The sequence below is a fragment of the Meriones unguiculatus genome, chromosome 3 (assembly GCF_030254825.1).
Source record: "Meriones unguiculatus strain TT.TT164.6M chromosome 3, Bangor_MerUng_6.1, whole genome shotgun sequence".
Taxonomy (NCBI): Eukaryota; Metazoa; Chordata; class Mammalia; order Rodentia; family Muridae; genus Meriones; species Meriones unguiculatus.
Window position 1 is genome coordinate 28,891,987 of NC_083351.1, and position 288,358 is coordinate 29,180,344.

Here is a 288,358-nt window from a genome sequence, read left to right on the forward strand (position 1 = left end):
GGTGTACATGCAGACAGAACATTATATACATAATAAATGAATAAATCTTTAAAAACCCAAAACAACAAAAGCAAAACAAAACAAGAGTGTGTCACCATGCCTGGCTCACAGATTTCTGATTTGGGAAGAAGGTGTGGCCTTCCATTTTTTAAAATTTACTTTATTCTAGTGTGTGTGTGTGTGTGTGTGTGTGTGTGTGTGTATGTATGTGTGTGTGCGCGTGTGCGCGCCCGCCCCTTAGTTCTTTCCTTCCACTCTGGGTTTTGAGGATTAAATTCAGGTCATCTTGAGTAGAAATAGCTTTTACTCCTGCTGAGCTATCTCACTGACTCCACCTTGCTATTTTTGTGTTTATATGTTAAATACTTTGACATAAAAATATTTAAGGCAGTGCTGGAGAGGTGGCTCAGAGGTTAAGAGCCCTGGCTGCTCTTCTAAAGGTGCAATCCCCAGCAACCACGTGAGGGCTCATAACCATTTATGATAAGATCTGGTGCCCTCTTCTGGGCTGCAGGTACACATGCAGGCAGAATACTATATAAATAATAAATCTTTTTAAATAGATGTAACATGATTAAAAAAAAATTTAAGGCAATAGAATATGAAATAAAAGCCACAATGAAAACAAAGAAGAATCAAGTGAAAACAAAGGGAAGGAAATGACATTGAAAACGTCTCCATGCAGCCTGGAGGCAGAAGCCCATTGAGAGCTTCTGTGGGCTGAGAGACCGCTCAGTGGGGAATGCTTGCCACGGGAGCATGGGGACCTGAGTTCAGTCCCCAGCACCCTTGTAAGATGCCACACGTGGTGGCTTGTACTCATAACCCCAGCTCCGAGGAGGCAGAGCCTGGAGGATCCCTGGGCCTTGCTGACCAGCCAGTCTAGCCACTGTGGTGAGCTCCTGGCCAGAGAAGGGCCCTGCCTCAAAGAAGGGGGATGTTGTTCCCGAGCAGCATCAAAGGCTGCTCCCTGGCTGCCACATGCACTTGCACACATGTGAGCACACATTTGCTTTGAAAAGTAAAGAATGCTATATTTGAAAAAGAGGTATGAGACGCCTCTGGGTCCCTTAATAAAAGAAACAGACATCGGTAAAACAAAATTTCAATAATTTTGCCAGTTTGCACAAATTACTGAACTGCTTAAGAAAGCAAAAAACCACTTCAGAAGGGTGCTGACGACAAGCCAGATAATGAGTTCAGTCAAAGGAGGATTCAGGCTTAGTCATTGTGCAAGGACACTGGAGATGTCCTGAAAGAAACTTAGAGGTTTCCCCAGGAGCAGCAGCACCTCTAAGCGTTTCACAGCATGACGAGAGTGTGCTGTGAAGATGGAAGAAACTGCTGGGAATTAACCAAGAGTTGTCTCTTCTGTCCTCAGAAATAAAAAAAATTGCAAAATTGTCAATGAAGAGACAACCAGTGGCAACAGAGTGGAGTAAAAAAAAAATGTAAGATTCACAGAGGCAAATCAGACATCAATAGAATATAATGCATTTTCCAGAGTCTGCCAATGATTGTCACGCTCCTGGCCAACTGTTAAACTGTGCTTTATCGGTGTGATTGATTCCCTCATCGCCAGGAGGTCTTCACGTCAATCCCTGCATTTGTCAGCCATTGCGCAATACTGCTGTGTAACATACCGCCCCAGGGCCCGGGGGCTCCTAATCCCTAAGGGCAGTGAAGTATTTGCATAGATCTGCAGACCCAGCACACTTTGCAGCTCCTCTGTGTGACACCCCGCTCCAGGGTGCAGAGACTAACCCCTAACCACAGGCAGGGTTTGCATATTGCGGCAGATCCACTCCCAGTAGCTGCGGGCTGGGTTATCTGGGCCAGGCCACTGGATGGCTCTTCTGCAAGAGTTATTCAGTGTCCTGAATGAACCAGTGTGCTCGGTATGTAGAGGATAAGAGCTAGACACAAGCTTTCCTTTCTGCCCAATTCCATTGCCCAGAGTAAGTCAACAGCCCAGAATCAAGAAGGTGGACCTGAACACTTGACCCTTTAGTGGCCGGAACTGCTATATCCACCGCAAAAAGATACAGGACAGTGAATGCCTTGAAGGGAGGAAGAGGAGGAGGAGGGAAGAAGGAGGAGAAGAGAAAAAGGAGGAGGAGAGGAGGAGAAGGATGATGATGAAGAGGAGGAGGGGAGGAAGAGAAGGCTCTTGTTATTTTGAAGCCCCCTCTTTCCCTTTCTTTCCTCCTCCTCTCCCTCCCCCTTTTTTCTTCCTTTACACAATACAACATGACCGATAGTATGTTATGAAGCTAGAAAAACCTTTCCAAAAATTACCCAGAAGAAAAATATTTTGAATAAACTGTGCTGTAAGAAAGACACAGTTTCTCTCTCCAGAAACATAAAATTCATTCCTCTCACCCACTCTCCCTTCTTTTATTCCTTCCTTTCATTGTGTTTCTGAAACAAGGTCTTGCTATGAAGCTAAGCTGCCTTTTAGCTTACAATCCTTCTGCCTTAGTTTTATGGGTGCTGGAATTATAGGCACAGACCATCACTCTCACTCTGCATTTTTTTTTCTCAAAGCACCCCTCAAAATTATATAAACCCCAGGCTTCCATACAACTTGGGTCTTCGCCTGGCAGCTCTGTTCTTTTAATGGATGGTATTTGAGGTAGATGAAGGCTGACTTCTCTAACAATGGACTTTTCTCAAATACACGCTTTATTTATTAATATTTTGAAATACTTAATGAACAAATTTCTATTGAAGTTAATGTCCACTTATACTGTTTCAAGCAATTTCGTTCATTTATGGTGCTGCTGGAGTCTTTGAGAAAAACCTCAATTGTCCTAATTGCTTAAATGGTTGCAAAAAAAAATGATGATAGCCATTTGTAGGCTAAATTACTTTTTAAAGTAAATTTGATGAAGAATTGTGTGCAACCATTTCAGATACAAAATCTGATCTAAAAAGCACGTGGTCACAGGCACGCATGATTCTATCATCACAAAACCTGTTTTATGGTGCACTGTCCATATTGGTTCCTTTAGTTTACAGTTGTAGTCGTTTATGGTAATACACCACCTAAAACCAAAGCTAGAACTTTGACCATAACCATACCGTGCAGGTAATGACTACAAATTCCTGCACCCTGTGTCCTGATTCCCATCCCCAAAAAGCACATTTTGATTTCGTTTCCTTTCTCTCCATTCCCTTCCCTCCATTCCCTCCCTCCCTTCCTTCCTTTCTTTTTTTCTTTTCTGTGTATGGTTACTTGCCTGCAAGTATATCTGTGTATCATATGCACGCAGTGCCTATAGAGGCCAGAAGGGGGCCTCAGCTGCGCTGGGACTGGTACAGACAGTGTGACCTACCTACCATGTGGGTACTGGGAATCAAGCAGATCAAGCAGTAGTCTTCTGCAAGATTATACAGCCAGTGCTCTTGGACGACAAAACCATCTCTCTAGCTCTACACATGAATTTTACGAATACCGGACACTTCACCTTTGTAGGCCTTTTCTGCCAAATATTTCTACAAAAATATTTGCCTGTGTGTACATCCGTTTATATCACAGTACTTACTCAGTGGTATACAAGATATGTGTTTATAGGTTAAAACATCTCCTTTAACCTAACAGTTTACTCTTTTCTTCTTATTTTAAAGAAACGAAAATAGCTCTGTGGGCCCTTTAAAGTACGGGGGCCCCAGAGTGGTGACTCCTGCGCCCTGAGCGAGGGCCACTGTTCTGGAGAGCATGGTCATCACTCTTGTTCTTCTCTTCCCATCATAGCTATTTAAGCTTTGTGTGTTCCTCAGAAGGGTATGTCCAACGTGAGTAAACCTCATAAAAGGGCACCCTAGAACCTGCTGCATATATTCTTCTGGGGCCTTCTTCCTCAATCGCTATTAGACTGGCTAGATAAATTCATGTCTTTCTAATTCTTTGACAAATTTGCATGTGTATGTAATGTATCTTGGTGATTTGCAGCCCAGTTATCTTTCTCAACCCCTATCACTCTCACCCAACACCTTGTCTTACCAACAAGTCCCCTCCTTTTTTATTTTTTTGAGACAGGATTTCTCAGTGTAACAAAACCCTAGATCCTCTGCCACCATGTCTGGTGTCCCCTCCTATTTTCACGTCTTTGTCTGTTTGTTTGTTTGTTTGCTTGTGTGTGGGTGTGGGTGTTGATAAATCTCTATCTGATGCATGTCTCTACGGTTGGTACAGCTGACTGATGTCTAATGCGCTGAGCACATGTGCACATCACAGCCTGTTCACCAAGCTCCTATTAAAGATATTTTTCATTCTTTTCTATCTGGACAAATAACCTCACCATCTTAATAGCTTAAAGCACCAAATATGTTTGTCCGGTTCTTTTTCAGATTATATGTCTGTCTCTGCATTGTCTGCAGAGGCCATAGAGGGCATCAAATCCCATAGAACTAGAGTTACAGATGGTAGTGAGCCGCTGTGTGGGTGCTGGGAACCAAACCCAGAACCTCCGTAAGAGCATGTGTTTTCAGCAACTGAGCCATCCCTCCAGCCTTATGCCTTTTAATTATTTAATCTCCAGAGAAAATGAATCTGACTAAAGATCCCTGGGCAGCAACGCTCCTGGAGTGCTGGGATCACATTCATGTGGCTGCTCCTCCTGATCAGGCACTGTTTCACGCTGAGGTATTCCTTACAGGCTTTCCACAGATGTTGATGCTCTTGTTGCTATTCTCTCCTCTCTCTCTGTCTCTCTCTTTTCTTCCTTCCTTCTTTCTTTTCTTTCAGTTTTTCAAGATCGGTTTCTCTGTGTAGCCCTGTAGCCCTGGCTGTCCTGGAACTCAATCTGTAGACCAGGCTGGCCTGAAATTCAGAAATCCACCTGCCTTTGCCTCCAGCGTACTGGGATTAAAGGTGTGTACCACCAAAAAAAAAAAAAAAAAAAAGGTGTGTACCACCATGGCCTGGCTCCTCTCTCTCTTCCTATCATTTCACTTTTTTTTTGTCTTTAACATAAATTCTTGTGTGGGGGCATGTGAGTGTGGGGAGATGTGTACACTCTTATGAGTACTGAAAAGTGTCTGTGTGAGAAAGTCTGAAAATGATGCTGGTTGTCCAGCTCTCTCCCTTATTTCCACCTCTCACTGAGCCTGGATCCAGGCGGTGGCTAGCGAGACCCAGCAGGACCCCTGTGTCCGCTTCCTACAACACTGGGGTTAAGCATAAGCATGGCCATGCCTGGCTTTTCTTATGTGGGTGCCGGGGATTTGAATTCGGATCCCATGATCATGCAACTGTTCTGTATAATCCAGAGAATGATCTATGATAGTCATGCTTCCCATTTGAGCCCGTAGCTTTACTAACTACATTGCAAGCAAAAATAGAAGAATAAATAGTGAGTAGCAGACAGAGAGAAGTGACACATAAATAGCAAAACATCCAGCAGATATTCGTGGGGTGGGCCCGTAGAGAACACAAACAAAAGAAACATCAAATCTGGGTCTTATAATCAATCACCCAGCAGAAATGTCTAGGGAAACTGTGGGGGTCAGCTGAAGTTCCTAGCTGGGCCAGAGGGTCCTCTTTGTCCTATCCACAGATGAGCTTTCTGCTTCCTGTTCCCATGTCTGCGTTTTTATATTATGGGATAAACAATAATGGTAAGCCATGGCTTACCATCTAGCTGTTCTCAAAGACACATATTGCTTTAATATCCTTATCTGTTTGTCATTGTCCTTTCTTCTGTGACAGAGTCCAGCTTGTCCCTGAACAGGAAGTGTTGGAGGAGACAAAAGAGGGCCCCTTGTTCCCAGAATCTACTTTTGACAAGCTTAAACAGCACAGCAAACACCTTCTCCCCAGGCCCGAAGCATAAATTCAGTCCAGTTTGTCATTCTTATGTTTGACAGTAAATGACTTTTAAGCTTTGTTCAAGAAATATTTCCTTATCTCTACACCTAAAAGACTTTTTTTTTTTTTAATTTTTCATTCTGCTATGGTTTTCAAAGGTTTTTTTCTTTGGCCAGGCAGTGATGTTACACATCTTTCATCCCAGCACTCACGAGACAGAGACAATTGGATCTCTGAGTTTGAGGCCAACCTGGTCTACAGAGCTAGTTCTAGGACAGCCAGGTTTTTGTTGTTGTTGTTTGTTTGTTTGTTTTAAATGTAAGTCTTTGCTGTCAGGTGTATATCACGTTCTTGTAATGCTAGTGCTTGGGAGTTGGAGGCAGGAGGATTGGGGGTTCAAGGTCATTCTTGGCTAAATCACTAGTGTGAGGCCACCACAGGTTACATGAAACCTGTGGAAAGCAAGTTAAGTCCTCCACCATCTAAAGTGGATCTTTGAATATGTTCTCAGTTTCCTCATGCTTGCCCTTTCCTTTGCTGTAGTATACCACTCTACTGATATAGCCATACCTCTATGTATGTGGCTCTGATTCCGGTCTCTGTTCCTTCTCAGAGGCCAACCTTTGAGGTGTTCCTTTGAGGATACCACTCTATCTTACTGGGCCTTCATAGCAGCTCAAAGGTGCCCAGAATGCAGCAAGGCCCCCTCAGCCACAGCAAGGCTGTGGCTCTCCCACAAACACCTGTAGGGAAGCAGGAAGGGGAGGGATTGGAGATCCTTACTGCAGGCCAGCTCTGCCCCTTCCGAATGGGTGGCTTCAGACAGCAGTTTCCTCTGGCATCTTGGCTGTTGTCTATACGTCAGGAGGAATGACGCAACCTGGTGAGAGCCTTTTGAGGTTCAAGTGAATCAGTAAGAGACAAACCTATCTTTTGAATCTGTGTTCCTGGAATGGAACCCAGGGGAAGTTTGGCCACAAGCTCAAGGTCACCCACCCTTTGCTGCTGGCATTCGGAGAATTTCTAGATGTTAGCCTTCTCAGTGTTTCTGTTTCCTGAGGTTCTTTTTGCTTTGAATTTCTCCAATCCAGTCACAACAGGAGGAGTCAGACAAGGGTCTCTCCAGCGCTACTGGAGATGTAGTCAGGTTTTTTTTGTTTTGTTTTGTTTTTCAATTCATTTTCTTTTGGCTCTGTTACTCCTGGTCTCAGCCAAATCATAGCTCAAGCCAAAAGCTACTGGGTCTGAACAAGGATTCCAGGAGAGCCGCTGGGGAATTAATTGTTCCTGGAACTTGGGATTCATGGAATTCACAATAGCCTTGAGAGTTACTTCCTAAAATCAGCATGTGAGGCTGGGGCACAGCTGTGATTTTGGATCCCAAGTGGCTCTGAGTCAGGGCGGGTTCTCAGTAAAGAGTTACTGAATGATTGAATGAACATGGCCGGAGAGATGCAGTTCACCTTGAGACATTCTGACCTCACCCTAAAGGCATTGACAGGAGACTGGAGCAATGGCCCAGCAGGTAAGAGGAAGCACTGTGCAGCTGTGAGCTCCTGAGTTAGGATCCCAGCACTCAAATGGAGAAAATGAAAGCACAGGGTGGCTGTGTGCTCCTGAACCCCAGCAATGGCGGGGTGGGGGTGGGGCACAGGCAAGAGGATTGCTGAGGCCTGCAAGCCATCAGTCTAGCTCCAAGCTGAGTGAGAGACCCTGCCTCAAGGAAGAGGGCAGAGTGAGAGCAGGGACCTAAGGCCATCCTCTGACCTCTGCCTACAGGACACACAGGCTCAAACGCTTGCACACACAAACACACACTGAAATATACATTAACACAGGCAGAGGAAGGCTGTGCTGCCTCTGCACCAGACAATCCAGGGAGAAAAGTCTGGAAAAGAGGCTAAAAAGGAAAAACAGAGGAAGGGAGCTGACTGCCAGCATTTCTGTCTCTCTTCTTCCCACGTGACCGGCTACCTCCTGTTCCGACTGCTTTGCCATTCTTGCCATGATAGACCAAACTCCCTCACACCGTGAAGCAAAAGAAACTTTCCCTTCAGTTGCTTCTGTCTGGTATTTTGTCATAACAAGGAAAAAAACCAACCAATACATATGGGAAACTTTACAGAAGGTGAAAATACATTTTACCCAGATGGTAGTTGAAAGACTCCCAGGAGCCTATCTAGACGGGGAGACCCCGCTTCCCAAGGAACAGTGAGACCAGCCTTCGGATGCAAGCCGCAAGAGGTTTATTTTGATACACGGGTACCCGGGGCGACCAAGCCTATCGGAGGACTTGCGCGCCTCTCGGTTAGGGTGACGGGTTTTTATAGGGCTCGGGAGCAGGAGGCGCGGTTACAGAAGCGAGAAGCAGTTACAGGGTTCTGATTGGGTGGTTTGAACAAAGCCGTAGTTAAGTTATGTACCCAGAACAGGGAAGGCAGGAAGGCAGATTGTGAGCCAAGTCACGTACCCCCTGGAACCGGAAGGCAGGAAAGAATGCAGAGAGGTAGCTCTTGCTATACCACGCCTACTCTACATAGTGTTAACGATCGCTGCTATCTTTTGGTCTTTCAGTAGTAATGGCAGAAAAAAGTTCAAATGTAATATTTCCTTCCTTCCTTCCTTTTCTTTCATTTCTTCTTTCCTTCCTTCTTTTATTCTTTCCTTTCCATTCCTTCCTTCCCGCCATTACCAATTCATTCTTTCCTTCTTCCCTCTCTTCTTCCCTCCCTCTTTCCTTCCTTTCTTGCTTTTCTCTTCCTCTTCCAGTTCCTTCCCTTCCTTCTTTTCCTCAGTACTGGGGATTGAGTCTAGGAACTCAAGCTTGTTAAGCAAGCACTCCACCACTGAACTATATCCCCAACCATCTTTTTACTTAAAAAAAAAAAAATTTAATTTAGTCAGGTATGGTGGTGCACACCTTTAATTCCAGCTCTCAGGAGGCAACGGCAGGTAGATCTCTGTGAGTTTGAGGCTATCTACAGAGCAAGCTTCAGGACAGCCAGGGCTACACAATGAGACCCTGTCTCGAAACATTGTTTTTTATTTATGTGTGTGTGCATGAAGTTATGTGCACTACATGTGTGAAGGTCCCTGCAGTGGCCAGAAGTGGGTGTCAGATGCCCTAGTGCTGGAGTTACAGGTACTTATGAGCCTCTGGATGCAGGTGCTAGAAACTGAACCAGATCCTCTGCAACAGCAGTACACACTCTTAGCCACAGATCCATCTCTCCAGCCCTCCTTATTTACTTTTTTTGTTTGTTTTTTTTTTTTTTTGAGAGAGAGAGGATCTCACTAATTTGCTTAGGCAAGCTACTTAGCTGGGATTGCAAATGTGTACACCCAGAGTCAGCAAATATTTTTCAAGTGTTAAATTTGAAAACTAAACAAACCAACATTAGGATGTCCAATGTCTCTGCACTGCTGGCGTAGGTGTAAAGAGGTGCACTATTTTTAGAGAAAGAATCATAAATGTCTATGAGAACTTAATGCTTATAGCCCTTTGATCAAATCAGTGCCATCTCTAGGGATTTATTTTATGAAAATTCTAGCAAAAGTGAGCAAAGAGAAATACAGATGAATTCTCTGCAGCATTGTTGATAATAATGGAAGACTGAAGGCTCATGGGAGTCTGAGGAGGACTGAGGAGTTTGTGCTCCAGTGTGTCCATGTGGTAGGAGTGACAGAAAGAACAACAGACATTAGTCTGTCCACACATATGCAGTGCAGGAAGAAGTCCATGACTCAGTGTCCCAAACTGAAAAGAAAGCAAGCTGAGTAACACGCAGTATGTGTGCACTGTAATAAAGATAGCATGTTATAACTTCAAGCACAGCTTATATTTTAATATTTCACCATATTTAAACTTCCGTTTGATCTTTTGCTTTCCATGTAATTATTCATAAACACATATATGTATCCATTTGTTCATGCACATATACACACATACATACACACACAGACACATACATATAGACACAAACAACCTCCAGTAAAACTAGCTTATGAAAGCACACATAGACTAAGGGAACTTTCCCATCAGGCTGATGGAAAGGCCTGGCTATGAAATTGATGCAATTAGGACAGAAAGCTGGCAAGCAATAATTAGTGGAAGAAGGGAAGGAGAAAGGGCAGATTCAGCACATCAGCTTACCAGATGGTCTCTTTTAATTAATTCATTCTATGTGTGTGATTTGTAGGTATTTATTTACTTCTGATTGAAATGGGTTTCTCTGTGTAGCCCTGGCTATTCTGGAGCTCGCTCTGTAAACCAGGCTGGCCTCGAACTCAGAGATCCGGCTGCCTTTGCCTTCCTGAGTGCTAGGATTAGTGCACTTCCACTGCCCAGCTTTTATGTATGGGTGTTTTGTTTGCACGTATGTCTACCGTGTACCATGTGTGTGCCTGGTGCCTGTGTAGGCTGGAAGAAGACATTGGATCCCCTTAGGCTGGAGGTAAAGATAGCGTGAGACACCATGTGAGGGTTGGCACTTCAAACCCAGTCTTTTGGAAGAACAGCCAGTGTTCTTAACCACTAAGCCGATTCCCATCCTCAAGATAACCCTTACCAGATGGTTTCTTTAAGGAAGAGGGGGTGAAGGGGCCAGAGTCTTCCATCTTAGGAAGAGAGGACTAAGAGGGGAGTGGAGAAGGGAGAGAGATGGTGTGCGCAGGACTCCATGTTTCCATATTCCATCCTGCTGACATCTGCTGGAATTTGCTTCACAGTGGAGATAACAAGAGACAGATATCATAGGGAGAGGGACTCACGTGCTCTTCTGTCCCTAGCACCATAGGACTGGCACAGAGTAGCAGCTCAGGGAATATTTGAGAAAGAAAGAAGCAAGAAGGCAGAGAGAGGAAAGGGAGGAGATAGGGATGATGGCCCAGGGACCATGGCGTCAGAATGCTTTGAGGGAGGCCTTGGGGGTGCTGTTTCTACTATCTCGCCTTTCTTCAGGTTTCCACTGTCCTGTGTGTACAGCAGGTGGGGGAGGGGGCACAGAGAAGGTTGCACCAGTTCAGTGGTTCTGACCTGGACTCCTAGACCCCTAGGGAATTCTCAAGATAGAACTGTGTACCAGGAGCTATTTCAGTATTTCTAAATGCATGGAATGAACCTCGCATTTGCTCAGGGGATGGTAGGCTATGTGTCTTTGGGACTAGAATTCCATTACTCCCGGGACGCACGCGGTTCATGTTTGTTGGCAGGGAGGACTAGCTTGGGGTAGACACCATCCAGAGATGTGTTTTTTGGGAAATGGGCTTGGTGAAGGTTTCTTCAATAAAATGAGGGCCATCAGAGCACCCCATTTATGGTGGTCACTGGAACAGCTCGTCCACATGGAGGGCTTGGCAGAAAGCCTGGCAGGCTGGAGCAGCTGGCAGTTAGTATCATTATTAATTCAGAATAGGAAGTCTGGACATCTCGTGCTAATCAAAAACTCTGATTGGAGCCCCGTAGGTATTGATTAATAAGCAGTGGAAGTGAATGAATTATTAACTACGGGAAGCTTGTTTGGAAGACAGCTTTCAGAGCCGGAGAGCTGCCTAGAGAGAAGCCCAGAGCTGGCGCGAGGAAGGCTAAGCCTTTGGTTAGGCCCCTGGAGGGGGTGTTTGCCAGGATTTGATATCTCTCTTTCCATCTTTGAACGATGTCTTCTAACCATGGAAGACCCATCTCTTGCCTCTCTGCTGGCTCCTAGGGCACTAGGAAGTTTTGCCTGACCTTTGTTCGGCTCCATGCACTCATAAGAATTCCTGATGCTGCTGGTTCCAGAAACACTTTGAAAACCACTGGCAGCTGTCAGTTTCCTGTGTTCTTATTGCACCCACCTCCCTGGCCCTAAGAACTCCATGCCTCAGTGATTATTACATATAAAAAGAAACCCAGCTGAGCCAATGCAAATCATCTGTACGAAGATTGCCCAAGGGCTTGTGTGCTGAGTTCCTGTTGACCACCTTTCCCTCTCCTGGCACCTGGGAAGGGCACTCTTTACTTTTTTTTAGAGCTGTGAGAGCCCAAGAAGATGCCTGGTTTGTTCAGGGATCCTGGGAGGCACAGTAAATTTAGCCCTAAAGGTCTCCGGTATTTGTGACCAGCTAGAAGCGGGAGTCTGAGAGTGCCAGGGAGGTACCTGTGTCCTAGGCTATAGCGCCCTCTGGTGCCAAGAGCTCAGCTGAGCACTCGGCACTAGTAAGGTGAGTGAGGGTTAGTAAGGGAGCCCCTAGATGACCCCCCAGACCCATACTCTTTCTCGTCTTGACCTCACCAATGTTACCACCCAGCCTTGACCACACTCCAATGCTCTTCCCTTAGCTTAAGCCCTACTAGTTGCTATCCACTGCCTCTGAGACAAAGCGCATCTGTCAATGTCATCAGCTGGGGACACTCCTGTTCTCTGCCTCAGTGACACAAAAGGACCTTTTTGAAGAGTCTGTGCCCTCCCTTAGGCATGCGATTTTTGGAGGTCCTGACTCAACTTGAGTGTCTATGTGCGTGGCTTACAGAATCTAAAAAGGCTGTTTATCCTCTGCGAAACAAAAGTAAAGCCAAAAACTAAAACCTGCCGTGCTCTGCCTTAGTCCTCTTTCAAAGTAGAAAACCACTGTTCAGTACCCCGGACCTGACAGAGTCTCCAATACCATTCATTAATTAATGCAATCAGCAAAAATACTCATGGCAGACGCTAACTCCAGCACAGGGTGGCTAGGGGAGGGTAAAGGAGACAAAGGTCAGCCCTGAGTGCCTGCTCTGGTGGACGGGAGGGTCATAAGCAGAATACATTAAATTCTGGTCATCAGTGCTAAGTCAGGCAAGAACAGAGGCCAGTGAATGAGTCTGTCCCAGACAGTGCTCTTAAGGGACTCCTCACTGGTGAGGCGATATTTGTGTGAAGATCTGAACAAAGATGGAACTTATCCCATGCATCTGGGGACATCAGCTTAACCTACTCACGGGAACAGCAGGAGGGCTGAGGGAAATGGAGAGGCCTACGAAGTGAGGAGTCTTTGTGGGGAATCTAAAGTGAGTGCTCCTTTAGGGATGGTAGTGGGAGCTTTGGGGAAGGCAGGTAAACTGCTGAGGGTTGTGTTGCTCGGGCTGACCCCTCAGGGCAGCTTGGGAATTTAAGTTCTCACAGGGTTTGTCTCCTTCAGGGCAGGGTTAGGGGACTCACTAATTCCTCTTCATCTGCCCCTGGTGTGGGGTTATCCCAGGGACTCAAAATCCCTTCGCAGTGTGTGTGGGCTGGGCGGGTTCCAGGACTCATGGCTCCCTCAAGAGCCGCTGGCACTGGGCATGGGCAGAAAAGGCAAGTGAAGCTGGGACACACAGACCAAGGGAAAGGGAGGTGGGCGGTGGGCACTATGCTTCTGGTTAACATACTCGCTCTAGTCAGCGAGGTGAGAGGGAATCAAAGGGAGACTCACCACAGGAGGGAAGGTCAGAGGTCTCTGAGGCAGCTCAGGCGCCAAGGTCTGACATCTCTCAAAGAGGCAACTGGCTCCTAGGGGATGTCTCCTTCCTGACAGAGGCATTGTCCCCTCCTCCTTGCTGTTCCTTTCTTGCCTGGAATATGAGCCAGGGAGCTGGACAGAACGCAGCAGCCATCTTGTAACCAGGAAGCCACGAGGAGGTGAATGTGAAAATAGAAGCTTTGTGTTAAACCTGGCAAATCAGAGAGACAGAGGGCCTGAGACCCTCGTGGACTTCCGTGGCAGGAACAACTCTGGCCGCCTCCTCTTTCTCTTCAAGATGATGATTTTTATTTATTCACTTTACATTCCACTAGCAGCCCCCGCCCTCCTTTCCTCCCAATACCACCATTTTCCCCTTTTCCCCATTCCCTTCTCCTCAGAAAAGGGGAGCCTAGCCCCACTTCTTTTGTGGAAAAATAATAACCTCCTGTTTGATGAAGGTATTGGGCATGGGGTATACTACATGAGGTAATACATCTACGGACCTCCCACCTGAAATGATGACCTACTCATATCTGAGCCACTGAATGTTATGTCTTCCTCCAGTTTGCCAATCCTTTGTGTGACAAGGCCTATCTTGCTTTATTGTGCAATTATTTAGTTATGAGTGTCATCGAGCATTTCATTTGATTGTGACAGGGAATCTTATGTAGATCAGGTTGGCCTCACACTCACTCATTGTGTAGAGCCAAGGAGAGCCTTGAACTTCTGGTGGTCCTGTCTCTATCTTTCCAGTTTGGGGAAGTCTGCATCACCACGCCCACCCACCTGCCCAGTTTACATGATGCTGGGGGTCACATCTGGAGCTTTGGGTTTTGGGTGCATGTTGAACATTCATTCTACCAACGGAGCTACATTATCAGCCTCCCACTGAATTTTATTCATGCATTAATTCAAGAAAGCTGGTGGGGCTTTGGGTGTGGTGGCACACAACTTTAATCCTAGCACAAGCAGAGGCAGGTGGGACCTTTGTGAGTTCTACAAAGTGAGCTCTAAGCCAACAAGAACTACACGGGGAGATCTCGTTTCAACACTATGTAAGTAAGTAACTAAAGATAGCACCATGCTAAATTTGAAGTCAGTATGCAGCCCAGACTGGCTTCATAGCTGTGACTCTCCTGCTTCAGCCTCCGGAGTACTGGAGTAAGATGTGTTCATCTCTAACCCTGGCTCCTTGAACATTTGAATGATTGCTGTATATCTGTTTATGTGAACTGTGTGTTTCTGAGATCTGCCCATTGATATGTGGCATTGGCCTCTCTCACAGGCTGTGGACATTCCTGCAGAATGGAACCTGCCGTTTAACGTAGCATGGATTCTTCAGTTATTTGACAACAGTACAGGATTTGTTCTGGAATCCCTATTTTCATTTCCATTAATTAGGACACAGCTTTCCACTGAGAGGGCCATGACTGGGCCAGAGGCATGCTGGCCTGCTTAACTACTGGAGATTACCACAGCTGAGAATATATTTAAGTACTATGGAATGGCTCCTTCTAAAAACTTCCTGAGTCCGGTAACAATTACCATAGCAGCTTGGTTTCACTCAAAACCTGCTGCTGGGAAGCTTTTGTCATGGTCCTGAGCACACTGCTACACCTCTGTCACACAGAAGACAGGCCAGGTGGTTGGCTGATCATCTGGTCGCCTGCAACAGTTTGTAAGTTAATGTAAGATGCTGGCCTTCCAAGCCAGGCATGCTGGCTCGCACGGAACTCCAGGCCAGCCAGGGCAGCCAAGGGAAACCCTGTCTCATAATATCAACAGCAACAAAAAGTTTAGCTTTCAGAGATATTACCAGTGCTGGGTTTAATCTTTCATGTTTAATTTTTTTTTTTTTTTTTTTTTTAATTTGAGCTGGGCGTGGCACATGTCTGTAATCCTCCGACTCAGGGAGGCAGAAGCAGGTAGATTACTGTGAGATCGAGGCCAGCCTGGTCTACAAAGTAAGTCTAAGACAGCCAAGACTACAAAGAGAAATCCTGACTCAAAAAAACACACACACACAAAACCCAAAAACAAACAAAAAAGAACATTTATTTGATTTTTGTGGTTATTCTAGAAATATATGATTTAATTAATTGCAGAAATCTTTTTTGTTACTTAAGTCTGTAATAGTACACCTGCCTACCTTTTGTTACTTTGCTGAAATATTGACAAGTTAGAAAGACTTTCCTTAAGCAAAACAAAGCAAAGCCCTGCCTATCACTGGCAGAGTGAAGAGACCAGTTGCCCCTCCACCATTTCATCCCGTAAGGGCCTGGCTATCCAAAGAACAGTTTTGTGAAATGTTTGTAAGCTTAAAAACATAAATAAATAAAATAAAAGTTGTAAATTAGGAATCACTCTCACTTCACAGTTTTCTGAAAGTTCAGAATCTGACTTAGAACATGTCTGAATCACTGATCAAAAACTCCTAGAACTGTGTGAGCAGATGTACTGAGTGAAAGTGAACTGGGGGGCCAGGGTGCACTTGAGCCTTTGCCTCTTCCAGATGGCCTAGCCCTTGACCAACTGGAACAAAATCCTGGTGCCTGTGGGCTCTTCTGAAGGTCGAGGTTCTTTCCTGTGCCTGAGGCATTGAACAGCTCGGCATCACTGACATGTCACTGACGCCTGTGGGTGGTGCTGGGTTGGGGACCTACTGACCTAAATTCCTATGTGACAACACTTGGTTAAACACCCTGGACGGTGAGGCTAGGGGTGCTCCCCTGGTTTGTGACATTTCATGTTCTTGTTGGGAGAATTCAGTGGTTCCATTGGAGGACAATGGAAAGTTATGCCTGGTGCCCCCTGGACCAGTGTTTCTCAACCTTCCTAACGCTGCAACCCTTTAATACAGTTCCTCATATTGTGGTGATCCCAACCATAAAATTATTTTTGTCTCTGCTTCATAATTGTAATTTTCTGCTCTTATGAATTGTAACGTAAATGCCTGATATGCAGGCTCTCTGATACTCGCCCCTTGTCAAAGGGTCCTTTGACACCCTCCAAAGAAGTCACAATCTCCAGAATGAGAACCCCTGCCCTAGACTTATCCAGGCATTTCTCCTTTTCTGACTTTACTCTGTATCCATTCTCCACAGTACCTGTACCCTCAGGTGTTACAGCTGCCCTGAACTCGGGGCACTCAGCCAACCACTGGGTCCAGAGGTGTCTTGGGACCACTCACGCTCCATGCACACACACACAATAATAATGTGTGCTGGCAACAGCTACAGGTTCAAAGAAAAGATGCTTTTACACATGTTTATCTGTGAATCAGCTGGAATTATCTGAAACCCAGGGAAAAATTATTGCAGCTACAGAGAGCTGTGTCTGTGTATGAAGAAAATTTCAGCAAGGCTTGGAGACAATGAACCAGAGTGCCATTGTGTTCTGAGGCCTTTTGTATTATTTCCAGCAATACAGCATTGCATGTTGTCATGAAAGAAGAAGCAAGGCTGTTAGATCAGAAAACAATTGCACCAGGAAGGAACGCTCCGAAGGAGCCTAATTCTATTAGGAGAAAGAAAGCCGTTTCTGACAATGGCGGGACATGATGGATGTTGCTGTCATTTGTGGCCTCCACATGTGCAGTTTTTTGGTTAATGCTCAAAAAGACCAGGAATTTGAGGAAAGGCAAATTAGAACAACATACACAAGGATTTTGTAGCCATCTCAAGCATAAAATCTAATCTAGAAGACATATTTGGAGAAGAAAGATGATGCCTCATTAAAAACAAACAAACAAACAAACAAAAAAAAACGCTGAAAATATATTACTTGGACATTGTATACCAGTTAAATATGTACTGCCTTCTGAAATACTTTGTGTTTTGTTTCTTTTTATGTGCACTGTAAAGAAAATGTGACCAGGAAAATTCTTTACAGACTATGACAATTTCAGAGTTTCTTTAACTTGTCATAAAATACTTTCATGTTCCACGTGTCCCACTGTGACATGGGAAACACTGAGGACTGCCCAGTTAAAATACTTGTCCTGCTGTAAAAAGATTCAAAATAATGATGGCTTCAAATACAGATTTGAATTTCCCTCTCCATTGACAACTATCCCAGGATAAGAGGATTCCTCAGGACAGAATTCAGCTGATTCCCGCCAGCGGGGAGGCAGAAGAGCCTCTGTGTAGTTTTCCTTATTGCATCCCACACACATTGTTATTTCCTCTGTGCTTCCGAAAAGAGCAGCACCCTTAGAGCCAAACAAACACATATTTGGTCCCCATCTCTGTTGATTAAAACTGTGGATCTGGCAAGTTGCTTATCCTTTCTAACACCAGGTTTTCACGTCTGTGAAATGGGGAGAAGAGAGCCAGCAACCTACCAGGCATCTGTGGGGAACCAAATGAGGAGCTCAGTTGTGAGCTGAAGGGAGGAAGCTCAGGCTTTTCCTCATTGTCTAGGGAAGTGTCTGTCCGGGGAGGGGAGACATCTCTTCAGTGGAGAAGAACTGCAAGGAATGGGATGTTAGTCTCTGGCCCACTGGTCTCTAGCCACAGCAGGCTCTAGTAAACAGCACACACACACATACACACAGCACAAAACAAAACAAACAACAACAAAAAACAGATGAGCGGCTAGGATACTGATTTGGACAGAGTCATTTGCCCTGGAGGGCTAATGACCTGGACAGGAAACTCCTAGAGCCCGCCACACTTGCTAATGTTATTTTTTCACATCATTAGTGAAAAATCTCTGTGTGGTTCCTACAGGAGCCTGAGGTGTGTAAGGAAGCGGGTTGGAAAGGGCACACAGCGAGGAATACTTACTTCTAGGCCTGAAGTGGTATCCAGGCTGCTGTGAGTTTCCATAGTCTGTAAAAATAGTTTATCTGGGGCTTGACTGCCCAGCCAAGAACTATATTTCCCAGTCTCCCCTGAAGCTGAGTCTATGATAGGGGTCTGCATTCGGTCAAAGAAACCAGCCCCAAGTTGCGGTAGCTTAAGCAATACAGAATTTCTTTCTTTCTGACCTCTTGTCCAAGCAAGACGGTGCAGGTCTGGTGTGTCTGACTGGAAGAGGAGCAGGGGACAGGGAGGCAATTGCTGCTAATGTGTGCTGGTTCCAACTTGTCCTTTTTCTGCCATACAAGTAACTCTTCTCTCCACATTCTGGCACTGCCGGCCACAGAGGTCCCAACTGGGCCCACCTCCCACAGGCTGCCACCATGCAGGCTTCCCTACCCGTGCCCTTCCCTGAGGCTGGCTGCACCAGCTGGTCAGGATTCCCCACCAGCTCCCTCTGCCTTCTGGACTGCTCCTCGGAAGGACTGTAGCCATCCCTAGCCAGCCGGTTCTTCTCTTCCCCAGCTCTCCCTCCACTGTGTGGGGCCTCATTTTTACATCACCCTGCAGGCATCCATGCAAAGCAAATGGATCTCATTTCCCCTCATTAGTCCCTTGGCTTTTTGTTTGCTTGTTTTGTTTTGTATTAAGACAAATCTACTCAGTGTTCCATCTAATTTGTTGCTTCTTGAAATTTTCTCTTACAGATTCTCCTGTTGTCCCTGCCTGTGTGGGTTTCACTATACTGATAATGAGGGTTCCATGTGGAGAAAAATCCCGTGTTTGTTCAGTCTATTATCTTAACTCAGTGTTCTCTACACTGTTCTCATTCAGGTGCGATAAGAGTTCTGTTCCCTACATGCCCTGGGCTCCTGCCTCTGAGCTGGAGCACATAGGCCACCTCCCTCCATCACATCCCTCATTCCCCCCTGCTCGGTCTCACCTGACTTCCTTCCTGGGATGACCTTTGTACATCCTTAGAGACTCTGATCTGGGAAAGTTGGGTAGGCGATGTGCATTCCTGTGGATTCCAAGGCATCTCACTACTTCCGGGACTTCTGGATCCCAAACTGTCTTTGTAACTATGGCGACTTAGGAAGTGCCAGGCACATAGAAGACATCAATAAATGCATGGTCAATGAAAAAATAAAACAGACACCTATATAGAGATTTTAATCCAGCAATGTGGCAACTCTGACTGGAATGCAGATATACCTTTAGCACACACCTTTAATCACTCTGGTTGAGATACAGATATGCCTTTAATCCCAAACAATGAAGGTAAAGTTAGTTGGTAGAATAAAGCAGCTACGTTGGAGTTTGTTTGTGAGTTCAGTGTAGGTCAGCAGAGGCAGTTGAAGCCAGAGAGCAGTACAGAGAGAAAAAAAGAGGAGGCAGTTTTACCAGAAGAGTGTTACAGAGACAGGTTGAAGAGAGAACAAAGCTAGACACAGGTGAAGACAGAATGAGGCAGAGAATGGGAAGGAGACAGAAGGATAGAATAGATTCTAGAGTTAGTTTGAGGCCAAGCAGAACAATTCAGTCAGAAGCTAAACAAAGCCAGTTTGAACCAGTCAGCTTGGAGAGGAGTTTGATCCAGAACGGCTGGGATGAACCAGCCAGCCAGAGTTCAGAAAGAACTAGAAAGGGTGAGCTTATTCATCAGTAAGTGTCAGAGGCTGAAGGACTCCGAAGCCTCGATGGGATCGTATAGAGGCCAGAAGCTTCCAGGACTAGGCCAGGGTTACCAGACTGAGACAACTATTACATCAGTCGAATAAAAGTATTTTTACAGACACCCATTCTACTGACTTTCCTTTGAATTGTTTGCATAGTGAGTGACCCTCAAAGGAAGATGACTTGTTTCTTGAAAAGGAAGAGAAAGCTGGGCCTGGTGGTGCATTCTTGTAATCTCAGTACTTGGGAGGCAGAGGCAAGAGGTCAGCCTTGGCTACCTAGCAAGTTAAAGGCCAGCCTAAAAAAACAAACCTAAGTAAAAAAAATAGTAAGTGAAAGAGAGAGGGAGAGAGTAAGAGCATGGGGGCCTGAGAACGAGCACACAGGCACGACTTACAGGAGCTCAGCAAAATGTGGACATCACCATGCTTAGAAAAGCCTCCTCAGAGCCTTGATAACAACACGATTCTAAGTTCAGCTTTAAAAAAAGGCCTGAGGAGCACGCTGCCTCCCATGTGCACCGGAATCCACAGGAGCTCCCACCCATTCCCGCACCTTCTCCCTACACACAAGAGAGCCCTGAGAAACCAAGCCAGCGCTATTAGAGGTCAAGGGGTGGTCATGCTAGAGTGACAACTCGAGGGGACCGAGGGAGCCTCCAGCCTTCCGTTAGTGGTGTTTCTTGGTCTGGTTGTTCTAGTTACATAGGCCAGACAACTATGGAGAATTTATCAAGTTGTGTACTTACGATTTTTATACCTTTTTAAAAACTTCAAAACAAATACTTTAAAAACTATAACATTTGAACGTATAATAGATTTTAATCTTTTGACACATATTTATTTATTAGTTGTGTGTGGGGGCTTACTCATGCCATGGTATGCTTTTCTTTTACCTGCTGAGCCATCTCACCAGCCCTCCAAATATGATATATTAAACTTCATACCATTAAATAAAAAAAAAACCTCCTAGCTCTAAACTTCTTCCTTCAGATTCTTTAGTCTTCAAAGTAATTCGAACTACAGATGGGAGCTTTTCTGTGTCTCTTTGAGCTCAGATCAGTTAAACACATGTTGAATGCAGTTATTTTAAAAGGTTGAATCATTTAAAAACTGTCACATGCGATAGGAATTCAAGTGCTTATTATGGAAACGTGAGGGTTGTTGGGGGCCCTGTTTTCCACCAGGTTTCAAATATGCCTTTCATTGTGCTAATGACAGGAGGTGCACTGTTGCTCATGAAGACAGAATCCATCTCATGGATAGATCTTGGGTACAGATGTCTGGAGCCTGGCCCAGATTTTGAAATTACAACTATTGAGTTTTATACACATTTAATAGCTCCAGTGAGTGCTTGGTGGATGCAAAATCTCTTGATTGTTTCTCCACTTTACGTCATTAGGTTAGGTCACTGGACTTTGTGGCAGCTGGGAGAATGCTGGGTGTGCAGTGGGTACCCAGAGCATAGCGACATACTGACCCATGACAATCCCCAGGCCACAAACCACCCTTGGGAAACATTGCCTGGCAATGCTCAAGACCCTCAAATTATTGGCTGGAGCTGATGTAAAGATGGTTTTTGTGGTGTTTTCTGACCAACTGAAATACAATAATTGGTTTGCTTTCAAGAATGCTTATTTGTCTTGGTCAGATAGATGGATAAAAGCCAGACCACAAAGAAGTTTCCGGTCACGAGGTAATTTCAGAGTTTTAATTTGGTTGATAATTGAGGGGTTGATATGTGCCGAGCTCTGTGCTGGGAATGGTGGACAGAATTCTGGATGGTAGCTTAGTTGGTAGAGTACTTGCCTAGCAAGCAGGAAATCCTAAGGTGTGATCCACACCACACTCTTGTAATCTCAGCACTTGGAGGTGGAGGCAGGAGGATCGGAAGTTCAAGGTCATCCTTGGCTACATAGATGTTAGAGGCAAGCCTAGGCCATGAGAAACCCTAACTTAAACAAGCAAACAAATGGTTGGAGAGATGGCTGAGCAGGTAAGAGCACTCTCTTGCAGAGGATCCAGGTTCGGTTCCCAACACCCACACGGTGGCGCACAACCACCTGAACTCTAGTTCAGGGAATCCAACATTTCCTCCAGCTCTTTGTGGGTACCAAGTACACATGCAGTGTACATACATACATGTAGGCAAAACATTCAAACACATAAAATTAAATAAATACAGCTAAAAATTATTAAAACAAACAAAATAGCCCCAAATAAAAGCAAAAAAAGAAAAAAAAGAATGTTGTTTCTAGACCTGCCATATTGGAAAGGGGGTACCATTTGGTTGGGGACCACTCTTAGGCTGGTGGAGGGTGGTAGAAGGCTCTTTTTCAGGTCTGTCATAATGAATATAGTTTTATGTAGACTGCATTCTTGGGGTGGTTCTGGAGGACTTATGAAAGTTGTGGTGTGGCTTTACCTACTCCTTCTGCAGCTACAGAGCCAAGCATTTCTTTCACTTGGTCTAGAAAGCAGAAATCCATATATAATCTCTTGTGCTGGGACAGAGGACTCAAGAAAGGTTCTGTCGGTAGAGGAGGGCTACCTGCTGCTACCAGTACCTGCCGACAGGGTGAGAGATGACAGGGATGAACTCACAGATGTAACTAGGTAGCCTAGGCTCTGGGTCTTCCTCGGCAGGGATGGCCCTTTTTCTGTTATCCCAGTCAGAACGTATTATGTAAAACACTCATGTTTGTATTTGCCATTTCTTTTGTCTGTATTTGTAGTTGTGAGTCTAGCCGTTAAAGGCTTTGCCATCTCTCCAGCCCTCTTTTGTCTGTTTGTTTTTGTTTTTGTTCTGAGACAGGGTGTCCCTGTGTAGCCCTGGCTGTCCTGGAACTTGCTCGGTAGACCAGGCTGGCCTCAAGCTCAGAGATCCACCTGCCCCTGCCTTCTGAGGGCTGGGATTAAAAGATGTGTGCCACCACCACCTGGCGAGATTTTTTTTTTTTGCGTGTCTAATCCCACCCATGCTGTGACTTTGTCATGTATCCAAGGATGATCTCAAACTTCTAAACCTTCTGCCTCTACCTCCTGAGTGTAGGGATTACAGGTGTGTGCCACCACTCAGCTTTATGTTAGGGGTTGAAGTACGGCTTCATGCATGGTAGGTAAGAACTCTACCAACAGAGCCACATCCCGGCCTCAAGGACTTGCTTTTATAAAGTGGCTCTTTCCCTTTTACTACATTTTCCCTTCAGTGTGGTGGACCGTGAGTAACTGATTACACTGTACAGTCACACTCGATAAGGGTACGTTATTATAGGCCCCACACAGGACACATATCTCTGTCAGACTATTCTCATGTCTCAGGGCTCCCTGCAAAGGGCATCAATTAACCTGAGATGGTTATAAAGTTCACCCACCTGCCGAACTGCTGGCTGCAGGCCTTCTGCATTTAACTTGAATACGGAACAGCTCCCTCCACGCACCTCTCAGCATTCACACTGGGTCCACTGCTCCTCAATAACCCAGCATCCAGGAAGAAGCTTCATAGAGGAATAGCAGTGAATACGTTCTGCCTGCCCCGAGCAAGCCAGCATCTCAGCGTGTGCCCTTCACTGTGGGAGGTTGTTGGCTGGTCACTTGGTGGCATTGCCATCAGCTTTTATCCCCAGTCTTTATGAGGACTAGGCCAGTGACTCTTTCCTGTGTGTCATCTCCATGAAAACTAGAGGCAGAAATTCATTTTTGGGGTCGATGGCAGGAATTACGGTATTTTACTTATTCAATAACCATTTCCTGAGTGTCTGTTGCATACAGACACTACGAGGTGCTGTGGATAGACTCACAAATACAGTAGTGAAAACACAACTCAACTTACCAGTTACCTCATCAGCTATTAAAATTTTGATAATTCTTACTAGAAAAAAATTGGAGGGACTTAAGGATACAAGAAAGGGAACCCAAGAGCCAATGAGGGGTCAAGGGGTGGCAGGTGTGCCGTTTCTCCTGAGCAATTACCATGTTTTTTGCTCATTCCCACTGGTTCTCTTTACTTGGCTTCTAGAAAGCTTAAGAAGTTGAAAAGTTAAGAAGTTGAGCTTGTAACTCATACCTGAAAAAGTCTGTGAGCTAATTTCCTTCATTTGTGGAACAACTATTTACTAAAAGCCTACTGTGTGCTGGGACCAGGGAGACACTGAGCAAAGGAAAGGGATAAAATAAACATAGAGTGAGAGACCAAGGGGAGATGAAGAAGTGATGATCACATGCTGTATTCAGGGTGTCGGGGCAGCATCACGGACCATAGCACTGCCAGCACTAAGCTGGGAAGAAGCTCCTTGGTGCCGTCTCCAGGAACAGCCCCACTGCTCTGTTATTCTGCTCAGCTTCTACCTTAGCATCAAGGAAATTTAGGCATAAGATGTGCTCAGAGTAATTAAAGAGAATTTTTTTTTAGCCATGTGTGTATATGTGTATGCATACACGTTTGTGCATGCACATGTACGTGCTGAGGTCAGAGGACAGAGGGTGTCTTCCTCAGAAATGCTGTTCATGTCCTTTAATGCACAGTCTCTCTTTGGCCTAGACTTTATCAATTAGAGTAGACTGGCTGGCCAGTGAGCTCAGGGTCTTTTTGCCTCGTCTCTGCAGTGTTGGGGTTACGAATTCAGATAGCTACCACACTGGGAATTTTCACAGGGATTCTGGGGATTGAACTTGGGTCCTCATGTTTGCAAGGTAGGCATTCTTACCAACTGAGCTATGTTCTCCCCAGCCCGTGTGTGTGTGTGTGTGTGTGTGTGTGTGTGTGTGTGTATGTGTGTGTGTTTAATTTTGTCTTGAAGGGAATGACATTGAAAAGTAAAGTTCTTTGGAAGGCAGAGGCAGGTGAATCTCTGATTTTGAGGCTACCCAGCAAGTTCCAGAACTATATAATAGATTCCCCCCCCCTCTCTCATACACACACACATATACACACAGAGCACTTGAAATTTTTTTGTGATCAAAGAGATTATAAATCATGAATTCACTAAATAAGATAATTAAAAATGTGAACTCAAGTGAGGAGACCCAATTTGACAGTCATATTATGACAACATGTAGCCAATAAGAAAGGCTATATATATGTACACACATGCTATTCCTTTTATTTATTTTATTTTTTTAGGGTTTCTCTGAGTAGCCTTAGCTGTCCTGGACTTGCTTTGTAGACCAGGCTGGCCTTGAACTCACAGAGATCTGCCTGCCTCTGCCTCCCAGAGTGCTGGGATTACAGGCATGTGACACCATGCCCAGCCACACAGGGCATTCCTTTCTGGATAAAGAACTGGGAATAGCGGTTGTCTTTGAGCAGAAACTGAGAACTGGGACATAGGTGTGGTTACACACCTTCTTTTTTGTCTCCTGAAATTTGTGTCATACATATGCTTTAAAAAAACCCTCAACTATAATTTTAGAATATTCTCAATCTATGAAAACTGACAACACATTTGTTAATAGTTGTTGTCTCTCTCTCACTCCTTCTCTCACTGAGGTAGTCTATGAGATTGTCAGACAGAATGACAACACAGTGATGTGAAGTCAAGGTAAAGGTTTTATGCTGGGTAGAATGAGGGAGACAGCACAGAAGGATGATTGAGAGGGAACTTCATACTTGTCTTGGGAGGCCATTTGCATTCACTGCAGTCTGGTCTTCATTGTCTAGAACAGTTGTTCTCAACCTTCCTGACACTGTGACCCTTTAATACAGTTATTCACGTTGTGGTGACCCCAACAACAAAATTATTTTCATTGCTACTTCATAACTGAAATTTTGCTCCTGTTATGAATCATAATGTAAATATCTGTGTGTTCTGATGTTTTTAGGTGACCCCTGTGAAAGTGTCATTTAATCCAAAGGGGTCGAGACCTACAGGGTGAGAACTTCTGATCTATAAGATAGTGATAGCGGGGGTGTTTTCATTAGAGGGTACTCTTGAGAAAGATGTTAGATTCTGCTTATTAAAAGGTGAACAAGATTGTACCTGATAAAGAAATGGAGGTAGAGAAAGATTGAGTAACCTCAAAGAGATCCCAATCTGGGAAAGAAGAGACAGACGGGTAAATAAGCAATGCCAGCACGCTGTGACAGACATCTCAGGCAGCATCCAGTAAAGCTGACGACCTGTGCATGTATGGAGGGGTGCTGTCTTAGAAGTCCCCTGGGAACACGGCCTGGGGTGGGGCTCATGTGCCAATGGATGACTGAAGAGTGCTGGAGGGCTCAGCTCCCTTAAAGCCTGACTCAAGACCTCAGATGGCGTGAGCACTGTGCAAAAACTTTCTGAGTACACAACCACCCAAAAGAATTCAAAATCACCCAAGTGTGGTGGCGCATGCCTTTAATCCTAGCACTTGAGAGGCAGAGGCAGGTGGATCGCTCTGAGTTAGAGGCCAGCCTGGTCTACAAAGGGAGAGCAGGACAGCCAAGGCTACACAGAGGAACCTTGTCTGGAAACAAACAAAAAAATTCAAAATCAAATGTGTGATGAATCTCAGATGGCTTTTGGCAGTGCTCACCTGTTTTGTATCATGTGATTTTTTTTTTTAACCATAGCCTTGGTTCTAGACATACGACATATGTTTTCTGTTGCCTAAAACACCTGTGTTCAGATTTAAGGCTGTCCGTGCTATGGACTACAGAAGACACTTATAGGATCCTAGTAGCTAGATTACAGGAAACAAAGAGTTTTAATATTTTCCTGCCATCATTCCTTAGAGCATGTAAGTACCAAATTTGTACATATTTGGGTTGTATTGTGTTAGAGTGCACCTGAGTTGGTAGGGTGCGTGTCCTGGGTTCAGCACACAGTATCAGGCTAAATACATAAATAAACAATAAAGCTGGGTGGTCCATGTCTGTAATTCTTGTGCTTTGGAAGCAGAGGTAGAAGGTTCAGAAATTCAAGTTTGTCTTTGTATTAAAAATAAAGGAAAATAATGTTTGAATAAAAAATTTCTGTTTGGGTTGCTGACTTGATCTTAATTTTTTAAAGAATCACTAAATGAATTTTGGCTTGGGATTAGGGCAGAATTTCCAGCAACTTCTGAAGTAGGTATAAGCATAGTTCTGACATTTTGTACTGATGATTGATTATAAAATAAAATTCATCAACTCCGGAAAACCTGTAAGACACCCTATGTCCTGCATTATCACGTATTTATTTAACCAAGATTCAGTGTGCACGTGTGTTATCATTTTTATGGGCACATGTGAGGCTAAGAGACCAGAGGTTGACATTAGAATGTCTTCCTCAAATATTTCTCCAGCTCAATTTTTGAGACAGGATCTCTCAGTGAATTTGGAGCTGGCCTTTTTGGTCACACTTGCTGGCCTGATCAATAAGCCTTTGAGATCTACCTGATTCTGCCTCGAGGTGCTGGGGTCATTGGTGTGAGCTGTCTTGCCCATCTTTTCATGTGGGTCCTGGAAATGCAAACTCAGGTTGGTCCTCATGTCATGCTTGTGCAGAAAGTGCTTTGCTTACTGAATCATCTTCCCAGCAATTTCTTTATGTAAAAATAAACAAGCTCATCTATTTCAGTAGTATACAAAATGCTTTCATCTTTAATGTCATATACACATATATAACAAAGAATTATCTTAAATTTATGATCTACTATCAGCAAATGTTTGATTTATATACCTATATATCCAGGGTTACTTCTTGGGTGAAAAAGGGGTTACAGGTAGAAAATGTTTCCTGCTCAGGCAAAGAAGCTAGGCAATAGATACGTTTCATTTAGGGACTGGCATGCTTTGGCCTTCATACAATTCTGCACTTCTGTGAGTTCTATTGAAACACAGTTTTCTTGGGATGAGCCATACTTCACTACGTTTCTACTTCTGTGCTGTAAAGTCAGAGCTCAGTTCTCTGTGCCACATCAAGTACGGGCTACCTGCCTTTTATAGAAACCTCACCTTGACCTCATTCTCTGAGGAGCTGTCAACCAGGAAGGGCATCACAGAGAGCCAGGTGTAGTTGAAGCCCAAGATGCCTAGCTGACTAAGGACTGCACTGGAGGGGAATTTCTCATAAAGTTCAAAACAAGTCCAGGCTGGGAAGATAAACCCCAGAGCTGTCATTCTGAGCATGATTATTTAGAAGATGATTTTAGATGGAGGCTTTTAGAATGGGCCCCATGGCAGAACAGTATTTACAGGTCAAGAAGAGAACCTAGGGAGATCCACAAGGCGATGCCTATACAATTAGAAGAAAATGATAACTGTGACTTCCTGGAAGCCATGAGAAGACCATTTTAGGGAGAGAATGAATAGCTGGGACATAAGATGCTACAGATGTCAGTTTAGGGAACTGGTTTTGGGACATACTATGGATGCACACAGAAGCATCCAAGTTTAAGGTTAGGAAGACAGGCAGTCCAAGCATGTGTATGCACACACACATGCACTCACACCATAGACATACTGTCTTCCTTTGGGGCCTGAGAACAGATATGAGATTAAAATGTGCATCGATGTTCAGAGAAGGGTATGGAAACATGAACTTGATTTTTGACCAAAACATTTTTGTTGAAATTACAGAACACGAACTGGGCTGGACAGGCTTTACCGTCTGACAACTAAAGAAAACATTAAGAGTTCAGTTCACAGAACATGAACAATGGCTGACTAGAACTTGGAACAAGGAGAGAGGGCAAACCAAACCAAACCAAACCAAAAACCAGGGATAGCCAGTGCCAACATTTTTCATGTTTCCCTGAAGAGTGACAACAATGGGAGGTGAACGGGAGACATAGGTAGACTCTCCAATAGGGACCCTGGGGTAGTGGAAAGAAAACCGGTAATGGAGGAGGGGAGACGTTCCAGAATTGGTTAGTTGACAAGCTTATATGGCACCTGAAGCAGTGGGGGAGAACCTGACCTCTCCATTGCAGTAACTTGTTCCAAGTACAGGGAGGAAAGACCATGCTGCCGGCACACGTCAAAGCAGGTTGACAGACATTCTCTTGTTGGTTTCTGTTTCCTTGTCGAAATGGGAAACAAGACCCTCAATGGAGAGAATATGGGAAGGAGACTGGAGGGGAGTGAAGGGGTCCCCTAGAAGAGTGGCAGGGTGGGGGGTTCACTTTTATCCCTCTTGTAGAGGCTTTTTGGAGCTGAGCAGTTTGGGTATGCTGGCAGATTCAGAACGTAGTGTTGGTTCAGCTTTGGAAGAGTCCAGAAGTCTCTGAGAGTCGTCTCCTAACTGGTTTTTTGGGATTCCAGCTGTTTGAGTCATTTTCCTGAAAAACCAGTATGCTCATGGTGGACATACCTTTTCTTTAACTCTTTCAGGGAAGACAGAAAAAAAAAAAAAGTGGTAAATTGCTTCTAAGGAAGGAAGCAGGACTACCGGAGTTCAGGGTTCAGTGTTGAACCCTTGTGTAGTTGTTGTGGGTGGAGGGTGTTCAAATTCACTCACATGGATTTATGCGCTACTCAAAAGACAAAATCCCCTCCTTAGAAGCTTTCCACTTGCCGCAGGGGAACGAAAACCTTTTGTCCACAATGCTCTGCATGGGGCTGCCCTTCCAAGCTCTCCAGCCTGCCCTGTCCACTCTGCTTGGCTCTTCTGGGCCTCGCCTGGAGTGTGCACACAGGCTTTTTCTTCTGCCTCATTTTCTATTCTTACCTCCCTTCTCTGTTCTTGCCAAAACCGTCTCTGCTTAAGCCCCCTTTCTGACCCAGTCCCACGCTCGTGTTCACATCCCACTGGACATTAACTTCTCCCAGTCCCAAGCACTGGTGAAAATCCCGATTGCCAGGAGCGGGCCAGTTTGCCTGTCTACACTTAGTACCGGATGGAACCAGTCTCGCGACCGTTATTCTAAAGCAGCCGCCGACAGGCTGGCTAGTCGCTGAGAGGGAGATGAGTGAGCATCAGGAGGAGGCCGCTCGGGGCGAGATCTTGAGATGGTTTGGCACGTACCCAGAGGGAAGGCGGACAGGAGAGGGTCCACCGGCCATTGCGGGAGAAGGCGACGGCCCTCAGTGTTCCGGGCAGACGTGAGTCACATGGCGGCCTCCACACAGCGGGCGAGGACGCCCGTGGAACCCACCACTGCCGGGGCCCACCCGCAGCGGCCACCCAGCACGCCGCGAGGGGGCGCCCCGCGCATGCGCGCCCTCGCCCCGCCTCCCGGGCCCGCCCCGCCCCGCCCTCTGCGTGCGCACCGCCTAGAGCCCGCCTCTCAGAAAGACGGCTGGCGCATGCGGCCCGGCGGAGCACTGGCTGTCTGAGGCTCACCCCTAGCGCGTCGGCCTTGCAGTGCCTGACGCGACACTCTGAAGCCGGCCTCAGGTAGGCTGACTTCAGGGGTCCCCGGAGGACCGGCGCCCGGGTGCAGGAGCCTGTGGCGCTGACAGAGCCCGGCGAAGACGGCCACGCCGCCGGGGTGATAAACGCCTCTTCTCACCAATCAGGGGAGAGGTGGCCCGGCGTCCTGCCCAATGGGCTGTATGTCTAACGGGAGCGGGGCGGGCCGTCCCGGGACGCGAGCTGCCGGCTCCCGCGCGCGGGCCGCGTGGCCCGGCTGCGGAGAGGGGCCGAGGCGGGCGGCGCGGGCCGCCGGGCATGGGGTGGTAGAGAGCGCCGAGGGCCGCCGCGGAGGGGCCTCCTTGAGCCCCAGCCCGTGGTGGGGCCCGGCTGACGGCCTAGTGATCTTCCCGGCCCTCCCCGCGGGAGGAAGGGGCTTGTAGGTTCGCTGGGCCTCACGGCCCAGGCTGCCCAGCCGCTGTCGCCCCTTCCAGTCCGGTTCGCTACGTCAGCGTGGCCCCCCTTACGTCCACACTCACTATTGAAATCCTCAGCAGCCCGGTGACGCGGGCACTTGCTGTGGTTCTCGTCCCACTTTTTTTTTTTTTTTACGGCGATGCGAACCCAGGCGTCCGGCGCCTCGGGGAGGTGGATTTAGATCCCCTGCGCGTGGGCGGTGGATTCTGAGCTTGGTTTTACAACTTCAGGGTTTTTTTTTTTTTGAAACAAGCTTTCAAGTTTTTCATCCTTGGATTTCTCTGGTGCGTCTTGATCTGTATTGCTCCTGTACTTGAAAACCTTTTGTGTCTTGTTAGCTCCAGGAAAAAGTTCAGCGTGGACATTCAACTTTGCCCATGAATTGACCCCTTGCCCTCCTTCCCCCACCCCCCTTTGCCCTCATCCTCTTTTCTTGGTGCACCCCTGTGCTCACCTGCTGGCTCAACGCTTTGCCATTCTTTAGCTCGTTTTCATTAAGTCATTTAAGGCCCGATGCAAGGCGGGTTTTCAAGACAAAAGCACCTGGATCCTACCTTGGTCTTGGTACTGAAAGATGGCCTTTCTTATTTCCCCATTACAGCCTTGGTGTATGCTCTGCTTTCTTCTATGAAACCCCGCTACTCATTTATTTTTAAATATCCTAACTGGACTGCCAGCAGCTTGAAGTGTGGACCCAAATCTGACTTATTTTTGTGGTGCCCCCAGCTTGTGAGTGGCTCTCCCGTGGGAGGCAGTCAGTAAATGTTAAGGACTGGGTCCTCTCCAACTATGTCTTTGTGACTGTTGGAATATTTTTTTGCCAGTCACTGTGTGAGACTGCCCGAATCTTCTCTAGAGAAAGATCTACCATCTTTGAGTAAAGCTGGGACAAGAGGTGATTCTTGGAGTAGCAGCATATTCTGAATTCACAGTGGCGTAGGCATCTGTAGGAACATCAGCAAATCGACTCAGTGTCTAGGCTATAGTCTTAGTAAGGTGTGCCAGGTTAGGATACATCTAAAATATAGCCAAGTTTGATATACATGCGTTAACAAGGAACTATTCAATTATGAGGTGACTGCATTTCTCTCAAGTAATCGGCACTTAGTGTGAGGAAACTTCATATTGTCTACTTTTTTGGGTTTCACAATATGCATTAACATACTGAACACTCCTGGAGGTCTTGGGTTAAAGATAAGTCAGCATTTCTTTTGATCTTTCTTCCTTTCTTTACGGGCATGGGTAGGTACCACACCTATTCAAACCTTTCTGGAAAATGCAGTTGACTTTTGCAGAAATATACTTTTGAAACAACTGCATCAGGATAGAGAAAGCAGGATAGCATTCCTTGCTGTTTGAGGGGAAAGGTATTTCAAGCATTATGATTTCCTTGCCAAGTGTGTTCATTCTCTTTCCTGGGAGGAGTGGAGCTGGGAAATGCTTCCAGCAGAACTCCCCTTTCCTTGTTCCGTAGCTTATTTTTGTTTTAATTTGGCTTCGCACAGAGGGTTTCTAGAGGAGGAAAGTGTCTTCTCCATATTAAAGCAAGCATTTCCTGCCACTTGGTGACTGCATTTTCTCTTTTTGATCACATTTGGGGACTGGTGCTGCTCTTTTGATGTGTCACTGTTTCATTGCTTGTTGATGCTGCTTTTACTTGACACTTGACTGAAGTGGATTTCTTTGAAGAGTCAGTTATGCGATGCTTTGCTGGAAGCTGTCATGGGAGAGGGAATCACCTGGGCTGTTTGCTTTGTGAAGACATTCATGTTGCAGGTGATAGGAGATTTTCCCTGGTCAGATCTAATCTTTATTAAGTTTGTTGGTAACCACATTTTGTCATTCCTTGTAGTTACATAAGCATAACCATGTCCCCATCTCAAAGCTATTGCAGGTTTCCATTCTGTTGTCAACATATCCTTATAGTGTATTTGTTGACCTGGTTCTTCAGTTTTTTTTCTATAACCCGGTGTCTCTCAGCTGCTGTTGTTTCTTTTTCACCAATATTAAGAAAGTTTAAAGCACTGTTTAGTCTGTTCCTAGGGTTTTGTTTTTTCTCTTTTTCTTTAATAAGCATCTCTTTTAAGGTATGATTGGCTCTTTCTACAACTGCTTGTCCTGTAGGATTATGAGGTGTACCTATAATATGCTTTATATTGTAATATACAAAGAATTGTTTCATCTTATTGAATACATATGCAATAGCATTGTCAGTCTTAATTTGTGCAGGTCGCTCATAACTTGACTCTGCTGGTCCCAAATCCACCTTACTTTCTCAGGTGTTTCTTTTATTCTCTACCACTACATTAGTACTCTTTGGGTTTAATGTGATCTTCTCTGTTCTACTCCTTTCATTGTGTGCTTTGCACTGGGTTATTTCACAAGTTCCATTGCCTTTAGCCTGTATCATCCCTTCAGGGCATACCTAGGAGAGATTGCTGCCAGCAAGCAACTGTATTAAAGTACAGATGAGAACTACATGTAATTGAAGGAACTAGAGGTTTTGTATGACTTTTTCTTAAATGCTTCACAGTTCTTTCCTGTTGATCAGTCTTAAAAAACTTAGAGGAGATTTGTGCTGTCCATGTGTACGCTGTAGTTTAGACAAAGCCATTCTTTCTTTCAAGGAGAATTGGAATGCTTGCTCATTTAAAATTGTGATTCCTCCCCACCCACCCCAGATATCAGGCAAGTGTCTCAGTATCGTCTCACAATCTTGACTGAGCTATGAAGTTTTATTTGTAAGATATGTGTGTATATGCCAGGCATGATGGCGCATGCCTGTAATTCCAGCATTCAGGGAGGCAGAAGCAGAGGCAGGAGGATCTCTGTGAGTTGGAGGCCAGCCTGGTCTACAAAGTGAGTCCAGGACAGCCAAGGCTACACAGAGAAACCTTGTATAAAAACAAAACAGAAAACAAACAAACAAAAAAAACCCAAACATATATGTGTATAAATATGTATATTTATGTGTAAATTTTCCTTTTAGGTTAAAAAGGAAAATGAAGTACATTCTAGTTACTGGTGGTGTTATATCAGGAATTGGAAAAGGAGTCATTGCCAGCAGTGTGGGCACAATACTCAAGTCATGTGGCTTACATGTAACATCAATTAAAATTGATCCCTATATTAACATTGATGCAGGAACATTCTCTCCTTACGAACATGGTAAGAAAACTGCATTTTTTTCTCTCTTATTTAAATAGTAATTGTGACTGTGGGAGAGCATGCTAGCTTTTGGAGATTAGGTGTATATCTTGCATAACTTGCACTTCTTGTTTTCCAGAATGATCTTTAGTGTGTCAGAATGATACTTTTTCTCCCTTGGATTAAGTAAGAGGAAGCAGCTATCTTAATTGTAACTTAATTGTTTAGAATCCTAGGGTTTCTATAATAGATGTGAAATAAGGGTTTGAGATAAGGGTAGTGGCAGCTGAACAAAAGTTTATCATTTTATTTGAAAAATGGAGCATATTTGAGAAGATGGAATATGCTGTTTTGTGGCCCCAGTCTTTAGAAATTGCATGGGTAAATAGATTTTGGCCCTGTCACGACAAGTGTCTTTCAAACAGAGAGGGCTGTTTTGGAGGGATCAAACAACAGATAGATGCCAGACTTTAAGGATGGGTAAGCTTGGGATTCTGTGTTGTTGTTTTTTTTGTTTTTGTTTTTGTTTTTTTTCCTACTGGAGTTTGAATAATATTTATAATGAGGATCTTTTGAAGTGAATGAAAGTTGAAACTGTGAAGAAGGTTAGAAGATAGCATTTTACTTCTTTGTTGCTGAATTCTTTTTTTGTTTTGTTTTGTTTTTCTAGACAGGATTTCTTTGTGTAGCCTTGGCTGTCCTAGAACTAGCTCTGTAGATGAGGCTGGCCTTGAGCTCACAGTAATCTGCCCCCCTCTGCAAGTGCTGGGACTAAAGGTGTGCACCATCTCTGCCCAGCTCTGAATTCTTATTTATGGTGTGATAAATGAGTGGCATATCCAGCATTCTTTGTAATTTGAGAAGCATTGTTAAAACATACCTTAAAGCTGGGTCTGGTTTTGAGTAATAATCTTAGCACTTAGGAGGCTGAGACAGGAGGATGGCAAGTTTTCGGCCGGCCTGAACTATTAGTGAGCTCAAGGCCAACTTTGGCTATACAGTGAATTTAAGACCAGCTTGGGCTACACAGTTCAAGGCTAGCTAGTGTTTCATAGCAAGACCCTGTCATAAAAACATAATTCTAAGCCTTTGGGCTTTCAAGTTTTAAAAGTTTCTAAATATTCACTTTCTGGTGTTGAAGGAAAAATGTGTAAGGATATATACTGCCATTAGTAATAAGTAGTGTCAGAAGGTCAATATACTAAATGGATTTTTTTGTTGTTACTCAATTAGTTCTAGGGGATTGAACCCAGGGCTTTGTGCATGCTAGCACTTGCACTCCCACCTTTGGAGGAACCTTAATAGAAAGTTCTTAGCAGAAGATGGGTTCTCTCTCTGAAGGGGGATATAAGACAGTTTTCCTTTCCATTTTGATGGTAGGAATGAATCATTCTAGGCAGCATTTCCACCATGAAATTGCAAAGAATAAATGTATAACAAAGGAATGGAGCAACCTGAGCTGCTGAATAACTACTTAGAATGAAAGTGTAGCTCAGAAGCTGGCATTTAAACGCAGTAGCACTTTTCTGTGTGTATGTCATAGGGATTTCAAATCATCCTGCTTCTGTTCTTGAACATTTTCTGCTCGAGTAGGTCTATTGCTCAAGATGCTTTTATTACTGTAAAGTTTCTTCACCTACTGCCTTCATGGTTGGGCTTTTTCCTCCCTTCCATGCTGTTTAACTGTCCTGATAAAGAATGAATTCAGGCTGGAAGCATTCTCTTTAGGAGAATAATTGGTAATTTTTTTGTGACATTTAATATTCTAGAAATGATGTTCTTGTTTTGTAATCAGGTTATGCTTACTTTGTTCCATCTGAATGTTTATATTTTGAGATTGAAATTGCACCATGGCAAATGAGTTTTTCATTTCCTTCATCGTTCTCATGTTTACTCTTCACTGCAGGAGAAGTCTTTGTGCTGGATGATGGTGGAGAAGTAGACCTTGACTTGGGAAATTATGAGCGGTTCCTTGATATCCGTCTTACCAAGGACAATAATCTGACCACAGGGAAGATATATCAGTATGTCATTAATAAGGAGCGCAAAGGAGATTACTTGGGAAAAACTGTCCAGGGTAAGATCAACCTTTAAGGAATAAATTATTAGTCACTTTAATTTCTTTTGAGTATCAAAATTTATTTTTATGTGATTTCAGTATTTTGTCAAAAGTATTAATACCAAAATATCCTTTCAGGTGAAAATTTAGAAGTGCATGAATAATCAGTATGATTGTTTATTAATCTCAATAAACAATTGGAGAAAGCTGCTGTTGTTCTAGTAATAGCATTCGTTTTGTCAGTCCAGCATGACAGCATGGTTAAAGTCCAGTGAGCTGTTGCTTTTACATGCTGAGCAGTGAAGGCAGTCTGATTGGGGCATTATAGGAGGTGGCTTGTGTAAGTGATGAGGAAATAAGCTTCCATTGCATATGTTGGTTTTCAGGTGTTTTATCTGTGTCATGTGGGCTAGTGGGAGTCTGAGAAGTGGGCTTCTGGGCCCTCTTGAGCTTCTACCAGCTCAGCTGACATCTGTTGACTCTTCTGGGATTTTCTGTAGTCATTTGGGGAAAGTGTTCTGCTTTGAAAAGGTGACATTGGGACACCATTGGTCTAATGGAATGATAGTATGCTAGTTTGGGCCATTGCTTTCCTGTTAGTTATAAGGGCAAATTTGCATTTTGCCTTTGCCTTTGCTGCACTGAGAGCTAAGGTTCAGCCTTACACCTGGCTCTGACATGGGGCTGCCCTGGCCAGATTCTAGCTTAATCATTTCATAATTTGGGGCTTAGCTCTGTTACTTACTAGCCCTCTGAACACCTTTTCTGTAAAATGGAGGTGGTAAAGCCTTCGGCTTCTTGAGTTGTTAAGGGTTAAAGGACTGCATCAGTATGCTGCTGCTACACCTTACTGACACATAGAGGGGTCTGTTGTGAATTAAGGTTACATCAGTTGTGCAGTTTGTTGTTCTGGTGCACTTGTTCTTGTTCTTCTGTTCATCATCATAAAATGTTCATTGAATACTCATGTGGTCAGACCCTTACTGGTGCTCAGCATATATGGTGAAGAGATCATTGAGGTCACTGTCCTCATGTTAGTTGGCTATAGGACAGACAGAAAACAAATTAAATGAGATGTCTGATAGGAGGTGTGTAGGAAATAAAGAGCAAGGCCAGAAAACATGACTGGGAAAGCCATTCCGGATAGGTGGTTGGACCTCCAAGAGACAGCTTGAGCTTAGGAGCCAGTCAGGAGTGAAGGAGGCCATAGGTACAAAGGCCCCAGACCACAGGGATCTGTGGGCAAGAACTAGAGGGGAGACTGCCGTGGCTGATACTCTACAGTCTGGAGCAACAGAGCAGTCATCCAGTGGCTCTTGTGTCAGCCTTTCACTGAGTACTAAAGAGTTTAAACTTGAGTGGTGAATTCTGATTATTGTAGATCACTTGGCTGCTCCATGTGACCCAGATAATGGCTGTCTGTGCAAGAGCACTGCTGCTTAATCCTAGATCATTTCAAACACACACCTTTGTCCTTTAGGAACTTGCAGTCTTGAGTCCAACAACTGATTCTCAAGTGTCCCACAGTAGCTGGTTGTTCCTGAGTCCTGGATGCACAGCTCTCTTATAGGATCCTTAGAAGTAGGGGTAGCCTCTACTCAATAGATGAAGACGCAAAGTGTAAAAAGAAAGAGGTAGTTTCTGCCTCTGTCTCTCTTTTTCTTTCTTCCTTTCTTTGTTTTTGTTTGTTTGTTTGCTTTTTGAAACAGGGTTTCTCTGTGTGGCCCTGGCTGTCCTGGACTTGCTTTGTAGACCAAGCCTCAAACTCACAGAGATCTACTCACCTCTGCCTCCTGAGTGCTGGGATTAAAGGCGTGCACCATTGCACCCAGCAAGAAGGAATTTTTTTTTAAGATTTATTTATTTATTATGTATACAGTGTTCTACCTGCATGTACACCTGCACCCCAGAAGAGGGCACTAGATTCATAGATAGTTGTGAGCCACCATGTGGTTGCTGGGAATTGAACTCAGGACCTTTGGAACAGCAGACGGTGCTCTTAACCTCTGAGCCATCTCTCCAGCCCAATTTTTTATTTTTATATCCTATTAAATCAGTGAGCCACAGTTAGTGGGTGGTGAACTGGGGCATGACCCTATATGCTGTGCTTCTCATCACTCTGCTGTGTTGTTAGGTGTCTGGTGGTGAATTATCTATACTTTGATAAACTAGAAACAAATGGCACAGGGTTCTAGCAGTTCATTGGCTCCTATAAAGCACTCAGGTATGTTGTACCCACTGCAGCCTCAGCTGGGAACAACAGGGTGGTCACATGATCACCTTGTGTCTATGTGTGGCATAGCACAGCTGTTCTGAGGTGCTTACGGAGCCACTCTTGGCTTTGTTCTTTTCACTGGCTTCTAGCAACAGCCTAGAAATCTGGAAAGAAGGTCGAGGGAAGTGTGAGCCCAAAGATTTATTGAGTCATTTAAAGGCACTTCCTTCAAAAGTATTTTTATGACACTGTTACTTATTTAGGCCAAAAAGTATACCTTATTGTTTGTTTATCTAGGCAAAAAAGTTTATCGGTTTGTTTTAGCAGTTAATGTATTAAATGCTGATTGACAGACAAAGTTTAAGTTATAGGTTTCTTTTCTCTTTCTCAGTTGTCCCTCACATCACAGATGCAATCCAGGAGTGGGTGATGAGACAGGCGTTAATACCTGTAGACGAAGATGGCTTAGAACCTCAAGTGTGTGTTATTGAGGTTTGTATGATTCTTGCCTGTAAGAACAGTTCAGTCATTCCTCTCCTTAGCTACCAGTAGGACCATACCTAGTGAAAACCTATCCTTCCATTCCTGTCCATGCAGTGTTCAGCAGTAGGTGGAATGGTTCTTAGGGGAAGCAGCTTTCTCCAACGATGCCCTCTTCAGTGTGTGCTGGACCATTTAACACTGACTCAGAGTGGCAGGATACATTTTTGTCCCTTTCCTGATGCTGGCAGCCCTTTGCTTACCTCTGGCAGAGTTCATCCCCCTAGCTTCCTTTTTGTTTCTGTTCTGCTGTCTCTTCATTCCAGAGTTGGAGCTCAGAAGTCCCAGCAGTTTGTTATAATTGGTGGGTTTTACTAGAAAAGTTATTTATACTTAACTAAGGAAACACATCTAGATTTCACTCTTGTCTGTCACTCCCCCACTTCTTTCCATCCATCCATCCATCTATCCTATGTGACTCTAAAGTGAAACTCTAAAGTGAATTAAAAGAATTATGGTCTTGTTCTTGGGATTTTTGTTTTTGTTTTTTGAGACAGGTTTTCTGTGTGTATAGCCTTGGCTGTTCTAGAATTAGCTCTATAGACCAGGCTGGTCTCAAACTCATAGAGATCCATCTGCCTCAGCCTTCTAAATGCAGGGATTAAGAGTGGGCAAATGCTTCCCTTTCTGCCCCCGCCCCTGGCTCCTGGTACTTTTTCTTTTTTTTTTTTTTTCTTTCCCCTTTTTGGTTTTTGGAAACCCGGTTTCTCTGTGTAACAGCTCTGGCTGGCCTGGACTTGCTTTGTAGACCAGGCTAGCCTTGAACTATCACAGAGCCTCTGTCTCCTGAGTGCTGAGCATAAAAGTATGCGTCACCACTCCCAGCTTCTGGTACCTTTCAAACACCAACATTTTCCTAAAATGCTGTGACAATATCTGCAGTATTCTAGGAGTAATCAGGAGATTTTTTAACAGCATCAACTTTGAGCACACAGCAGTGTCCAAAGACTGATGTCCTCTTCTGCAAGGCAAGGAGTTTGCAGGCACACTGTAACTGGGTACTGAATTGAGGGATAGCACATAATAGAGATTCAGTGTTAACCTCTGAGACTGTGTGTCCTTTCAGCTTGGTGGCACAGTGGGAGACATTGAAAGCATGCCCTTCATTGAGGCCTTCCGTCAGTTCCAGTTCAAGGTCAAGAGGGAGAACTTTTGTAATATCCATGTCAGTCTTGTTCCTCAGGTAAGGCATGCAGTTTGGCTTTAATAGCTTTCAATATGGAGGTCCAGGAAATAGGAAATAAAGAACTTCTGTGAGTTTGTTACAATCACATGTTTTACATTTATTTATTTGGTCTGTTTGTGTCAGGGGAGGTGGAAAGCATACATATTCATACCTGCTGAGCCTTCTTGCCAGTCCATGATATGAAAGATTAAATGGAAAACATTTAAAAAATGAATCAGGACAGTTGTAATTAAAGCTGGTAGATTGAACATGTATGTTTATCTTTACTCTCTGTCAAAATCAGTGAAATAATTTTCTAGAAGAGAAATTCAAAAAAGATAAGTAGCATGGAGAAGAGTTGGTGGTAATAAAAACAAAGCACACTCAAAAAGCACACTGACACATAGAAACCAAAGGAGCAGCCAAGAGTGCTCTAGGCCAGAGCAGCAGGGGAAGCTGTGAAGTCTTTTTTTGTCCTGTGAACCCTCCAGAGGCTCAGAGTGGGCAGTGGGAAGATCTCAGGCTCTTCTGGGAGTAGGATAAAGATAAGGGCTCACTATAACTGCTGCTTTAGAAGAGATGAACTTTTTACCTGTTTGCTTATGTGTGCAGTCAGGCATCTGTCTCTTTCTTGCTATAAGATATAGCCCTGGAGGCGGGGGGTGGCCAGAGGTTAAGAGCACTGGCTGCTCTTGTAGAAGTCCTGAGTTCAATTCCCAGCAATCACATGGTGGCTCACAACCATCTGTAATAAAGTCTGGTGCCCTCTTCTGGTGTGCAAGTACACATGCAGTCAGAACATTGTAAATAATAAATAAATCTTAAATAAAACAAGCCATCTTCAAAAAAAAAGCTCGATAGCCCTGGAGAGGTTTTCTTGACAAGCAGACACTATGGAGGTTGAGAGCAGTGAAACTGGCATGCTATGTGGCCAAGATGGCTTGCTGTTTTCTACCTGTTGGTTTCCAGAGTCTTCAGAGGCAGGCTTGACTCCTCCATGTGGGAAGTCTGAGACTTATGTTTCGCCTAGAAGACACTGCCCTAAGGCTCCCCAAATGCTGTCTTTCATAGGGAACTACTAGTTTGCTTTTAGAAGCAGCCCGCCAGTGACTGCATGTGCTCAGCAGGAACTGGACAGTGTAATATAGGAACATAACTGAATTGACAGGCAAGAATTGAAGTTAAGAATTGGATAAACAGATGAAAGTAAGAAGGAGAGAAGCTGAGAAAATACCCAGGAAGTAAGGCAGAGACAGAAAATAGGAGAGAAGAGGTAAGAAAGTTAGAGAATTGGTCCAGATGTGTTATATAGCACAGGATATCTTGAAAATTAGAACAAAGAAATGAGGCCTGAAGAACAGGTTTTCAGGTTGTAGCTGAGGCCAAGGGGTACTTATTGGCTATTTTTAAAAATAGGCTTGTCTGATGGAAATAAAGCTATATTCCTTGGTTGATGTGTCATCTAGGGCTGCTTTTATACTGAAACAACAAAGTTGAATATATATGACAAAACATATGGTCCATAAAGTTCAAAATAATAAAAATCAGAAATAATAATAGGGGCTTTTGAGGTAGACAACATGTCATAATGTAGCAGATTGGCCTGCATTCACTGTGTAGTCTGCGCTGTTGGCCTTGAACTTTTATCAGTCTTCCTGCCTCAGTTTCCTATTGTGCATGAGCCATGATGTAAGGCTGAAACCTAAGATAGTTATTATGGGCCTTCTTTGCAGAGTTTTCTGAATTCTTATCTAAACAAGGAAACTTAAAGACACAGTTTCCAGATTGAAAGAGCCCATTGAGGGTTTACTATGTTGGATATAAAATGGCCAGCACTGAGGTTCATAACTCAGAGTACAGAATAATGGAGCAGAAGGTCTCAAGGCCCTAAGTAGGCGGGCGGGGGGCGGGGTGGGGGGGGTGGGGGTGGGGAATCAAAGGTCAGTATGGCAAAACTAGGAGCCAGAGGAAAGGGAAGCCATGGCATTAAACATTCTGAGGCAGTGGTTCTCAACTTCCCAATGCTGCAACCCTTTAATAAAGTTCCTCATGTATTGTGGTGACCCTCAACCATAAAATTATTTTCATTGCTACTTCAAACCGTAATTTTGTTACTGTTATGAATCGTAATGTAAATATCTGTTTTCTGATGGTCTTAGGTGAAACCTGTGATTAGGTTGCAACCCACAGGTTGAGAACCACTAAAGGAAGAGTCTAAACTCTAAACCCAGCAGATTTCTCTTAAGTGTGGGAAGGCGATAAAGATAATTTACTTTAGACAAAAGTACGGCACATGGCTTATCTAATCAGGTCTTTAGATACTCGAAAGTGTGCACAGCTGAATGGGATGGTGTCATGGCTCAGGAAGGAGAGAACTTAGCAGAGCCCGCCTTAGATGAATGCTGAGAAGTAGCAGTGAAGAGCGGCAGAAGACCTGAGTTAGCATGGATTGGAGTCATCTCAGTGGTAGCTTTTGTCCTTAGTGTGGGCTGAGCCCTGGTTCAGTTGTGCCTCAAATATAGCTATAAACAAAGCCATTATCTGTAGGGTTCGGAGAAATGGAGGACATGTAATACTGTCTGTTAAGCCAAACCCCATAGAACCAGTAGACTCTAAAATATGTGCATGTGTGCCTTCACTACAAATCAAGGCTGACCTGTACAGCCAAATTCTCCATTCAGAGGTGTAGGGAGAAGTCATAGAGAATTGAGCCACTTCATTTTTTTTTTTTTAAACAGCCCAGTTCAACAGGGGAACAGAAGACAAAACCTACCCAGAACAGTGTTCGGGAGCTTAGAGGACTCGGGCTTTCTCCAGACTTGGTAAGATTTCCTAAGTGTCTGTTTTGGTGTCATCTCTCACCTCTGATTAAAATCTGGCCTCTCTGGCAGGATGGAATTTGTCAGCTTGTGTTTGATGGTGGAACAAATAGTGTTTTGAATGGGTCTGGAGTTTGTGATTTTCTTGCTGGCATATGTGAAGCCTTGTACTTCCCATGTCTTGCTTCTTACAGTCCTAAATTCCTTTCAAGAACATTAAAGAGGAGGAAAACCAATTAGTTAGCTCTTGTAGTTTACTTATTTCCCCTTTGTTGTCTCTCATAATCTCCTTGGGATGTAGGAATTTTGGTGTAAAAACAGATAGTGTTATAGATAGGATCGTGTGCACTGTGCTTAGAGCCGACATTTTCATTTGGGAGATAGAAAATGACTGTGGGCCACAACTGGATTAACTACGCAAGAGCTGAGTAATCCATTTCAAACCATACAAGGTGATAAGTACTTAAGTAGTCCAAGAAAATTATCATCTGAGGCTGAGAGAGAATTGGCTCTGATAGAAAAGAAACTACAAGACTCACGTGTGGATTGCTTGGATCCAAAGCTGGATTGTATTATTTTGTCTTCTACTTATTCTCCCATGGGAATTCTTATACAAAGAAAAGATAATATCTTTGAATGGGTATTTTTAAGCACATAAACAGTAAAAAATTAAAGACCTATGTAGAAAAGATTCTGAACTGATTCTGAAAGGAAAAATGAGACTTTGCTAACCAGCAGGAATAAGCCCAACAGAAACTGTTGTACCTTTTACTAATGCTGAAATTGTCTCATTATGGACAGAAAATGAACACTGGCAAAGAGCCTGCAGTAATTTTTTGGGAGAGATTACCAACAAATATCCTAAAAGAAGAGACTTCAATTTATAAAAAGAATTACTTGGATTCTCCTTCATATAGTAAAAAGGACACCAATTTCTGGAGCACCTACATATTTACCAAATAAATCAGGAAAGGCACGTTTATAAGTCAGGAAATTTACGTAAAGTGGTTTAGACCCCACTTTATGATTCAGTTCAAAAATCAGAATTGTATGCCATTCATATAGTATTATGTGATTTTCATGACTGTTAACATTGACTAACTCGCAATATGCAGAAAGAGTTGTTTTACATATTGAAACTGCTGGGTTTATTCCAGATGATTCAGAACTAACTTCACTATCTAGTCAACTACAGCAAGTAATAAGAAATAGAAATAATCCATTGTATATAACACATATCAAATCTCACACAGGTCTACTAGGCCCTCCAGCACAAAGTAATGATGAAATTATCAGCTGTTACTAGGAAATGTGCTAGAAGCCTCAGAATTTCATAAACACCATGTTAACAACAAAGGTTTGAAGAAAGATTTTTCTATCACTTGGCAACAAGGCAATGTCCTACTTGTTCTCTGCATACTCAAACTCCATTACCTGCAGGAAGTAACACAAAGGGTACCCAAAGAATTGAAGTTTGGCAAATGGATGTGTTTTGTTTTGCATAGTTTGGAAAATTAAAGTATGTGTATCATATCATAGCTACATAATCAGGATTTCAATGGGCAACTGCTTAAAGTTCTTAAAAGGCTGATTCTATGATTACACAATTATTAGAAGTTATGGCTATTATGGGAATACCTGTACAGATTAAGACTGACAATTCTCCAGCATGTTTCTAGTAAAATGAAACAGGTTTTTTTTTTTTTTTTGCATATTATAACATAAAGCATATTATAGGTATATCACATAATCCTGCAGGGTAAGCAATTACAGAAAGATCTACTCAACACTTTAAGATATGCTTAATAAACAGAAAGGGGTAATAAAGACCCCGAGAGATAGATTACACAGTACTTTATTAACTTTAAATTTTTAAGTGCTTATGAAAAAGGAACAACAGCTGCTGAGAGAACAAGCTATACATAGGTGAAAGCAGAATGAGCCAGAAAATAAGGAGCCAGGAAATGAGAGCAGATTGCTGGAGTTAGTTTGAGGCCAAGCAGACCAATTCAGAGGCCGAGAGAAAAGGCAGGCTGAATAAGTCAGCTGGGAGAGAAGTTTGAGTCAGAATAGCAGAGTTACACCAGTGAGCACACAGCAAGAACAAGGAAGGGTGAGCTTATTAAGCACTAAGTTTCAGAGGCTGAAAACATTCTAGGCCTAGGTTAGATTGGAGGCTAGAAGTTTCTAGGACTAGGCCTAGATTAACAGATGGAGGCAGTGAGCCTCTGTATCAGGCAAATAAAAGTTCCTTTTACAGGGCAGCCAAGTCTACACTGAGGAAACCTGTGTCGAAACAAAACCACCAAAAAACAAACAAACAAACAAAGCCCAAAACGGAAACAACAACAACAAAAAAACCCTGACATTTTCATCTCTTATTTTAATTCCAGTTGTGGAGAAGCCCTGCTTTGACATTTCCTTCTGCTCAGAGTCCCTTGTTTTCTTAATTGTTAGGTGGTGTGCAGGTGCTCAAATCCTCTTGATACGTCTGTGAAAGAGAAAATATCAATGTTCTGCCATGTGGAACCTGAACAAGTAAGTAAAATTTCAGCTCTGGAAATGGCTTTTTACTTCTAATTGCCTAAAGCCTGGACTAGGATCCACTTTCCAAGACTTGTTATGTCATAATTAAGAGACAGAAGACTTTCCTTTAGATCTTAACACAACTTTTCCTCTTTTCTCCCATCTCTTGTTCTTATGCTGTCTGGGGTCAGTGTCTATGTCTCTAGGGTCCTACTGTATTTCTGGTATCCCAAGACCTTGTCAAGTTCTTTGACCATTGAGCTATCTCCAACTGGGTTGTTTTTCCCCCCTTAGTTTTGGAAGCAAAGTCTTACTTCGTAGTTGATTCGGTCTTTCAAAGTGCTGGGATTGCAGGTGTGTCCTCCCATCCTAGCTATTGCTTTGGTTCTGCTCTTGGTAGTTCCTGTTTAGCAGACAGAGGAACCTGTTTCTGTTGGCCCAGCATCTCTTGTTCTTTTTATCATTAAGGGTTTAGCTAGGACACAGTGTTACCAACAGTGTTCGGGTCTGGGCTAGGTTTTTGGCTTCTTATCCACAGAATTGAAAAAATATCTCAGAATAAACCAAGCTAACTTCAGAGCAAAGTGTTTAAAGACCGACTGTGAGTCATATGAGTCAGAGTACTCAGGGACCCAGTTACTGTTCAGAACTTCCTTGTATAGAGTTCAAGATAAGGAGAAGTTAGACCTAAAGGGTATAATTTGGATTGATAGATTAGGTCATATGTTTTTTTTTTGTTTGTTTGTTTGTTTTTTAGTGTACATGTCTTTTCCCACAATGCATCTGATTTTAAATATATGCATATCCAATTACACCGAGTCATAAGATGGTAAATAGATTCTCCTAAAAAGATTGATGGAGAATACAGTTTTGCCTCACTTGAGCATGTACACCCAAAACCAGTTTAGTCCAGATCAGCTTTTATTTCTCATACCTTGATAATTGGAAATTATTATTTTTTTTTTTACTACAAACTGTCTCAATATGATTGTTTCACTTCACTGGCAGAGACATTTCTTAGATGATACTACATGTAGCTTGGTACAGGTTGGGGGTTGGGGGAATCTGAGGTTGGAAGGTGCAATGTTTGAAGATGCATAATATATGCAAGTGAAGGAACAAGGTTGCTGAGCATGGCATTAAAGGCAAAATCTCAGGGGCTGTTGTACATAACCCCAAAGCAAATGTGGGGCCTTGTGTTTGCTTGCCTAAGTACTTATGCAGAGCTTTTACCACACCCTTCTTAATCCTCAGGGCCAATCACTTCTGTCTCTGGGCTGCTTGCATCTCTCAGATATGCTGGTTGTGAGCCTGTCTTGTGCACCTTGATGTGTACACATGCATGTGCAATCCATTTTATGTTTCTGTAACCTAGTATCAGGATGCTGCGGCTCCCACATGCATTTTAGTCTGTTACTGTGTTAACAGATCCTGTGATATCTAAGTATGGTGCTTATTTATGGAAACACTAGTGGACATAAATATGGCATTGGCCAGTGTTTTTTTTGTTTTTTGTTTTTTTTTTAATTTATGGCCAGGTGGTGATGGCACATGCCTTTAATCCCAGTACTTTGGAGGCAGAGACAGGCAGTTGTCTGAATTTGAGGTCAGCTTGGTCTACATAGTGAGTTCCAGGATGATTAAGGTTACACAGAGAAACTCTGTCTTGAACCCCCCCCCCCAAAAAAAAAGATTATGTGTATGAGTGTTTGACCTGCATGTATATCTGTGCATAAGGTGGCTGTGAGTGTTGGGACTTGAAGCTAGGTCCCCTGGGAGAACAGCCAGTGTTTTGTTTTGTTTTTTTTTTTTTTTTAGATTTTATTTATTTATTTTATGCATATTAGTGTTCTATCTGCATGTGCACCTGCAGGCCAGAAGAGGGCAGTAGAGGGTATAGATGGTTGTGAGCCACCATGTGGTTGCTGGGAATTGAACTCAGGACCCTGGAAGAGCAGACAGTGCTCTTAACTGCTGAGCCATTTCTCCAGCCCCAGCTAGTGTTCTTAACAGTTGAGCCATGTCTTTAGCCCCAGCTTTTCATTCTTACAAGCAAAATCCCGAGGCAACTAATTAATAAAGAAAGGTTTATTATAGTTTGGAGACTGAAAGTCTTAAGTAGCATAGTACAGATTCTGGGAAGGTCCCATGGTGGTAGGTGGTGTGTGGGGGGTGGAAAGATGAATTTTCCAGCCTGGCTGCAGAGAGATGGAGGGACTAGGTTTCTTTTGGGAATTCCAAGGGTTATAGGAAGAGTGTCTTAATTCTTTCTAAGGGCAGGATTCCAAATGTCTCAAGGACCTCCTACGTTTGCTCTTAAGAGTTCCCCAGCACCTTCCAGTTATGCCAGTGTAGGCCTGACCCTTCAGGCACATTGGTGCTTGAGGGGCTCCAAACCATGTGGAAACCATAGCACAAAGAATTGCCTGAAGGAGAGCAGAAGAAAGATGTAGGCAAGGAGTTTGCAGATGCGAGTATGTAGAGTTTTACTGCTCCATGACTGAGGGTCAGGAGAGGTGGGAACAGCAAGACAGGAACCTTAAAGTGAGAGCAGCCCACTTAATGAAACTGGGAGGAGACTTCGGTAAAGGGGGCAGTTCAGATCATTGGCCTGGCATTGGCATGCATGGTGCTACAGGAAATTTCCTTGATCTTTACAGAGGACTTCTCCATGAGGACTCAGGCCTTGGGGTAAAGGCTGGGGTCAGGCTCCTTGCGTGATTCCTAAGCCGGGGTTCTCCTTCCATACTCAACCCATGGAACACAGAATGATTTTCATTTTTTCACAGGGGCCCTTTATCATGTACTTTATTTCAGGTATTTCTGTCTCCACAAGTGAAGGGGGGGATTCCTTTTTTATTTATTTTTTTTTTAGTTTTGCAGAATTGACTTTCATAAGAATTATTCTCATTCTGGGCTATGATGGTGCATGCCTTTAATCCCAGCACTCAAGGGGCAGAGGCAGGAGGATCTCTCTGAGTTTGAGGCCAGTCTGGTATACAGAGTGAGTTCCAGGACAGCCAAGGCTACACAGAGAAACCTTGTCTTGAAAAACCAAGCCAAACCAAATAAATCTCTGGGTGTGGTGGTATATGCCTTTAATCCTAGCATTTGGGATGCAGAAGCAGATACATCTCTCTGAGTTGAGACCAGCCTGGTCTACATAGCTAATTCTAGAACAGCCAAAATGAAACAAAAACAAAAAACAAAAAATGTGGAAAAACAAAAACAAAAAAACAAAACAAAACCAAGAGCTATGAAAACTCCTCACTGTTAAATGCTGTGATAAGTATTCCCATGTTTATAACAGATGTGGATTTCAGATCTTTTACCTATTTTAAACATTAGATTGTTTTTCAAATTCTAAGAGGTTAGTCTGAATGTAGTCTTTTTGTCAGGTATGTGATTTGCGGTTTTTTTTCTCAGCCTCTGTCATCTTTTTATGCTCTTAAAGGATCACAAAAGATTTTAAATGTTCAGTGTTTTCTTTTGTGGGTTGTGCTGCTTTTTGGTTATTTAAGAACTCTGATTAATCATTATCATAAAGATTTTTCTCAATTTTCTGGAAAGGTTTATATCATACCAGATCCATCTTGAGTTGGTGTTTGTGTAGTGTTAGATAAGATATGAAAAACCATCTTTTTGTGTATGTATATCCAGGTATGTAGCCCTGTTTGTTGAAAGGGCTATCATGATAATCATTTTTTGCATTGTATATAAGATTTGCTTCATAAACTTTAGATTTATGTATGACCTCATAACTTTTGTTACTATAGTGAATATTTTCAGAAATTGTATTTTTGATTAGAAATGGTCCACATGTAAGGCACCCTGATTATTTCTTTTGATCTGTAGTCTAGCATTCTACTAAAATTGTTAGATACAGTTATCTGTAATTCTCTTGTCTTTTATGGGCGCACATGGGCAGTAGTGACACATGGATATAGTACAAGTTGCTTTTTTTTTCTTCAGTGTATGAGAGCTCTATCTGCATGTACACCTGCATGCCAGAAGAGGGCATCAGATCCCAGTATAGATGGTTGTGAGCCACCATGTGGTTGCTGAGTATTGAACTTAAGACCTCTAGAAGAGCAGACAATGAGTGCTCTTAACCGCTGAGCCATCTCTCCAGCCCCCGCTTTTGGGTTTTAAAATCATATTGTGTTCTTTGTCTGACCCCCCATAATGGGTGACAGTTCCTGCACCTGAATTGTGACAGGGTTCCTCCTTCTGGTTCTTTTTTAGTTCCCTAGACTTTTAATGATAAGCAGGAGTATTAAGTGTCAGACTATGGTTGTTTTATATTTTCAGAGTTTCCTTAGTCTTAATTTACCTAAATTTTTTATTATGAACAGGTTCTGAATTTCAATAGTCTGTATCCATAGAGATGATCTTATTTTTCTCCTTTTTAATGTGCTCATGTGACATGTTCCATTGTTACTCTTATTATTGGCACATCCCATTATACAGAAGGATGGGTTTCTTTATAACATTTCCGTAAGTGTATATCATGAACTTTGAATTAATTAATGTTTTTTGAGATAGGGTTTCTCTGTGTAGCCCTGGCTGTCCTGGAACTCACTCTGTAAATCAGGCTGCCCTCAAACTCAAAGATCCTCCATCTGCCTCCTAAGTATAAGGATTAAAGGCATGTGCTACTACTGCCTAGCCTGAATTCCCCTCCTTTTTTTAACTTTCTTGTTTCCCCACTTCCTGTGGTCTTCGACCTTTCCCTACTAGGTGAGCCCCTTCTACTTTCATGTGCCGTATCTACTTTTATTTTTTATTTCTGTATCTGTTTTAAAATCCGGATTCCTCATGGGAGAATAGCCAAATTCTACCTAAAGATGGCAGTGGATTTCAAATTTGGCTGCACACTGAAATGAGTGGGGAGCCTCCCACCTCCAGAGATTCGGACCTAAGTGGCTGTAGATACAGCATAGATTAGGAATTTTTACAAACTCCCTCAGAGATTGTCCTGTACAGTTGGGTTTGAGAATTGTTGATTTAAGCTATCTATAGATCCAGGAACAGGTCCTCTGTGAGCATATTTTTGCTGTTTTAAGATAAGTATTATGAGATAGCCTAAGCTGGCCTCTAACTTATGCTTCCCGTCTTAGCCTCCTGAGTGCAGGAATTATAAGTATGTACCACCACATCTACCTCTTTTCAAAAGGATCTTTAAAAAAAAAAAAACCTTTAAAAGGATTTTTGCATGTATTTAGCTTAGCCACTTATTTTCTGTTCTTGAGTCAGTTGTGGAGGTTTATCTTTTTCTAGAAATCATCTCCCCCCTCCCCAAATTGAAGGCATATAGCTGTAACCCCAGTTATTTGTTCTTATTAAATCACTGTTGTTTAACAGGTGATCTGTGTCCATGATGTTTCTTCCATCTACCGGGTACCCTTGTTGTTGGAAGAGCAAGGGGTTGTAGACTACTTTCTGCGGAGACTTGATCTTCCTATTGAGAGACAGTCACGGAAAATGCTGATGAAGTGGAAGGAGATGGCGGACAGGTTTGCCTCCTCATATGTAGCTGGGCATGCATGCCTTAATCTTTTGTAGGGCCACCACCATGTTGTAATGCTGTGTTAGTGCTGCTGGTAGAAAAGGTGCTCATGGGAAGAGATGTTTAGAAGGTTAACAAATACGGGTTTATAACCATCATGCGGTCACAGTACAGAGGAGGAGGCCTGGCCAGGCTGGGCCTCTTCCCAGACCTCTGGGCAGTAAGTTCAGATTACAGCATTGTGCTGTACTATGTCATCAGCTCAACAGCACAGAGCGGGGTACACACATTCCCAGAGCCCACACGAATGCTGGCCTTGACTGCATTGTTTCTGTCCTGTCCCTGATATCTGAGATGTGTTTGGGAACATTCCATTCACTCAGCCAGAAAGGGCTGAGCAGGGGTGGACTATTGCCAACTTGTCCTGAAGCTCTGAGGTTGTCTCATTTCTAAGATACTTACTTATGCCCTAGAGCAGGGTGACCCAACTATAGTTGGAAAGTCACTGTGATGTAAGTGCACACAGAGGGCGCAGAGCGCTCATTCTGTTGTCTTTGATAACTGCTTTTACTCTTGACAGTTTCCTTTTTGGGTTTTGGCCATTATGTAGATATCTTTTGTGTCCATTAACATGTAGCTATAAAAATGGCCTGTAGTTTTTAATGGTTGTTTTTATAAAACATGAAACATTGTCAGTCTGTTATTATGCCTTAAAATGGAAATTCTTAATGAGTATGGACATTTTTTCCATGACTATACCATAATTTGACTTATCACATTAACTCTTATGAATTATTTGTTTAGTTGATTAATTTTTTATGACATTTATTTTATGTTTGTGTGCTTGAGTGTGTGTATGGCTACAGTGTATATGTGGAGGTCAGAGGACAACTTGTGGGGATCTGGTTTTCCTTTCTACCGTGGGTTCAGGCTTTTGTAGAAGGTGCTTTTACCCACTAAGCCATCATTAGCTTCAAATCCCACTCTCTCTGCAGAGCCTGCCCTGTTATCTAAGGCTCCTGTTTATTGTTCTGTGTATAGTATTGAGGTGATAGTCTCTGATTATCGTCTCTGCAGGCATGTTTCCTCCTGCAGAAATTATTTCAGTCTCATGATGGTGTAGACATTACAAGTAACTGTCTTAACTCTTATTTGCTAGATATGATCGCTTGCTGGAGACCTGCTCTATTGCTCTTGTAGGCAAATACACCAAATTCTCAGACTCGTACGCCTCTGTCATTAAAGCTCTAGAGCATTCTGCACTGGCTATTAACCATAAGTTGGAGATCAAGGTAAGGAAGGGTGGTATAGGTATAACCAAGGAATAAATGGAGACTGCTTGTGTGTGTATGTGTTTTAAACATTTAAAAATTTTTATTTGGTGTAGGTATATGTGGGTCCATGTGTGTGTGCCATGCACACATGTGGAAAAGACAACTTGTGGAAATAAGTTTTTTTCTTCTTTAATGTGGATTCTAGGAATTAAAATAGGTTGTCAGGCTTGACAAATGCCTTTACCCACCGAGTCATCTCAAACACTCAAGCCTTGTGATCTGGTAGATGCTCCATGCTTACTTGCCTTATGGCTTTTGGACCTCAGCATTCATTTTTAGGGATAAGAAAGATTTATACTGGCTCTTCACTCCAAGGAGACACTAGAATATTTTCCAGAAATAATGAAAGGGCCTTTGTGTGTGGATCTGATTGTCAGTTCCTGTGGAATGGGAGGGCCTGGTGGACATAGGTATAGCATAGCTGATGGCTTTGCTTAAGACCCCTTTCCCAATAGCTGCTCTGGTATGTCAGTACGTGTTCTTGTCAAGTGTCATGGTTAAGGGCACAGACTACAGAGTAGGTGGCCAGGCCTCAGGTACTGGCTTTGTTGCCCAAGTGCTCTGTAATCTTGTATATCTTAACCTCATGCCTCAGTTTCCTTTAAAAAGTTGATTGTGATAGCCTTTCCTCCTGTAGTTCAGAACTAAATGGTGTATTAGGAACTGCTCAGAGTGAGTCTGCCATTTAGTAACTGCTGGGTGAAGTCACTGCCTTTGGAAGTTAGCTGAGCTTTTGCTCCTATTGCACTGCCTGGAACTTTTCAGGAGATAGAGGAGAGGATAGTGGGAGGTTGGTGCCCAGGGGCCCATGTAGCTGTCCTCACAGTCAGTGATATGGGTTGCCTCCTGCTTCTCTACACAATTCTGTGATAACTGAGTTACTGTGTGCTGGCAGATAGGTAACCTGGTGTATGTGTTAAGAAATGGAGGAGCCCATTTTACTACCTTGACTCATTGTTTTGTTTTGTTTTGTTTTCCTAGTTCTTTCCATCATTGATTTATTTATTTGAAGTTAGCATGTGGCCACCTTGTGTTCAGTGGTGGAGGTTGAGGGAAGAATATACTGGGGCCCTCAGACAGAGAACCCCTAAGAAAGAGCTCCACTGGCCTTAGCAGATACATGATAGAGGGAAACTTCTCAGGGAAGGCCCTGGGGGAAGGAAGGGTATCCACAGGCCTGGGGATAAAAAAACGGCTGGGAATTCAGTGTCAACTGCAAAGGGTCTGTATAGAGTGCTGAGGACATGAACTGGGTCAACTTAGATTTTACCTTGAGGTTTGGAGAAGTAACTGCAAGGTATTAGACTGGGGAGATTAGGAACAGCAGCAGAAAGAACCTTATTTTAAAAATAGGCAAAGGATTTGAAGAGAGGATTCTACAAGGAATAAACCAAATATAATCTGAGCGGTTTTTAGGTCAAGCAATTTGGGATCAAGGCAGGATCAAAACTTCAAGGTCATTTTCAACTCCATTGTATTAGAATCTAATACTGCTAAAATGCTCACATTTTACTGTTTATAAGTCATACTTTGATAGGCGTTTAAATCCAGCCTAAGATATATGAGACCTGTCTCTAAAAGAAAGGGGGTCAGGAAGGAAGGAAATGTGAAATAAGATGCTTGTGAAGAGATGTGTGGCACTATCACAGAAATAACTGCAAACAAATCCCAGTAGACTGGCAGCATATCCCCAGAAGGTGGCTGAGAGGACAGGTACCTCGTGCTTTGCTGCCAGGAAAGCATGTTAATAGTGCACTGCTTTAGAAAGCCGTTTGACAGTTTCATATAAAATAATGGCATGGCTTTATGCTTTCACACTCAGTTATTTATTCAAGAGAAGGAGAAATGTTTTGGGCTGAGGAGGTAGCTCAGTTGGTAAGAGTACTTACCTAGAATTCAGTGAAACTCTGACTTCAGTTCCAAGCACTTCATAAAAGTGGGCATGGTGCTGCATGCCTGTAATTTCAGCACTTGGGAAGTAGAGGCAGGAGGGTTAGAAGTTCATTGTTATTCTCAGCCTCCAGTAAGAGAGGTGGAGGCTAGCCTAGGTTATATGTTTAAAAAAACGGAAGCAAAACAAGCCAAACCTAAAATAAAACAAACAACCAAAAAAACAACAGAAAATTATTTTTAACAAATGGATATAGACATACCACCTCATTTGGAAACAACCCAAATGTCTATAGTAGGTCCGTGTGATATATTTATGTGGTGGAAATTGATTCAGAAACAAGCATCTTATAATGCAGAAGCATGGATGGTCGGACAGTCTGAGCAAAAGAAGCCAGGCTCAAGACTGTAGGTGTGTGGCTCATGTACACGGAGTTCTAGAAGAGGCAAGGCCAGTCTGTGATGGCAGAATCAGCCCTGTGGTTGTCTAGAATTGAAGCAGGAAGCAGCTGTCCATAGGGAGAAAGGGTTTTTTGGAACAATGGTACTGTGTCTTTGGGTGGTATACATCTTCATGGGGTGCCTTCTGTCTTCAGGGTGCATTCTGTCTTCATGGGGTGCATCTGTCTCATGGGTTATGTCTTAGTCAGGGTCACTGCTGCTGTGAAGACAACATGATCAAAACAACTTGGGGAGGAAAGAGTTTATTCAGGAAAGAGTTTATTCACTGTCACATCACAGTTCATCATCAAAGGAATTCAAGACAGGAACTCAAGTAGGGAAGGAACCTGGAAGCAGGAATTGATGTTGAGGCCATGGAGGGATGTTGCTTACTGGCTTGTCCATCCTGGTTTTTTATATAGAACCCAGGACCACCAGCCCAGGGGTAGTACCACCCATAATGGGCTGGGCCTTCCCCCATTAATCACTAATCATGGAAATGCCTCACAGGCTTGCCTACAGCCTGATTTTTTTTTTTAAATAATTTTATTTAATTTTATTTTATGTGCATTAGTGTGAAGGTGTCAGATCCCTTAGAATTGTCATTACAGACAGTTGTGAGCTGCCATGTGGGTGCTGGGAACTGAACCTGGGTCCTTTGGAAGAGCAGACAGTGCTCTTAACCACTGAGCCATCTCTCCAGCCCCCAGCCTGATTTTTTTCCTTTTTTTTTCTTTTTATTATTATTGTTTTCTTTTTATACTTTGTTCACTTTGTATCCCCCCCATAAACCTCTCCCTTCTCCTCTCCTGATCTCATCCTCCCTCCCCCTTCTTCATGCATGCCCCTCTCCAAATCCACTGATAGCAGCCTGATTTTAAGAAGACATTTTTCTCAAATGAGGCTTCCTCCTCTCTGATGACTCTAGTTTGTGCCAAGTTGATATAAAACTAGCCAGTATAGGGTACATTGGACAACTAATCCTAGAATGTTTGTATCTTGTTTATAAGTCATATTCTGATTCAGATGGACAAAAAAGGGAAAACTTACATGGAGGTGGCCTGGGAGAGTGTCATTCGAACAGAAAATAGAGTTTCCTCCAGTGGCTTACTTGTAAGAAGATCTAAACACTCTGGATGGAGTGGGTAGAACTGGACTTGAAGATTAGGTAATTGTAAAGGGGATTCTTAGTTAAAATATTTAATTTTATTAAATAATATTAAGTTATTGAATTTAATTATGTTGTCACTTTAAAACTGAAATGAAGAGAGATGGAACACTGATAATGTTGTTTGAAAGTTGAGAGTATGGTTGGATTCATAAGCTGCCGTTTGTCTCTCTGCCTTCGTGCACCAGTACATCGATTCCACAGATCTGGAGCCCAGCACCCTGCAGGAGGAGCCTGTGCGCTACCATGAGGCATGGCAGAAGCTCTGCAGTGCTCAGTAAGTAGCCTTCTCTGCCACAGTGCTTGTGCCAATGAACATGGGCCTGTGCTTTCAGTGCTGAGGTCATTTGCCTGTTAGTGTCTCTTGATGATTAGATTGCATAGTAAAGGGTGTAAGTTTTTAAAGAAAAAAAGTACGGCTCACCATTATAGTTGGGTCTGAAGAAAACATTCTCATTTCATTGATTCTTGTTATGTATCTCATCATGAGGCTTAAATATTTTCATCCAGATCACTCGAGTAGCCATCAGTTGGATGTCATACGTTGTTTTCGTAGCTGCTGCTAATGCCACTACTACCATTTTGAGATGTTGAGGATCAAATCTAAGGCCAGGGGCTAGCAAGTGCTCTACCGCTAAACCACATCCTCAGATCTTTTTTTTTTTTCTTTTTCTTTTGTTTTTTGAGGCATGGTTTCTCTGGCCTCAAACTCAAGAGATCCATCTGCTTCTGCCTACCAAGTGCTGGGATGTGTTACCAAGCCCAGTTAGATTTTTCTTAAAATAGTAAAAGCTAACAAGCTGTTTCTGCTGAGATCCGCGGTCAGTGTGGCACACTGCTGAGGAGAAAGAACCCTCACAAAAACTGAGAGGAGCCCTGGAATCAGGAGGAAACTGATTCCACCTGGAACACATCCAGAGTCTGGTCCTTTGGAGGCTCAGGCAGGAGGATTGTGAGTTTGAAGCCGGCTTGGGCTCTCCTGGAAGATCCGCCTCAGAAGAAAGTATGCATAGGGAACTCGGGGCAAGGGTAGTGTAACTGTGTCATGATAGACTGCTGTTTGTCCCTGTGACAGGGCCCATGTCCTTGTTGGCATTAAATTCATTGTATTCCCAAGCACAGAAAGTGCACCCTCAGTTTTTCAGTTCCAGTCCCAGTCCCTTGGGACTGAGCGAGAATGGAAACGAGCTTATGGCCTCAGTGTCATGGCCATGACTTCTTTGGTATGACTGAGAACTGGATTAGTGGAAAAGGGAAGTTGTTTCATGGTCTCTCTCCAGTGGAGTGCTGGTTCCAGGAGGATTTGGTGTTCGGGGAACAGAAGGAAAAATTCAAGCAATTGCCTGGGCTCGGAAACAGAAGAAGCCTTTTTTGGGTAAGGAGTTCTGCTCTGCCCTCTTCTCTCCGAACAAAGAATGAAGAAAGTAACAGTGAATCAAGACATGCACAGGAAAGGAATTTTCTGGGAGAAACTCAATTACATTTATTTATGTATATGTGTGTAGGTGCATACCATGGCATACATGTAGAGTCAGAGGGCAACTTGCCTAGGATGTGTCCTCTCCTACCATTTGTGTCCCAGGAATTGAACTTAGGTTATTCAGGCTTCGTGGCAAGCACCTTTACCTACTGAGCCATCTGACTGGCCCTTAGATTCACAATACAGAAAGTTTATGAGCTGCATATAAATGACAAGGAATTTTGAGAAAGTGGACTGTCAGGTAGGAAATACTGTTTGCATATAAGGCTGGGCTTTGTGTTCTCTTCACTTGGCAAACCAGCCAGCAACTGGCCAAGTCATTTTGGATGCTGCAGTTTTCAACTTGATCAATTTGTAAATGAGACTTAATGAGAGAAGATTGGGAACTTGGATTTTAAGGTACCAAGTATTGTTTCTTTAACTAACTAGCTTTGCAGAACCCTAAATCTTCATGTATGCATAGGTCCAGATTTTAATTCATTACAGGTAACATTTTTGGGTGTTTCTGACATTGTATGAGTTCCACTTAGGACACAAAGACACTGGCAGGCTGGGGAAGTGTGGGAGTTGACCTCTCATTGGAGACTGATGTTTTTTTTCCTTCTCTTGGAAGGTGTGTGCTTAGGAATGCAGCTAGCAGTGGTGGAATTTTCAAGAAATGTGCTGGGATGGCAAGGTAAGTGTAAATTTAGCAACTGACACCTGGAGGCCCTGACAGCCACTGTATGCTGGTGGTTGTGAGCATGATGCCTGCTTTCTCAGCACCTCTCAGTGTTCAGTGAAGTAGGCGCCTTGTTAATAGTGGTGCATGAACCACTTTACATGTCTGAGGGAGCACCTGAGCAAGCAGGCCTTCAGCTACTGCTCCTGCCTTTCTTGTCTCAAGATCCTCACTTTGAACACGGTAATCACCACCATGTGAGTGTTAGGAACCAAACCTGGGTCATCTGTAAGAGCAGCCGAGTGCTTTAACTACTTGGCCATTCTTCCCAGCCCATAATCATTGACTTCAAACTGAGAGAGAGCTCATGATTCTAATGCTTAGCATAAAACTAGTAACAGGTTTTGTTTATACCTTTTTTTGCTGTTGTTTTGTTTATTTGTTGAGACAGCTTTGGCTGTCCTAGAACTCACCCTGTAGACCAGGCTGGCCTATAACTCACAGAGATCCTCCTACCTCTGCCTCCTGAGTGCTGGGATTAAAGGTGTGCGCCAACACTGCCCAGTGTTTATAGCTGTTTTCATAACTCAATTATTTTAACTTTTCAGATGCCAATTCTACAGAGTTTGACCCTAAGACTAGTCATCCTGTGGTGAGTCAAGCGTTTGAACCTCTAAGGGGCTTAAAGGGCTGGAAGCACATATGTGAAGCAGGGGATGGTAATAGGCAGTGAGCCATTGCATCCCACAGACCCTTCAGGCTTCATGACAAGGACTTCCTGAGTTTTTACCTAGTTCCTCACCAGTCTTTCCAGGTTACCATAGGAAGTATTTAAAAGACAGGTGTGGTCCCTGCCAGAAAGAGGAGGTTCCTGAGTGAAATAGCTCTCCATCCCCTCAGCTCCTGGTAGGAGTTGTGTGTGGAGGCTTGCTATATGGTAGCCACTATTCTCAGAGCTCTATATTTAACAGTTCATGTTCTTCCCAGTGTCAGTCCTAGAAGATAGACAGGGTCAGGGTTGATGAGCTAAGGAAGGGGTGGTGATTTCTTTAGTGCTAAGCATAGCTTTTCACAATCCTCCTGTTGTTGATTACCTGGAGGCATGTGGCCTGAGGTGCTACTAAGGGTCACTTGGGAGGGCTGTGTCTTTGTTTTTGAATCCCTAGCCCATGAGTGACATGCATGCATAGGCATTTGTTTTTCCAGTATTCTATATCTGATGAGCATTGGTTGTGTGTGAGGGACTGTTTTGTCACTGAGGACACTATGACAAGGTGGACAAGGTTTTTTATTTCATTGACTTAGCATCTGCATATTTCTTCTGAAGTTGAAGTTTTGTTAATGTAAGAACAATGATGGGATGAGGGAGTGGAGCACAGAGAGGTCAGGAGGGTTTTATAAGGTGCTCAGGCATGTTGGGCCAATAGGTGAGCTCTACCACCCCTTTCTGGGTACAGTCTCCCTGTTTACAGACTTGCTAGTGGCTCTTGGTCTTGTATCCTTTTCTCAGACCCAGGGCATAGCTGTGTCATGACTAGTCTTGTGTCCATGTTGCTATGCCGTAGCACAGTACTTGGCATCTCAGGTACTAGGGCAGGGGACAGCATCATGAGACAGTCTGAGCTCCTCCCCTGGAGGGCTACACTTGGGGAAAGAGGTCAGGTTTTAACAGAAGCAGTTTGGTGGTCAGACTTGTTTTCTGAACATCTCTAGGTTATAGACATGCCAGAACATAACCCTGGGCAGATGGGTGGAACCATGAGGCTGGGCAAGAGGAGAACCCTGTTCCAGACCAAGAATTCAGTCATGAGTAAGTTGTTTCCCATGAGTCTTGGCTTTTATCCTTGTCTATGCAGGACATGTGTGCTAGGTGGTGCTACAGCTCCAAAGGGCCAGGCCAGCCTTTTCTTGGTTTTGTTCCTACTTTTGCATTTTTTTCCTTCTCATCTCATATGCTTGTTTAGGATGTACTATGTTAGCCAGGTGTTCTCTGATAATGCACCTGGGTCCTTGGGTGTGAGGACCTCAATAAGACAGGCCATTAGGTTAAATCCATTGCAATCTGTGGTAACTTTCTTATACTAGTAAATAGAACTGTGGAAACAATTTTACATAGTTTAAATACATTTTATTCTAACAAAAAAATGATTGTGGTTAAAAACTTAGGGGAATTGAGGAGAAGAATGACTTAAGAAAATGAACCTATTAGACTCTTTGCCTAATGGGGATACTGCTCTTTTAACCATTGGTAAAGGTACCCATGTTTGGGGATTCCAGTCAGACTAGTTTGACATGAATGAGTACCATTTTCAAGTTCTTCCAACTGTGGTCTTCTGTGGGTTTGGGGTCTCAGTAGGCAGTGAGGAGTGAGTCAGTAAGCACCCCATTTGCATACACTGTCCCTGTTCATCCAGTTACGAGGTACCAACCAGCTTTTCATTTCCCTTTCCCACACTGTTCTTAGGGACCTGGCTTTCTGGGAGGGCCTGTTGTGTCCCTGTGATGGTTCCCAGCAGCACAGTGCTTTTCATTTAGTAATGGTGTGTTCAAGGGAGGTGGTTAAAGTTTGTTCCTGCTATGGTTCTTGATTTGCGCAGAGGAGCCAGAGCCCCAGGAATTATTCATTGGAATTATATCAAGAGCAGGAGAACGTGACTAGCAAATTTGGTAACCTACATGAAAGAGTGGACTGGAAATAGTTAGTAGTTTGCATAGACTCTTTGTGCAGACAGAAGTCATAGAAACTGCTTGGTTTTCTGCAGGGAAACTCTATGGAGACGTAGACTACTTGGAAGAGAGGCACCGTCACCGATTTGAGGTGAGGCTAAAAGCCTGCTGCTTCTGTTACTCTACAAAATAATGGAGAAGCAAAACAATGAGATCTTCTGTCCCACCAGGTGAATCCAGTCTTGAAAAAGTGCTTGGAAGAGCAAGGCTTAAAGTTTGTTGGCCAAGATGTTGAAGGCGAGAGGATGGAGATTGTGGAATTGGAAGGTGACTGTCTGGGTAGTGATAAAATGGAGAAAGTACAGTGAAGTTTCCTTGTGTGGGAAAATGGAAAAATGTGTCACCCAGGTGTGGGAAAATAGAAAAATGTGCCACCCAGGTGTGGTGGTGTCACACTCCTGCAGTCCCAGGAGAGCTGAGGGGGAGGATCATGAGTTCTAGGTCAACCAGGGCTGCAGAGCCAGACTGTCTCAATAAAAAGGAAAGTGTGCTGCTTTTGCTCCTGACTTGGTATTGAGAAGGCAGCAGTGTCTGGGGAGGAGCTTCTGACAAGGTTCCCAAGAAGGGATGTGTATCCCTATGCCTGGCTTCCACAGCAGCCATGGTACTTCCCTCAGCATGAAGAGCTGGCTCAATTTTTATGTGAACAGCGTGGCTCAGCCTGTGCAAGTCACAGGATAATCTGGGGTTCCCTTTACCTACACTTGAGTAATATATATATATTTTTGTCTCATCTTTTCACTTGATGCACAGAGTACTAATTGTTCCTTCTGAATGTTACAGATCATCCATTCTTTGTTGGGGTGCAATATCACCCTGAGTTCCTGTCCAGGCCCATCAAGCCCTCCCCTCCCTACTTTGGCCTTCTTCTGGCCTCTGTGGGGAGGCTCCCACATTACCTTCAGAAAGGTTGCCGACTCTCACCCAGGTGGGCACACTAACTCATCACAGTGAGGCTTTACACAGTACTAAGAAAAAGCCATAGGTGCCAGGGCCTGGGCCTTGTGTAGGTGATTGCGCACTACTCAATATACTGTGAAGGTTCCTGTTCTTTCCCTGGGGTTTTGTTAGGCGGCTCCTGCCATTAGGCCAGGCCTCATCTTTGTAGTTTCTGGGTTCTGTTATTGCTGCTGAGCAGATCCTGTCTGCTTAGGACACAACCAGGTGGGCTTATGCTCTATAACTTATGTCTGAAACTGGTTGCTCTGAGTTGGTAGTTAACATATAAATGGTGAAATATTGGGGAGGGGGGTGTATCTCTTGGAGCTAGAGGAAAGAAATTCCTCTGTAGCCTCATATATGTAGTTACCATGTGTGGACACGTACCACTGTATAACACTGGTTATGAAGATGGGGAAGTAAAGTGAGTGTTTAATGAGAAATGAGTAAACCTTTTGAATTCCATAGGGATACTTATAGTGACAGAAGTGGGAGCAGTTCCCCTGACTCTGAAATCACTGAACTGAAGTTTCCATCAATAAATCAGGACTGATCCGGTAAGTGACATTTTTAAGGTTTAGTTAAAAAAAAGGTAGCACAGATCCCTAAGAGCTCATTGGCCCACTAGCCTAGTTGTACCAGTGAGCTGCAGAGTCTTTGTGAAATTGTTTCATAAAGCAAGCTGGAGATTGACAAGAAGATGCCTGTCAACCTCTGTCCTCTACACATTAGCGTACGTACATGTGTATATGCCCACATTCCTCCATTTGCCACTCATTGGGAGTTGCCTACCCATCAGCAGTCTTGAAACAGGCTAGTGCTGTGGACAGAGTACTTGTATGTGACTGAGGCACAGAGGTTGCTGCAAGGCGTTGAAGGTGTGATTCTGTGGAATTGTATTCTGTGGAATTGCTTCTGTCATTCTCCCACAGGAACAGGCCTTATTCCTTGTGTGGGCTGGCAGCTAAGTTCTGACACTTCTCTAAAAAATATCATGTAATTCTAGCTTTTTTTTTTTTTAAACAGGATGATTCTTCAAGAAAGCCTTCAACTTTTGATAGTTTACAGCTATGATTTTACACTCTGCTTTTGACACTTCTTTTAAATTATGTTTTTATTAAGATTATTTTATTATGGGGGAAAAGGTATTTGGAAAACTTTTGTCACTTGCATGTCCCATCATTTATACTGGATCCTGCAATATGTGTATTTATGGGACAATTCCTTCGAGGTTTGTTTCTGAGATTGGGAAGCAGGACTCTGGATGGGACCTGATAGTGGCCAGCGGCTGGTTAAAGGCCACCAACCACCTTGTTTATCTTTCCAGCCACTTGAATCACTGTCGTTTGAGTGAGTTGCTGTTTTTTCCCTGGGTGCCAGGGCTTCCAGTGCTAGACTGCTAACTGTGGGTGTTGTTGGAATCTCAGTGCTGCTGAGTTGTAGGGGACTTGATGCCAGCTGTGATTGACCTTCACCATCCAGAGGGATGTTTGGTTCTTCGGTACATCACACAAGGTCTGTCTATAAAGTGTCACATAAAAACTCTGGGTCTCTGGCTACACTTTGTATTCCTGGGGCTGAGTATACTCCTTGTATCAAGGGGTCAAGAAACAAGGAATCTTAGGGTAACTGGTTCTGAAGCCCTCTCTTGTGTATGCAGCATTTGATTTGAGGGTATTTTTTTCTTCCAGAATGGTGTTATACAGTTGAAATGCAATTTGAAGTTATTTTCTTATTGTGACATAGTGGGCATGGCCATGTGCCTACAGTGTGGTGGGCTGGCTCCATGTATACTCCTAACTCAATAAATAATGCAGAACCACCGGTGTACTTTCTTCTTCTCTCACTGCCTGGGGTGCTTTTCCATGGGCACTGGGCTTCAATGCCAGGGCTTCTTTTGGGCCAGCCTCAGTGAGCAGTCTGAGTGAGTGTCAAACTACGATGTAAGCCTTAGTAGCTATTAGGATTTTTCAGCAAGGTTTCAATTAGGTTGTCATGACATATCATGTGCCAAGGGATTAAAAGTCAATTGGTGCTGTGTGCTACGAGAAGGAAGCATGGCTGCCTGCAAGATCCTTTGCCCACTACAGACAGGACACTTCATACATGGAACCAGCCAGGTGACCATGGGCTGTCTTAAACAGCTGGTCTGCTTTCTCTCCCATTCTGTACTCATTCTTGACCTCTAGAGTTCAGGCCCAGAAGTTCAAGGTCATAGGGGTAGGGGTCTTTCTAAAGTCAATTTGTAGGGTGTTGGCATCCACTCACTTGGGCTACAGGCCTTGCTACAAGTTGAGACATGGAGGCTTGGGAAGGAAAATGTGTCTTACCTGTTTGCCTAACTCCTACTTCAGACTCCTCTCTCATTCCCTGGTCTAATGCCACAGTCACCTTTGAGACCCAGAGCCCTATCCTTCTAATTCCTATCAAAAGCATCCTGTCTTTGCTTTCATGTCTATGAGCTCAGGTTTACTTCTATATGGATTCTGTCTGGCTTGTGGATGATTCTACTTCTCTCTTCCCACCCAGTAGTCCCATCACTTCCCACACTGAAGCAGTGTTTCCCAGAGGGACAAACCACTCTTGCCACAGTAATGAGGGCTTGGCTGGGTGTGGAGTGGTTTGGAAGAGGCATCCCTATGTTTTTCTCCTGACAAAGATAGCCTTGCTATTGACCAATTGCTACATGCTAGCTACCTGTAAAACCTGTCAGCAAAAGGGAATCCCACATGGCTTTCCAGAGTTTGTCATGCTGACAAGAATGATGCTTGCTGGTGCTAGAAGGCAGTGTTCTATGCCCAGTGACTACCAGTGCTCAGAAGCTTTACCCTTGTGTCCTTGGTGTGCTGACCTCAGACTTAGGGGACAAGGGCAGGTGGCAGCAGTGTTCTCTGTGCCCACCTGTATTTGCAAAAACCGGCTTCCAGAGAAAGTACTTCTGAGGATGGTGCTACCTGGACCAGAGTCTAGCATGGTACTTAGCACATGGGTGGGTGGTACCCACAAACATTCTCCTCTGGCTTCTTGAGAAATGACTTTACTTAATCATTCTTTTACTTTCTTGGGGCTAGATCCCATGACTTTACTCATGCTAGTTAGTGAAGTGCTCTATTACTGAGCCACAGCCTCAGAAGTACATTCTTCATGTAGCCCTGGGGACACCAGTGTGTGAGTAAAGGGAATTTGGTGAGCTGTCATGAACATTTATGATCATGTCTGGTTCCTGGAAGTATTGTGAATGTTGGTAGGGGTTCTATCCTGTTTGATACATGGGAAAGTTGGGTCTTGAGCAGTAAGGGGTCTAGGGGTCGTCTAGTATCTGTTGAGTGGGGCATGGGAACTGGATTTTCAAAACTAGTTTGTGTCTGCACATGTATCAAAGAGGAAACAATGCCTGATAGCACTCGCGATCCTTTTCTTAGGTGTCTACTCCCAGTGTAGCCAGCAAGCTCACGGAAAAGAGGGCTGATAACTAAACACTTTCATGGAGGCCCTTGTCTTGTACAATGCTGTGTCAGTACTCTGATTATCTGGTAGGTCAGAGCCCAAATTTAAGAGTTCTCTTATCTCATTAGGGAATTATTAGGCACCTACCACATTGCCTGTGTGTGTTCTGAGCACAGACTAAACCTGACAGCAGCCTGACCTAGTGGGAGAAACTATGACATTGCTATGGAAAAGGAAAAAAAAAAAGAAGTTGGGCATAGTTGCTCCTGCCTGTAATCCAAGCACCTTGGTGCCACAAGCGGTGGTAAGTAGGGTGGTGGGGGTGGGGGTTATTGAAGCCTGGAGTGCCACAAATTCAAGGGCAGCCTAGAGGGGAAGCTAAGTGCTACATCTCTGAAGGAAGAAGGCTTTAGGCAGAGGAGCATTCAGTATAGAGGTGAGGTGGGTTGGTTGCTGTGGCACAAATGGCTGGTGTAAGGGGCAGCAGGAGCAGCTAGAACAGGTGGCTTTCTTGTGGTAAAATGGATGTGGACAGGGCAGGTGGGGCAGGATCCAGCTCTGGCTTTTGTGCTAGTTAATGAGGAGGCAGTAGTTTGGCTATGCCCCTCATGCCACAGCCAGCAGATAACAGTATATAATGTGACAAAAATGCCCCTTGCCCACTGAGGCAGACGTAGGCACTGTTGCCCCACGTGCTTGGTGTTAGGGCAGAGCTGCAGTGGGTGCTGGGTGGCTTGCTGAGCTGTGGTATCTGAGTGGGCTCTGGCTCCTAAGCAGATGAGGGCTGGCCATGAGACTTGTGAAGCAACAGCCTCTGGCTGGCTGACCAGTGTCTTAGAAATAACCAGGCATTCCAGTACATAAGGAGTGATGACAAGCAAATTCTAGTAAGTTGGGTGAGAGCTGCAGGGTAGCCTGTGCCCTCTAACTCAGTAGGTCTTGGTGGCTGCAAGTGGCCTTTCCAGGTTGACAGAATTCCTAGCCTACTGGAATTGGCTTAGGCAAAAGGTGCATTTAGTTGGAATATGAGTTACAGTCCCTTAGAGCTCAGCTGTAGAATGCCTAGCCATGTTTTCTCAAAGCAAGGTCCCTTGGGGATGTGCCAAGAGCTGTTTATTAGCTATGTTACTGTGCCTGCTCTGAGGCGAAGCCACATGGCTCCTGTGCATGCAGTGCTAAGGAAGAGGGGTGGCTGAGGTATGTTGTAATCCAGGCCTTAGCCCACATCTTCCTCACAGCCTCACAGGACACAACAGCTGCAGGTCATGAGCCGGCGGCGCTGCCTCAGTTGCTGCTGAAGCTGCTCCTTTTCCACCGTTAGCACCTTCACTTTCTCTTCCAGCTTGCCCAGCTCCATTGTCCATTTCTGAGAGGACAGAGTGGCAGTAGATAATCAGGCTACTGTCTGATTATCTACTCAGGCCATCCTCCTGGGGCCACAGCATGGGGCCCCTGGCCACACTGCTGTCTTTGACCAAGAGTCTTGAAGTTGCCTATATACCATTCACTGGGATGGGGCACCATTGGCAGTCTCCCAAGGGCTGGCACTAGGGCCTGATTACCACCAGACCATGTCTTCAGTGTCAGCTTCCTAACCCCTCTGCTTTTCTACTACTTGGTGGTTCCCTCATATAAAGGCTTTTTCTTGCGACTCAGTCCAACCCTCCTGAAGTGCTGAAGCAGGGCGGGTGGGGAATAGATTTCTTAAATGACTACTGGGAATTCCCCTTTGGCAGTGAGGAGGAGGCAGATTCATTTCATCCAAGCCCTCCCTTCTTCAGGCTTGCCCAGCACTTTGGGCTGGTAGGATCTGAGTCAGCTTGACCCCAGCCCACCTTGGCCAGAGCCTCCTCACCTGCCTGCACCATTCCTGGATGGCACCAACTGACAGCGGGCCCTGGATGCTCCCATCACGCCTTAGAAAGACCTCCCCATGGTCTGTCTCGTACAGCTGTGGCTCACACTGTGCCTTGGGGGCATGCACAGTCAGGCGGAGTACCTTAGCAGAGGCAATGGAAGCTCAGCGTGCGCCGCATCTGATGGTGGCAGCCCCAGTTCTATTGGGTAGCCCCACACCCCACACTTTAGCTCTCAGAGGCAGCCTGGGGACTCTTCCTGAAGCTCCTGTTGCTGCTCCCCACCCGTGCTGCTCGGCAGTGTCACACAGGGCAGTGTCACTGTCCTGGTGACAGTGGTAGCTCACCTTGAGAGGCGTGCTGGCTGTGGTGCTTATGACAGGGATGAAGGTGAGGGTGTAGGCATCCGGAAAGACCTGGGGTTTGAAGCCCTGCAGGATGGAGTCTACCAGCAGGCGTGTGCGGTCCTCGTCACGGTGGCTGCAGTGGATGCCCTGCACCAGGCCACTGTCCTCCACGCCTACCAGCAGGCTGCCACCCTCACTGTTGAGAAAGGCACACACGTAGCGCCGCACGTGGTGCTTGAAGGCCACGCTCAGGTACTCACCGCCGCCTCGCTTAAACTCCATGTTCCGTGTCTCACTGCCAAGGAAGGCACCCTGGAATAGCTGCTCCTGGCCCAGGATCTCCTGGTGCACAATGGCACTGTCAGAGCGCACGCCACTGGGTCGGTTCTGAGAGGTCTGCCGATGCCCAGCCCAGCAGCAGTTAGGGGAAGGGTCTGCCAGTTTGGGCAGCGGTGGGCACCTGAAGCCTGGGCTGGTGCCAGGGCTGGTGCCTGGGCTGGTGCCAGGGCTGTGGCTTGGGCTTGGACCGCTGTCCTCCTGCTGGGGTGGGGGTCAAGAGTGGGCATATAGGCAAAGGCAGAGTGTAGGAGCCCCTAACTCTAAGAGACCCCAGTCACACTCCTGCTTGTGGTCCTCTCCCAGGCTGATGGCCCAATTCTGTATGTGTGCAAAAGCCAGTGCTGGCTCAAGAGCTCAAGCCAGCACTTGGGTTAGACTCTTCTTTGGCACCTGCCGTAGGAGGCCTGGGAGAGTAAAGAGATTGTCCCTTTGGAGTTGGGAGCAAACACACCATGGGCCAATCTTTCCCCCACTGAGTGTCTAATAGGCCCCAGGCCCAGCTGTTCTTAGGAGGCATTTTGGTAACCCTCCAGTCCTCTGGGCAGAGAAGCAGCCCCCTGAACTGAGGGATCTGATACTACCATCTTTGTTGTCCCTGGAATGTCTGCCAGCTACTTCCTAGCTAATGAAAAGTCCTCCTGAATCTTAGATTTTTCTGCTTTTCCCGAGTCCCTCTGTGGCTTCTGTCTCCAGGGCTCTGGGCAGTTTGTTTCTGCATGGTCACTTCTGTTGGCTCTCAACAGCCCATCAGCTTCTTGTTCCCATCGTCTCAGTAGCTCTGAGACTGGCGTGCAATGGCCACTCCCTATTTCCCAGCTACCTGGTGTCTTCACCTCTGTAGTGCTAGACACTCAGCTGGGCTAGTGCATGGAGATGAAGGGCAAGAAAGACCCTAGTAGCCTAGTGGCTCCCTTCCTGATGAACTTAGCCTCAGAAATATGATAGGTGCATATGCATCACAAAAAGTATCACAGAGCTGTTTAGTTCCACAGTTCAAGCCCCATGGGTTTGCACTTTGAGCAGAAGACCAAGGACATTGGTAGTATAACCTTTCACCTCCAACAAAACTGACCCGGACCCTGCTTTGCCATCATTACAGCTGCTGTGATCTGGGCCCACCCTCTGACCCAGCTTCCTTCCTCAGCTGCCTCTGTAGCCTCCAGCATCAGCTCCAGAGATACCAGCCTGTCCTGTGTCACTATTTGAACATCTTTTCTCTGATGTTTCTCTTTCTGCCTTCTGTGATCCATAAGCCTGGATTTCCTGCGGGCAGTGAGGGTTTGCCTGTTCTCATACAGCCACCTCACCTTTTTTTTTTTTCTTTTGAGACAGGGTCCTGAACTCACTTTGTAGACCAGGCTGGCCTTGAACTCAGAGATCCCCTTGCCTTTGCCTCTCAATTGCTGGGGTTAAATGCATGTGCCACCATGCCCTGCTGCACCTCAACTTTGGGACTGGCAGAGTTGGTTCTGCTCTTGGAGAGTTTGACAGGGACAGGCATAGGTTGCTTGCCTCTGCCTTGCTTCTTCTGGTACAGTACAGGTATTGATGTTTGTCAATGGAACAAATGAGGTAGGCCAAAGGGAAAATCAGGACTTGGTATGCTCTGGGTCTCCCAAACCTGACTGGAATGCAAAAGCCTCCCTAAGAGTTAGTCTTCCTCTTAGCAGAGAAGCTGGTCATTTGAGTCACATCCCCTGGGTGTGTAAGCCATTCACACTCATGTCTCATCCTCAGCATGTTTTTCAGGGCACACTTGGGCAAACCACACTTACCTCCCTGCGGTTCAGAGATTCCAAGCCCTCACTAAACACCAGCTCCTTGCCACGGGCTGTGAGCTCTTTGATGATTAACTGCTCTTCCAAGGCCATCTGCAGGCGCCAGGGGAGGGAGGCCAGGGCAGCCTTGGGGGCAGCCACCTGTACCAGTGCGTAAGTGTTCCGTGCCCGTTTTACTACCTCAATGTGTTCACGGGCCACTGGCAGCTCCAGCCGCTCTAGGGTATCTCTCAGTAAGCAGGCAAGCACGGGCACAGAGAACTGGGGATTCAGGTGGCCCACATAGAGAGTATGTGTGGTGGGAACTGCCTTGAGGCCAGAGTCCTTGGGCGGGGACTCTTTTAGAGTCGGTTCTGGCAGGGACTGCTTGCCCTGGGACTCCACGGGGAACTCCCATGTCTGTGTATGTGCTGACCTCTTCCTAAGGGTCATGGTGGTCAATAGTCCTCACTGTTGACTGCTCCTCCTGGGCCCTGCTCTCGGGGCCGGGCTTCCTTCCCAGTGCACTCGCAGGTGCTAAGGCTTCTGGAGTCTTGTAGACGGGCAGAGACTAGCAGGGTCAGACAAAAAGGAGGGCAGAGGGCAAGTAACCCCCTTGGTGCCTAGGAAAGAACCAGATGGGGCTGAGCCAGGCCTCTGGGCAGATAAGGGATCTTTGGGGTCTTCTCTATACCCTCTAAGTGCCTTATCTTAACTCCCCAATCTGTATCTAGGATCTCCTAGCTATCTCTGGGGTTTCTGTACTTCCAGAAGGTTCTTAAAAATCTCCATGCCCTAGGGAGATGGTTAAATTGGGCCTTGGAGAAGAGGCCATAATCCCAAAATCTGAGGGCTGGCCAGTGGCCCCATCACTGCCTCTCCCACCTATTCTAAAACCTGCTGACAGGCTAGTATGGGTCACTGAAACTTCAGGATTGGGTTGGCAGGTTCTTGGGGTTTTGGCACACTGACGACAGCAATGGCTCCTCCCCATAAAAAGGGCCTTTGCATCTTGAGGTGGCTCAGAACTAGAACCTCACCTTAGGCTTGGGAACTCACTTCCAGGCTGTGCCATAGGCACACAAATACAAGTCCTCCACTCACCCCCACACCTCCAGCCTCCAACTTGGGTGGCAGGCACCACCAGCCCGCATCTTTCCAGGTTGGGTCTTTGAGGTAGTCAGAGTCCAAGAGCCACCACAGCTGCAGTGGGGGCATTCAGGGCAAGTAGGAAGAGGAGGAAAGAGGCCTATAATCTTCATGTCCTGCTTGCTCCTGCAGGGGCGTGGGAGGTGCCCAGCCCTGAGCTCCCACAGCTCCCTGACCCAGGACATTTAGAACTTGGCATGGAGGCAGAGAGAACCAGGGTCTAGGAAGTGGGCGGGGCCTGTGCAACAGCCTCTGTGATCTCATGAAGACCAATAATGCCTTCTGCTTCAGCCACAGACAACAAGCAATGATGTTGAGCAAGGGATGCTGAGCAAAGGACGGTCCTTAACTGCTAGACACTAAACAGAGACAGCTGCTCATCCACCATGCAGTTTGGCCATGGGGGGTCTTTGGAGCAGATTCTAGAACTTAGAACCTGAGGCACCACTTCCCTCTCCACCACCTATCTAGCCCTCAGTGCTCACACAACCCACAGTTACCATCTCTTTTGACTCTGCTGTCTAAAGTCTTACTTCTTTCCTTGGTCTGCAACCCCAAGCTCTGCTGAACACTGAAGGACCTAGATGCTCCCAGGATGAACCAAAATGTACAGGGTACAGTCCAGGGCTCCCCTGATACATGATCCCTCTTTATGCAAACACAGACATTTCTTGTTATTGCTATCTAAAAGGGCCTGAAAAATCAGCTAGTCAACTCAAGGGATACAGCTATCTGCTCCTTGGGTGACAAACAGCCTCTGGCAATTTGGCTGCCAATCCCTTAAAGTCAGGGCTTAGCTTAGGTAAGGACTTTTTATGTTTATTAAAAGGCTGATTTATTACTGTATGATGTGGGGGAAGGGACTGCATGTGTCATGTACATGACGTGTGGAGGTCAGGGGACAACTCTGGAGTTGGTTCTCTCCTTCAAGTTTTGGGGATCAAACACAGGTCCCCAAGCTTGCACAGCAAACACCTTTACTGACAGAGTCATCTTGTCAGCTCCCAGTTAAAGACTACATTACACACTCTGCTCTCTCTACCTATGATAATCCTTATTACTGGGAGCACAAGGGAGACCACAGCAACTGCTTCAATCAAGCAGCTCTTTGGCTTTCCTGTGGGCAGCCATTTTGAAGGCATGCCTGGACTTTTGTTGCATGTAGGACTGGAGGCAGAAGCTTGGGCAGAACTTGAGGGAAATAAAAGGCAATGGTGTACAGGAAGGAAGAGGCTCAGCCCCACCGGATGGCCAAATGAGTCTCTGTGAAGAACTGGTAGCTACTAAATGGCTCACCCCTGTAGCCATGCCTGCTCCAGCAGTCTCACAGCCAACAGTGAAACTTGGTATGCTCCCTGGCTGTTATTTCAGGTTGTCTTGTCCTCGCTCCCACTGTAAGCCAACAGGCTGTATGACACCGGGCTGGGGTGTCAGGCCCTGGTCAGAGCAATGGGTATGATGCAGGTCTGTATTGCCTCTTTTCTCACCTCAGGAAGAGGAGGATGAAGCAGCCTAAGGCTTTTGGGAGTAGCTAGTCCTTGGATTGCTTGTTGGCTTGGTACTAACACCTGTCTACCTGACAGAGGGAAGCAACCAGGCAGAGCCTGGGGCCTGCAAGGTGCTGGGTGCTGTGGCCCCTTGGACAATAGCCTGTTCTTGTGGACTGTAAGTTAAGAAGAGTTCCTAGGGATAATCTGGCACAGATCCCTTGTTTTACATGAGTGAAAACCAAGACTAGGTGAAGGGGTAACCTGTTTGCTGAGTGATTTGGAAGTCAACCGGTTAAAAAGACACGGGCATTTGTACTGGTTTTTATTTATAAACAAACTGACATAAAATAGTTAAGATGGCAGTGGGGGCAGCAGTGCTGCTGACTTGCTTAGGAGGAAGCACAGGAGCTGGCAGAAGGCAAACCCCCTCCAGCCTTGAGGTCCTCCCTCCCACCATCGGGGCCCCGTGGCCTAAAGGCATTAGGCCCCATCTTTTGCAGCAATTCTGACCAGGGCAGGGAGCTGTGATGGGAGCAGGAGAGGGAGAAAGCTCCATCAGAGATGGAGATTGGGACTACAAAGGGCCCAGTGTGGGAAGAGGGACCCTCACTTTTCATGCTCAGTGAGCCATATAGTTCTGTCCATTCCAGAGAGAAAGTGCCCTAGGGGTGTGTCCTCTGAAATAGGGCCACACTTCTCTGGAGAGGGCCTTTCTGGACCACAGAGGGTGGTCTCCCTCTTCCTAAAAATGTCTGGTGCAAGAAAAGCTAAGTCCAAGTGCCAGAAGCAATAAATTAGCAGTAAGAAAGGAATTTTTTTTTTTTTTTTTTTTTTTTAAAAAGGTCTGCACCATAAGTTCAGAGTCTGGGGATCTGGTGAGAAGGCATGAACTGGGTACCATGGGACACTATACCAAGCTCAGAAGATAGTAAGGGGCCTGGGTGCCAGGGCCTTTCAAAGCCTTAGGGTTGGCTTCTTCCTCCATCTCTTACAAGGTGCTCAGCCTAAACTTCTGGCGAGACACTGGCTAGCCTTGAGAAATAAATAGAAGGGGCCTGGAGCCACAGCAGGCTAGGGAAAGAGCAGCACCAGCCCTGGGCCCACATTCTTCCCTCCTCAGTCCTTCATGGAAGGACACACCATGGCAGGAGGGGTAGCAGTGTGGTTCTGCAGCCTCCTAGAATCCTGAGGTCACCCAGAGCCCTACTAAGGTGCCTGGGCGCTGACTGGTGGCTTCGAGGAGAATGTCTCCTGTTCAGAACTTGCCCTGCTTCAGCCGGTCAATGTGAAAGGAGAGCTTGAGGGCAGGCCCCAGCTTCAGGCCCATGTACTTCATCATCATGTCACTGCGCAGAAGGAGCAAGGCCTTGCCATCGATCTCCTGGGGGTGGGGAGGAGCCACTATCAGATGTCTGGTTGGTCTGACACCTCAGGTGCCAATCAAAGACCACCCAGAACAGTGTTAGACACACAGTACAGTCAGGTTGCTGGGATCCTGAAGATTGCCTGTTCCCCTCCCTGGCACTCAGCATTTCTCCCCAGGAAGGTACTAAAGAACAGGCTCCTTCCACCTTGGCTCTTCTGTGCTGTTTTCCTGCCCTAAGCATCTGAGAAGCCTTGCAGTCAGTAGACCTGTACAGGCTGTGTAGACACTGACCCTCGAAATGCACTGAGCCCAGAGTCTCTTGGGGGAGGGGGGTGTGTGGTAACCTTTAGGCCTGCTCTGGAGCCCTTGCAAACCCACCTACCTAAAAGATTTCCATGGTCAGTGACGGGACAAATTTTATCTCTGTGACCACTGGAAGAATGTCATCAAGCAGCAGCAATGTTAGGAAAATGGGTTTGAGCCCTACAGTTGGGATGTAGTCAGAGGTGGAAGGCAAGGGCAATGCCTGGCCATACAACCAAATGGTGTCCTGAAGGGGGCACTAGGCTCTCAGGTCAGCAGCGGAAGAGGACCAGTGAAGGCGGCAGGGGCCACTTACATAGATTGTTTAACTTGGTCTGCAATCCCTGAGTCTCACACCAAGACAGACAGGGTAAAGCACCCTTGGGATCTGAGCCCCAGGCCACAAAGCCAGTAGGAATGTGGCCCAGTGAGAGCCTATGCTAAGAATAATGTAAACAGTGCCCAGTGGGGTCTACTTAAGATGGCATCACTTACATTATATTCAATGGACACAGATCAGACAGTCATGCCTTCTAGGATCTCTAGGTTGCAGCACACACAGGAGGTCAGACAAAGATACCTACATGTTTTCGGAAGAGGTCAGCATGGGATCCGAGCTGAGGATCGGCTTCCCGGATAAACTGCATCACATCCTCCACTGTCCATGAGGAGGGGTCCCGGCCACTCAGGCGAGGGGGATCTCGGCTTTCCAGATATCGATCCGACCCTGAAGGATAGGAGGGCACCTACCATAATGCACAAAATGACTGCTGGTCCCTCCCCACTGATCTGATACACTCCATGGCCTCAGAAGTGATGCCCATAGCAACATTCAAGTGATAGGAGATGACTAGAAGTTGCCCGGGAAGAATTTTTCCATAAAGAGAAGTCACAACTTCATTCATTGAGCTTTTGGAGGTTTCACAGAGGGGCAGTGATTCACACTGAACCCGAGTCAGGTATCAGTGTAAGGAGACTACTTGGGTTTGGCTGGGCAGGAGGGAGTAGATGTTTACTTTTGCCTTGACTTGGAGCTAGAGAAATAATGGTATTTGAGTGAAACTAAGCTTCTCCACAGTCTCATATGCTAGAGAGAGAGAGAGAGAGAGAGAGAGAAAGAGAGAGAGAGAGAGAGAGAGAAAGAGGGGGGGAAGGGAGAGGTTCTCAGTGTTAAGGCCCTGTTTACAGCTTTTATCTCAATTGTGGTTGAAACACAGCTCTTCTACTTTCCCTATGTGATTTGGGATCTGATTATTTTGGTCATCCACTGTTGCAGATTTTCTTGCTCATATATTCCCTTTGCCTGGGTGTCTTCTTCCTTCAGTCTCTGTCTCTTCAGGCAAACTTCAGCTTATTTAAGGAGGTCTTGGTCCCAGAACCAGACCTGTTTCAATGCTGAAAGAAATGGACCCTCAAAGCATCTCCTGTACTAGTTACAACCTGTTCTGCATACAGTTGCTCCATCCCATGACTGCAGTGATCTGTGCTCTCTAAAGTGACTGAGAACCTTTACAAAGCAGTAATGGGATCTCATCGATTCCTTCTGACTCACTGCCATACCTCCCACTGTCCAGGAAATGGCATCTGAGTCCTCACAGCGTTGATGGAGTGGAGTGAGGAGGTTCTCAGTCGTCCTGCCCAGCTTCATGTCACACTCCATTCTGGTTTCCTGCCCTTACTTACCCGCTCTGGAACACCTCAAGCTCTTAACTTCTGACTTGTCTAGAATGTTCTTTTCTAATCTGACTCTTCCACATTTGTATCTTTCTCAGTTGTCAACCTTCTCTGATGTCATCACTCAGTTTATTTACCCTGGGCACATATCATACCACTATACTTTCATGCACTCATTTATCTGGTGTGTGTTACCTATGTCCCCCATTATTGAATGTAAGTGGTACCATGGTTCTTGTCCCGTTCCTGACACATGAAGGAGTAACTGGTCTGCCTCAGTGATGCCTGACAATGAGTTCAGTGAATTAATGATCATGCCATCACATGTGTATTTTTCTGTTTCCCCTACCAGACCATGGCTTTGTTGTCGGCAGGGGCTTTACCTTGCACACCTGTGTAATCTTCAGCACCTACAGATACCCTGTCACATATCTACCTGGTAGTAGAGCTAAGGCATATAAGCAAAAAATGGTATTCTTTACCTATCTTCTGTAGAGGCTAGAATCTCCTCCTGCTTCCCTTCATTCTGGGCCTTGGGGCTGAAAGCATGCTAGCTTGACCCGTCTGACCTTTCTTTTTTGTTTAAGATTAGCAGAGCTTCAGCAAATCTTTCCAGCTCTTGGTCAGGTACTGAGCAGACAAGGGCAAAAGTGCTAAGCAAGCAGATGATTAGAGGCACAGACACCCTGAGGGGTTTTAGGTGCTAAGAAGGAAGACAGGGCTTTGTGAGCTACTCATTTCCCCCTAACTAAAAGTCCTTGGTGATGCCAAAGTGAAACCAGCTGCAGATACTCTGGAGAAAGATGTGGCTGGTGTGTGTGTCTCATTGTATATGTGTTAGTGTGCCCTTTTGGACCATCTAGCTAATGCCTTTAATGAGGAGCTAGGACGTGTGTGTGTGTATTCACACATAAATACACATGTTTATACACATATACATATGCCAGGAACACACATACAAAGTCAACTGCATTGTGTTCCCCCAAATTCTTATGTTGACATTCCTAACCCTCAAAAAGAGACGGTATTAGGAGTTTGGGCAGAGCCCAAGTTTAATAAAAAGATCAGTGCTCTTTTTATAAAGGAGGTCTGAATGGGGAACCCCCACCCCAGTCTTTAGGTTAAGTAAGGCTGGATGGTCCTCATCAAACAGATATGCCAACACCTTGATCTTGGCTTTCCAGCTTTTAGGACTAGGAGAAATAAGTTTCTGTTGTTTGTAAGCAATCTACATTATAGTATTTTGTTGTAGCAGTGAAAATGGGCTAACAATTCACATAGTGAATACTATTATGGATTTATAAACTCAACAAGGGCAGGCGGCAGAAGCTTTAATTTATGCGATGGTCAGAGAGACATTCATGAAATGACATCTCAGCAAAGACCTGAAGCAGCAGAACAGTTTAAGGTTAGCAGGAAGGGAAGGGAATGAGGGAGGACAGTGTGAGATGATACCTGAGGCACATCTGCTTGCAGAGGGGAAGTGGGCAGGGTGGTGAAGATAATAGAGAACCTTGTGTATCACTGACAACTACTGACTTTTCTTAGGTAGGTCTGTCTGAGCAGATGAGTGATGCACTAATCTAGAAGTTGCATTTACACAGTCTGGTGAGAATAGGGCATGGAGAGTCTTGGTAATAGTGTAGGCAACAGACAAACACAAAATGCACTGCAGAGGTAATCAGGAAGGCAACTGGGTCTAAGCACAGTAGCCTAGAAGTTAGAAAACCTACCATTCTCAGTTCCTGTGACCTCAGAAATAGCCCTTGAAGGCCATCTTCAGCATAGAAAGGAGGAAACAGGCCTAGGAGGTGAAGAATTGACTAGGTAAGACTACCCAGCTAGGAAAGAGACGAGCTGGTGCCTTATTGACTTCTCCTGTTCCTTTTTCTGTACAGAGCAGACCTCAGAGCCGTCACTCCCACACTCAGGGAAGGCAGACTATATCACTCTGACTGTAGAGAGCATCTACAACGGGCCAGGCTTGCATACTTGGATCTGATATTCTAGGTTAACAAAGTAAGAAAGGGGATAGACTCAAATTCTTATCTCTCTCTCTCTCTCTCTCTCTCTCTCTCTCTCTCTCTCTGTTGAAACAAGCAGTCTAGAGCTCATCAGATAGAATCCTCTAGCCTTAGAGGTTCTTCATTGACAAAAGAGTTTTGAGTATGACTGACACAAAGACTCATGATGTGCTTAAAGAGGGGAGCTCTGCTACCACAGTGCCATCTGGGTTAAGTAGAAGAGGCAGCCTATCACAGTGTATCCCTTCCAGAACCAGACCTTGCTATGATGGAGATGAACATCACAGGAACTCTCCACATACCTGGGGAATGACTTAGTTTCCAAAATGATTCCATATCCCTTCTTTCATTTGTTCCTTTGAATACTCCTGTGGAAAGAACCAGGTTGATATGAGAATTTCCGTTCTTCATGAGGAACACTTTACATACAGGAGACCTAGTCTAAAGGCAAGGGAATTAAGGGAGCCATGTCTCAGCTACCATCTCTACCTGACCATTCTTTCTACTTTGTTTGCCCCCTCATAGTGCTGAGGTCTAACACAGGATTCTTCCTCTGTCTCAGTCTTCTCAAACGCTCTCTTACAAAGTCATCTTGCACTTCTTGTTGCTAGAATCTTTTTATTCTATAGACTTCACATACCCTGGGCTGCAGAGGCTAGGGTTTGAGGACAGTATTCTCCCAGCTTCCTGATGGTGTTTCTAGATCATCCTCCTATGAACCTCACATAGAGGCTAAGCCTATATCCAGCCACCTGCTCTTTCTGACCGCAATTACTTACCAGTAGATCTCTGTGTTGTGTTCACTTATTAAAATGAAGACTCCTTTTGGTTCTTAGATCACTCTGTTATAGTTCTTGCTGTTACCAGTGTCAAACTTCCAGTGACTTTCACCTCTTCTCTAGTCCAGATGGTGACTGCTAAGGCCACTGTCTGGTACTTATCAGCATTTGGAACAAGCTGCTTCAGAATTTTAAGTATGCCCTTCTCTGTGCTTATCTTTCCAGCTGTCTTGAAACTTATCCCCTAGAGCTATTCTGTTAAAATGCTCAGCTGCCAATGACCCTCACTGCTCTTCCCTCCCAGCTCCACTGATTGCTTTCTGTGCTGTCCTCCCTCCTGGTTCTTGTTTTACCAGTCCACCACAAAGCCTTGATTCCCAAACCATCTTGTCTCACATTATAAAGAAGACTCTAAGAAACAAAAAGAAAACCATAGCTCTTGCAAACTAGTCTCCACCCACAGCTGCCCCCTGAGGTTTCTTGCAGACATTCTTTTCTTGATCCATTAGCTTCTGTATGACTGGTCTAACCTTTCACCACTCCTAAGGTCTTTCCTACTCAGTCCTTTCTCTGTTCACCGACGGCAGTCTTCTTCCCAGGCCAGAGAAGGTGTATCTGCTCATTTGTCTGCCTGTGCTCTGGGACTCCTACTACTTCTCATTATTCCTTTCTTCTCTGCTATATTCTTAACTTCTCAGAAGTTCAAGTTGTCTTTTGACAATCATGCCCAAGTGCTCCACTTGATAAGAACTTCTTTTGACTCACAGACTCTATTATAATTTGCCTTTATTTTGATCAAATTCTCACCTTAACATTTCCTCAACCCATGGGAATCTACCCTTCCTATGTTTGTTGATAAGATCACCAACTACATACCAATTATGGAGTCCTGCAGGTATTCCTCAGGCAAGGTGCCACTTAAACACTCTTGGGAGTGTCCAGCCACCATCCAACTAACTTCTCTTTCTCCTCACTCTTGAGTGCCCTCCTTCTGTGTACGCCTCTGTTCCTGCTCCCACCTTTGAAGCTCTTTCTACCAGGCATCCATTTTTGGTAAGCTGCTCTTTTGACCCCACCTTTATTTCTGGCAACTCATTCACTATAAAGTTTCAGCTCTGCACTTTTCCTGTGAATGTGACGTGCAGTAGCTGCTGTCTGTTGTGTATCTATCTCCAATGTGATTCACAGCATTTCCTCCCTTCCATTTCTGGGTCTTTCGTAGTGAATGGCATACTATTCAACCAGCTGCATTTAGGTATCTAAACCTGGAAGAGTCTCCACTTCCTCACTATCTTCAATTTTTTCTAAGTTAACCTAGTGAGAACTTTCATATCTAACACTGTCCTAATTTTCAGGCCTTTCTCACTTCTGGTGTGGCCCATTCTTTCTAGTCTTGTCACTCAAGTTAGTTCAATCCAGCACTCTGTGGTACTCAAACAGAGTTCTGTTTATGCCTTGCTTCTGTTGGATACCACTGGTAGCCTAACTCTGCTGGGCATGATCAGCTCCAGACTCTTTAGTTTCGAAGTTTTCAATAATATAAGCCCTGACCTTTTACATTATGTTTCTGCAATAATGAAATACATACAGTCCTGGTTCTATACATTCTACTCTCTATCTTTACCCCATCCTTTTTTCCTCTTCCTCAGCTGGAACACAGCCATTCATCTTGTTTCAGACAAGGAAGACAGCCTTGAAGGCATAGCTTGGATTAGGTGCCCCTTCCTGCAATTTTATACTACCAATTATGCATCGTTATTGCTTTATAATTACTTTTAAAAGTGTATCTCCTGCATAAGGCATTTAAAAAAAGTAGTTTGCAAACTATACAAATACAGATGGGATTCAAATAAATGGTTAAAGGCTAGAAGAACACCCCTTCCCCATCCCTTTTATGTTTTTGTTTTCTCCAAACCATGCCCAGAATACGAATTACATCCCAGATGGTTGGACAAGGCAGAGTAGCGAGCACAGCCCCAGTCCCATCACCATGTAGCAGGGCAGCAACACTAGTTTCCTGATATTCTTTTTGAGCCCAGGAGCAAGGGACGGAGAAAGGGCAAGGAGTCCTGACCAGCTTACCCCTGGAGCAGAGCCTACGCACAGCGGAGGCAGTGCTCAATGGGAGGCCACAGGAGGGAAGCAAGGGTCGATACCCAGGAGTTCGAAGATTCTGGGAGGTGCTGACAATGTTGGCAGGCTTCAAGGCAGAGTCCATCAAGTCTGAGTGTGTCTCCAAGGACCGGGCCAGGCTATTCCCCAGGACAAAGGCTTCACCTGGAAAATAATAAAACTAGGGCTAAAGTAAGGACTGGCTTGGAAGGACTGGCAGAGTGCTGGCTCCAGGTATCTTCCTGAGCGGAACAAGAGGCAGCAAGACATAAAGCTCTACAAGGACAGAATGCCTGTGTATCAACCATGGCTCCTGGCTCCACTAGGAGCTCGGGACTTGGATTCCTCTCTGGATTCTGGTTTCTCTAGATTGTTACTCTTGGCCTGGCATATTTTGAAGGTCTTTTCTGGATAAGGACAACTTAAACAAGCAAACAAAAACTAGAGCTACTTTAGGTGGGAGACAATTCCTTAGTCATAAGGTGCTAGAAAGAGGGTGAGGGTCGTGGGAAAGGATTTGCATGCTCAGAGGACTCTGTATGTGTGTGCCCATGTACATGCATGTGGAGGCCAGAGGATACTGGGCATCTTCCTCTGCCATTTCCTGCCTAATTCCCTTGAGGCAGGGTCTGTCACTGAGCCTGAAGTTCCACTGTTTTGTCTAGGCTGGATGGCTAGTGAGATCCCATAATCTGCCTGTCTCTGACCCCCAGTATGGAGTTACAGGCACAGACAGTCATGCCTAGTTTTTATGTGGGTCCCAAGGATTCAAAGAAAGTCCTCACAATTTCAGAGTTAGTGCTTTTAATTCCTGAGTCATCTCCCAGGCCTCACATGAGGATTCTTTAGAAGCAGATGCTGGTCTATCAGCAGGACATCTCAGAAATACTCCACGACACCTGGTTATAGGCCTGTCTGCAGAGGACCTGTTTCTTCAATGTCTCTAGTCACCTGTGTTGACCTTGTTCTACAGAAACATTCCAAGGAGGCTGGGGGAAGCTCAGGCACTGGGACTAGGATCAGGGGAAGAACTTGACTCTGTCACTCAGCAGAATGCTTCTCACTACATCGTAGGAAACCCTGAAGAAATCTACCCATACCCCAGGAAGCCTGCCAAAGGGGCTGTGAACACCTGAAAGCTTTTAGGAAGGGAATCTCATGCTAGTTTGTCTCTATGGCCAGTATCCGGTAGCAGAACCCAGTCACCATGTCATGTAATCTAAAGCTGAGACCTAACCTAAGGCATTGGATGGTGTATTGGCTAGTCTTATGCCAACCTGACACAAGCTAGAATTATCTGAAAGGATGGAACCTCACTTGAGAAAATGCCTCCTTGAGATCTGGCTGTAAGGCATTTCCTTAATTGATGGGAGAGGGCCCAGATCAGTGTGAGTGAGGGGTCATGCAGAAAATTGAGGCTTGACACTAGGAAGAGAGTCTAGGAGAGGATATTGGTGAAAGCACAGCCCACTTGCAGCAGAAGACCACAGCATTTTGGAGATTCTAGTACCACAGGATGACCCCCAAGAACAGCAAGCTAGAGTTTGCTGAGAAGAGGGAATCTCAATTGAAAATACCTCCATAAGATCCAGTTGTAAAGTGGTTTCCTAGTGACTAATGAGGGTGGGCCTGGCCCATTGTGGGTGGTGCCATCCCTGGGCTGGTGGTCTTGGGTTCTATAAGAAAGCAGGCTGAGCAAGCCATGTTGAGTACAATGTTCTCTAGGTTTGGTGTTTGTCTGACCTCTGTTTGATAAAGACCCCAATGATGGTTGTTTTCTTGAGGGATTTTTGGCAATCATGTTATTGTTGAGAGTTAAAATTCTCATTTTTTTTTTTTTAAGTTAAAATTTGTCTTCTTCCAAATCCTTCCCCATGTTCTATTCTCTGTACTCTAAGAACAACTCTTGAGACCGTCCTGCCTTCCAGGCTTCCCTGGGAGTATTTGTTACCTGTGGCTTTTCGCCATATGCCTTTCCTCCTTCCTCACTTCCTTGCTGGCTACCCTCCTCAGAGAATACTAGTAGGGCAACTTTTTGCAGTAAGATCTGGAGAAGAGCTGCCTCTTATTGATGGTATGTGCACAGAGGAAGGGCCTCACCTCTGCCCACTGACATCCAGTAGAGCAGCAGCACACCCTAATTTCTCTAGAGTCACAACAGAAAAGTTAATTTACATTGATGCTGGATGGTTGGAAACTTTCCAGCTCTATCTGGATAGATAATCGAGTTGACTCCCAGAAAGGGCATGGTGGTGGATGAATAATCATGCCGGGAAAGAACTCAAGTCCTTGAGTCTTGGAACAAAGGCAGTGCTTCCACTGGCAGGAACAGCCAGACAATCTCAAAACAGCACATCTAGAGGTTAATGCCAGACAGATTTCAAAATAGCAAATGTTAATATCCATAGCAACTAGCTGAATTAAAAGATTTCCTTCCTCATAGTACCAATTTTTAGGGGGTCCAAAGGAGTTCCTTACTTTAGCTTCCACAAGGCTGACTCAAAGACAAGAAGTTCTGGAGGAGGGCCTCAGCTGCCTAGCCCAGGAGTCTGCTTAGCCACTTGCTTTCACTTTCTTCTTTGCTTATCGTAAGTGGCTGGGCTAGGGCACCTCTGCTCTATGCACTTAACCACGTGCCTCTTCCCTCTTAACGTCTAGACTGCAGGGGTTCAGTCTGTCTTAACCATCTCCTAAAATCCAGCATAGAATCTGGCAAAGAGTGAGGGTTTAATAAATGTTTGATGACCTAAAGCAAAAACACTTGGAGTGGGTTTTGTAAAATACCAATGTAGTCAGAGAAGACAGAAAGAGAAGTCCTGTAGATAAAGGAAGCGTAAGAGATAGGACAGTGAAAGACACCAAATGATCTCTTACTGGATCCTAAATTAGAGAAAAACAAAACAAAAATCAGCTACAAAAGACATTATTGAAACAAATGGGGAAATTCTGATCTGGATGGTATATTAGCCCAGAAGTGTTTTATTTACATTAAGTTTCTTGAACATAAAAATAATGTCCTTCCTTTTGCCCTTCCACCCTTCTTGTCTCTCATTCTCTTTTCTTCATCTTCCCTCTTCATCTGACATAGGGTTTCACTGTGTAGCCCAGGCTACCCTTTAACTTGTGAACCTCTTGCCTAAAATTCTTGAGGTCTGGGATTACAGGTATGTATCTATGTTCTGTGCTCTTTAAAAGAGATATATAAAAAAATATTTCACCTGTTAGCTGGGCCTTGGTGGCACTTGGAAGGCATGGGTAGGAAGATCTCTGCAAGTTCGAGGCCAGCTTGGTCTATAGAGCTAGTTATAAGACGGCGAGGGCTACACAAAGAAACATCCTGTCTGGAAAAACCAAACCAAACAAAAATTTCACTTGCGGTTAACTCTTGTGTTAATAAACAAAAGCCATACACATATACATATTAAATATTTAGATACAAATATATGTGTGAATAGAGAGACTGAACAAATACTGAAAAAAGTTAAAAGTGACTCTTAGTGAAAGACTCATTTTACTTTTGTTGTTATTGTTGCAATTTTTCTGTAGGTTTGAAAGTTTCCAAAATAGAGCAGTGAAAAAAATTACGTCTTAAGTTAGGTAAGGAAGTTTAAAAGGATATGCACTTTTTTTTTTTTTTTTGAGACAGGGTTTCTCTGTGTAGCCATGGCTGTCCTGTAACTCCCTCTATAGATCAGACTGGCCTTGAACTCACAGAGATCCACCTACCTCAGCCTCCAAGTGCTGGGATTAACAGCGTGCGCCACCACAGCCTGGCTCTGGATATGAACTTTTGATGGCTGTGTTGCATTGTAAGTACATGGTCAGCTAAGACAAGTCCATAGCAATAGGGCAATGGGGTGGCAAGGCAGGATGGGGGAGAGGGGAAAGGGCTCCAGTAAACAATCCAGGCAACACAGATGGGACCCATGGTTGCCACATCAGTAGAAATGTGTCACTAGGCAGATGGACAGGAATGGCAAAAAACAGATTCAAAGGAAAATCAAAAGAAAGCTATGGGTACTGATGGAGCTCTCTGTAGAAGGTGGATAAGAAATCCGAAAAATAAAGGTGCTGCTGAGGTATCAGAGGCAGAGCAAAGGATCAGTCAGACAGCAGCAGACAGGGAAGACAAGCTACAGAGTAAGGAGTCAGAAGTCCAGACAAGGCCCTGGCTTGTCTGGGCACAGTTAAAACTCTTCTGAGAAGCAAACAGAAGCCAGGAAGAGCAGACAATGTGCTGAAAACCTTCCATGAGAAACAGCTTGGCTAGCAGAGCTCAGAGTTGGTGCAGTCTGTCTGGAAATAGGGTAATAAGGATAGGACACAGCCGACAGCTCAGAGTGACACTCCTGGTTTTTTGTCTTGTCTCTAGCTGGCAAGGCAGGAAAGAAGAGTCTGGATGGAGCTGCCTTTTCATTGGTGTTGAATTAGAGAGACAAACCAGAACAGAAGTCCTAGGAAGGCTGTGCCCTATGTCAATCCCCAGCCACCTTCATCGAGGCCCAGTGTGGGCATGTCCCTAGCAGCCTCTGAATGCTGCTGCCAATGTACTTTTCTTAGTTCTTGACAGAGTGTTCTATTTAAGAATTCTGAATTTCGGTTTTGTTTTTTTTTTTAACAGCTGCCCTATTGGACATGCCACTCCCTCTCACGCACCTTCTCTTTCAGACTTCCAGTTAGGCCTTTTATTAGGAAATACAGCCCAGGGCTCCCAAATGACAATGCTGAGAATATTTAACACTTTGTCTTTTGTCTGTACCAACTCTATCCTATCCAATACAATATTCTAACTGCAGGGCTGTTCTTACAGGTTCTGATTTTGGGAAAAACAAAACAAAACAAAACAAAACAAAAATCCAGAGCAGGTATTTTAAAAAGTTCCCTCAGAAGAAAAGAACCAGCTGAGGAGCACGATTCAGCTGCAGGGACCAGATGTTTAGTTTACATGTAGACATATGAGGGATTTAGGTATCTTTTAACCGCAAATCACATAAGCAATTCTCACTTGGTTGCAGAGCTATGGAGGGGTAAGAGGAGACTGGGTGGGTGGTCACTTTCCTGAGAAGAGTCTCTAGGAGTGATACTTTAATCAGAAGTCATTAAGAATCTGATGAAAAGACAATAGGGAAGGGATTGTGGGAATAAGACTCATGTAGAAGACCCCAGAGCACCTTTCAGACTCATGAGCCCCCATAGCAGACAGAGTAGTCCCAGGGTGTAGTATTTCCTTTCGGCTTGGAGCACCATCCACAGGTCTCTTTTAAAGGGCAATTCCTCCCTCTTAACAGCAACCTACCTTTCTAGGTTTCCAAGCAAGCTTTCCTCCCTCCCTTGGTTCTGCGTCCTGTTCTCCAGATCAGAGATGCCGAGCTCCACTTCAAGCTCTCTTGGAAGTGCTTAGTCACTGACCCAGCCACGTGGCATCTGCTTCCCCATTGTGGGGATGGTATGTTAACTAAAAAGTTATTTTCCAGACTAGTTGGAAACAGCAGGAACTTGAACTGACTTGTTAGACTGGCAATGCTAGAAGTTAGGGCCACATGCCAAAGAAAAGAATGGATGGCCAATCAACATGGAGCAACTTTCTCAATCTCTAAATTCAAAGACTAAACCTTGTTGCTAGCAAAGGAGAGCTATATGAGGCCTTTGATGGTAGATTCATACTGGGGGTTGTGTTAGGACTTCGTGGGCTGCACATGTGGTCTGGAGACCAGAAGGAAATCATAGGGCAACTTCTAGAAATAGGGGTCCAGAGGAAAGAGAAATTCTAGAGTGACAGCAAAATTCTGAAGCGTTAAGGTGGTGGAAGACCACCAACTCGTAGATATGACCCAGATGTGGCAAAAGGCAAAGGGCAGAAAACCAGATCTCTGGATGGTGGGTGCGAGGCTTGCAGGCCTGAGGACTGCCCCTGGGCCCTTGCAGGCACTACTGGATGCCCAGCCCCCTTCTCAGCCCAGGCCCCATCCCAGCTCCTACCTGGTAGGTACCTGTCGTGGCTGTGGCTGTACTCTGTGGCAGTGACTGATAAGTGGGTCTGTGTAAAGGGCTGGTTGCCAAACAGATTGTCACTCCGAAGGTTGTGGCAGAGCTTCTCCAGGAAGCGGAGGACGTAGGTAATGCTGTTGACTGCTGGGAGGTTGAGAGTGTGCTGTTCCCGGTCGAACACCGCTGTGGAGTTAAGTAAACAAAACAAATCAGTTATGCAGTGAAGTGCAGCACTGGCCAGAGACGCCCAGCTCACTTCATGTCTTGGGCTTGGCCAGTTACAAAGAGGCAGTGCCAGGCTGCTTGCCTGCTTCCTGCTGCCCTCCCTTGCCCAAGGGCTTTGATTTTTGCCTCTAACTCCAAAGAGTGTGCAATCATGGGAGTGCCAGGCCAGGTCTGTTGCAACCTCAGGGCTTTGGAATGATTTCACTCAACTTGTGAAAACAACTATAAACATAATGCTACCTGCTTCATCACCTGGCTGGACCTCCTCCAGGAAATGTGTTCACCTGGGGTGCTATTTTTACAAGACGACTGCCCAAGAACAGGAAAGCTAAGCAGAAGAAGAGAATACTGCCATTGCTAACACTGGCCCAAGTAAAAAAATTCCAATCTATATCAGGATACTGAATTTGAGCAACATTTGGAAATGTTTCATGCTTGTTTTTATTTTATATAGAATCTATTCTTATCAAAACATTGGCATAATTTTTAAAAAGCAAAAGGTTCATGTAATTGTTGCTGAGGTAAGTGAAGAACAGACATCTGGGGAGATAAATCAGGAAAGTTTTGAAGAGGAAGAACTCCAGGCAATAGAGGTGAAGAGCTACTCCAGGCAGTAGGAAGATGCAGACCCTGCAAACTGCGAAGAAGAGGCCAGAGAGTGGTCTGGGCCTCAGAAGGACATGGGCTTTAATGTGTCAGCAGTTCCCATCCTCTGTGCATCCAGTCACTGCCTGGACTTGGCTCCATAATGTTTTTCTCTTGTCACCCTTCCGTAGACTATTCAGATTTTCTTTTCCACCAGTGCAATCCTGAGCCTGATATCTCCTGTTTCCCTTTTCCTGGACAGTATGTGGCAGAAACCTCTGCCATACAGTAAACGCTCAACAGATACTGGCTATAAGGACTGTTTGGCTGTATACTCCCTGTCAGATGGTCCCTTAATACTACAGCAGCTTGCTGAGAAGGACAGGGAGGGGACTTTAAGGCAGCATTATAGTCAAGACCGGAAGGCTGCAGGTCAAGCCATCTGTCATAGGCTTGGTGGGTAAAAATCAGACTATGGACTTAAGAAAACTGAAATAGAAACATGGCATCGCAGGAAGGTATCTACAGTTATAGCAAAAAGTACCACACTGTTAAATCAAGCTCCCCTTTTCCCTATGTCCTGGGATTCAGCTCCCTTATATGGGAACTACAGAGACCCAGAAGCTAAGGAGGCAAAGGAATGAGAGGAAGTCGAGGTTGTCTGAAGTCAGTTGGGGAAATTCTCTGTTGCAACAACACAGCCCCTATGTATTTTTACTCTGCAATTGCTTTAAGCCACATACTCATATTTTCTGTGTGGGGGCAGGAGAGGACTCTGTTTAGTCTGTTTGGCTATTCTTGGCAGAGGTATGTGGCATATACTATATGGCACTGCTTCAGCAGAGCCTGGGGCTGGAAATAAGGACTCTTGAGGAATGCAGCACTTTTACATTCCCCACAGCCTGTAAGTATGAACCTGGCTCCAGGATGTCTCATCACAGTGAAGGCCTGCCACTCTGGTTAGGCCAAACCAGCCCAAAAGTGTTTACCTGAGATGACTTCACCACCGTGGCCCTGCTTGAGGAAGTTGAAGACAGTTTTCTGGTGATAAGCACAGTCAATGCAAGCCTGGACCGCCTGCTGCAACACCACAGAGGCACGGGCTGGCCCAAAATGGTCAGGGAGCTGTTGGATCTTCTTCTTATCCAAGTGGGGGCCTGTGCTGCCGCTCTTGTTCAGGTAGATACAAACTACAGGAAACAAAGAACCCAAGAACCTTACAGTATGCCTGGCAGAGGGAAGTTAGAGAGCAGCTGCCTCCCATCTGCTAAACTTTGGAACTGGCACCATTGGGATTCTCTGCAACTACAATGCCAAGCACTATGGTGTGACAAAGGGAGAAAATCTTGTGCCTAAGCGCATGACCAAGAGCTCTGGGAACACAGCCTATTAGGAGAGCAACTCAAAACTCACAACTCTGGTCCCTGAGAAGAAAACAACTCTCTTCTTTCCCAGAACTCTCTAAGGTGATCCAGATAAGAATCGAAGAGACAGCCAATAGCATCAAGGAAATGAGACAGCAGACTAGAGAAGTGGCAACTTCTTAGCAGTAGCCACTGACTTAGCAGACCCAAGAAGCTGAGTGTCCTAAAGCAGTAAAGAGACTCAGAGCTGAATGGCTTCATCTCCTAACTTAAAGAGACCTAACTGGAAGAATAAAGGTCTCTATAGAGGTGTATATAAGGGTCAATCTATGAAAAGAAGGATCAGCCTAGGTTTGCTAAGAAATAGAGACTAGTGGACGATGGAGATATTTAGCAGATAAAGTGCTTGCTGTATAAGGTTGAGGAATGGAGTTAGGACCACAAGAACCCATGTAAGTGTCACAGTGGATCACCTATAATTCAGACACTTGCAAGGCAGAGACAGGAGATCCCTGGAGCTGGCTAGCTACACAGACTGTCCTATATTGGTGAGCTTTGGTTCAAGTGAGAGGCCTTGCCCCAGTGACTAAGGTAGAAAGAGACTGAGGACAGTGCATATACTACACCTTTATATACATGCAAAAAAAAAAAGAAAATGAAAATATCGCAGTCGGGCTAGAGAGATGGCTCAGAGGTTAAGAGCATTGGCTGTTCTTCCAGAGGTCCAGAGTTCAACTCCCAGCACACAGATGGTGGCTCACAACCATCTATAATGTGATCTGATGCCCTCTTCTGGTGTGCAAGCAGAACATTGTACACATAATAGATAAATCTTTTAAAAAAAGAATCGCAGTCACAGTGGAGGCAGAGACTGAGTACAAGGAGCCTGATGGAAATTCTGGGGTGCAGAAGTGTCCTATCTCTTGATCACAGTGGGAAGGAGGAGTTACACAGGTGCTGACATTTATTAAAATTCAGCAAATTATATATGAGTGCACAATATACTTGCAACTAAGATTTGTACATTTCATTGATATAGATTTTATATAATTGTTCTAATGGAGATTTTAAAAATTAATTCTACTTGGGTCATATGGTAAAATACCAAAGACCAAACTATGCACCCTTTAGAAGATTGTTGGTTTTAGAACATGGCTCTGAAAGTCTAGCATCCCTTTTATTGATCTCTGTCACATTTGACCAATAGAAAGCAGCAGGTATGGTACTGTGCCAGTTTCTGGGCCTAGGATTAAGAAACTAGCAGTTTCTACTTCCTGTTTCTTGGGATATTTACTCTTGGATCCCAACTACTACGTGTGGAAAAACAAGTACATTGTGGAGAGGTTTATGTGGAGAAACAGGCAGAACCAATATGCCAGCCGTGTGATCAAGTGGATCCCCAAACCTAGTCAGTTTCCCTCCCCATCTTGCACTTTATGCAAGAGATGAGCTGTCTCCCTCCACCCAGCCTGCCCTTAGTGTTTTAGACTATATAGTTCTGTAGTAGTTTGTCACATAGCAAAAGCTTATCAGAATAGGTTTTAATACAAGATGCTTTAGTACAAATGCCAAGCATACCAGTGGCAGAAAGCACCACAAGCAGAGTGCTAGTGCAACCTCTGACTCCGGGTTACTTTCTTTAGTGCTGGGGATCAAACCCAGGGCCTCATCCAAGATAAGCAAGTGCTTAGCTACCACTGAGCTACATTCCCAGGCCCTTTAAGAGTGTTTTAATGGAAACTTAAAAGTTGCCAGAAGGCTATCTGAGTTTAAAGTAAAGTGAAGACCATGTAACTGGAAAGTGAAGGATGGGCAACGTGCTGGGAAGAAACTAAAAGTTTGATATGACTGCTGCCCACAATAGCATAAAACAGGAAATGTACCTGATGAGCTCAATGAAATAGCTGAGATTTTTAAAGCCAAAGTGCTACCTGCCTTCTCACTGCTTATGATAAAATGTAAGATGAGAGAGAAAATACTTTATTGAGGTAAGAAAGAAGGTGTGGGGCATGGTGGCAGATATCTTTTATCCCAGCATTCATGTCAGAGGCAGGTAGATTTCTGAGTTTGGGACCAGTGTAGTCTACATTATGAGTAGTAGGCCAATTAGAACTACATGGTGAGACCCTGACTCAAAAAACCAAGCTAAACCAAAGTCAGAAAGATCTAAGAATATGCTTCATAGATTTCTTTTAGACCAAAGATTTCCATAGGATTTTGCTAAGGGAAGTCTTTGCCGACTCATCATTATACAAGATTAATGTTTTCTTTTAAAATATTTTAACTAAAATACAATTACATGAATTTCCTTTCCTCTTTCATTCCCTCTCAACTTCATGGCCTCGTAATTACTAAGGTTGCTCATGTGCTGCTTTAGCTGTACCTGCAGAGGAGGTACAAAGCAGAGAAGGTTTATCCTCAGAGACCTGCTGTTTAGTGCTAGGAAGTGAGTCTTGAAGCTACTCAAATGTGAAAAATGTCTTACTGAAATTTGTGAGATACAGTAGAGGCAGTGTTGAGGGAAAAGTACAACAGTGAATATAGATTTAGAAAAGAAAAATCTAAAGTTAATAATACAAGCTTACACCTAAAGAAATGCAAAAAAAAAAAAAAAAAAAAGATAAAATTAAACCCAGACTAAGCAGGAGATAATAAATTAGAGAAATTAATGAAATTTAAAGGAAAAAAAAAAAACATTAGAAAAAGTCCTGATGAAATCAAATGTTGGCTTTGTGAAAAGATAGAGACGACACAAATTGTTCATATCAGAAGTAATAAAGGAGAAATGCTGCATGTCATATAGCTAGTAAAAGGATCGTAAAGAATATGGTGAATCTCCTTGTAACTTGGCTTTGGTAAGGCCGAGAGAAACTCTAGTTCTCTGTTGCTCCTTTCAGTCTTTCCATCTGGCCTACCTCCATCCCTTTGCTGATTTGCAGAACCACTCTCTGCCAGGGACTTCACAGCTGCTCCATTTAGCTAGAACCCAGAATGGGGCAACAGCAATGAAAGAACAGAACACCCACCCATCAAAGCCAAGACTAGATATTTATACCAAGAAACATCTCAAACATCATAACTCCAGATACTGAAATCCCCGCAAAAACACAAGACAATATGTCCAAGACAATATGTCTCCAGCAGAAGTCAGAAGAAGTCCTACTGTAGTAGGCTTTGAGGACATTAAAATGGACATTAATAAATGCCTTAATGAAGAGCATGAAAGGGCTGGACAGATGGCTTAGAGGTTAAGAGTACTGGCTGTTCTTCCTAAAGGTCCTGAGTTCAATTCCCAGCAACCACATGGTGGCTCATAGCCATCCGTAATGAAATCTGGTGCTCAGGCACACATGGAGGCAGAATGCTGTATGAATGATAAATAAATAAATATTTTTAAAAAAGAGCATGAAAACAGAAATAGTTGAATGAAATAATGAAAACACTTCAAGACATGAAAGTAGAATTCAGCAAAGAAAAAGAATTACTGAGGGAAAGGTTAAACTGAAATAAAACTTAAAATGAAAACACTCAGGAAGTCAAACAAAAGCCTTACCAACATATCAAAAGACATGGATGAGAAAATTTCAGGTCTTGAAGACAAGGCAGAAGAAATGGATAGTTCAGGCAAAGAAATATAAAAATAAAAATATAAAAATCCAGGTATAAAACATCCAGGAAACCTGGAACACTCTGTATAAAGACCAAATCTATGAATAATAGATATAGAGGAGTGGGAAGAAACAGGTCAAAGGCACAGAAAGTATTTTTATAAAAATCACAGAAGAAAATTCCCCAACCCAAAGTAAAAGATGTTTATCAAGGTACATGAGACATACTGTACACCAAACAGACAAGACCAGAAAAGAAAATCCCCCAAACACAGGATAATCAAAACAGTAAATGCACAGAACAAATACATGCTATTGAAAGGTACAAGGGAAGAAGACCAAGTTACCTATGCAGGCAGGCCTATTAGGATAACATCTGAATTTTCAATGGACACTATGGAAGGCAGGAAACCTGGGCAAATGTTCTACAGACTCTTTGAAAGACTACAGAAACTAGCCCAGACTACCACACCCAGCAAAACTACCAATCACAATGGATGGAAAACGAAAAACATTTCAGGGTAAAAACAAATTTAAGAAATTTTTAGCCACCAATCTAGCTCTACAGAAGGCACTACAAGGAAAACTTCCATCTGAAGGAAAGGCTAACTATACCAATAAGGACCTAATCATTAAAATAATCCCAGAATAGTCAATAAAAAGGAGAATAAAAACACACCATAACAACAAAAAAATAGGAATTAGAAAGCTGTTCAGTAGTATCTCTCAATATCAATACTCTCATTTTTTTTAATACAAAGATTAGATTAAAAACAGGATCCATCTTTCTGCTCCATACAAAAAACAAACAAATAAACAAATAAACCACACATCATTATCAAAGACAGATGTGGTCACCTTAGAGTAAAGAGATGGAGAACAGTATTCCAAGCAAATGGAACCAATAAGCAAGCAGACAAAACAGATCTGACAAAATAGACTTTAAAATAAAAAGTAATCAGAAGATATAGTGAAGGGCACTTCGTACTCATTAGATGAAATGAACACACACACACACACACACACACACACACACACACACACACACCCCCCAAGAGGATTCTCAACATTAATACACCAAATACAAAGGTACCCAATGTTATAAAGAAACACTACAGCTAAAGTCAAATATTGGCCTTAAGGACTCTATCTTACTACAGAGATACCTGCTTATCTGTGTTCACTGCTGCTCTATTCATAGTATCCAGGAATTGGAAAGAGCATAGATGTCCATTGACTAACTGACAGATGGAAATAATAAAAATATGGCTCATTTACATGATGGATTATTATTCAGCTTCTTAAAAAAGTGAAATTATAATCTGTATAGGTAAGTAGATAGATCTAGAAACAATCATCTTGAGTGAGATATCCCAGACTCCAAAAGATAAATATTGCCTGTTTTCTCTTATATGTAAATGTTAGCTTTTAACTTCAGATGTGTGTGCTTCTACTAACTACGGAGGCTAGGCAGCTAATAAATGAACAGAAGGAGGAGGAGATCTTCCAAGGAGAGGAAACAGAATATAGTGTTATAAAGACAGAAAGGGGAGACTAGGAGGATTAAATAGGGAGGGGTTGGAAGAGCAGGGTAAAGGAGAGGCTATGGGGAGAGACAACTAATACTAAAGGCCCTTTTGAAAAGCCATATGGAAAGCTGCTGGTTGCTGAAAACAAATGGTGTTGGGTTAAACATGTTACTATTAGCCCTATAATTATTATGGTGTTATTATTGAACCCAGTGTTACAATCAATAAGACACAGACACTTCTTAGATTTTATAGTTGCCTTATTTACCTTGAGCTGAGCAGACAGTCCCACTTATACTATCTCTTATCTTCAGCCCCCATCCCATGCCATCCACCTTCACCTTTCCTATCTGGCCCACTTCCCATCCATAATTCCAGAAACACAAGTTTATTCTTCATCTGAGTTGCTTTCTCCAACTACTCTATTCTCGGAGTCCTTCCTCCTAGCCTATGTAGTTCTCTCTCCACCTAACCTAACCCATGGTGGCCTTCTTCCTCCTCTTCCTGTCTGTCTCCTTCCCAAGATCATCTCTGTCCTCCAAGCTGAGAACCTTCACTTCTCCCACTTCACCTCTGTCCTGCCCAGGTGTTGGCTGTTTTATTTGTCAAATAGGAATAATTTTTTAGGCAATGTTTACATAAGGTCAGGCGTGAAAATGTGCTCATCCAGGCAGAGACCAGATTTTGGGGGCCCATAATTAGCATTAAAATACATAGCACCAAGGGGCTGGAGAGATGGCTCAGTGGTTAAGAGCACTGGCTGCTTTTCCAGAAGATCCGGGTTCAACTCCCATCACCCACATGGCTGCTCACAGCAGCCTGTAACTCCAGTTCTTGGTGACCAACACCCTCACACAGACATACATCCAGGCAAAACAACAATGCACATAAAATAACAATAAATTTTGGGCTGGAGAGAAGGCTCAGAGGTTAAGAGCACTGTCTGCTCTTTTAGAGATCCTGGGTTCAATTCCCAGCAACCACATGGTGGCTCATAACCATCCATAATGAGATCTGGTGCCCTCTTCTGGTGTGCAGGCAACATGCAGAACACTGTATAAGTAATAAATAAATAAATAAATCTTAAAAAAAAAATACATAGCACCAGACCAACCCCCAAAACCTACTACTCTAGAAGCATCCTAAAATATACACACATATGAAAAAATTTAAATGGAGTCACCATGGAGGAGATAATGTATCAACTAGATATCTTAAGCCACCAAGTTAAAACCTCCAGTGCCAGGGTGAGTTAAATATTGTTGAGTTGTTGAGCAAAGGGTCCCCTAGGCCCTCTCACAAACATCACAGGCCATTATCAAGGCTACTGGTCACCCTCCACAACCTGTTGGTAAGGCCCTAGTGCTGAAGACATTTATTTATGTCACTGAACATAGAGAAATCGAGTTGATGGCCAAATAGAAGCTTTACCACTACTGACTAACATTCATGTTGCTGGGACCTCCTCTGCATTCTTCCAGAGGAGAAAAGTAATTATCAACATCACCTACCTACAAACCCCGGAACAGCAACTACCTGCAAGGTAGGCTGGTGCAGAGTGGCACAGATATGGGAGTGAGCAACTTTTCTGTAACTGAGTTGATGGCCCACTCGATGAGATGGAACCCATGCCTGACACCGATGAAGTGGCTAAGAACCTGGGGCTAGATAGGTCATGGGCCTTAGGGGCAAACGTACTCCTACTCTTCTGCTAAAGGAATACAATAACAAAATAACTTCTGACGACAAAAGCTGTGCTTACACATCAGTCCAGCCCTCATTAGAGAAGCTGCTTCTTGTAGTAGATGGGAATTAACAAACTGGACAATGTGCAAAGTAAGAAAATTTTGAGCTCTCATTCCCTAATGGCTCAAAGAAAAAAAGGAAAGAGTTTGTAAGGCTCAAGGTGGCGGATGACTTTAAGGAAATAATTTCTTCCAGACACAACAGAGCTGGTAACACATTTGGAGTTAAAGATTGTGACCTACACAAGTGCAAATCAGACAAAAATCTCATGAAAGAGAAGGGGACACCAAGAAGCTATTTGCAGTTGTTACCTGCTGTGAAAGGGAGGCTCAGTTTTCTCTAATGCAGTGATACTGAAGGGCAGGCCCTGGGTCAGGGAGTAGTTGGGCAACATAAAAGGTCTTTATATTGTTTTAGGTTCTTTTATATTTTCTGTCATATATTTGGTCAATTTTTTGTTTTGATTGTCATTTTTTTTTCTTTTTGAGAGCGAGAGAAAGAACATGGAGTTGGGCAGGTAGGAGGGAAGGATCTGGGAGCAGTTGGGGGAGGTGAAAGTATGATCAAAGTACAGTATATAAAAACTGAAATACAAAACTAAAAGAGAACATTATGAATAAAACTTTATGCCTACAAATTAATTGACCTAGATGAATGGAGCAGTTTGTTGAAAGTCAGTCTCCTAAGACTCAGTCAAGAAGAAGGACAAAGCTGAGCACAATGGTACAGGATGCAATTAGTCTCTCAGGAAGCTAAGTCCTGATTGCTTGAGCCCAGAGTTCAGGTCAGTGGGCAAAACAATGAGACATTTTCTCTTAACAGAAAAGAGAAATAAAATCAGAACAGGCACACATCTATTGAACAAATTGAATTCTGGTAAGCTCTACCAAAGACCTAAGGAACAAATTATACTAATTCTATACAATCTCTTTCAGAGGACAAAAAACAGAGGAAATGCTTATAAAACTCATTCTTTGAGGTCAGCATTATTTTAACACACAAACCAAAAATATAACAATAAAAGAAAATTGTAGGCCAACATATCTCATGGACATGGATGTAAAAATCTTCAATAAAACATTAGAAAATCTTATCTAATACTGTATATAAAGGATTGTACAGCACAAACAGAATTTATCCCAAGTATGGAAGACATATAAAAGCATAAGCTAGGCATGGTGGCTCACACCTATATCCCAGTACTCAGGAGACTGAGGCAAGAGGACAGGCCAGCCCAGGATACATACTGAGCTGCAGGCCAGCCTGAGCTATATAAGGCAAGGATTTGTCTCAAAAAATAAAACAAAACAAAACAACAAACAAACCAAAAACCTACTCAATCATATTTACAGGCTAAATTAAAAAAACACATCAATATATTCAGAAATACAACACTCATTTGCAATAAAACAGAAAATAAAAAATAGAGAATTTCTTTAACTTGTTAAATAACTTTTATAAAACTCCTACAGTTGGCATATTTAGTGGCGAAAAACTAAGAAAATTCCCATTAAGATGAAGAACAAAGCAAAAATATCCCTTCTCATCATTTCAATATCATAATGGAAGTTTTACATAATGTAATATGATGTGAAGATAAAATAAAAGTATACATATTAGGAAATTAAAAAAAACCCTTTTCTTAGATCACAAATTATTATCTACATATAGAATACGAAAAAATTGATTTAAAAAAAGCAAGCAAACAAACAAAAACCTAGAACTAAAAAGTGGTTAAAAAAGGCTGCAGAATAGAAGGTTAATATCTAAAAGTCAATCACTTTGCTCTGTATTAACAATGTTTTAATGAAAACACAGTATCATTTACAATAGCACCAACAGGAAAAATACTCAGGTATAAACCTCATAAAATATACATGAGATTTTATTAGTAAAATTATGTTATTCTGAAAAAAAAAAGAAAAGAAATCAAAGTACCAAATTAACAGAAAGCATAAGACAACTCACTGTTAAATTAGTCTAGGCCAGGTACAGTGGCACACGCCTGTAATCCCAGCACTCAGGGAGGCAAAGGCAGGCAGATAACTGTGAATTTGAGGCCAGCCTGGTCTACAAAGTGAGTCCATGATAGCCAAGGCTCCACAGAGAAATCCTCTTTTAAAAAACCCAAAACCCATGCCCCCTAGAGATTCTATATAATAGCAATCATAACCCCAGAAAGTGGGGCCAGAGAAATGACTCCGTACTTCTCTTGCAAGAGACCAGGGATTTGGTTCCTAGTACCCAGACTGGAAGGCTCACAGCTGCCTGTAACTCCAGTTCCCAAGTATCCGATGCCTTCTTCTGGTCTCCAGAGGCACCTGCACACATGTGGTACATATATATATATATATATATAAATAAATAAAAGCAAGTCCCAGAGGGTGTGTTTATGTAGCAACAAATAGAAATTGAGTTTTGCATAGAGAGGTGAAAGACCCAGACTAACCAATACAGTATTAAAGGTGAAGAACAAAGTTGGGAGCCTGAAACTTCATGGCCTCAAAACTTAGTACATAGCCCCTGCAACCATGCAGTGTAATACTGGCAAGTGGAGAGACCAAGAGAACATGATATTATAGAGCCCAGAAACAAAGTCACAGGAGGCCAGTCACCTTGCTTTTGACAAAGGCATAAAGGCAGACTCCTCAATAAATTGTGTTGGAACAACTGAACAGTCATGTCAACCTTCCCCAACCAAAAGTCAAACAATAACCAAACACCTAGACATGAAACTTTTACATGCTACAGAAAACCCTGAATTTTGGAGCTATGTGGAAAGAAAACTATGGCTGATTATGCTTCTTGTCTCTAACATTTTAGGGTTTGTGCTGAGATATGTTTAACTCATTCTTGAGAAAGATCCCTCTAATAGCTAAGAACTTATCCCTCTAAGTTCTTGGGCTCCCGCGAGGAAGATAGGGGAACTATAGAATAAGCTACACACAAATATCTTAATGCATACATACAAATGAGTACTTTAAGATCACCCCACTGGGAAGGTATGCATATGCTTTAAGAGTATAGGTAGTTCAGTTACCTTTATAGATATTTTATAAAATGGGGACAGATATGCATGAGTTTTGAACATGTGTGTGTGTGTGCGTGTGCGCATGCACACCCACACACACCCACACCCACACACTCAGGTTGATTATCCATCCTCAGCTACCAGATTTTGCTTTGAATCAATCATTCATTGGCTGGTCTCCAAAGTAAAATTCACTTTCACTGTCTCTTTATTAATGATTCACTTTCTTGTCTTCATTAATGATTGTTTTTTTTAAAACTCAGAAGCTTTTCATTCAAATTTGAATGGTGGCAGCCTCACTGGAATGCTGTAAGGGATCATTAAGGAATGATCCAACCAAGTGAGGCAAGCCCCAGTTCCCCAGCTTTGAGTTCACAAAACAATTACCCCAGTTTTTTTTTCCTCTCTGACAAAAATGAACATTTCTCTGAGACTATTCCAAGTGCCAAACTTTTTTTTTTTTTTTTTTAAGATTCTATCTAGGTTTACAAGTGGATGGGGCTAGTTATTGGTAGAAGACTAGAGGAACTGTGGCTAGTTCCAACCTCTGCTCTTACCTGTGGGGGCCTGCATGGCTGAACTGGGGATGGTGGCAGCATCTTGGGGAACAGTGCTGGTATCCGGTTCAGGGGTGCTGGTTGTTGGTGAGGTGGGTGGTGGGCTCAGCAAAGTCCGAGGTTTCCTCTGTTAAAATGGATTGGGAAAAGTTTGCTACCCGTGAAAGGTAACTTCCCTTCATTCCTCTATTCCTATCACTCAGTACACCCATGAAACAAATGTATTTATGAATGGAACCACACTTCATCTTTATTTTCTACTCCATAACTGGCCCCAAAATTGTATATATTGAATGTACTTAGTAAGCATTATCTGAATTATATGTACATGATTTTGGTCTTCTGCAGAGAAAGAGCTTAATGAACTTTTATGCTAGATTCAGTATCATAAGAACTCCAAATCCTTTGTAAATTGGGCAGATAAAAGCAGAAAGTATGTGACTGGTTAATGTTATCATTTTGTTTCTTTCTTGAAATGGAAATGAACCTTCTGACTTTACCAACTGCTTTCCTCTGTCTTGCCCCTCTTTAGCTCATTACCTGCCGTTTCTTCCCTTAATAATCTAACATTCCCTAATCACACTACGTCTCTAAAAACCATGCAATTTTATCTGGCTCACATCTTTACAATTTTAAGCTTTCTCTTCAACAAGAAATGTTCTCTCTTATTTATGTTCTACATCACTGTGTATCTAGGACACTCTTAGTTTTCCTCTTAACTCCATACTTTGTCTGCATTCGTCCATGTACTATTATTACCTGCTTACACACTGATCTCCCTATTAACCTAGAACTCCATGAGGGTCTGAGTATCAATCCTCACATGGCACTTGACACAAAATAAGTGTTAATAAATGTTTCTCATGAAGCATACAGTATAGATTACCAATAAAGGGGTGATTAAGAAGATCTGAGAGAAACCTATTTTTTCTTTTATGCTGGAACTCAGGATGTTTCCAGAAAGAGTCTCTAAAAGTCTTTCAGAATAAAAACCATCATTCCAAGATCCCCAAATCCTCTTTCACAAAGTGCTTGTGTAAGGTGCACTGCTAAAAGCTGTATACATATGTTTGCCTTCTAGGGAAACATAATCTAGAGAGATCTGCTTACAGCAGCGACCATACATCAAATGGCTTCACATGGGAAAGCCATCATGCAAAACCTTCATTAGAAATGGATATATGAAGCCAGGCGTGGGTGTGCATGTCTATAATCCCAGCACTCAGGAGGCAGAGGCAGGCAGATCTCTGTGAGTTTGAGGCCAGCCTGATCTACAAAGTGAGTCCAGGACAGCCAAGGCTACACAGAGAAACCCTGTTTTAAAAAAAAGAAAGAAAAAAATGGACACAGGAGCCAGGTGGTGGTGATACACACCTTTAATCCCAGCACTTGGGAGGCAGAAGCAGGTGGATCTCTGAGCTCGAGGCCAGCGTGGTCTACAGAGGACCTCCAGGACAGCCAAGAACTTAGCATACCAAGAAACCCTGTCTTGAAAACAAAACAAAACAAACCAAACAAAACAAAACAAACAAAAGAAATGGATACACACTCATATTATCAGATACTCCTAAAGGTAGAATTCCATGTAAGTAGTCAAATCAGGAGAGAAGGGAAATAAATACTAGTTCAAGTTCAATGAGTTGGTGCTGTGACTTCAAGGGTCCCTCAGAGAACAGCCTGGTAAGCTGAATACCCAGATGTTGTAGAAGAAAGCAGAATTATAGAAGGCATCATTTTCTTAAGTGTCGTTACATGTATTACACAGATGCATGCCTTAACTTAGTTCCATTTTACAGGGAAGAAGGGGGATCAGCACCCCAATGAAAGAAGCCATTCTGAAGTCACAAAGATAGCAATAACGGAGATGAGACCAAAGCCTAAATCTGGTTTCTAAGGCTTTTTGTTTCAGAAAGAAATGGCGTTATCATATGGATGCAAACACTTTCACTGAATTATGCAAAAAACAAAAAGGGAGAATTAGGATCAGATGCTAGGACACACAAGACACAGGATACCATGAGAATGTTTACTTTCAAGAGGATGTAATAAGGATACTGTCTACTATGTTTTTGACTTTGTGAGGGGCAGAACACTGGAAATCATATCATAGGTCTCAGTTTTCAAAGGATCCTAATGGCCTTTTAATATAATCATCTTCAATATTTCCGTCTTCCTCTTCCTGAAATAGCCCTCTTACAGAGCCACCTAGTCCCCAAGAAACCACAGGGGCTTACTACTATTTTGAGATAGCTCCTTAAATATTTAAACAAAGGCCTTCTGCTTGAATTTCCATTTACTAGCTATTATTTTTTTTCTTTGGAGTCTCTCAAACACATACATTCTGTCGTTTGATAACCCTGAAGAATTACCCACATAATCCAAACCATGCCTCTCTTGCCTTGGCATCCTTAGGACCTTCAGCCCCTCCTCCACATGAGAAAGAGAAGAATGTGTTAAAGTGATAGTGTAAGAGAACGTAGCAGCAGCAGCAGCAGCAGCAACAGTAGCAGTAATGGTGTTAAGAGCATAATAGATACAAGTCAGGACCAGGGTTAGGTGTTAGTGTCAAGGGATCAGAAAGAGCACTGTATGTTATACAGAAAGATTAAGCAATGGCATGGAGAGTTCAAGTCCAATCAAAAAAGAGAAAACTAAGAGCGATAACATCATGACTAAAATCATCCATGTATCCACCCATCCATCCACTCATTCATCCAGTAATCCACCCATCCAGCAATCTATCTATCTATCTTCCATATTCAGAACATCTCCCAAGAGACTGAGATACAAGGCACTGTAGGAGGAAAAGAAGATAAGGATCAGGTGATTGGCTTTGAGGAGCTTATATTTTATAAGGACAAATAAATCAACCAAATAAGCAACTGGGGAAATATGGAACTACAGTGGAGGTCCAGAGAGAACATTTATTGTTTCCACAGGGAGATTCAATTAATCAAATTCAGGAGGGAGGCTCTGAGAAGTCTTTGATCATTAGGAATCAAGTGGATGCTAACAAGGGCCATAGAGAAGCATTTTCACACGATAGCTTTTGTCAGGGAAAATATCCATGACAGTGTGGAATGACTGGGGCGGTAGCACTTTCAGTAACTGTGTGTATGAAGATTGACTTGGTCTTTTCATACATTAGAGGAACTGTATGTCTCTTAGGTATAGAAGGGGTGTGTGTGTATAATAGCGACATTGGAACTAGATCTAGGAACTGATCAATGCATTCTGAAATCATTTTACATGTCTAAGTTTTAATTTACTTCATAATAAAATAATGCTAATAATATCTCCCAGAGCTTTGTGATGATCATTATACAGATGCAACATCATCTACTATAGCTTGATGTTAAATAATTAAGTGAAGTTTTTTTTTTAAAGCAATGGTAAGAGTAACAAGAGAAATAGATTTACAGAATTACTATACTGTTTACATGTTAGACATCTATTTTGTGAAGGCTAATCAAGGGCAGGACTGCTCATCTATGGAAAACATTGAACTGACTCCCTCAAAAACCAAAATTTGTTTCCTATCTCTAACATTAGCAAACTCCAGATGAGTGCTAAGTAGGAATGACAATCTAGGATTTCCCCTTAAAAAACACCCATGAGGTGGAGAAGATGGCTGGCTAGATGTGCTCCTTTTCAAGATGAAATGTATGGATGACTTGTTTCTTTGCTGTCCTGTACCTCTTTCTGGGAAACCTATATTTTTACCTACCTTACTGCCGGGCTTAGGACCTCTCTTCTTTGGAAATTTCAAAGATTCAGCTGACTTGGATGGGGTAGCAGTAGGATGGGGAATAAGGATCTTGGGTGTTCGGCCCCGCTTCTTTCCTGGTTTGCGCCCCCTCTGCCCTGGTTGATGCTCCAAGACAGTTTTGGTGCTGTGGATGCTGGGCTTCTCCGGGTTCACATCAGATGAAGGGGAAGGATTCTTTGGAATCACAACTGTAAGAAAAAGATTCATTCCATCATCCCTCCTCCTGCATTCCCTTCTGTCTTAGTTAGGGTTTCTACTACTGCAATGAAACAACATGACCATAAAGCAAGTTGGGGAGGAAGTGTATTGGCTTTACCCTTCTTCCACATTGTAGTCCATCACTGAAGAAAGTCAGGACAGGAACTTAAGCAGAGCAGGAACCTGGAGGCAGGAGCTGACATGGAGGCCATGGAGGAATGCTCCATACTGGCTTGCTCCCCATGGCTTGCTCAGCTCACTTTCTTATAGAACCCCAGACAACCAGCTCAGGGGGGCCCCACCCACAATGGGCTGGGACCTACCTCATCAATAACTGTTTGGGAAAATGCCTTATAGCCAGATCTTATGGAAGCATTTCTAAACTGAGGTCACCTCCTTTCAGATAACTCTAGCTTGTGTCAAGCTGACATAAGATCAGCCAGCAAACAATCCCAGACAGCAGGAAAAATAGCTTGCATTTCTGTTTAAAGAGTTTGTCCAGGAACCTAGTTTCTTGGCATTTGACCTGAGTGCTTAGAAAATTACAAAGTAAGTTGAATTTATTTTGGCTACAATTGAAAGTTAAAAAAAATTTTTTTAAAGTAGATGCAAGAAAATATTTAAAAATTCCCTAAGTATCTAAGAGAAGCATTGCGACCCAAGTTCAAGGTGAAACATGTGGTTAGAACCAGAGGCTCGGAACTGGGGCAGATCTCAGGAGTCTACAGCCTTCTTCTAATGAGAATAAAGATCTAGTAAAAGAAGAAGTGATGCCTCTCCTAGGTTCCTCTGTGAGGCAAGAACTTTTGTTATCCAATGGCGCCCTGATAACTAAAGCTATATCAACATATTTAAGGTCTATCTAGCATGTTTACTACAGTGAGGGCAGCAAAAGATGGACATAAAATTAATTTCTCCTTAACTTAAAATGTTTGCTCTTTATTAACGTTAAGGTAAAAATCTACATTCTTTATCGTGATTCCTAAGAAGTACGGGCTTTCAGCCTCTGCCTTACACTCTAGTTAGGCCTGATGTCATACTACGGCATCTACCTTTATATCCCATTGCCCTATATGTTGAGCTCTTTATTGTTCGCGATTAGACATGTATCAATACTTAGTTCTCAAAGTTTAAGAAACGGCCATGTTCTTACTGAAGCTTTCCCTGACCAGGCCACCACTAAGTCTAAGTATTCGGTGGACATCTGTGTTCCAACGCTCTTTAGTTTCATGCCAATCATTTATCTTCTCCTTAAATTGAGACTATTTAGAGATAAGGAATACCTAATTTATCATACAAATACTTATTGAGCACTCTCTAGGTTATATACTGTTCCGAGTTCTGGGGATGGAAGAGCGAACAAACAGATAGAGGCTCCACTCATGGGAACATGTTAGTGTGTTTGAAGTTAGTATAGCTGGGCAGGAGTCTGCAATGTGGAGAACTGGTTAGCAAAGAGGAGCGGGAAGACTGAGTGGATCAAGCTGGGTGCATAGCTCAGCTACTAAACTGCTTGCTATGCAAGCACAGGACTTAAGTCTGAACCAACCTAGACTCCATCTGAAAAAGCTCTGTGTGTTGGTGTGTGTGTAATCCTAGCTGTGCACAGTCAGAGATAGGAAAGACACCCGGGGCTAATTGGCTACCCCGCCCAACCTACCTGGTAAAGCGGGCGAATGAGAGACTCCATCTCAAAAAACAGGGTGTATGTGGGGGCTGCTAAGGGGATAGTGCAGTCAGCAAAGTGCTTGCTGTATGTGCATGCACATCCCAATTCAGATTTCCAGCACTCACATACACCAACATAAATACAGAACACAAACCCACTAAGTGCTTGAAACTACTATATTCCATAAAAATTTCCAAAATTAAAAGGATTAAAATCCACCCCTAACAATGGTGAAGGATGTGAAGTAATTAGAATTCAACACTGTTGGACAGAACACAAATAATTTTGGAAAAGTATTTAGTTGTATACCTTATGACCCAACAAAAGAAATGAACGATATGGACACCAACCAGCATGTGCTAGGATATTTATCACAACATTTTTTTTTTCATGAGGTAAATGCTGGAAACAACCCAAATGACAAACAGAAGGACAGATTTCTAAAGATGTAGTATATTCATACACAGGAATATCACAAGAAGCACAAAAGAATTATTGCAAACTATTTTTAAATGCAACAATATTATCTGAATCTCACAGAAATATGCTACATGAAAGAAGCCAAATAAATATTAAGTAACAAAAAGCTAGAATATACAACTTGTGAAGTTTGAAAACAAACAAAAAAAGTAATCTAGACTGATAAGATGGCAGGGACTTTTGAGGGAACTGGATACTACGAGAGAGTCTTCTGGATGCTTAAAATGAACTATATAAGGATAAAAGAAACAAGAAAGACAAAACAGGGTGGGGAAGGCTCAGTGTTTGCCACACAAGAATGGGGACCTGAGTTCAGATCCCCAGCACTCACATAAAAGTGATATCTACTTGATTAGATGTAGCCAAAAATTAGCAAACAAACCACAAAAATATACTGAACACAGTCAATTAAAATCATATCTAATGAAAAAGAGGAGTTACACATGACACAATGTTATTAGCTGGAAAAGCTGGGAGAAAAATGATGCCTTTTACTGAGATGGAAAACACTAGAGAAAGAGATTTGGAATTGAGTTTCTTATAAGACTTATTTCTTATGAGCTGCCTATTAGATGCTAAAATACAGAAATGTTAATCTGAGGCCAGAATCCAAAGGAGATACTGGATCTGAAGATAAAAATTTGAGAATCATCAGTGTGCTCACTGATATGTAAAACCATTACACTAAATGAGATTTTATTGGGTATGAATACATAATCAAGAAAAGAGAAAAAAGATAATTTCTAAGACACGCTAATGTATATCAGTTAGAGAGAAGAAGATCTAGCAAAGGACACTAAAGAGTGGTCCCAAAGTTAATTCCAAAGCAATGAGGATGAAGTCCCAGGAAAGTGGGAAAGCAGCACCTCAACCTAGTGAACTCCTATCACCCCAGCTGGAACACAACCAGTGTCTTCTAATGTGATGGACTAAGAATATCACATCTGCATCTGCATTGATAGTCTGCAGGGCAGAGCCTTTCAAAGGCCCTCTGTGTCAGGCTCCTATCTTGTTCCCTCTTTTCTCCTTCTGATGTCCATCCTCTTTGCCTTTCTGGATAGGAATTGAGCATTTTAGCAAGAGTCCTCCCTCTTGATTAGTTTTTTTAGGTGTACAGATTTTAGTAGGTTTATCCTATATTATATGTCTATATGAGTGAGTATATATTGTGTGCATCTTTCTGCTTCTGGGATAGTTCACTCAGGATGATCTTTTCTAGATCCCACCATTGACCTGCAAATTTCATGATTTCCTTGTTTTTTATTGCTGAGTAATATTCCACTGTGTAGATGTACCACAATTTGTGCATCCATTCCTCCACTGAGGGGCATCTGGGCTGTTTCCAGAACAGGGACTGTCTCTGACATGAACTGAATGGCCTGATCTTTAATTACCTCCCCCTGAGGGGAAAGCAGCATTACCAGGCCACAGAAGAAGACAATGCAGTCACTCTTAATGAGACCTAATTGACCAGGGTCAGAAGGAAGGAAAAGAAGACCTCCCCTATCAGTGGACCTGGGGAGGGGCATGCATGCATAGGGTGGAGGAAGGGAGGGATTGGGATGGGAGGAGGGATACGAGGGGATACAAAGTGAATAAAGTGTAATTAATAAAGAATAAAAGAAATATCACATATGCATCATCTCTGCTTCAAATCAATTATCTTGAGGGTCAGACACACCAAAACAGGCTCAGTTAAGAAAACAACTAGCCTTGTCAATGTTACAGAGAGAAAAATACAGGAACTACTCTATGCTCTGAAGGTGAAAGTGACATATAGTATGGTTCGGTTCAGAGCCTGGGGGAATATACATTTTGAAAAGGGATATTAGCTCAATTACTATGACTTGTATACTGACTATGGTAACATCTGATGTCAAGTGTGGCTTTCTGAGTCACACTAGGGTAAAGCGTTATATGCATTGCTGAATAAGCAGAGGATATATTTACCCTGCGATTTACTATAATCACAGGTATAAACTCCAGGGTGGTTCTTGCTCATGTATATCAGCATATGTATAAAAATGCTCATAGTAGTGGTATTTTTTCCCAACATAATATTTTCATTGATTATTTGGGAATTTCACATCATGTACCCCAATCACACTCACTTCTCAGTCCTCTCAGGTCTTCCCTCCCCACTGTGTGTCCTTCCTTCCCACAAGAAGAAAAGGAAGAGGAGGAGGAAGAAGAGTTGTCATCAGATTTGTGTTGTTCATATACTTGCTGGAGCACAGTTAAACTCCCAGTAGCCACTGGCCCATAAAGAAAATTGAGTCCTTCCCCACCCACACCCCTGCCAGAAGCTATCAGTTATTGAGAGCTATACTTCAGCATCCTTATCACCTTTTTATTTTATTTTATTTTATTATATTAATCACAGGTCATTCACTTTGTATCCCAGCTGTAGCCCCCTCCCTCTTTCCCTTCCAATCCCACCCTCCTTCCCTCATCTCTTCCCTGTCCCCTTCTAAGTCCACTGATAGGGGAGGCCCTCCTCCCCTTCCATCTGATATAACCTAGAAACCCTGCTTGGATGTAGCCCATGGTAGCGCAGTATCCAAGTGGGTTCTCCCTAGTAAGGGGAACAAGGATTATTTCTGACATGAACTCAATGACTGGCTCTTTGACCTCCTCCCAACCCCGGGGGTGGGGTGGGGAGTAGCCTTGCTAGGCTACAGATTAGGACATTGCAGCCAGTCCTGAACATACCGTATCACCTTTTTTAAGAGTTCTCTTCAATGGCTTTCCCTCTAGGCTGTTACTTTTGGGGGTGGTGGGGTAGATTGTATAGGTTGTCAGAGAAACCTTCTATGTCCCTCTTTCTCAACTGTGAGTCTGCAGTCATAGATACTACTGCAAAAGCAGTTTTCTTGTCTTTTAAGTAAGGGATCACAGACCATGGAGTTCCTTCCGCATGTTCTCTGGCATCAGCTTGTGCCACTGACCTCAGCATGGTCTCCATTGGGGGTAGAGACTATGGATATCAACATGGCCCTCTGCCGCAGTACAGGTCCTGGACATCATCATACCACCATTGGTGGCAGCAGAGGAAAAGAACCTCAACATGGCCTCTGGAACAGCATGGGCCATGGACACCAATATGATCATGATCCTCAATGGCAGCCTGGCCCTTGGCTTGAGGTGGCAGCACAGAACAAGGACATCCACCTAGCCTTCAGTGGTAACATGGACCATGGATAACAACATGACCTCCAGCTGCAGTAGGAGCATAGAGATCAACATGGCTCTCAGTGGCAGCACAGACCACGAACATCAACACAGCCTCAGTTGATAGCACAGGCCATTCACATCAATATAGCCTCAGTGATAGCATGGCCCACAGATATCAACAAGGCCTCAGCTGAGACACAGACTATGCCTGCGTCCTCTCCTCTTCCTCTGTGGCTTGGCAAGGTGGCCTGGGGGAAGTGATCAAAGAGCAGACAACAGAGTCCATGTCAGAACTGGGTAACCTACATGGAGACTGAGTTGCCTATTGGCTATATCTGAGCAGGAGGCCTGGGTCCTCTCCATGCATGGTCCTTGGTTGGTGCATTTGTCTCTGCAGGTCCCCGAGCCCAGATTTGTCAGCTCTGTTGGTCTCCTTGTGGAGCTTCTGTCCCCTCTGGGTCTTTCTATCCCTCCACTTTTCCATAAGACTCCCTGCACTCTGCCCAAAGTTTGGCTATGAGTCTCAGCATCTGCTTTGATCCCCTGCTGGGTAGTTTTTCAGAGGACATCTATGGAAGGTTCCTGTCCTGTTCCCTCTCTTCAACCACTTTCCGGTGCTTATCCTGTTTGCCCTTTGGAATGAGAATTGAGTATCCTCTCTAGTGTCTTCCTTGTTGCTTAGCTTCTTTGGGACTGTGGATTGTAGTATGTTATCCTGTATTGTATGGCTAATATCTGCTTATAAGTGACTATATACCATTTGTGTCTTTCTGGGTCTGGGCTACCTCACTCAGGATGAAGCCTCACGGTCTTGCCGGTTCCCTTGCCAGGATGGATACTGTGCCGTCAAATTGTGAGGCAGGGGAGACCCTCCTGTCCTTAAGTCACTTCTGTTAGGTATTTGGTCACAACAACAGGAAAAGGAACACAATATAAATATACACAGAGCAGTTCAGCACATGTCAATACTACTAAGGCTGACACTATCAGACCCCCTTAGCGACAATTCTGTGTTGATTCTAACACATTTGCATAGAAAAAACTTAACTCTCATTAAATTCAATGTTTTTTTTTTCCACCTTAACCTGAGTAAGTAAAGAGGCTACATGGCTTCACTTTAATCTGAGTATTATGGGTCCCAAGACAGTGACAGACCATGAAACTAAGTTGGGTAGGGAGGTAATGAATCACTTTGGAGTTTCTGCCATTACCTGACAAAATAGGGTTCTTAGAAGGGACTTAGTACATGTCTGTAGAATGAAGCCAGATAACAAGAGAAAAACAGTCCTCTGACCCAGCTCTTTTCTGCTGTTCTAACAGTTTTGCTTCTCTTTTAACCTGAAGGCTACGCATAGAGTAGTGTACAACTATGAATTGGGAAGGAAGTTGCCTTTACTGGAGTGGACGATCCAGACAGAAGAAACCAAACAATTACACTCGGCATTTAGTTCCTGAAAATCAGGTTACGCATGTCTTGTTTGAGCAACTCTGAGATGAGACTTGAGGCCAGTTTAACAGCGTCTTAGTAACTGGGTTTGAAGAGGCTGTCCTGAGGGAAGAGCTGGAAGTGCTTCCCATTAGAAAGTCCCAGCCTGTCTCACCACACTTTAACTTAATTATCCTACTTGGAGAGAGAGAAAAAAAAGATATCAAGGGACCAGGAATCTAATTTTAGTTGTGACCTTGAATTTGTCATTTAAACACAATCTTGTCTCACTTTTCTAGATGTAAATGGCTAACAACTTTAATGATTATCTTATTTCAGAGAAGGATGATGGAGATAAATATAATCCAACACATTTTGATGCTACTAAGGTGAAGACTTAAACCCTTAATCAACAATACCTAAGTTCTTAGACACTTGTGGTTTCACTGGCCTTCATGATAATTGTGTGAAGACGGACAGTACCTCCACTAACATGAGAAGAGCAAGCTGCATCAAAGTTAAAGGGGTAAAGCTGAACATAGCTCTAGTCTTTAGGACTCTGTCATGTAGCTCAGAAGAAAGAAATATTTCTCTGAAGAAAAGGGAGAGAGTCAGTGAACACCAGCATTCATCTCTTTGCTCCTGACTGCTGAGGCACCGTACCTCCTACTCCTGCCAACAGCGAGAACTGCTCTCAACATCATACCTTCTCATGGAGGCCCTGAGACCAGCAATTTATGTGCTAATTAACTTGACCATTTAATTTCTGAGAATGTAGTAAATGGTATCAAAGCTGTCACTGGAAAAAAACAAAACCAACCCAGTGTGACTCTAGAGGAATAGTCTCAAGAAGACTTGTAAAATTTTGAATAACAATTTGGTGGGTGTGGAAGGTACAAGGTGTCCTGACATCTTAATTAGAAAGTAATGAGATTGTTGGAAGAGGGATGGGGTCATGGCTCCAAGAACACATGAGTATATCACAAGGGGCTTTCACTTATCAAATGGCAAGCATTCAGGCCTTTACAGCCATTGAAGCAGGACATTCTCCCCAAGCATGGTTGGATACCATAAAAAGCTAAAATGATACGCTCAGGATGCGAGGCTAAGCACTGCACTCAGGGTCAGCCGCTTTGGACCCAGAGAAGAGCATGTCTGATTGCATGCGGGTTGATGCCCCAGGTCCCGCCTCTGAGAAAAAGGTATCGGACGGTCTGATGCTCTTTGGGAGGATGACACCTAAATGAACATCTGTACAAAGTCCCAATTTATTTCTAATATCAGAGATCAGACCTCTACTCTTGCCTGATGCGTCTAAAACAAAAAGGGGGAACTGTAGAGAGCTGCGGAATGCTATGCCTTAAAGATGGAGCTGGTTTCCGCCTTCCACCTTCCTGACGGTGAGTGCTCTCTGTCACGAACAACTCCACATTTGGCTAAGGCCGAGGATCTGGCTTGCTCCATGTATGTGGACCTATCTGCATTGCCCCCGTGGCACGCCTGGGTTGGCTACCCAGAGGCTATTTAAGCTGTGGGCTGGCTTTCCCCGGGGTCCGAGGATTGTTCAATGTTCCTGAATAAACTGCATTGAAAAAAAAAACAAACAAACAAACAAAAAAAAAACAATTTGGTGGGTGTGGAAGGTACAAGGTGTCCTGACATCTTAATTAGAAAGTAATGAGATTGTTGGAAGAGGGATGGGGTCATGGCTCCAAGAACACATGAGTATATCACAAGGGGCTTTCACTTATCAAATGGCAAGCAGTCTGTTACAAACTATAACTAATTAAATATAGTAAAAATCCATGAGTTCACACAAATGCAACTAAATAACTAACTAAATAGGGAGAAGAGAAACTCTTTCGTATTGCATAAGTCAGGTAAGTGAAATGGCTAAAGTGATGTCATCTTATCCTAACTTTATTGTGTGTCTGCTTGGTCCCTTCTCAGCCTTCCACCCTAACAGCCACATTTACCTTGGCAATACTTCTGGGATGTCCATGAACTTGATCATGGCTCAAATACATTATGTAGTGTCTAGAAAATACCACTGAGCTAAAAAAAAAAAAAAAAAAAAAAGCAGATATTACCAGCCACCACATCTAAGTCCTTCCCCTAAGCCCACTTCAAACACTGATATAATTGGGGATTTGTCTTTTAAAACGCCATACCTCTGAGCTTGGGCACCATGAGAACTTTCAGAGGTATGAGCCTAATCTTGGTCTAGCCATTAATAAAAGGACCAAAGACTTTAATTGGATTAATCAGCATGGTCATCAATAACTTTCTTGTGGGGATCATTTCTGTGAGTAACTAACATATAAAATGAGAAAATCAGAGATGCTGAAACTATAGTGTGAAAATTTGATTAAAAATTAGATGCTTGGGGAAGGACAAATATTTTAATGTTCTTTTTCAAATGTGACATTTAGATTTAAACTTGGATTTAAAGTACAATAATATATTAGACATGAAATGAAAGTATAACAGAACCTACTATTTTGTATGCTAACTAAAAAAATTAAGAAAAAAAAAGAGAAAAACAAGACATTTAAAACCTCTTAAGTATTTTCTTACAAGACAAGGGGAAAAACAACTCTGTGGTAAAGAAGCCTGGTAGACATAGCCTGAATGAAATCATTAAAGTTATTACATGCAGTGATGAAAGAGATATAAAGAAAAAAATATGCATTATATATTGAGGGTCTGATGATGCACTTGGGATGTGACACTAATTTGAGGGGAATCTGTTAAAACTACGGGAAATGTCTTTGTATTTATGTTGTAAATTTTCTGCTAAAGTAGAATTTTTATTTTGAAAATTCAATAGTATTAAGAATATCACTAGAAACAGATGAACATATGAGAAGTAGGAAAAAAAATTGAACATGGCCTCCTCAGTTAACCAGAAAACTTCTAAGATGAGAAGGGAAGAAAGAGAAGGACAAACATTATTCGAACCAACAAAATTACAGGAATCTGTGAATACCTTCCAACAATAACCTTAAATGTCTAAATTCTTCAATTAAAAGATTCAAGAGGCTAGCTGATTGAATTAAAAACAAGATCCAAACTCTTGTCTGCAGAAACACACCTTACTAAGATATGCAAAGATCTAAAGTGAAATGGTGTACCAAGTATATCAGCTTGAAATTAACAAAAATGTTAACATATTTCATGAAAATTGCATTTATTTTTCCAAAGTATTGTTGTACAACAGTTTCCTAAGAGACTGGAACATTTCACCTTGCTGGGAAACTTTTTATGCAGGGAGCTAAACAATTCAAATAGCTTCGGGAAGTCTCTGAAACTACCAGATTCACCAGACTCCTCCCTCCCAGAACAATAGACAGCCAATAGTCACTCTCAGAGGAGATGCTCAGGGAAACCAAACTGCGAATAAGACTCTGAGACTAGACCAGCTGCCTGGAAGAGGGTTAGACCAACTGAGTCACTTGGAAAGGATACTCTCCAACCTTTTAGCTGCCTGCACTCTGTGCAGTGTCTCCAGGGCTGAGCTGCCGCTCAAACTGGGGTGGGCTGTGGCTATGCTGCTATCTTTGAATCACTTCTACTCCTGGTCAGTAGCCCCTCACCCACATTTCTGTAAACAACTCCAATAAAACTCATGATTCACCAAGTTGGACTTTGTGGTATATGTACTGTGGTCTGTTGTGAGCTCCCGATCTGTGAGTTGTAGCTCGCCAGGAAAAATCTTATTACACAAAAAGAATCAATATATCTGCTCAGCTGATACCCTTTAGTGAAACTTTCCATGATTATACATACAGTATTTGACTTGAGAGTTTTGCCGTATATTGATTGCTTTTTCAGTTCTTTGTTTTTAATGTCCTTAGTAGACTATAAACTCATAACAGAGGTAAATCTACACTACCTGCAGTTGCCAAAGCATTAGGCATAGGCTTTGGACAGATTACATGTACTGTCTTCCTTAAGGAATACTTTTCAACTCTACAGTCACAATTCCAGATAAAGCCTGTTTCTGAACAAAAGCATCCTTCATCTGTATAATAATAGTAGAAAATTGGCAACAACAACAACAAAAAACAACCCATTTCCTTCTGGTTTGCAATAACTGCAGTTAGAGGCAATGTCTCTGTATGCTGTATAATGCTGACCTCTTAGATTCTTGGATTTTTTCCCCCCATACAAAAACATGATGGAAGCAGGCAAAATGACTTGGATACTGTTTTCAGGTTGTTTTAAATGGAAAGATTCTTGGTTAAACATGAAAGATACATTTTAAAAATAAGTGTATTTGGTCTGCATGCTGTCAAAGTTCTTAAAACTATTCTATTTTTTTGACAGTCTTGTATTTTTGCGACCCTAATATTATCTATAGAAAAGATGTCTAAATATGTTTAATATATAATTACTAAAAAAATGGAATATAAATCTGAAGGAAGGTAAGGAATTCAACATGTCTATACAATAATAAATGATTTTAGGATACCACTATTTCTACATTTTTCTAAATAATCCTTAGTTAGCAATCACAGATGTTCCAAAGAAAAAGTTATCTTCTCTACAGCAACAACAGAGCATATGGAATTAGAAACAGATAAATAAAATGTAACACAAAGTGTGTGTGTGTGTGCATGTGCCTGTGTGAAATGGGAACAACTGAAATTGGGAGAAGCTGTCTGGCCTAGAATTATCTCTCATCACCCTGGGAATAATAATTTAGAAGATATGTTCTCTATTAGTTTAGCCCAGCTTGGCTCTGTGTTAGCAGCAGGGCTTATTCCAAGGTTGAAACTCTCGTACTCTGAACTTTAAGTTTTCCTAATAAAGCCGGGCTGCCCACTGCTTCTAGGTAGCTAACCCTTAGAACTCCATGTCATACTCCTTTTTATACTGCTGACTGTCATCTCTGTAGCCTGGGGAGAGGACCTTTATAATACAAAGACAACACATTTTCTCAGAGCCTTCTAAGTGGAGAAGTAGAAAGATAACTAAAATCATACATGATGGGGTCACAAGTCAACTTCAAAAGCCTCAAGCTACCAAAACTCAAAGGTATGACAGACTTTGCTGACCAAAGTTGTAAGTAAAAAGAGTAACCCAGAAAGACATTTAGTGGAAAGCTGGCCAAGTCCATCTAGGCTACTCTGAGAGGTAGCATGACAGAACACTGTGATGAAGTGTTAATCAGTGAGAGTCATATAAACACATTCCAGCTTTCCTGAGCCTAAGAAACATTTTTTTTTTTAAATGTGGCACTAAGGGACCCCATCCCAAGACCTTTTCTGTGCTAAGCAAGCGTTCTACCATGGAGCTATCTTCAACGTCAAGACAATGAGTTTTAATTGTCACAATCAACTCCAACTCTTTCCTTCTTATCATACTTTCCTTATAACCTCTTGCTTGTCATTGCTTTGTTTAAGAGTTTGCTAAGTTCTTGTGTTCTTGATAAATACAAATGTTTACATTTTCCCCATCAGTCATTATTAAAATCTAGAAATACTCATTTGTAACTATAATCTTTTCCCCCAGATCATCTAGGGGGGTTCTTAGGACTAATTTATTTGAGTGTGGGGTTGTCTAAGCACTGAGAGCAAGCGACTCTGCGTCCTAAGCCTGGCTCGGACGGCTGTGTCACTCCCCAGAGCTCAGGAAACATCTCCAAAGAGGGGCTGGAAAGAAAGTGGAAGCCAGAGGATGCAGAGGATCGGGGGGAGTGCTGTAAAATGCTGACTCTTGGACATGATGTGGTTGTTGAACCAGTGAACTTATAGCTGCTGTGGTCACCTACACAAAACCTGCACAAAATCAACCCAGTTAAAAATTTCAGCAGAGAGCAGGGAGAGGGTCTCCTCCCCTCCCCTCCCCTGATGGCTACTAGGAAGAGTCCGTTTTTCCATCAGGAGTGTGGCTACTAACAGATTCCCTACGCAGCAGTGGGTGAACCATGCTCATGCATATATACACAGCACGGCTGGACTCTGGGTTAAACAGGTAACCAACAAACAAATAAATAGGACATGAATCTGGGGGAGAGAGATGACTGGGGGTCCTTGGAAGAGTTGGAGGGGGAAGTGAGGAGTGATAGGATCAATAAATACTACATACATGTATGACAAATTTAATGAAATAAAAAAATTAAAAAGTAGCAGGGTTATAACTCAGTATTACAGTTGCTGATCTGAGATACAATAAGAGCCTGTCAATCAAGCCTCCATGGGTTCTATGTATTTCCAAGAAAGCAGCAGAGTTGATCAACTCTGTGAACTGCTTACATCACATCTTACTGTTTCCAGGACCTTGAAAGACAGTAAGACATACTCAAACCTGCTACCATTCTCAAGCATCCTGGGCATTAGCAAGGGGAGAAGCTGGTGACTGCCAACACTGAGGGACATCTTAAGTACTTAGAAGAAAGGTACAGAGCAAGATATTTTGGTCATCTGAGCAGATACAATTAGAATCAGTGGAAAAACCCAGGTCCTATGCTTCATAATACAGTGAGTACTATATCTCATTTCCCCCATTTTTCTACTTGTTATTTGTGCCCATAAATATGCAATCAAGAGAGGATTATTTATGGAACAGTGGCTCATTGCACAAATCTCACATCACAAAAATAATATATTTTTTTCTGCTGAAAACTGAATATGTGATTCCCTTTTCTTTGGGTTGGGCATTTAAATTTAGATATAACTATCACACAGTAGGCCATTTATTACGGTGCTTTGCATCTACAAACCCACCTTTCTATTTCAAATTGCAATCTACCCTTAACCTTCCCTACACCCTCCACTGTACACCCTCCACTGAGCCTCACATTGCTAACAGGAGATGCTCTGCATGTGTTAGCGGGATCGATGAACAAACGGCAAGGTTAGCACGTGTGATGAGATTACAAGACCAAAGCTGGAATAATGACATACTGTGTGTATGGTATAAACTGAAGGAGGAAATAGTACATTAGTTCAGGAAAATGGTGAAGACAATTAGTTTATTATCCATGATATGTCAGGACTATAAAAGGTGAGGGGAAAAGAGAAAAAGAGCAAAGAACTTTACTTATTAACCAAGATTCACATACCTTTCTTTTTCTTTTTGGCGTGGATACTGAATGCCAAGAGACCCAGAGGGGCATCCCAGCTATCAGAAGTTTCCTGAAAAGATCGTGTTTTGTAGCTTATTAGAAATGGAAGCTGAGCAGAAGCAAGAAGTGGTCCAGGTATAGAGGTGTACAAGTATTTATAAACATGGAGGTGGTGTTGCCATTTTTAATGCTGTCCACCAACTTTCCAAATTAGAACACTAGTTAAAATGGCTTTTAATCTGCTCACACAACTTTAGTAAATATTAGTATTGCCATTTTTATAATCAAGTGAATAACTTCAGAATAATGACATCACATATGGGTAACTTGAGATTATACAGTAGTATAATCTATCTCACCCAACAAAATTACTGAATAACTAAAGTTTGACATGTACTGGGGATATAAAGATACAATTAATAAACTAGTTCTACTTAACACAGATTTTTGTGTTTTAAAAAAACCTACATTTCTTGAGATGAAAGAGAATTTTAGCTCTTTATTAATGCTGATACTGAAAACTTACAATGATTTCAGTTCATAGGAATAGTTTCTTAAATAAACATAAACTACTCTTAAAATAACTACACTATTCTACTACACTATTCTACACTATTCTACTACTCTTAAAATAACTACACTTTCTCCCTTACATCTTAGCATCCTTAACAAAGACAGATACGGCTCCAGTCTTCTTTCTTTCTCGCTGAACTGTTTCTCCTTTGTCAGCCGGAATACTAGCAACTTTAGAGGACTGCTAGTTGATGCCATCAGCTCTGAACACCATCCATCCTTGGGCTGCCAAGATGGTTCTTCTGAAAACAAACCTGACCTGAATTTTGCCACTTACAACCATTCAACAGTCTACCAAGCTTATGTGGTAAAGACGAGGACTGCCAAATGGCCACTATGGGAAGCTTTGCGTTTCATGTGCTTTCCTCTTTTGTCTCATCTCTCTTCCTCTTCTTACAATCTAGACACTCAATTTTTCCCCCCGTTTTCAACTTTCTTTATTTTATTGTTTTAAACCCTAGGAGCCAGGTGGAGTGGTATATGTCTGTAATGCTTACTTACAGGTAGCAAGAAAATGGTTGTAATTTCTGGGCTACCCGGGATGACACAGTGGGTTCTAGGCCAACTGGGGCTGCAAAGTGAGACCCTGTCTTAAAAAGCCACCACTGGAGCTGGAGAGATAGCTTAGCAGTTAAGAGGACTGACTGCTCTTCTACAGGACCCAGGTTCACTTCTCAGCATCTACATGGACACTGTAACAACAGTTCCTGAGATCTGATGCTGTCTTCTGGCCCGTACTGGCATGAAGCATACACATGGTGCATAGACATACATGGAGACAAAATACCTAAACACTTAAAAAATAAAATAAAATAAAAACCACCACCAACAACAAAATTCTGGGCTTCTAACTCTTCTGTTTCCACTGCTAGCTAGAATTCTGTTTCTACTGTTTAATTCTTCAGGTTTTAGCTTAGTTGTTCCTTAGTCTGGAAGTTTCGTGATCTTCAACCTTCAGTCCTCTTACCTAGGTTAAGGGTCCTTTGGCACACTTGTCCTCTAAAGTTACCCCTGGTCTCCCTTCTCTTAAAACTGCGATGTCTAAAGGCAGGGTCCCCTTAACCTAGCTAATAACAGCAGTCATGGCCAGAAGTTGGCCTTAGCTGTGCTGATCTTATCTCTAGCCTTTCCCATCTGTAGTCTAGGGTTATATTTTAACCAACTCCCTTTGTGTTTTAGAATATGTGAGTGACGGTAGCATTGTGAGATGGTGTGAAAAGAATGACCCCACAGGGTCATATACTTGAATGCTTACTCACCAGGCAGCAGTACTACTGCAAGGATTATGTGTGGTCTTGTTGGAGGAAGTGTGTCACTAGGAATGGGCTCTGAAGTATGAACAGAAGAAGCCTGGCTCACCACGCATGTCGGCAGGTACACTCAGGGGTGGGATCTCCACTGGACGTGGACTTGAGCAGACAGTCCAATTAACCTAACAATGCGTGGTATAACCCAGTATAGCAATCTATTGATTTTAAATAAAAGCATGAAGATGATGTAGAATGTATCTGCCTTCTTTCTCTTGTAAAAGTACTTAGGAAGCTATTCTACATTGAAACTGGTATCAAATCAAAGCAAGGGGATGTTAAATGACTTATGATAACTAAAGGTCTGATGAGCATCACAGTATGCCAGGTGTGATGAATTCTTTCCTTTCCTTTTTACATTTAAAAATTAAGCATGAACTATTTTAGTTCTGTGCCACTTAAAAATGATAAGCTAAAGAAATAAATAAAAGCTTTTGCTTTTTATGGCCAAGAATCCTGAATTAGTTGGCTACTTGGTAGCTGCTGCCATGAGTTTAGGAGCTAACAGGCATATGCCTGGCTTATTAAAGGTGAGAAAGAGAGACTGAACAGCATATACGATTCTGTTTACATAGACAGAGCTGAGTAGTAGGGGAGCTTACTGTCTGGAATCAAGTAAGAGACAAAGTCATGAGTCATTTGTTATCTGTTCCCAAGAATATTAATACATGGGACTTCTAGAGACTAAGGCTCTTCAATATCCTAGTTAACCCTCTCACATTCAGAAGTATTTGCTTAAAGACAAAACAGGCATGTGCTCTTACTGAGCCTAGAACCTACTTTAGAGGTCTGTTAGCATAAATACTGTCTCTTTCCTAATTCTTACCAGGACCTGGAAGCTCAAATCTATGATCCCAAATGAAGCTTTGAAAAGTACAGGCCCATGAAGGGGAATTAGAGGCTGCGGTAACGTGTGGGGATGATGTATCAGGGCAGTGTGCTCAGTGTACTGGCCTGATAGCTGCCTCTCCCTGTGGACTCAGACACCACATATCAAGTCACTTTAAGCTTCAGTTTTCTCATAAGTAAAATATATCTGAAAATAACTGTGCCTAATTTAGAGTTACACAGAAAATAAAATGAAACAATATGTGTGAAAGAACATTAAGTAAACATTACTTTTTCGTACCACAGCAAGAAACATTCCTATTTTACTCTGAATTTTTAATCGTTGCAGACTAATGACCAGAAGGTAGGAAAGATGGAGGAGACATTATAATCAGAAAGGGAACAGGCTTATATACAGAAACATCTTGTTTTGTGAAATGGATTGCATAATCACATTCCTTCCACATTGTGTCACTTGCTTCCTAGTCAGGGCAGGAAGCTTGCTAAACCTCTCACTTTGGGACCTACTAGGGCAGGAGGGGGTGGAGGACAGAAGTGTTACTGAGGGAAAGAGGAATTCCTGGAAATGTTGTGGAAGAGGGTCTCTGTCCTTTGAGCCTGGTCTTTTTTGGCCACCTATCATTGAAGTTCTATGGTTTTCTGAAAGCCACATGAGAGCAGCCCTAGCCAGTCCACTCCCCTGGAAGCATCAGCCACACAGTGAGTCATACTTCTTATCAGCATGGATGCAGTCAGAAAGGGATATGTGGCTAGCAGAGGCTAGATACAACCTCCAAGCTCTTCTGGCTCAGTGGCCTCACTGACTGGTCTAAAATTTTCCAGTAACAGAACAGAACTTTCTAGACAAGAAAGTATGAAATCAGTCTATCCTACTGCTGAATAAAACCTGGAGAACAGAGCTTTTCTGATTTTAGCCTTAAGTAAACAAAAATGATTCCACCATCAGTTCCAAGGCATTTGCTGCTGTGCAGAGCCTTGCAGGCAAGTCAGGAATGGCAATAAATTTCTTACTCTGATCTAAGACATGTTTCTTACAGCATATAAAAGAGTCACACTGAGAGTAAAAAAAGCATGTTTTTTCTTACCTTGCTCCAAGATCCCGCTACCTCAGCATCACTAACTAAAACCAAGCCATTCTCATCTCACTTAACACAATTGGTATAGCTCTGTTGTAGTATAATCAGCAATTCATTCCTTTTTTGTTGCCAAGTAATATTTTATTAAGTAGATATACTGAATTGTATTTATCTGTTCCTTGGCTGGTGAACATTAAAGTTGTTTCAACGTTTATCAAACAGTGTTGTTAAGACACTCATGTTTTATAGGAATATGTTTTCTGTATTTTGGAGAGTATATTCCTATGAGTGGAAATTCTGGGTCATATAGTGACTACATCCATCTATTGTAACTTGCAAACCGTTTTCTAATGTGTCTGCATCACTTTACAACCTTACCAGCAATGTATGAAGAGTCTAGCTGCTCTACATCTTCTCCCACACAGATGACTATGTTTTGGTTTCAGCTACATGGTGGGTGTAAAGTGGTATTGCACTGTGATTAGCATTTCCCAAATGATGAATGATGCTGAACATCTTTCCAAGGCTTTATTGGCTGTTTTTATATATTCTCTGGAGAAATATCTACCAAAATAATTTGCCTTTTTATGTTAGTATACAAAGTAACGGGTTTCAGTATGGCATTTGCATGCATGTATATGATTATACTTTTTTCTTAGTTATCCCCTTTTGCTGGTTTCCTTGCCCCTCATAATCACATCTTCTGTTTACCTGCTGCAAGTATGACATTATTGCCATGTTTCCCTTAATCCTTCCCCACAGAACTTTTCCTAATCTCCAACCTACAAATACCCAATATTTTACACATGTATTTCTTTTATCATTTCATTTTTAATGGACATCTTGCCTATTTTAAAATAGGGTTATTTACCTTTTCTATTGCTGAACTATAAGCATTCTTTTATGTTTTAGAAAGTAATTTCCAACAGTAAATCAAATCTCTTCATTCCTTGTAGGCACGTCTGATCTGTGGCCAGGCTCATGTATCAGAGCAGTCATGACTATAACCCAGCATATTTTTAGACAACAATTTGAAAGCATTGGCATTCCTATGTAGTTCCCTAATGATTTAGAACAAAGCCCCAAACTGCCACTCTGGCTCATAAGGCCTACACAGTCAGGCCACCGCCTGCCTCTACAACACCTCTTCATACCACCTTCCTCCTCAGCCTATATAAGCTACTAAGAATATCTTCACTTTGCTCGTGCATGTTATTAGCAGCGCTGTGTCGGCAGTTCTGTCTGTATGCTTGTATTCTCTTTCCCTAAATGGCTACTTCTTATCTCCTAGGTTTCAATTTAAAATTTTACAAATTTTCCTGAAAAGAAATTCTCAGTACAGAAGATCCCCCTCCAAAAATGAACTCTGGGGGAATGACAGACATAATCATTATTTTGATGATAGTAATAGTACCAAGGATGCATATTTATGTTAAAATTTTTTCAAAATATACATTAAAATGTGACCTTTTTTGTATGTGTTGAAGATTGAAGCCAGGACCTCACTCATGCGATGGCACATATTCTACCACTGAACTTATGATATCTCTAGCCACTAAAATGACCTTATTTCCTGATTTATTATAAATACTTACATCTGTCTCACAAGACTAGAACAGAGGTGCCATAAAAGTAGAAGATTCTATTTGTATCACTGATAAATTCTCAGCTTGGCTTAGTTAGACATTCAATAAATATTTAGTTAATTAATGAATGCATTCTATTAATGTTTAGAAAAGAAATTCTGAAACAACAGGGTAATTTTCCACTTTTTCAGATTCACTGGTATGCTTACACTTAAGATAGAGGGGTTATTATTTTTGCTACTAAGAGTATCTCAAAAATCTCTTGAATGTGATAAATCAGCCTGCTTCCATCTTGAGCTTGAGAGCCATCTTATAGTAAAGACACAGTAGATTCATTCCTGTTTATGATTAAATCTTTGTTTCTCAAGGATAGGGCTATGTTCCACCTGTAACCTCAACTACAAATGGTTCTATATTCTGTCTATTCCAGGAAATGGAAATTGTGCCTTTGTTTCAGAGGTTATTATGATCACCTTGTGACCATGCCTTTGTTTCAGAGGTTATTATGATCACCTTGTGACCATGCCTTTGTTTCAGAGGTTATTATGATCACCTTGTTACGTCTATGTTCTGCTTTTGTAACCCTTTCCTATTTGCCTACCAAATCCTCCATTTGGAAACACCCTATTCCTCAACTATAAAAACTCTTATCTCACCCATGTCCAATGCTGACATCTTTTAAAAACATAATTTATTTAATTTTATTTTATGTGCATTGGTATGGGGGTGACAGATCACCTGGAACTGGAGTTACAGACAGTTGTGAGCTGCCATGTGGGTGCTGGGAATTGCACCTGAGTCTTCTGGAAGAGCAGGCAGTGTTCTTAACCACTGAGCCATCTCTCCTGCCTCGATGCTGATCTCTTGAAACCTGTCTTTAAGGAGAGACAACATTGTGTACAAGACTGGGAAAAAAAAAAAAAGCTTGCTTTAACTAATTTGGCTGGCCATGATATGGGTGAGTGGTCTTTCTCCTCACATCTGTGGGATTAACAGATGATCTCCACTATCATTATTAGAAGTATTATTTATGTTTCATTTAGTATGAAGTGATACTATACGCCCCCATTTGTAGTGTTTAATTTTATGGTATTATAATATGCTGATGTAATACAATTATAATCTAGTATAACATGTATAGCATAGTAATAATAAATACAGCACATAGCTATAATAATAGCCACAGAAATACAATAGAAATTGTCTTGGAGCTTGCTATATTTCACACGTGGGCATTTTTTCCACATGATTTCATTTATTTCTTTCAAGAATTTTTGAAGTAGGTGTTCTTTTACACATGGAAATTTGAGGTTTAGATAGGTGAATTAACTGCTGGTGCTGGGCAACGCTACGGCTCTACTTTGTCCATTCTGTTATGTGTTTCTTACATGCTCATCAACAGTGTTTCCCAGCTCATTACACAATTTCCAAGGCTTGGAGGAAACATTTGTCTTGACAATGACAAAATTTAAAATGGGTTAGGGGCAAAAGCCAGAGTTGTCTGAGAATAAATTGGGATATTTAGAAGAAAGAATTTTTACTTTATCCCAAATTTCATCTCTGGCTTCATCTGATCCTATTCTGAACTGCTAGTGAAACATCCCAGAAGCCCTTGGTTTGTACGTAAGGAGCCAGCCCTAATTCTTCCCCTGCTTACAAGGAAGCTTGCTAGTAAAGACATATTGAGCACAACAGACCTGGGGGATTTCTCTCACCATCTGAACTCTGGTTTCAGGGGACTAAGGGTGGCTCTTTACCTTTGGTGCCAGGTGGCTGCAGGTTATCTCCAGTCAAAGAACACCAGCCCACTGGAAAGATATCCCGGGAGTCAAAGCGGCACCAGTAGTCAAATGCTCCTCGCCACCCATCAAAAGTGACAAGCACCTCTGAGCCTCGAACTTCTCCAATAGTGGCTGGGCAAATGAAATGCGGGTTCTTTCTGTCTACAGCTTCTAACTTCATTCCCATTTTGAAGAAGTTGTGGGAAGGTGATGGTGGCTCCTAGATGAGAAACAGAAATATCAGCCTCTACTCTGTGAGGTAGCTACTTAGATTAAACTTTCAACAAATTCATGGTCCACTCTGTTCTCTTCTCCTAGTAAATTATACTAGTGAGAAGTGCCCTCCACTTTGCCATTCTTCAGCATTATTTTGAGTTGTCCTTTTTCCTTCATCTTCCAAATGAATTAATCAGCTTTTCAAGTTAGATAGAAAAACCATTTTTGGATCCTGACTGGAACTCTAATGCATTTATAGATTGATTTAGGAAGAAATATCCTTTATTACTGACAACATTAAACCTTATCTATGCATATGATCACCTTTTCCCATTTAAAACTTCTTTAATATAGATTTCTCCTTTATACAAAATTTAAATCTCCTCCATAAATATATCATGCTTTAAATTTTTTGTTACATTTATTTATTTTGTGTGTGGGCATGTGGAGGTATGTGCTATGGCATACATGTAGTTCAAGCACAAACTATGGGAGTTGACTCCTTCTACCATGTGGGTCCCAGGGATAAGAATTGGGTTGTCAGGCTTGGCAGTGAGCACCGTACACCCACTGACCTATCTTAACAGCCCCTCATGCTACTTCCTAACATTTGTTCTAGGTATATTAATGTTCCATGAATGGATACCATGAATGGTATTTAAAAAAATTGTATTATCAAGCAATTCGTTTCTATAAAGTAGGAATGAATGATGCTTTAAAAGTTGACCGGCAATACTGATTGATATATGAATTTTTGCCTGGTTTATTTGTAATTCCTGAGTGATATACAAGAAGTATTCTGACTGACTGTAGGTTTTCCAGTTTTGTTGTTTTGTCGAAAGAGGCCCTCACAGCAAAGCAGCTGCCATCTTCATCAGAGAGGCTGTATCTGCTTACAACAGAACACCACTAGCAACCCGTTTATGTTTCTTAGAGAAGGAGGGCAGAGGGAGGATCACTGGATCCTCTCCTGAGATTTGGCTGCTCTCTCCTGTACATCCCAGTCATTTGTATACATTTTTTCCATAAATGCATACAGTCTTAGGGTCCCGTGAGGTACTAGAGTACATAGGCTGGGGAAGGCTAACTGGAGAGAAGGGCTCCACCTACCTATGTAATGGGGAAGCCATCATCCATGCTGGATGAAGATGATTTTCCAGTGCAGCTGCTATGAGGCAACCCATATTCTCTATGTCCAATGAACTCACTGGATTCCTGTGCTGAACTTGGCTTTGTCATTGGCTCTTATAAGAAAAGGCTAGACACTGCTACATTTTCCTAGCGAAAGAATTCCCATATCACCATTGATTATCTTTTTTTTTCTTCATGTTCCCTGAGGTTATTTTTCAGAAGCTCATGTACGATAACTGCTTTGTTTCTTGGAGATGTGTTACTTTTTAATCATCACCTATTGACTTCTTTAATGCTTTTTAGTATCAACATATCTGTCTGACTTCAGTATACTTTATATCAATTTTATCTTGATATAAGTTTACCTGGTGATATCTCTTATGTTCTCTTCCTCTCTCTCTCTTTTCAGATGTTCAGTTTGGACCTTTTTAAAATGTAGCACTTAAAAAATGGTGTTTTGTGCCAGTGAAATGGCTCAGTGGTTAAAGACACTTGCTGACAAGCCTGATAATTCAAGTCCCACCTGTAAGCTGAGTTTCCTTCCTAGGAGCCAAAGAGGAGAGAGTCACTCCTGTAAGTTGTCTTCTGACCTCCATATACGTATGCTGTGGCATGTACCCCTCCCCACAAAATAAAATAAATATGTAAAGATAAGTTAAAAAATCAAAATGTTGTTTTTCTATTTCTTCTTCTAGTTTCTTGGGCAAAATACTTAGGCTACACCCTTGGCTGATATTTGTACTGTCTGAAACTACTTGGGATGTGTGATGTTTATTATGTCTGTATCATGTAAGGTTTGTTTTGAAAGTTTCTGAGGGCTTTCTAAGGCAGAACACAGGGCTCATTCTCAGCAGTCCTTCACTGAATCACTGTGATATCAAATCACCTAGAGAGGTTTTGGGTTTGCTTCTGCCAGGTACCTAACAATACCTTCATACAGTGTGAAGTCCCTAGACAACCCACCCATGGGGAGAAGCCTAATCCGAGGTGGCTGCATCCTACCCTTTCCCAGAGTCTCTTCCTTAGAAATCTCATAATCTTTTCACTGAGAGCTAAAGTTTAATAGATATGGCCAGGCTCTAATCTACTTTCTTCCTGGCATGGGTCCAAGCTTCATCTTGTGTTTTACCATAGGTATATAAAAGCAAGATTCTATAAAGTAAGATTGGCAGAGCCCCCAAGACAGCTATGCATTTAGCATGTATGTTTAACACGATTGTTTTTCTTACTTTCTAGTAAGTTCTACAAAGAGAGTATTGTTGGCTCTTCCCCACATACCTACCTCACAGTTAGAGGTATTTCTCATTGAAAGAGGTTTCAAGTGGAAACAAGAGTGTTCTCATGATTTAGATTTAACTAGCGGCACAGGCAAGTCTCAGTCATTTCTACACTAACTCTTCCCCCACTGGAGAAGTCAACTGCCAGCAGGCTGACATTCTCTCCTTTTGAGGCACAGACAGAATAAACACAGGTTATCCATCCCTGTCCTGTCCCTTACTAACTACGTGATCTTGAGCAAGTTCCTTTCTCAGAAGCCTGCTTCCTGGGGACTGCAGAGCTAGCTCAGCAGGTAAGAACACCAGCGGCTCTTTCAGGTTTGGCTCCCAGCACTGACGTGGTGCTTCACAACCATCTGTAACTCTAGTTCCAGGGATTCTGATGCCTTACTTCTGGCCTTCATGGGCACCAGGCATGCACATGGTACAAACATATTAATACAGGTAAAACACCCATATACATAAACAAACAAATAAATAAATGTAATTTTAAAATTTAAAGTAGGTTTCCTTAATTATTGAGTTGAATAATTTTTAGTATATACATATATATATATATATACATATATATATATATATATATGCCAGATGCAGGTACTAAATGCATAATAAGTACAAGGCTACAAACATATTACAGATAATTAAATAACAGTCACCTTCATTTTTCCCTATTTAGAACACAGACTACAGAACTTTGTAAAAATTACTCCTTTAGGTTTGTTTTATATTTCAGAGTTCTAATAAACACACCTTAATTTCTTAACAAGCCTGTTAAATGCTCACTTTGCAGGTAAAATTTAAAAAAGATATTATTAGATTATCTTGTCACTGGCAGTTACAACCCTCCAAACAGGAATCCTGTCTCATTATTAATGTCTAATACAATTCTCTGAAGATAAATCTACTTCATAGGTTTTTAAATTTTCTACTGAACTAGTTTTTGAGCAACATTCTCATGCCATTGAAATAAAAGAGACAGCAGAGGCTCAGTAACTGATAGAAGACAAGTATTTGATCTTAAGAAACTTGCAGGTAGTGACAGCTGAGAGGCAGTATACCTTATGGAAAATCTTGATGGGCGCCATCTCTGCTCCATTTAGTGTCTTCAAAAGGAACATGGGCCAAGAGGAGGCATTCAGCCGAAAGCCTGCAGTAAACATAATGGACAACAGGTTTAAAAATGAACTCAAGGGCAAGGTGACACCAAACTCTCCCTGTGGCAGCTAGCTACTCCTGCTACCGCTATGCTGTGACATTCACAGAATCAAAGCCCTAGAAGAAGGTTTAAAAACTGGACAGGAAAGCCAGGTGGTGGTGGTACATGCCTTTAATCCCAGTACTCAGCGGGCAGGGGCAGGGGCAGGGGCAGGGGCAGGGGCAGGGGCAGGGGCAGGGGCAGGGGCAGGGGCAGGGGCAGGGGCAGGGGCAGGGGCAGGGGCAGATCTCTGTGAGTTTGGAGACTAGCCTGGTCTACAGAATGAATCCAGGATAGCCAAGTTTACAAAGAGAAACCCTGTCTCAAACAAACAAACAAATAAACAAACAAACAAACAAACAGGAGAAACAGCTCGTTAGACAGATGAAGGAAAGATGGCCCTTTGGAGAGAATCTAAGTTTATCCTAGGTAAGGCAGCAAATAAGCAGTTCAACAGGGTCTCTCGACACCAATCTTCTGACTCTAAGACAACTATTACCATAATGCCTCCAACATTTTCCTTCATAAATCCAAGACATACAAGATAGGATGAGCAAATAGTTCGAAGTGATCTAGGTAGTAGATGATAAACGAGGATCTAGTAGAAAAAAAGTTGATTAAGTCAATTTATCAGTCTAATACACAAGTAAATCACTCAGTATAAATTAACACTATTTTAATTTTTCTGTGGCTCTCTGAAGACAGTCACACATGCATGCATACTTTTTGACTTCCTTGTCTCCTCCCCCCTTCCCCCAGACAGGTTTCTTTGTGTAGCCTTGGCTAGACTTGCTTTATAGACCAAGCTGGCCTTGAAATCACAGAGATCTGCCTGCCTCTGCCTCCCTGAGTGCTAGGATTACAGATGTGTGCCACCACACCTGGCTTTCAACTCCATTTTCAAAGAAAGGGTCACTGAGAATCTTCTCATTTGGAACTCGAAGAGCTAAAGAATCCTTTCAGCCATATACCATATAAGGGTATCGGCACAATAGCATACTGAATCCACTTCACATGTCATTAAAATCTGAAATAACATAAGGCAGACACAATGATTTATTCCCAGTTTGGAGAAGATGAAATGGGAATAGAGTAGTAGGTTGTCCAAGGTTACAGTAGTGTGGTGGGGACAAATTTCAGTATGTGAAGGTTTGCCCTATATCTTAAAAAAATTTATTATCTCATATAGTACATCCCCAACCACAACTGTCTGCCCCCACCCACACCCTCCAACCACTCCTCTTCTGCTTTCTTTCAGAAAAGGTCAGGCCTCCAGGAATGTCAACCAAACACAGCATGTCAAGTTGCAGTAAGACTAGGCACTTCCCCTCATATTAAGGCTGGATGAAGCAATCCAGTAGGTGCAGGCATAAGGTTATTATGTAATTCAAATGCTGATTTCTGTACCCCCTACATCTGTACCCCCCACATTGTAATCCTTGCTCTAAGAATCTTCTGTCTCAGTGTTGTAGAAACACTGTTCCCCACTTGCTCCCTGATATGACCAAAAACCCCAGCTTATACAGCCAGGTACTGAGCAGGAGAGCGAATAGAGCTGGACTTCCTGCCAGCCAGGGAAGAAGGAGTTAGAGGAAGAAGTAGGGAACTGAGCCACAGGAGAGGTCCAAGAGAGACATCAGGAGGAGGAACCGGGTCAGGAAAGCTACAACTGCAAGTATGCTGGGATGCACCCTGGGAGGACGCCAAATTAGAGGGTTAAAAATAGAGTAATAACTGCTCAGTTATTGTGCTGTGACACTTATGATTAAACAAATATAAGAATCTCAATTATCTGTGTGATAGATAGGTTAAGAGAGAAACTAAAAGAAACAAACACAGTTTTACAAAAATAACTCTTGGAGGAAAAGGGTCCCAAAAGGAGGCAAAAGAGTCAGACACAGTTCTCACTATTAGAAGAACTACAGTTTCCTACAGTTCTCACTACAGTTCTCTCTACTATTAGGAGTCTAGCAAGAAGACCAAGCTACACAATCACAACATATATGCAAAGGGCCTAAGTCAGACCCATGCAGGCTCTGTGATTGTTGGTTCAGGCTCTGTAAGGTCCCATGAGCCCGAATTAGTTGATTCTGAGGGTTTTCTTTGGTGTCCTTGAACTCTGTGTCTCCTACAATTCTTCCTCCCCTCTTCCACAGGATTCACCAAGTTCCACCTAATATTTTTTAGCCATGTATCTTATAGCTCTTTGTTTTATTACCTACTAGCAAGCATCTTTAGGAGTAGAAGGGCAAGATACACGTTAGCAAGGCAATAGTAAGGAGTCTTCATTCCTTGACACCCAAGGTGATGTGGATCTCCTTCCCCATCCAAATTCAAGAGAACAGTTAGTTTGTTTCAATATTCTTGGAAGTCGTAGATTTGAGTTTTACATTGAAAAGGAGCTCAGAGGTGAACTACTCAAAGATTTGTTGTGTAAAAGACAAAACTAAAGTTCAGAGAAGGCAAGAAACTCTTGATAGTTGCTCTTATAATCAGGCTGGAATCCTAGGACTTACTTTAATGTGTGCTTTGTGTGTTTGAGTGTAGGAGCATATGAACATGGTGGCTTCATGTGCATATGAAGGCTGGAACTGCTTCACTTTGTTTTTGACTGAGGGACTCTCACTGAACCTGGAGCTCACTAATTGGCTATACTGGCTGTCCAGGAAGCTCCACTGATCCCCCTGTCTCATCTTTTTCTTTTACCCACTAGGCTATCTCCAAAAGGTAATGTTTACTATAGACACATATGTCAGGCTTTACTGACCTACCAAGCACTTTAAGTGGATGATCTCCTCTAATTCCAGACACAGGTTTGAATTGGATATTAGAAAGCAGCACTGCTTCGAGAGGCCGATGGCCTATGTGATGTCCAGCTTGCTGTTTCCCAGGTGTATAATGTTTGGCAAAATAAAAGCTGTTTAAACTTCAGTTTCCTTAACAAAGTGGAATAAAGTTAGAAATTACCTTAAAGAGTAACTGTTCTATCTATTAAGTTAATATAGGAAAAGGACATGAAACAGTTTTAAGCATATAGTATTAAATAAATTATGACTATTATTTTTATTACTAAACATGAAGACTGAAGCTTAGAGAAACAACTGGGTAAACGACTCAAGGTTAGTAAGCTAGTAAATAGTAAACCCAGGGTCCATACGCACCCCTTCTGACTCCAGAGTCTTCATTACCACCCATCATGTTAATATAGTCAGTGATTTCATGACATAATTCTACCACACTATCTCAGTTAGGGTTAGTACTGCTATGACAAAACACCATGACCAAAAGCAATTTGGGGAGGAAACAGTTTATTGTAGCTTACAACTCTTAGGTTACAATCCATTATCAAAGGAAGTTAGGCAGGAACTCAAGGCAGAAACCTAGAGACAGGAACTGAATCAGGGGTCATGGAGGAATGTTGCTTACTGACCTGCATCCCATAGTTTATTCAGTTTGCTTTTTTTTTTAATAACAGGTCCAAAGGTGACACCACCCACAGTGAGATGGGCCCTCCCCCATCAATCATCAATCAAGAAAATGTACTACAGGCTTGCCCACAGGCCAGTCTTGTTGGGGCATTGTCTCAAATGGTGTTCTTTCTTCCCAAATGACTCTAGCTTGTGGCAAGTTGATATAAAAACTAGCTGGTACACATATATAAGTTCGTAAAAAGAACTGGGCCTTACAAGTTGTGAAACGAGGAAGAAAAGTAAGATTAAAAACAATTTGAGGTTCTTAAGTCAAATGGCCTGGGGTGCTTCAAGAAAAAGAAACTTCAGCCTCTAAATGTGGAAGTACCTCAGTCACTGGTCTTGTGTTGCCATGTCTCGGTCCCCATACTTTCCCTGTCAAGTCCTGACTGCCAATCTATATCTCTAGCCCAGACCTCTGCCCTGAAGGCATGTCTGGCTGCCTCCTTCAATAACTGCTAGATGCATGAAAGAGCTCACAATGAGTAAGCCTAATATAGCATTCTTAATGTTTCTATCCCTTCTATATTACTCTATCTGAAGCTCAAGGAACACTGTGGAAGAGGAGGTAGAAAGAGCGAGCCAGGTGGTGGTGCAGCACGCCTTTCATCCCAGCACTCAGGAGGCAGAGGCAGAGGGATCTCTGAGTTCAAGGCCAGCTTGGTTGACAGAGTGAATTCTAGGAAGGCTATGCAGAAAAACCTTGTCTCAAAAGAGAAGGAAGAGGCAGAAGAGGAGGAAAGGAAGTGGAGGAGGAGGAGGAGGAAAGAAATATGAAAAAAGAAGAAGAAGAGGAGGAGGAGAAGGAGGAGGAGGAGGAGGAGGAAGAGGAGGAGAAAGCAGTAAGCAGGGGTCGAGTGTGAGTGTTGTGGAACATTGTCTTCTGGGCATGTCCACTATACTCAGGATCTTAGCTGTGACTACTTACAGAACACCTGCACAGGATTGGGCCTGTCAATATCCTGTTATAGAAAGGGAAGAGGTCCATGAAGCTTAACTCCTCTTGGAAGATCTATAAGCAGTTAACGGTTGTTTGGGGAGGGAAAACATTTTTCTTTAGTGGTGTAGCCACTGGTAAGGTACCTAGCCCCTTATAAATCCCTTATCCATGCTTATACACAACCCCTATGAAAATATTTGTGTCACCAATAAATAAATTAATTAAAGATATTAAAACAGAAGGGGGACTAGTTGGAAAGAGAAAGAGGATCAGTAGGAATGGGAGGGGTAATAGATGAATATAATAAAAATACATTACATGCATGTATGAAATGTCATATTAATACATTCTAATAAAACATTAAAAAAACAAATGACAATAAATCTCAATGTGTATATTTTCTTCAACTAGAATAAGATTGATAGGTATTTTATTGAAGGGGAAAAACTCCATTTGTTAAATGGGTGTCAGAAATGAATAGATGATTATTCTATTTAAATATCACAAAAGACACGCACACAAAAGCTTATTAATGATGTGTCAGGTGAAGCAACTTGATGTTAAAATTAAGGTAAAGCAAATTCTCCTTGGCCACACAATCCTAAATCAGTCATGACACAGCCTGCTCTGTACTTGGCTAGGACAACTTTAAAATCTTCAAGAAGAAGCCATTTTAAGGATTTTTCAGGCGTTCCTGGTGTTGTAAGAGTCATTGGATAAGCTAGAGTCCAGCCGTTCAGTGAGCTATCAAGCCATGAATTTAAATGCAGAATGACAGAGCTCTGCTCTAATTATAATTTGCACCCTCTGGTGGCATGCAATAGAACACCATTCGCTACAGGTGACAGGTGGATCCACCCCCACTCTAGCATTACCACTGTTTCTTATAACAAGCTTTGGGGAGTTACTAGAAGCTATGGCTATCAAAATGACTCCAAGGCTCTTCTCCCTGAAGAGCCTGGCTATGAATGTACATACAGAAGTGTGCCATTAACTCATCAGTCCTATGAGCTTTCCTTTAGGATCCCTGCTTCTGTACCTGCCAGAGAAGACGCTAACCTAAAGCACTATTTCCAAGCCTGCTTTGGAGTTATCAACATTTCACCCTGAGTGGCAGAAAGGAAAACCAGAACTAGAAGAAAAGTGCTGATGGGAATACAGGTCTGCTTTTATTTAGGAAGGACTGCCAGGATTCCAGGTTCTGGCAAGACTCTCCAACTACTTCCCTGTTGCACCTGCAACTCAAATTTCACTGGCAATAGGAGTCATGACCAATCTTGATGTAGGCAAAGCTGCATATGTGGTTGTACAAACTTTTCTTGCAATATCTGTCAGGAGTCATGCAGAAGGAACAGCAAAACAGCTCCAGAACACATGGAATGCACTATCAGTTTGTTTCAGAGAGGCATAACCCTGACCTGAGGACCAAGCTGTTATGGAGCATAGCTCTCCTTGTTGCCCTTGTGGTCACCACATCCCTCATAATGTATGAGTATTGTGAACACTCTAAGGGGGCCTCCAGCCCCTCACTGGGCAGTACCACTGGCACTTACAATTTCTAATACTTGATCTCTTTCCGGCTTGATCGCTGGAGCAGAACTGATTTAACCACCACCTTTGAAAGGAACCTACAGGTGTAGATCACTAGCAATGACCACTACTCTTAGAAAAAATTTGGAAAAACAGATTGTTTAGCTAGGTTAGGTAGAGATTTTTTGCTATTGGCTCTAATGCAGAAAATCTAACAGAACAATTTGAAGTTCAGACAAGTACACTTTTAATAGTAAAGCCAGGGACTTTGAGGTTTGTTGAGCAAGGATAATAGCCCACTGGCACTGGCTAGAATGACACTCTCAAGCTGGGCCAGTGACTGAAACAATTTCCTTATACTAATTTTTGCCCTCAGCTTCCTGATATAATTTAATAAAAATTATTAATGAATAGATGAACACCTTAAAGATTTTTTATAGAAAAGTTTAGATTTGTGATTATTTTAAGATTTTAATAAGATTACCTTTTTTTTTTTTGTAACTGAAAACTGCAGCCTGCCAGTAAAGAAAAGCTGGCTGAGAAATTACCTTGTTTGTTCATACTGTTAATATATAACAAATTACTTAGTTACAAATGTAGATGAGTTCTTGGGAATAATTTGTTTTTCATTTTTGTTTTTCACCCATAATACACAAACATTTGATCATGTGAAGGTATTGGGGAACGTGTTTTTCTTATGTATACTCTTTGTAATTGTTTACTTAAAGAAAAATAGAATGTAACCACACTGGTGGTTTTTTGTACTGCTTGAAAGATATTGCTGTGATATACAAGCTGTGGGAAAAGATTAGAAGTGTGGCTTAGAACACGCTCTTCAGAGTTTGTTCCACCCACTGAGATGTGTGCATTGGTATTTGTATGTGCTAAAGGGTATTGGAATATTTTTCCATCCAGCAAGATGCATGTACGTGCATACGTATGTATGTAAGGTTGGGCTGGAGCTCGCTCTCTGGCATTTGCTCCATCCACCTTATATGTGAATGCATATGTATACAGGCATGAATGTGTACATGTATATATGTATGTGTAATGTAGAAGCCTGTGAATATGTATCTATGTAAAAGTGTGTGTGTAAAGCAGAAGAAGCCTGTAAGAGAAGCTAAACAAAGAGAAGTTAAATAAAGAAAAGAAGCTTTTTGGAACCTACCTGCTAGAGTCTGTCTTACTTCAACTGTGTGTGTGTGTGTGTGTGTGTGTGTGTGTGTGTGTGGTCTTTTCTCCCCCGCCCTTCTTTTTTAGATGCTTTACCACTACCAATGGAAAGCCCCCACCGGAGCTAAGAGCCTTATCCCCTGCTTATAATAAAAGGAGTAAGCTCGTGCCAGGAAGCTACCCATAGCACTGGCCTATCCTCAGTTTGCCACTGTAAGTGGAAGCCATGGTAGCTAACTATCAGCTCCAGCCTGAAAAGCTGCCCTCAGAAAAAGTCTGCTGGGTCACCAGCCAGCAGCGGATCTATGCCTCGCCTCAGTTCTCCCTGGGAATATCTAAGCTGGTCTTTGATAATTACCAATGCTAAGAGCCTTGCTGCAGAGGACGTAAGTGAAAACTTTAAAAATTATCTTTATAGAATAAGCATTTAAGGTGCCATGTTTAAAGCTTCTTTTCTCTAAAATTTTGATTGTTTTTTTTCCTCACAAAATTTTACAAAGTTCTAAAAGTTCAATAAACAATAAATGTATCTTTAAAAACAAAACTAACAACTCTCCACTGACCCTAAAAGCTATACAGGAAAAGAAAAAAAAAAAAAAAAAAGATTATTCTGAGTGAGCTATCCCAGAAGCAGAAAGACACACACGGTATATACTCACTCATATAGACATATAATATAGGATAAACTTACTAAAATCTGTACACCTAAAGAAACTAATCAAGAGGGAGGACTCTGGCTAAAATAAAATGCTCAATCCCAATCCAGAAAGGCAAAGAGGATGGATATCAGAAGAAGGAGAAAAGACGGAACAAGTCAGGAGCCGGACACAGAGGGCCTCTGAAAGACTGCCCTACAGGGTATCAAAGCAGATGCTGAGACTTATGGCCAACCTTTGGGCAGAGTGCAGGGAATCTTGTGAAAGAAGTGGGAAACAGTAAGATCTGGAGAGGACAGGAACTCCACAAGGAGAGCAACAGAACCAAAAAATCTGAGCACAGGGGTCTTTCCTGACACTGATACTCCAACCAAGGACCATGCATGGATATAACCTAGGACCCCTGTACAGATGTAGCCCATGGCAGTTCAGTGTCCAAGTAGGTTCCATAGTAATGGGAAGAGGGACTGTCTCTGACATGAACTGATTGGCCTGCTCTTTAATCACCTCCCCCTGAGGGGGGAGCAGCATTACCAGACCACAGAAGAAGACAATGAGCCGCTCCTGATGAGACCTAATTGACTAGGATCAGAAGGAAGGAAAAGAAGACCTACCCTATCAGTGGACTTGGGGAGGGGCATGCGTACAGAGGGGGAAGGAATTGGGATGGGAGGAGGGAGGGAACCACAGGGGGGATACAAAGTGAATAAACTGTAATTGATAAAGAACTAAAAAAAGAAAAACTTGAACAGTGTTATAGTGCACACAAAGGGTTCAAGTGACCACAGCACATATCTATCAGATGGTAGCCAACCATACTGAGCAAGCAGTTTATTCTGTGATGTTCACACACCTAACTCCATGCCTCACCAGAGGCTAATTCTTCTCTAAAGCAGTGACTCACAAATTTGGACCCCAGAATCTTCAGGGGAGATTTACAAGTTATATCAGTTTTCTACTACCCTCAATTCTGACTTGACCAATCGAAGACCTAGATACAGAAATTACTTAAAGCTCCATAGTGATTTTAGGAGACATCTGAATTTTAGAACTACTGCTCCAGAAGTCCTGCTTAGAATTAAGCACAGTATTGAGTAAGAGAATGGGTCAAAGAAGAATGAGGAAAAGATTGCCATCTTTGAGACAAGTTAATTGACGAGGCCTACTCTACCATACTCTCTTGAGCCATAGTCTATGATGTTTCCACTTGGTAGCCTGAGCAGACAAGATACTGCCTTTGTCACCTATCAAGTGACAGAGTGATTTTCTATGATTTTATAGTTTAGCCTATTTATTCGAGCAGCGGTTATGCATGGTTTTAATCAGAGGCTGTAGCATGTCTTCTATCTGCTTTCTAACACTCTTCCCTTTGCAGAGGCCCCAGAGATTAGCCTCAAGTCCCTCGGCTTGGCAGCATACGTGTTCACCTGCTAAGTCGTCTTGCAGGTCCCAGCTATGTATTTTGTGGATTCCTCTTTTTAATTCAATTTTTATTTTTTTATATTAATTAGTTTGTTTACTTTGTATCCCAGCTGTAGCCCCCTACCTCATTCCCTTCAATCCCACCCTCCCTCCCTCCTCTCCTCTCAGGCCCCTCTCAAAGTCCATCGATAGGGGAGGTCCTCCTCCCGTTCCATCTGACCCTACCTTATCAGGTCTCATCAGGACTGGCTGCACTGTCCTCCTCTGTGGCCTGGCAAGGCTGCTCTCCTCTCAGGGGGAGGCATCAAAGAGCTAGCCACTGAGTTCATGTCAGAAACAGTCCCTGTTCTCCTTACTAGGGAACCCACTTGGATACTGAGCTGCCATGGGCTACATCTGAGCAGGGGTTCTAGCTTATCTCCAAGAATGGTCCTTGGTTGGAGTATCAGTCTCACAGAAGACCCCTGAGCCCAGATTTTTTTTTTTTTTTTTGTCTCTGTTGCTCTCCTTGTGGAGCTCCTGTCCCCTCCAGGTCTTTCATCTCCTTCTTTCATGAGAATCCCTGCACTCTGCCCGAAGTTTGGCTGTGAGTCTCAGAATCTGCTTTGATACACTGTTGGATAGAGTCTTTCAGAGGCCCTCTGTGGTAGGTTCCTGTCCTGTTTCCTGTTTTCTCTTTCTTCCAATGTCCATCCAGTTTGTCTTTCTGAGTGAGGATTGATCATCCTACCCAGGGTCCTCCTTCTTTCTTAGCTTCTTTAGGTGTACAGATTTTTGTAGGTTTATCCTATATTATATCTCTAGTATGCACTTATAAGTGAGTATATACTGTGTGTGTCTTTCTGTTTCTGGGACACCTCACTCAGGAATTTGTGGATTCTTAATTTTAACTGAGTTTTTCCTCTGGAGGGGGAGGTTCAAGTTTCTCTCATTTGTACTAACTCTTTAAGTGTTCTGTACAATGTATTTAGACACAGTCATTTCCTCCTCCAACACCTTGTCCACTTCCCTACCCAACCAACCTTGTATCCCTTTTTTGTCCATATATGCTTGGATGCGCTGCCATCTACTCAAGTGTGGCCTACCTACCAGAGGCCGTATCTTTAAAGAAACTGATGTCCCCTGCCCTAGTAGCTATCAATTCCCAATAGTTCCTTAGCTAGGGTTTGGGTCTCATACCAACTCTCCCTTTAGGTGCTGTGATTTTGTCTGACTTGAGCTTGCACAGGTCTAATGCATGCTGTCACAATTGCCAGAGACTAAACCCATGGCCTTGTGATTGCTAGGCAAGTGCCTTTCCACTGAGTTAAATCCCTAACCTTTTCCCTGCTTGGTTGCATGTGTGGAATTTTTATTTGAAGTTTATCTGTCTGTCTGTTTATTTATTTATTGTTTTCCGGGTCAGAGTCTCTCTGGGTAGCCCTAGTTGTCCTGGAACTCATTCGGTAGACCAGGCTGGAGATCCTCCTGTCTCTGTCTCCCAAGTGCTGGGATTAAAGGCATGAGCTACCACCACAAAATACACACAACATAAAAATTGCATGGTAGCTATTTTAAATTACACATTCCCACTGTTGGGCAACCATCATCACCATTTATATCTGACCTTTTTCATCTATTAAACCTATTAAACACCAGGTTTCAATAAATAAGGTTTAATAGGTTTCCTAAATTGAAACCTAGTAACAATAGCCCTCAGTTTCTTCCTACTGGCAATTCCTCACAATATAGGAGGAAAGAATTTGCTTCCTGGTACTAGTGCTTGCTCCACAGACTCCTGCTGTACTTTTATCCTCTCTAATGCTAGATTCCTGAAGGGGATGGCATCCAGTAGCATCAGGCAGCAGTTCAGTAACCATCATCATGGAGGGCAGTTTCACAGCAGCAGTCCTCCAGAGATGCTTCTTCAACACCCTTCTCAGAACTATAAGAGGCAAATTCCTAGCAAGTTCTCCCAATGAGAACCTCGTGACTTCTGTTAAACCAGCAAGCTAGGGCTGAAAAGATGGCTCAGTAGTTAAGAGTATTAGTATTGTCTGTTCTTCCAAAGGACTGGGGTTCAATTCCCAGCACCCACATGGCAGCTCACAACTGTCTGTACTACCCATTCCAGTGGATCTGACACCTTCACACTAATGCACATAAAATAAAGTTAAACAAATTATTAAAAAAAAAAAAAAACAGCAAGCTATAGTTACACTCCTCCCAATATGGTCTAAACCTCATCCTTGAGAATACAAAGGAGGCTCCTACCACACCTGCACTCCAGCCCTAAGAAGGTAGCTTCTCTCTATGGTTGCTGTTTGTACATAGTTAAGAAAATGCCTCATTACTCCAATTCTCTGATGCAGTTAGCAATTATATTAAACTTTCTATGCTCAAATTATGTTCTTTCATCACTGAACCCAGAGGGAGATGGTCTATACATACTTATTTGTATTTCCACCCTTGTCTTAATTTATGTGTCTTAGAGTTTTTCTTGGATGCACAAAACTCTTTCATCACTCAGACAGAGCTTGGTACCACAGTATTTCTTGAGTTCCTGTGTTCTGAAAATGGTTTCATTATCTTAGTATCTGAAAAGTTTGACTATATATATATACATTCCTCCTTCTATCTTTCCAAGATTCTTTAAAATGTTGTCCACTTTGTCTTATTTGTACGCTACTACTGTGAAATCTGATGGAAACTTGACTTCTGTAGCTTTATAAAAGACTTGGATTTTTTTTTCTTCCTCCCCTTTTCTCTTTATAATTTAATGATTTTACTAGAATGTTTCAGAGTTGATCAATCTGAATCCCACTTCCCAGGAATGGGAAGTGAAAACTGGGCCCCTTAAACATAGATTTCTGTCTTTCTTTTCTTTAAAAAGCTGGTTAAATTTATTCTGTTTGTCAGACAAATACTCATGCACATGGTAGTTCTTTGTGGACCATGTTCTAGGTTTCAGAGCTTCCTTCCTGAGAATCTTTACCTTTTCTAGTGTATCTAATTCTCTTGGGGGTTTTCACTTCTTTTCTCGACATTCCTTACAATATTTTCATTTGGCTCTATTGTCTCATTGGTCATCTTGGAATTAAATTTTTAATTGAGATGATTTTGATTCTTTCATGTTTCTTGAGTTTGGACAATTCCATTTCACATCTTCTTGACTATGGAATATTTCTAGTGTGATTTTCACCATGTATGAGTCAAGGTATTTTTCTCCATCTGTCAGTACTTGTTTAGTTCAAGTTGGATTGTTGTGTAAATTTCTTTCTGATTAGTCATTGGTTTGGGCAACAATATTTTCAGTAATTGAAGCAGTTTTATCCTCCTCTGTTTTCCTTCCTTTTTATGGATGCTGACTGATGATTTTAAAGTGGCAGGGAACTTAAGTTCTGAGTTGCCGTAATGAAATGCAGTTTCTTCAGAAGACAGACTTCTTTGGAATGGGATAAGACTGGGGTGTCTTTTGACTTTATTCTTTCTGGTTCTACGCAGACTTAAGTTCTACTCTTTTCTTCCTTGTCCCCATTTCAGCATTGTCTCTTCTCCCACAACAGTGATTTTTCTCCCCAAGACTGTTACTCTTTTTCTAGTCCTTCACACTATCCATTCAGACCCTCCTGCTTTATTTATTATGTAGTAGCATATATCAGAATCCATCATGTCTCAGCTTTGTCTTAAAAATCTCCTACTCAATGGCAGTCTATTTCTTTCTAGGCTGTGTTAGATCTCTAGTGCTCTCTCTTTTATACAATTTCTGCCTGTACAAACTGTTTATTCTGATATGTACCTGATGGCATCAAATTTTCACTAAAATGTAGTTTAATTTGTGGTATTCTTAACTCAAAGTTATATACTGGTATGAGTTACTAAAAGTTTGATTTGTTTTCTCTTTTGAGCTATAGGTTTATATAGAATTTTTAAATGATCTTATTTAAATACTCATTATTATCACTGAGAGTTTATAGTTTTAATAATCTCTGAAGATGCTTCTATTCTATTGTTTTGACATGGCATCATCAAGCCCAGGGTGGCCTTCAACTCACTATGCAGTCTTGAACTTCTGGTCATCTTACCTCCATCTCCTCAGTGCTGAGATGACCCACCACACCCCGTTTATTCAGTGCTTGGAGTTGAACCACAGGGTTTCGGTATCACACATGCTAGGTAAGCTCTCTACCAACTGAGTTACATTCTCAGTACTAAAGATTTTTCTTCCCTTTTTTTTTTTTTTTGTGCTGGGAATTGAACCTAGGGTTTCATATATGGTAAGCAAGTGTGAAGTTTTCTACCACTGAATTATACTCCCAGACCATAAAATAATTTCCTTTTGTTATTGCTGTTTGCTTTGTTGTTGTTTTGAAGTACTGGAGATTGAACTCAGAGATTCATGCATGCAAGGTAAGCATTCTACCAACTAAGATATATTCTCAGCAAGATGCTTCTAAGCAGCTACCCAAAAGTAGCACAATAATACAGCGCTGTACAACTGGAAGAAGCAGGAGGAACAGTTCTATTTCACTCTGAAGTCATCTTTAGGATGTACCGGTAAGCAAAAAAGACAAGCTAAGACAAATACGTAAAGTATGCTATCTTTCAAAGGCATACATGTATACAGATGTATGTAAATATACATATACACATCCCCTCATTACTCTTAATTCTCTGATACAGTTATTAAGCTTCTGGCAAAAATATATACATTAATACATAAGTTACATATATGTATATAAACATATTTACCTAAATGTTTTGTTGGCTTTTATAATACTTTTTTAGTGTTAGGTACTTAATCCAAGATGTTGTGTATGCTAAGCAAGTGTTCCAACTCTGAATTATACCCCAAGTCAGTGGCTATAGTTGTTGAATGAAAAATAACGAAGTTAAGGAAAGTGGTTACTTATTCAAAAAGGAAAAAGTACACGTGGGAATTTTTATGAGTATACTTTGTTTCATAAGCTTTACATTAAAATGAATATATTTATATATTTGTAAACCCAATTAATAAGAAAGCAATTTTCTACATATAAATAAATGAACCTTAATTTTTAAGTTAGTGACAGAGCCACCCAGAAAAAAAAAAATTAATCCAAATAACCTTACAGTTTGCATTTGCCCTGAGAGTTAAGAAAAATGCAAATAACTAACATAGTATCCATAATCACAATGATGACAGCTGGCTCAATGGTAAGCCTGCTGCATGTGTACTGTGGAATATTATATGTTTATATTAGGGTAGAAAGAAGATATAAGATGACAGAGACAGAGTAGACAAATATGCCACTGTTCTGAATTCAAATGTCAAACTGAATCAATGTTATCTAAGAAAGGCAAAAAAGAAAAAGAAAAAGAAAAAAAAGTAGATTCTCCCTCTTTACAAAACAATTACCTACTTAAACCAAAATTTGGGCTTTCTAATGCTTAGATTATGATCTCTAAATACCATTTTCACCAAAAGGGCTGCCATCAGTTACTTTTGTCATCATTTTGACTTTAAAAAATGACTTAAAAATGCATTAAGGGCATATTTGGAGTGTGTTGAAAAAGGTATGGTAGTTGGAATGGCTCATGGCTAGACCAGTGGGAGGACAGGCAGCTGGCTACACCCATGCTGAAACTGGGAGTGGGCTAACACCCACAGGCCTGTCTCCTACCCCAATGACCAACTCCTTCCAACTAGGCCCACCTCCTAAAAGTACCAGAAAATCTCAAAACAGAATCACAAGATGGTATGCCAAATATAAGTTCCAGGGTTCTTTGTGAGAAAGTAGCTGTGGGGGCTGCTAGAAAGACAGCTCAGTGCTAAAAGCATTTGCTGCTCTTGTGGAAGACGTGGTTTTGTTTCTAGCACCCACATGGAGACTCACAACATCTGTAACTCCAGTTCCTGGGAATCCAATAACTCTGCCCTCTGTAGAAGCCACACACATAAGCCACCCCCCCCCCAGGAAAAACATTCACACATATAAAATACAATTTAAAAAAGGCTGTTGTGTGAGTGGCTTCTAGCCCCATTCCCCAAAGAGGTCTTGCTCTACCCTGAAACCCTGTGAGCACAGCCTTCACTGTCTGCATTCCTATTGACTTTCTGGTCTGTCACACTGCCACAGAATTGCCCATCAAAGCTTTGGTTAAATCACTCCAGAGTCTCTCAAGTTTGCAGCTCCAAAATCTTCCTGACCTTGGCTTGAGCTATATACTATCATTATAGTACTATTCTAGTGCGATACTAATCAGTATACTATCTGACATGTTAAGAAAACCTGCTGAAGTCAGGCGTGGTGGCACGCCTATGATCCCAGCCCTTGGGGAGGCAGAGGCAGGGTGATCTCTGAGAGTTTGAGGTCTATAAACCTGGTCTATAAAATGAGTCCAGGGCTACCTAGAGAAACCCTATCTCAAAAAAACAAGAAAGAGAGCGAGAGAGAGCACGAGGGGGGGGGCTGCTGTGCCCTGATCTAGACCATGAACAACAATGTCTACTAGGTTATAAAACAAGGAACAGGGGCTGGAGAGATGGCTCAGTGGTCAAGAGCTGTGTCTGCTCTTCCAAAGGCCCCAGGTTCAATACCAGCACCCACATGGCAGCTCACAACTGTTTGTAATGCCGATTCCAAGGGATCTGAGACCTTCATACTAATGCACATAAAATAGAATTAAATAAATTATTTTTTTTAAAAATAAGGAACAACCAGCTGACTGTCATCTGTGAGATATGTGTGTGAAAAAAAACTGAACTTGAATCTCATCAAATATCTAGGTCTAGAAGAGGAATGGAGAAAAACATTAAATGATACTATTGGATACAATCAGCAAAATATAATTATGGGAAAATTTAAAGACTAGGGGTGTGCAACAAGTAAATTGCAAAGGAAAATAGGAAGTAAGGAAATCCTACAGCTAAGAAGGTTAGCACACATCTCAACCAACTTTATTCAAGAAAATTCAAGATGAGAAATGACATGAGAAGAAGGAGAGATGAAGAGGGAGAAATGTAGAAGAGGATGGGGAAGAGAAGAAAGGAGGTAAGAGAGAAAGAGATAAAAAGATGAGGAAAAGATGAGAGAAGGTAAGAGGAGAGGAAAGAAAGACAAGCAGAAGAAGAAAGGAGATCAGAGTAGTGGAAAAAGGGAGGAGAAAGACGAGAGAAGGAAAGAAAGGAATAAAGGTGGCATGACAATAGGAAATTTTAAACACCAAATATTTACTGGTATTAAGAAATAACCTGGGCCTGACAGTGGTGGTGCACACCTTTAATTAAGACCAGCCTGGTCTACAGAGTTCCAGGATAGCCAGAGCTACTCAGAGAAACCATGTCTCAAACACAAAAACAAGAACAAAAAAACCCAAAACAAACAAAAACCCAAACAAACCAAAACAAAACAAAAAAACCAAGAAAAGGCCTGGCAGTGGGGCATGGGCCTTTAATTTTAGCACTCGGAGGCAGAGGTAAGTGGGTCTCTGAGTTCCAGGCTACAGAGCAAATTCCAGGACAGCCAGGGCTACACAGAGAAACCCTGTCTCAAAAACAAACAAACAAACAAACAAACAAACCAAAGAAATAAAATTCATTCATATGTGATAATGGTGGTATAGTTTTTAAAATATCCTTGACTATGGGAGAGACATACTATTTCATGCTAAAGTGGTACTGCATTTGTACTTTAAGGCAGAAATAATCAAGTACTGATAAAATAAAATTGAATACTTGATGATAATTATAACAATAGAGGATAGATTGACATAACTGTGTATTTTTCTTTAATTTTTATTACATATTTGAAGTTTTCCCACATAATGTTTTACATAGAAGAAAATGTTAAACTCTTTCAAATAATACACATCCTCTAAGAACATGTCACCAACTTGTAACGTATCACTGCAATTAATAGTAACTGTCAATAACTAATGATAGCCTGATTTCCTCAGTTAGTGAGGCAAGAAAAAGATGACTATGATCTGAAAGAGAAGTGTGATGATTAGTTTAACTAAAAGAACAGATTTCTTTAAGAATGAATTCTTAATGAGAAGATTCCAAGGACCATGTAAGAACTAGGAGAGAAGTAAGAATGGCAGAGGACATAAAAGGCTCCAACAGAAATCCACCTTTCTTCCAGGTGAATTTTCTGTCCTGTCTTTTTGGGTTTAGTAAGAGATTTATGGTGTGTGTGTGTGTGTGTGCAGTTACCTTTATGTTTTTTTAATAGGCTAAATGGAACAATCACCTTCCATTTTTCTATTTCAGGATAAATGATCACTACCACAAATGAAGAAGAGTATGATAAGGACTAGACACCCTACAGTAATGTAAAGATAAGTCACCTTATTTTCGTGGGCTTTTTAGGGAGTACTCTATGAAAAAGAAATGGTGGGCATGTGTTCCAGGGCTTTGCTACATTACAATATATAATTTTTTGGAATCTACCTGATTGGCCAGGGAGATCAAGGCTCTAGTTACTCACCTAGAGGGGGCTGCAGCATACCGCCATTCTTCTCACAATTTCCAACTGGTTGGATTTCAGAGGAGTCAACCAATCTCCAGAAGTCATTCTTGTTGTCACTGCCATCAAGGCGCAGACGAAGTCGGGCACCTGTCAGTCCAACTACTGTGGCAATACAGGTGGATGTAGTGTTCCTGGGATCTTGTGCTTCCAATTTCATGCTGATCTTGAACTCATTGCTTGGAGGTGTGTAGGACTGAGGAGAACAAGTCAAGGGAATTAGGCAGACTAAATATAAATTGCACTTCAAGAGGAAGGTTAAAGAGAACTTGAAAATATATGCACTGGATTCAAACTGGTTACAGATGGGCGAAGGGCAACTAGCCTTTCTTATCCCCTAATGCTTAGGAAAGGTTTTATACAAATGAAACATGGGAAAGTAAGATGAAGGGAAACGTTATGTTTCTCTAAAGTATCAAATACTGACTCACAGTAGTACAAGAAAAGGTAGGACTGTCCAGTGATGTCTGCTGCTCATTTGCTTTTCTACAGCTACCATACAAACTACTGGGGGTTGACTTTTATTTTAATATTCACTCATAAATCAACTAACACAGCTGACATACAGTAAACTGTACATTTTGGTATGTCTTGATATGACATCACATGTACTCTATCTACCTCTGAAAGCACAATTATGACCAAAACAATGAACATGCCATCATCTTCAAGTTCTCACATGCTTCACTGTAATTTCCTTTTCCAGCCCTGATAGAATCATGGAGTAGAAGTTTTTATTGTCAATTTTTTTAAAGTCAGTATAACTATTCTGAAATTCTCAATATATTGACTATATCAGTACAAGTGGAGTATACATAATCTGAAATTATGAAATTCAAAATGAGAAGCTTTGTCACTGACATGCTGGTACAAGAAAATTCTGTATTTGGCATTATATGAAGTGTTGAAGTCAAAACGGACCTTTAAAATGTATAATAATTACCTTTAGGCATGTGCATCAGGGCATGTAAAAAACAATAATAAATTGCATGCTTGGATGGGTCATTCCATAAGATACTTATTATATAGTGAAATATTATAAAATCTGAAATCTAAAACAATTCTGATTTCAAAAGTTTAATGACCTTAGATCTGATATGCATTTCCTTTTGTTAATTAGTAGACCACTTAATTTAGTTCTAGCTTTTGGCTCTTAAAAACATGTGGCTATGTATATTCATAAACAAATCTTTATATAAAAATATGTAACAGCCTATTAATATCTATGAGGAATCAATTTCACGATGCCACATAATACTCAAGTAGATGTTCAAACCCCATATATAAAATCATGCAGTGTTTGTGTGTAGTCTGTGAACATCCCGCCATATACTTTTTTATCTGGAATTCACAATCCTCTTGAGTGCTGGGATTACAGCATATGCTACTATGCCCTGTTCTCAGCATCAATAAATGACTTATAATAACTAATATAAACGCTTTGTGAATTTTTGTTATTATATTCTCTAGGTAACAACAACAAATACCTTCTGTATTATGTTAGTACAGAAACCCTTTTATCCACCCACTTCCATCCTTCCTTCTTTCATTTATTTATTTATCTATCTATTTATTTATTTATCTACCCATTCACTCATTTATTTATTTATTTGTTTGTTTGTTTATTTATTTATTTGAGAGGTGTCTCAACCTCTGGACATCACTGTGTTGCTCAGACAGGCCTGTAGCCCTGCTGCCTCGGCCTCCCCAGTGCTGGGATTATAGATGTGAAACTGCAAGCCTGAATTTTCCCAAATAGTTGTGATTGTGCTCCTACAGATACAGTACCCACAGATGGGAGGCCACTTTCTTTTCTCTTGCATAAAGTTCTGATAGTAGACTGGCTGGATACCATGGCTAGGTTTACATGTAACCCATTCACCATTAGTTAACTCCTTTACAGTATATAACTCAATTCTTTTAGCATATTTGTAGTTGTGTAAACGCCAGACCTATTTATTTCATAACATCCTCATCACCATCCTTTAAAAAAAATCATCGTTAGGAGTTATTTTCCATTTCTCTCTCTGCAGAGACCTCAGAAATTATTAATTAACCTTGTACAAACACTCATTTTGCTTATTTATTGATGGATGTTTGCATTGTTTCCTCTTTGGATAATACATATGGCATCAAAGTCTTAAAAGATTAGGGAACTCTTCAGGCTGCTGTGATTAACAGTGTGGAGTTATGCCTCTGTCCCCTCACCTCTGACAGAATTACATCACCTGCAAAGAGTGGGATGTACTTTTCTCTTTCTCTTGCCTAAGTGCCCTGTTTAAAATGTCTAATATTATATTAAATAACAATCCAAAATTTCAAGATATACTAAGAGCCATATAAACCACAAAAAGCAGGGTATTTTCTGATTGTTACCTGAAAGGAAATGTTTTCAGCTTTCCTCATTCAGTAGTATGCTGCCTAAATCTGTCTGTTATATACAGGCTTTATTATGATAAGGCACTACCCTATACTTAATATGTTCAGGACTTTTATCACTAATAACACTGAATGTCATGACTGCAGTTTCTCATCTATTGAGATGATCACATGGGTTTTTTATTCTATTACATTTATATAATGTATTGCGTATGCATTATGTGATCTGTATGTGATTTGCATATTCTGAGCTGCTCTTGCAGCCCTGGAAAGAAACCGACTTGAACATGGTGTGTGCTCTTTCTGACAAGCTTTTGATTTTAATTTGAGGGTTTGCATTTTGTCCCTCAGGGTTACTGTTCTATGGCTTCCTTTTGTTGTGTTGTCAGGCTCTGGTAACAGATATTTCAAGCTGAACAGAGTAAGGTGAGAAGGGTCCACCCCATTTCAATTGTTTTATGATTTTTACAAATCAGCACACATGTGCTAGATAACATTATAACATTTTCTTTTCTTTGCTTTTGCTTTTGTTTTTCAAGACAGGGTAAAAATATGAATTTAGACTATATTATTTCAACTAAACAGAAATATGTACTTTTTCTTAGAAATAGATAAAACTTAAATTGAAACACTGATAAGGAAATACTTGAGGACTAAAGGAAGCTCAATCTAGAGAATTTGTGGCATCCCGCTGTTTAGCAACAGTGCATCGCTTAGCTTATTCACCTGGCACGGCAACATCACCCGGACACTGTATGGAATACTTAATTTTAAGTGGGAAGCTCTGAATGACTCCAAAAATGTCCCACAGTAAGACTGTAAGATTGTTACGAAGGTGCTGAACACAGGAAAAGAAACACTGCTTCACATTCAAGAACCATCTAAACCCCACAATTCTCTTTCCTATTTCTCTGAATTAGGAGTTACAGAGAAAATAAAATAAAATAAAAAAGGCTTCCCCCCCCATCTCAGCAACAGAATAATAACCTTAAAAGAAAGGTGTTACTTGGAATGACGTTGGGGAGATGCCTATTGCTAAAATTCAGTGATCAACTTTTACTTGAGTTTTTCTCATACAAGTTTATTTTGGGACCTTCAGGTAAGAAGTCAAAGGCCTCCTAACTCACATTCTTATTACTCAAGCAAGAGAAAGCACTGTCTTCCACCTACTGATTATGTTGAAAATCAATAATTACCTGCTTGAAGCAATGGACAGGCGCTGGGACTGAACATGTTTCTTTTAGGTATTTGTCCCAGGTAAAATGACCTGTAAAGGAAATAGAAATCTCTATGACAGTCAACCTCCTAAAAAAAAATAATAATAATTTTAGGATGTACTCTACACTAAACATCAAACAAGCCATTAGTAGAATGGTTTAAACTTTTTTTTTTTTTCTATTTGATCTTAATCAAAGGTAATCTTAGAAGGAAGAATCCAAGTGCCCTGGGTGAATCTTTTTCAATTAATGTTTTAAAACCAGTCTTAAGATAACTTACACTGTTTTTCACATTAGTCCCTAAACTAATGGAAAGTTCTGGAGTAGACTATAATATTATCTCAAAGAAGTACCAAGAAGCCCATGGAAAACTGAGAAGGCAGAAGGTAGTGGGGAACTGTTCACTTTGAACAGTTGACTCCTAGCGAGGCCCTGAACTGCCGTCAGACAACAATTAGTACCCGATGCGGTTCGATCCCACACCTCAACTTAGGAAGAATAAAGACTATCTAGAGACATGGACAAGAAGACTTCAGGGAAGGGAAGGCAACATGAGTGAGATAAATATACTCTAGTCCTCACCTTTCAAATTGCCACTCCAGTTACAAAATTCTATACTGAGGTACAGAATAGTAAGTATGATAATCTAGCACAAAGTAGGGCTTAGGAAGCAATTTTGATGATAATACAGAAGAACAGACTGGGTTTTAAGAATCTTTTAGTCTCTTGATACTGCCTTCAGTATCCAAAGGGTAATGAACAGTGAACTAGAGAAGCAATCTTTAAGGCTGACACTACCCTGGGGCCAGGACAACACGGAAAGGCATAGGCTGTTATGTACAAATATCACTGCACAACAAAAGATTACTAGTTCTTTATAGAAATTTTCAGTTTTCCCCCTAATACCCACCTAGAGGTGACCCCATGATGGAGCAGGGAAGGTCCCAGAGACTTTCACAAGCTAAAACACTGTAGAAAACCAGCATTTCTTGAAGTGTCCTCTGTAGTGGAGCAGCACAGGGCCCCTTTGGGCCATGCAAAAAGCACTAGCTGCCGGGAATAAAAGTAAGTCACTGAATAATGATATCTAAATCACTACAAAGACGATGCCAAGACTTTACACTCTATCGACTTTATAGTTTCTGTTTTAAAATTGGTACTTTTCCCATCCTTAACTAAGCAAATAGCTTTGGCCAGAAATCCAATCAGTTCTGAAATATTTCACAAGCCAGGCAATGATTTAACAACACGACCAGACAGTCCATACAGTAAGTGAGAGGGTAATTTTCTGCAGTGAAGATTTAATTGCGGTTATCAAAATTTAATTTTGGTATTGGTTATAACTATTAGTTGAGAAGGTCTTAAGTTGAGGACTGAATAATGTTATCATTATTTGCTATTAGAAAAGGAAAACATTGCAAATTAATATCACATCTTTACACATGAAAGATCTAAGTCAAATTTTAAGTCTTCGATTTCACTGTACTGAGACCCATAAGCTCTCTACCATCTAGAGCAGCAAGTCCAGTTCAACTTTTCTGCATAGACAGAAATGAATTATGTATCTGTGCTATCCAATAAGATAACCCTAGCTACATATAACTTCTGAACATTTTAAATGTGACTAGTGTAAGACTAAATTTAAAATTTTTTTTAACTTCAAATAATTTTAAAATGTGCATATGACTCATGTGTAAAGAAGCACAGTTTTAAAGGCTTGGCCAGTTCTGGGCCAATTGCTTTTAGCAACTTGAGTTCTGATCAAAAGTGCCCAAGAAACTTTGGTTTTAAGAATTATGGCAGCATAATTACAGTTGCCTGTTATACATATCAACCATTCTAATCAAGTCCTATGCTATACGGTAAAAAGGCTAGAAACCTCAGGCATATACCATGTAGGAAATGTATTACTGAGGAAAGAGGAATATGCTAAAAGCTGCCCATGTACTGGGACAGCTGACTGATTTGAACCATACCTTTTTTTCTTCTATATGATTGTCTCGGTCACCACAGGTAAATTTAAAAGTGAGATACTTTTAATTAACCTAATTACATTATTTAAATATATTCTTTCATGTTCATCATAAAGTCAGATATCATATGACTTCAGAATCTGCAAGCATTAAAATAATTACAAAAGAAATGACCATAAGCAAGGTATAGATCAAGAGTTAGTTGTTTGTTTTTTTTTTGTTTTGTTTTTTTAAGATAATAAAACTATTATGCAGCCAGGCATGGTGGAACACCCCTGTAATCCCAGCACTCGGGGAGTCAGAGGCAGATGGTCTCTGTGAGTTCAAGGCCAGCCTGGTCTACAAAGCGAGTCTAGGACAGCCAAGGATACACAGAGAAACCCTGTCTCAAACAACAATAACAAAATAATAAAACTATTATGCTTTGTAAGCCACATAGTCCGTGTCACAGCTGTTAACTTCTGCCATCGTGGTAGTGTCATAGATGTAACAGACAGTTGGAAAATGAAGGAGAAAAGTTTGTAGCCTATGAAATCTTGACAAAAGCAGGCAGCAGACTCAGCATGGGCCCCAATAGTAGTTTCACAACATAGGGTCTAAACTTGATTCCAAAACCATGTTCCTAAGTGTTCTCATTTTTTCAGGAAGCCACCTTTAAACATTTTTACTCAGCAGCTTCAAGTACTACTTGAATCTGTGTTTATGGACGACTGGTATTTTTAAAAGATATACTGGAAGTCAAAAGATGTTGCTCTTATAGCAAATATCTTGGGAAAAATAACCTTCTGAGTCTCAGTTTATTCATCTGAAAGATGAAGATAGTTGTATATATAATACATACCACTATATATAAATTTATTTGATAAACATATAATGTCCATTTAAGTATAAAGAACTGTGTTAAATGTTATCAAAACACTTTCAGTCACTAGATAAGCAGAATATTAAACTTACTTGTACTGTAATTAATATTAATACTGTAATTAAGATAAGTTTAAGTTAACAAGGTAAAACAGATCACCATGAGAATATAGTATAGGAAAATTTAAATATTTCACTTTTGTTATATTAATTATGTGTGTATGTCAGTGTTTGAGTATACACACATGTCCGTGGGTGTCCAGAGTCCAAAAGAGGGCCTCGGATCCCCTTAGAGTTAGAGTTATAGGTGAGCTACCTGACCTGGGTGCTGGGAACCAAACTGCTTCTCTTCAGGAGCAGCGAGTGCACATACAAAATAAGTATTTTAAATCATTCACATAATATTAAAAACATTCAGACATTATAATTTAGGTTCTCAGTTATTTATTCAGCACAGTTCCTGAGCATCTTTCATGGAGTGGGCAGTTTAGCAGGGACCCTCCCTTATGGAACTGACATTGCATTCTAGTGCATGGGAAGACACAATTAGCACAGAAATTAAAAAACAAAACAAAACAAAACAGTGTAAGCATTTGAAAGGAGTAAAGTGGTGTGAAAGAAGATGTAACAAAGACACAAACTTATTCACGTATTCATCAGCTACTCTAGCTGGCTACTATTCTGGTGTGTTCCTCTTTAAGAACTCTACTTCGTTCTGCTTAGATGTGGAAAGAAAGATCCTTAAGGGGAATAATAATAATGGTCAATGTCCTTAGATTAGAAATTCTATTGCAAGATTACTGCCTAAATATTGTTTCATTGTACATATACATGTAACACAATAGATCCTAATAACTTGTGATGGTTATTTAAGAATTGTCTAATTTTTTAATGCATTTCTTTTTTATACATCTTTGAGTACTTCTAAAAGAATCTGTGATAGTGATGTTAGCTGTTAACTTGGTTCGACTGAGAGAACCCAGCAGATTATTAAAGGCATCCTTGTGGGCGTCTGTGAGGGTGTTGCCAAAGATGAATACATCATGAAGGCTCTGACCTAATCAATTATTTAATCTACTGATAGACTCAAACTGTCAACAGATTCCAGGGACAATCTAGTTAAGAAGCTGGTTACTTGGTGTGTGCCTTTGAAGGGTTTATCTTGTCTCTGGTCTGTTACTCCGCTTTGCCTTGTTTGCAATGACATAATCAGCATCATACCTTCCTTCGTGATACATCTGCTTTCCCACAGACCTAAAAGCAACAAAGGGAACCACGGACAAAAACCTCTGAAACAATAACCCAAAGTAAATCTTTTGTCCCTTAAATTCTCTTTGGCATTTTTCTATTATTAATTTAACTTTTTATGCTTTTTTAATATATATTAATTATAAACAATGGCTTCATTAAGATATTGCATATAAGAATATGCATATAAAGCATTTTATCATAGTCACACCACTGTCTTCTCTTGCCTCTTCCTTCTCTCTCAGGTTTTAGTTAGGGATTAAAGTCTGACTAAGACAGTCTTCCTAGGGAAAATACCAAAGGATTAATAGGATTAATAGACAAACTGGATACTTTTAAGTTTTGACACAATATATATTGCTGAAATATCCTCTAGAAAAAGTACGGCAATTTCTATTACTATCGTAAGCACATGAATAAAGAGGGGGTAGATATGACTTACATGTAGGCAATTCTCAAATAATATATCATTAAAATAAAAATAATGAATATATGTATATGTATTTCATGCCTTTGCTAAAATTATATTTTGACAACTTCTAGGTTTTGATACACATATTTTTTTGAGACAGGCTCTCACTTACATAACCCAGTCTGGCCTAAAACTTGGTACTTAGCCTAGGCTGATCTCAAACTAGTGGTGCTCCTGCCTTACCTTCCTAAATGCTGGGAAATTTGATAAATCATAACAGCACAAAAAAAAAAAAAAAAGAAAAGAAAGAAAGAAAGCAAAGCTAAATGAAATACTACTATACTTTCTTTGACAGTTCTTTGATTAATAATAAGGTTGAAGACCTTTGAAGGCTTAACTAGTTTTTATTTTTTGCCACCTTTCTGCTAACATAAACTTCCATTTCTTACAGAGTCTAAGGTCTTTGCAAATTAATAACAGCCCTTCATCTATGTGATTAAGATGCTTGTCTCATTTGGTAGGGTTTGTTCTTATGTTTCTCTGTCATTCCTTTTATGGCTTCTTGGGTTTCATACCACACTTTTATCACTTCAATATTATAAAAATATTAACTCAAGTTTTCTTCAAGGATGTCTGTTTTTGTTTTTTATATGTGAGCATTTGATCTTTTTGTAATTTAATTTATAAAATAAATTAGGCAAGCATCTAGCTTTCCTTTTCACTTTTTCCCCCCAATAAATTTGCTCCAACATCATCTACTGAATAAACCATCTTCCCTCCACGGATTTGAAGTCACTTTGATCTTATGTTAATTTTTCATAGATTCTTAGATCTATTTCTGGATGCTATTCTATTCTCATTAGTCTGTCTACCCCAGCATCAGGATCACTGTTTCATGTAATTTCATAATCAACTTGAGTAATTTGCTGGAGTAAGTTCTTTTAATAACTCACACCTTCCATACTATGTGTTCTTGGCATTTTTCAGATAATTAATAAATAGTAGCATATATAACTAACAAAATCCAATCATTCTAAAATGTCTAATGTTTAATGGTACTCTCAAAACATCATCCAGAACCTTTTAAAATTATCGGCTTCATATTTTAATGGATCAGCTAAAAATAAAAAATGAAACCAAAAATAATTTCTGAAAACAAATAACATGAACTGAACTATATTAGTGTCCTTTCAAATACACCACAAAGAAACCTCTTAGCTGAAAACAAAGTGCTCATAAATACCCTGGCTAAAAAGGGAAATTTCAAGGGGAAGCTTTGCTCCCAGAATCAATGCAATAGAGTTCATTAACATACATTCCAACCATCTGGTTTGGGGTTTTTAAATATTCATGCACAGAGAAGTGTAAGTGATTAGTGCGCACAGCCTTCATCAAATGCCCTGAGACTAGAGAAGGCAAAGTCACATCAAGACCCCAACCAAACCCCAAAACAACAACAAAGGCCTCAAACAAAACAAGACCAACCCAAACAAACAAACAAGTTTCAGCTTTTATGTAATTTCTTCACTGAGGAAAAAAAATGAAAAAGAAAAGTCACTTGAGGTACTGCTATTTAATAGAAATAAAACGTCAAGAGCAACATTACTGTTCTTTTTAGGTGATGAAAAAAAGAGGCTTTGATAATGTTCTGGAGAGTTCAGGGAGGAAAACTGAAGTGAAAGAGGTCTGGGTTTGGGAGGCTTCACAGGCTCAGAATCATGACACTTAGCTAAATGGAAGCTTAAATGTTTCCTCAAACAAACTTTTGGGTACTTTGCTTGGTCTTGTACCTTTGTCCATACCACTACTAGACATGACACTCAATAAAAACACTATTTTATTTGCAAAGCCTTCTGGTTTTCCTTATCTCCTTTAAGATCCTTTTGCACCCGTCCCATCATATCACTATGATGAGCTACTTAAGCTCTTTATGGATGGGAAGTATTTATTCCTTTTCAACCCTCACTATTTAATATAGAGCCTTGAAGCTTAATATAGTCCCAATCAAAGTTTTTGGGTGAATGAAAGCAAGGAAAAAAAGCATACAAGTCCCATTTATATTCTGGACTATTAACATCACACATGGGCATTAACTTTGGCCTGACTCTGAGAGAGATACAGCGCGCAAGAATAAAAATGGTGACTTTGTGTTAGAGATCCAAAAGTATGTCACCTGTAAACCAACTGAAGAAACAATCCATTAACATTAATCATGAGTAAGAAAGTAAAGTGTCAGAGCCATTTCCTCACCCATTCTTCCAAGAATTATTTACAGTATTGTGCTGGGCACTGGAGACACAACCATGATCAAAATATTGCCCTTGTTCTGGTGAGCTTCAGTCTAGTGAGGGGCAGAAACTAAATGATCCATGGCAGAAAGGTGTGGTGAGGGCTGCACTTGGAGAGGTGGAGGGTGCTGTAGGAGCACGCAGAAGGTTTGTGGAAGGCTTCCCAGAGGCAATAACATTCGGGCTCCTAAATATAAAAGGATAAGATAAGCAGGAGTCAAAGCGAAAGCAAACTGTTCAGAGAGAAGTTTCAAAAAGAGGTTGTAGACCTAAAAAGTGTTTGGGTATCAAAGCACTCTTTATTCCACATGGTTAATATAGTCAACCCAATAGGACCTAGAAGCACCATAGAAACAAATATCTGGACATGTGTGTAAAGGTTCATCTAGGTTAGGTTAATTAAGGGGGAAAGACCCACACTAAATGTGAACCACACCATTCAGTGGGTTTCAGACTACGTAAGATGGAGAAGGTTAGCCGACAGAGGCATTTACCTCCCTCCGTTTCTTGTTTGTGGCTATGGCTAGCTGTCTTAAGCTTCTGACAACCCTACTGCTCTACTTTGTACATGCCCTGTTCATGAGTATGCACTCAGATTAAATAAACCTTTTTTCTTCCTAAGTTGCTTCTGTCAAGTATTCAGCTACAGCATCAAGACAAAGAACTAACTCACCATGTTATTGAGAAATAGAATACTGGTAAGTTTTAGGCCTGCAAAAATCTAGGCGTGAGATGACAGTGGCTGCACTATGAAAGTGGCATAGCAGCAGGGAGAAGGCGGTCCCTAGAACTGCCACCTAATAACCAGAAAGCTAACTCTCTTCTGCATCGCGCTGTAAGTCAGAACATGGTTAATAGAAATTACGAAGAAACATATTTGGCTCAATAGATACCTGTCTAATATGAAGCAATTTACCTGAAGAGGCTATTAAATTCCTAACAATTTGAGGTACTCAAGACATTCAATAAGCAATTTAAAATGTCAAATTCTAAAATGCTACAACAAAGCAAATAATAATTATCACTGTTATGATCAAATCAAGGGCCTTGAGCATGCTAGGCAAACACTCTTATCACTGAGGTATAGTCCAGCCCTCCAATCAGATTATTTTAGGGTCTTGTTCAGAATGAAGGCTCCAGAAGTCTTCTATTCTGAATTGTCACAGAAAAAAAAAAAAAAAAAAACAACAACAACAACAAAAAAAAAAACAGGTCACACAGCTGTAATGTATACTGGAGAATAGACCTGTGCTACCAATTACTCTCATGAGGAAAATTGTACTTTCAAATTATAAACTCCCTTGCTAACTGGTATACTTCACATAAAATGGATAATGAAACTCCCTGTCAACAAATGCACTATTTACAACATGCCCAAGGCTGTCATGTGAGCTACAACTGTTATCGTTATTAACATTGGCAATAAGACCAAAATCACAGCAGGTATGACTGCACCTCCTTTGCCTGATCACATCATTTCATGTTCATTTTAAAATGAGGAATTATGTCAGAAAGATTAATTTGCTTGAAGTTATAAAACTCCTGGACAGGGAATAGGATTTGAACCAAGCTTGTCTCCATGGTTTTCCCACTTACACATTAGTACCATAAAAGCTTGAGGAAAAATTTAAAGAGTAAAGTATTATCTATCATTTGTTTATCAAGTCCCAGGTACTTTGTCATCATTTCATTTCATTCACTGTTCAGCTCACATTCATAATGCTTCCCTTTAAAGAATATCATATTGGACTTAAAGTGTGAGCTCAGCTGCTGAGAAGAATGAAAAGCATTACAATTTTCCAGTTTAAAAGCACACTCAAGGTTTATGATGTTCTCACATTGCTGGCTCAGGTGATTGTCTCAACCCTGTGAAGCAGACAGGATGAGGTTATTATTCCCGTGTAACTAATAATAACACTAAGGACAAAGTCACAAAGTGACTAAATGGACGAGCCATCTCTTAACAACCGAGGAACTCTGTTGGACCCCTCCTCTACTTTTCTACTTTGTTATTTCCTATATCAGGATTAACAGAACTATAAGAAGAAAGGACAAGAGGAAGAAAGTAGATAATTAATACTGCTGAACACATGGAATTATAATAATAAAATGTATAAAAATTCTTGAGCAAAATTTGGTAAAGGTACAAGGATATCAGAATATCTGTGATACACAGAACATCATAGGACTCTAAGAAACAGACTAGCATTTATGTAGAAATCTTAAAAGCTGACTGAGAACCATAACTGTTTAGTTTTATTTCTCCGGTCTTAATCCTGAAATTTACTTTGTAGGATGAAAAACAAATGCATCTGGTATGACCTGTTACTGAAACAGATATATTTGTGTTTTCCTGTGGTTTGTATACAAAAGATATCTTTACATTTAATTTTGGTTCAACCTATCCTATTGATAATTTTTTTAGAAAAATCTCACTAAATGTATCATGAAGAATGAAGGTTTGTTCTAACTCGGGCTGGGTAGATTAAGAAGTTACTCCCAATTTTGGTCTGGCTCCCTGTCTTACCAGTACCCTGTGTACTTAGCCGTGCCCCTCCCCCTTTTGTTGTCTTGGTCTGTGGCCTACTGGTAAGGAGGGCTGATACGACATCTAAGTTATTACATGCTAATTAGGCAAACAGTGATTTCTGGATTATGAAGCAAAGATACATGGACTTCTTTTCCTAGTGGATTAAAACTTCTTACAATCAAAGCTCTGGTTTGGTAAATCCCTTATTTAACAGAAAAAGAAAAATATCTCACCTAGCTCCTGGATGTCAGCAGGTTCTATTAAAGAAAACAAGTATTAAACCATAGGTCATTATGTCATAGAATGTAACAGAATGATAAAAAGGTAAAGTTCTGGTTCAAAACAGGGGGTTGAAAGTTTATCTAGTACAATCAATCCCCTCATTTAAAAGAGTTTATTAATAACTATAGAAGCACAGCATTCAATTTTGCCTTCCTTCTGAGCCTAAATGAGTAAAAATGGAAAAGCAGAGGCTGAACAACTGTGCCTAGGGCAATAACACTAATTTGGGATTATTTACACTCAGGACCTAAGTTTCCACATCAAAAGTATATTGTTTTGACAAATACCTCTATAAATGATAATATATGCTTTTGATTTAACCGGTCAATTAATGTAAACATAGACCTCTAAGAACAACTGTTCTATGGCAAGAGATATTGAATATAACTTTTCATGCTAAATAGTTTTTTCTTACCTTGATACTGAGATGCAGACTCTGACATGTGACCATACTTCTGTTTTCTCACATCACTCCAGTCTATTGTTATAGAAAGAGATAAGGATAAGTAAGTCATGAGGAAAGAAATACAAGACTCAATATGTGTAGCAGTATGCATTACTAGTTCTTAGCAAAGAACTACACCTCAGATTTCATTCTAAGGAAATTAATACAAATATAGAAAAAAAGGTTTTATTGGAAATGGCTCTGCTTTTCTATATAAGAGAAAAAAGATAAAAGTTTCCGGACTTGTTATCTTCCGTGGGTTCAGGCTTGCTCAGCTGGCTCTCTCCCTGGTATGCTCCTCTTCCCTCCTTTTCGAATGGAGTGTTTACTTTGTACCACTGTATACTGGATACACAGAAGCTGTTCCTAGGCATTCACAGTTAAGAGACTGCATGAGTCTCAGAAAAGGCTGCCTTTATACCTGTGAACAGTTTTAGATCTGTTAAAGACTAGTTTTTTTTCTTTTGTTTTGTTTGAAGTTCAACTGAATGCATTCTGACTGATCAGATTGTCATGAGTCTAAAATGATGGCTTAAAAGAATGTATTTGGATGTCAAGTTGGCAAACGGTAGACTTTTGATGATTATTATTGTTAACCTGGCTAGATCTAGGATCACTTAAAATTTCTAGGAATGTCTTTCTGGTTTCTGGATTGGGTTAAGGTGAGAACACTCCATCACCAGCACCAAATGTGGGTGGCACCATTCCATGGGTTGGTTTCCTGGACTGAATAAAAAGGAGAAAACAAGATGACGATTTGAAAGTTCAAATTATGAACTTCCGAGTAAGATGGCAGATTAGAAGCTGCATCTGCACAAGTAGAGGAACAGAGTATAGTTGAGAGAAGAATAACTAGGGCTGGTGTGCTTCAGGGTGTTCTTGCCAACTCCCTTCCTCACTGATGGGTGTTTTCTGTACTCACCAGCAGATACCTACTAATAGACCCACGTGTATGTGAACCTTGACTTTCCTGAAAGTAAGCCGCCAAAGCCACACAGCTGGTCAGCATCACTGTCTGCCAGGAAACTGCTACCAGGAGCAGCATAGGAGAAGATCCAAACTGTGAACCAGAACCTAAGACAGCTAGCAAGAAGAAACAACACTCCCCCTACCACCACCTTTTCAGGAAACAAGCTACACCGGATCTTACGAAGTATGCTATGGAATCTCACAGAGTGCCCTGTCAGCACACAGAAGTATCCAGGTGGCTAGCTTTCCATATATCCCTTCAGAGCCTGACTCACAGAATCCCTACCCCTGCCAAATCAATCCTCAGGTCTTAGTTACAAGATTGTTAACTTGCTTAGGAAGGAGATAGGAGCCATCTTTGGATGAAGGAAGGCCAAGAGGTTTGTGTATTAATTTCATCTCAGATTCAACTAACATCTACTATACTCATGCAACAGGCCACAGCAAATTGTCCCATATATACTACATCCGGTATCATCAGTATCTTTTTAAAGGTAAGAAACTAGGATGCAATAAGATTAACAGTGTCACAGAGGAGAAGGATTGGCTAGGAAAGAGCAAGAAAAAAATAAATATACAATAACATTATACAAAAAATTAACTGACAAGTAAATTGAAATAATACCTAGTGGGACACCTCCCTACTTGGTCAGGAGACACCAATGGCCCCTAGAACGATACGAATTTTTTTTTTTTTTGACTACTGTTCTTGGATGCCCAACAGAATTTGATGGGAAGACCCTGTAAATGTAACCACACAGAGAACTCAAGCTGTAACTGAGCTGGGAGCTTCCTTTCTGCTGGCTCGCTCTCACTGTATCAGAAGGCACGATGCAGGCTGCTGAGGGAAGAAAGTAATCAACATGTCTTACTCAGCCATGAGCCCTGCAAGCTGTGGTAGTAACCTGCCATGGGAGTCACACAGTGGCTTTCTGATTTGAGGCCCAATCCACAGAAGGGAACCCATGGCTGGCACTATAAACCTAGTAAAAAGCCCATGACTGGGGAGGATCATAGGTCCTAAAGGGGAATTTACTAGTTTTGTCTTGCTAAATAAACAAGCCTATTAACTTGTCAAATTGCCTATTAACTGTTCCCAGCTTTTGTCAGAGAAACAGTTAACGAAGAAACTCAAAACTGGCCAATGTGCCAAGAAGTTGGTAATGCTTTACCCTAAACAGGACATGCATATGACCCCTTCTAAGACTTAGGGAACATTCTAGAAGTAAGGGCAGAAAGAGTAAAAGAACCAGAGGATGAGGAAGTGTGCGTGCCGTTAAGTCTTAAGAACCAACAAGGCCAATGCATAGATGAACCCACAGCTGCTGTGATTGCCTGAACGAGACCAGCCAAGACTGGGCCAGTCCACAATTCACCATGGACACAGGAGGGTTCATGAGACCCCACCCTTCATGTGCAGTTCTACTGGCAGTTAAAGGCTGCTGGTGAGAGAAGTGTCATTTTCTCAGTGGAAAGTTGCCCATTTTACAGTAAATAACCCCTACGTAGACTCATCAAGCACAAAAGACATGAAAGCAGGAAGGGGACTTCTTAGAAAGAAGAAAGGATTCAGGAAAAGAGGGAGAGGAAATACGCAAGGGAAATGGGGTAAAGTGACTAAAATTAATTAGATACCTATATGAAATTGTCAAAGCATAAGAAAAAAAGAAGTAACATCTGTTGCCATGCTTATGTAGGTTTATTCATTCAACAAGTATTCATCATCTGCTATGTATCGGCCATTACTCTAACTACTGAGATATATCACTGAGTGAAGTAGCTCAAGGGCTTTGTTCCGGCTAATATTGTATGCTGTGCTCAGCACTAGAGGCTTGTTCTTAAAGATTTGCTTTACTATTTATTTATATGTATGTGTGTGCACATGCGCATGCGGGGTTGCACAAATGTGTATGTGCATGTGTGTGGCATGGAAGTATCTGCACACAGGCATATGTATATGTGGGTGCCTACAGAGGTCAGAAGACCCCCCTGGATCTAAAGTCACAGGTGGCTGTGTGTCATATGTCATGGATTCGGAATTCAAACGCCAATCCTTTGGAAGAGCCGCAAGTGCTCTTAACTGCTAAGCCATCTCCCCGGACCCTTATTTGAGGCATCTTAAAGAATCTTCATTTTTTTTTTGACAGCCAAGTTGAGCGATTTGCCATAGGGTATCAATTTGCTCCTGCACGAGGTCAATCCTCTGATTGAACACATCAAGCTTCCTTTTAGTTGAGCATTAATTCCTTTATGTACAACTAAGGCATGAGCTACATTGGCTAAATCTTTGAGTCACTAGCATATAACATGAGAATTTTTCCTGTGCTGCAAATCTGTCTAAACAATTGTCGAGCTATATTTTAGGTAATTGGACTGGAGAATTCGATACTACGATGGAGCAGCTGAGAGTCGCCATTGTCACAGTAAATTCTACCAGAGTGGACGCAGGACTAGCCACAGGATTATCATCATGGATTGCTGCAACCATGAATCATCTGAAGGAATGGGCGGGCATGGGAGCGTTAGCAGGCCTTCTGGTGTTGGTCTCCTTGGTTTGCCTGTGGTATATATGCAAGATTAGAGTCTCGCAACAGTGTGATGCAGCCTTGATCATTTAGGCCTTTATAGCCATTGAAGCAGGACATTCTCCCCAAGCATGGTTGGATACCATAAAAAGCTAAAATGTTACGCTCAGGATGCGAGGCTAAGCACTGCACTCAGGGTCAGCCGCTTTGGACCCAGAGAAGAGCATGTCTGGTTGCATGCGGGTTGATGCCCCAGGTCCCGCCTCTGAGAAAAAGGTATCGGACGGGTCTGATGCTCTTTGGGTGGATGACACCTAAACGAACATCGGTACAAAGTCCCAATTTATTTCTAATATCAGAGATCAGACCTCTACTCTTGCCTGATGCATCTAAAACAAAAAGGGGGAACTGTAGAGAGCTGCGGAATGCTATGCCTTAAAGATGGAGCTGGTTTCCGCCTTCCACCTTCCCGATGGTGAGTGCTCTCTGTCACGAACAATTCCACATTTGGCTAAGGCTGAGGATCTGGCTTGCTTCCATGTATGTGGACCTATCTGCATTGCCCACGTGGCACGCCTGGGTTGGCTACCCAGAGGCTATTTAAGCTGTGGGCTGGCTTTCCCCAGGGTCTGAGGATTGTTCAAGGTTTCTGAATAAACTGCATTGAAAAAAAAAAAAAAAAGAATCATTACAAGAAGGTGTATGTCAGAAACTTTTAGATAAGGAGACTTGCCCTGTGGTTATTCATAACCTAAACTGAGTAAGCCAAAAGGCTGGGAACACTTAGTACCAAAGCTACGGAAAAGTTTTCAAGCTGAGAAGGAATCCATGAGTTGGACAAGGAAAGTAACTAAATAAACTACTAAGCTCCTAGTATAACTTGGAATTCTCTTTCATTAAGAACCAAAGAACATACTGGGCACTGACAAAGTAGCAATGGCTATATTTTTGTGCATATTTGAGTCTAAGAACATGTGTCTATCCTGATTATGAGCTACTAATCCACACAGATTATGCCATATACTCTTATCATATCTCATACATCCGAGTCAATGAAATGAATGGGTGGAAAAGCAGTGAATCCTTCATATTCTGTGTCATTCAATTTGATATTTAAATTCAATTTCAAACTTACTATTTTCAAAATAGTTTCTAAAGTATCAGCTGTTTCCTTACTGAAATTTCTACTCAGTCATGCTTAGAATAAAAATTCACTGAGTACACATAGGTCCCAGCCTTGTGATGGGCAATTAGAACTCAAAAAATAACAAGACATCCACTTTTTGGTTTAGAAAAGGGAGAAAGATACACACATTAAAATATTATAGCTATTATACTAAAGCTAAGCATGGGGACTCAGAAGAAAGTCATGAGGAGAAGAACCATTTCTATAAAGGAAGAGGATGGAGGATGTAAGAATTTAGGGAAAAGACAACACTTCTTGAGTCTTGGCGCTGGACTACTGACAGCCGAGTGAAGCAATCAAGTGAGGTAAGTGAAGAAGAAGCAAAGAAACAAAGCAGTCCATATGCTGCTCAGTTGAACATGACAGCCACTGGTCATGTGAAGAACTGAGCACTTGCAGTGTGGCTGTGGTAACTGATGACGGGAATATGCAGTCCTGTATATTTTTATTAATTTAATTTAAAAACTGACTGCAGGTACTGAGAAGACTTTTCATATAATTGAGAAAACTTTTAAATATATTTGGAATATAACTTGATATGTGAACTTATTTCCCAACTTTTTTTTCTCTTATAGATTTACTTATTTTATGTGTACGAGTGTTTGTCTGTCTGTTTTATAGTGTGTGTGCCTAGGGATGGTTGTGAGCCACTATGTGGTTACCAGGAACCACACCTACATTCTCTGCAGGAACAGCAAGTGCTCCCAACTGGTGAGCCATTTCTCCAGCCTGAAACAATTATTGAAATCTAAATACAAATTAAGCATTTCTGGTATAACCTAGGACCTGAATTAAGATGTGCTACATAGATTCTCAATACTTTATTACTTTTATGTTGATTACATGTCAAAATAATGTTTCAGATATAAAAATTAAATACCTTACTAAATTACTTTTCCTTTTTTTAACGTTATTGAAAAATTACATATGTGATTGCACTGGTCCTCTATTGGAGAATGCCAAGTTGGGCTGCTGCACTTCGGTGTGGCCAGGCAATAAGGCCTTATGTGTAAAGGCATGGCTACACATTTTAATGATACTTAAATAAGATGAAACAAAGTGCCTAGCATGAAGGGCTGGGGTTGATGGGGTACCCTTTTAATTCCAGCACCTGGGAGGCAGAAGCAGAGACAGATGAATCTCTGTAAGTTTGAGGCCAGCCTGGTCTACCTAGCAAGCTCCATGCCAGCCAAGGCCTACATAATGAAACCTTGTCTCAAAAATTAAAAAAAAAAAAAAAAAAAAAAAAAATGCTTAGAATGTGGTATTCACAGAGACAAAAAATTTACTAGCTTTTAGGTTTTTCTTTTCTTTTCCTATTCTTAATAAACTCTAGTCTAGCCAAAGAGAAAAATAGCTTTAGCTATTTAAAAAAGCAAAACTTTCAATCTCCCTTTGCAACTTGGAAAATTCATGTTACTAACAAATAAATTGACATTATAGGTATAAAGAAAAGAAAAAGCGAGTTAGAGCAATGGCTCAGGCATTAAGAGCACTTACTGCTTCAATGCCCATGGCAGATGGCTGTTAACTCCTGTAACTCTAGCTCCAGGGGATCCAATGCCCTCTTCTGAACTCTACAGGTACCTGTGCTCCTTTGCACAAACCCACATGCACTGAATTTAAAAATAAACTAAATGGAAAAGGATGCTGACTTTAATTAGTAAAAAGAAATTTCTTAAATTCACTCTTTGTTAGGTTTCCTTAATTCTATTTTCTGATAGGATGGCATGAGTGAATACTTACCACTAGGCTGCATAGTCAATGGACTAAAACTAAGCAAGAAGTGAAGAGGCTTGGGACTTATTCCTGGATCCACCTGTATCTTGCTCTGAACTCTGACAAATCAGTTTCTCTGTATGTTAATTTCTCCATCTGTAAAGAAAAGGAGTGGAGAAAAAGAGGACAGTTAAAATCCTATACTAGGCTGCACTATTATGAAAAATAATGCATTTCTCTCTTTCCTTCCTTCCTTCCTTTCCCCCCCCCAAGACAAGGACTCTCTTAGTTGTCCTGGAACTCGCTCCTATAGAGCAGGCTGGCCTCAAACTCCCTGAGATTCCCCTGCCTCTGCCTCCCAAGTGCTGGGATTAAAGGTGTGCACCACCACTGCCTTGTAAAATAATGCACTTCAATATATATTTTTTGCTATTAAAGTATCTCAGAGTTGGAAGGAACCGTATAACAAGTGCCACAGGTACAACGGAACTCTATACTCATAGAAATAAATACATAAATATATTTTCTATATTTGTTCCTATGCAAATATTTAATATAAACATTTTCCAACTACCCAAATAAAGCCAGAAAATCACAAAAGTCACAAAAGCTTATCAATATGGGATATGAACTAAACTCTACCATACATATTGTGAAACCTTAACCCCATAATTTGAATGTATTTGGAGTTAGGTTTTATAAGGTGGTAATTAATGTAAAATAAAAAATCACAGTGATAGGGGTTAATGGTCACTGTAATGAAAATTACAGATACATTGAATTGATTTTGATATTTTTGAAAAGTTTTTGTTTTGTTTTTCTGAGACAAAGTTTTACTATAAGCGTCAAACTTGATATGTAGCCCAGGCTTGCCTTGAACTTACAATCTACTTTCTCAGGCTCCCAAGTGCTAGGATTATATGCATGTTCCACTACAATTGCATATGTTTCTGGAAAGTTTTTTTTAAAAAGTGGTTGAAATATCAACAGGGCTATGGAAGCATTCTTTCTGAATGTGTTAAAACATCATCCTGACTACTTCTGAAGTCAGGAAAGCTTGAACAAATTCAGCATATGATACTATAAAAATCAGCTGTAAACTCTAACATATATTACTATTGATTCTTAATGTTATATAGCTATCATTAAGGTGTCCACGATATGCCAGGTAGTATAGTATTTCATTGAGAGATACTATCTTGCTGAATATTCACCATATGGCAAAATATTATCTCCTTTTACTACTAAGGAAATGATACCAAGAAAGGTCAATTAACGTTCTTCCATTAGAAAAATCAATATTTGAACCCAAATAATATTCTTTTTTTTAAAAAAATTATTTTTTATTTTAAAAATCTCCTTATCATAAGTAGTACTTAAGCCATTTATTAATGTATTAAATTTTTATTTTTTCCTCTTTCTCTGTCTCTCTCTCTTCTAAGACAGGGTTTCTCTGTGTAGCCTTGGCTGTCCTGGACTCAACTGGTAGACCAGGCTGGCTTCGAACTCACAGAGATCTGACTGTATCGGCCTCCTGGAGTACTGGGATTATGGGTGTGTATCACCACGACCCGCTTAAAATTTTATTTTCAATTATGTGTATGTGTGTGGGTTATGTGCATATGACTGCAGATGCCTGCAGGGGGCAGAAGCATTAGATTTCCTGGAACTGGAGTTACAGGCAGGTCTGAGCCACCCAACATGGGTGCTGCAAAACAAGCTTGCGTACTCTCCAAAAGTAAACAGTACACGTTCTTAACCACTGACCCATCTCCCCAGCTCTGTTATTTATTTAATACTTATCCTGGTCATAGACCTATCCCTCCTCACTTCCCAGTCCCACCCTTCCTTCCTTTCCTCCAATCCCCTCCCCTAGTCCTCAGAAAAGGGGAGCCCCTTCCCATCCTAGCTTATCAAGTTGTATCAGGGCTGAGGGTGTCCTCTTCCTCTGTGGCCTGGCAAAGCAGTCCCTCCAAGGGAAAGTAACTGAAAAGCTGGCAACAGAGTCCATGGCAGAGAGAGCCCCCACTCCCCTTACTAGGGAAACCACATGAAGCCTGAGCAGCCCCATCTTTGTAGGGGGTCTAGGTCCAGTCCATGCCTGTTTTTTAACTTTTTATTGATTTATTGTATGTGTGTTTGTGTTTACGAACATGTGTGGGGGTACCTGTGGAGATCAGAAGAGGGTGTTGGATCCTCTGGAGCTACAATTACAGGTGGTTGAGAGCTACCTGACATGAGTAGTAGGGACCAAACTCCGGTCCTCTGCAAAAGCAGCAAGTGCTCTTGACCACTAAGTCATATCTCCAGCATTCCTCCAACTATGTTTAACTATAGTTTTTCCAATCTCTGTGTTGTACTACCCAACAAAAATGATAGCAGGAAACCCTTGAATGTTTCTAACATGCTTATTACATCAATCCGGACACTGAATAAGACTGGCATAGTGAATTGTGTTTTTTTTTTTTTTGTTTGTTTGTTTTTTTTAAATAAAGCTAGATTAAATGTAGAATGCTCCTAGGAACTGCATTTCAAATGTTCATAAAGGTTAGAAAATATAAAAGAAAAAAATAGGTTGGCATGTACATACAAATGTAAAGAGCTAAGGATGGAAGTGTCCAAAGGAAGTAGAAAGAAGGATGTTCTCCTAAAACATGAACCTGGAAAACAAAGATGCATCCAACATACTTCTGAAGAGCCACTTAAGAAAAGACAACCCCTTTGGTTTTGGATAAGACAAAATTCCATGCCAGCATACACAAAGCTCAAAATTTAAGAGCTGGAAATAGAACACCTGTTCAAAAACAGACAGGGAACTGGCGAGGGCCGCACAAGTGATGAGTCACTTCCATTAGCTGGTACTTTAGTGCCTCTCAGTCAATTCTCTCCCTCCAGAGCCTCTTAATTTATCTACTTCATTTGGAGACAAGAGTGAGATTATTATTCCTCTGGGATGATGCTCCAGAAGGAAGGGCAGCAAACTGGGCAATCCTGTTCCCTTTACATCACAGATGTGAGCAAACAAGAGCAAGCAGATCTCCCCACTTGCTTTGTAACAAATCATGCATCTGTGTCAATATTTTCTTAAACAAGCAAAGGCAGCCAGCAATAGAGAGCTCGCAAAAATGCTGAGAGGCAATAATGTCCTTCAAACCTACCAATGTACGTAGATATTCAATATATATAATGCTTATTTTTTATAATGGGTTTTGTAAGTGTAGCAAAAAAAAAAAAAAAGCGGATATTCTTTAGAATGCTTCTGGCTTGCATTTCTTGAACAGAAGTTTGGCGGTTCCAATATTACCATGTCACACTTCCAGGAAGTCCAATGTAGATCTAATTGTCATGAAATAAGTAATGTTCCACCATCACCATTTCCGCCTCCAGTTAGTACTTGGTTTTCTGTTTGTTGTCTTACTGTGCTGTCCAAGCTAGCTTCAAATTTTCAATCTTCTCAAGTATTCAAGATTTAGAGTATCATGCTCAGCCTTGTCAGTATTTGGAATAAAGGAGACAATAGTCCCATATGTTCTGTTTTGTGTCAGTCAGAACACATCAGAGATAGGCCCTTATGTTCAAATCTAGATCTGTAGTTCTAATCTCATTTCAAAGCAACAAGGAGAGAAAGGGTTGTTTTTGTTTTGTTTTAGATTTTTTTAAAAATGTGTGTGGATGCTTTGCCCAATTGTGTGTCCAAATACTGCATGTGTGCATGGCGTCTGCACAAGTCAGAAGACAGATGAAGATCTGGAACTGGAGTTACAGATATAACATGCTGGTACTGGGATAGAATCTGGGTCCTCTGGAAAAGCACCCTGTGCTTTTAACCCTGAGCCATCTCTCCAGCCCAGGGTGTTAAACTATGGATGGTTAGGAAGGAAAAGACTTGGGAGAAACACACAACTTGTTTGTAACTATCTTGAGGCTATGTAGAGGAGTGATGAGGTTTGCTCTTGTTTGATTACTCCAGGGGAAAACTGCCAACTAGAGAGTGGAAGTTATAGGTAGGAAGATGTGAGCACATGACTTAGAGAAACTGACAAAGGTATCCAAAAATGAGATAAGATCACTGTAAAGGATGAATATGGCATTAAAGTACAGAAGCAGAAGTATGGTAATTTCTTGATGATTTTTTTAATATGTATTTATTATGTATATAATGTTTTGCCTGCATGTACACCTGCATGCCAGAAGAGGGCACCAGATCTCATTATAGATGGTTGTGAGCCACCATGTGGTTGCTGGGAATTGAACTCAGGGCCTCTGGAAGAACAGCCAGTGCTCTTAACCACTGAGCCATCTCTCCAACCCTTGGTGAAGATTTTAAATCATTAGAAATATAGACTTCTGATGTTCCAAATACAAGTCCTGGTTTTTAACTATAAGCAATACTGTACAACTATAACTTTTGCACATAAATGTATGTAGATGATCTATGACTTACTGTGGTTTGACTTACAATTTTTCAGTTGTACAGTGATGCAAAGGGTACCTGTCTTAGTTATTTTTCTGTTACCATGTTAAAACATCACGGTCCAAGTTATAGAAGAAAGAATTTATTTGGGGTTTACAGTTTCAGAGTATTAGAGTCCATAACCATGATGGCGAGAAATTTAGCAGCGCACAGGCAAGCATGGCACTGAAGCCATAGCTGAGAGCTCCTATCTTAAGATACAAGGACGTAGGAGAGACACTCAAAGCTGTCCCCAGTGACATACCTCCTCTGACAAGACCACACTCTGAATCCTCCCCAAACATTTCTACCAACTGGAACCAAGTATCAAACATATGAGCCTGTGGGAGTCATTCTCATTCAACCACCACAGTACCCAATGCAACCATTCTGGTTTTTACTCACAGTATAGTGTTTAACAAATAACATGAGGATAGTCAACTTTATAGCAATGTAGCTTGTATGTTAGATGACTTTGTCCAACTGTAGCTTAAATGTTAAGTGTCCTATGTATATCTAAAGTAGGGCAGGCTAAACTATACATTTGGTAGGCCAGGTGTACTTAAACGTACTTCTGACTAAAGATTTTTAACTTGCAACCATTTTTCTAAGGGTGTGGAGAACATGTATGTATATTTACTTAATCCATATTATATATGTACACACACAATACCATCTCTCTTAGAAGGCTTGCTGAAGTGTAACACAGTGCAGAAGACACAATAGCAGCATCTTTGCTTCCTGCTCATTTGTCTCTCCCTGGCACTTTACATACTTTATCTTATGTCCATTTAGGTCTTATTAAACTGTGAATCTCAGGAATAATAGCAGCAGGACACAGCTCAATTAATTACCCTTTACCAACCACAATATACCTTGGTATATAGCATTTTTTTAGAAAAATAAGAGAGAACATGAGCCTACTTTGTTTACATAATAGGTATAGTACTGAAGAGCTAAGTGTAAATAGAATTTTTATTAAGAAATGGATAGTATTTTGGAGATGCCAACAGATTAATTTGCAACACATACTAAGATGCTATTTATGGAGGATTTCAATATCATTCTATAGATTGTGGGTTTTTTTTATTAGATAGGCATTTTCTGTTCATATTTGATTTGTTGATGATATTTTATACCTACAAAGGAGTTCTAATGCTTTTTATAGACTTTATATGTGCTTTTTTCCAATGTCCAGTAAGCTAGAAAATATTTAATCAAGCTGATTATGATTTGCAACATACTTAGAGGCAAAAATAACTATGACTAAGCCTTGCAACTAATAGTTCTAAGATTCTGTAAGAGTCTCTTAACCCACCACTGCCATAACACAGGATTAACAAATACTATTCACTTTATGAAGTTATTGCAAAGACTACAGAAGACAATTATGTAGAAAGCACTTCTAGAAAGAGCTATTTTGTCCACAGGATCTGTTAAAGCTACAGAATGAGCTGGCAAGAAGGGGTAATTTGTTTTTTATTCAGTCTGTTTTTATAACATTAAACATTCATACATAGCTAAAAAGAGGATGTCTATCTTCATACCATGTATACAGGCTCTGACCTTTTCAAGGACCTGGTTTTGCATAGTACCATCAACTATACCAAAGAGGAAATCATTCTTCCTTAGGAAGCTGTGAAGAATCTGGAAGCAGAAACATAGATAGAGAGAAAAACAGAAGCGAACTAATGTAGATCAAAAGAGATTTGTGTGAAATTAGGTTTCTAATCACAGGAAGTCATCAGACTGGGTACTCAGATAGACCTTCCCAAGAACAATTTGGTTAGGATTCCAGTTTCTAGGATTCTTGCCTTAATTTTATGGACTCTAAATAACAATTCTGTTAAAAACAAAATCTATTCTATGAATAAAGCACTATGTTTACCCACAATAATAACTAGGAAAACTAGGATGCTAATTTATTTACAGTAAAAAAAAAAAAAGCCAACTATCCTAAATTTTTTAACGGCATATGACTAGGATTGTTCAATTTAACAATGCATCTATGCCAAAATTGACATAAAAACCAGAAGTTCTTGGGCAGAGTAGAACCAGTTGAGATAGTAACAAAGCTCTTCTGTAAAATGTTGGCTAGTAGGATTTTAAGAAATGACTCAGTGGTTCAAAGAACTGACTGATCTTGCAAAGACTCTGGGTTTGGTTCCAAGTAACTACATGGTGGTTCACAATCATCTGGAACTCTAATTTAGGGGATCTGAAGTTCTCTTCTGGTCTTCAAAAGCACTGCATACACATGGTGCACTTACATGCCAGTAAACCATGCATATGCATAAAAGTTTAAAACTCTGTTAAAATATTAATAATATTTTCAGCTTGATAAGCCATGTAGATTATGCTAAAAGTCTTCAGTTCTTTCGTGTAATATAAAAGTAGTCGCAGGTAGCACAGAAATTAATAGGCATAGTTGTGTTCCAATATTTTAATTAAAAAATAAGCAACAGGGCATATAACTATTAATGGAAAATTCATCAACAAAACATTAGCAAACAAAATTCAGCAACATGGTCTGAGGATTATTACATACAAGCATCAGAAAAATTTTCAGAATGCAGAGATGGTTCACCATACAACAAAACAATACAAGTCATAAATAGAAAAAAGTCTTTAAAAAAAAGCAAAATATTTGAAAATCTCAACTTATACTAAAAAAGTATTTGACATAAATCAACACTTTCATAATAAAACACTCAACAAAGAATATCCTTAACATAATAAACATCATACATGAAAAGCTCATAGTTAATAATATAACCAATAGGTAAAGATTGAAAGGTTTTTTTTTTTCCTTAAAATTAGGAACAAGATACCTCCCATAAACCATATCTAGATTATGTGTAATACCTATGCACATATATAATAATAGGAGTATTGTTGGGTTAATTTTTTGTGCACTGTGTGAAGGCTGTCTGTATATTCAAATTTGATTGCTGCACCAGCAAAGAGCTGAGTACCGTGTGGACTTCAGTATTGTTATTCTTATGGCTCATTACCTGCCTCATATTTTGTAAATACTCTTTCTCTCACCTGTTGATTAGCTGAATAAAGAGCTGATGGCTAGGCAGGAAAGGGAAGGCAGGACTACTGGGCTAAGAGAAGGTCTCTGTGAGAAGAAACAGATGCAGGATTCTTTAGTGTGACATGGGAAGGAACAGGTGCCAGAACTGAGTCAGAGAGAGGTAACAGGCATGTGGTGGGATGCGAGCCAGGATTTGCTGGGTTAGAGTACCTGAGGATCTGCCCAGCTATAGTGACTAAGCTTTTATAAGTAAGTCTCCATGTCTTTATTCATCACGGGTCCAAGAAAGTCCCACTATAGAATGTGATGCAAATAATTGTTACTTTATACTACTTAGGGAATAATATGAGAAAAAGTTCACATGTCATATCAGCACAGGTGTGCTGTAAGAAAAATTTGATCTATGACTGGCTGATGCAACAGGTATAGAGTACTGATATGTGGAGTGCACAGTAAGGGCTGACTGTTGAATCTTTTTCAGAGCAATTAGGTATGAAAAAGTAATTAAAGGCATCCAGATTTGAAAGGAAGCAGCAAAGTAATCTTTGCAGCTGATAGATTCTTACATAGAAAACCTTAATAAGTGTACATACACACATAAACACACAGAAGAGTTGGCAGAGCTAATAAACTCAGCAGAATTATAGGGTACAAATGATGAATCATCTGCAGAGGAGATTAAAATATGAAAAAATAAAATATATAGAAATCCTTTATATAAGATTTATTTATTTATTACTTATACAGTATTCTGCCTGCATGTATGCCTGCAGACTAGAAGAAGGCACCAGATTTCATTATACATGATTATGGGCCATCATGTGGTTGCTGGGAATTGAACTCAGGGTCTCTGGAAGAAACAGCCAGTGTTTTTAACCTCTGGGCCATCTCTCCAGACCCCCATAGGAATCTTTTTACAGATGCATTTATTTTATGTGCATCGGTGTTCTGTCTCCATGTCTGTGTGAGGGTGCCAGATCCTCTGGAACTGGAGTTAATTTAAAGACAGTTGTGAGCTGCTATGAGGATGCTGGGAATTGAAGTCAGGTCCTCTGGAAGAGCAGTCAGTACTCTTAACCTCTGAGCCATCTCTCCAGCCCAACACAGGACTTCTTTTTTAACCAAAGAAATGAAAGACTTATATTATCAAATACTTCTGAAATATATTAAAGGCAATAAATAAAATCAATCATTAAAAAGATAACCTGTGTTAATGAATTCTAAGACTAGTATTATTAGGATTAGTATTGTTAGGATTATGATACTACCCAAAACAATATACAGAGTCAAAGTAAAATTCTATCAAAACCTCAATGTGGTTTTTTTGTTTCGTACAGATAGGAAAAATGGTCTTAAAATTTACATGGAAGTGCTAAAGGAATAGTTCAGTGAAATGTTTGTCATGCAAACATGAAAATTTGAGTTCAAACCCTAGAACCCACATAAAAAGCCAGGTGTAATGGCATATGCCTGTAATCCCAATGCTGGGGAGGCAGAGACTACAGGTTTTCTGAGACTTGCTAGGCAGCCAGTCTAGGTCAATTGGTGAGTGCCAGGTTCAACGAGATAGATAGCCTGTCTCAAAAAACCAGCTGAAGAGCAACTGAGAAAGACACTCACTGTCCCATCTCTGGCCTTCACACACACTTGGACAGATACAAACAAACAGAGACAGGTCTCCAAAATGTATACAGTGTAGAAGAGGATTAAGTGATGATTATGCAAATATGAAATTCTCAAAAATAAATGTATATTTTTTTGTGTTTTTGGTTTTTTTTTATTTTTTCTTTTCTTTTTTTCTCTTTTCGTTTTTTCTTCTTTTCTTTTTTCTTTTCTTTCTTTTTTCTTTTATTTTTTTTCTTTTTCTTTTCTTTTCTTTTTTTTTAATGTACAAGAAATCTTAAGAATCCCAATCAGCTTAAAGAATATTAAAAAAGAACAAGGTTAGAAGTTTATACTTCTTGATTCCAAAACTTGCCACGAGGACAGTCATAAGAAAAGCTACCATCATCAAAACTAACATAGTATTAGCATAAAGTCAAGCACATAGATAGATACATGGAAAAGAAAGCCCAAAGATAAACCCTTATGTGCCCAACAGATTTTTGTCAAAACCATTTAAAGGAAAAAGACTCTTTTTTTTAAAAAATGGTGCTGTGCAGTTGGGTGGTGGTGGTACACATCTTTAATCCTAGCACACAGGAGACAGAGGCAGGTGGATCTCTGTGAGACTGGGGCCACTCTGGTATACAGAGTGAGTTCTAGAATAGTCACAGGCTACACAGAGAAACCCTGTCTTGGAAAAAAAAATGGTGCTGGGAAAACTAGATCTCTGTATGCCAGAGCAAAAATAAACCTATGTCATCAGTTATACACACACACACAAAACACTCAAAATTCATTAAGAGCTAAACTGTAAAATTGTTAGGAGAAAACACAGGGAAAAGTATTATATTTATCCTGGCAGGGATTTTAAAATAGGACACTGAAGTACAGAAACCAAAATGGGACTGGAGAGATGGTTCTGTGGTTAAAAGCACTTACTATTCTTACAGAGGACCTGGATTTGGCTCCCATATGGAGGCCTAAAGCCACCTGTAATTCCAGTTCCAGAGCATCTGATGCCCTCTTCTGACCTCTGTAGAGAAATTTTAATCCAGCAACATGGCTGTTCTGATCACATCCAGAGACCCTTTAGGTCTGTGTCATCTGCTTGGAATTCAGATACACCCTTAGTACACATCTTTAATCCCAAACAATGAAGGTAAAGTTAGTTTGTAGAAGAAAGCAACAACATCTGAAAGTGACATATAATTGAGGGGGGCAAAGTGACAATCAGGGTAATCAGAGAAACATTTGATTTTAGAGTTAGGATAGCCCAACTCTCATGAGAACAAACAGGAAAAGAGACCACTTAAGAGCAGTGCAGGGAAGAGAATCAGTGCAGTCTGTTGGGAGCCTGTTTGGAGTCTGCAGTAGAGCTGGATTTGTTTGGCAGTTTAGAGAGTTCACTTTAGTCAGTGAACTGGGAGTCATTTGAGAGGCAATGCAGTGGAGTTAAGTATGTGGCAGTTCATGGAGTTCAGATGCAATTTTTACTGGGACAGTTTTACAGAGACATGTTGCAGAAAGAACAATTTAGACATAGGTGAAGATATTACAAGCCAGAGAATGAGGAGCCAGAAGATTAGAATAGATTGCTAGAGTTAATTTTAGGCCAACCAGAGCAATTTAGTCCACAAGCTGAGAGAAGCCAGTTTGAATCAGTCAGCTTGGAGAGAAGTTTGAGCCAGAACAGCTGATTTGAACCAGCCATCCAGAATTCAGAATGAACTAGAAATTATGAGCTTATTCAGCAGTAAGCTTCCTAGATGAAAACTGCATCAGGCAATAAAGATATTTTTACATACCTCTACACACGATGCACATAAACTCACACAGGCACACACATATACACATAAAAATATAAATAAATATTATATTTTATTATCTTTAAATGTATGAGGCTAGTTAATGAGGTTGTTAGCAACTTAAAACACCAATTTGTGAGGATACATCCCATTTGTCAGGGAGAACTGAGACTGAAGATAGCCTATAACTGAGGAACAACTTTGATCTTTGGCAAAATCTCTGAGTCCACAATTTTCTGATCAGCCTTGCGTTGCTCTGTAATCTTATATTCTCCTTCTCCATGTTGAAGATCTCGACCTCTTGGTGCCTGGGCTTATGCAGCTGCTGCTTCTTGAAGAAAGTGTCAGTCAGATGTTTGGGGATTTTAACCTTGCTCATATCAACTTTTGTAGAGGCGGCAATGACAAACTCCAGGTGTGTTCTGTACAGAGGAACTCCACTGAGTTCACAAGTAGCAAACCACTGCCCAGCTGCTTCAGGAAAACCAATTTCTTCCCCCTGTGGCACCTGGTGAGGATCATCAGGACGGTCGCAGGAGGGATGCTGGCACACACCTTTTTCATGTGCCGACTGAAGGGCTTTTGGCCATGGCTCAGAGGTTCCGAGGCACATCTTCAGTAGTATACTACCTACGCTTTTTTTTTTTTTTTTTTTTTTTTTTTTGAAGTTTCACCACCCTGGTACCACCATTCTGGTCACCACCAACTGGTTTTGTGACAGTAGCAAGGACCTCCTTTTTCTTTTTCTTTTCAACCTTGGAATTTGTGGCTGAGTATTTCCTTTTCTACAAGGCCTTTCAGGAATACATAGCAGATTGGGAGTACCTGCCTTCCTCTAACCAGGACAGGGTTTCGGCTGCAATGGGGTTTTTAACCTTAAGGTCACCCTTTTTGGCTACACCAGTAGCCACATGATCTCTAGCAGTCTTCTTGGCTGCTGGTTTTTTTGTGTCCGACTTCTTGGCTTTATCGCCCACCATCTTGCAAAATTTTTATTTAAAAAAGATTTAAGGCAGGGTTTTACTGTGTAGCCTTGGCTGTCCTGGAGCTCACTCTGTAAACTAGGCTGGCCTTGAATTTACAGAGATCTGCCTGCCTATGCCTCCCAAATGCTGGGGTTAAAGGCATGTGCACAGCCTAAATGTTTTACATAAACATAAAAATAATAAAAATGCATCCTTTTCCATAAGTCTTCAAAATCTGATATATGGTTATAAGTATAGTTCATATCCATTTACATGAGAAGTTTTCATCAGAAAATCATGATCTATATTTCAGTTTTTTAAGTTTAGAGTTGAAAAAGCATCTCACATAAGCAAGCTGTTCAAAACATACTTAAAATTTTTCCAAGAACCTACATGAAGATTAGTTTCTGATTTAAAGTTACGTTAAGTTTAAAAAACAGTAGTTCAAGTCACACCCAATTGCACAGCTTATAGGACAAAAGCTTGAAAGAATAAATATTAAGAATAGACATCTATTAAGGGTTTATCATGTATCAAATTTTCTCTAAACATTTCACATGTATTAAAATGTTCAATTCTCCCTATTCTATAAGGCAAGTGCTATTATTTTCACAGTAATGATGAGGTCATTGCAAAAGGAGGTCTGAAAATTTGTTCAAATTTATACATTTAGTTAATGGTGCATATATTCAAAAGTGATAGAATCTGTCCAAATTTATTACCTCTAAGGTTTAGTGTTTTTCAAGAAAACCGGAATACTTCATTTTACTTAGCAGAAAATGCAATCTTTTGCATATGCTTTTGCATATGAAAGGTTCTCAGTATTGACCATTTTATAGTCCTGTCTTGGTTTTATATATATATATAAATTCAATCATATCAATCCCATTTAAAATGCCTTCCAATGGTCTACACAGTACAATGTGATCTGTGAGCTACTTCTCTTTTACCTCATCCCCTAGCTCTTACCATTTACTCCATGCTTCAACCACAGGAATCTTCTCAGCCTCAACTGAGTGGCCAAGAATCTCTGTATTACCTGGAAAGTTTCAGCCACTTGGCTAACTTTTTTTTTCCCAAGTCTCAGTTTAAATGTAAGCTCCTCAGAGAAACCTTCCCTAACCCCTCACAGAAAGTTGCCACTATTCTTAGTTATTTGCATAGCAATTAGCACTATTAAATATTTCCTACATATTTGTCTCTCCCTACATGGCCTTGTCTTTGTTATTTATTCAGCTCTACATCTCAACACCTGGAATATGCTGAGCACAAGAGGAAGTAGCACTTAGGAATTAAATGAAAGTACTCCAATAACTTTAAAAAAATAGTGCAAATTTTAAAAAAAAAATGGGATAAGAAAGAACACAGTAATCATGCTTGATTTTTTAAAAAATATTTTACCTGGAAGGATTCTAATTAGAACCCATGAGTAGATTTCTGAGAGAAAATTAGTTCATGAAAGCCTTTTAAAATTAAACAAAAAGATGAATGTTTTAATATCTGTAAGTCACTGTAACTTGATAGGATCATTATTTAAAAGTATCTTCATGATGGAAGGAATTGAGTAATATAATCATGATTATAATTCAGCTTTACAAAGATGTTTGAATACAGTTTTCACAACTTATTAGGGAAATCTATGTGACACAAAGGCAAATTCTAGCACTTAAAGCCATGCTTTGAAACAACAAGAAGATTTTTAAAATATATTACATAGATAGTTATAGCACTAAAAATAGGGAAGAGTGTCATCAAAGAACCAGAAACTTAGAAGAATTTTGTAATATAAAAGACAAAAAGAACATTTTGGAAAAAAAAATCATTCAAAGCTGAGTAGCTCTAAACAAACACAGTACACAAATAAAACCTCACAAAACCTGTTTATTACTTGGCTACATACAGTAAAAGGTTTAACTCTCCTGAGGAGGGGATGGGAAGAACTAAGATTCCAGTCTATTTAGCACCCCACTACTACTGAGGCTACTAGGTCCAAATGTGCAGTACTGTTTTTATTAATCTTAAACGTTCTTTAAAGGGGGGAAAGGCAAAGACTGGAATTTAAAACCAAGACATCCCCAAAAGACCAGCTAAAGGTGTTCTACAGAAAGTACAATAATTTCAGTACCCAAGACTCCAAAAGAAATTTGTTTTTCGAGACAGGGTCTCTCTGTGTAGCCCTGGCTGTCCTGGAACTCCCTCTGTAGAGCAGGCTGGCCCCAAACTCACAGATCTGCGTGCCTCTGCCTCCTTAGTGCTGAGATGAAACAGGTGTACCATCACTGACCATAGAAACTTCAAGTTTTAAGATTTGCTTCAGGATACTTCTCCAGCTAATCTCTTTCCTCTATTCCTCTAAGCTGTTCTAAAAGAGTCATAACACTTTAACTCATCTGCTATACACTGAATCATTTTGCTAACTTACAACTCATCCTTTACAATTTAACCTCTCTTTCAGACTTCCTGACTCTTTTCCCTTAGTTAACAATTCCTCTTTTATGCTACATTTATAGATGGCTCACACTTAGAACGTTAAGCTCACATTATAATTCTTTCCCCCCCCAAACACAAATAAGTTAAATTTTTTTAAATAAAATTTAAAATATACTCTTACTAAGTCACAAAGTACAGAGTACTAAAAAAACAGTATTTGGATTTTGGAAAGTATGTGTTTCAAAGGGAATAAAACAGAAACCTTAAACCTTTTCACTAAATTGTGCACAACAATGGTAGGTCCCTGTTAGTGCTCTGTGCCCCAGCTGGCCTCTAGAAGGTTCATTACTTTCATATTACCACCGTGGCAATTTATTAATGTGCTCAATGCAAGTAAAATAAATTGAAATGACAGTCCTGGCAACCAACATTTTATATCACTAGAGCTTTCTCTCACTAGCAGTACGATGGATAAGTCTTCTTAATGACAAACAATTTTTATATAGTATTCCAAGAACTCTTCAACTTTGATGTCAGTCCAAAAAAGAACGTTTAAAAAAGCATAAAGGTTGACAAAGAAGTAGCACATGCCTGCCATCCTAGGACTCAGAAGGCCAAAAGGCTCCTAAAAACACAGCTACTTGGTACTCACTGTCTTGCACTGATGAGCACAGCATCCCAGATAATTGCTTTTTGCAGGGCTGCTATCCTCTATGACAGCTCTAGAGTTTATCATGCTGCAGATGCTGAGATCAAGCTGTGTGCTTTCTAAAGCCTGGAGGTGAAGAGCCCTCCTTGCCTTTCAGCTCTAGCAGCCCTAGAGACTATAATGGTCTTTGTACCTAAAATGAGATGTTGCTATAACAAACAGTTAAAAAATGAGGACCTGAAGCTAGGCACAGTGGTGTACACCTGTAATCCTAGCCCTTGGGGAGGCAGAGGCAGGTAGAGCTCTGTGAGTTCGAGGCCAGCCTGGTCTGCAAAGTGAGTGCAGGACAGCTAAAGCTACACAGAAAAACCCTGTCTTTAAAAAAAAAAAAAAAAAAAGTACTTGATCCTGGATTTAAGTTGTAAGAACGAGTTTGAAGAAGTTTAAGGTCCTCAATTAGAAAACACCTTGTCTTGATGGGACAGGTTGTTACAAAAGGTGAGCATTAAAGGTATTTCTGGTGGGATCTTAGAGGGAAATAAAATACAAGTTATTGGACATCTTTGAGAAATCTCTGTTATAATAAAGAGGCAGAAAACTTTGAATTGTGTTCACCAGCTGGGTTTTTCTAGAAAAACCCACTAGTAAAAATCACTAGTAAAAGTGATTAACTGAGATGCTTATCTTATATTACTAATTATAATGTGAAGCGGCCTGCAGTCTTCTTGATGCTTCAGGTAAAAGGTAGAAGACAAATGATAAATCGAGAAACAGTAAGCAAAAAGGAACCATCAATCGATAACTTGGAAATTTCTCCACTCATCAAGAGAGTACAGTCTAAAAACAAGGAAAAATGAAGCTGTACAATCATTTGTGGGTCATTATTCGAGCATCTCAGCAAAAGTCAGGTATGCACATCACATAGGGACATTACGTAAAGTCTCTTATCAGATGGTTTGGATACCAGTACATATCATGGAAAGACTGGCAAGGTTTTGAGAATTTCAAGGAGCAGAAATGTCTCCAGACTGGACCAAAGGGTCAGAAATACAACACTATAAAAGTGTATAGCTTCCGAAGGCAGAGTCACAGATGCAGAGGCATTGGCCGATGAGATCTTCTTGAGATGAAAGGCTAGGGCTATTATAGCTGCTCAGAAGACACAATTGAACCACAATGTACTATTCTCTTATCTTGAAATTGAATATAATCTTTCAGAATTGTGATTTTACTATATACCAATGATACTTTTACCCCCAAGGTTCTCAGAATTTATATCAGTGCCTTGAGTATGTTCTATGCAAGTGCTCTACCACTGAGAAATACCCCAGCTCTCAAACTAGGGGCTCTTTTATTCTTAAAAAATTTCTCCCTTGAGCTGGCCCCACCCCTGGTGGTGTGGGCCTGAGTGTGCTAGCACTGCCCCTAGGGAGTTGGCAGGACAAGTAATATGAATTTGGGAGAGCTGGCCTCATCATGTGATAAACACTATACGTGTGAGAACAAGCCGGCCCCTCAATGGCTGCTGCTGCATAGGCAGTGGGGGGGCATTCCAACCCCTCAATGGGGTGACATAGGAGAGCAGGGAATTGGGGCACAGCACAGAACTGAGCTGACCAACTCAGCTACCACCCAGGCCTACATCCAGAGCCTAAAGAGTTGGGTCTCTCCAACATCTATCCCAGCTATGAGCTGCTGGAGCACGTGAAGGGTCCTGTAGAACCATAGCCACAGGACCTCCATGACTCTAAGCAACATCAAGATAACTAGTACTGCTGGTGTAGCATATGCCAGAGTCCTTGAACCAGACCATCCACCCCAACATATCAAGTTGCATCAGGACTCAGTGCATCCTCTTCCCCTGTGGCCTGGTGAGGTAGCCACATCAGGGGTAAATGATCAAAAAGCAGGCATCAGAGTCCATATCAGAGTCAGCCCTCATTCCCCTTACTAGGGAACTCATATGAGGACCGAGCTGCCCATTGGCTACATCTGTGTAGGGTGTCTAGGTCCAGTCTATGTATGGTCCTTGGTTGGTGCTTAAGTCTCGACAGGTCCTCTAGTGACCTGGTTAGTTGGCTTTGTTGGTCTTCGTGTGGAGCTCCTGTCCCCTCTGGTCCCAATCTCCTAACCCCCATCCCTTCCACTCACAAGACTCCCTCCACTTCACTCAATGTTTGGTTGTGGGTCTCTCCATCTGTTTCCATCAGCTGCTGGGTGGGGCAACTCAGCCGACAGCTATTCTAGGCCCCTATCTGCAAGCATAGCAGAGTATCATGAATTGTGTCAGGAGTTGGCTCTCTCCAATGGGGTGGGTCTCAGGTTGGGTCAGGCATTTGTTGGACATTCCCTCAATCTCTGCTTTATTTTTGTCCCTGCACATCTTGTAGGCAGGGTAAATTTTGGGTCGAAGTTTTTGTGGGCGGGTTGGTGTTCCTTTCCCTCCACTAGGAGTCCTGTCTAGTTAGAAGGTGGCCTCTTAAGTCTCCATGATCCCTGTTACTAGGAGGCTCAGCTAGTCACCCTCATGTCTTCCCAGGAACCTACCCTGTCAGAGGTCTCCAGCTTGTCACAGGGAAGTTCTGCCCAAGGTTTCTCTTCTCTCTGTGAGCCCTCTGTCTTCTTGCCCCCTGCTCTGCCAGGACTAAGATAGACCCTCATTTCTCTCCATACTCTCTCTCTTACTTAATCTGTTCCCTCTCTTCAACCACCTCCATTGTCTATTCTATTTCCACTTCCAAGTAGGAATTAAGCATCCTCCAGTGGGTAATGTATACTTAAAAAAAAAAAAAAAAAAAAAAAAAAAAAAAAAGGCAGATCTACCATATGAGACAGCTGTATATCCAATTCTGGGTATTCACTGGAAAGAAATTTAATTAACACTCCACAGAGATACTTCTATTTTCACAATAGCAAACACAGAGAATCAGACTCGATATCTATCAGATGAAAATATGGTATCTGTACTGGCTTGTTTTTGTCAATTTTACATAAGCTAGAGTCACCTGGGAAGAGAGAACCTCACTTGAGGATTGGCTCTATCACATTTGGTCTGCAGGCAAAGTCTGGAGGGAATTTTCTTGATTAATGATTAATGTGGGGAGCCCAGCCCAGGATGAATGATGTTACCTTTGGGCTGGTGGTCTTGGACTGTAAAAGGCAAGCTGGCCAGTAAACAGAATCCTGCATAGTCTGTTTCAGTTCTTACCTTAAGCTTCAGGTTCCACCCTTGAGCTCCTGCCCTTGCTTCTCTAAAAGATGGGCTGTAACCTATAAACTGAAATAAACCCTTTTCTCCCCTAAGTTGCTTCTGATTAGTGTTTTATCACAGCAACAGAGTCTTGAACTAGGACGGTATCTTGTACCGTTTACTAGATTACAAGATTACTAGATCTTGTAATCTGCTAAGTGATAGTTGAAACTAAGATTTTAGTGAAATAAGACATGCGCAGAAAGTACCAAATGTTCTCTTTCATCTGTGGGAGGTTAAAAAGTAAAAGAAAAGGAAAACATGGTAGTCTCGACTATAGAATAGTGTGACTTCTAGATGGGTGAGGGAGGAACTTGGATAGACAATAAGAGAGCTAGATTTGATTATACACAGTTTGCAGTATTGAAATACCACACTGAACACCATCAATGTGTAAAATCAATGCACACTAATAAATATATTCAAAACTTTCACTGAATTTAATAAAAACTCTTATGTTGATTTAAGTTCTGCCTCATCTTTCATTTCAATCAATCATTCACTTGTTCATTCATTCTAGAAATCAGCCTCAGGGCCTCATACACACTAAACAAGTGTTTTGCCACTACACTACATAGTCTTTGTCTTGTTTAAATTAAACAAGTGAAATAAAATAAGGTAGAAAAAAAAAGAGAAAACATTTCAACAATTCAACTAGCAGTTCTGAGGAACTTAGTGTAACAATGAAGTATCAAGGTCAACATAAAAATAACCCTACCCACTCACTCAATAGTAGGATTCACCCTGCTCAACACCATTGTTTTGTCATTAATTAAAACTGCTTTAAGTTTTAATTAAATCTGAGAGCGCATTGGTGGAGGATTTGCTGAATGGGTTCTTGAACAAGAAATCAGCAAGATAATTTCTAGTTCTATAGATACTTGTTTAGTTTCTAAGTTTTCTACAGCAAGACAACCTCTGAGGTCATTAGGTAATATTTACAGAACATAACCTGAAAGACAGATTTCTATGAGTGGCTTTCATTAAATAATCATAACTGATGATAAAAATACTTTTAGTAGAACCACAAACTCTCTTTAAATTTCTCAAAGAGCTTTATTCTTTGATGTGTTTGTATGTGCTTGGGTATGTGGTTACATGCATATGTGTGCACCCGTATGTGTGGCCTGTATGTGCACAGGCTAAAGGTATATCATACACCTTACTCTATGGCTCTCCATTTCACTTTTTCACAAAGGGTCTCTCACTGAACGTGGAGCTCAATGATTGGGCTAAACTGGCTGACTGGGCAAGGCCCCCAAGTCCTCTGTCTCTGTCTCCCAGGAGAGATTAGGATTAGGATTAGGACTAGGATTACAGTGTGCACCACCACATCCAACTTTCCTGTGGGTGCTGTGGCTCTGAACTCAGGTCCTCATGCTCACACAGCCAGCATTTTACCTATTGAGCATCTCCCAAGCTCCTAAAAAGGTTTTATCTTTAAAAGTAATTATAGGACTTCTAAGTCCATTCCATACTTCTCATACAGCCAAAATCATAACTAGTCAACTCATGTTAATATACTAAAGTAGTAAGTATTAACACCTTTTTAAAGCACCACACAAACAACTCAAATAAAAAACCTTATCCATATAGAAAAGCATTTTTGTTCACAAGCCAATTTGAGGACATATTCACAATCCTGCCAAATAATGGCACTGTGTTTTCAATTACGAAGCAATATTATATGGTAAGAACTGTTTACATTTGTCTGAATGATTTCTGTTGACCTGTACTTGGCCTATTTTTGACAGCTACATGAATAGCATGGATGTGAGAAAATTTACAGGACATCCAGTTAGCATATACACTGACACATAAATCTATAGACTGCAGTTTGTGAGGGCCATAAAACGAGTCAATCACTTGGCATCTCACTTATGAAGAAATATGTTTGAATTAACTTTCAAATAAATAGCATCTAATCCTTTATTTGAACAGTTTTAGCTGTATGGAAACTGCACAGAGAGCTCAACATGTACTGTGTACTTAGTTTTCTGGTTATTAATGTCTTGTATCATAAGAATACACATATCTTTTACAATTAATCAACCAATGCCAATACACTATTAATTATGAAGCCAATATTTGACTCACACTTCCTTAGTTTTAATCTACTACACTCTTTTTGTTTCAAGATGACACCCAAGTGATTACAGTACATTTAGTTGTTACATCTTCTTAAGCTTGTCTTGATAGCTTCCCAGACTTTTTTTTTTTTATCATGTACACATCTTTTTGAGCAGTAATGACAGCTATCTTTCAGTCTAGTCTTTCAGCTAGGATTTGTTTGATGCTCTTGTCATGAGGGGACTAGGGTTACAGGCTTGGTAAGGAATGATAATGGAGTGAACTTCCCCTCACTTGGATAGAAAATTGAAACAGTTGGGGGACATTTGGGTTGTTTCCAGATTCTGGCTATTATGAATAAAGCTGCCACGAACATGGTCGAGCAAATGTCCTTGTTGTATACATGAGCATATTTTGGATATACAGCTAGGAGTGGTATAGCTGGATCTTGAGGAAGCACTATTCCTAATTTTCTGAGAAAGTGCCAGATTTATTTCCAAAGTGGAGGCAAAAGTTTACATCCCCACCAGCAGTGGAGGAAGGTTCCCTTTTCTCCACATCTTCTCTAGCATGTGTTGTCACTTGAGTTTTTGATCTTAGCCACCTGATGGGTGTAAGGTGAAATCACAGGATCATTTTGATTTGTATTTCCCTGATGACTAAGGACATTGAGCATTTCTTCAAGTGTTTCTCTGCCATCACTATTCCTCTACTGAGAATTCTGTTTAGCTCTGTACCCCATTTTTTAATTGGATTGCTTGATTTATTGCTTTTTAACTTCTGGAGTTCTTTATATATTCTGGATATTAGCCCTCTGTCAGATATAGGGTTGGTGAAGATCCTTTCCCAGTCTGTAGGCTGTCGTTTTGTTCTAATGCCAGTGTCCTTTTCTTTACAGAAGCTTTTTAGTTTCATAAGGTCCCATTTATTGGTTGTTGATCTTAGAGCAGCAACTAAAAATAAGGGAATCATGAAATTTGCAGGCAAATGGTGGGAACTAGAAAAGATCATCCTGCGGAAGGTATCCCATAAGCAGAAAGACACACATGGTATATACTCACTTTTAAGTGGTATTAGACATATAATATAGGATAATCATACTAAAATCTGTACACCAAAAGAAGCTAAGCAAGAAGGACGACCCTGGGTAAGATAATCAATCCTCATTCAGAAAGGCAAATGGGACAGACATCAGAAGAGGGAGAAAACAGGGAACAGTACAGGAGCCTACCGACTCTATCGAGCAGGGTATCAAAGCACATGCTGAGACTCATAGCCAAACTTTGGGCAGAGTGCAGGGATTCTCATGAAAGAAGAGGGAAGATGAAAGACCTGGAGGGGACAAGAGCTCCACAAGGAGAGCAACAGAACAAAAAAAAAAAAAAAAAAAAAAAAAAAAAAAAAAAAAAAATGGGCCCAGGGGTCTTCTGTGAGACTGATACTCCAACCAAGGACCATTCTTGGAGATAACCTAGAAACCCTGCACAGATGTAGCCCATGGCAGCCTCCAGGTGGGTTCCCTAGTAAGGGGAGCAGGGGCTGTCTCTGATATGAACTTAGTGGCTCTTTGATCACCCACCCCTGAGGGGGAGGCAGCCTTACCAGGCCACAGAGGAACACAATGCAGCCAGTCCTGATGAGACCTGATAGGCTAGGGTCAGATGAAAGGGGAGGAGGAAGACCTCCCCTATCTGTGGACTGGGAGGGAAGAGGGAAGGAGAGTAGGATTGGGAGGGGATGAGGAAGGGGACAGCTCAGACACAAAGTGAATGAACTGTAATAAATATGAAAAAATAAAATAAAATAAAATAATTGAAACAGATGAGGGAGCTCCAGCAAGTGTTAGAGTACTATTAAAACACTAAGCACTGTTAAGATTCTGTTAAAACTGGTTAAAGCTGGAAACTAAGAAGATGGCTTAGTTTACAGAATGATTAGTGTGCATGCATGAGTTCCTGAGTTTGAGTCCCAGCATTCATGTAAAAGCTGCACGTGGTGCTGTGTACCTGCCATCCTGGTGCTGGAAAGCTGAAGGGAAGAGAATCCTTACAACTTGCTGCCTAGCCAGTCTAGCCAAATCTGTGAGTTTCAGGTTCAGTGATAGACTGTCTCAAAAAAAAAAAAAAAAAAAAAAAAAGTGCAGGGCCAATTGAAGAACACACAGAAATTAATATCTGGCTTATATACATGTACACACCTTCCAATACTAACACATGAACAGGTAAACATACAGATAGCTGCTGGAATCACTATCAGTGTTGGGAAGTTCTTTAGATTCTATAGAAGGGGCTAGGAGATGTTTTGGTGGTCAAGAATACTGGCTGCTTTTCCAGAGGACTAGAATTCAATTCCCAGAGCCCATACGGTAGCTTGAAATGGTCTGCAACGCTAGTTCCAAGGCATCCAATGCCTTTGCCTGTCATCTGCAGGCATCAAACACACAAGGATGCACAGACATATGCGCAAGCAGACAAAATACCCATACACATAAAAAATTAATTTTTTTAAAAAAGATCTTATTGTAAGCATCCCTGACAGATATTCACTTTGCTAATTAAACAAAGATATTAAGGGATGGAGAGCAATGTGAGCCTATAATTGAATTCTCCCTTGCTTCCCTGTCTGCTGAAAAGGGGCTCAAACAGCCAGCTAGACTATTTTTAAAGGAACACTAGCTGTTTCCAAAACTCATGGATACTTTGAAAAAACTGCATAAGGACTGCAGCTGATTGCTCTGGCTCCTGGAGGTACAGCTTTAGCAAGGGCTATTTGAAACAGTTTGTACCTGTCTTTTTGCTATTACAAGCCTCAGTAAACTCCAGATGAGCCTGTATCCATTTCGAACAAACACTGAGGGACTACTGTGACAGGTCTAAACACTGCTGTCAACAATCTTCACCCGAATACCAGCTTTGCTATGATGCAAACACCCATTCTCTGGCTATATGAGCATGGAGCTTGGTTACTTGGTAAATTGGCTAAGAGATGACTCCTCTGCCATTGCAAAATTAGGTGCAATTATAAGCTTCTCAAGTAGCCTTTTGCCTGGTGGTGGGTGCGGAGCTAGTATCAGAAAGAAAGAAGCAGCAGAGAAAGCAGAACAGCAGAAAGGCAGACCAAGGAGCAGCCAGGACTCTACCCTACAAGAGCAGGAGATCTATCTACATAGACAGGGCCACAAGGCTGGTGGCCAAGTGTAGCAGAAGCAGCGGCAGAAAAGCATTGGTACTCCTGAACAGTAGCAACTGGGAAAAGTGATCATATTAACAAGAGGGAACTGAACAATTCAAGAGGCCATCTAGGGCAGAAACAAGGAGAATGCAGAAGTAGAAAGAGGACAGAATTGAGGCTGACAAAGAAGCGACAATTGCAAAGAACCAGAGAAGAGAAGCTGCAGGCCCCTAGTTACCTGAAGTGCTCCTGAAAGCTGACAAGCGCTTAGGTCTTGACACCAGGACTGCCAAGGGCTAGGGAATCTCAACTTCCCAGGCCTACGAGGGAGCTGGAACACTGTAGACTAAGGGTGGAGGGCTGGAACACCAGAAGGTCTGCTGCTTCTCCATCTGCCTACCGCCATGTCCTCTGCAGTCAAATGCTAACTGTACCTTGCCAAAGACTAGCCCTTGAGCTTTGCTTTGCCTAACCACTATTTCTAGCCTAATAGAACAAAAGAACCCCAGCCAAACGAACTGGTAATAAAGTCCCCAAGGGAAGAAACCACCTCATCCTCCTTTGTATCATTAGGAAAGTAAGTGGTTGAGATGGGGAAGTGGGTGCAGACCAAAGGTTGAAAAGGCACAGAAATTTTGGAATTATTAAAACATGAACATTGAGTCTTTAAAAGATACATTTTTCTCAAATTCAAAATCAACCTCAAGCTGAGGAAATGACTCAACTGGAATAGTGCTTTCTATGAAACAAGTTCTAATCCCCAGAACTCACGTTTTAAAGATGCCAGATACGATAATGTGGGAGGGGTCCCAGAGGATCCCTAGGCTTTCAACCAGCCTAGCCTAAATGGGCGCTCCAGATCAATGAAAGACCCCATCTCAGGAGCAGGCTGGACAGTATTCCTAAGGTTTTTCTCTAGCCTCCATATGTATGCATACCACCCTGCATGGGCACCACCACACACACAGAATCTTGATTGATTATTGAAGCTTTTTCTTCTACTTAGATGTTAATCAATTTTCTATCACTCTAACAAATACCTGAGGCAATCTACTAATGAAGAAAAAAAATTTATTTTGGTTCAGTTTTAGAGAATTCAACCCATATTCAATTGGTCTCTCATTCTGGGCTTGTGGCAAGGCAGATCAGTGTTGTAGCAGCACAGAGCTGTCTACCTTGTGACAGAAAGCAGGAAAAAAAAATGAAAAGATTGATATAGTAAAATTTTTAAAAGTGTTGGGCTATATAATGGTTATTAACCCTAAGATATCAGACCAACCTCCAACAGAAGGTACTGAGGTCCAACTACTGCTTTTGAAGGCATCCCCCAATAGCCCAGAGACCTCCCATTAAGACCATATTTTAAAGGTTCCAGTAGTTTCCACAAGCACCAATCTGGGGAGCAAGTCTTTAACAAATGGGCCTTTTGGGAGGTCATTTAAGACCCAAACTATAACATCAGGATTCTAGTTTGCCTACACTGTTTGATGAAATAATACATACTCAATAAACATACATGTACTAACTAACTAACTCTCATAAACGGACTGATAAAGTCCTAAAATTATAGAACAATGCTGGGAGCAGTGTACATGGGTAAATGGAAAAGGCAATGGGGTTAAGTCAGGCTGGCCTGTGCATATATTTCTTATATGTGGCCAAATATGAGTCCTAGGGTCTTTTTTTTTAACATATAAAATAGAACTAGTAATACTTATATGCAGTTAGTGAAAATGTTTTCATTTTTCAATGTATCTGAAAGATAGCCAACATACTCAAGTAATGTTATTCTCCTTTGTTTAGTACTTTACATGGAAAAGGTGTCCTATAACTACATTCTAGAATAAGACAAGATATGTACAAACACAGCTGGTTGCCACTTTGATATACTGGATAAACTCTGAAGCAATTTCCTATGCTTTTTTTCATATAACTAGTTCATGCCTGATATATAGCAGCTAATGAAATATCTGTTGATTCATTTACCAAATTTGGGGGTAAGATTTGACAGAACCAGAGTCTAGCTTTCATGCCCTTGCCAAGCTATTCCTTTCTTTGGGCCTCAGTTTTGTCACTGAACAAATAACAGTCCCAGAACTTGAGTTAGAAGAGATCGTTGCTATCACCATTGCAATGTCCTTGCCTAGATCACAGAGCCAGCAAATGGAAGACTAGGATTGAAGAGGACCTTTCTAACCACCAAGTAATATACAACTATGTCCAGATTGTTGAGTTGTTTTTTTTTTTAAGCTGGGTGTATCTGTGTGTGGGTGTACATGCTCACACAAGTGCAGGCACCCTCAGAAGCTAGAGGCATTGGTTTCTCCCTGAAGCTGCAGTTATAGGAGTCTGTGATCTACCCAGTATTGGGTGCTGGGAACTGAATTCAGGTCCTCTGTAAGAGCAATATACACTCTTAATCACTGAACATATCTCCAGATCCTAATTTAGAGATTGTTAAACTCTGCTTTAAAGCTCTCTTCCATCCTCTCATTTGTAAAGTATTTAAGGATGAAATGCTGTTTTAGAGTATCTGGAAACCCTTTACTTTGTCTTGAAATCTACTAAAAACAATATGAGAAGTTCTATTTTTGTTAAAAATCAGGAGGTACAGAGTAAGCAAAATCGTCAATATCAAGCCTGATTAGTTAAGTGAAACTGATTACAGATGACAAAGGATAAAAATTCCTTTCTTCATGTTGACACACCAAACACTTAAAAATAGAGATCTCTTTTGAATACTATCTGACTCTATCATCTCAATTAAACAGGATTATAATCACCAGCCCAAAGAAGTGGTAGGTTGAATAATTAGCATTTTGAGAGAGCTCTGACTCTATTATCTTGGTGTCCTGTACTTAAAGCATATGACTTTTTAAAAAGTCAATACTGTCTTTGTGATATTTTTGTTTTGACTACCTCGTGGTTTTCACACCAATGACTATTCTCTTTTAACTTACTAGTTCTTCCCTTGACATCCAAACACTACTTCCTACGGATTTTGCTTATTATAAGCTTATTGACCATATGCATAAACTCTGGGTCCCAGGCTGCCAGGGTACAAATCTTAGTTTTACCTTAGCTCCCCTCATGACCTTAAGCGAACTGTTTAAATTCTATGCAGCAGTTCAGTGCTACATGGATGAGTGCTGCTATACCTGTTCTTCCTCTTAATTCTTTCCTCCAAGGCATTTCTTTGGCCTCCACTATTCCATTCAAAGGGGTCTTTGTCTCTTCCTATCTGAAAGGCTGACTCTTTCTCAGAGTTCATTCGCTGTTCTCTGTACAGAGGCTTCCAAATGTCCTCTTCCTCTTCTGCCGTGGCAGACTGGTCTCACCTTTGTGTTTTCATAGTAATTTGAATGTATTTCAACCCAAGCATTGTGCTAATTCAAAGAGTTTAGATAATTTAATACAGCCTGTATTAGGCTACTTCAGACCTATAAAACTAGAAATTTTGTATGATTCAACTTAATATCTTTTCATATTCTGGTATCTTCCTCCTGGACTACACTCATAAAAAGGGCTGTATGTTATTTAAAACACAAAGGCAAGATCATATGTTTAAGTATAATGAATAGATACATATAGTCACTACATAGTTGAAATACTTCAGCTTCTGAAATTTACTCTCTGCTCAAACTGTTGTGAGATTTACTCATTTTTATTATCATGTAATTATATAATATAATATATAAAGTAATGTATCAAGATTTTTATTTTTTTAGTGATAGATATTGAACTAGTTTTTCATTTGTTTGTTTGTTTGTTGAGACAGGTTCTTATGTAGCCCTGGCTGTCCTTGAACTCACAGAGATCTACCTGCTTCTGCCTCCTAAGTGCTAGGATTAAAGGCATGTGTCACCACACCTGATTTTTTTTTTTTTTTGCTATAATCATGTGTGAATATTTTTGAGTATTTCTTTTTGTTTTTTAAATTACTTTTTGAGGTTATAGTTACATTATTTTCCTCTTTCCTTTCCTCCCTCCCATTTGCCCTTCCTTACTCACTTTCAAATTTATGCCCTTCATCATTAATTGTTGTTACATACATATATGTATATTCCTAAATACATTAATACAACCTGCTTAGTTTGCATAATGTTATCCATATATATGTTTTCAGGGCTGACCATTTGGTATTGGATAACCAGTTGGCGTCCTCTTCCCTGGTAAAGACTGTTTCTCCCACTCTCAGCTTTCTGTAACTGAGTAGGATGAGGTCTTTTGGCCTTCCTCGCTCCTTCACCCACCATCCCAGCCCTCTGTCTACTGTTGCTGTCCTTGTTCAGCTCACGTTTAGGCAGCCATGCTGGTGAGGTTTATGAGTATAGCATTTTACTTTCAACACATATTGCCAAATTGTTTTCTGCTGTGGTTGTGTAATTACTAGTCTCACTAACAGTATCCAAGAGTTATTTTAGCTCTTTATCTCCACTAACTTTTGATATTGCAAGGCTTCATTTTTGCCAATTTGATGGGTGTAAAATGGAATCTTGTAAGAATTTAATCTGTCCAATGGTTAATAAACATTTAGTCTGTCTTATCTACCTTCTTGTTTTAATCCAATAAAAATCCCACTAAAAAGCATTTTATTATATTAATATTACCTATTAAGTGTACAGATATATTTTTCGACTGTATGACTTATCTTTTCATTTTTTAACTATGGCATCCATCTTTACCATAGTGTATTGGAAAGTTTTGTGTCAATTTGACACAAGCTAGAGTCATCAGAGAGGAGGGAGTCTCAATTGAAAAAAAATGCCTCCATAAGACATCTGTAAGGTATTTTTTAAATTTAGTGATCAACAGGGGAGGGCCCAACCCATTTTGTGGGCGGTGCTACCCCTAGTCTGAGAAAGTAGGGTGAGCAAGTCAGTAAAAGCAACACTCCTTTGTGGCCTCTGTATCAGCTCCTGTCTCCAGACTTTTGCCTTGTGTGAGTCCCTGCCCTAACTGCTTTCAATGATGAACTGTTAGATGGGATTGTGAGAGAAATAAACCCTTTCCTCCCCAGTTGCTTTTGGTCATAGTGTTCCATCATAGCAATAGTAACCCTAACACACAGAGCACAGATGGTGTCTGGACACAAATAAGTATTAGACACAAATATTTGTTTGATTAATGAAAGCCTGGACAAATAAAAAAAAAAATGTGTCTAGGGCTGGAGAGATGGCTCAAGAGGTTAAGAGCACTGGCTGTTCTTCCAAAGGTCCTGAGTTCAATTCCCAGCAACCACATGGTGGCTCACAACCATCTATAATGAGATCTGCTGCCCTCTTCTGGCACGCAGGCACACTTGCAGGCAGAATACTATATAAATAATAAATTAAAAAATTAAAAAAAATGTGTCTAAGAGCAAAATTCTCTTAATTTGGGATTATGACCTTTCAAACAAGTTTTTATACTCCTAATTTTTTTTTACAAGATTTCACTATATAATTTGCTTTATCTTTGAAGAAATAAATGTAATATGATTTGGAAACTGGTACTACAAAATCAGAATTGGAAGTCTAAACTTTCAAATTATTTGTTCAAGAGTGAATATATGGACTCTTCTGTTTTCTATCACACTTCATAGGATACAATAGTTAAAAGTCTTACACCTTGTTAAAAATGCACCAGAAAAATGCTTATGTAAGTGTCTTACTGAGAATTTCTACTGCTGTGATAAAACACTGACTTAAAGTAATTTGGGGAGGACAAGGTTTATTTCATCTTACCTATAATTCCTTATCACAAGCCATTATCAAAGGAAGCCAGGGCAGGTACCTGGAGGCAGGAACTGATGGAGAGGCCATGGAAGAATGCTGCTTGTTGGCTTACTCACTATGGTTTGCTCAGCCAGCTCTCTTTTACCACCCTGAACCACCACCCTGCCCAGAGGTGATGCTGCCCATAGTAAGCTAGGCCCTCTCACATCGATCATCAATCGAGTAAATGTGCCATAGGCTTGCCCACAGGCCAGTATGTTGGGAGCATTTTCTTAACTGACGTTCCCTCTTCCCAAATGATTCTCTCTAGGTTGTATCAAGCTGACATAAAACTAGCCAGCACAATAAGCATGGGGTAAAGTGACTCTAATAAAGCATTCTAAGAAAGCACCTGGGAATAAAGCTATAAGCCAAGTAGCAAAAACCATTGCAGATAAAATAAAAATACATGTATATCCTTTCATTTTAAAGATGTATAATATTTATAATAAACACTAAGGGTAAAAGTAATATACCAGCTTTTATCAGTGTCAAAAATTAAGAAAATTACTTCAATAGTTCAATAGTATACACCAAGGTTTTAGAAAGAAGACAAAGGAGGCAATAGTCACTCTGGACAAAACAGAGTGTAGTGAGACCTGGCTTTGAGGAGTCAGTCTGTCACTTCCTAGCTATTTGCAATTGGGTACATAATTTCCTCCATCTGCACTTCAGTTCCTTATCAGAAAATGCTGTTGACAAGGTCTGGCATCCCACTGATAGGATTAGTGCACACTTCAAATTTAAAAAGATGTACAAAACATCTGTCAATATTCTGCAGCTATAATCATCTGCCCTTCTCCACACCTTCCATCCTCCTACTGTGACCTGTAACACCTCCGTAACTCCTAGGCAAAACTAAGCATTAACTGCTCTAAGGTAGATATTAATGTGCTAGTACTGTTGTGACAGATGACAAAAACAAGGTAGCTTAGTGACCAAGGGAGCTATGGCTGACAGCTTTTTGTGAAGCTACATATGGGTAGGTAAACAGAGGCCCAGAGGCTAACACTCAGAAGAAATACCAGGGCTGCACAAGGGTTTGGGTCCTGAATATGCAGGTATGCTTGGAAACCAAGGGAGCACTTGCTTGTTAAGAGAATGTAAGGGGGATGAAAGATGGCTCAGAGGTTAAGAACACAGGCAGTTCTTCCAAAGGTCCTGAGTTAAATTCCCAGAACCATATGGTGGCTCACAACCATTTATAGTGATATCTGCTGCCCTCTTCTGGTGTACAGGCACACATGGAGGCAGAACACTTTGATCCTCAGATACTTGGCTTCTTTATACAGTGACGGAAGACATAGCTATAATGTTGAATTAAGAGAGTTTGAGTAAAGTTCTTGGCAGTTATTGGCCACATAAAGTACTAAAATGTTGGGTCTCTTTCCTCATCTGTAATTGATACCTTGGTCAAAGCTTTAATGCTAACTCTAGCTATCAAGGCCTTTCTAGAACTAATTGTTGTGATAACCTTATGGTTGGACAAACCCAGCAAATCTTGGTCTCCCAGCTTCTTTAATTATTTGTCAGCTTTGGTATTACTATTCTTGCCTAGCCTGACTTCTCCCTCTCTCTCCTAGGCCTATTCCCAAACTCCTGTTTCTTGTGTTGTTGACCATTCCCCTGGTGGCAGTATGTGTACCCCCTGAGTCCTGGGCAAGGGTATTCATTATTCTGTAACCCTTTTAAATACAGCTCTTCCTTCTATGTTCATCTCAGTGGGAGAGTTCTCACCTAAATACTACATGCAGTGATGTAGCAGGCAAGGTACCCAAACACTGAAGGGCACTGAACCCCAAGGGGAGAAGAAAATGTTTTAAGGAAGAGGGGATAATCATGAAAGTAAAACACTGCTATGGCAGGAACCTGCTACCTTTCATACCTTTGCCCACTTGAGTACCAAGGAGGAAACAGATGGCCTTGACTAAAGCAGTTCCAGGACCTCTGTTACTTTACTGTGGTGACTGGAACAAATTCCAAAACCTTTAAATCTGTCTTTTTTATTTTTGAAATAAAAAAAAAAAACTACTATCTCATGAGTACTTGGGAAACTGATATAAGCAGCAATAATAAATCAATACATACATGAATGTAACATGACGTACAGAGATCCTTCATATAGACTATACTATGTAATTTTAAAAAAACTAACAGAAATCTTGGGGTACTAAAGCACCTACTAGGTACTACAATGTTGCACTTTTCAGCTTAGGAAATCAATTTCCTAAGAAGGTTCAGACCTCATTAAGCCAAGCTATAGTGAAAACATAAAAGTGAGGACCTGCAAGATGGCTCAGCATGTAAAGGTGCTTGCTGCCAAGCTTGGTGACATGAGTTTAAATCCCAGCACCTCTGACCTTCACGTGTGCACCAACACACACACACCTAAAATGAAATGTATTAAAAAGATGAGAAAGTTTATATACCCAGTGTATACAACTTAAGTTTGTGTATAAAGGGTAAGCAGTTTACAAGATTTATTTTGTTAATATGTGCGTGTGCGTGTGCGTATGTGTGTGTGTGTGTGTGTGGATGCGTGCATGCATGTAGGAGTCAGAAGAGAGAAAGGGTTAGAGACCAGGAAAAGACAGGGCTCACAGATTCAGATTCGCCAAATAGCAGATGTACAAAAATACAGATATATATTTTAAAGCAACTTTCCTAGAAGGAAAATGAGATAAATATCCTTTTCATAATATCTACATTTTTAAGCAGTTGGCCATGTTGTGACTGAGAAGAAAAATCAAGGAGGTGAAAGACTGAAAAGGGAGTATTTTTTTTTATACAAGACATCACAGAAAATAAGGCAAAGAAGTAAGTATGTGGTAAAAGCCAGTGGCAGCAATCAGTGTCTCAGGTTCAGTAACACTGACGCAGACAATGAAAGAGGTTAGTTTGAGTCAACAAGGTTTATGACGTCAGTCAAACAGGGACAGAGAAATGACCATGATACTAGAGGTTAACAGCAAGAGAGTGAATAAAAAAGTATGCTAAAGAAAATTGAACTGGAAATGCAGCGGTAAGATCAAGGAACAGATCTAGTGAGGATAATGAAAGGCCAGGTAAAAAGGAAATTCTGGACAAAGCTGCCTGCTTTCATTTATCATTTTAGAGATGGGCCAGCTCCGGTGATGAGGTGACATCAGGAAGCGCACTCGCATGGAGGTGACCTCTTGAGTAGAAGCCAGTGTTTTAGAGGAAAACTCATCCATGGGAACAATGAAGCCACACAGAATGAGGAGAGTGAAGGAGGTGGTAAGGGAGACGGTGTGTGTCATTTCCTAAATGATAAAGAGGATCTAAAAAGGCAACATAACATCGATTCCAGAAAGCCATGGGCATTTTTAACAAGAAGGAAAGGGCATGGTCTGGAAATAGTGGTAACAGAAAAATGAGGTAGCCTCAACTCTCCCACTGAGATGAACATAGAAGGAAGAGCTGTATTTAAAAGGGTTACAGAATAATGAATACCCTTGCCCAGGACTCAGGGGGTACACATACTGCCACCAGGGGAATGGTCAACAACACAAGAAACAGGAGTTTGGGAATAGGCCTAGGAGAGAGAGGAAGAAGTCAGGCCAGGCAAGAATAGTAATACCAAAGCTGACAAATAATTAAAGAAGCTGGGAGACCAAGATTTGCTGGGTTTGTCCAACTATAACGTTATCACAACAATTAGTTCTAGAAAGGCCTTGATAGCTAGAGTTAGCATTAAAGCTTTGACCAAGGTATCAATTACAGATGAGGAAAGAGACCCAACATTTTAGTACTTTATGTGGCCAATAACTGCCAAGAACTTTACTCAAACTCTCTTAATTCAACATTATAGCTATGTCTTCCGTCACTATATAAAGAAGCCGAGTATCTGAGAATCAAAGTGATCTGCCTCTAGGCAGTTCATATTGAGCTGAGAGATCTGGGCTCTGTTTTAACTCTAAATCAGTATGGTGGGAAAGAGAATCATTCACCAACAAAATCCCGAGTTTGATTGAGCTTATCTACCAAACAAGGTTGCAAGGATTAAACTAAGCTTCAAAACAAACCATAATAGTTACTTTGTTAACCTGAAGTTGGCCCACTGGGGGGACTTATTTTCAAATGTAGAATTTATTTACTTCAAACAAAAATCTGAAGTAATATTTATAAATGAACACACGGTAAACTGGCGTAGGTAGAGCAGATATATACAGAACCAATTTCAAACCTGACAGTGTCAAGGCTTTCACTGAATATTTCAAGTTCATCTCTCTAGCCACATAACCCATTATCGACTTAAGCAAATACAATACTCAAATCTGTGTCAAAGCTAATAGTTTTAAACAAAAATACTCTATAATTAAAATACTTGGTAGCTAGACATGATTATTAAATCTACTGAAATATGATCTCCAGGGCCCAAAGAAAATGTATCTTGAATGTGAAGACTAAACTTGCTTCCAAATGTTGAAAAATGATCTCTCCTCTGAACTGCTACACGATGCTACATTTACCTCCCTCAGGTAAAATAACACTTCCTGTATTTTGCCTAATAGTTTTGGTAAGAGGAAACACAAAGCTCATTAAAAATAGAAATTTAGAAAGTAACACTTCACACATAGGAAGGGCCAATTGCTTTTCTAGTGCCTATGTTTTTATGTCAACTTTGTGAAATTCTATAAAATACAATTTTTTGTTTTCTTTTTATATATCAGGGTATTTACAGTTATAATGCTAGAAAGTAACAGAGGCTAGCTTTGAATCCTGGTCTTTCTAAACCCAAAAACTAGGCTCTTTCTACTAGACCACCCCAAAAACATGGGATAGCCTCCCTGCTTTATCTAATTATTTCCTACGCACCTACCAAGCATCAGAGAATAACCCTTTTGTCATTATATATGGGCAGAAAGGATTCAATATAGGGCATTTGCCCTTATTTTCCAAGACTCAAAAAATATTCTTTGGTGCAAACAATAGTTGACGTGAGTCCTGAATAAAAGTGAAGAGATCAGAACTCTGACTGTAAGAAGGATAAAGTAAACAAACAAACAAACAAACAACATTACTTATCGATTCCTGTGTCTATAAGTCCTGCTCTGAGGTGTGTGCCATCTGGCAGTACCACTTTCTGCCCCGCTGCCTCCTGTGTCGTCTCCTCAATTAATCCTTTATCTTTATTGCACCTGGGTCACAAGCTTCTTTTCCTCATCCCATCATCCTAAATCACTTTGCTATTCACACATGACACAGTCAATATATGCTGGCCTCACAGCTCCCTGTCATATTGCACTTCGCTCACCTTCACTTCTGTTGTAGTTTAGTTATCTTCCCCCCACACACACATTCATACATACCTGGTTACAGCTCCACATCAGACAACTCTATTATTAATAATAATAAACTAATATTTCACTTTCTGACTGCAATCTCTTTTCTTCCATATTACTTCCATTATTTTTGTCCTCTGCTCTAAGTTAAGAAATTACTAAATCTAAAAATAATAAGTAAATAAATTAAAAACCATCTTCAAATGTTTCCTGTTTCAGTTAATGATACCACAATCCAAGCCAAAGGTCTGGGTATAACACTAATCATTTCCACCTGACATGAGATCTCATAAGTTTTCTCAAATTTCTTTCTTTTCATCTCTGTGACCATTTTTAATGTTATTTCAACCATGTCTAGTTTTTTTTTTTTTAGTAAGTCTTTCAGTCATTAAAAAACATCAGCCACTGAATTAATTTCACAGTGTTCATATATACAAGGACCACCACAACCAGCTTCTGCCTGTTGTAATAATTTACTACATTTTATCTTTACTGTGACATTATTGGCAGTCACAAAGTGCTGTGATTTTGTGTGGTTCACTCCTTTTCTCCTGTTTTTCCTTTACCTATGCTACTTTCTCTGAAACATATTCTCCTGTTAGCTCTCTTATCACCTGAGCCTGGACTCACCCCTCCCCAAAGCCTTTCTTCAATTCCTGGTTAGTTCATGAGCCCTCACTTTTAGGCAACCAGAACATTCTGTGTGCAATGCTTAACCTCTATGTAAGCACACCGATCCAGTTCCACAATGACAAGAAAGTATCTGTGTGGCCAGCTGAGCACTATACATAACACAAAGCCTAACACATGGCAGTAAATAAGTATAAAGTATAACTATAAACAATAAATGACAGTTTAAATTTCATTGTAATCTTCATAACAAGTCTTTTCTGAGTTCTGAATCCTTACACTGGAGGATTCAGAGACTTCTGTATCTATAGGGTTCTCTACAGAATGGTGCTACATAAATTTTTTTTACCCATTTATACAAAAGTAAAACAGCATTTGTACAAACATAGCAGAAATCAAATTCTAACATATGCATGAGTCTGGAGAAATGGCTCAGTGCTTAAGATCATATACCTCTCTTCCAGAGGAACCAAGCTCAGCTTCAAGCACCCAACTGTTATCTTAACCCAACTGCCTGCAACTCCAGTTGTAGGGAGATCTGATTCTGGCCTCTGTGGACAGCTGCATTCAAGTGTGTGTACGCACACACACAAAATTAAAAATATTTTTTTTTAAATTTGACATATGTGCTACAACCTTTAAAACCACTAACCAATTCAAGAAACAAAGACATAAGAGCAAAGATAATTCTGACTGCTGGTATATGCTTGCCTTAGTTATAAAAACAGTGAAACTTCCCTTAGAACTTGACAAACTCCCAGGCACAGAGCTTAGCATTTTATCTACAAGGCCATCACTTCTCTAACTGGCTTAAGTTTGCAGAGCTGCTTATGAAAGGGTTTGAGAAATTGAGAAAAGATCCTTTTTAAGTACTTTAACCCTATGTATCACCAAGGTTAAGTGACTTAAGAAAATTTAAACTAAAAAAAAAAAGAATGCTTTTAAAGGACCAACAAAAAGTGTTTTTTTGTTTTTTTTTTTCCCCCCACAAGTTGAGGCCTTCTGTTGGCAGGGGGAAAAAAAGCACGGAGTTCACTGCAATAAGGAAGTTCTCTTTCCAAGCAAATATTGAATTGCATTTTGGCACCAAACTAGGTCTCAGTCCTTTTTAGAGCAAAAATAATAATCTTTTATTTGCATGATATATTACACTGTAAAATCTTTTGATATACGTTAGCTCACTTGATGAAGTGTTCACAGACAGTTTTTCAAAAGCAGAGAAACCACAAACCAGGATGATCTCTTTTAGCTTGAGTGAACACAGACTACTCGACAGCCTTCCCTTACCCCCAACCCCCTAGGTTCAACAGAGCACAGAAATGAGGAAGGGAGAGTACTTTTTATTTAAGAAGGTCAGTCCTTGAGGGTCAAAGCTCTTCCTCCAGAAACAATCGAGTTTGGCCTCTCTGCTCACAATAAGCTCTTCTGTTAGGGCGAAATGGGTAAACTAGTGCTCATCAAAGGAGCGGATCAAAGACGAGAGTAAGAGAACCGAGTAAAGGAATTGGGAGTTAGCCAAAACAAGACCCAGGGGACACGATTACTATGATTACTATCTTCACTCTTTAACAGCTGCCCGTAACGGAAACGAAGCAGAAAGATGGGAGACAGCCGGTTCTCTCCACCTATAACCAAATCCATCCAGGGCCAGACTGGGTTACTTTGGAACGGTATTAGGAGGGAGAGGCGTCCCAAAAGGTTCGCCAAACTATTGGGGCATTATTTGGGATTTTTTGTTTTTTAACATACTTCCATTCCGAATAGGATTGGGGCGCGGGGGGTGGGGGGGAGGACCTGGATGACTCTTACTTCTCTTCGCGTTTGGGGATGTTCTGGGGTCCACCCATCTGCCTGGGAACCCCTTTCCCTGCTGTGCTCCACGGCTGCCTGAGGTTCAGAGCCTGATGAAACCCCAGGGTGCTGGCCGGGCTCCCGGGCAGGGGCAGGTGGCACACTGAGACCCCCCCGGCCCGGGACGCCGGGAGACAGCTCCAAGCCCTCGGCGCACTCGGGGCCCTCGACCCCCGGTCTTCCGAGGCTGCGAGCCAGGCAACTCCTCTCGCGACGCGTCCCACCAGCCCCGAAAGAGCCCCCCGCACTGGGCCCGAGCCAGGCTTCCCGGTTCCGCCCCAGCCCGGCTGAGCCCTCGGAGGGGGGCTCTGTGCGGGGGGCTCCCGCGCCGCGACCCCCGCCGACCCCGGCGCGTCAGGCCGCCGCCGCCGGACACTGGGCCCGAGCGGATGCCGCGCAGGCCGCCCGGGCTCGGGCCGGCTGGACGCGGCCACCCGAGGGCCGGGGACCCGGAGCCCGGGGGTCTCCGGGAGGGGACTCGCCGCGTGGGCTGGCCCCCGGGGCACGGGCTCGCGAGGCGCTTACCTGAGGGCGACGGCGGCGAGGGGCGCGGGCGGCTCACTCGCTTGCAGCCGCCATGTTTCCGCTGCGCAGGGAGCGAGCGAGGACGCGGGCAGGGGCGGGCGGCGGCTCAGCGGAGCCGAGCGGCTGGGGCTGCGGCGGCGGGCGGCGGGGGGCTCCAGCGAGGCGCCGGCGGCGGGGCGCGGGGGGCGGGGGCGAGAGCTGCCCGCCCCGCCCGCCAGGGACTCCTGCCGCGAGGTGGCGCGCGCCGCGGCCGTTGGGCTTCGGTGCGCGCGCGCGGGGGGCGGCGGGAAGGGGCGACCCCGCTCGCGCCCCGCGCCTCCCGCCTCGCGGCCGGCCAACCCTACGCGCCCGGATCCACGGGGCGGCCCGAGTGTCCCGGACGAGTGGGGCCGGGAGCGGGGAAGAGGACAGGGAGGGGAAACGTCCTCTGACGGGTTCGAATCCCGGTGGCTGACTGTGGAGTGACCTTACGGGAGTCCCTTCGCACCTTTTCTCTTTCCAGTGCACGGCGGGGGGGGGGGGAAGGGAGGGAAGGTTGCCGTGAGGAGAAAATGTGTGCGCCCCAAAGGGATGCAGCAGCGCTAACGAAAGCGGGCCTTCTTGGTTGCCCCACAGTGGACTTTGAACCTTGGTGTGCCAGACGTGGTTACCCGGGTTCTTCTAGTGATGCTCCCCCTCCTGCCCCCACCCCCAACAATTGCGTTTCATGGGTGATGTTTTAGCCCCGTGGAAACTGAAGTCCAAGCAAGTGACGTTACTCATCCAAGGTCACACGATTTCAAGGGGCTGTGCCCCTTGCCTGAGTGTTAGGGGAAGGGCTGGTTGGTTTTTGTCAACCTGAAACACACCGAGACTTATCTGGAAAGCGGGGATGACGGTTGTGGGATTATCTCCATCAGATTAGCCTGTAGGCAAAGCCTGTGTGGGCTTTTTCTTGATTAATGATTGATGTGGGAGGTGCCAACCCTGGGCAGGTGGTCCTAGGAGGTATAAGAAAGCAGGCTGGTTGTGCCTTGAAGACCCAGCCAGGAAAGCAGTGTTTTTCCAGGTTGCTGCTCAGAGATGGACAATGTTGTGGAAGTGTAAGCCAAATAAACCCTTTCCTCCCCCAAGTTGCTTTTGGTCGTGGTGTTTGATCACAGCAATAGAAACCCTAACTGAGAAGGTAAGTAATCAGGTTTACCAAGGTCTCTGAACAAGGGTCTGACAGGCTCTTTGGGGTGGAGTGCTGAGAAAGGCTAGCCGTGGTGGCAATGGAGCACAGTGGTCGGTTATAAACTACGGAGCTGACCTTGCCAGCTCTGGCTCCCGTTTCCTTCTCTTTCACGTGTGGTGGCACTCCCAACACTTGAGGCAGGAAGCCACCAGCTCACATCCAGCCTGGGCTACGTAGTGAGACCCCAGCCTCAAAAAGCAAAACAATAAAACAAAGAGAAAGCTCTGTAGGGAGTATCAGGTGCCTGTCTCAAGTTGTTGAAAGGTTTGACTCGAGTGTTTGGCTTCCATCATCAGCCCTCTGGTCAGACTTGCTAAGGTTCGGCTCCATTCCTAGTATGCAGCTCCTTGTGGAGAGCCCTTCAGCTTCACAGGTTAAGAAGTAGAGCCGTGGCTTCCCTAAACCTTCTCCATCTTTGTTCAGCACCTGAGGTAATGACGCAGACACTGCCAGCCTGCCAGTCATCCAAGGGTAAAACGATGGTCGTTGCGATAGGCTGCTTTCTGCCACTGTGACAGAGTGCCTGAGAGAAAAGAGAGGAACAAACGTTTATTTAGGCTCTCCACTTCAGGGGTCTTCATGCATGGTTACTTCGTCTGGCTGCTATGTGTTGTGTGTGTGTGTGTGTTTCTGTGTGTGTGTGTACAAGCCCATAAGCACACCTGTAGAGGCCAGAGGGTGGCATCCAATGTCTTTTTCTATTGCTTTCCCTCTTATTTCTTGAGCCCAGAGCGCACTAATTGGCTAGGCTGGCTAGCCTGTGAAACCCAGGGATCTGCATGTCCTCACCCCCGCCAAACACACACACACACACACACACACACACACACACACACACGGGGCCAAGCTTTTACATGGTTGCTTCATGATTTCACAGCAAGCACTTGAGCCACTGGAGCCATCTCCCATTTGCTTTTATATGTGTGGTAAGGAAGCAACACGAGAGCTCACTTTTAAAGCAAAACCCTCCTCCCCAGACCCGTTAAGTTATAAATCTATCCCTTGGTTTATCATTCACAAGGTTTGATCTTTCATGATCCAGGAATCTCCCAAAGGTCCCCCCTCTGAACATTGCTACACTGAAGAGGAAGCCTTCAACATGTTAACTTTTAGGAGACATTTAAGAGCCAAACCATAATGATGGTTTTGAAATTACTTCCTGTCCTTATCCAGGTCCAATAAAGTAGCTATAAGGGGTTGCCTAACTCCGGATTGTATTCTCGCCAGCTTGCCGCCCACAGCTGCCAGATCCTGCCAGCATGTCTCCTAGTTCATAAAACTTAATAAGACCTCATTAGCAACGGGACACAATCCAAACTTCTCAGCCTGGCATTCAAGCCCCTCCGTGGTATAACCACAGCCTTTTTTTTCTAAATTTATTTCCCACTTACTCTTCTCCATCACCGTGCGTCCTCCCCACCTTCTAAACACCTGATTCATGCAGTCTTCCGTGATCTTGAATGTCGAAGCCGTTTTCATTGTTTACACTGAGCCAGGCACTAATAGGTGCTTCACACAGACTTTTAACTCACCCATGGGACACCGGCTTTTCACAACAAACCTGTGCCATAAGTAGTGATGATTCCTATTTTATAGATAAGAAAACTGAGGCACAAAAGAAGTGAACTGTCCCAGGGTCATGCCAGTAAGTGGTGGCCACACAAAGAACGTGCGCAGTCCTGTTGAGAGCTCCCTTTCTGAGCCACTGTAATTGCAGATGGTCTTTGCTGTCTCCCGTTAGCTCTCACAGCCTGCCATACAATCTTCTCCAAGGGCACTTAATACTTTTTGTCCTATTACTGGGTAACATGATTTATATCGCCTATCTATACAGTAAGTCTTAAAAGAATGCTTTTAATCAATGTCTAATCTGCAACAGTACCGGGAAGACAACTTGTAGCTATTTCTAAATGAATGAATATATAGCAGAAGACTAATTAGAAGAAAACGTGAGTGATGTGGAGCGGGATCAACAAGCAATTGTCCTTGGGCTTGATCTGACCCCTCCTATTTGTGTTTGGACAGAAACTAAAAACAGCTTGATATTTGAAATTTTGTCATTTATTTTATTGTGTATGCAGGAGGAAGAAGAGACGGGGAAAGAGAGAACAGGCACACATGTGCCAGAGTGTACATGTGGAGGTCAGAGGTCACGTTTTAGGGCGTTGCTTCTCTTTTTTCTCCTCGTTTGAGGCAGGGGGGTCTGTCACTGTTTCCATTGCTGCACTTGCTGAGAACCGCAGGTTAGCTGGCTTCCCACTGCAGGCTGGTTGGCTAGAGAGCTGTGCTCCCTCCCCTGTCTCTGCCTCCCGTCTCTTAAGTAGGAGTACTGGGATCACTGAGGTCACCACCTCGTTCAGCATTTCCCATGGGTTTGGGGAACTAAACTCAGGTTGTCAGGCTTGCACAGAAAATGCTTTCACCTGTTAATCCACGTCCCCAGCTTTTTTCTTACATTTTGAATCGTTAAAAGAAAAAAAAATTATGCTGGATATGATGGCACACACCTGTTATCCTAGCACTTAGGCGGTGGAGGCAGGAGGATCCGAAGCTCAAGGCTGTTCGTCCTTGGCTTCATAGTGAGGGCTGGGCCAGCCTGATACAAAAAAAAAGCCAACTGAACAGACAGAAGGAATCAAGAAAAGAACCTCACAGCCTAGGAAAGTCATGTGACAAAATTTCTTCATAGTTCAACTCTGACACAATGAGCCTTATGACCTATAGAGCCTAAAGAAAGCCCTGACCTTGAACTATAATATATCCTAATGTAAAGGCATCTCAGAAACAATGCTGGATGAAAAAGAGTAAGTAGTATAAGTGTTTCTTATGGCACATTAAAGTAAATGCCAGCTTTGTTGAGGGACGTGCACATAGTAGAAATAACAATAAAAAATAAAAAGCATGAATTTAGGTTTGTTGGGGGCTTGAGAGGTGCGTATGTCACCAGGGAGGACTCGACTGGGATTTTAACTGCGTTAAGCGTTTCCAGTTTTACTGGGTTATACTTTTCACGTTAAAAACAATATAAAACATTTCTTAAGAAATTAGTGAATGGAGTTTAAAGGCTTTTGAAGAATGAAATATAGCAATGAAATATAGCACTTCATGTATAGGTAATGTGTTAGGGGGAAATAAAAATCCTCAGACTCCAGCTCTGCTGGGAGTGTTACGATGTAAACATCATTCAGAACCCAACTTCTTTGTGGGGAGGCTGGGGTGTATGGAATGTGCGTGTGGGATGGGACTGGGGCTCGCCTACAGTGTGCAGGTGGAGGCCAGAAGACACCTTTGTGGAGCTGATTCTCTCCACCTTCACACGGCTCCTAGAGATCCTGCAGCATCATTTGAATCAGCCAAGATTGAAATACATTTTTTTTTATAAAAAATGAGCACGTCAGTGTTGTTAGTATCCAAATTCGCTTTTGTCTTTGATAAATGATACAATTGTGTTGACCAAAGAATTGTAAAACAAATTTCCTTATGATACAACTGCTTGATTTGTACGCCAGGCCACCTGAGATGTCCTACCGATGGGAGTGCTGCTTCCATGGGGATCCTTCTGAGTCAGGTCAGTCACTCCCATCCTTGGAAAAGCAGAGTGGACACGATGTATCTGGGTATTGGTCTGCAGCTCTGAGTCTTACCCACTCTTTTGTTCAGTGGAATTTTAGTTAGTCCCTGGCACCTAGGTTGCAGGGATGGTTGCGGCCTGGATCCGAGGTGCTCCTTGTCAGGGGAACAAGTGTGTTACAGCTGTGAGAGCCGTGCTGTTGCCGCATGAGCTGTTCACACAAACTTAGCAGCTTCTCACTGCACCTGCTGATGACGTCTTAGCTCTGGGGGTCAGAACCCTGGCCGGTGTGACTGGACTCTGCGCAGTGTGTCCAAAGCAGAAATCAGGGCATCTGGAGCCCCAGTGAGAGAAAGGTCTGCTGCGAACACCTTGGGTTGCTGGCAGAATTCGTTTCTTTGTGGTTGCTTCTCAGGGTTAACTGAGAACTGCCTTAAGGGCCTTACCATGAGGCCCCTTAGCTCAGCAACAGAAAACCTATCACACACCAACTTCCTCACATCCTTTGTATCTCTCTCATCTCCCTTCTTCAACCTGAGAATGTGCTAACCTTTTAAAAGTCCTGTCACTGGCTGTGTTTGCAAACTCTCTTTCTAGGCTTCTTGAGAGCCAGGTTCCTCATTCACACCTGTAGCTCCAATGCCCAGACAAGGCTTGGCAAGGATGATGTCGTACTACTTTGCTAAAACGTAAATTAAACTGTATACTATCTTTCTGCTCCCTGCTTTTCCCTTAGATGCAGCTCAAAACATCTGACAAGTCTCAAAAGGCTCACTGCCCCCCCCCGCCCGCCTCATGGTCACGTCGTAGTGCATTGTAGTATTTAAGTGAGGCTGGTTTCCTTGGACACACGAGTTTCGTTTATACTCCACTTAGTATCCCAGGATACAGCCATTATAGATGTCCTTAATTGTTTAATCTTTGAATTTTTTTAAGGACATCAATGGGTGTTAAAGCTCAGGAAGCAGCTAGAGAGATGCTGTGACCTTGGGGTCATAAGTAAGAAGAACAGAAGCAATGGGGAGTGAGAAAAACAGGAAAATGAATCAAGATGAAAGCTTTTTTTTTTTTTTTTTTTTAAAGAAAGGCTGCTAGGAAGCCATGTTATATGTACCACATTAAGGAATTAAAGCTGGCAGAGCCTTCCAGTAGGGCCAGCAAACGGGAGTGATTGTTATGTCAGTGCCAATTGAAAGAACAGTATTTTACTTCTGTTGTGTTCTTGATGATCCGGGGACAGAGCTGGTGAAAGCAGTGGAAAGGCGTGGCTTCTGGTACTTAAAGGGAGTGGGGAGAAGGATGCAAGCTTGGTGGCCTCCTCCTGGATTCTGATAACGCCCCACTCACATCTTCCTATGTGTCTTCTGTGGCTGCTTTTCTGCTTCAAGGCTGTCTGAGGTCATTACAGTTCAAACCTATCATCTGTGTTCCAAATTTGGACCTGAAGAAGGGTTGGACGTTTTTAAAAGCTGATTTACTAGGAGCTCTGAACCTACTGCCTCCTCACAGAAAACTGTGATGCGAACTGGCAGGTACAGCACAGAGGAGAAGGCATTAGCACTGACTCCCGTGATATACCACATGACAAGAACAGGCACCTTATCAATATATATCTCCAACCCCAAACCTCCCTAAGTCTGTTCATCTATAAAGAACAGTGTACCAACATCACAGTTTGGTAAATATGACCCAATAGTGACTCTCAAGTATTCTTTGCAGGACCATTAGAATGGATTGTTTTGTTTGGAAATAGTCTCACTATGTAGGCTGCCCTTGATCTCTCTGTGTAGCCTCGGTCACCTTGAACTAATGCTGCTCCTGTCTCTGCCTTCCTAGTACTGAGATCATAGGCTTGTGCTACCATAACTCTGATTTGATTTCTACCATGAGACACATGCTAGTTTTTAAACTCTACTTTATTTGGGTTCCTTAATGCCTCTACCTTCCTTCCCATCCCACCCCTCTAAGTAGAAAAAAATAAGGTTAGAAGGGAAATGGCACATAGGTTTCTTTAGAATTAGTTCCTGCTGATTAGGGTCAATGGGTTTTGGGGGCAATACCAATCTTGTAGACAGGATATCCAGCAGTCCAGCTAACCAGCAGATGAAGCAGCAGCCTTCTTCCTTCTCTGAGAAGCCCTTGAAGTGTTCTCAAAGCCTTCTCTCCGTCCATCTCTGCCGGGCCTTCTTTCACCCTCTCTGAGTCCTCAGCATTAAACTAACTGTAGCTGGCAAAGACCATGCCCCTCTACGAGGCAATTATCAGCCTCGGACAAACGAAAAGCCCAATATTTCACACTTGGGATTAAAACAAATACATATTTACATAACATAGCTGAGTTTTAAAAGAAGCCAAACTTCCAATGCAACTCATACCTGCTTCTTGCTCTCTATCTGGTCTTCTCAGCTAGCTACCTCCTCAGGCTCCCATCACAAACATGTAGAAACATCCTCTGTCAAAATTTAGCCGGATTCTGATGCTGAAACCGAATATGACTTGGACTGCCAATACACATGCCAGAGTTTAGGGAGCAAGAGCAGGACTAACCAAAGGAAGATCAAAACGGGATTCAAAGTGGTAAGTTTCAGCAAGTTCACTTAGTCACTGCGAATATTCAGAGCCCACATGTTTACTGAGGAGCTGATCCTGTCAGTAACTACTGAGTGGCCCCATGTGTAAGATCCTTGGGAGAGATGTCAACATAGCATGTCCTTTTCAAGGAGTTTAGAAACGAGCGGGGACAGACTATGAAATAAAATAAAAAACCGCCAATACCACAAAGGCTATGTAATCAAAATGCTATTTTGTGTGGAAGAGACCCAAGAAGAGTTGAAAAGAGAAGGTAGGATTTTTAAATGGACCTTCAACAATTGGGGAGAAAAGTTGAATTGGGGTGGGGTTAAGGGAGCGGGGCCTTATTTGGAGAGGTCTAATAAGGAACACAAAACTAGAGAATCAATTAGAAGATGATGAGTGGTTGTATGTGGCCAGAACAGAGGGTCCATGTAGATGAGACCTAGAACCATGAGCTAGTTATGGAGAATCTTAAATGTCAGCTGAGAATTGCAAAGGTGGAGTGAGTGAGCAGTGGGGTGGGGCAGATGCAGGGAACAGATGCATGGACTTTTCTGGGCTCTTGTTACCTTTGCCTGGATTGCCCTTGTCAGTCTCTCCTGCTAACACTGCATCCTCTGGCCTCCCACAATGCAACCTTTTCTTTCAAGAAGCCTTGCCCTGTTCTCCAAGCCAGCCAGACTCTCTCCTAGCTCTCAGTGACCACAGCTCACCATCTGACTTTCTGCTGGCTTTTATCACGGTGCACCTACCCGGCAGGGATTGTAATCTACTTTTTCCAAATCCTACACGAGTTATATGCATGGTCAGCGATTCCAAACTTAACAGAGACCTCTTGAGAATGCTGCCTGAGAGTCTTGGGGATAAGACCAACATGCTGCCTGAGCGGCATGTCAGTTACCCTGTAAACATGGTAGACAGATCATAGATTTGAATGTCTTTACTCGGGAATACCATCCTTTAAGTGGTACCTTAGAATTTGCTAGTCTTCATTTTACCATCGAGGCCTGGAGAGGTACATTAAGGTCACACGGCAAGGTGTGAAGTTCACATGAAATAGAGCATGCCAAGAGTTCACCACAAGCTCTAGCACACACCAGGCACATAAACCTGTCTGCCTCCCCAGACTCTCGAACTTTCGACCTCCAGATGCTTGTAATTCCTCCCACACTTGAGCAAACTTCATTCTGTTCTTGCACTTGCCATACCTGGAATTTTTCTTCTCTCAGCTATCTTCACTGGGTTAACGCCTACTCATGAATGAGCTGTGCCTTCTCTGAAAATGCTGAATGTCTCTTGCATCCTCACCTGGGGCGGGGGGAGGGGAGGAGGGCAATGGCTCTCCTCTTGATGCCCTGGTAGCCTGGACACACACTTCCGTCGCTTAACTAAATGTTGTTTCTGTCTTCTGCTGTGCTCAGCGGGTGGGAGCTTTGTTTTCACCACGTCCCCTGCACCTCACACCAGGAATAGAACTCTTGCTTAGTAAATGCTTGTGGGATGGAGGTACAAAGCAGGACCCTCCCCCTCCCAAGCCACAGGCCAGAGAAGCCCTTTCCTTATCGGCTCCCTGTAACACAGGGGCCCATTTGATGTGCAGACTCTGATAGCGCGATTGCTTTGCAGAGACAAGCTGAGCCCTGGGCCTCGCTGTTTATCTAGAACACTCCTTTTCTCACTCTCCCCTCTTGTAAAATACCAAATAAAAATAGTTCCTAGAAGCTACGTGGTAGAGAAGCTCCAGGTTCTACCTAAGCTCTTGTCTTATTTCAAAGCTGTTATTGTTGGGCAGCTGCTCACTAATCCAGCATGCCTTTTCTCTGGGCTTTGGGTTTGTACCCTTCTAAAGACACTGATCCTTTTTGTCCTCAGTTGCCCCGAAGTCTGCCGCTAGCTGGCAACTAGAAACAAAAAATAGTAACGTACAGCAGTTGACGTTAAAATGATCTACAGGTATTGGCCAAAGGCTCAGTGTGCTCTGGGCTTGTGATGTTAACCAGATAGCTATGATTCTCAGCTTTAAAACAGAAGAAAGAACACCTGCCTTACTAGATTACTGAGGAGTGGGAAAAAATAAAGCAGGAGCAGGCTCCCACGTGGGGCCATGGTGTAGGGAGCACTCCCTCCAGGCCACAGAGCAGAGTCTCACAGTCTTGTCTGCCTACCCAAAAATGTCTGCCACTGAGTGTTGACCTAGGTGTCATACATAGAAAGAGGAATAGTGACCAGTTGGTACCTGGAAATAAGCCGCTAAGAAATCTGGATATGAGACTAAGAAATAGATGAACTATTTGAGACTATTGATATGCAGAATTAAGAATAGAATATGGTATGGCAAGGCCTTGAGCCCTCAAAAAAAAAAAAAAAAACCTGAAAACAAATGTGGAAAAGGATTAAGCCTGTTAGGTTTTATAACGTTGATGATATTGGATGCTGGGAATTGAGGATGTAAGGAAAAGTAAAATACAATATGCGCCCTTGAGGCCTGTAGACCTCAAAGACCAAGACCAAGACAAAGAAGTACTTGCAGAAACCCACAGAACACACCAGAGAAAGTAGAGAAAAGAAGGTTTCGCTAGAAGAGAATGAGCAAGCTTCACCAGGGAAGCGACATCTGAAGGAGCCTTAAAGGAAAAATCGTGGTTTCTTTAGGCAGAAAAAAAGGGGCAGGGCATGATGGCAGCAAGCACGATGCACACAAAGACACAAAAGCATCCTTTTGGGCATCCTTGGGGCACTGGAAGAGTGCCTCCAAAGTGGGCATTCGAAGTCTTCGTAGAGCCAGATTGTCAAGGGTCTTGATTGTTCAGCTAAACAGTTCGGACTGTTTATCTCAAGTGGGCACTGAAGAGCCATCAGAGGTGTTCAGCAGGCCATTCTACTTCAAAAGTGACGCCTTAGCACAGACTGCCGTCAGGGCTGTACAAAAGAGCTATAGTGCTAGAAGCAGAAAAGACAGAGAACACACACAAGGAATCTTGTGCTTGTCAGTTGAGCTTGGGCGTGTTTTCTAAGCTGTCAAAATCTTTTTGTTTTTGTTTTGTTTTGTTTGCTTGTTTTATAAACTGGGGTATAGGTAGAACACCCTGAGCTGAAAGCATGGAACGGCAAGCCTTCTGAACACCAATGTGATATTTAAAAAGTTTCAGACTTTAGAGTTTTGGGTTAAGGGTGTCCAACCAGGAAAGTCCATGCAAATATTCCAAAATGCAGGACATTCTGAGGTCTGAGACTTCTGTTCTCGGTGTTCGGATGAGAGGTGCTCAGCCTGTGAGACTCGTATTTTTACAAAGCGTGTTCCACAGAAGCGATGTGAGCTGTCCCAGCTTTGGTTTTGTTGCTGTGGTAAAAGACCCTGAGACAAAGCAACTTAGTGGAGAAAGAGCTTATTTTAGCTCACAATTCCAGGTCACACTCCATTATTCGAGGGGGGAAGAGCAGTCAAGGCAGGAAGTTGAAGCATCTAGTCAGTCATAGCACACTCAGGCAAGAGCAGAGAGAAGCGGAAGTGTGTGTCTCAGCAGCCTTCTCTGCTCTTACGTGGTCCAGGGCTGAGAACCAGAGAATGGTGCTGCCTGCTTCATGCTGGGTCTCCTTACATTCAATAAGGCAGTTGAGAGAATTCCTGCCAGACATGCTCACAGGCCATCCTTTCCCGGCAGGCAGTTCCTCACTGAGGCCATCTTCCTAGCTGGTTCGAGGTTGCATTAAGTTGGCGGACTAGCCACCACACGACAAATGATTTGTCCAAGGTGAGTGGTGTGTGCTCAGTAAGTGAGCACCATTTGCCCCTCTCCTGTCTTCCTAAAAGACAGATCAGGCAGAGTTCTCCTCACTGAAGCTCGGAATTGTGGCCAAACCATGGCAGGCATTCCCTTGGAATGGCTGGATACTCTAGTGAATACATTCAAGAAGGGAGTTGAACCAGATAAATCTCTGAAATTCATTTCTTACTCTTAAGAGTCCATTTCTACCACCTTCGGGGTCCTAGTACTAGGAGAGTATAGTGCTAGCCTTGTTTAAAGCAGCCTTGTGGACCCAAAGGGAGCATTTCCTACTTGAATTCGTAAGACGTGAGACATTTCACGATTGCAGTGTGGAATCTGGAAACACACCAGTCTCTCGGGAGTAACTATAGTGCAGGAGACCGCTGGGTTGAAAGCTTAGAGGTCTGTACCCCAGAACTGGAAGCTAAGGATTTTGCTCCGTGGGCTTGAATGGGTCATGGCTGTGTCTTGGTCTAATTTTTCCATCAGGGATCCATCTTTGAGAGACCTAATAGTAACCTTCTGGGATTCTGGGAGTCTAAGTTATACCGTCTGTGGCTATATAAACATCGGGTGAGCCCAAGCATTCCTGTAGCAGCCGTATGCCCACTAGGGTATATGTGTGTCTCGGCCTCAGAGCATCAGTTTCCATGTAACACACTTTCCAAGGTGTGTCACGCACACTGGGGTTGTGGGGGCTTGACGTTCTTCTTAGAATCAAAGTTTGGGAATTCAATGCATTTCAATTCTCAGTGTTAACTTAGCTGCAAATTGGATTATTTCATATTTCTGGTTGAGAGAGAAGGCACTTTCTCTCGTGTGGCAGGAAAATAAAAATGTCAGTCATCTGTCACAGAAGGGAGAGATTGTTTCATCCCTGAGCTAACTTCGGGGGCACAGAAGCTAACTCATTTGGAAGCAGACAAAGACACAGATGAGGTATAGGACAATGCTGCTTTTGTGCTACACTTCCCTTCCCACTATGGAATATCCCCGCCAGCTCCTCTGATGGGAGCTGTCCCTCCCTCATCTCTGATAGAACAAACATCTCCATTCGAAATGCTTTCCTTGCACTTTTAAATGATATAACACTGCTCAAGGTGTATCGTGATTAATGCCTATGATATCAATTCTCCTTGAAAGGCAAAGGCCACTGAAGTTTGAGGATCTCCTGCAGAGTGCCAGGCACATGCAATCTTACAGCATCCATGTAGTGTAGCTGTTCTTATCTCCTGTTTAACTAAGAAAAGTGAAGTTAAATGACTTGGCCAAGCTCAACTGGCCAGTAAATAAATAACCAAGTCTGGCTCTGAATTAGACCGTTTTGGGTTCCAAAATGTGCTTGCTATTATTCATGCTTTTTTCTTGTTTGCTTGCCGTCTCTGTAACCTGAACTCTTAGTATGGGGCAGACATAAATTAGCATTGTTGAATGACAGCCCAATTCTGTTCAATCAATTGGTAAAGATTTCCTGAATGGAGCAAAGCTCTGGGGGGAGCTAAAGGAGAAGGTAATTGGGTGGGGATCGAGCTAGCCTTTCCTTGACTTGCAGTGAGCTTCTAGAGACATCTGCTTTGAAATAAATACTCTCATTAGCCTTGTTGGTGTCACGGCTCAGTGGGAGGCTGTGGCAGTCTTTTGACAGGGCCAGCTGGCATGATAGACTTATTGAAGCCACATTAATTTCCCATCTTTCTAACAATCGCACTTTAAGGTCCTCATATCATAGGAGAAGCAGGACTTAAACATAAGTGTCTTATATATGAAAAGAACTATGATAGAGACTATAAGACTCTAAGAGCAGAATGGAGGGAGTGATTCGCTCTGCCTACAAGCATGAAAGGTTCTGTTGTTTTTAAGAGAATTAAGGGAATACTCAGGGGAAGGTGACATTTGAGCTGAGACTCAAAGGACAATCAGTTTTGTTCATTTTCCAAGGAGAGAGAAGAAAGAGCATTCCTGGCGGAGAATACACAAAGGGAGGGAAGCGCTGTCTGGAAGCATCGATGGCAAGAAGACAGAGAAATATGCTTGGCTGGGCCAGGGAAGCCAAGAGTCTTGACTGTCTTGCTAAGGATTAGTTAGGGTTTCTTTTGTAGCTACCCCAAGACATTCAGTTCAGTGTCCCCCTAAACTACAGCTTCTAAGTGTCACCTCAGTTTATAGCTTTTGTCCTCAAGGATTTTTGTGAGTTAGCAGCTGTGGGAAGATGGTAGAAATTGAAATTCTGGATCCTAGTCTGCCATTGCTGTTTAATTCCATTGGTTACTGGCTCTCCCTAGGCTTCTCCTACGTAAGGCAGACTAATATATATAATATATGTATATGTGCATGTGCATCTATGTGTATAAACACACACACTCACAACCATATATACGGGCTTACTGTATCCCAAATATACTTAGTGGTTTTGCCAGTAAAATCTCCTAGAAGGTTTACCTCAGTTTCTGCCGAGCGGATTGTTGAGTCAATCACCTATCATCTCACTTGTTTCTTCTGCAGTCGTGGCTTGTGTGGTTCCTTCTGTGTTAGTGTGTGTGTGTGTGTGTGTGTGTGTGTGTGGTGAGGGGTCAGTCTGTGACTTGCTTCTAACTGGCAGAATCAGCATAGGTGGAAGGATGGAGAGTAACTAAGTGTTTTCACACGGAAGCATGACACTTGTCTTGCAGAGCCTCTGTTCCTCCTTTGTTGGCTTTGAAGGAGCAAGCTGCCATGTGCTAGGCTGCCTACGATGGGAGACCTCCGAGGGCAAGGAACAGAGCTGAAGGGGGCGGCCTGACAGCCAACAAGAAACCAGAGCTATCAATCCTGCCAAAACTACAAGTGTACATGGAAGCAGAGCCCTCCCTAGCCAAGCACAGAGGAGACTCCAGCCCTGAAAATGCCTCCATCGATTCCTGAGCCACAGAACTCAGGCCCCGGACCTGTGGCTTAAGTATCTGCGCTTGAGGTGATTTGCAGTCCAAGCGCATTCGTTTCTGATCGCTGCCCCATGGTTTGTTTATAACTCCATGCTGCCCCCCTGTGGCACTCTCCAGTCTGTAGCTATGTATATCTGTGTGTGCACTTTTTATTTTTATTTCTCTTCCTTGAGGCTCATACCTACTTTATGACAGCTCATGTTACATCTTAACTTGATGACCCACAGGATGCCCACATACCTAATTGGGTATCATTCCTGGGTGCGTCTATAAGAGTATTTCTAGAAGAAACTAGTATTTGGATTAATGGACTGACTGAAGCACACACACACACACACACACACACACACCCTGCTGTCTGGGCAGCATGCATGCTGTTGAGGGTCAGAAGAGAACAGAAAGGTAGAGGAAGATTGCTTATGCCCTCCAAGCTGGGATCCTGATGATCTCCTGCCTTTGGTACTCTTGTTCTTCAGACTTTCAGATTCCTGTGTCTCCAGATATTACACAGCAGAATGTGGAACTCTTCAGCCTCAAAGATCTTATAGGTCAGTCTATCTATCTATCTGTCTATCTATTTATCTGTCTGTCTGTCTATCATCTGTCTGTCTGTCTGTCTGTCTATCCTGCCATTCATCTACTCACCTTTCTTAATGGTTCTGTTCTTTGGAGAACCCTGACACTTAGGGTTTATTTTCAGTATTCATGTTTAAAATTCATGCTCAGCAGGAAACATTTAGTACATTTCTAGCACACCCAGAGACAATTCTCATGCGAATGAGTTAGCTTTCACAGCATTCTGCTTGGTTTTCTCAAGCCTCTGACATGGGGGCTAGTTTTGTAGAGCGGGCAACAGAGCTCTGAAGAGGTTAGGAGACTTATCTTTTATTACAGGCTTCACATCAATTAGATCCAGGCACTAACTTTGTTCTGACTTCCAATGGTTTGACCAATTAAGAATTCCCTATGCACTTCCATGTGTTAATTAATAGATTCTATCAGAAGATCTAGCTGACAGACTCACCCAGAAAATTCTGGGGAGGTGGTGTGGGTAGGAGTCTGTCTGATTCTGAGGTCTGTGCATCACTGAACTTCTAATATCACCCCAGAGGTGCAGAACCAAGATGGAGGGCCTGGCTTCACCCACCTTCAGCTAGCGTATGGCAGGCGTTCAGGAAATAGAGGTAGTGGTTTATCTTCTTTGAGGGTCTAACCTTTGATGTGTCCCTTGATGTGACAGAGAGGATTTAAAAAGTTGTGACAACCAAACTCAGAAACCAAAACATTGTCTTAGGAGACCTGACAGAAAATGCAGATTCTAGCATCTTCCTCCTGGAGCCCCTGACTCAGTAGAGACCAGGAAGCATTTTTAGCAAGATCCTCTGATTGTTCTGATACAAGTAGTCACAGATCACATGAATATTAATGGCGAAATCACAGTTTGCATGTTCTCTGACAGGAGTTGTTCCCAAACATCCCCACTCATGTTTATGGTCCCTTCTCACGGAGAGAACAAGCCAATGGTGTGCTGGTAAATGTTTGAAAATGGTGTCTTTTTAACAACCCAAAGTGAAAAAAGGAAAGAAAAATCCATCTGTAGCCTTTGCTGATGTCTATGGAGGAAATTCATACACCCTGGCCGATACAGTAACCAAGAGCTCAGCCTTGCCCTTTGCTAATAAGGAGGGAGTGGCTTGAAGAAGGAACTTACTTCCTCTGGACCCAGTTTCTTTACAAAGCAAGAAGGACAAGTGTGTTTTCCTTGGAATATATTGTTACATCCGAGCCCCTGGGTTACGTACTGGGCTGGAGGAGGCTGCAGTGAGGTGATAGAATTGCCTGGACAGGGTGGGCCAGCTCTGCTCATCCCTTCTCTCTGGAAAGGTGGAGTGCCCACAGCCTAGGTAGCCCAGGCAGGGCATGAGGCGGCTGTCCTGCTTGACATCTCTGCACACGGACCTCTGTGGGCTTGTTTCCTTGTCTGCTAACTGGGAGATGGATATTGTACTATACTTGCCTACAGGTGCTCGAGGAGGAATGAATGAAAAAGGCTGGCATGCAGTCAGGCTTTTACAAGTGTTTCTCTCTCCTTGTCCTCACTTCCTTCCCTGCCCATGAAAGTTATGGCCCAAATTTTACTAGAGACTAGTTAGACCAGGGGCTCAGTTTCTGTAATTCCTGTGTTATTAAGTCTCACAATGTATCATTTAAAGAGAAGATCTTGTGACTGAAAAAAAAAAGTGTATGTGTTTCTATCTATTCCCCAGTTATTATCTGGTGTGGGATAAATGCCTTCCATTTAAATCTTTCCCAACATTCCACACAAGACTTTCTAGAAACACATCCTGTACTCAGTGCTGGATGACCCTGCGCTGTCCAAAAGACAGGGCACATCACAGGAGCATGTGCTGGAGAGGGCAGAGGCGGCTCTACAGCTAGTGGTCTTTTTCATTTTTATCTAAGAGGGAGAGAACTAGAGCAGGGCTGAGGCTGACATTGGCAGAGCACTTGAGGCACTCCTGATGCTCGGGGAAGGGGGCTGTTTGATCGTTTTCATGATTCTGATCAGTGTGTTCCGGTCTCTGTCAGTGCTCAAGCACAGTTGCAGAGTGCCGTATTTTCATCTCCGTGTATTGTAACGACAGCACTCTCGTCTGGCTTGGTGTCCTGTGAACTGGATATTCCACAGGGGAATTCCACACAGCCTGGCTCTGAGTGGCTGGGCCAGCAAACCTCCAGCACGGCTGCCTCTTCCTCCTCATTTGCACAGCATCAGCTGAGGTCTTAGGCGCAATTACACACTTGACCACGGCTCACCCCACGACAACTCTGGGAGGCCCCTTTGTCTCTGCTTCATAGAGTAGGGGATTAAAAGATGAGTGGCTTTTCCAATTCACCCAGTTCAACAAAAGGGAGGGTCTGGCCAGCTGTTGGGATGCATGCTTTTAGCTCCACCTCTCTGGAGGCAGGTGGATCTCTGTGAGTCTGAGACCAGGCCAGGCATATAGTGAAACCCCGTCTAAAACAAACAAACAAACCAGCAGATAACAACATCAACAAAAACCAGTGGTAGGGGACATGTCCCTAGAGAGTCAAGAAAAACCCTAAATTGTCTTTCCTTGTTGCTGATGGATTGCCCCACCCTGTCTGGCCCTCGACTCCTCACAGTTCTTTGGTGTTTGAGAGGGTGGTCGTCTTGAGTTGCGGGCTTGCTTAGTGACTCCGCAGCGTGATGGAGGACAGCTGAATGTCACACCTTAGGCCTCAGTTTCTTACCTTCCATCTTTCACCTCCCCTTCTTTCCTTTCTTCCTCTGTTTCTTCCACCTCAGTCTAGGATGGAATGTCAGGTCTCCAACTTGCTAGGAAAATGCTGTACCGTGGAGCTCTGTCCCCAGCCCCTCAGTTTCTTTTCCTCAGAGCCCCTCACTCAGGAAACCTGAGAATAGACGAGGGAGTTTGGGCATGGATGAATGGGTCTCTGGTGGAAACAGCTTTTTGAGTGGGAGCTGTGTTCCTTTTTCAGTTTTCCTAGCCTTTCCCCAACTAGGGCTCTGGGTACCTGAAGCTCTCCTGGCCCAGTTGCCCATCGGTAGCAGTAGCTGACACACTGCATTTCCCAGTAGCAGACTCCCATCCTTTCAGCCTCAATTCTAGCCATTCTGACCTTGGGTGATGGCCAGTTTCAGCCACTGCTCCCACCAGCCTCCTCCTCCCCAACTGCCTCAGGCTCAGAGAGGGGACATGATTTCCCTACAGTTGCACAGCAGCTTAGCACGAGACACCAGCAGAAACCAGGCATCCTGGTAGCTAGCCCTTTCTCCCTCTTTTGGAAAGGCTAGATTTGTGTAAAGCCTGTGATTGCTAGTACATTTGATGGGTTGACTGTACACATTTGTTGGGTTTGTGTTGAGTCCGGAGGCAGGAAGAATAAAGCCCTGTCTGTGTGTTCAGAGGATGCTAATCAAGTGGGGGTGACAAGTAGATAAACTGACAACATAAGGTCTCTAAGTAAACCTAGCTAAGTAGACAGAATGCTGTCAGAAGATGGTTTGGGAGAAAGGACCTGCTAGGGATGAGGGGGAAAATCATGATGTCTGAACTGGGCCTTGAAGTATGAGTTCACCAAGCAAGCTCAGATGTCATGACTGTGTAGGTATGGGCCAGAAGAACACTCTAGTCAGGGTACCGACTGAGCAAAGAAAATTTTAGGGTAGAGCATCTCCAAGCATGCAGTGTCAGTGTAGTGAGGAGGGCGGTCGTGAATATGGACTCACAGAACGCCCACAAACAACTCGCCAAGCCTTATCCATCATCATGTCTCAGGTACCTTCTGGTTTCTGTAGGAAGATGGACATCTACCTTACCGCTCCAGAGCACAATGGCCATCATCTGTGAGGGACTATTCAAACTCGAGTTAGTTAAAAGCAAATAAAATCAAACCGACCACTTATGAAGTGTTCCAGAGCGCTGGCACCTCCTGGCCACTGTACCGCGCAGCGTAGAAACCAGATCTCATATCATCCAAGGAGGTTCTGGTGGCCTGAGCTGCTCTGAAGCCTGGAATTCTGAGGGAAGAAGGCTGTGCCCCTACACAAGGCAAGGTGCCCATCTCCCCTTCCGCATTCATGAAGAGACCCCAAGGAGAGGGGAGAGACAATCACCATTCTGAGGCGCTGGTACTGATCAATGGTGTGTGAATGTGTTCATGTGTGTGGAGGCCAGAGGCCAGCATGAGGCACTGCTCTGCAGGCATTAGCTGCCTTTTTCATTTTATATTATTATTATTATTATTATTATTATTATCATCATTAATAGTAGTGTCTTGAGACAGGGACTCCCAATGGCCTAGAGCTTGGTAAGCAGGCCAGGTTAGCTGGCCAGCAGCTCCAGAACTTCATCCACCTGTCTCCAGCTCCCTAGATCTGGGATTACAAACACATGCCACCACACCAGCTCCTAGTTATCGAGTTCTGATGGAGCTTGGTCCTTTTGTTTCCAAGGCAGGTACTTTACCATTTAAATGATCTCCCTAGCCTGATACCTGCCATTCGTGGCCCAGGAGGGGCCAGTGCTTTGTCCCTTTGCCAATATACACTACATTTTGACTTAGCTATGTGAAAACCTCCTCGGGTCCTGGCCAGTAATAGGGGTCTTTGTGAGTACTGGCTATTCTAGGCCCCAGCTTTCACAAACTGGACCGCAAAGCAGCATGGGTTAGGATTTGGGTCTCCACATAGCCAAGGTATCTTAAAGGATGAAACTTAGGGTGCAGCAATACTTTGGGGGAATCACTTTGTCTTGAGAATGTCAAATTTTATTGACATTGTAAATCTGGGTGATCCGATGAGGAACTCATGTGTCCAACAAATGACTTTAATGGCTGCTTTGTCTGCAGCTGTGTACAAGGTTGCTGCAGATTTACCTTCCAGGAATGGGCGCAGTCCTGCCTGCGATGCGCCGGGCTTTCACACGCTCATACTCAATGGCTTAACAAAAGGGATTAGGTTGCATGGAGAATCGATATATATATATATTTTTTAAGTGAACACAAATCACCACCTATTTCAAACAAAAAAAGTCTGTAGAGGGTCTTGTGGATGAGTACTTTTATATTCTCTTTGAAGAGAGGAAAAATGCAGGCCAAGATGAATAACTTGCCCTCGGTGGCACAGCTAGGAAGGAACAAGTCTGAGGCTCGCGCTGGCATTAGCTTTGGAGGTCACAACCAAGTGTCTGTGGTAACCTGTGGCACCACCTGATTCGATCCCTAGGCCACTGAGGGGCTGGTAAGATCACTTAGCCAGTGCTTAGCACAGGATTTGACCCTGGCTGTGGGCCTCCTGCTCGCTGTTCTCTTTGCTTCTTCTTGTTCTTTGGCCTCCACACGTGTGCATACCAAAACCACAGACACAAAGGAGTAATCAACTAATTAAACAAGTGATTTTATGTTTAGATCCCCGGACTCTTGGAAGGAGGCTCTGAAACCAAACCTTACCTCAAATGCTCACCCAGCAACCTCAGGTGAATGTCACTTTCTGTGTTTGAGCTTCCGTTTTTTTCCAGACAAGGAACAAGGCTACACGGACCTTGAGGACTGAATTAGAAAGGCTGCACCAGAAGAGCAGCGGATGCTGAAGACACAGGTCCCTGCCCTCTGCCCTCTGCCCTCGGGATGCACAGCTAGCTAGGCAGGCACACAGCGGGGGCTGGAGGGCAGCAGGGAGCAGGCTTTGTTGACAGGCCAGGCAGTGAATGTTAAGACAGCTAATAATGTATCCTTGGCGCTCCATCCGGCAGAGTACTCTTTTTTTAATTTAAATTTGTTTTTTAAAAATTACTCACTTTACATACGGATTGTAGCCTCCCGGTCCTGGTCCCACCCTCCCTTCTACTTTCCAATCTTCCCCCTCCCCTAGTCCTCAAAAAGGGGGAGCCTTCCTTCCCTACCAACTGATCCCAGCCTATCAAGTCTCATCAGGACTGCCTGCATCCTCTTCATCTGTAGCCTGGCAAGGCCGCTCCGCTAGAGAGGCAGTAAGCTAATAATCCAACAGGAGTGCTCTTCTTAAGGCCATTTCAGGATCAAGCAATTCTCCCCAGAAAGGCTGGCCTGCAGAAACAAATGATGGACACTAGGTGGCAGCAGAGATCTTTCAGGAAGGGGCGCGACTAGGAACCTGGGGAAACCTGTAGCCAAGAGGTTTCATTCTCCTTGCTTCTAAGAAGGGAGGGGCTCTGGGGACTGTGGGTCAGGCCATCCTGCTCCTGGGAAGGGGGGAGCACACTTTTGGCAGACTTAGAATTCACAGCCACCCTCTCAGGCCTAGCTCTGCATCACAGCGAGTAGGAGAAGTTAACTCATTTCCCCAAAGGGATGCAGTTGAAAGTTGGCTCCAACCAAGCCTGCGGCTTCCAAATCCTGCCTTCATCCCAGAGAGCTGCCAGTGACTCACTCTGGCAACACAGCCTGATGCGTTTGGAAGTGCGGAACTCTGACTTGTGGTTCTTGAGGATGATGTGCGTCCTCTTTCTGTGGTGGCTGATTTCAGGCTTCTGGGGTACACCACCCAGCTCAGAGTTGAGAGGTCAGCGGTCAGTGCTCACGAGTCTGGTGGGCTCCAGTGTGGCGCTGCACTGAGGGACCACATGAAGAATGAAAAAAAGGTGGCCCTGAACTGCTTCTTCAGGCAAAGTGTGGATTTACTTTTCTTTTTCTTGTTCATCCTTGAGTATGCATTTCAAATCCTCCTTTAATCCTGGGAAAGTCTTAGTATTTACTGCTTTAATCTTGCTTCCCTGGCAATCCCTCAGTCCTGGAACCCCTCCACGGCACCTGACAGTCGGTGTTCCAGAGCTGCTAGGGCTATACAGTGCTACTTGCCTCCCAGCACCTAGCCTCCCTTTGCCTTAGCAAATAAAATCTGTCTTTTAATTCGGCACGTGGCCTCTCAGAATAAAGACCACACTTTTGAGTCTTCCACTGAGATATATGCGGGTAGGTAATAGTTCTAGACTGAATACAAGCAAGAACCTTGTGGAAACATCTTTAACACAAAGGAGTGTGCTAGCTCTTGGCCTGTTTGTCTCTATTTGAAAGATGCATGAGATGGCTGGAGTCGGGGCAGCGTTTATGGTCCACAAGGTAGCAGCATTTGATGACTTTACAAAGTTATTTTAATCCTAAACTACATAAGGCCAGACCACTCCAGGAGAAGGGTTTGTTATGCTGTGGTTCTTTTCCTAGTCATCTCCTGTTTCAGTCTCCAAAAGCAAACCCTGGAACAAGGATTTGCATGCAAGTAGTTTACTCTAGTGATGTACCCAGGAAGCACAGCTAAGAAGCCAGTGAGGCAGGAAGGAAAGACTAAGGAAAGACTGAGCCATGCACAAGTTATTGCTGGATACAACTGAGACTCCATTCTGCCAAGACAAGGATAGGAACTGTTTCAGTTAGGGTTTCTGTGAAGCTGTGAAGAGACATTGTGACTCTTGAGAGCAACTCTTGTAAAGGAAAACATTTAATCGGGCCTGTCTTACAGGTTCAGAGCTTCAGTCCGTTATTATCGTGTGGGGAAACACAGCGGCACGCAGGCAGACATGACGCTGGAGAAGTAGCCGAGAGTTCTCCATCACGATCAGCAGGCAGCAGGATGACAGTGTGCCGCTGTGCCTGGCTTTAGTGTTTGAAACCTGGATGCCACCTCCCGCCAGTGACGTACTTCCTCTAAGGGGGCCACAGGTCCCAATCCTTTCAAATAATGCTACTCTCTTTGAGCCTACAGTGTGTCAAATGGGCTGTGTAACTATCGCACCCATCAAAGGAAGCCAGGGCATCCAGGCATGAGCTGAGGTCCTCCGCTGGCCTAGCAGCTTTTCTGAGGCAGCCTGCTTCAGAGCTCTGCTTGCCCCTTTAAAAACTGAGCATGGCTTCGTGGTCAGAGATGCCGTCCTAAATGCCCGCTGAGGTCACTTGCAGCAATGTGGGCTGGCACTGACCCCATCTATAAACCAGCCCTCCCTAGAATATTTTCATTTCCTATGTGTCCTATCATTTGACTGTTACTGTACCCTAAGCGAAATCTCCACGCCTTGCCTCCAAATGTTTAATTCTACCTCTTACCACATTCAGTCAGGTTTATTCTGTCTCCTGAGGTTATCTCGGTAGTATACAGACATATCCTATTTAACACTGTCAATGTTTTACAATGGTTTATGCTTACTGTTTTTTGTTTGTTTGTTTTTTAATGTATGTGTTTGTCACAGCATGCCTGTGGAGGTCAGAGGATAACTTGCAGGAATTGATTCTCTCCTTCCATAGTGGGCTTGGGAATCAAACTCAGGTCTCAGGCTTGGCAGTAAGCCCCTGGCTGAGCCATCTCACCATTCGTATTCTTGGCTTTATTTAAGAAGCTGAAGCATTAATTTTGAAGTTGTTTTCACGTTACCCCAGGACTTGCCTTTTGTCTGCACTGGAGACATTCCCGAGCCACTGGTTTTGTTTTTCACCCTATGTCCTGGAACTTTCTTTTACAGCTTTTCTGAGGTAGGATGAATGCTCTGAGACTTTAGGTTCTTCCTGCACTCCTGGGTCCCTTCCAGTCTCTTCCAGAATCAGATTTTAAAGAGACAACTCAAAACTCTTGTCCTGGGCTGAGAGTGGGGATTTCGCAAAGCAGTTCCTGAACAGCTGTGAGTTTTGCACAGTCGTATGTGTGGCTTCCATAGCCTCATTGGCCCTAAGGGGGCAGATGCCTGGAGTCCCCTGCTGCTGGAGTCCCACCCTGGCTAAGGTTTAGTCCCTGTGTTCCTGGTCCCCAGAGACGCTTGTCCTAGTTCTAAGCATGGCACTTCCTGCTCTGTCTGTCTTTTGTATCATTGCTCTAAGTGTGGTGCCGGGTGTGGGAGTGTAGGACTTCAGACATGAATCTGCAATGCCATCTTGACCAGAAGTTCAATCTTTAATCAGTCCTTAATCTGCACAGGGAAGACACCCCTGGCTAAGGGCAGGGTTGTCCCAGGAGCCAGCATGCAGACTCAGGGAATGAAGGGTCCTTTCTTCCAGAAATCTCTCCTGCTACCTGAGAAGACAGATCCGGAGCGCATCTGAACCTCCAGACTCCAGGCCTGCTGTTTATTGGACCCCAACTCTTCACAGCGCTCCTAGCTTAGCTTCCTCCCTGCACTCCACCTCAGGGTCTCCTCTCACAAGAGCTTGAGGTGTTCGTGGCCATATTTGCATTTCAAGAAGGGACCCAGGAAGATGTTTGCGTCTTTCAAACGTGCAGGGATGGAATGTAAATGGCAGGCTGACAGGCTGTGTGTGGGGTTGGTTGGCTGGGTCAAAGCCATCACACCTGGCTGGCCCGCAGAGCCTCCTGACAACAGGAGCTGTCCAACACGAGGTGGGCTGCTGTCACTGGAGGAACTCAAGCGGTGGACAGCTGACCTTCCTCCGGAGCCTCAGGCCTGGGTAGAGGGAGGCTTTGAGTGAGAAGCAAAGGAAACAGCTCCACCCGAAAGCGTGAGGTGCAGTGGGACTCATGGGCGCCACTACTGCTCTTGGAGGCTGGGCGGATCCCCAGAGCTGGCCACACCCCTGCCTCTGTTAGTGTACTTCTGAACAGTAACAACAAATACGTTTCTGGAACAGTGGACAGTATTTAGGGAATTTTCCTAAGGACGCCTCAGATGTAGCTGTCCTCCTTGGCCCCAGCAGGAGCTCCCAGGCCAGGGCAGCTGTCTTGAGCACTGAAGAGACTCCTCTCTACTGAGCATCATTGCTTCCTAAGCGCTGTGCCCTCTAACGGGTAGAGCAACCCATGTTAAAGATGAGGACCCTGGGCCCAGAGAGGCAGAGCGGCCTGCCAAAGTCACACAGCCGAGAGGCACAATGAGCCTCCTCCTCAGCCACTTTCTTTCCAAATCCCCCAGTCGCTTTCTGTTCCAACTTCTCTTCCTGCGGTAGCGGCTGCTAATGTGAGAATCTCTGTGTGGATTGTAACCCTTAGGTCACAACAAGATAGATTTTAACTTTCATCCATGTGATGATTAACATCTTAGGGTAACTTTTCTGATTATAAAATAGGACATGTTCTATTTTTGGTAGCTTTTTAGTTTAAAATAATTATACATTCCCAGGAAGTTGTCAAACATGTACAAAGAGGTCCCTTGACTCTTCGCCTAGTTCCCCGAAAGGCCCAAATTAAAACCGGGAACCCAATATCCACAGAATGTGTGTGCCTCATGTCATTCGATCACATGTATAGATGTATAGATGTGTGCAGCCATTAAAGTACTGCAGAGGTCCCTCATGTGCTTCTCTCTCTCTCTGACACATGTGCACGCGCGCACACACACACACTGTATAGAGCAGTATAGGAAAATAGTTCCAAGCCCTCAGACTGGAGGAGGAAGTCTGCTGAGTGGCCTCTGGGGCAGGCTGGGTGAGGACTGGCCCTAGGCTTCTGCACTCACCCTCTTCAGACCAGGTCAACACACAGCAGGTGCAAGGCTGTGCCCCTCACCCCACTACTCCCAACAGGCTCATCTCTGACCCTCCCTCTGGCTGCCACCACCTCTCTATCTGTCTGCCCCCTCCCCCTTTTCTTGATCTGTGTATTTCTATCTGTATCTGTATCTGTGAGCGACTCTCGGTTTTTCTCAAACCACAAAACATGGCTAAACGTAATTTCCATTGAGTACAGTCCTGTGTCTGCATCAGTACGTGTTTCCAATTGCACAGTTTCCCTTCCTCATTTGCTTCCCAAGACTTCCTCCTAGATAATATAAGCATTTGGGAGGCAGCTTTTGACAGCTCTTCTGAAGGCTTTGGAAAGTAGAGCGAGTGCCTCTTTCAGTCCTGCACCACCCCGGATGCCCGGTCGGCAAGTTCCCTGGGGTTTCTGTTGAGTTAATTCTTTGAAGCCAGTCCTGAGGAGGGAGGGCCTCCTGCCTACACTCCCAAAGCCAAGGCATCGCTCACAGCATCTACCTTTAAAGGATACAAGAGCTTTCAGGTGTCCAGCTCAGGCCTCCTCTCTCTGGGTCCAGCTCCTTCCTCAGGCTTCCTCAGATCCTCAACCCAGTTCATTCATCTATCTGTTCTTTTATTCATACAGTCTAGGCAGCACAGCTTCTCGCTCCAACAGCCCCTGAATGTTTGAAGTGGACATAAGAGAGAACAATCTGAAGATTAATCACTCTAGGGCTGGAGAGATGGCTCAGCGGTTAAGTGCACTCACTGTCTGCTCTTCCAGAGGTCCTGAGTTCAATTCCCAGAAGCCACATGGTGGCTCACAACCATTCATACTGGGATGTGACGCCCTCTTCTGGCATGCAGGTGTACATGCAGATAGAGCACTCACATACATACAATAAATAAATTAAAAAAAAAAAAAGATTAACCAGTCTATAGCCACACTACCCTATGTGTGTCTGGTTGCATCTAAATATCCAACAAGAAGAGAATGGCCAGCGAGTCAGATATTTTACAGCCATGAGATCATGGTTGGAGAGTTTTGGGGATAAGAGAATATTTATCAAATGCTATTATTAGATCTCTAGGGATGTAAGCATGTGAGTGTGGGAAAACAACCCAGACACCCCCATGGTGCTAACAGTTCTTATTTCTGGAAGGAGGGATTATAAATGACATACTTTTAAAAAAAAATATTTTTTGAGGCTGGAATAATGGATCATTGGGTAAGAACACTGGTACACAAGCTTAAGGACCTGAGTTCGAATCCCTTGCACCCGTGTAAAAAGCCGGGTATGGTTTTGTAACCCTGGTGATGTGGGAAGGCCTGAGACAGTCTAGCCTCTCTCGGTCAGGTTCAGTGAGAGACCCTGTCTGAAATATAGTCAGAGAGTTACAGAGTAGGCCCCTGGCATCCTCCTCTGGCCTCTGTGAGTATATGCTTATGCACACACATTTTTTTAATGTTTAGAATAAGAGTTTTTTTCTTTATAACTGGAAACTAATATGCATCATTAAAACTAAATGAAATCTGCAAGATATAAGAAGTCACCTCTGCAGTTTTCTGCTTGAGTGCTGTTACGAAGACCTCCCCCACTCCTCCCCTTGGGCAGTAACTCCCTGGGAGGCAGAGCGAGAGTCTAGACACTTTGTTTTGGATTTACGCACTGCTGTGGGGCTAGGCTGATGGAGCTGCAGTGGAAATGGCTGCTTGTCTCTGTCCTCTGAGCATCTTTTCAAATGGCGTTTGTGGAGTAGGCAGGTCCTACTTGATGCCCCTACCTCTCTGCATGAAGCCAGGCCTGCCCGTGTGGCTCCGATGCTTCCGATGGTCTCTCTATCCCTGGAACCAGGCACAGTAGCCTTACACTAGCCCTGCCTGGGGTGGATACCAACACTGGCCTTCCACATCCTCTAATTGGGACACAGAGCTCTCAGCTGTCAGCCCATGGGGAGTTCAAGAAGCCTCATCTCTGCCATTCACATCCTGTTGGAGGGAAGAAACCATAGTCCCATTTGTCTGTGGGGAGTTATTGGTGTGTGGGGGGGGACACTTTCTGTTTCTTTAGTGCCAGGAAGCAAACTCAAGTCCAGTGCACAATGCTGGCTAACGCTCGCCCACTCAGCTACAGCTCTGGGCAGTTGCTTTTGACAAAGGTACCTTAAAGCCGCTTCCAGGTGTCACTTAGGCTCTGTCGGTGATGGTTTGGGGCTAGACTTGGAGTCAGCCTGTCACGGTTAGCTTTCCACCTCTACCAACCCGAACAGTTTCTCTCCTTCCTCTTTGTGTCTCAGCTTCTCTTGTGAAAAGGAGGCGTAATGATTTGTTCTGCTCCGTCGGGTCCTTGTGAGAGTCTCCACAAGCCCGTCCGTTCCCAGGCTCTGAGGACAGCGCCCGTCCAGGCGTGGCACACAGCGCGTGCTAGCCACCGCACTGATTATTCCCTGCTGTGTCCACGGGAACGAGAATGTGGGATATCTGACACTGGGGCTCTCCCAGAAAAGCCCAGATGTGATGAATAGCAAATGAGGGGCGCCAAGTGAAACCCCTGCGTGGAGTCTGTGTCTTAGCGAGACAAGATCTCAAGAAATGTACGCTGCTCTGGAAGGAGGCCTGGAAAGAAGAAAGTGGCCAGGGGCACTGCTCAGGAGTCCTCCATCCCTTCCTCTGCTCCCAATGCCTGTGCTTCGCCTTGAAAGAGGGCAGGAGGCAGATGAAGGGGCCTGGCAGGAAGCCGTGAACACCCCTGGGAACAGAAGGAACTGCATTATAGCAAGCCTCTTCAGTAACTGTGGAATCCCAGCTGGGGTTATGGGGTGGTCCATAGATGAGACTGCAGCAAGAGATACTTTGGAATCCATCCCTGCAATTCCCACCCTCTCTCAGATGCTGTTTTCTCTACCACCTACAGGGTGGGCCTACGTGCAAACAAGGCCATGCAGGCCCGGGTTGGGCAATGGTTTGCTCAGGACCACACGTGGGAAGGGTGGATGGGTCTGCGATTTGAACCCAGGGCTGTGTTTACAAGTTCTCAGTTCTTGCTTCTCCAGGACTGTAGAAGTCTTCACCACAGAAGTGGGGCTGGGAAGGCCAGAGGCCTCAGAAGGGACATTTGGATGCATGGAACTCAGAGGTGGAGGGCAACCTGGTCCCAGGTGTGCGAGAGACCCAGAGCTGCTGGGCAGGCACATGGGAAAGAGCAAAAAGTAGGTCAGTCACACAGGAGACAGAGCATGAAATTAATGAGCACACGGGAGCTGGAGCAGTCACCTTCCAGAACGGCGGCAAGGGAGGTGGGAAGTCCCTTCGGGAAAGATAGTGGGGCCTGGGGGGCTGGAGCAGGTGGGAAGAGGCTGGGCTGATGTCCTGGGCACATCAGTGGGGCAGGAGAAAGCAATGATAGGGTTCTGAGGGGCACAGACTGGTAAGGCTGGGGTGTCAGGCATGAGCTCTGTGGGGGCAGAAGCCACGCGTGTTCTCTAAACACTGGTACCCCTACTTCCTAGGACAGGATGGGCATGCTGACGGGATAGGTGACGAGAAGCTGCTCTGCCTCAGCCATTGCTGCGTGGCTCAGGGTGGGGGAAGAGAGGAGGTGTCTGTTCCTTATTTGTGTCAAGAGGCATCAATCAGCTGAATTCAGTAACCTGCTGGATGCCTGCCAGGTGCCATCCCTGACTTGGTGCTGGGCACACAGGATGTGTAAGGTAGGGGCTCTCCCGTGAAACTCACCATCTAATGGAAAACCAGGCTTCAGGTGACTTTAGCAATATGTGCCAAGCATAGATATGGATGGCTAGCGGGCACCAAGAGAAGGGTAGTTCTATAACGCTGCTTTGAAAGGGATTACTGTCAAAGCATTTAAGTGCATGTGCCAACATGTACACACACACACACACACACACACACACACACACACACTTGAGAATGTATGCCCAGGCATAGTGGTAAACCCCTGTAGTCTCCTGTCTTGGGTGGCAGGAAAATCACAAATTCAAGTTTCGCCTTGGATACATAGAATTCAGGGCCACCTCAGGCTACATAGTAACACCCTGTCTCAAAACAAAACCAACTAAATACCGTGTGTATAGATTCCGCTATGTCTTCCGTATTGAATGTCTCTCAAAGGCCAGAGCCTTGGTCTCTTACAGGTGGCATTAGGAGGTGCTGTGGATCCCTAGGAGGGGGGATCTAATGGGTGTTTCTTAGAGCGTGGAAGGGCTAACTCCAAAAGGAATCGTGGGGCCCTGGCCCTTTCCTCTCCTCTCCTCTGGCTGCCTGCGTGGTGAGGTGATTTTTCTCTGGTGCGTACTCTTGCTAAGCTGTGCTTCCTGGATGCAAGGCCTACAGCAACGGGTCGTGGATTTGAACTTCCGAAGTGGTGAGCTAAAAAAAAACAAAAAACTTTTCTCCTCAAGTAATTTATTATAGCGTCAGAAAGCTGTCTTCTTGGCCCCCTTCTTTCATCCTACTGGGTGACATGGAGCTCATGTGGAGGGGTCTTCACCTTGAAATTGCCTTGGAGGAGGGGAAGGATGGATAAGTAGGGAGGCTCCCATCCCAGGACGCCACCTTTGCGCAATGCCTCGCCTTTGTCCCTCTCAGCTCCGCTGGGGACGGATCTCCTCAAAGACGGGCTGTTAGTGTCCAGTGAGGCTGTGAAGACCCTAGGACGGGGGTAGACCTGTTCGGGTTCCCCTGGGGACAATAGCGGGTATGACAGGTTCCACTAGCGTTCCCAACAGGGAGCTGAGCCAGCAGACACGCCAAGTGCTGCCCTGCTCAGAGGGTGCACTTGGCGACCTTGGGTGTCTGCCTGGGTCTCAGCTCGGGGCTACTTGCTCCTGTCTTGGCTTGGACCCTGTGTCTGGAGCGCCGTTGTGGATCCTGGCTTCCCTAGGCCATGGTAAGCAGAGCTGTCCTGACAAGCTGTGCTCTCTAACCAAGCCCTTGTGACCAGAACTCTCCAACCTGAGGTACCCACCTTGCCCTGCTTAGTACAGAGACTTATCCAGGCCAACATGGGCTCAAGGCGGGCTCGCAAGCTTTTGGAGGCAGGCCAGGGAGCATGGCCTCAGTTTACAGGTAAGAAGGGAGAAGGGAGTGACTCGCTAGAGGCTCTTCAAGGAGGCTGTGTGTGGAGAACCAGGCTTGCGTTTATGTCAGGCCAATACCAAGGTATATGACGGGAGGTGTATGGAAGCAGAGCAGGGGCTGCAAATGTCGGGGAGAAATCAAAACACACACAAGCAGGACTTGAGTCCTTTTTTCCTGAGGATACTTCTGGTCTCCATCTCCAGATCTGCCCACCTGTCAATGAGAAGGTTGTAGGAGGTTCTGATGGGTAAAGTCAGAGGGTTTGAAATCACAGGCCCAGAGCCAGGCAGACCCTGAGGCTTCCTGGACAGCATTCCTGGCAACTAACCGGGCCTGTGTGTGCAAAGGAGACTCCAGCATGCACACAAGTCCTGCTCCTCCAGGACTTGGGCCCAGCAGGGTTTTCTGTTTGTCACAATTGGCATTTCGGGCGAGGTAATCCTTGAGGGACTCTGTGGTACAGGAGATGCTGCAGCATCTCTGGCACCTGCTGGCTACCGGTAGTAACATCCCCCTGGGAGGTAGGAACAAATGACGTCTCCAGACATTGCCCAATGTCCCCTGGAGGTAAAACTCCTCTGGGTCACACATGCTAACTCAGTTTACCGAGTGCTATACCAGAGATGAGCCCAGAGGGAAGAATGGGTGGGAGAAGTAAGGCCTCCAGAGCTGACCAGTGTAGATGGAATTCACTCACCAGAAAACCTGGGGTTCAGTCTCAGAATCTCCACACCTGGTCCCAGTGCTCCCCTGCCCGCACCTCCCTGCTTCTCTCCAAGTCCACCCCCTGTCCCTCATCTCCCCCGATAGGACAGATTCTGCTCTGGGAAACCAGCCTTGCTGCTTTGAGCAGCTTGCCTTCTCTGCCCTAGCCTGGTCTCAGCCTGCCATAGGGCTGGTGCCTAATAAGCTTTCACGCATGTTAGGAAAGGCTCCGTCGGTCCCCTGAGATGGCCCTCTGAAAGCCGACTGGGTGGCCACTTAAGTGCTGTGCTTATGCGAAGAACAATACTTCAGCAGAGTGCTTCAGCATAAGTACTTCCAGGTCCCCCACTCCACGGAAGCCGCAGCGTGGGAAGGCGATGGCTCTGCAGCGGGGGAGCCGACAGACAGCGCTCTCGGCAAGGCCGGGACCAGCTGTGGGACCCTCTCCAGCCCTTGTGCCTGCAATGCTCCCACTTCATTATCTACAGGGGTGAGGGGCGCGACTGTGCCTTTTCTTGTCTCCTAGTGTCTGGGGGACCAGTGACTACTCAAAGGCAAGAATTGTTGTTGTTGTTGTTTTTTCTTTCTGGGTTTCCAAGGGTAGTTTGTGGGGTGGGCCAGTGTTCTGCTTTTACTTTCTTTTTATAATTGCTACTTGAATAGTCATCCACTCACTTAAAGAGTGTTTACTAAGTCCCTTCTCTGTGCCAAGAACTCAGCAGTGCCGCACTGAGTGGAGCCGGCAAGTAAAGGAAAGTACCTTCGGAACAATGCTAAGGCTGAGAAAGCAGGGCAGGTGCTGGATTTCAGGTAGGGAAGACCTCTCCAGAGGGTGACATTTAATTAAAGCCCGGAAGGCAATTGGAGGGAGGGTTACACAGAAGGCATTGCAGGCAGAGGGCAAAGCAAAAACTTCCCCTAGCGTCCTGAAGGGTAGTGTGGGGTGGCCAGTGGCAGTTTCGGGTGTAGATGAGGGACCTTGGGTGGGAAGGGAGGAGGGGGGTTGAAAGATAAAGGCCGAGGATGGGAGGCAAGAACTTTGGCTCACGTCCTAGACTGGTGGAGGAGGGGCAGGTGTCTCCGGTGTGGTGGCCTGAGAGACCGGCGGACCACATGCTTGCTTTCAAATTGTATTCAGGAGAACCCAGAAGAAAGTTGATTTCATCTTGCTGCTCTGCTGGAACTTTCTCCCTGCCAGCGACTGGAATCACACAGCCAAGTCCTTGATGAAGCCAGGCCCTGGCTCGTCCCCTCTAGCCCTGCGGCTTCCATCGGGTCATTCCCACCCACAGCTTACTCCAGCCCACTCTAAAGTTTCATGGATATAAGCAGAAAGCATTTTCCCAGCGATTTGAAGTCATTCCTGTGCCACCAAGGGGTGCTGTGAAGTCCTCCTTCTTACGGATGAATGTCCCTCTACCCAGAGAACAGGGAGACAAAAGGAAGAGCTTGCTAGACCGGAAGTCCTGAGGTCTTGTCTGGATTCTGTCATGTTGCTGCTGTACGACCTTCTGCTTGCAGGTTTTGAATTCATTTAACTGCCCAGAAGTCAGATAGAGGCCCAGAACCCTGAGCCAACCCTGCCTGCTACCTTCCTCCTCTCTCACGCTGCAGTGGAGGCCAAGGCCCCTAGGTGGCGCAGTTTCGTAGGCTCGGTCCCAGTGAGTGCTCAAGGAGACTACAAGATACTTAGGGGACATGGACGGGTAAAGATGATCCAGAGAGTGAATCAAATGGGAGACTGAGACAAAACCCTTCAGCCAGAGGTCCTTGCTACTCCTTCACTGGGCCCTGTGGGAGTGGGTGCAGGACATCTCTGCCACCATGGCTATCGGATCCTGCTGTTGGGACCCTGGAGGCTGTAGCCCCTGTAGGCGAGGAGTGACTGTCTCAGGATAGCTATGACATAGTAGTCATTCTCTTTCACAGATAAAGAAGCTGAAGACAGAAAGGGCTGCCTGGTCACCCAGGGAACACAGCAGCTGTCTAGCTGGCCTCTGCTGAGGAAGGGCTCCATAGCAGCACCTTGGGCTCAAAGCATGGCGTAGCATTCCTTGATTTTCCCATCTTTCTTAGCTGCTGGGCTGCTCTCCTCCCTGCATCTCTTCTTGGGCTTAGTCTCTTTCCTTCACAGCCACGGCTGTTCTCAGGCAATCACGGGAGAGGAGTTGTTTGCTCTTCAGATACAGAGCTGCGTCTCAGGGCAGTTGTAGGACACGGGAGAGGGCCAGGGGACTTTGGGTGTTGCTTGCTCCCTCTGGCTTTAGAGTACAGAAAGGGGAATCTGGGCTAGGTATCGCCAAGGTCACTGTCTAGTTTGGACCCTCTGAGTTGTCCTTGAAGCTCCTTACTGTCCATCAGCAAGCAGGAGAAGGTGAGGGGGGGCTCTGCTTCACTCACTTAAGAGGAATGGGGGGCGTGGGATAGGTGATGTGTCATTCTCATTCTGACATCTGGCTTGGCACAGATGACAGGCAGCCACCAAGGCCAGAGCCTTTCTTTCTGAGCATCCACAATGATCACCCTGTTTAGGGAGGTGCAGGCCTGCCTCTCCAGAGGAAGCCGTGCAAGGCTGGTGTGGGCCCTCCCCACTGTGCCCCTGCAGCTGTCTTTCTTGGGCTGTTACTGACTGTCTGACTCTCTGACCTTGGGCTTTCTCCAAAATCACACCCTAAGGAAGGAAATTCAGAGAAATTTCAAAGACCGATGCAGAGGAAAAGCTTTGAGGGGAAAAGAGGGAGTGCCCACTCCTCATTGGCCAGCCTGTGCTAACTACTCTATGCTCTTCTCTGAATAGTAACCCTTGGCATGCTGTCCACCATGGATGAACTTCTGCCCTCTCCTGCTGTCTGAAGATGGGTCTCAGAGGACACATGTCATTCTTCTTACAGTTGTGGGTCACTCTTGTCTCCCTGGAACCCAAGACTCAGAGAGGGGTAACAGGGTACGTGCCAAGACAGTGAAAGGATTGTGGCACCAAGCGTTTTACAGTTTCCAAGTGATCACCAAATCAACGTCTGATTTCGTCCTCAAATCAGCCAATAGTCAAATGAGGAAACTGAGGCTCATCCAAACCCAGGGACTTGCCTAGTTGTGGGCACATAGTAACTGGGCTGGCTTTGAAGCCAGTCTTTGATTCCAAAGCTGATGCAGTTATAAAAAAAGCTGATCCTTTGACATGCATTCATTTTTTTTTCATCCTGTGGGAATGAGGGGTTAGATTAGATCAGTGGTTCTCAACCTTCCTGACGCTGCAACCCTTTATACAGTTCATGCTGTGGTGACCCCCAACCATAAAATCATTTCCTTGTTACTTCATAACTGTAATTTTGCTACTGCTCTGGATCATAATGTGAATATCTGATATATATCTCCTTTGGGGTCTGGACCCACAGGTTGAGAACCACTGGGTTGGCAATGGAGGCAATCAGGAGTTCCTAGACTCTCTTACTAAGAAATAGGGGTTGGGGTGCAGAGAAACCAAAGAACCGGTAACTTGAAACTTTTTTTTTTCTCAAGGAAGATTTTTTTTTTCTGATGTTTACTAAAAAGAACATTTTGTGGGCTGGGTATGTAGCTCTGTTAGTAGAGTGCTTGCCTAGCATACACTAAGCCTTGGGTTCAATCCCAAGCACTCCATAAATCAGGCAGGGTAATAATGTCTATAATCCCAGCACTTTGGAGGTGGGAGCTGAAGGGTCAGAATTTCAAGGTCATCTTTGGCTACACAGCACATTTGAAGCCAGCCTGGTCTACATGAGACCCTGTCTCAGAAAAGAACTTTTTACCTTCCAAAATGTAGGATATGTTTAGCATAAAGTAGAGAGAGAAAACCAATGACAGCCAAGAAAAGAAGTCCTCTGAGGAATTAACTAATATAACACCCGGATGAGCCATTGTGTTTGTAGCAAACACTTGATATGTAGGCCTGGCTGGAGTGAGCCAGAGGCAGCTAAAAGCAGAATAATTCCTGTAATGGACTTAATTTGCAGAGACGGACTTGGAAGGGAGATCGGGTAGGTAATCCAGAAACAAGAATGTTAGAGACCCAAGGGCCGTTTGTGAAGATCCCCAGGAGGAAGGCAGAGAATGACCCAAGGACTTTAGGGGAAAGGGTGGCCAGTATCCAGCTTTGGTGAGCAGGTGTCACCTGCTCATGCAGGGCATGTCTGTGAACCCTCAAACTCAGGGGATGTAAACTGTCAGAGCCCAGTTTGAGACCCAGCTCTGGCACAGGAGGTCATAGGCAAGTGCTGTGCAAGCTCCAGTTTCCTGTTTCCTTCTTTGTGGAGATAGATCTGATATTCCTGGTGGGAGGAAGATGGAGGAAATCAGTGGAACGGAGGACTCAGCACAGCACTAGTGATCAAGCCTCAGTGAACAAGCACCATGTTGCTGATGGTTACGGTTCCGATTAGGCAAGCATGTGGGAGGGTTTTGTTTGAGGAGGGCTAAGTTTCCATGCACAGGATCAGACAGTATATCATCTGAGTGGGGGTGTGGAGTATAACGTCTCCAACCTTAGCCCTTCCTGCTTTCTCAAGGCCGAGTGAGTGCCGTCTGTGCCTGAGGATCTGCCCCCTCGGAAGTGACTGCGGCTCCTTCCAGGGCTGAGCTCAGAGGGCAGGACTCCCAACAAGGACAGGCTGAGGGCTGAGGGCAGAGACAGCAGAGGATGGGGAGGGAGAGGGAGGAGAGAGGAGGAGGGAGAGAGAGCACTTTCAGAGACTGACAGTCATTCACAAAGGCAGAGGGAGCGTGCTTGTCCCTGTTTGCGTGAGAGCGTGACTGTAAAGCCACACGTGTGCATCAGGTAGCAGGTGCGTGCACCATGCGTGGGTGTGTCGGGGTATGAATGAGGGTGAAAACTGCCAGGGTTTGAGCATGCCAGTGCATGACTCTGCATGTGAGTGTATCGTGTGTGTGTGTGTGTGTGTGTGTGTGTGTATGTGTGTGAAGTTCAGAAGTGCGTGCATCTTGGGTGAGCTTGCATGTGAGGCTGACTGTGACCCTCTGAGGGACAGAGAAAGGAGACCTGTCTTCTAATAGTGTCTGGGTAGCCCGTGGAGTACACATGCATGCCCCCGAGGCATGGAATATCTTCCGCAGCTTCTGAGTCCCCTGACGCCCCACCCTACCCCCACCAGTCCATACCAACACCAACACCACCTGCTCATCTCAACGGAGGGGTAGGAAGAGAAGGAGAGGGACACGGGAGGGGGAGGAGTGACCAGCCCCTCCTACCCCCAACCCTTGGTGCTGCCAGGGAAACGTCCTCCTCCACCCCCCCACCCCCCAATCACCGTGATTCCTGCTGTGAGGGAGAGAGGAACCCTCTGTTTCCATGGCAACATAGCAGCCCTGCTTCTCAGCCTGAGCCCAGGCTCCTCTGAGCCATGGAAGGAGTGGGAAGAAAGCCCTTCCTCGGGCTTTTGAGCCCCCACCAGGTGTCCTGACCTCTAGACTTCCCGCCTCCACCCTGAAGACCCCCCGAGTCTCCTTTTATACTCACAAGTCTGCTGAGACCCCCCTAAAACATATCCACCTCTGCTGCTGCTTCTAGGGTCTGGGGGACCTGTCTTGTCTTCACGGGAAGGACTAGACCTGAGCATGAACCCCAGCAGTGGCAAGATGGGGTTGAATTCCAGACTCCACCTGAAAAAGGTACCAGTGTTACCTCCTCTCTGGTTCCCATGAAGAGCAAATAAGTTCAGCTGGCACACAGGTTCAGCGTGTCATGCCACTGACAGGGTATAAATTAGCCCAGCAGTTTTTGCAGGGACCCTGTCTTCCCTGGGACTCCACTTGGTTTGTGGTGCTGAGAATAGAACACACAGCCTTGTCCATGCTGGCCAAGTGCTTTAGCCTTGAGCTACCTCAGCACCTCGAGTTGAGTTCCCTCTCCTGTGTTCACAGACATGCACACAGGGGCACTGATTGCAAAGTTTGGTCCGACAAGAAAAATCTGGACTTCACCCTAATGTCCACCCCGAGAGGTGATTAAAGGAATAAGCCCACAGTCCAAGAGATCTTAAAGAGGAATACACATGCACAACATCAAAGGTGCATTGCTAAGTAAAGCGCCAAGCTGAAGAGATGGGTGGCTGGGCACAGTAGTCCTCAGAAGTGAGGAGGTGAACTGCGAAGACAGGGTGCTGAAGTAGGAGGATAAGCCAAGAAGAGGCAGCAGGGAACAAGTGGCTGATTCTCGTCATGGGCACACCCTAGGTACATCATTCATTATTAGTTGTTCTATCCAGAGCTGTGGTGGTGCATAGCTTCCTGGATGGGTGTGAAGACTGAGGCTAGAGTAGAGGAAGCTATAGCATATTGATACCAGGGGCAAGGAGAAGGCAGATTTGGCAATAGTCGTGGGCCAACCCTTAGCAAACTCTAGTCAGCCAGGCCAGGTCAGGTCTTGCATGTGAGGTGGCAGGAGACCCCGAGAGAGGAGAGATTCTGAAACAAGTGAGGGAAGGTAAGATAAAAACAAATGACAAGTTGGCTGCATAGGCCAGGTTAGGCTACAGAAGATCCTGCTTCGAAAAGCAAGACAAGTCGAAAACCATTATGAATGGTCCAAACTGTGCCAATCATGAGCTAGATATTTTAATGTGTTTATCTGGTCTTCACAAATATTTTAAGAGACAGATATGCCTATATTTATGGGGAGGAAACAGAAGTTCAGAGAAACTCATTCATCCACATGCCCACCCTCTATCATTCCCTCTATCCATATCACATCTATCATTCCCTCATCCATCTGTCCATTCACCCACTCATCCACCCACACACCCATGCATCTACTCAATCAGCCATCTATCCATCCTTCATTCACCCCTTCTTTCATCATTCATTCATCCACCCATTCACCAATTTATCTATCATCTCCTCACCCATTCATCCATCCAACCATCCATCTAGCCCCTCATCAAATACTATAAGGCAGCTTCCACAGTAGACACCATTCTAGTTGCCAAGTGATTGAAGAGTCCTGGCCTCATGGAGTACAGTCTGGAAGGGAGATGGCCAAAGCCTAATCGTGTTGAATGATGGTGACTGCTGTGCAGAAGAGAAAGCAAACAAAGAAACTTAGCGCATCAGGGATTGGTGGGACAGGATGCTCTGATGTTTAGTTAGAAAATTTAGTGACATAATACGGGGCCACTCTAAACAGAGGCAAACAAAGGCCCTGGGGTGGGAGCCTGCCTGCTTGTCACCATCAAGGGTGACAAGATGTGGATGAGGAATGGATGAGGCTGGCAGGTGACGGGTCTAGAAGGTTTTGCGAGGCATCCTAGGTCAAAGCCAAGGCTGTGGAAGTGAGTTTACATTGTGTTGGTTTGACTGGGATAGTATTTCAGTTCCTTGGTTGCAAAAGATCACTTTGGCCACAGAGTGTAGAGATGGTCATAGGGTGTAAGGCAGGGGGGCAAAGGGTTAATTAGGAAGCTACTCTACAAGTTCCAGTGAGAGGGGAATGACCGTGTGGAGCACAGTGACAGCCTTGGATTGTAAACAGAAGTCAGTCCTGAGATAGATTTCAAAAATAGAGACAACAGCTTTTCCTCTGAGATTGAATGTGGCGATGAGATCGAGAGAGAAGCCGAGAATGACACTGTGACTTCAGGCCGGAGTGACTGTGCGAAAGTGGGTGCTGTTTGCTAAGACGGAGCCGATAGAGGAAGGACAGGTTTGGGGACAATGACGGTTGACTTTCATTATGAGATGGCTTTAGACATCTAAGCAGGAATGTCAGCTAGGCAGCGGGATGTATGAGATGGGAGTTCAGGGGAGATGTCAGGACTGAAGATATAAATTGGGAAGCTGTCAGTGTAAAAGCTTCGTTGAAAGCCCCGGGGTGGGATGATATCACTGGAGGAGGTTCAGGCAGGAGATAAGCTGCATGGCAGCTTCAGTTTCGGTAGTAGGTGAGAGGAGCCAGGGCCTCTGATGGCTTGTGGGGCCCTCCCTGGAGGGTCTTCTGCTACCCCAGGAGGGAAACACCAAGAACTGTGATGGTGGGCCTCAGACTCACTCAGGCTTGGTAGCTCACAGGTTGGTTGGCTGAGTAAGACCCCAGAACTACATTCTTCCTCCTCCTCCACCACCTCCTCCTCTTGAGGCAGGAAGATGCAGATGATGAGGCATCAAGTATCCCAGGGTGGCCTCAAGTTTGGTATGTAACCAAGAATAATCTTGAACTTCTGATCCTCTGGCCTCTGCCTCCTGAGTGTTGAGATTCCTGGCATGCACCACCATGCCCATTTACTGTTGTCTAGATATCAACATTGTGAGTGCTAGGCCAGCACCCCTATGAACTTAGCCACATTCTCAGCACAAGAATTTAATTTCTTTTTTCCCTTCTTCTCGTGTGTGTGTGTGTGTGTACATGTTGATGTGTGTGGATCCACATGCATGTGCTAGTACATGTGTGCGGGAGTATGGAGACCAGAGGTTGCTGTTGGGAATCTTTGCCTATCTCTTCCACCAAGTTCTTTTGAGGCAGTATCTCTTAATCAGACCTGGAGATTGCTGGTGCAACTGGCCTCACTAGCCAGCTTGCTCCAGGGATCACCTGTTTCTGCTTTCCGAGGCTGAATTACAGACTGGTCACCGTGCCCACCGGAAATTTGCCTGAATTCTGGGCATCTGAACTCTGTTTACATGACAAACGCTTTTACCACAGAGCCTTCTAGGCCAAAAATTACATATCTAGCAGGTTGCCCGGTGATGCCGCTGTGAACCTAGAGACGTTGTTGGCCCCACTTTGAGGTGTGAAGAAGGGGAAAGATCTGCAGCAAGAACCAGATTTTGGAGTCCGCTCGAACTGGTTTCGAGTCTAGGCACTAGCGCTAGCTTGCTGTGTGGTTTTGGGTCAGTGATGGCTTTCAAGCCTCAGTCTCCTTACCTGTGAAATGGGAACAGTTTCTCTGAGCTCCTGGGGTTATTATAAAGATAAGCAAGTCACATCTTCAGTTACTCTCAGCAAGTTCCCAACAGATGTGTGTGTGTGTGTGTGTGTGTGTGTGTGTGTGTGTGTGTGTGTGTGTAGGTGGGTGGGTGGAGGGGTGCAGGGAAGATGCTGGATGCCTGCAGCATCCCTAGGCAGGCAGGGGTGGTCCAGTCCTCTTCAGGCTCATGGGGATCCAGGCGGTCACCACACCCCACACCTGGATGTCTTTGAAGCTCTTTTGCCTGCCTCCTTTCCTCTAACTCATTCCACTACCAAGGCCCTCACCTCTGCTGGTTCTTGCCTCTTGTCTCCTGAGCGAACCAAGGAAGGAACCGCCAGTCCCAGGAGGCTTGTCTCCTGTCTTCAGTGACCAGTGACAGCTACCGGTAGAAAAGATTCTGGCCCTGTATCCCGTCTCCTTAAGCATTTGCACTCAGCTGCCCTGGAAGGGAGTGTGGCCTGATGACAAAAACCTAGCCTGGCATCACACAGATGGGGCACAGCCTTGGGGACAGGGGAAGGCTGTTTTCTCTGCAGCCATGGGAGCTGAGCAGCGCCAGGCAGGTGAGAGTGTGAGGAGGGCTTAGGGGCTCACAGTAGGGGTGCTCTGCATGCTCCTTTCTCTTCCTCACACCAAGAGCTTTCCTCCCCCTGAGGCCTGGAGTGCTGAGAAGAGCAAGGAGGCCGCCTCCCCTCCCCCCTGTTGCTATTTAATGCCGTTAACAATGGATTCATTAGCTGGGATTAATCTCATACACCAGCTCTCTATCCCCCTGGCTATTAATCACTCACTTCATTAACAGGACAGCATTAACCAACCTGGGAGCCAGGACATGGCGCCCATACCAAGTACCTGAGTCTGCACCTTCTGGGCTTTTCTCCTTGCTGTTCCAGCGCTCCCTGCCTCCCTGCCTCCTGCCTCCCTGCCTCCTGTCTCCTGCCTCCTGCCTCCCTGCCTCCTGCCTCCCTGCCTCCCATTGCCTGTCACCACCCACACCTGCAAACGCAAGCGTCTCTCTCTCTCTCCCTGTTTCCTGCTGCGGTCTTGTCTCTACCTCATGCCTTCTAGATGCCTGGTTCTCCTTTTGTCCTCCTACTCCAGGCCCCACACACAGTAGGTTCACCTTCTAGGCTGCAAAACAAAGCACTGAGCGAACCAAGGAAGGAGCCGCCAATCCCAGGAGGCTTATTTTTTAAAATTGCCTTTTCTGTTTACAAAGATAATATATGCTCGCTGTACAAAATCCAAACAACACAAGAAAGGAAGAAAAGAAAAAAACCCCACAAATTCCCTGAAATCCCCGTCAAGATAATAACCTTTCGCATTTTGGTGAGCATCGTCTCCGATCTTGAGTGATATATATATAATTTTACCTAAATGGGATCATACTAGACATGCTGTTTTGCAACCTGCTTTTCCACTCAACAATATGTTGTGGAAATCTTTCCATATCAGTGAATATAAATATACATCAGGCTTTTTAATGGTTGCGTAGCATTCTGTCTTATGGAAATAACATAATTTAGTCAATGGATCTCCTATCGATGAGCTTTGAAAATGTCCCCATCTTTTCATGGACGTATTTGACACGGAGGGCACCATTCGTGCATCTATGTGCACAAGCTCTGTGCACTTGCCTAGTTAACTCCTTAAGATTCATTTCCAGAAATAAAATTTCTAGACAAAGGCTTGGCGTAGTTTACATTTTGCCATAGAAAAGCCTCCTAGAGCCAGGTGCCTGAGATTCAAAGCCAATGCTGCCACTCCTCGAAGGTCTCCAGGAAATTGTGCCTGTGAGCTTCGAATCTCTAAAATGGGGATGATGGAGGGCTGGCAAGATGGCTTAGCAGATAAAGGAATTTGCCACCAAGCCTGATGACCTGAGTTTGATCCCTGGGACCCCACGTGATGGAAGGAGAGAACCAGTTCTTGTAAACTATGGCCTGACTTCTATACATACATAGCACACACAACTCACCTCACTGCCCCAATAAATTAATAAATGTAATCAAAAATTTTAATGTGGTTGATAATAAGATTTATCCATGAGGTCAGGGTTAGGATTAAGTAGAAAGGTACAAACAAAATGCCTGGAAAGCTGTCTACTGCATAGCAAGGGCGGTATGGATTTGCCTGCCTGGACACAATGGCTGGCCAGTCCTCAGAAACACCGATTCGGTCTGTCTTTCCCTCCATAGTGCCAGCAGTGTGGCAGACGACTCCTTTCTTTCTGCCTTTGCCAATCAAAAATACCCTTGTCCATCTGAAAACAAAGACGAGCTTCTGCATTTGGTGGGTGATGGTGGACCTCCCTTTCCTGTTTTCTTTGATCAGCGGTGGACCAGCATGAGGACTTGAACTCAGGTCTCAGCAGACATTCACATCTCATCCCTGAGGCGTCTGATCATGTGCTTGGCCCATTTCTCCACTGGAGCATTTGTCTTTTTTCTTATTCCTGGGAGCTGTTTTGCATATTAGAGATCACATCTCTAATCTTTTTCTACTTCATCCTGACTTTCAACCTTATTTATTTCTTGTCCTTCATAAGTACTTGATTTTTTTTTTTTTAATGTAGTGAAGTCTGCCAGGCTTTTTTCTTTGTAACTTTTATATTTCATGTCGTGTTGGAGAGGCCGCTTTTCTAAACTGTGGATGCACACTTCGCTTTAGTGAGCTTGTCCACAGTCAGTCTTTGCTTTTTACACTCCATGGTTTTTTTTTCTTCCCCCTTTTGAGTTTATTTTGGTGCAAAGAGCAAGGTACAATTCCGGCATTATCGTTTTCCAAATGATTGGTCAGCGTTCTAGGTTGCTTTCTGTTGCTTGGAAAAATGCTGTTACCGGTAGAAACCTGGGGAGGAAATTGGCTTACAGGGTACAGTACATCATCTAGGGAAGCCAAGACAGGAGCTCGAAGCAGAGACCAGTGAGAGAACACTGTTTATTCTACATTGCTTCCAGGCTTAAGAGATCGGCTACCTTTTGTGTACAGCCCAAGCCCACCTGCAGGGACCACCCCAAATGGACTGGATTCTCCTGCAGCAATCAGCAACCATGAAAATGCCTTACAAGCCAACCAGGGAGAGGTGATGTCTCAGTCCTCAGGCGTGTTGAGTCGACAGCGGAAGCTAACTGTGGCATTCAGTCAGACACTCGTTTATCCAGCCTGAAGGCCAATGAAGACCAGAGAGGGAGAAGAGGAGAGAGCAGGGCGGTTCTGAATGGGAGTTCTCAGGGGTCCCTCCTCCTGATGGTCCTGCTTGCCCTGAGTATGCAGACATATCAGTGGAACTGAGTTGGACCCAGAGGGGCTGGAGAGATGGCTCGGCAGTTAGGTTCCCATGCTGCTCTTCCAGAGGACTGGAGTTCAGGTTCCAGCACCACATCAAGTGGCTCCAGCAGCATCCAATGCCCTTGGCTTCTGTCAGCATCTGCGCATACCCACATAGATCCGTGCATATAATTTAAATAAAACCTTAAGAACAAATAATTTTCAAAGCACCCCCCCCCCAACAGCTACATGTGATGAGGGCCTTGCAGCTAGCTCTTAGCAATCAAGATGAGATGTGCCTGCTTTTGGCTGTCAAGAGCAAATTGCCTTATAACTTGAGACCTTACCATCGTTGTTACTTTAGTGGCCACTCTCCCCCACGCCTCCACGCTACCACGGTAACAAATAGGTAAGCCATCCTGCCTGGCTAATTCTTACTGCTACTGCCTGGGGTGAGTGTTGCTTCCAGGCATCGTTTAGGGGACTTCCAAGCTCTTAAAGAAGATGCCCAGAGCCACCACAGCCAGTGTGTATGAAGTATGTTAGAGCTTGGAGGAAGGGAAGCTGTGCTGTGTCAGCAGTAGCCTCTGGGTCTGAATCCTTAACATCAGTGCCCAGGCTGTGGCCACCGGACCCTCCGGTGCCAGTTGGTTTAATGGCTTGGATTCTACCTCGATGGAGTGAGCTACAAAGCATGTTGTCTAGAAGTTTCCTGGACATGTGCAGGGGATCCTGGAAGAGGTATCAGGTGATGTGAGCATTTCTGAGATCCCCTACCAGCTTGCATGTTCACGATTTTTATACAGCAGCTAGACCCCACTGCGAGCCAGGATGACAAGGGTGGACAAGCCCAGAGTTTGTATCAGGCAGAATGCCAGGCTGGGCAGTCCTAGGGGCACCAAGGATAAATTATGGCACCAGGGCCCAGAGAGCAGTCACAAATCATGGGCCATCAGGAACAGGGAGAGGCAACTCCAAGCCTTCCTCCGCCGCAAGATTGATGGACTCAGCTCTCGGGTCTGGGTTCGAGATGATTGGATTTGATGACGTTTCATTTCCCCGAGACACGCCCCTTGTTGAGAGCATGTCATAGCACCTGCTTGCATGAATGTGCACATGCATTGATCATCCCATGTGACTTGCTGGGATGCTGCGGGCAGTGGGCTCTGTACGCCTCTCTAGGGCTCTGTGGTCTGTGTGACCGAACAGTCTTCTGCGTTGTGCAAGGGCTTTGCGGGAGTGTGAGTGTTGGGTCTTAGGTGTCTAGTGGTTCTGCCATGAGATGAGGATGTGGTGGGGAGCTGTGGAGTTGGTGAAATCTGTGTGGCTGGGCCACAGTTTTTGTGTGTTGCCTGGGGAACACGTTGTGAGGTCCTAGGTTGTGAGGCCGAGTGGTTTTGTCACCTCCCCCACCAGGGAGAAAGAGAGCAGATTTGGGAAGGAAGGTCTGAGACCTCGGCAGAACGTCAAGGGACGCAGGCCAAAAGAGAGATGGGGACTCAGGCCAAAGGGCTAGGGGCTGGGGCCTGGGTATAGGCTGTCTTCTACATGTTCTGAGGATAATGCATTGGAGAAGGTAGGGTTTGGCAAAACGCACCCCCCCCCCCCTTTAGGTGACTTCAGGAGCGAGAAATCATCCTCGCGGCCTTGTCCAACAGGTTCCTCTCCACTGTCCTGTACCCAGACTAATGACTGGCAAGGGAAGTGGGAGGGAGTTGCCAATACATACTGCCACGGGATCTAGACTTGCCGGTGGGCCCAAGACCTACTGCTTTGAAGCACAGGCCTCATACAGGAAGAATTCCTACACATAGCCACCCCATAGTGAGGAAAAGAGAATGGAGTCTCAGTAGGTAGCAAATTCTCTCTGCTCCATCGGGGCCTCCACCAACGCCAGAGAGCAGTGAGGAAGAAGACAGAGCTGCTGGGGAGTTGTCCAGAACTGCTCAACAGGAGGCCAAACAGCACCCATCCTTTGAGGTGAGACTGAGTCCCGACGGGGTCAGCAGACTGGCCAGTCCCAGCTCTTCCCAGGCCCACCTCAGAACTAATGACTTCCAGGGGCTGCAAGACATGATAGACCCTCTGCCTTTTAAGCCTCGGTTGCTCAGAGCTCCTGTCTTCCCTGCCTCGGAGGCTCTGCGCATACTGCGCTCCCTCTGTTTCTTCCCATTCTCCCCCTGCTTCCTTTCTGTCACTCTGCGGTGCATTCTTCCAGCTCACTACATAGCTCTCGTGTCTTTGGGAAACCTGGAATTATTATCTGCACATTGCACTACACTACAGCTCCTTTCATCAAGGGCAGCATCTACCAGATGCACCTACCTTGGCTTCTCTACCCAGTGCAGAGGAGGCTTCTGATAAACGTCTATGAGATGTAGGAGTACATCCCTGCAACTCGGGACGTGGTTGGTCCTAAGCTTTGGGCAGGCCTCATGGGTGGGGGATGGATGAGGAGTATGGTCTGATGGAAGCCCCCATGGTTCTTGAGCGCAGAAACCATGTAGCTGCAGTGGGTTCCAGGACAGTAAGGACACCAGCGGGTGCAGGGGAATGGGCAGCCAGCTAAGACGCTACACTCAGCTCCGGGCATCGGGGCTACCCACGGAGGTAGCATCTGGAGAATTGGTACCAGGGTGTGGTGAGGGCTGGCATCGGAGGCCTGATGTAAAATGATGGGGATCAAACACGCTAACGGTCTCAGGAAGAGTAAGTGCACAACATGGGAAGGGCTTGGTCTAACGTCACCTGCGCAGCAAGGAGCTTTGCCTTTGTCTTTACCAACCCCCAACTACCTGTGCTGAGAACCACACACAGGGTTTGCATATGCCGGGTAAGCCCTCCAATACCGAGCCACAGCCCAGCTCCTTACACTAAGTGAAAACCCCAGCCCAGACCCAAGCCGGTGTGAGCCAGGCTCTCCTCTCAGCACTCTGCGAGCCTGGGCTGGGCTCCCTACGAGTCTTACCCTAAGCTCTTGCTAGTTTAGTGCGCGGTCATCCTGCGGCTCTCATCTGGCTGGCAGGTCAAATAAGAGAGCGTCTTTGAGGGTGCTCTAGGAACTGTGAAGGGCCATGGACCGCAAGGAATCACGGTTCTCATTATCTTGTTGGAATTGGGCTCATTCCTGGGCCTGGCATCTGCTTTGACTTTCCCAGTTCCTGTTTCTTGCCAGTCTCCGATTGCTTGTAGCCACCCACGATTCTGGCACGGATCGTGCAAGGATGGGGAATTTGAATGTAGAAGGAACGTGACAGCAGACAACAACCCCCTGTCTTGTTCTCAATCTCAAGGACGACCTGCCATCTTCCAAAGTCAGCCACACCCTACCATTACACACCCACCTCCGTCCCAGTTACTACGGGGTCATCACAGAATTATCTAAAATGTGGGGACTTGGAGCAACAACTTATTATGGCTCGGGGTTGATCTTGAGGAGCCGGTTAGGGCTGTGGTTTGTGGGTGGCTGGAGCTAGCTCCTCTGAAGGTGGCATGGGAGTGGACATTCAAGATGGCCTCCCTTCCTTTCCTCTCTCACACATCAGGTGGCTGGTTCAACATCTGGAATAGCACGTGCTGCCTCTCCATGAAGCGCCTCTGCAAGGCCACCTGGGCTTTCTCACTGCAGAATGGTGTTAGCACGGCTGGGCCTTCCCTAGACTCAGTGCTTCTCAACTTTCCTAGTGCTGTGGCCCTTTAATATACAATTCCTCGTGCTGTGGTGACCTCCCCAACCATAAAATTATTTCATTGCTACTTCGCTGTTTTGAATTATAATGTGAATATCTGATCTGCAGGATGTATGATTTGTAGCCCCCCAGGGGGTCAGGACCCAGAGGAGAGAGAACCTCTCTCCGAGAGCCTGCCGGAGGACCAAAATGGGAGTTTGGTGTGTCTTCACTCAGATATCTTGTTATAACAGCAAATCATGGACCAATCAGTTTCTCAAAGGTCAGAATTTGGGACACGAAGAGGGTGCTGGTGAAGGGCGCTGAGCAGCTATGACTCTTAGTCCCCAACTTCCAAAAACAGACCTTGGTTACAACTTAAGATCTGGGAGTTCTACAAATGATTTCATGTAAATTAAAAGCCCTAAGGCTTGCCTTACTAAGGAAGAGTTACAGACAGGAATATGCTTATCATTAATCACTAGAGAAAAGCAGACACAATTTCAGAGAGGTAGAACCACACACCTGCCAGTATGGTTAAAGTAAGAATGAATTCTAAGGCCAGCAATTTGGCTCATCCGGTGAAGGCGATTGCCACTAAGCCTCGTGGCCTGAGTTCCACTCGAGAATCCCACAGAGAGTTAGGAGAGAGCTGACTCCAGCAGGTTACCCTCTGACTTCCATTACACTTCATGGCATATGCATGCATGAACTTATACAGAGAGACAAAACAAACAAACAAACAAGCAAATGCAAATTAGAGTTGTTTGAAGTTCAAGTCTTTAAACTGATGGCATCAAGGAATAAGAACAGTTGGAATTTGCACACTCTGGCCTGTAGGGTGCAATATGGCACAGCCATTTTGAAAGTATGTGTGGCTGCTTCTTGCACACTTTATATCTGATGCAGTAATTCCACTCTAATGAGAAATGCAATGATGCAAGCATAGGAAGACATGCACACAATGACCCTAACAGCTTCCATCATAGTCCCAAACTGAAAACAGACCAACAAAGAAATCCCACCGTCACCAGATTCACTGTCTGTGGGGCCACCTATACAGGAAAACAGATCTCAGCCAGTCTTAGTTACTTTTTCATACCTATGACCTGACGAAAAGCAGCTTCAGGTGGAACGGATCATCTAGGCTCAGGGTTTAAGAAGACAGAATTCACCTCGGTGGGGAAGGCGTCGTAGCTGGCTGATCATGTCGCGCCTGGCCAGGAAGCAAACAGGCTGGTGCTGGCTGGTGCCGAGCTTGCCTTTTCCTTTCACTCAGTCAAGGACCCCAGTCCATGAGATGACCATGCAGGGTGGGTCTTCCCTCTTTAGTTCAACCCCATAGACACATCCAGTGGTATTTTCATGGTAATTCTGCACCTGGTCAAAAATTTCCATTAATATTAATTATCAAAGATACCAAACTGTGCTGGTTTGAATAAGAATGGCTCCCACAGACTTACAGATTTGAATGCTTGGGCGCTATTTGAAAGGATTAGGAGGTGTAGCCTTGTTGGAGGAAATGTGTCACTGGGGGGGTGGGCTTTGAGGTTTCAAGGGCTCAAGCCAGGCTGAGAGGCTCACAGTCTTTTCCTGCTGCCTGTGGATCCAGATATAGAACTCTCAGCTCCTTCTCCAGGACCATGTGTGCCCATGTGTCGCCGTGCTTCCCGACAGGTGGATGACGGACGAAGCCTCTGAAACCGTAAGCCAGCCCCCAGTGAAACGCTTTCTTTCTGTAAGAGTTACCTAGATCATAGTGTTTCTTCACAGCGACAGAACACTGACTGACACCAACAGATATACCTGCATGGATTAGTTTCAAAAGCTTCCTTTTTATTGAATGAGGAAACCGTCTCCAAAGGCCACAGATGACACACACTATAGCAACAGCAAGCTGATCGGTGGCCATGGGGGCTGCCATGGGTGCAGATTCTGGAGACAAGGACATATGTTGGGGCCACAGAAACGCTCTGTAACTTGACACGTTTGTCAAAATGCATCAAACTGTCTACCTGACAAGGGTAACTTTTCCTGACCAGAAATCAGAAAGCTCTAGGCTCCCAGAGTTTGGAAATCCAGGTGCCTCCTTTCCCTGCTTGTCTCCTTAAACGTAATCAGTCTCTGAGGCACTTTCCCTTCCTGTTTTTCCCCCTTCTGTACTACATACCTGTGCTGTTCTATCAGCCTTCAGAAGCATAGTGTCCCCTCATTACCTCCACCCTGCCTGCCACTGGCTAACCCTTCCTCAGTCTTCAGAGGACTTTCCAACCTCTGTCTAAATTAAGCATGCCTTGTCCATGCTTGCTTTGCGTCTTTCTTTCTTTCTTTTTGTGAGACAAGTCCACTCTATATAGTCCTGGCTGTCCTGGAGCTCACTCTAGACCTGGCTGGCCTTGAACTCACAGAGATCCTTCTGCCTCTGTCTCCCAAGTGCTGGGGTTAAAGGCATGGGCCACCACACCCGGCTTGCTTTTCTTTTTTTTAATAGAGGGCGAGCTGTATGGGGACAGAGACAGTATTTTGCTCGTGTCTGGCCCACGTTAGCACTTAGCTCATTTTATGAATTAGTAAATGAGGCAAAGATATGCACACATCTTCCTCATGAATGTTTACCCATAAGCATGCGATACTTTTTTTTTTTCATTTTCGTGGTTTCTTTTTAAAACTCCTTGTTGATATTGAAATAATTCAGAAGTTCAAAGAGTAAAAGATAAAAAAAAAATCTTTTGCATACAGAGTTGGAAAAAAAAATGAAAGCACGGTTCTGCTTTTTCCTGTTAGTACACGGAAATCTTCCTTATTATTTTTAATAGGCAGGTGTGATGGTTGGCTTTAATCATCAATTCAACACAACCTACAGTCACCGAGAAGAGAGTTTCAGTGAGGGATCGTCTATATTGGGTTGGCCTATGGGCGCGACTGTGGCAATTATTTTAATTGAACTGATGAGGGAAGACCCAGCCCACTGTGGGCAGCACCATTCCCTAGGCAGGAGTTCTGAGTTCACACGAGCACAAGCCAGCATGGGAACGTGTATGCATTCGTTTCTCTCTGTTCTTCATGGTGGATATGATGTGACCAGCTGTCTCAAGCTCCTGCCTTGACGTCCCTGCAATGGTGGATTGTAACCTGGAATTATGAGCTAAATAGATAGATACTCTCCGTTAAGTTGCTTTTCATGGGGGCATTTTATCACAGCAGCAGAAATGAAACTAGAGCAATAGATGATGGTCTAGAATATATTTACATCATTTCAAACATAAATCAGTCCTTGGTGGAAATTTGGGGAGCCCCCAACATCGATGTTTCAATGTTGTCTTAATTAAAATGTGTCACAAAACATTGGCATAATTGTGTCACTATTGGTGGAAGACAGAGGCCTAGAAAACTGAGCTGTTAAGAAGGAGGGCTGTGTATTTTAGACAGAGTATGTTTGCTGCATTCCAAAATGATACACAGGCTGGACATGGTGGTGCATGCCTTTAATCCCAACGCTTGGGAGGCAGAAGACCAACCTAATCTACATAGTGAGTTATAGGCAAGACAGGGCTACATAGTGAAACCCTGTCTCAAAACAACAACAAGAAAGATACATGTAAATACCTCTTACTACAGGCATGAGAAATTCTGTGTCCACACCCTCATCACGGTGGGAAAGCAATCCCTCCCAAGTTTCATCTCTCAGATCCCATCTCCTGGTTTTGATGTGCCTCCCTCCCCACCCACTGTTCCTGTGGTAACCACACACTGCCATATCATTGATAGCTTTTTATACATCTTGAACTGGGGTTCCTCAGTGCTACCCTCTGCCACTTTTATGTTCTGTTTTTCAAGGTCTCACTACGTGCAGCCCTGGCTATTCAGGAACTCACTCTGTAGACCAGGCTGGTCTTAAACTCACAGAGATCCACCTGTTTCTGCCTCCCAAGTGACGGAATTAAAGACGTTTGCCACTATTCACTCATTTTTTTTTCTTTTATGTTCTTGCCTTATTGACGTGTAGGAGCTCTTTATGTATGTATGGCGTGGAAATTGTCGGCTGGGAAGTTATAAATAACCTTTAGGGGTGATGGAGATGTTCATTCTTGATTGTGGTGGCTGCCTCACAGGTGTGTGCTTATGTCAAAACTCATCTGACTTTGTACTTTAAATATGTATAGTTTATTGTACGTCAATCACACCTCAATAAAGCTGTTTTTAAAACAAGTTACACATTTACAATTAATATATTTCCTCTCACATTGTTCTTTCTTAAACCTTAAGACATGTGGAAGTCCTATACATACATGTCAATTGTCAATTTGTGTTCTAGAGATAGCTGTGCAACTGGGGCAAGTTTTCACCACCATTCTTTGCTTGGTTTCCTTACGTGAAAGGAAAGAATAACTACTGCAGTGGATTAAGTGCCTACATACGCATTAAATATCTTTTTTTTAAAAATGTCTTTATTGGGGGCTGAAGAGGTTGCTCAGTGGTTAAGAGTGCTTGCTGCTCTTCAAAAGACCCAGGTTCAGTTCTCAGCACCCACGTGACGGCTCACAACTCTCCGTAACTTCGGGTCAGATGTCTTCTGTGAGGGGCATGTGCAGGTGGAGCGCATGAAGACGAACAGGCACACACAAATATATGCATAAAAAGAAATAATTTTTAAATTTAAGAGTTTATCTATTTGATTTTTTGCTTAGGTGCCTGGGTAAATGTATGTGCCCTGCAGAGACCAAAAAGGGTACTGGGTGCCCTGGAACTGGAGTTACGGATGGTTGTGAATCATTATGTATTGACTCGAACCCAAATCCTTACTAAGAGCAGTCACTTGCTCCTAACCTCTGAACCATCTCTCCAGCCCAAATCCATGCACACTAAAAGTTCTTAGACTGATAACCAACATATGACCCCATATAATAAATTAGCCACTGCTCATGATTTAACTTCTAACTTAGGGAAAAAAAAAATGTTTTAAAGATGGGAATTGGTCACAGGAAGAGTAGCCAGCACTCTTCTGAGCAATTGCTCCAGCCCCTAGAATTCTTTTTTCGTCCCAATATTATAGAACATTCTAACTCATTTTCTTTGAGTAACTAATGTTTAGCTTTTTCAGTTGGTTTGAAAGTTAATCTAGGCAGTGTGAGTTGGGGGTCAATTTTTATTGTTTTCCAAATGGGTAGACAGTTGTTCAGTGCTATTTATGGAATAGTCCATCCTCTCTGTTCTAATCTCATGAATTATCTTTTCTAAATAGTGAGTTCCCATGTAGGAGTAATTCTTGACTAAGTCCTTCCTGTATTTATTCCTTCCCTCTCCCGTTCTACTGTTAAGCGATTATGGCTTCTATTAACTCTGAACTGGTAATAGTTATTGGTGATTTCATGTTCAAACAGATCTATTTTTGGACACCTTGATGTTACGGTTTGAAAGCGTGTGTGCCTTCTGAAATGTATTTTGGAAACCTAATCCCTGGTGTAAAACTGTTGGAAGGTGGAGCCTTTAAGAGGCAGTGAGAGATAATGAGGGTGCTGGGGAGTTGTTTCAGTGGCTTGGAGCAGTTTCTCTTTTGCACCTGAGCTCGATACCTAGCACCCACCTGGAGGCTCACGGTCTTCTGTAACTCCAGTTTCGGCGGATTCAGTGCGCTCTTCTGACCTCCTCCGTGCCAGGCACATACATGGTGCACACACATGCATTCAGGCAAAACATCCTTATGTGTGAAATAATAAAACAAATAAGTACAAAAAGTTTAAAAAGAAGATACAATCTTAAAACGTAATTAAAGTACTCATCTTTACATGGAGTGACACTGATGTTCACATGGACGCGTAGAAGTGGGCTGGCTCTCTGCTGAACTTTTGCCTTTTGCCATGCGATGATGCTGCCAAGACCTTTCCTGACTGCTGGCCTTGGGCTTCCCAGCCTTCAGAACACAGGCCAATAAATGTCCGTCCGTTTTAAGTCCCTCAGTGGCAGGTGTTCTGCACAGCCCACAATGGGCTCAGATACTCTTGCTCCTCTGGCTTCCTCTCCACTGTAGTCCCCACCCTTTCCTCCACTCAGGGCTCTCGTCAGGCTATCAACCTGACGAGACTAACAGCCCTGCCTTCCCTGCAACCTTGATTTAGGCAATTCACCTCTTAGGTCACCAACTATCACCTATCCTGCTCATTCTTCTTGTCCATCTACTCTAAGACACCTTTAACCCACCAGGACCTGCCATTCAGTGATCATCTGGTGTCATCATCCTTATCTTCCACCCTGCCCAGGTCAGATTCTGTGGTTCCTCATCACCCCTTCACACACCTCAGCTCTCATGCTCCTCACCCATGTCATCCTACATCAACTTTCAGCCTTAGCTCATTCCAGCTGTCTAACTCCCTGTTTTTCTTTCCTGTGCAGCTAAATGAATCTGGAGAAGAAACACACACACACACACACACACACACACACACACACGCACGCATTCACACCCACTAAGCTGGCCAGTCTCATATTAAATTCATGGCCTCTAGGCTCAAGCGGTCCTGTGGAGGGTACAGGGAAAGAGAAAGGTTCCCGGCCACTCTCTGTCCTGTTTTCCCATTCAACATCTTTGTCGTCACTCCTCAAAAGGCTGGAGCTGCTTTGTAAAGAAAGCATCCACATGGCTTTAAACATACAAAAAGGTACTCCGCTTTAACCATCATCAAAAGAACTAACATTAAAGCCACGGGCTGGGATAAAGCTCAGTGGTACAGCACTTGCTTAGCATGTATTAGGTTGTAGGTTCACTCCCAAGCACCAGGGGGGAAAAAGCAGAGCCATAGTGGGGTATCAGGACACACCCATCAGAGTGGATAAAATTGAAAAATGATGCCAAGTGGCATGGAACAAGTGGGCCACTGTGCTGGCGGGAGTGTAAATGTACCCAGCCCTCTGGAAAACTGCCTGACAATATCTACTAACGATGAAGAAACATTCACCCCAAGACCCAGCAGTTCCAGTGCCACATGGAGATGCATGAATTTGTGTTTGAAAGGCACATTCAGGCACGTTCATAAGCAACATTAAATATAACAGCACCAACTGTCCACCCTGACTGTCCACCCGTCAGGAATAGAATGGACACATAAACTGTGAAATGGCCGGGTAAGAGCACTCTAGATAACAATGGAAAACAGAGGGGTCACTGCTGCCGTTGTCTCACAGTGCTGAGTGAAAGAAGTCATACTGAATGGCTCTACTACCCGATTTCCAGAAATAGACAAAGGCAATTTATCGCTCAGGCTGGTTTACCTTTGGGGAAGAAAGAGCAGAAACTGAAGGGGATAGAGGGGCTCTAAGTGCTGGTGATGTTCTCTTTCCTGATCCGGGCAGCGGTCTCACTGACAGCTACACTTCTGGAAACTGTGAGCATTCCCTTATAATGTGTGTGGTCCTCTGAACGTATGTTAGATTTTAACAAAAGTCTGTGTATGTACGTACATGTACACACGTGTGCGTAATTTCCTCCTGATCATACTTTCATTCCAAACTACTGTAAGATTTTACACATTTATCCCCTTTACAAAACAAAATTGTAAAACATGGTTTAGATTCTTAGGCTCATAGAGTTTAGACCCCTATAGTCTCCTGAAATTGCCATGTTGCAAAACCCAACAAGCTAGAAGTTTTGTCTTGGACTTTACCTATGATGAGAATTTGACACAGAAGAGTCCTTAATGGACCCTTCTCTCTTAGGCATCATTTCTTCATTTGACTTTCATTCTCCCAGGTCTAGTTGTTAGTCATCTTTCCATTGCACTGACAAAATACTAATAAAATTACAGACAGGAAAGGTTTGCTTTCGCTCATGACATCCCAAGTCCAAGGCCACTTGCCTGTTGGGCCTGTGGTGGCACCGCATATCATAACAAGAGCATGTGGCAGAGCGTGAAGACTTTGTGCCGACCAGGAGAGAAGGGCTAGTCTTTCAACATCCCCTTTGAGGGCACATACCCGATGACCTCACCTCCCATCAGGCCCTGCCTCCTAAAGCTTCTGCTACCTTGCAACAGCATATCATTAGTGACCACAGCCTTAACACATGGCCTGTTGGGAAACAAAAAGGGCCAACCTCTGGTTTCCATCTCTCGGGGCACCACTTCTCAGACTCCCTCACCAGTCCTCATCCCCCTGGCCTCTGAACATCTGTTCTGCATCTGCAGTTACCCCACTGGCACCCGTGGATGTTCACAGAGTTTCTATTCATGCATTGATAATTTATATTTGCATATCAAAGCTCTTTCCTGACAGGGACTTTATATACAACTGCCAACTTGCTAAGCTTGAATGTTTAATAAGCACCTCAAACTGAACATGTCCCCAAACAAGCTCCCCGTCCCCTCCTGCTTCCTTAAAGCCGAACCTCTTCGCTGTGTTCTCAGGTTCTTGGGCCATATACCTTGCACCTGTCTTCGACTCCTGCCTTCCTCTTCCTCCCCACCTGCAATCCCTAAGCAAGTCCTCTGCTTCTACCTCTTCCTGTCCCAACCAGTGCCATTACTTTGGAATATGTCGCCTTTACTTTTCACCTGGGTATCACACCAGTTCTATGACAGGTCCCCGTGTCCATCCTCACCCTCACCTTTCCGTTGGGATCAATCCTGGGGACAGCATCATTCCACGAGGGAAGCGGCACTGTGGGAGGAGTGAAGGGCCAGACAGGGAGCAGGGAGACGGTGTTGCAGTCATCAGCAGCAGGAAGCTACAGGCCCCCGGGGCTGGAGAGGTGGTGGGTGGCGTTACCCGTACTGAGAGCTGCACCTGTCTGGAAGGAAACCAGGACGCAGGCTGGCATGCTTGGCAGGGACTGAGGGCACCGCACAGAGGAAGTAGAGTGGCTTCTGCCCTGCCCTGCCCTTTGCCACGTCCTTGTCAGAAGGTGACTGACAGGATCTCTGGAGAACAGCCACAGGCTCACCCCCCTGCCATGGAGGGTAGGGTGCAGAAGGATGGAGAATGGACTCTCAACAAAGATGCTAAAGACAGCATGTGACCCTTGCTCTCATCTGTATTCCGTTCCCTTCCGGAACTCATTCAGGCTTTGTAAGACCTAAAGCACAGACACTTACCAAGGCCCTCATTAAGACAAGCATGAAGGGTAAAGAACAAGAAATTAAGTAGAAAAGTGAACACTTAGCATGAGAAATCACAACAAATTATACCATTTTTTAAAAGCAAATAGAAGAGTGGATGGGGTGGCTCACGCCTGTAATCTCAGCAGTTGGGAGTGTGAGGCAGGAGGATTGCTGGAAGTTCAAGTCTAACATGGGCTACACATGGAGTCCCAGGCCAGCCTGTTTCAAAATAAAACAAAAGCAATGACAACAAAGAAAACAAAAATAAAACAAAAGCAGATGAGAATACAAACACCTGGAGAAAAATCCAGGAAAAATAGCAGTGCTTTTCATGAAGTAGTAGTTTATTTTGCAGATTGCCATTCCTTGTCAAAATTAATTTTTTAAAAAAAATTTTTAGTTCTTTAATGATTTTGTACCTTGATCATACTCCTCTCCCCTCCCCCAACTCTGAGACCAACCCACCCACCTTCTTTATCCACTCCTTTTTTTTTTTTTTTAAGCCATGAAGATCAATTTGTGCTGCCCAAATACTCTTGGATGTGTGGCCTTCCACCCGGGCATGGCCGACTTACCACGGACTGTACTTTTAGAGAAAAGGGATTCCCACTCTTTCATCAGCTAACAACTGTCAATACCTCTGTGGCTAAGGGTGGCATTTCATGCCCACCCCCTCTCCAGGCTTGGGTTTGGTCTGGCTTGAGACTGCGCAGACTTTGTGCGTACTGTCACGGCCACTGTGGGTTCGTATGTGTCCAGAAGACACTGTTTCCTTGGAGCCATCAACCACTTCAAGCTCTCACACGACTTCTGCTCCCTTTTGCCCAGGGCTTCCTGAGCCTTGGGTGGAGAGGGTGTGATGTGCTGGTGGGGGGAGGTTATTTTTTTTGGTCACTGGTTTATATGATTTTTGTTCGTAGTGAAATTTTCAATAGAATGAACGTAAATCTCTCTTCTCCTACAGCTGGTTAAAACTGCGTTAATATTGCTAACCCTTTAGAAAATTCTCCTCTGCCCTCACCAGGGAGTAAGCTTTGGGATTGTCTCATTCGCTAAAGACCCATCAAATGTCTTTTATATGGGAGCAGTAAGATGTCTTGAGTTTTTCAAGTTTCCTTAGGCAGTGACTAATTTTAAAAACTTTTGCGAGATGACAACACTCAATTAAATCTCTCACGTCAAGATTCAGAGTACAGCGGCGGAGTGGGTGGGAGGAGGGTTTCTGGAAACCATTCTTGCTCAGGGAAAGCTGGTAATAACTTCCATAACATGGAAGGAACCGTGGGCCACACGAATACAGAACCCAAGCCAAACGTGCCCCGACTACGCTCTCCCTCCATGCCCCCGCGACATGCACTCACTCCAGCTCACTCCAGCACCCAGGAAACACCCACAGCAGAGAATCCTCTGGCACTAATTCTAGTTAAAACATCTTACTTTAGCAAATTTGCCAAGTGTGTGCGTGTGAATGCACAGCTCGGGAATTGGTTTCGTTTTTGTTTTGTTTTTTCAGTGTAAGGACAGGATGTGTAGGTTCCGGGGACTAGAAGATGGACGCTTTGGGAAGGAACGTTATTATACCTACTGTCCCTTGCTAGTAAAATCTCCTAACCACCCTTTTAGGACATTGTTCGGGAATGGGCATCTGAAAGTCTGGGCATGGTGGTTTATGCCTGTGATACCAACACTCGGAGGCAGAAGGAAGGCCTGCTGAGAAGCGATGCTTCCTGGAGTTCGTGTGTATGTGTGTTGGCCGCCATTGGAGCCCTGCATCACTCAGACTCCCATTATGGAAACAAAACTGCTAGGAGATTCCTTCAGGGAATTGGCTTATCCGATTGTGGGGCTGGTTATGTCTGTCCAAAACCTATAAGGAAGACTGTCAAAAAAGTCCTGAGTTGGGAACTGGCGTCATTGTGACACCTCTGAACAGTCTTGGTTCTGCTCATAAATCCATTGACCAGGCCAGGTCCTCCTGGATTATTAAGATTTCCTTTCATTGAAAGAACTTATGCCATCTCATCACAGCTACTAAAAACCCATAGTAATGCCTGCAGTCACACATGGTGTAAGATTGACTAATGAGTACCATCCATAGCTTAGCATCTAGACACGAACAACCAATCAGTTCAGGTTCTTTGTCTTGTTAACATAACTTCTTTCTTTTCTCTGTTATTTTTTTTTTAAACATTTCTGGGATTGAACCCAGGGCCTCAAGCTTGCTAGGCAAGCCCTCTACAAATGAGACACACCTCCAGCCATTAAATAAGTTTCTTACAATTTTGTTTTCAGTCAGCCATAAAGGTGACACTTACATTTTCTTTAGTATGTCACTAGTAAACTAAGAAGCGTGACGTTAAAATGGAGAGTTGGTTGGGATACACCTATTTGGTCATGATTTATCAGTTTTATAATGCAGAGTAGTTAGGATGGCTGCTATTTTATTTATAGGCCGTCTAGCTGACTAACTGATTGGGCCGAATGCCCTTGTATGTGTTGTCTTTGTTCAGCTTTGGCACCTCAGGGTCAGTGGCTCCAGCTGATAATGACAACCTCGGTTGATTTAAAGACCGGCTCAGTCAGCTGAGGGGGAGGCACTCCCAAGGCATGGCTGCCTGGGGGCTCTGTAACCAGCGATGACCTGCCTCTGCTTCCCCGAGTGAGCCTTCTTGTCTGACTCCATGTGGCAGCAAGTGTCTGCCCAGAGGACTGTGGCCTCGAGGTCAACAGCCACTTCTTTCTAGAAGTCCCTGAAAATGTCTTTCTTCTTGCTGTCCTTGGTTAGAATCCCATGCTCGTCCCGGAATTATTCCCAGTGGAAGGGAGGAAGCAGAGGCTGAGGAAGCCTGACCTGGGGCTGGAACCACAGATGGTCTACACGTTCTGGAAGGACAGAAGCCACAGACAGGGATGCAGAAGCAAAGCCAGGGCAGACCGTAGAAGGATGATGAGGGACGGAAGAGCCGAAACAACAGATGCCCAGGATAGCCCAACTGGACGCCTTGGGAAGGCCTTTAACAGTCTATAATAACGCAGTCTATAACAGCCTATAACAGAAGTTACTTGTTCCCTGTGCCTCCTCTAACTCATTCTAGGCCTGATGCCATTTTCAGAAGCTGATCTTAAATCATCCGATTTCTTCTGTGGATATTAGCATTTTCACCTCTTTGTGAGCTCTTAAGTGAGTGAGCAAACAAAACGACCAGCATTTGGTTTCGTTTTCCGTGTCTACATTTGCTTCTCATCTTATTAATTTCTGCTTTTGTCTCTATTAATCCCTTCTTTTTAGAATTTTTCCTCTCCAGTTTTCTCTTTCTCAGCTGCCTGCATTCAATTTTCTCTCTTCCCCTCTAACAAACATGTTCAAGGCTATATATTTTTCTATAAGCACCGTGCTGACCTTGACAATCAGTTTCATCTTCCAACGTCCTCAGTGCCATTCATTTTTGAAATAATCTGTCATTTCACTCTCGAGTGTTCTATAGTCAGCGTTTTAAGTCTCTGAGAGCTGAGTTTTTGTCTCTCTTCTCTCATTGAGACTATTTCTTTGCACATTGTATTCAGAAAATGTAGTCTGTATGCTTTCTACTTCTTGGAAATCATAGGGTTGTTTTAAGAATTGGCTATTTTTTTTATAAATAAACCATAAATATTTTAAATGTATAAATATGTGTTCTTGCCTATTTTCTTCTGCTATAGTAGGCTACAGCAGAGTGGGTAATTTATAATAAACAGATTTATTTGCCTCATGGTTCTTGAGGCTGGGTAGTAGGAGGTTGAGGGGTTGCATCTGTGAGGGCCTTCTTACCACATCAGAACATGGCCGGGGTTGGAGGAGGCTCTCTGGGCGAAGTGTTTACTGTGCAAATGGGAGGACAAGGGTTCTGGTTCATAGCATCCTTGAAAATGCCAGGCAAACACAGCAGCCACTTAGAGTCCTGGTGTTGGGAAGGAGGACTCAGGATTCCCAGAACAAGTTAGCCAGCTAGACTGGTTTACTGGAAAGCTCTAGGTTCAAGTAGGGGACCCTACCTGGATATACATAACATAAAGAGTGACTGAGGAGGAACCTGACATCAGCTTCTGCCCTTCACAGGCACATAGGCGCATCTGTGCACGTGCATGCACCCATGAATGTGAACAGGCATACGCATGTACTTAAAAATAAAACATTACAAACGTGACAGGAGGCCAGACGTGGTGACACAAGCCTGTAATCCCAGCATTTAGGAGAAAACAGGACACAGTTGATGGCCACCCTGGGCTATGTAGTGAGACTTCCTCAAACAAGTAAAAAACAACAGCAACCCCCCCACACACAAACCAAGCAAATAAAAGAAACAGTAAAACAAAAGGAGAAAAAAAAAAAAAAAAACTGCCCTAGTGGTGGGAGCCCTGATAAGCCAATCCTGAGGGTGAGATGGAGGGAGAGCTGGCTCCAGGGTCATGATAGCAGGTGAGCTGGCCCTGCCCCTCACCAGCTGCAGCGCTTGGGGAGAGCTGTCCCTGCCCCTCAACTGGGCAGCAGAGCAGAGCTGGCCTTGATGGAGGGGGCATGGATGAACCAGCCCAGAAGAGGTGTCCCACCCCTAGACAGCTGCAGCGCTTGGGAGAATGGGCCCTGTGCTTCGGATGGGTAGTACAGTGGAGGTGGCTCTGGAGGGATGAGTGTGGGTGACCTGGCCTCCAAAGGCCTGAGAGCAGGAGAGCTGACCCTGCCTCCTGTCTGTGTCGGCGCTGGGTGGCCTAGCTGGAGCTGTGCTGAAGAGCGAGCCCCTAATGGTGTGGATAAGGAAGAGCCAGCACTCTGACTAGGTCAGCTACCACCCAGGCTCAGATCCAGGGTTCTGAGCTGGCCCACCCCAAAATCTACATCATCTGTGGACTGTTGGGGACACATGATTCTGTCAACCCTGCTGATCCAAAGCTGCAGGATCTCCATGACACAGGGCAACAAGGATAACCAGGAGGAGTCCCAGAGAGGATCCAATATTGACAGTGTGACAGAAGTCGGAGATCTCGAACCAGACCAATGACTCACTGCAATCATCACTTGCAAATGAAGATGTGTTGACAGAGGGATATTCCATGTGACACACTGTAACATACTCAGCTTCCACAACGAGACGGTTTTTTATGCTTTGTTTGTTTGTTTGTTTGTTTTGTGCGGGAGACTGCAAGGGCAGAAAGTGGATGTGAGGGAGTGAAGAGATGAATAGGACTTGGGTGCATGATGTGAAACTCACAAAGAATCAATGAAAAGTTGTTTTTTTTTTTTTTTTTAATTTTCCTAAAGAGAAAAGGAAAGAAAAACAAAACTTACGTGGCAAGAGACATCTTGGCATGGTGAAGGGAAAGGGCCAAACTCACTCGTTTGTCAGGAAACACTCCAACACGGCTAACCAATCAACAAATGATGGCATCAATCAAGCCAAGAGAACTCTGGGCTGCTGACATAGCTCTGCTTCCTCCTCCTCTTCTCAGTTCTGTTTTTGCCTTTGTTGTTGTTGTTTTTTAATTTCTGTATCTCATAAGTATAAATGTCTTGCCTGCATGTATGTATGTGTACCACATGTCTGTCTTGTACCTGAAGAGGTCTGAAGAGGGCGTCAGATCTCCTGGAACTAGAGTTACAGGTGTGTGGTGTTAGGAATCAAATTGAGTTCTATTACAAGAGCAGCAAGTGCTCTTAACCACTGAACCATCTCTCCAGCCCCACCTTACCACTTCTTAGAAGTTCCATCACTCAGCATTGTACCTGTAAACTCAGTTTCTACTGTATTCTTTGAGGGGCACAATGAAAAAATAATAATAACAGCATGTATCTGCATTTCAGTAAATTTTCTTACGTAAATCTTAAGTCAGATTATATTATTCAAATGATTCTGTAGCTTTATTTACTTTTGACCACTCTACTTATCAAATTCTTGGAGAAGTAGGTAAAAGTTAAGTATTATTCCAAGTCTGACACTTTGTCTTTGCAATTCTAAAGCCATTTCTTACTTTATTCCAATACTTCATTGTTTAATACAGAACATATTTTATTCTCATATCTTCTTGATAGATTGCACCTTTTATAAAGTGTCTTTGTTTCAGGCAATGCTTCTTTTCAATTCTATTTAATCTGATACTAATGTGTGTATGCCTCTTTTTTGTTTTGTTATCACATACCGATTTTCCATTCTGTTATTTTTTTTTTTTCTGTGTTGTTTTGTTTTAAATGGGACTCTATGGGGTTACTCATTGGCACAGTAAGGAGAGTGTCACTCTCATAATGGGAATAGCATTGTGTACAAGGATGTATACATGCACACACAGGAGTTGTTGATAGTCTCTGCAGTTTAGTAGGATGTTCTAATCTATTCATATTTATTATTATTTCTGATATGTCTGGATTTCCCTCTGCTTTTTACTTGTTTGATCCAAGTTTTCCTTAATTTTTGTATTTATTGGCAGGTTTTATGTACCATTTGTTAGTTCCTTACATTTTAGATAAATTTATTTAAACATTTTTCTCTTCCAATCGTGTCTTAAACCTCCTACTACCTCCTCCTACCTCCTACATTCTGTTAAAACTTTAGATCCAAGTATTGTGATTTTACTTTATTTCTATACTTTCAAAAGAAGTCATTTCTTGAAAACCATGTGAACTCTTAAAGATGCATTTTTATTTATTATTTAGACTCTTGGATATGTATTGGCTTCTTAAAATTTTGTGCTCCTGTGACATTCTCTTTCTTGAATTCCTTTTTTTGTTTTTCTGAAGTGCATAATTATTTTTTCAGCAGGAGTGAATGGGTAGTAAATTTTCTTTGTCCTTTATTATCTGAAAATATCTCAGATTTGTTTTTCATGCTTGATAGCTTGGCTGATGTAGAATTGCACGTTCAAAAAAAATCCAGAAGCGTTGAAATTTTTGTTTTTATTTTGTAACTTAGAAATGTCACAGGATGCGTGTCTTTTTAGTACTTTCTGCTTAGCATTTGGTAGGTCTTTTTATAGTTTGAGAACTCAGATCTTTCTCTAGCTTTGGGGAAATACTTTAAAATCACATTTTAAATTATTTCATCACCTCTAGTCTTTATCATTTTTATTGCCAACTCCTCTAAGGTAAATATTGGGTCTTATATTTTCTCTTATTTTGAATTTTCTGTGTTGTCATTGTAATTTCTAGGAGATTTCTTTGACTTTATTTTCCTGCTTTTAATGTTCAAGGATGATTTCCTCTTTGTTTCTTTTCCACAGCAATCTCTTCTTCTTTTATAAACGCAAATATCTTTTGGACCTCTCTAAGTTCTTTAATGTTCCCCGCTCTTCTCTACATTATGTCCACTGACTCATTTTATTCTTTCTCATACACACACAAAAATCTTGTGTGTGTTTGTGTATGTGTGTGTAGATGGTGTGTGCACCGTGTGTGTTCCTGTGAGGGAGCTCGGGTGCATACATGCCACAGTGTTAGGCTGGAGGAGGTCAGAGGACATCTTCAGGTGTTGCTCTCTACCTTCCATCTCATTAGAAACAGGGTTTCTCCTTTTTTTTTTTTTTTTTTTTTTTTTTTGCCTCTGCGCACACAAAGCTAGCTGGACCTGAACTTCTAGGGATTCGCCTGTCTCTACTCCCTGTTTCACTAAAGGAGTACTGGGCTCACTGATATGCACCACCGTTTCCAGGTCTACATGGCTCCTGAAGATGCAGACTCAGGTCCTCACACTTGCCTGGCCATTCAGCAGGTGAACACACTGCACCGGGAGGCCCAAGATGGCTTCCTCACACTCTGGGATCTTGGTAGCAAACATTCAGCAGAGACACCTCGTTTTTCCACCAGGTGGCCTCTTTTCTCTACATGGTTTTGGTTGTGGTTTGTTTGTTATTCTATTGTTTTGTTTAATTCTCCACAGACTCCTCTGGGAGGCTGGGGTGGGCTTCCTTCTAGAGCTTCAGCTGGCTTCCGGGGGACAAGTGCCAGTGCGCTTATGTGACCTCTGCTTGTGCAGCCCTTGTCAATGCCCACCGGCTAAAGCAAGTTGCATAGCACCAACTCAAGATGCAGGGGACCCACAAGCAAATGAACACCAAGAGAAGCAGCTCGTTGCCTCAGTTTACCGCATCTGTGAGGCAATCTTCCATCAGTCACTGGGTTCCCAACATCAAGGACAAGGGCCTCAGTCAGACAGTCTGTATCTTGGGAGAGGAAGGGGCTGGACTGCCTCCCGCTTGTTCTGCAGTTCTTCGCCTGGTGTCTGCTTTGTGGCCTGCTCTCCACTCCTGGCACTTGGAGTGTCTCCAAGCTTCTCTTGGAAGGACAACATACACCTCTTTTGCCAATTTCATCTGTGCTGATGTCATCACTCTGGTTTTCTCCACAAATCTAACCCTGCCTGTTCTTAATCTTCTAGAAAATCCTCAAATTTGTCTGATGTCACGATTTCCAGTTTCCTTAGCCTGGTAAGGATTTGTTTTGTTTTTTTCTTTTCGGGGGGGGGTCCTCTATTATTGCAATGAGTTTTACTTTGTGAAAAGGAGGAGAAAACAGTGAGATTCCTGGTGATGCACAGTAGGGGTGCTGACGAGCTACCGGATTTGGGTCAGATGACATTTCTGTGTCTTGCCGGTCACGCAAGATGCTGTAGATACTAAGCCTGTGGCCCCTTCTAGCTCTTGATGAGTTAGATACTTGTTTTTGTGAGACAAAAATGTCCTACCCCAGGAGCCCAGGAGCCACTGCTTTGGTTCATTTGAACTCCTTTGCTTTGTTGTTGAGAAATGAGGCTTGGAGATGGGAGCAGAGTCACCCAGTAAATCAGCTGCAGGACTGGGCTTGGAACAAGGGTCCCTGATTCCTAAATCCCCCACCCCACACCTTCCCATATCATGTCCCAGTTGGTATCTCTGGTCACCTTAGTGAAGCCCAGGGTCTAATATCCTGAACAAGCCTGGGCAATACCTTTACAGTTCAATATCCAGGGATGAAAGATTCGACACGGGAGTCGACCCCAAAAGAGACAGGCCTCTCTGTCTGGCCCCTCCTCCTGAAGGCTATTATTTAAGCTGGGATGAGAGTACCTTTGGATCATAGATTCTCTCTCCCTCCAGCGCCCTCTGTCTCCTACTCCGTTATCTATTTACCTATCTATTTACGTGAGCTCCCCCACACACAATGAATTACGTCTGCAAGGCAATAAAATGTTATGTATTTGCAAGGCCCATAATCTTTAAAAGCCCAGTGATGCCAGCTCCAGACAGCAGCGAGCTCCCTCCAGTATGTTAATAGATAGTATTAGGGCAATAATGAAAACACTTGAGACAAGTAAGCTCCTATCAAAAGCTGAGTAATAGGGCTTCGCCGAGTGAATCACAATGCAGAAGAGATTAAGTTGTCTGCCGTTGTGCAGTGTCTATTCAGACTAACAGCTGCTCCGTTTCTGATTAAAATGGGGTTGGGGAGACCTTTCTGAGCCAGTCCCCCCTTTCTCCTGCACTGTCCTAACTCTTCCCACCTCTGCTTTCACATACATTTGTACCTAGCCACTGGCATTTGTGTGTGTGTGTGTGACACACACATACAGGAGTCACAAACATCCATTGCCGCCTCACACACAGACAGAGAGAGCCACCATGGCAGGGGCAGCCATTAACACACAGTCACAGAGTCACACCAGCATATTCAAGCATTCACACACACCACATCCTTCTCACACAGGCAAATGGCCGTGAGAGAACCAGTCTCTCACACCCTCATGGCCCCAGCCAGTCTCACATACACATTAAATCACAATCTGTCATGAACACAGCCTCACATACGCATTGAACTGCAATCTGTCTCTCTCTCTCTCTCACACACACACACACAGACACAGACACACACACACACAGAAAGACAGACAGACACACACACACACAGAAAGACAGACAGACACACACACACACACACACACACACGAACACACACTCTCACACAGTCACAAACAGACACCCAGAGACAGATGAACAAGAGTCACAAACCCACACGTATCTGACTAGTCAAATTCACCTGCAGCCATGGGAGGTCCTTTGTATGCAGAAGCACACGTGAATGCTCACACATGCGACCGCTGTTTGTCAGGGACACGCAGACCTTTTCACAGCTTCTGTGCCCACACCCAGACAGTCATCCATACTCCATGCAGCCGTGTGCTCAGGCAAGACTGCCCAGCTGTGTAAAGCACGGTGCTCCTGTACCTGAGACACAGCGGCAGTCCGCACACCTGCAGACCTCCGCTACAGGTGTGCTGTGCTCAAGGTGCAAGCCACGACCTCACCTGGGCCCACACACGGAGGAAGGCATTGCCCTGCATTCGATGGAGATGACTCCAGATCCAAGACCCTACTGCAACTGGGTTTTGGTTTCAAATTTCTCAGGACGTCTCGGTCACGAGTCTCCCGTCTCTGTAGTGTGGAGAGGGACAGGATAATTTCTGTGGAGCCTAAAAGCACAAAGAGCTCTGACCTTGGGTGGCCTTGCAGATGTGGATTTAGAACCCGGGGCTGCACTAAGATGAAACAGCCTCTTTAGGAAGGTAGTGAGCGCCTCCCAAATGCGCGCAGGGGGACCAGAGAGCCACTAGGCGAGGAGAGTGAGGAAGGACTCCAGCTTTGCATCGGAGTAACCAGACGCTTTGAGGATCCACTCTGGTCCTGATCCTGTGTGTGTGTCCTGCCCCTGGCCTTTGCCCCATCGGTGACCTCCTTCCTTCAGTTCAGCTCTACAAAAGAAGCCAGGAATCCTGACCAGATGCTTCTTTCTCCTGAGTGACACCAGTTCCAGGGCAGTCTTGAGGCTGCCCGTGCTGATCTCTTTTCCTGAACTCTGGATTTGGGGAGATGAGGGCTTTAGGAAACTAAATCTCCGTCTTAATCCCTGGGACCTGGTAGAGCCTTTGGAGGCCAATTTAGAGGTCCTGGAAGAGGCCGAGTCCTCACTGAGCATCTGGAAATATCCTACTTGTCCATCTGGACGGCTGTGGGGCTGGTTGTGGGAGAGGAGGAGATGTGACTGCCTGCCACAGCCGTGCTTGGCAGCCTCTAGCATGGAGCCTGCGCTGCTGCCTTTTCCCCCTTCAGCCTTCCCTTCTTGGTCCCCATTTTCACTTTGAGGGGCAGCTCACCACTCCTTTCCCTAAGTAAATCAACTCTCCTCAAAGGTGCCTTCATCTGTCCCTACAACAATATCACCATTTGTCTGACACCCCCAATCCGAATAAACTCTATAGATGAGGCAGCCTCAGAGCTCTTGGGGTAGAATCAATCTTTTTCCTTCTATATTGAGCAGGATGGTTCCCCTCTACCCTGCCAAAGCATGAGCTATCTATCTTTGAAGGGGCATGTTGGTCAGGTAGGGTAGGTAAACAGTTCATGGAATGGGGGTAGGAGGGACTTGGAGCCAAGTACCTAGGCCAAGTAGCCTGGAAGGAAAACCAGCTCCTGGGAGCTTAGACCAAAGGGCATAGATGGGAAAACGAGCTCATTTTCAATTATGCTGCACATTTAGAGGCTAAGATTTGGTCCCGATGGGGTTAAATAGAGTAGGAACCAATGGCTGGGTTGGGGAAGTTGTCCTTGGTTCTGAGAGTCAGGATTGAAGAAGGAAGGACTGGGGTGGGAACAGGCTCAGACAAGTAAGGGCCTTCAGATGCTTTCTTTGACTAGGTTAAAGACTCCAGGCTTAAAAGAAGCCCAAGGGTCAGATCCAGAGGGCCAGGCAGCCCCAGACAAAATCAAGGCATGAGCTCAGGGCCTGGAAAGAAGATTCAGTCTGAAAGTGCTTTTGTGAAGACATGAGGACCTGAGCTGGGATCTCTTGCATCCACATAAATGCAGGGTTGGTGTGGTGGCTGCCTGTAATGGTAGCGGGTGATCCAGAGGTCAAGATAGGGGTCCCTGGGATAAGTTATCAGGACCAGCCAAACTGGCAAGCTCTGGGTTCAAATGAGAGTCTGTCTCTATAAATGAGGTGGACAATAGTCGAGGAATGCACCCAGTATCAACCTCTGGCCTCCACACCTGTGCCTACACACAGATGAACACCACACCACACATACACAGGCAAAAATAAATACATAGGGTGAGGCCACAGATCAGATACTCAAAACCTAGATGCCTGAAGTTTTTCAAAGAAAGGAGGTTTCTATCTGCCCTCCCTACAGGATCTGGGTTCCAGGAACTGTTCTAGGCATTTAAGGGGATTACATGAGCTGGGCATTTACTAACGGGCGTGAGCGTTCTGTCTTCTTGGATCTCTCTTCTCTCATCAGGCAGAGGATGCGCTCTAGGACAGATTTAGTTTTATGCCTGGTACATACATAGCCCAGGCTTTTACGGCACTTGAATTCTGCCTTTGACCTTACATTGCTGATCTGGACCCACTCCTCCAGCCCTGCCTGGATCGCACCCACCATCAAGGATTCACCTGCAGTGTGAATCTTCTCCCAGCGTCTAGGATCCATCCTGCCCCTTATGTTCCAGGCTCCAAGGCTCAATGGCTGTAGCCATGCTAGGATGACCTTGTTCCCACCAGGCTAGGTTCTACCCTAGATCCTATCCGGCACCCTAGTTGTGTTGGGGGAATATCAATGCACTCCCTGCTTATCCATTCGACAAATATTTACTCCACATTGTCGTCGTCAGCCAGTTCTCCATCTTCCTCCTGCTTAAGCTGTCATTCCCCTTCACAGCTAGTCACCTCGGCACTGCCCTCCCCCCAACCCTCTCCCCCTATTCTCCCTTTTCAGTAGGGCAGCCCAAGGGCCTGGCTTGGCTCTTCCCTTCTGACCTCCCCTCCCCAGCCTCGTCTTGTGTGTGAATGCTGTAATCGGGGCTGGGGGCTCAGCGCACCTCTCTTCGCCTACCCCACCTTCCCGGAGTCAGTCCCAGTCTCTTAGCTTTAGGATTATCTGTTCGCTGATGACTTTTAAGTCTCAAGTGGACTTTCCCGGCATGGACCTCTGTCCTGAACTCCAGGCTGGTAGATTCCCGTGCTCCCTCAGCATATCACCTGATGTCAATCAGGCATCTCAAATGCTCACTCTTAGTTATCCAGCCAACCCCCACCCCCAAACTCTGTCTACGCAAACTTGATCTGCAGTAGCAGTTTCACAAACAGCATGGCTTCTGGTGGAGACAAGTCACGGAAAGAATTCACGAAGACAGAAGTAAACAGAAAAAATTATTCACTATACTGCAGTGCAGTGGGTCAGACAGTAAAGAGAACTGTTGCACTAAGAGATTCTGTGGAGCAGCTTTCATAGGGAGTTTGTCATGTGGGTGGTTTGGAGGCAAAAATGACTTAATTGGTGTTTTAATGTCATGGTACAAATGGCAGTTGGAACTTGTGCTTAGCTCTTTCTGGTACAACAGTGGTCCTGCTCAGAGGCAGTGATGCCCCTAATCTGAGGGCATATCACTCAGTATAGCCACTGGCCAAAGCTGAGTCCACCTTTGCCAGTTGCTCAGACCAAAGACTGGCACTTGTCTCTTAGACCTCAAACTTAGTCTAAGCCACTGTCATCTCTTACCTGGGTCACTGAAGTGGCCTCAAGCAGGTCTCCTTGTTTCTGCCTCCATCTCTTACCAGCTGAAGGATAGGGGTTTTGGCTGCCTTCCCAGCTCTTACCCACCTTCTCCTGACATACGTGTTGTAGACTCATGACCTTGACCCATTGTGGTTTCTCTGCCTATTCTGGGTCATGCTTGATTCCTTATTCCCACAAGCTGGGGTCCTGTTCCACTATATCCAACCTTTGGGTGACATTATCTGAAAAGAAACACAGACAAATCTTCTTGACCTGCTTGCTGCATCTCTCTGTCTGCTCTATGTCACTGTAGATCTAGCATTTTTGTATCCACAAGTTAGCAAGTTGTGGGCAAAAGAAAACCAGGTTTAAGTCCAGGACTTTGGCTAGTACCATTTGGACCCAAGGGCCTGCTTAAAGCCCACAGGCCTAGGGCTCAGGCTGAGGGATGGGGGCATTTCTTTTGAGTTAGGTCCTTACATTCCTACTCCCTTTATTTTTCACAGGTGTCTCATGAACCATGAATAGTTGCACCTTTCTATGGGAGAGAGGAAGAGCAACTTCCTCTTTCTTCCATGTGATCCCAGATGTTCTGCAAGGTCAGGATGGACCCATCTGACAGCACCCTTCTGCATCTTTCACATGGAAGAACATCACCTTCCTCCTCACCCACCCACTAATGGAAAAGATATGAGAAGAATCTTCACCAAGGCCACACAGAATGACTCAGTACCTGAGCCCAAAGTCTCCCAGGCCTTAGGGTTCAATTGGCCCTTAATAGACCCAAAGGCAGGCTGAGCACACCCCCTCAAAGCTGATCTGTTTACCACACAGCTCGACTCCTGGCACCCAGGCTAAGACCTGTAGCCCTAGACAGAGCCAGCAATACCATCTCCCTTCCTGGGGAGGGGAAGGCAGCTGTGGCGGTTGTGGCGGGTGGAGAGAAATTTCTTCTTTCTGTAGATTGGATCAGTCACTCTCAGAATTGATGGCAACGGCTTCATCACGAAGATCTAATGCTTTAATTATGTTGTGACATGACCTGACATGGGGGTGGCATTTGATGGATTCTCTGGTGTCATCAGCATGGCCCTGACATGGGAAAGTGGCAGAAGGCAGGGGGAGGAGGGAGAAGAAGGGCTCTTGGAGGGAAATGGGTCCTCCCGAGGACCCCTCCTTATTCCCCAGCTCTCTGTCTTCCAGAGAAGTTCATGCAGCACAGAAGAGAGGTCCAGGGGAGGAGGGGCAGCCGCTACTGTGCTGCAGAGAGTAAACGTGCACTTCCAGAATGACTGTGTCTGTGTGCTCAAATGTGTACAAGAGCCTAGATACACAGAAGCATGTCCAAGATTCACACCCAGAGATGACAGCAAGAGCTTCATTGCTGTCTGCCTGCAGGGCGGGGTAGGTGAGGGTAGGACAGGTCACCTCGCTGGTCAGCATGTCCTGGGGCTGTCTGAACAGATGCATTCACACAGTCTAGAAGGCAAAGCTGAAGCCAATCCGGGATGTCCAGGGAGGCTGGCTTCACTTAGCGGAACGAAGGCCTCTTTGCTGAAGCACGGGGAACTCTGGGAGATCTCCAGCACTCTGTCCCAAGAGAGGATGGTGGCGTTGCTGCACAGGGCTTTCTTCTCTCAGCGGGTACGCCGACCAGTGACCTCAGAAGCTAGGACCCCAAGTATCTGTGGTGAGTGGGTGACACTGTTGTTCTCTTCTTCTCTCTCCGCTACAACGTAGCTGCCTGCTCAGAATCCGGGGTGCCCTGAATGTGGCAAGAAAGAGAAGAAACCTGTTCCCGTTAGCCCAAACCTGTTCCCGTTAGCCCGAGCTCTTCGCCTTGATACTGACGTGCACAGCCCCTCCTCTCCCTGCTCTCCCCGTTCTGTCTTCTTCCTTCCAGGTTAAGCTCTTCTTAGCTGGCCTGTGGGCTACAGAGAACTGGACTCCTGGGCCAGCTGAGTCACAGTGCAGGTTCGATGGGGGAGGCAGCAGAGGTACCCGTGGGGTACCCCCCCACATCCTCAGGCCAGGAGCGGGGCCAGTCCCTTCTTGGGCTGCATCTTAAGGCTCCCCATGGCCACCTGTAACCAGGCTGTTATCTCCATTTTGCAGCTGAAGACAGTGAGGCTCAGTGACACGAGGCGTCAAGCCCAAGGCTACAAGTCGGGGAAGGAGGGAATTAGATTTGACTTAGCAAAGGTTTGTGGAGGGATTCCCGGTGCTGGGAGGAAGCTGCAGACCCAGCCAGGGACTCCAGACGCTCTGCGGGCCCACGGCCATCTCTGATTGTGTGTCAATTGCTTTGGCCGGTGCGCCGCTCTCATTTTGCCCGTGGGGCTGGCTCTGCAGCTCACAGTAGAGGAAGGGCACCAGAAAAGATATCCAGAGATAGGGTCTGGCCCGCTGCCTCCATCCTGAATGAAAATAAAATGGGGTTTAGGTCTAAGAAGTATGTAGCTGGGCCTGGAGACATGGCCCAGGTACCCAGAGCACTTACTACTCTTTACAGGCCTGGGTTCAGTTCCTAGCACCTAAGGCAGGTGGTTCACGGCTGCCTCTAGCTCCAGTTCCAGGGGATCCAACGCCCTCTGGTTTCTGTGGGCACCTGCATGCAGATGGTACACATAAACTCATAAAGACACAAACACGTACGTATATTTCTAAAAAGAAAGAAAGAAATGTGAAGCTGGAGAGTCTCTGAAAGCTCTATCCAAAGGGATATTCCATTCCACTCACCGCACTGTACAGCAGAGGAAACTGAGGCGGACAGAGAGTAGATGGGCCCGTGCTAGGATCCCATTGCTAGGCTCTGAACTCCTGCATCAAGGCACTGCTGTGGCTGTGCCCAGGGGCTGGCACTGCTAGGTCAGTGATAAAAGGCTTCTGAAGCCTTGAGGTTCCTCTTGAAAGGTGAGTTAGGGGAGGGCCAGCTAGAAGAAGCTTTGAAAGCCTGGAGGGGATTTTCACAGCCTGGAGAAAGCGCCACAGCATGTTCTTAGCCCTAAACCCACGGAGCCCCCACTTCAGCAGAGGATATCGAAGGCAGACTGGCCAGGCCTGCCACAGCTCGTGGCCTGGGCCGTGTCTCATGGTATCAGGGCAGTAGACGGTAGGCGTGCCTGGCTTTCTCCAAAGTCCTATGCACAACTGTATGATCCTAAGAGGAGCCTGAGCAAGACGGGGAATTAGAAGCGTCTCGGAGGTACAGGTGCAGCCGCGATGAGCAGCTGGCCACACACAGAGGCAGGTGCTCATGGATGTGGCTGGGTGCCCGTTATCTTGGGGTGCTGGTCGGGCTTTCAGTTGTCTCATCGGTGAGGACGTGAGAGCCTGCACAGCTGAGACTGTATGGCAAGAGCTGGGCGAGGAGACACATCTGTTTCCCAAGCAGAGTCGGTGTCCAGGTGCAGTCAAGGACAAGTGTGGCTGCGGAGTCACCACCCAGGGCTCCATTGTGATCAGCTCTAATGAGGGTAGCCGTGTCCGGACATACCCGGCCCAGTTTGTATGTCCCATGGGTACATAGATGTGTATGTCCCGTGGGTACATAGATGTATACGCTGATCTGACAAGTGCCTTAGGGTTCAGTGGGGTTGTGAGTGACTTTCTCGGCAGGCATGGCCCTGGTCCTCAATATTACCCCTTGTCCCAGTGTGGTACAATTTAAATTGCATGGTCCTGTTTAAATGGCTCCCTGGATAAGTTTGGCCCTGGGACTCTGTAACAAACTCCCCCATCACCAGGGGGAGCTGTGCATCTTCCTAAACCGTTACCTTCAGCTGGTGTCCCATGGTTGGGCCCGGTATGCTGCCATTTGGCACCGAGACCCCCTAGCGCAGCTGCTTTTGCCTCCCTCCAGGTTATTGAGAGGATCCAGGTTTCTTTTCAGATTTCTCCCGCTCTGCGGGAATAGAAATGATGAGGTCAGCACCCTACCTAGTAAGAAAGGCCCACGGGAGGGGTCCAGAGAGACCGCCTCTGACACATGGAGAACGTGAAGCTCAGATGGGGAATAACCTGCCAAGATCCATGCTCAGGATCATGCCCCAGCCCGGGATAAAGCCAATTGCTGGGAGGGGGGAGCTGCTTTCTCCCTTGCAGGCCTTAAAGGGCTACTCATTGGCCCAGGGTATCAGTTGTGTGTAGTGTTTGGGTCCTGGCTCCTAATCTGCTATGTGACTCTGAGTTGCTTCTATCCTCACTCAAGCTCTTTACCCTTGAGAGGCTGTGCATGCCTGACAGCTGATCACTACCCAGGACTTAATGCTGCTGGGCATCAAAAGCAGAGCCCAGAGGGGAGAGGTGGTGAACTTAGGGATCAACAGTGAGATGGTCGTGCTCCACTCCAGTAGCTAACACACCCTTAGCCTGTGGGCAACGATGCTTCGCCGTTACAACTTGCAGTCCTTCCTGGACATGTTTTCCATGTTCCAAAGTGACCAGCCCAACATACCCATGTGAGGCAGGTCTCATGTCAGAGACTGTCCATTCTCACCCACTTCAGGGTGAGAAAGCTGTGGCTTGTTAGGGTTATGATGTTAACAGCTGCCGCTTCTGAGCCTTCCCTGACTGTACGAGAGGCGCTGGGCTGGACACTCAGAGAGGTGAACTGGGGCTGACTAGGCCAGCCTTCAGAGTATCTCCCCAAAGAGTACAGAGACTTGCTTGGGACCTGCCAGCCTGATTTAGACAGCAATTTGCATACAATTTTCCCAGAAAGCTGCACTGTGAAAAATATAATTACTTTTTTAATATTCTCACTCTGATGTGAATGCTTACCGCCCGTAATGAATTACTTGCTTAATGAAGATAAACCTGAATTGGAGATGCCGTTCGGAGGGCTGCTGGGGCAGCCAGTTTGATGCCATCATTTGCAGCTGTTAATCTCTGAAATTGATGCCCTCGTTGGTGGATCATAAATTGAGGGGAAAATCTGAGCTCCATCCTTTCCAGCTACTTTACTGTGTAGTGGTGGCTAAGCTGCCGAGCCTCTCTGAGCTCCGGTTTCCTCATCTATGGCAAGGTCATCAGTATTGGGGCGAGTTGCCCCCGTAGAAATGTGGGTGCGGTGGTGCACACTTACGATCTCATAACTGGAGAGGCTGAGGCAGAAGGATTGTGATTTTAGTGTTCGCCTGAGATAGGAAGGCATCTAATTGACAAAGCGCTTTTGTAGCGTTAGCAAGGGTCTGAGTTCCATCCCCAGCACTGCAAAAGATGAGTTGATGAGTAGGAGGAAAAGGTGAGGAAGAGAAGGAGGAGGACAAGAGGGAGCAGGAAGAAGAAAAAGAACAAGAAGAAACTCGAGGCAGGATTCATTTTCATTAAGGTATAACTGATCCATACAATGTGAGAGACAGCCGGGGGTGGGTGGCTTACTCAGAGAAGCACAAGAATTGAGGGGCTTCTAAACCACAACCACTGACCATAGTTTCTCTCCCAAGGGTTGCAGGCACCTGGTCCTGTCTCCTAAAAGGCTTTGGAGCTGCTTCTGCTGCATCTAGGGGTGGGTGAGGAAGCCAGGCTAGTGTTCCCCCCTGATGGAAGAATCCCCATGGGCTGGGCTTGTATGATCCCTGAGAACTTCTCATTTTTTCCACCTGATGCTGCCCATTTCTGGAGGACCAATCAGAAAAGAGATGAATACAGTTGGGTCAAAATGTGGGTGGGAGGGTCCAGGAGAGCAAGCCAATTAGTTAGTAAATATGCAATTATCATCCTCTAGGACTTCTGTCCTGTGCTCCAGACCAACAGCTATGAGTAAGACCAATAAGATCTCTGCTTACACAGACCTGAAATTCTAAGAAGCTATGGAGAACACCTAGAGATAAATGAGTTCACAAAGAGCAAAGATAATGCCGAAAAGTGATACATGATATAAAATTTTAAATGGATAAAAAGAGTGACAGATAGCTGAGTGTTGACTTGTTGGCCAGGAAGATGTTCCTAGGAGGTGGCTACACCCATGAGTTGAGATCCGTGTGATAGGAAGGAGACAGTCCAGTAGACACAGGGAACAAGGCACCAGGGAGACTGGAAGAGCTGGTGCCAGATTACAGTGAGCTTTGTAGGCCGGGGAGGGGCTTTTGTTTTATTCTCTGGTCACTGGGTTTTCATCATGGAAATGATACGATTTACTGACATTTCAAAGAGCGTTCTAAGGCTGAGGCAGGAAGGTCATGAGGTCCAGGGTAGCCTGGCCTACAAAGTGAGATGCTGAAAAACCAAACAAAACTAAACCAACCAAGACGAAGCACTCTATGAGGAAAAACAAATAGAGGACTGTCAAAGTGACTTAATGAGCAAAGGTGTTTTTGTTTTGTCTTGTTTTGCTTTGCTTTTTTGCTTTTTCCCCAGCCTGAGGACCAGAATTAGATCCTCAGAACCCGTCTGGTGGAAAGAGACTCCTGAAAGTTGTACTTTTGACTTCCCTCTAAGCCATGGCACGCGCACGTGGGAAAAAAATGTAAAGCTACTTAGCAAAATAGTTACCAAATCAAGTCTCCCAATTTATAAAAAAAAAAAAAAAATGATAACACATTATGACTGGGTCAATCAGTTGTCCATTACTGTGTCAGAACAGGAAGGAAAACAAAGGGGGAAAGGTGGGCTTGGGCTTAGAGTTCCAGAGCTCTTGTTTAGTCCACGGGTTGGAGGCCGTGGAACTCTGGGCAGGCAGTGTGTAGCAAAGGAACTTCTTACCTCACAGCAAACAGCAAAGAGCGCCACGGAGGAAGAGACTCCATCCAAGGGTGCGTCCTCGAGGGTCCAATTCCTTCAACTAAGTCCCGCCTCCTAAACATCTGCGGTGGTGAATTTTACATGCAGTTTTTTTTTTTTTTTTTAATGAACTTGCCAAACCTAGGTCATTTGGGAAAAGGGGACCTAAACTGAGAAAATGTCCTGCCAGATCGGCATGAGATGCATTGCTTTGACTGATGGTTGATGTGGGAGGGCCGAGCTCTCCCTGGGTGCTGTCACCCTTTGCCTGGTAGTCCTATAAGAAAGCTGCTTAAGCCACGGGGGAGCAAACCAGTAAGCAGCGCTGTTCCCTGGCCTCTGCATCAGTTCCTGCCTCCGGGTTCTTGCCTCGAGTTCCTGCCCTGTCTCCCCTCAGTGGACGTGAATGACCCAAGGGCTCTTTTCCTCCCCAGGTTGATTTTGGTCACGGTGCATTATCATAGCAATGGAAACCTTAAGGAAGACAGTGTCTGTCATCTCTAGGAGCCTGTCAAATTATGAATTATCCATGGATGAATTCATTGATAAAGTCAGAGCTCTGGATCCCATCTTCCTAAACTCATGGTCACTGGGGACATTTATAGATCCAAACCAAAATAACTAAGTGGAGTTTATTCTAGGAATGCAAAGTTTAGCATTTAAAAAGCCAACTAATTTAATTTACCACATTGACAGAATCAAGGGTAAAACCCAAAGATCAGCTCAATAGATGGAGAAAAAAAAAGCATCAAGAGAATATTGAGCTGATAAAGTCAATGCTCACTCATGATCAGAAAAAACAAAAATGTTCTCAGCAAACCAGGAATAGAAGGGAACTTCCTCAAGCATGGCGAAGGACATCTATAAAAATACTTCATTCCCTACTATCTACTGGAAGAATGAACGCCTTTCTCTTCTTCAGCATCAAGGCAAAGATGCTTGGTCTCCTTATTTCTATTCAGCATTTTACTAAAAGTCCTTGACAGTACAATAAGGCAAGAAAAGGAAACAAAGATGCAAAGACTAGAAAAGAAAAAGTGAAACTGTTTTCATATGTAACTATTTATGTAGAAAATCATAGAGTCCTCAAAAAAATTACCTGAACTAAGAAGGGAATTTAACATGTTGCAGGATCTAAAGTCAATATAAAACATAAAATCTAACTATCTGGAGCTGGAGAGATGGCTCAGCTCTTAAGTGTTTGCTGCTCTCCCAGAGGACTGGGGTCCTTTTCCCAGCACCCACATGGCAGTTCACAACTGCTGGCCCCAGGGGATCTGACACTGTCTTCTGGCCTTTCCAAGCACTTGAGTGTATGTGTGACTACTCACACATGGACACACACTCACACGTAGCAGGAACTTTTATTTGCCTGTTTCAATTGTTGTCTTGGAGGCTTTTCTGCCTCTGTCAGTTAACCTAGACCTAGTTCTGGAAGCTTCTAGCCTCCATACAATCTAACCTGGAATGTTTTCAGCCTCTGAGACTTACTGCTGAACGAGCTCATTTTTGTTCTTCCTGAGCTCTGTGATGGCTGGTTTAATTCAGCTGTTCTGGCTCACCCTCCTCTCCCAGCTGACTTATTCAGCCTGGCTTCTCTCTCAGCCTCTGAATTACTCTGCTTGGCCTCCAACTAACTCAAGCAATCTGCTCTAATCTCTTAGCTCCTTCTCATTTTCTGGCTCATTCCTTCTTCACCTGTGTCTTTTTTCTGCAACCTGTCTCTCTATTATTGTCCTAGTAAAAACTGCCTTCTCTCTCTCATTGCCCCTTAAGTAGATTCCCTTTCCTCTGTCTTCTCATGAGAGCTGGGCATGTTCAATTCTGTCAACTCTTTCTCTGATTCATCACTGTTTCTCACACTCCATTAGATATCACTCTCAAACATGGGCACTTCTTTCTACAAACTAATTTTTCCTTCATTGTTTGGGATTAAAGGCGAGTACCACCATGCCTGGACCTAAGCCTTTTTTTATTTGAAACTTGCTCTATACCAGGCTGACTTTGAATTCAGAACTGCTTGCCTCTGTCTCCTGGATTAAAGGCTTGTTTGTATTCCAACTGGATCACACAGACCTAGAAGGTCTTTAGATGTGATCTCTTGCCAGAACAGCCATGTTCTGAATTAACATTCCTCCACACATACACATAAACAAATAAATTAAAATTTCCATTTTTTTATTGATTATTTCCGCCCAACCCCTCATATCTGCCCTTTTGCAACCTCCCGCCCAAAATACAACACACATACAAACACACAAGCAAATGAAAAGCATGGAGAAACACCTCGCTGTGGAAACTGTGGTGTGTCACAGTGTGTCCCACAGTATATCCCTTTGTTGACACATCTTTACTTGAAAATATGCATTGCAGGGAGTCATTGGTCTGGTTCAAGGTCTCTGGCCTCTGTGACACCATCAATATTGTCTCCTCGCCGCAGATCCTCCCAGTTACCCTGTTGTTGCCCTGGGTCATGGCGATCCTGCAGCTTTGGATCAGCAGGGTCGACAGAATTCATGTGTCCCCAACAGTCCACAGATGATGTAGATTTTGGGGTGAGCCAGCTCAGAGCCCCGGATCTGAGCGTGGGTGGTAGCTGACCTAGTCAGAGTGCTGGCTCTCCCTTATCCACGCCAGCAGGGCGAGCTCTCCAGCGCTGCTCAGCTAGGCCACCCAATGCCACCACTGGCAAGGGTCATGGTCAGCTCTCTTGCTCTTGTGCCCTCTGGGCTGGCTCACCTGCACCCATGCCTCCAGGGCCAGGTTCACTGTGCTGCCCAGTGCCCAGTCAAGGTTTTGGGGTCCACTCTCCCAACTGCTTCATCCTCTCATACCCTTGGAGCTGACTGGCCATCAGGGCCAGCTCCACTGTATTGCCCAGGTGAGGTATAGGGCCCTCTCTCCCAAGTGCTACAGCCAATGAGGGGCAGGGCTAGCTCTTCCACTCTCATGCCCTCTGAGCCAACTCTCCAGACCACCACAGGTGGTAAAGTGGAGGGTATCACTCCCACACCCATACCACCTCACAGCAGACAAGTGGCGAGTGGTGGGGCCAGTTCTCCCTCGCTCTTGTCCTCAGGGTTCACTCACTAGTGCTCTCTTGACTAGGACTAGCCCTGCTGTGCTGCTCAGGTGAGGTGCAGGGCCTGCTCTCCTGAGTGCTGCAGTGGGTGAGGGGCAGGGTCAGCTACCTATTCTCATGACCCTGGGGCCTGCTCTCCTGACTGTGGTAGATGGCGAGGGGCAAGGAAGGGGAGGCCATCAGCCCTGGACCCAGGCCACCTCATGGCAGATAAGTGGCAGGGCCAGCTCTCCAGCGCTCTCGCCCTCGGGGCTGGCTCACTTACACCCCCACCACCAGGGTCAGCTCTGCTGTGCTGTCTAGACAAGGTATGGGGGCCTGCTCTCCAGAGTGCTGCTGTAGGTGAGAGCTTGCATCCGCAGCCAAGAAGGCGCAGAGCCAATCCTACACAGTCCCTGGACATCCATGCTTTCCCTGGCAACTGCCTCAACCAGGAACATCCCATGTGCTCTATCGGTAATATGAGCCACAGACATCCACACTGACCCCTGTCGCTATATAGCCATGGACCCAGTTATGGCCCTTAGTGGCAATTCAGGCTGGGACTTCAGCGCCACCCCAGCTGGCAGGGCTGGCTGCTCACAACAGGCTTCTCCTGTGTACCCTTCTACCCTCGAGTCTCCAGTTGCATCTCTCTTCACGATGCTCAAGCTGCTCCCCTTCTCTTTCTCTCCCATCTGCTCACCCTTCATTTGCACATCGTGCTGGCTCCAGCTGCAGGCTGGCCCCATGGGTGGTGGGCCCCTTGGTGATAACATCCTCAGTCTGCATTGAGGGGCAGCAAGCGGGTATCTACAGCTTGCCTGTGCCATGCCCTGGAGGGCGGGTCTGTGGGTGTCATGGCGGAACCCAGGCTTCTGTCTTCCTCTTCCTGGACTGTGCTGCCTGGATTTGATTTGGTCTGATCTGATTTTTATGTGTCCTAGGCACAAAACAGTTTTGGCCCCCACGCTGGGCATCAGGGTGGGATGAACAAGGGACTGCCATCTGCTCTTCCCGTGACCGATATAAGAACAACACCAACAAGGTGTCTCTTTGCCCATTGCCAGGGGGTAAATCTTTTTTATTTTTAAGTCAACTCTATTTTCTATATTACTAGGAAGCAGTGGAAAAAGTAAAACTTCAAAGCTTATTAAGATAATGTTAAAAACAGTGAGTACTTTGAGACGGACTTAGCAAAAACACGTGCGATCTCTGTGCAGAAAATTAGAAACACTGCTGAAATGGAGAAGACCTAAAGCAACCAGAAGACTACCCTCGGGAGCCAGGAGAATCACTACCGCTAAGGTGTCTGCCCTGCCTAGATAAAGCCACAGGCTCCGAAGTCGGTGACCCAGCAGCCCTTGCTGTTGTTATTGTTGCTGCTGTTGAAATGACAGACTCATTCTAACATCAAGCGAACATGCGAAGGAATCAGGTAAAATTATGAAAGTGATAAGGCTAAAGGCCCCACACCACCTCATCCAGAAATGGCTTTTCAAAAGTTATTGTTTCATTTGAAGGAAGAGAGCAGTGGTGAACACCCACTTACCAACCTCACATCTCCTAATGCCGTGAGTTGACTAGCTGTGTGTCCTGAAAAACTGCCTCGTGCTCTGCAAAGATCAGGGACTCTGTGTCTCACTCTTACCATCAGCACGGCTGCGCCCAGGCACATGTACACCTGTGGACCCTGTGCCTGAGGCTGCTGAGGCAGGAGGACCACCTGAAACTGTGAATTTGAGATCAGCCTGGGCAACATGGTGGGATGCCATCACAAAAGCAGAACACAGGCGTCTGCAAAGCTGAGTGTGCAAATGAATAATATGTGTTTTCATAGCAACCATGAGGTTCCATAGCCCTATCGGCTGAACTGATGACAATGACATCATAGATGAACTCACAAGGACAGACCTACAACAAACACATAAAGCTCACATTTCTAGAGTTCAATTAAGAAGGCCACAGAGATAAGGTTTTATTCCTCCCCACCCCCACCCCATCATAATTTAAAACCGTAAAGAAGGTGTAGAGACCAGTTGGGGTGTTATAGGCACGGACCAGCTAAAAGGTGGCGGGGACAGACCCAGGGACAGTGGTGGAGGTGGAGAAGATGGGAGGATTTTTTTTAAAAAAATAATTTAGAAGTAGAAGTAGTGAGCCTTGCTGATGGTTCAAAGTGAGGCATGAGAGAAAGAGGAACCGAATGTTATTTTGGCTTTGGCGATCAGGCAATGAAGGTATGAACTACTGAAAGGAGAGAGCTGGCTCAGGAAAGGGCTCGGGTAAGAAGAGGAGACCCATAAGGCCATACAAGAAGCCGCCTGATAGGCAAGTGAACGGGATGGATCTGGAGTGTAGGAGGAGATGGGGCTGGAGACTCAGATTTTGGAGTCAATGTGCAGATGATGATATAGAAAGACTGGATGAGACTAGAGAGGAGAGGACCACAAATGGATCTTGGGCCACTCTCACCTTGGGAAGGGAGGAAAGCAGTAGAGTTCAGCACAGAACCTGGGAAGGATGGGTTAAGAGATAATCCTAAGAGTAAGGTATAGGGAAAGCCGCAGGGATGCAGGGGTGGGGAGGAGAGATAGGGCATGCAGGAGAGAAGCTGGCCCCCACTGTCTCAGAGGACTTACTCTCACCGCCCCAGGTCAGCACTCTAAAGGGAGTGTTACCATTCCTAGTCCATGCGTAAGAAAACCAAGGCTATATGAGTGAGTGTCTACCGTGTGTGTCTTTCTGCTTCTGGGACAGCTCACTCAGGATGATCCTTTCCAGGTCCCACCATTTACCTGCAAATTTCATGATTTCCTTATTTTTCATTGCTGAGTAATATTCCATTGTATAGATGTACCACAATTTCTGCATCCATTCTTCAGTTGAGGGGCATCTGGGCTGTTTCCAGCTTCTGGCTATTACAAATAAAGCTGCTACAAACATGGTTGAGCAAATGTCCTTTTTGTGTACTTGAGCCTCTTTGGGATATATGCCTAGGAGTGGTATGGTTGGGTCTTGAGGAAGTGCTATTTCTAGCTGTCTGAGAAAATGCCAGATTGATTTCCAGAGTGGTTGTACAAGTTTACATTCCCACCAGCAGTGGAGAAGGGTTCCCCTTTCTCCACAACCTCTCCAGCATGTGTTGTCACTTGAGTTTTTCATCTTGGCCATTCTGATGGGTGTAAGTTGAAATCTCAGGGTCGTTTTGATTTGCATTTCCCTAATGGCTAATGACGTTGAACATTTCTTTAAGTGTTTCTCTGCCATTCGATATTCTTCTACAGAGAATTCTCTGTTTAGCTCTGTTCCCCATTTTTTTTTAATTGGATTACTTGGTTTGCTGCTTTTCAGCTTCTTTAGTTCTTTATATATACAGGGTATTAGCCCTTTGTCAGATAAAGGGTTGGTGAAGATTCTTTCCCAATCTCTAGGCAGTTGTTTTGTTTTGACATATAATATAGGATAAACTTACTAAAATCTGTACCTCTAAAGAAACTAATCAAGAGAGAGGACCCTGACTAAAATGCTCAGTCCCCATCCTGAAAGGCAAAGAGGATAGACACCAGAAGAAGAAGAAAACAGGAAACAAGATAGGAACTTGCCACAGAGGGCCTCTGAAAGGCTCTGCCCTGCAGACTATCAAAGCAGACACTGAGACTATGGCCAACTGTTGGGCAGAGTGCATGGAATCTTATGTAGGAAGTGGGAAATAGTAAGATCTGGAGAGGACAGGAACTCCACAAGGAGAGCAACAGAACCAGAAAATTTGAACACAGGGGTCTTCCCAGAGACTCATACTCCAACCAAGGACTATTCATGGAGATAACCTAGAACCCCTGCACAGATGTAGCCCATGACAGTTTAGTGTCCAATTGGGTTCCATAGTAATGGGAAGAGGGACTGCCTCTGACATAATCTAATTGGCCTGCTCTTTGATCACCTCCTTCTGAGGGGGAAGCAGCCTTACCAAGCCACAGAAGATGACAATGCAGCCACTCCTGATGAGATCTAATAGACTAAGATCAGAAGAAGGAGAGGAAAACCTCCCCTATCAGTAGACTTGGGGAGGGGCTTGCATGAAGAAGAGGGAGGAACGGTAGGGTTGGGAGGAGAGGAGGAAGGGGCTTGTGGGGGGATACAAAGTGAATAAAGTGTAATTAATAAAAGTTAAAAAAGAGAGAGAGAAAGAGAGAGAGAGAGAAAAAAAAAAAGAAAACTGAGGCTTAGACTGGTCATACAGCCCAAAGGGGAGACCAGAGCAGCAGCGAGACTTGTCTCTGAGTGCCTTCCACCACTACCCTGTCCATGTCTCCAGCAGAGGGCACAGGATTTGAGGAAGCCACTTAAGAGTTTCCCATCTGCAAAACACTCACCGTTCAGGCTTATGGGGATAAAATGGGATAATCCGCGTTAAGCACCCGGCAGCGCTTAGCTAGGCAGGCCCTCGAGGGGGACAATGGCCGCGTCTGCGTGTGCAATGCATGGTTCAGTCTCCCAGATGAGGAGACCCGTGCCGGGAGAGTGTGGCTGTGACCCGAGAGGCAGGCTTCCTGGAGGAAGCATAGTGGGAATCAGCACAGTGCATTTGGACTCGGTGGTTTTCACCGTTCATGGGGCCAAATGGGGGAAAGGGCGTGCAATGGGTTTTGCCTAAAGCACACAGTGTTTAATGTAAAGGGTTCCATTTACCTGGAGATTGTCTTTCCTGTGTTGTTGGCATCAAAGCATCTTTTCCAGAAAGTGGCTGTGGGTGGAGGAGGGTTTCTGTGTGGTAAACACCCTTACCAACAAAGGGGGAATTTGTCTACTTGCTGTCAGCATCCAGACTTTTCCTTGAAGTTTTTAAGCAGTTCATGAACTTCAGAGCTGAGAACCACTGGCAGCGGGAGCTGGAAGACATTCTGGGCAGGAAAGTTGTATGTGCAGAGAACAGCACGGCATGCCCTGGAGCTGCCAACGAGTAGCAAGCACACATGCGCTGGAGCTGCTGGTGGCCCTACGCAAGGAACCAGGAAGCCGTGTTCTTGGGTTAGAGCGGTCACCCTGCTGAAGTCCCCACCCCCTGCCTCGCCGCTACCCAGAGTGCTGATACCTCTCTTCGGGGGATAAGACTGTTCCGTAGGGCTCCCCCACAAGCGTGCACAGTGTGCGTGTGTGTGTGTGTGCATGTGTTTGTGTGAAGCCCTGGTGAGAAAGGAGGTGAGTAGGTGGGAAGCATTAAGAACATACAGGTTCTTGGGGCTAATAGGATGGCTCGCTGGTTAAGAGCGCTGGCTGCTCTTCCAGGGAAACCAGGCTCGGTTGCCAGCACCCACACGGTGGCTCACATCTGTCTGTAACTCCAATTCCAGGCCTATAGGAAATATATACTATCCGTATAATCTATATAATAGATAAAGTTTGAAAAAGGGGGAGCCTGGCCTGGCCTAACAGTGATCGAGGAGACACACAGGAGGAAACCAGAGACTCAGACAGGCAGTGGGGAGAAGAGGAAGGAAAACCCAGGCATCTCTCAGCAGGATGTGCAGCTCCTGCATGCCTGGGCATACATGAATGTGTGCTCACATGTGCAAACCCGTTTACCGTGTGCCTGTTCCTGGGAATGATCTGCTGGTGGTGTTGCCCTTGGCTGGGGTGTGTGCTCAGTGTCAGCTAGAGTGCTTCTGGCTGTTGGAAAGGTTCCCCGTAGGGGTGCCTCCTGCTTACACCTTTGTGTAGGGAACCTAGGTCAAGTATGTGCTGACGGCGTTGAAGGTGTGCTCTGTATGTTAATGATTCCGTATAGGAAATCCACGCTGTGTGTTGATGGCAGTGAGCGTGAACCATGTGTGTGTGTGTGTGTGTGTGTGTGTGTGTGTGTGTCCTCAGGTCTGGGAGGGCTGAGTGTGTGCTGACAGTATCAAGCGTGTGATGTGGATGTTAATGAGTCTACAGGAAATCTAGGTTGAGCCATGTGCTGACAGTATCTGATGTGAGCTATGTGTCTGTCTGTCTGTCTGGTCAGGGCTCCACAGCTTGACGGTGCTGATGGTGATGAGACGGTATTGGAACCCAGGCAGGGGGTCTCTCCTCCATGAGTCTTTTGGGGGTCAGGCTGCAGGTCCACTTACTTTTATGACTTCTTTTCTCTCCTTATATATCAATATCTGATCAAGGATCAGGGATCTGGTGGGAGATGGGGAGGGAAGGAACCCTATCTGTTCCCGATTGTCCCCCTGCCAAACCAGAATCAGCCATGGGTTCTCAGGGTTAGAACTGTGGTTCTGACCTCGTAGGTCAGGGACATCCTCATAAAATGCTGTTCCCGGATTGGCTGGTTCTGTAGAGTCTGGAGATGGCCCTGGCACCTCCTTCCTCTCTGACTTTTGCCTACAAGGGTGAGCAGTCACTGGCTTTAGCGGGGAGCCTTCAGCAGTGAGTTCCCTTGCTCCGTGCTAACAGTGTTGCCCTTGTGGGTCTGGATGGGGTCTCAGGATGGAGAGCAGACTCAGGAGCCCTCTCCACGTGGGCCTTGGCTAGAAGGAACAGACTATGGGCAGGGTCCAGATTCTTCTTTTCTATAAGGTGTATGTTTGTGTTGTTCAGCACTTGGGAGGTCGTTAGCAGAGGCAAAGCCGGCAGACAGTGGGAAATACCTATTGGTTCAATCTGGTCCTCGCTCTGCAAAACTCACACGGAAGGAACAGGACCACCCGTGGCTGGGAGAGCAGTCCCAGAAACACAATGGTACAGGGGGTCCTCTGTCCTTGGCTTTCGGGTGGCTTCACTGAGTCCTCACACGGCCTCACACCTGTGCACCTGTGAGCATCTTTGGCAAAGCACTCTCGGGATA

The 288,358-nt window shown here is 43.6% G+C and overlaps 3 protein-coding genes, 1 non-coding gene and 1 pseudogene across 13 annotated transcripts; 1 reads left to right on the forward strand and 4 right to left on the reverse strand.

The window, feature by feature from the left end:
• The first annotated feature begins 29,913 nt into the window (after nucleotides 1-29,913).
• Ctps1 (CTP synthase 1) lies at nucleotides 29,914-62,925 on the forward strand. 2 transcript variants are annotated; one of them, XM_021639482.2, is made up of 19 exons: nucleotides 29,914-30,049; nucleotides 33,471-33,649; nucleotides 35,535-35,705; nucleotides 38,294-38,394; nucleotides 39,509-39,625; nucleotides 42,346-42,429; nucleotides 44,884-44,964; nucleotides 50,317-50,468; nucleotides 51,621-51,753; nucleotides 55,483-55,571; nucleotides 56,575-56,669; nucleotides 57,388-57,450; nucleotides 58,044-58,087; nucleotides 59,149-59,245; nucleotides 60,198-60,253; nucleotides 60,333-60,429; nucleotides 60,946-61,090; nucleotides 61,570-61,658; nucleotides 62,128-62,925. In XM_021639482.2, exons 2-18 carry the CDS (start codon nucleotides 33,484-33,486, stop codon nucleotides 61,652-61,654), a joined length of 1,776 nt encoding a protein of 591 aa, XP_021495157.1. In that variant the 5' UTR covers nucleotides 29,914-30,049; nucleotides 33,471-33,483; the 3' UTR covers nucleotides 61,655-61,658; nucleotides 62,128-62,925. The 2 variants fall into 2 exon arrangements, with proteins under 2 accessions (XP_021495157.1, XP_060235669.1); XM_060379686.1 differs by lacking the exon at nucleotides 29,914-30,049 and adding an exon at nucleotides 30,377-30,765.
• Slfnl1 (schlafen like 1) lies at nucleotides 57,387-71,643 on the reverse strand. The gene is made up of 4 exons (XM_060379687.1): nucleotides 68,866-71,643; nucleotides 66,752-67,291; nucleotides 66,404-66,547; nucleotides 57,387-65,914 (listed from the first exon to the last, which is right to left on the reverse strand). Exons 1-4 carry the CDS (start codon nucleotides 69,298-69,300, stop codon nucleotides 65,789-65,791), a joined length of 1,245 nt encoding a protein of 414 aa, XP_060235670.1. The 5' UTR covers nucleotides 69,301-71,643; the 3' UTR covers nucleotides 57,387-65,788.
• Nucleotides 71,644-71,791: 148 nt separating this feature from the next.
• On the reverse strand, nucleotides 71,792-202,541 carry Scmh1 (Scm polycomb group protein homolog 1). Of its 9 annotated transcripts, XM_060379677.1 has the most exons (17): nucleotides 164,898-164,950; nucleotides 158,442-158,504; nucleotides 157,978-158,001; nucleotides 155,177-155,401; nucleotides 149,343-149,482; nucleotides 148,412-148,482; nucleotides 144,798-145,032; nucleotides 127,020-127,108; nucleotides 123,314-123,557; nucleotides 102,105-102,334; nucleotides 98,378-98,504; nucleotides 87,532-87,732; nucleotides 85,724-85,915; nucleotides 79,715-79,909; nucleotides 77,156-77,221; nucleotides 73,740-73,882; nucleotides 71,792-72,867 (listed from the first exon to the last, which is right to left on the reverse strand). In XM_060379677.1, the coding sequence occupies exons 5-17, from the start codon at nucleotides 149,416-149,418 to the stop codon at nucleotides 72,742-72,744; spliced, it is 1,995 nt and encodes a 664-aa protein (XP_060235660.1). In that variant the 5' UTR covers nucleotides 149,419-149,482; nucleotides 155,177-155,401; nucleotides 157,978-158,001; nucleotides 158,442-158,504; nucleotides 164,898-164,950; the 3' UTR covers nucleotides 71,792-72,741. The 9 variants fall into 9 exon arrangements, with proteins under 9 accessions (XP_060235660.1, XP_060235659.1, XP_060235662.1 ...); XM_060379676.1 differs by lacking the exons at nucleotides 149,343-149,482; nucleotides 155,177-155,401 and adding an exon at nucleotides 202,377-202,538 and having other exon boundaries at nucleotides 164,898-165,026; XM_060379679.1 differs by lacking the exon at nucleotides 157,978-158,001 and having other exon boundaries at nucleotides 164,898-164,966.
• On the reverse strand, nucleotides 175,808-176,965 carry LOC110547462 (large ribosomal subunit protein eL6-like; annotated as a pseudogene).
• Nucleotides 202,542-282,457: 79,916 nt separating the features above from the next.
• On the reverse strand, nucleotides 282,458-282,598 carry LOC132653337 (small nucleolar RNA SNORA48). The gene has a single exon (XR_009591105.1). It is a non-coding gene; the product is annotated as a small nucleolar RNA SNORA48 (small nucleolar RNA).
• Nucleotides 282,599-288,358: the final 5,760 nt, after the last annotated feature.

Excerpts from the sequence above, each read along its gene's own strand:
- Ctps1 (XM_021639482.2), top strand. The coding sequence starts at position 33,484 with ATGAAGTACATTCTAGTTACTGGTGGTGTTATATCAGGAATTGGAAAA. Across the intron at positions 42,430-44,883 it reads TCGGGCTTTCTCCAGACTTG|GTGGTGTGCAGGTGCTCAAA; the intron begins GTAAGATTTCCT and ends CTTAATTGTTAG. Across the intron at positions 51,754-55,482 it reads ACCATAAGTTGGAGATCAAG|TACATCGATTCCACAGATCT; the intron begins GTAAGGAAGGGT and ends TTCGTGCACCAG.
- Slfnl1 (XM_060379687.1), bottom strand. The coding sequence starts at position 69,300 with ATGACCCTTAGGAAGAGGTCAGCACATACACAGACATGGGAGTTCCCC. Across the intron at positions 67,292-68,865 it reads AATCTCTGAACCGCAGGGAG|CAGGAGGACAGCGGTCCAAG; the intron begins GTAAGTGTGGTT and ends CCCCCACCCCAG. Across the intron at positions 66,548-66,751 it reads CAGCCAGCACGCCTCTCAAG|GTACTCCGCCTGACTGTGCA; the intron begins GTGAGCTACCAC and ends GCCTCTGCTAAG.
- Scmh1 (XM_060379676.1), bottom strand. Across the intron at positions 145,033-148,411 it reads CTGTCCATTGCTTCAAGCAG|TCCTACACACCTCCAAGCAA; the intron begins GTAATTATTGAT and ends TGTTCTCCTCAG. Across the intron at positions 85,916-87,531 it reads CGGTGGTGAAGTCATCTCAG|CGGTGTTCGACCGGGAACAG; the intron begins GTAAACACTTTT and ends TTAACTCCACAG.